Source organism: Canis lupus, chromosome X, assembly GCF_048164855.1.
Source record: "Canis lupus baileyi chromosome X, mCanLup2.hap1, whole genome shotgun sequence".
NCBI classification, from domain to species: domain Eukaryota; kingdom Metazoa; phylum Chordata; class Mammalia; order Carnivora; family Canidae; genus Canis; species Canis lupus.
In genome coordinates this window covers 92566738-92845085 of record NC_132876.1, presented here as the reverse complement: position 1 = coordinate 92845085, position 278348 = coordinate 92566738, and the positions used below count along the sequence as shown (strand labels likewise).

General features: G+C 39.7%; 3 protein-coding genes, 1 long non-coding RNA gene and 1 other non-coding gene across 5 annotated transcripts; 4 read left to right on the top strand and 1 right to left on the bottom strand.

Annotated features, from left to right (window-relative positions):
* Positions 1–35554: 35554 nt before the first annotated feature.
* Positions 35555–35679, top strand: LOC140628950 (small nucleolar RNA SNORA77). The gene has a single exon (XR_012026863.1). It is a non-coding gene; the product is annotated as a small nucleolar RNA SNORA77 (small nucleolar RNA).
* A 37588-nt stretch (positions 35680–73267) lies between these two features.
* On the top strand, positions 73268–74277 carry LOC140628618 (ferritin heavy chain-like). Its single transcript, XM_072817959.1, has one exon. It carries the CDS (start codon positions 73486–73488, stop codon positions 74062–74064), a length of 579 nt encoding a protein of 192 aa, XP_072674060.1. The 5' UTR covers positions 73268–73485; the 3' UTR covers positions 74065–74277.
* A 52773-nt stretch (positions 74278–127050) lies between these two features.
* Positions 127051–127920, bottom strand: LOC140627203 (uncharacterized). Its single transcript, XR_012026067.1, has 3 exons — positions 127688–127920; positions 127401–127540; positions 127051–127180 (listed from the first exon to the last, which is right to left on the bottom strand). It is a non-coding gene; the product is annotated as an uncharacterized lncRNA (long non-coding RNA).
* A 202-nt stretch (positions 127921–128122) lies between these two features.
* LANCL3 (LanC like family member 3) lies at positions 128123–230782 on the top strand. The gene is made up of 5 exons (XM_072818268.1): positions 128123–128900; positions 204033–204156; positions 207427–207624; positions 214420–214627; positions 221666–230782. Exons 1-5 carry the CDS (start codon positions 128328–128330, stop codon positions 221823–221825), a joined length of 1263 nt encoding a protein of 420 aa, XP_072674369.1. The 5' UTR covers positions 128123–128327; the 3' UTR covers positions 221826–230782.
* A 1235-nt stretch (positions 230783–232017) lies between these two features.
* On the top strand, positions 232018–277920 carry XK (X-linked Kx blood group antigen, Kell and VPS13A binding protein). The gene is made up of 3 exons (XM_072816860.1): positions 232018–232387; positions 240831–241093; positions 274059–277920. Exons 1-3 carry the CDS (start codon positions 232143–232145, stop codon positions 274883–274885), a joined length of 1335 nt encoding a protein of 444 aa, XP_072672961.1. The 5' UTR covers positions 232018–232142; the 3' UTR covers positions 274886–277920.
* The last annotated feature ends 428 nt before the right edge of the window (positions 277921–278348 follow it).

Sequence of the window (278348 nt, the reverse complement as noted above, 5' to 3'; positions counted from 1 at the left end):
CCTGAAATGGAGGAAACAGTTGTGATTGAACTGGTTGCATATACTGGCTCAGAAAAAAAAATGACAGTTGTTTCATATGAAGGTCCAGACAGAGGAGCAGAGAGGAAAATGAACTGAGGCCTGTCTTGTTCCCAGGCATACCTCTGGCTTCTTCCTCTGTGTGCCACTCTTCTGTGTCTCCACAGGGTTCAGCAGGCTATGGTTTCTTTCTTTTTTTTTTTTTTTTTTTAAGATTTTATTTATTTATTCATAGAGACACAGCTAGGGAGAGAGAGAGGCAGAGACACAGGCAGAGGGAGAAGCAGGCACCATGCAGGGAGCCCGACGTGGGACTCGATCCCAGGTCTCCAGGATCACACCCCGAGCTGCAGGCGGCGCTAAACCGCTGCGCCACCGGGGCTGCCCCCAGGCTATGGTTTCATAGCCAGTGGCCCAGGCACCTAGCCATCATGGGAGAACCAGGCCCAGGAGCACTTGGGGAAGCACACCTAAGCATCTGATCTACTGAAAGGGAGAGCCACGCAGCTAATCATTAAGGGCATACTCTGTGTGCTGGGCATAGTGTTATGTAGCAGTTTACAGGTAAATGTTGGCTTAATCTTTGGGAAAACTCAAAGAACTCTTATTATCCCCATTTCACACATGAGGAAAGTGCTGCTCAGAGGGAACAGATGAATGTCAAAGATCACATAGCCATAATGTCGTGAACTGGGATAGCCAACCCAGCTCCTCTGATCCTGCTGCCTCCATCACCACAGACCCCTGCCCTAATCCTGCCTTGGAACCCAAAGAAGAAGGAATGCTGGGGGAAACCCTGAACTAGGAGTCAGATGACCTGAATTCTAATCCTGCTCTATAACATACTTGCCATGGGTCTTTAGGAAAGACCCATATCTGAATCTCTAATTCCCCAGCTCTGAGATGGGAATAATACCATTTGCCTTGCTCTTCTCCAGGGACTTTAAAAGGATCTTATGAGATGGTGTGTATAAAAGTAATTTGTAAGATATGAAGAGCTGTCTATGTGTGAGGTTGTAGCATTGTTCTTATCATGCTTAAGGGAGAATTTTCTTCCTCTGTTTCCATAAAATTTATCAGTTTTCACATAGTGAGAAATAGAGTACACTGCTCCATAAATGGCTAACATGCTCCTGATATGAGTACCTGGGCTATTAGTTAAACTCCTATCATTCTCCAGTCTATACCAATGTTGTGCCAACTTAGAGATGACAGCCAGCTCAGCAGGGGGCATGTGGAAATTCTCTTTACCTTGCCTTCAATTTTGCTGTGTACCTATAACTGCTCTAAAAGTAAAGCCTTTTTTTTTTAATGTTTATTTATTTATGATAGTCACAGAGAGAGAGAGAGAGAGAGAGGCAGAGACACAGGCAGAGGGAGAAGCAGGCTCCATGCACCGGAAGCCCGATGTGGGATTCGATCCCGGGTCTCCAGGATCGCGCCCTGGGCCAAAGGCAGGCGCCAAACCGCTGCGCCACCCAGGGATCCCTAAAAGTAAAGTCTTAATAAAAAACAAATGTGTCTCATTAAGACTGCAAGTAGAGTCTCATTTATGCATAATTATAATATTTATGCATAGTCAAGTCTATTTCACAGAAAAATAAGGGGTCAGTAATTTATACTGTGTGTAATTTCAGAGGACTATTACAGTTCAAAATACGAACAACCCAGCTTTCTATATTGGCACACATCCTGTATCCAATTTCTCAACACAGCAGAAATTTACATTTACTAAAAGACCCAAAGTTATATATATCCTCTCTAGCATATACAAGTAAGAATCAGAAGTACATACAGTTACCATAAAATTCCTAGAAGAAAACATAAGCAGTAAGTTCTTTGACATCAGCCATAGAAACATTTTTCTAGATATGTCTTCTCTAGCAAAGGAAACAAAAGCAAAATTAAGCTATTGAAACTACACCAAAATAAAAGGCTTTTGCACAGTGAAGGAAGCCATCAACAAAACAAAAAGGCAACCTATTGAATGGGAGAAGGTATTTGCAAATAACATATACAATAAGAAGTTAATACCTCAAATATATAAAGAACTTAACACTAAAACAATAAATAATCCAATTAAAAAATGGACAGAGGACCTGAATGAACATTTTTCCAAAGAAGATATACAGATATCCAACAGACAAATGAAAAGATGCTCAGCATCACTAATCATCAAGGAAATGCAAATCAAAACCACAATGAGATATCACATTATACCCATCCAAATGAAAAAGACAAGGATGTGGAGAAAAGGGAACCCTCATGCTCTATTTGTTAGTGGGAACGTAAATTGGTGCAGCCACTGTGGAAAACAGTATGGAGGTTCCTCAAAAAATTAAAAATGGAAATACCATATGATCTGGTAGTATTAGTACTATTAGTACTAATTAGTAGTAGTAGTAGTACTATTGGGTATTTACCCAAAGAAAATGAAAACATAAATTAGAAAAAAGATCTGCACCCCTATGTTTATTGCAGCATTATTACAATAGCCAAGACATGGAAGCAGCCCAAGTATCCATTGATAGGTGAATGGATAAAGAAAATGTGATATAGGGATCCCTGGGTGGCGCAGCGGTTTGGCGCCTGCCTTTGGCCCAGGGCGCGATCCTGGAGACCCGGGATCGAATCCCACGTCGGGCTCCCTGCATGGAGCCTGCTTCTCCCTCTGCCTGTGTCGCTGCCTCTCTCTCTCTCTCTCTGTGATTATCATGAATAAATAAATAAATAAAATCTTTAAAAAAAAAAGAAAATGTGATAGATAGATAGATAGATAGATAGATAGATAGATAGATATAGAGAGAATGGACTATTACTCAGCTGTAGAAAAGAATAAAATCTTGCCATTTGCAACTACATTGATGCTACAGTCTACCTAAGGAAAGGGAGAAAACTGTGAGGGAGGATGATATGGTGGGTCAAATCTTGATTTTTCTGTCTGAAAATGCTTTGTTTCATGGATTTGACTTGGGAACACAAAATATTTTATATGATTTTAAAATGAAACTAATTTTTTGTAAGAGCAATCTCTAAATCAGAATCATAATCAAATAAATAAATGTAACGGTGTGACAGTTGGTGGCTTAACTACACAGAGAGTAATTTTTTGCATGTCTTTAAAACACAATAAATTGACAGTAACCCTTTTAAGATATATCTGAAGTTCGAAAAGAGCTGCAAAAGATCAAATAGATTTTAAAACATTAAACTGTTTACTTCTAAGACTGCTGTATGTGTGTATTTTTAAAAATATTTTATTCATTCATTCATTCATTCATTCATTCATGAGAGACACAGAGAGAGAGGGGGGGAGAGACATAGGTAGAGGGAGAAGCAGGCTCCATGCAGGGAGCCCAATGTGAGACTCGATCCTGGAGCTGAAGGCAGGCACTCAATCACTGAGCCACCCAGACATCCCTGTATGTGTGTGTCACAATCCCTGTATTGTGAGTTATTTTATTGATATCATTAAAACCTAGATTTTCAACTTTTTCTTAACTTCATTGAAAACATAGTTCTGACTTAAAGAATTTAATTGAAGAATCAGCATGATCTCATTAGGTATGTTATCATTACATATAGATATATCCACTGAAAAATTCCTTGAAATAATAACCAATGCAGTAGGAATGAACATCCACAGGGCCCCAGTTGGGGTCTCTAAATACCATTTCCTCCCAGAAGGAACTAGGGCTCCTTGGAAAAATGGCTGATTTCAGATTTGGGGCTAGAATTTCTTGTTATACAGAATGCAAAGAAAGTATCATTGACAACTAAATCATATCAAGAAACGTGGGAGCCAATTTGAAAAGGATTCCAGAATCATTACTGCAATGAACTGTCAATACCAATACCAAATATGTCTAAATCCAAGATTTCATACTGATATTTGAAAAATCTTTGGAAGATGATAGAGAATCATCAATATATTATTTGGAAAACAGATACTTAAAGTGAAAGGCAGAAGCACTTATCCTGATTTCCCATACAAATTTAAATCTGAGGTTAACTAAAGCTTCTAAAACTATCAATTTATATGAAACACAGAGTAGGGCAGCATATTAAATGACATCATAGGAATTCAATTAACAAAGCCTTGACTCTAAAAGGTCTGCAAGACAATTGACCAAGTTCTTTTAACAAATAATTTACAAAGGAAAAAACTAGAGAGGGAGAGGAAACTTAGAGATTAAAGGAGACTTAAGAGACATATTAACAAACTATAAAACAAATATGTATAAGATGCTGTGGGCACATCATTTTTGTACTTCAAGCAGGCTCCTTTTCTTATTCCAGCCATTGCAGAGAGGTGATCATTTTATATGCTTGTATAATCCGACAGAGCCTTGCCTTGGGCCTAGACAGTATATATCTCATTTCCTGCCAGGAGCTCCTCTGGTGCTAAATCATGGAACAACTCATAGACCAATAGGCGCTCAGGCATGTACAAACCGCAAGTGTAGGACAATTAAAGTACATGGGATTATCTTGACTAATGAGAGATGGGACTTATTGGATAATTCTTTCCTTAATATCTCTTAAGCAGACAGTTCTAAGATGCATTTCATGAGGCAATTTAGAAGGTTCCCAAGATCACATACCTGTTACCCTTAGCAATGGCCAACTTAATTATACATTCTTGTATTGGCCTTCTCTTCCTCCATTAATACTCCTCTTATGCTTCATTCCTGCTCCCTGGGATCACCTCTTAAATAAACTACCTCACAGAGATTTTTGCCTTTTGGGGGCAGAACCTAAGTAAGCTAAGACATGAACAATGAGAAACATGTACATGTAAATTGAGTATTTGCTGATATTAAGGAATTCTTGTTTATATTTTTAAGTTTGATAATGATATTGTGGTTGTGGCAGATAGTGTCCAAAGGTGGTGCCAATGATATTGGGGGCCTTTGTGTAGTTCCTCCCACATTGAATCCACACAGAACTGTGATTTACTTTAGCCATTCGAATGTGGCAGAGGTGATACTATGCCAGCTCAGTGTCTAAGCTTCAAGAAGCACTGGAAGCTTCCACTTCCATACTTTGGGGAATCCTGAGTTGCCATGAAAGAAGTCGAGCTGCCCCACCAGAGTGATAATATGCAGCAACCACATAGAAAGGCCACATAAAGGGATCCCTGGGTGGCGCAGCGGTTTGGCGCCTGCCTTTGGCCCAGGGCGCGATCCTGGAGACGCTGGATCGAGTCCCACATCGGGCTCCCGGTGCATGGAGCCTGCTTCTCCCTCTGCCTGTGTCTCTGCCTCTCTCTCTCTCTCTGTGACTATCATAAATAAATAAAAATTAAAACAAACAAACAAACAAAAAAAAGGCCACATAAAGAGGAAGAGGCTCTGAGATTACAATGAAATAGAGAAGCCCAGCCATCCCAGCATCCTGTATGAACTCTTCCTTTCAGCCAAATCTGCCAGTGTGCCAGACATATGAGTGAGATATTTTGGATATTCTAACCCACTCAAATCCTCACATGAATTCTGCTCCAGCTGACTCAAAGGTAGCCATCATGCTCTGCCCTGTCTGAACTTTTGGCCAATAGAATTATTAAAAATAACAAAATGGCTGTTGTTTTAAGGTTCTAAATTTTGTAGAAGAGGAAAAAGAACTCCCAAATTCATTCTATGAGACCAATATCACCCAAATACCAAAACCAGATAAAGACATCACACAAAAAAGAGAACTACAGGCCAATAACTCTCATGAATATAGATGTAAAAATCCTCAACAAAATATTAGTAAAATGTATCCAACAATATATTTTAAAAAATCATACACCGTGATCAAGTGAGATTTATTCCCAGGATGCAAGAGGGATTCAATATTCACAAAACAATCAAAGTGATACATCACATCAATAAGAGAAAGGATAAAATCCATATGGTCATTTCAATAGACACAGAAAAAGCATTCAGTAAAGTATAACATCCATTTTTATCCACAATAAAAACCCTCTGCAAGGGCAGCCCCAGTGGCGCAGCGGTTTAGCGCCGCCTGCAGCCCGGGGTGTGATCCTGGAGACCTGGGATCCAGTCCCACGTTGGGCTCCCTGCATGGAGCCTGCTTCTCCCTCTGCCTGTGTCTCTGCCTCTCTCTCTCTCTCTCTCTCTCTCTCTGAATAAATAAATAAATATTTAAAAAAAACCTCTGCAAACTACATCTAGAGAGAATATACCTCAACATAATAAAGGCCTTATATGAAAAACACAGCCAACATCATGCTCAATGGAAAAAGCTCTCAGCTTTTTTTCCTAAGGTCAGGAATAAGACAGGCATGTCTATTCTCACCACTTTTATTCAACATAGTACTGCAAGTCCTAGCCACAGCAATTAGACAACATAAAGAAACAAAAGGCATCCAAATTGGTAAGGAAGAAGTAAAACTCTTTGGTATTTGCAGATTACATGATACTATATAGAGAAAACTCTAAAGACTCCACCAAAAAACTACTGACTGATGAATTAATTCAGTGAAGTTGCAGGATACAAAATCAATGTACAGAAATCTGTTGCATTCCTATACACTACTAATGAAGTAGCAGAAAGTATAATTAAGAAAACAATCCCATTTAAAATTACACCAAAACAGAGGGCATTTAGCTGGCTTAGTTGGTAGAGCATGTGACTTTTGATCTTGGGGTTCTAAGTTTGAGACCCACATTGGGTATAGAGATTACTTAAAAACAAAATCTTTATAAAAAATAAAATAAGGGATGCCTGAGTGGCTCAATCAGTTAAGCATCTGATTCTTGACTTTGGCTCAGGTCATGATCTTAGAGTCATAAGATCAAGCCCTGAGTCAGCCTCCATGCTAGGCATGGAGCCTGCTTAAGAATCTCCATCTCCTTCTGCCCCTTCCCACATTCTCTCTCATTAAATTAAATTAAATTGCACCAAATCAATAAAATATCTAGGAATAAACATAAGCAAAGAGGTGAAAGACCTGTACTCTGAAAACTATAAAATATTGATGAAAGAAATTCAAGATGATACAAAGAAATGGAAAGACATTCCAAGCTCATGGGTTGAAAGAACAAATATTGTTAAAATGTCTACACAACCTAAAGCGATCAATAGATTTAATGTAATCCCTATCAAAATACCAACAGCATTTTTCACAGAACTGGAACAAATACTCCTAAACTTTGTATGGAACCACAAAAGACCTTGAATAGCCAAAACAATCTTGAAAAAGAAAAACAAAACTAGAGATATCACAATTCTAGACCTCAAGTTGTATTACAAAGTAGTAGTTAAAACAGTGTGGTACTGGCACAAAAATAGACACATAAAGCAATAAAACAAAATAGAGGGACACCTGGGTGGCTCAGCGGTTAAGTGTCTGCCTTCTAGCTCAGGGCGTGATGCTGGAGTCCTGGGGATCGAGTCCCACATCGGGCTCCCCGCGTGGAGCCTGCTTCTCCCTCTGCCTGTGTCTCTGTTTCTCTCTGTGTGTGTGTCTCTCATGAATAAATAAAATCTTAAAAAAAAAATAAAACAAAATAGAAAGCCCACAAATAAACCCATGATTATATGGTGATTATATGGTTAATAGTCTGAGGCAAGAGTATGCAATGACAAAAATACAGTCTCTTCAAATGGTACTGGAAAAACTGGATAGCTATATGCAAAAGAATGAAACTGGACCACTTTCTTACACCATACACAAAAATAAACTCAGAATGGATTAAGGACCTAAACGTGAGATCTGAAACCATAAAAATCATAGTAGAAAGCAAAGGCATTAATTTCTCTGACATTGGTTATAGCAACATTTTTCTAGATATGTCTCCTGAGGAAACAAAAGCAAAAATAAACTATAGGGACTATATCAAAATTAAACATTTCTGCCTAGCAAAGGAAACAACAAAACTAAAAGGCAACCTACTAAATGGAAGGAGATATTTGCAAGTGACATATCAGATAAAGCTTTAGTATCTGAAATATATAAAGAACTGATACAACTCAGGACCCCAAAAACAAAAAGCCAATTAAAACGGACAGAAGACACGAACAGACATTTCTCCAAAAAGGACTACAGATGGAAAACAGACACATGGAAGGGTGCTCAACATCACTTATCATTGGTGAAATGCAAATCAAAACCACAATGAGGGGGATCCCTGGGTGGCTCAGTGGTTGAGAGCCTGCCTTTGGCCCAGGGCGTGATCCTGGAGACCCGGGATTGAGTCCCACGTCGGGCTCCCTGCATGGAGCCTGCTTCTCCCGCTGCCTGTGTCTCTGCCTCTCTCTCTCTCTCTCTCTGTGTGTCTCTCATGAATAAATAAATAAAATCTTAAAAAAAAAAAAACCACAATGAGCTATTACCTCACACCTGTCAGAATGCCTAGAATCAAAAACACAAGAAACAAGTATTGGCGAGGATGTGGAAGAAAAAGGAACCCTCTTGTACTGTTGGTAGGAATGCAAACTGGTGCAGCCATTGTGGGAAACAGTATGGAAGTTCCTCAAAATATTAAAAATAGAATTACCATATGATCTAGTAATTCCACTAGTGGATATTTACCCTCAAAATACAAAAACACTAATTCAAAGGTATACATACGCCCCTCTGTTTATTGTAGCATTATTTACAATAGCCAAGACATGGAAGCAGCCCCAAGTGTATATTGATAGATGAATGGTTAAAGAAAATGTGGTATATAAATAAATAAATAAATAAATAAATATATATATATATATATATATATAATGGAATATTACTCAGCTGGAGAAAAGAATAAAATCTTGCCACTTGAAACCACATGGGTGGATCTTGAGGGTATAATGCTAAGTGAAATAAATTAGTCAGATAAAGACAAATACCATATGGTCTCACTCATATGTGGAATTTGAGGAACAAAATAAACAAGCAAAGGGGAAAAAAGAGATAGACAAAACCAAGAAATAGACTCTTAATTATAGAGAACAAATTGATGGTTACCAGAGAGGAGGTGGGTGGGGTGGGTGGATGGGTGAAATAGGGGATGAGGATTAAAAAGTACACTTATCATGTTGGAAAATATAAATAAGATTAAAATAAAGGTTTTTAGTTTAAAAAGAAGGATCTAATTTGGGGGATAATTAATTATACATAAATAGATAACAAAAAGAGCTGCTAGAGTTTTTTTTAAAGTTATCTTTTAGAAATATATATGAAAATATTTACAGATAGGAAAATCATAAATTATATGGTTCAGAAACATCTGATCATCTATTCCACTGCTGAATTAACCTGGACTCCAAACAATGCTAAGATGTCCAAGGCTAGGGTTTAAATTTCAGCAAGAAACTTTCTCTTTGCTTCTTCCAAACTGCCTCCTTTGGTCAACTCATAGTGACAGATATGGAATTCAAACCCAAGACTGTTGACTCTAAGTCTTCTGCTTTTAATAACCCTCAGGCTATTCTGCTATTTTGTAAACTTTCTATATATCTGGATTAAAAGTGCTACAGAGAAATCCAATGATAGTAAGGTGAATTCCTTATCTTTTTATCTAGTTTGGTAATACAGAAGATACTTTTGGCAGTGTAGAGAGGCAGGGGGTAACCTTTCTTCCAGCTAGATGGGTTGCTTATTAAGAGAAGATGTTTTTATTCTTCAGTGATTCAAACAAGGAAGTCATCTCTCTTTATCCTGGATTGCATTTAACTTCTGGATTTTCTGTCAACTAACAACGTTGGCATTTTACAAGGATTTTAGGAGATTATAATCTTTCTAACCTCTTCCCTCAGTTTTTTCCCTAAACCCTTGGAGATAAATTGGCACACTTTTAAACATTTAATCCTTTTCCTTTCAGCAATTTCTCTTGGGGGCATATTTCACCTGTGAAGGTTTTTCTTTTATTTTCCCATAAATGCCATATGACCTGTCAGATGTCTATTCCTGAGCCATGGAATTGTTACTTTTAAGACTTTCTGGACTTCTCTATCTAAACTCAAAAAAGGTTATGTGACATTGTTTCAGGCCATGCAGCTGATGCTTAACAAGGTTCAAGGGTGACCTTCTACAACCTGATGTGCTAGATATCTTCAGGGAAGGAAAGAAGGAGTGAAAGGGAAGAATGCAAGTGATCCCTAGCTTCCTGAGTTTGGCCAATTATATGAACAGGATGACTTTGGGGGTAGGTGGTAAGCAAAGTCACAGCTTTAACGGTATGATTTTTAGCTTCGAGAGGCTTCTTACCCCTACTTCACAACCCAAAGGATCACATAATATATTCCCATCAACTAAAAAATAATGTGTTTGACATGGAAGGTAAAGTGCTTGGGCATCTTTTCTTTATTAAAAGCATGATTTGATTTTTTAAAAAAATGGAGAGAGTACTTTTTCCCTAACGGTGGTGAGTACTTGAGGGACCAGTGAAAGTTCATAATGAAGAGACAGAGGATTTCTAACAAACTTTTTTATTGGCATAAGGCAGCATTTCTCAGATTGTATATTTGGGAAACATTTGGTCTGAGATACATTCATCTTTAAAAAAGTTTTAGGATCAATTAAACTTGGAAAATGCTTATATTATAACACACTTCTTAGAGATTCACAGTGTATAATATCATATTAAAACTCTAAAAACTACTTCAATTTAAAAAACAAGCTAAGTGATGTTAGCAATTATTTTTGCTCCAGAAAATAGAAAGGGCCTCTTGCTTTGGGTAATTTCTGGATATTATGTTCAAGTGATAAAAGGTACATACTCTTTAAAACACAGGAAATCATAACAAATCATATTGATATAAGAAAAATGCAAAATTTTTATTTAAAATTTCCAAATTTGTGGTAGAAATTGCAGGGAAATGAAAATGGGATTTAAAGTACTTTGGAAAAGATATCCATAAGAAAGGTGCTTTTTAAAAAGATTTTATTTATTTATTTATTTACATACTTACTAATTTACAGAGCATGTGAGTGGGTAAGGGCAGAGGGAGAGAAAAATCTGAAGCAGACTCCCTGCTGAGCATGGAGCCTAACTTGGGGCTTGGTCTCATGACCCTGAGATCATGACCTGACCCAAAATCAAGAGTCTCACACTTAACTAATTGAACCACAGTTTTATATGCAAATTGACATGAGTAAGTCTGGTCCAAATAGGGAAAATGACAAAGTATAGGTTAGAAAAAGTCATGTATAATCCTCAAATGAGATTTATTTCATTGCCATATGTTTTAATGAAATAAACAATTTGTAAGCCTCTATCATGACTACTTAAATGCTAATCTGATGGTCCCCAACAAGATAAGTTTTCACCAGAATGTAAACCAATTCACTATCTCCTTGACTGATAGACTTGCTTCCAAAAATATGTTACTTAGGGGCACCTGGCTGGCTCAGTTGGAAGAGTGTGTGACCCCTGATCTTGGGGTTGTGAGTTTGAGCCCCATGTTGGGTATAGAGATTACTTAAATAAAATAAAACTTAAAAAAAACTCCAAAATATGTTAGTTATATTGGTAACATATCTGATTCACTTCATGGACCAAGCTCTAATCTTGTTGAAAATAATTATTAGAGTTTGCAGACCAGCATTTTAAGTAGCACTGTCCTGGATAATATACGATGTATGAGCACAAAGATATAGCCTCAAAGGCCTGAAATTTAGGCAAGTATATTCTTTTTTTTTTTTTTTTTAATTTATTTATGATAGTCATACAGAGAGAGAGAGAGAGAGGCAGAGACACAGGCAGAGGGAGAAGCAGGCTCCATGCACCGGGAGCCTGACGTGGGATTCGATCCCGGGTCTCCGGGATCACGCCCTGGGCCAAAGGCAGGCGCCAAACCGCTGCGCCACCCAGGGATCCCAGGCAAGTATATTCTTAAGAAAATAATTCAGGTTATGGAAAAGCATGATGCCATGATGTCATTTATGAAAAATTTGTGCACATGGTGTGTGTGCCTATGTGTGTGTATATGGACTGCTGACTAGAAGAATGAGCTTCAAAATAATAACTATGGTTATTTTGGGGTAGTAGGATTTTAGGAGATTTTAACTTTTTTATAATTTATTATACTGTTTGTATAATGTTGTTGTTGTTGTTTTACAATAACCATGCATCATTGCCCTCAGTATACTGGAAACTACAAGGTATCTCTGAAATCTGGAAATTAGATGGAATGAAGCAAAAGATAAAAATCACAGCCCCAAATGCCCAGCATGGGATTGCTATAAAAGTTGCTTTACTTTCAGAGGTGGCAAAGGAATAGGGAGCCTAGAGTCAACCAAGAGAATGATTAGTTGGGTACCACAGGAGGAACACATACTGCTGCCCACGGCCTCTTCTTACTCTCAATGCTTAGCAGTAGCAATAGAAGCAAGTGATTTTATATCAAGGCAGTATGTGTGAAAGGTCAAGTCAGAAGGTTGGGACAGTTCCCACAGGTAGTAGGCAATACCCAGGAAGAACAAGAAGCACCCAAACTCAGGAAACCAACACTTCACCAAAAATATGTCAGACTCTCTTCAAATTCACTACTGGCTGGAGTATAAGATGTCCCAACTCTGGCTTCACCAAGCATTCTAAATTTGCACAGTAGGATGTCTAACAAGGAATCTCAAAATCAAACATGTGCACACAACAAAGAAACACCATCAAATATTTGAAGAAAACTTATTAAAAGTGAATTATAGAAAGTAATATTGGAGGCAGTCCAAGATGGCAGTGTAGAAGGCCCTGAATTCAGGTCTTCCCATGGACACATTGAATCCACACCTAAATATAAAGCAAGTCCTACAGAAGAAGAACTGAGGGCTAATTGAATACCTTCTGTACAAAAAAGAATAGAGGAACCACATATAGAAGTATAGGAGAAAAAGAGACATAGTAAGAATGGGAACCTCATCCCTAACATGATGACCTGAGGTAAGGAGGGATGTTACTGAGGGACCTGTGTACAAGGGAAATCCCATAAGGCTGTCAGCTGATTTTTTTCAGCAGAAATATACAGGACAGAAGGGAGTGACAATGACAAGATACATTCAAAGTACTGAAAGGAAAAAAAAAAACTTACAACAAGAATAGTCTACTTAGCAAGGTTATCATTCAGGATTGAAAGAGAGATAGTTTCCTAGACAAGCAAAAGCTAAAGGAGTTCATTACCACTAAATCAGCCTTACAAGAAATGTTAAAGGGCTTTCTTTAAATGGAAAAGAAGAAGTCGTAACTAGAAATAGAAAATATATGAAAGAAAAAACTCTCACTGGTAAAAGCAAATTTACAGTAAAGGCAGTAAATCAGCCACTTAAAAAGTCAGTATGAAGGTTAAAGACAAAAATAGTAAAATCAAATATAACTACAATAAGTAGTTAAGGGATACACAAAATGAAAATGTGGAAAATAAGACATCAAAAACATAAAATATGTTGGGAGAGTAAAAATGTAGTGTTTTTAGAATGTGTTTGAACTTAAGCCACTATCAGCTTAAAATAGACTGTATATATATGTGTATATATATATATATATATACACATATATATACACATATATAATAAAACTTACACTTATATATTATATAAATGTATATTTATAAGTAAATATATAAATATATATTTATAAATATATTTCTTTATTTCAGAGTAACCACAAACCAAAAACCTACAATAGATACAAAAAAAAAAAAAAGAAACCTAAATATAACACTAAAGAAAACAATCAAACCACAAGGAAGAGATCAAGAGAAAAAAGGAACAGAAAAGAATATAAAAATAACCAGAAAACAATGAACAAAAATGGCAATAAATAATAATTACTTTAAGTGTAAATGGACTAAATGCTCCAATCAAAAGGCATGGGTGACTGAATGGATAAAGAAAACAAGACCCATCTGCATGCTGTCTACAGAGAGTCACTTCAGATCTGAAGATAGACAGATTGCAAGCAAAGAGGTGGAAAAGCATACTCAGTGCAAATGCAAAGACAGCTGGCTTAGCAATACTCACGATAGACAAAATCAACTTTGTCAACTGTTTACATCAATGGATACATCATCCACACAGAAAATCAATAAGGAAATATTGACCTTAAATGACACATTAGGGGTGCCTGGGTGGCTCAGCCAGTTAAGTGTCTGCCTTTGGCTCAGGTCATGATCCTGGGGTCCTGACATTGAGCCCCATATCAGGGGTCCCTGCTCAGTGAGGAGCTTGCTTCTCCCTCTCCTCCCTGCTCATGTTCTCTCGTGCTATCTCTGTCTCTCTCTCAAATAAACAAATAAAATCTTTTTTAAAAAAATGACACATTAGGGATGCCTGGGTGGCTCAGTGGTTGAGCATCTGCCTTCAGCCCAGGGCATGGCCCTGGGGTCTTAGGATTGAGTCCTACAGCAGGCTCCACATGGGAAGCCTGCTTCTCCCTCTGCCTATGTCTCTGCCCCTCTGTCTTTCATGAATAAATAAATAAAATCATTTTAGAAAATGACACATTAGACCAGATGGACTTATTAGATATAAACAGAACATTTCATCCCATAACTACAGAATACACATTCTTTTTAAGTAGACATGTAACATTACCCAGAGTAGATTGCATGTTAGGACACAAAACAAGTCTCAATAAATTTAAAAAGATTGAAAATATTTTAACATCTTTACTGACCAGAACAATACAAAATTAAAAATCAGGTACAAGAAGATAATTGGAAAAACACAAAAACATGAGGACTAAATAATACGTTACTAAATAATAAATCAGTCAATGAAGAAATAAAAAAATATTTTGAGGCAATGAAAATGGAAACACAACTTTCCAAAATCTATGGGATACAGCAAAAGCAGTTCTAAGAGGGAAGTTTGTAGTGATATAGGTGTACATCAAGAAAGAATAATTCCAAATAAATAATATAGCTCTATACCTAAAGGAACTAGAAAAAGAAGAATAAAGAAATAAACAAAACCCAAAGTTAAGGAAAGAAATAATGAAGATTACAGTGAAAATAAAGAGATGGAGATTAATAATAGAAAAGATCAATGAAACTAAAAGCTAGTTCTTTGAAAAGATAAGCAAAATTGAAAAACCTCTATTCAGACTCATCAAGAAAAAAGAGGGCATACCTAGATAAAATCAGAAGAGAGAACTGACTCTATAGAAATATAAAAATCATAAGAGAGTACTATGAACAATTAAATATGAACAAATGGGAAAATCTAGAAGAAATGAACAAATTCCTAGAAACACACTAGCTTTTAAAAATGAATCATGGGGCAACCCCAGTGGCCCAGCAGTTTAGTGCCGCCTGCAGCCCAGGCTGTGATCCTGGAGACCCAGGATCAAGTCCCACGTCGGGCTCCCTGCATGGAGCCTGCTTCTCCCTCTGCCTGTGTCTCTGCCTCTCTCTCTCTCTCTCTCTCTCTCTCTCTGTATGTGTGTGTGTGTCTCTATGAATAAACAAATAAAATCTTTAAAAAAAATAAAAAAATAAAAATGAATCATGAAGTAATAGAAAGTCTGAATAGATTAATTATGAATAATGAAAAGTGAATCAGCAATCTAAAAACTTGCTTTAAAAAAGGCTCAAGACCAGATGGCTTTACAGGTGAATTCTATCAAACATTTAAAGAAGAGTTGGGGCAGCCCAGGTGGCTCAGTGGTTTAGCGCCGCCTTCAGCCTGGGGTGTGATCCTGAAGACCCAGGATAAAGCCCACGTCAGGCTCCCTGCATGGAGCCTGCTTCTCCCTCTGCCTGTGTCTCTGCCTCTCTCTCTCTCTCTCTGTGTGTATCTCTCATGAAAGAAATAAAATCTTTAAAAAATAAAATAAAACAAAGAAGAGTTGGTACTTGTCAAATTACTCCAAAAAATTGAAGAGGAAGGAATGGTTCCATACCCATTTTACAAGGCCAGCATTACCCTTATACCAAAATCAGACAAAGAAAAACAAAAAAGAAAATTACAGGCCAATATCCCTGACGAACATAGATGAAAAAATCCTCAACAAAATATTAGCAAACTAAGTTTAAAAATACTTTAAAAAGATAATATGCCATAATCAAGTGGGAATTATTCCAGGGATGCAAGGATGATTTAACATCCACAAGTCAGTAAATATGATACACCATGTTATAAAATGAATGATTAAAATCATATAATCAATTCAAGAGATTCAGAAAAAGCATTTGACAAAATTCAACATTAATTTATAATAAAAAATTATCTACATGGTGGGCAGAAAAGGAACATACCTCTACATAATAAAGACCATATATGACAAGCCCACAGATAACATCATGCTTAATGGTGAAAAGCTGGAAGTTCTTCCTGTAAGATCAGTATCAGGACAAGGATGCCCACTCTCACCACTTTTATTCAATATAGTATTAGAAGGCCTAGTCAGAGCACTTAGGTAAGAAAAACAAAATTAAAGGTATCCAAATTAAAAAAGAAGAAGTAAACTATCACTATGTGCAGACTACATGATATCATATAGAAAAAACCTGAAAGATCCAGTAAATAACTTGGAACTAATAAAGGGATTCAGTAAAGTTGCAGCATACCCAATCAGTATACAAAAATCTGTTGCATTTCTACACACTAACAAAAAACTGTCAGAAAGAGAAATAAAGTGGATCCTTGGGTGGCTCGGCAGTTTGGCGCCTGCCTTTGGCCCAGGGCGGACCTGGGAGTCCCGAGATCGAGTCCTGCGTCGGGCTCCCTGCATGAAGCCTGCTTCTCCCTCTGCCTATGTCTCTGCCTCTCTCTCTCTGTGTTTCTCATGAAATAAATAGATAAAATCTTTGTTTTAAGATTTATTTATTTATTTATGATAGACATAGAGAGAGAGAGAGAGAGGCAGAGATCCCCAGATAAAATCTTTAAAAAGAAAGAAAGAAAGAAAAAAAATCTAATTTACAATTGCATCAAAAAGAATAAAACCTAGGAATAAATTTAACCATGGAGGTGAATGACCTGTACACTGAAAACTATAAGACATTGATATAAGAAATTCAAGACAAAAACAAATGGAAAGATATTCCATACTTATGGATTGGAAGAATTAATATTGCTAACGTGTCCATAGTATTCAATACAATCTATACAGTCAGTGCAATCCCTATCAAAATTCCAATGACATTTTTCACAGAAATAAACAATCCTAAAATTTGTATGGAACCACGAAAGACTTAGAATAGCCAAGGCAATCTTGAGAGAGAAGAACAAAGCTGGAGGCATCACTCTCCTCTATTTGAAACTATATATATATATATATATTTTAAAAAGATTTATTTGCTTATTTATTCATGAGACACACACACACAGAGGACGAGAGAGAGGCAGGGACACAGGCAGAGGGAGAAGCAGGCTTCATGCAGGGAGCCCGACGTGGGACTCGATCCGGGTCTCCAGGATCATGCCCTGGGCCGAAGGTGGCACTAAACCGCTGAGCCACCCAGGGTGCCCATATTTGAAACTGCATTACGAGACTGTAGTAATTAAAACTGTATGATACTGGCATAAAAACAGACACATAGATCAATGAGCACAGATATATGCCCACACAGAGATGGTCAATTAATTTACAAGAAAGTCAAGAATATACAATGGGGAAAAGACAGTTTCTTCAATAAATGGTTCTGGGGGAAAAAATAAATGGTTCTGGGAAAACTGGATAGCTACATGCAAAATAATGAAGCTACAACATTATCTTATATCATACACAAAAATCAACTCAAAATGGATTAAAGACTTGAATGTAAGACCTAAAACCATAATACTCATAGAAAAAAACATAGGTGATAAGCTCCTTGACATCATCTTGGTAATGGTTTTTTTGGATTTGACACCAAAAGCAAAGACAAAAAATGTAAAAATAAACAAGTGGGACTACATCAAACTAGAAAGCACAGCAATGGAAACAAACAAATGAAAAGGCAACCTACCAAATAGGAGAAAATATTTACAAATCACATATACGGGGTTAATATCCAAAATATATAAAGAACTTATACAACTAAAAAGCAAAAACACCCAAACAATCTGATTTTAAAATGCGCAGAGTATCTGAATAGACATTTTTCCCAAAACACCATACAGGTGGTCAACAGGTACATAAAAATATGCTCAAAATCACTAATCATCAGGGAAATACAAATCAAAACCATAATGAGATATTACCTCATGTTTGTTAGAATGGCTGCTATCATAAAGAAAAAATAACAAGCACTGGTAAAGATATAGAGAAAAGGAAATCCTTGTGCCACTAATCCTGTTGTTAGGAATGTAAATGGGTGCAACCACTAAGAAAAACAGTATGGAGATTCCTCAAAAAATTGTGATGTATTTCCCTCTTAGGATGCTTTTGCTGTAACCCAAAGATTTTGAACAGCTCTACTTTCATTTTCATTAGTTCCCATGAATCTTTTTAATTCTTCTCTAATTTCCTGGTTGACCCATTCGGTTCCTCGAAAATTAAAAACAGAATTACAAATGGTCCATCAATTCCACTTCTGGGTATTTCTCCAAAGAAAATGAAAATTGTAACTTGAAAGAAAAAAAAATATCCGCACCCCATGTTCACTGTAGCACCATTTACAATAGCCAAGATTCAGAAACAACCTAAGTGTCCATCAATGGATAAAGAAAATATGGTACACACACACACACACACACACACACACACTGGATTATTATTCAGCCAAAAGAAAGAAAAAAATCCTGCCATTTGTGACAACATGGGTGGACCTTGAGGACATTATGCTAAGTGAAATAAGTTAGAGAAAGAAGACAAATACCATATGATATCACTTATATGTGGAATCTTAAAAAAAAAAAAAAAAAAGCTGATAGGTACAGAGAACAGATTGGTGGTTGCCAGAGGTAGAAGTTAAGGGATGGGTAAAATGGGTGAAAGGCGCCAAAAGTCATAAACTTCCAGTTATAAAATAAATAAGTCCTGAGGATGCAATGTACAGCATGGAGACTATAGTTTATAATACTGTATTGCATATTTGAAAGTTGCTAATAGATTAGATCTTAAAAGTTCCTATCACAAGAAAAAAATTGTAATTATGTATGGTGATGGATGTTAACTAGATTTTTTGTGGTGATCATTTCACAATATATACAAACATAGAATCTTTATGTTGTATACCTTACACTAATATGTTATATATGTTAATTATACTTCAATAAAAAAATATAAAGTACAAGTAGTATCACATCTTTGGTTTGTTATAGAAATGACATAATGAAACACCCAGATTATTGCCTGGTATATAAGAGACACTCAAATAAATATTTGTTCTTGTTATTCATGTATTCTACTTTCTAAGAATTTATACTCCATTTATGGAGACAAGACTTTAAATAGCAAATCAAAGGTTGAAAAGGAATTTAAATAAAAGAAGAGATAGTATAGAATATTATAAATACATATGGATTTAAATTTTCTAGGAGTCAGAGAAAGACTCAGCATCCATGTAAGGTTTCCCAAATGTGTGATTATTGTAGCTATTGTTTTTTTGTGCATACTCTGGACTTCTCTTCCTCCAGGTTCTACATGGGGATCCCCAGCAACACTGATCACACACATTAATTACCACTCTGCAAAACTCTTTCTTGCTTTGATCTACTACTAAATGATGTCAGTTCCAAAGTGTTCATTAATAGGACACACATATGATCATGTCTTCCTTATGGCTCCACCTATTTTGGCACAAGTTGACATGAACATGGTAGGGGAGTAATAGTGAATCTGCAAAACTAAGTTTATAACCCATCTGAAGTTAGAAAACTGCAGTGGGGCACCTTTTCATAGTTTACCAATATAGTCAGTGGGTTTACCAGCTCATAAACTTGGAGTGAATGTACAGAGGCTATCAAATTGTGCCAGTTTTATACACCACAATTATGAAATTAGAATGACTAGAAAAATAAGAGTATAATGAGATACTGGAGGGGAGAACATGACTTCTCTTGCTCCTTTGTAAATGGAATTAATATTGGCTGTATAATGTTTATGTGGCTCATATAACTGAAGTCTCACAGGGGGGAAGAAGGGAAGCTGCTCCAATAAACTGATGCCCACAACAAATAGTATGAAAGAAGAATCCTCAGGGTAGAGTCTAGGCGTAAATTCCCCCAGGTTGGTAAATAGCTGCTATGGCATGAACAGCAATCATGGCCTCTTTTTTTTTTAAGATTTTATTTATTTATTCATGAGAGACACAGAGAGAGAGAGAAAGAGAGAGAGAGATTGGCAGAGACACAGGCAGAGGGAGAAGCAGGCTCCATGCAGGGAGCCTGACGTGGGACTCAATCCCGGGTCTCTAGGATCAGGCCCTGGGCCGAAGGTGGCACTAAACCACTAAACCACCCGGGCTGCCCCCAATTTGTTCTTCATAGTTAAGCATTTGTTTCTTGGTTTGTCACTCTCTTTCTATTTTCCCTTTGCTCATTTGTTTTGTTTCATAAATTCCACGTATGGGTAAAATCATAGTATTTGTCTTTCTCTGATTATTTCACTTAGCATAATATTCTCTAGCTCCATCCATGTCATTGCAAATGACAAAACTTCATTCTTTTTTATGGCTGAGTGATATTCCATTATATTGGAAGATTGACCACATCTTCTTTATCCATTCATCAGTTGGTGGGCACTTGGGCTCTTTACATAATTTAGCTATGGAAGGGAATGCTGCTATAAACTTAGGGGTATATGGATCCATTTGAATTAGTATTTTTGTATTCTTTGGGTAAATACCTAGTAGTGCAATTGCTAGATTGGAAGGTAGTTCCATTTTTAACTTTTTGAGGAACCTCCATACTGTTTTCCAGAGTTACTGCATCAGTTTGCATTCCCACTAACAGTGCATGAGGGTTCCTTTTTCTCCAAATCCTCACCAATACTTGTTTCTTGTGTTTTTTATTTTAGCCATTCTGACAGGTACAAGGTGATAGCTCATGGTAGTTTTTTTTTTTTAATTTTTATTTATTTATGATAGTCACAGAGAGAGAGAGAGGCAGAGACACAGGCAGAGGGAGAAGCAGGCTCCATGCACAGGGAGCCCGACGTGGGATTCGATCCCGGGTCTCCAGGATCGCGCCCTGGGCCAAAGGCAGGCGCCAAACCGCTGCGCCACCCAGGGATCCCTCATGGTAGTTTTGATTTGCATCTCACTGATGATAAGTGATGCTGAGCATCTTTACATGTGTCCATTGGCCATCTGTATGTTTTCTTTGGAAAAATATCTGTTTGTGTCTTCTGCCCATTTTCATTGGCTTATTTGTTTTTTGGGTGTTGAGTTGTATCAGTTCTTTATATATTTTGGATACCAACCCTTTATTGGATATGCCATTTGCAAATATCTTCTCCCATTCAGTACGTTGCATTTTAGTTTTGTTGTTTCCTTTGCTGGGCAGAAATGTTTAATTTTGATATAGTCCCAATAGTTTATTTTTGTTTTTATTTCCATTGCCTTAAGAGACATATCTAGAAAAGTGTTATAGCTGATGTCAGAGAGATTCCTGCCTATGTTGTCTTCAAGGGTTTTTATGGTTTCAGGTTTCACATTTAGATCTTTAATCCATTTTGAATGTATTTTTGTATATGGTGAAAGAAAGTAGTCCAGTTTTCCTAGGACCATTTGTTGAGCAACCATTGTTTTGTTCTCTATATTTATAAGTCTGATTCTTCTTTTTGTCGTTTATTCATTTTTAAAAGTTTCACATATAAGTCAAGTCATATGGTATTTGTCATTCTCAGTCTGACTTATTTCACTTAGCATTATACCCTCTAGGTCATCAATGTAGTCACAAATGGCACAATTTCATCCTTTTTTATGTCTGCATTATATCACACATATTTTCATTAAAAGATATGTATATAGCAAAAATTAATTAGGAGGAGAAAACTGGCAATTTTTGTGTCTGCCATGGTTGTAATGCACCAATATTCTCTTAGAATGAGCATTCTATCTTAAACTGTGTCCAAAGTATACCAGCTATCTTAGTATTTTAAGCAAATATTTATTTCTCTAATTTAAATGTGGATGCTTTCACCAAAACTGGCAGCATAAGACCATACATAAAGATATCTGTAAGTGCTACATCTAACATTAAAATTTTCTTAGTTTAAAATTGTAAACAGGGCAGCCGGGGTAGTTTAGCGCCACCTTCAGCCCAGGGCCTGATCCTGGAGACGCAGGATGGAGTCCCACATCAGGCTCCCTTCATAGAGCCTGCTTCTCCCTCTGCCTGTGTCTCTGCCTCTCTCTCTCTCTCTCTCTCTCTGTGTGTGTGTGTGTCTGTCATGAATAAATGAATGAAATCCATAAAAAATAAAATAAAATAAAATTGTAAACAAATAAGTAAATACATATATAAGAACAGCAGTATTATAGGAAATATCCCCAGACTGGAAACTGCCCAAATGCCCATCAATAGAATGGATAAATAAATTGTACATTTACACAATGCAACATGATAATGGCAAAGAGAATAAATAACCTACAACTAGACATAAGAATGTGAAACATTTGAAAAACATAATGTTTAATAAATGAAGCCATCACAAAAGAGCACATATTATATTGTTTTATTTACATAAAGTAGAAAAACAGGATATGAAAACAATTGTAGGGAGGAATAGTGATTAGTAAGAGGCATGAGGGTGCAAGGACTCTGGGATACTGGTGAGCAGGACCAGCTATATAATTTGCAGGGCCCAGTGCAAAAGAAAAATGTAGGACCCCTTGTTAAAAATTACTAAGAATTTCAAGACAGCTACAGTAGAGCATTAAATCAAGTGCAGAGACCTTGTGGGTATGGGCCCATTGCAATTGCACAGGTCAGCATTCATGAAGCCTGCCTGAGAGTAATGTTTTTAACCCTGATATGGGCACTGGTCTCATGGATATTTCAGTTCATAAAATTCAGTGAGCTATATGAGTATGTGCCTTTTTCTTTTTTTTTAATTTATTTTATTTTTTAAATTTAAATTTATTTTTTATTTTTTTGCCTTTTTCTGTATGTATGCTTTACTTCAATAAAAAGTGGAAACACAAAAATTTTTCACTTTTCTTTGTTTTGCTTGGTTTTATCCAAGGTAGTAAATTGGCATTAATATATTTACATTTTGCTGCTCTCTCTCTCTCTGTGTCTCTCATGAATAAATAAATAAAATCTTAAAAAAAAAAAAGGCCATGATTGGAGGATCCCTGGGTGGCTCCGTGGTTTAGTGCCTGCCTTCGGCCCAGGGTGTGATCCTGGGGTCCCAGGATCGAGTCCCACGTCGGGCAAAATAAAGAACAAACTGATGGTTATCAGAGGGAGATGGGTGGGAGGATGGGGAAAATAGGGTATGGGAATTAAAGAGTACACTTATCATGATGAAAAGAAAGAAAAAATAAAGGTGAAATAGTAAAAAAAAAAAAAAAACAACCCAAAACAGAAAACAAAAACAAAATCATGGTTGCCAGAGGGGAGGTAGGTAGGGGATAGGAAAATGGGTGAAGGGGAATGGGAGATACAGGCTTCCAGTTATGGAACAAGTAAGTCATGGGAATAAAAGGCACAGCATAAGTATTATAGTCAATGATACTGTAATAGTGTTGTATGGTGACAGATGGTAGCTACACTTGTGGTGAGCATAACATAATATATGAACTTGTTGAATCACCATATTGTACACCTGACACTAATGTAACATTGTGTCAACTACATTCAAATAAAAAAAATTAAGTTAAAATTTAAAGAAAAGAAATATGTGAGCATTTCTCTTATACATATACCTAAAAATGGAATTGCTGGGTCACTGGGCACGCACGTGTTCAGCTTTAGTAGATACTGCCAAGCTGCTTTCCAAACTATATAAAAGTACACTCCCAGCAGCAGCCTTTGAAGTTCACCTCCTAGGTAGGCCTTGTTTTAAGTCCTATACTATGATGACATCTGCTGGTGGTTAGTGTGACCCTCTTACAATGAAGCTGTTAAATGTAGGAAACAACAGTTCTTTTTAAGATGTTAAGATTTTACATTTTCCACCTTAGATTCAGTTGAATGTGTTCATTTTTATGTTTTCTGTTATGCATCTTCAGAGGAAATTCAAGTGCATAAAGAATACCTGTTAAATATGTACAGAACTTTCTACACCAGAGCAGCTATAGTATCAAGACCCATGGCAAGGGTCAAAAGAGGTTAGCAGGGCAGCCCAGGTGGCTCAGCCGTTTAGCGGTTTAGCACCTCCTTCAGCCCAGGGTGTGATCCTGGAGACCCGGGATTGAGTCCCAGTTGGGCTCCCTGCATAGAGCCTGCTTCTCCCTCTGCCTGTGTCTCTGCCTCTCTCTTTCTCTCTCTGTTCTCTCATGAATAAATAAATAAAATCTTTAAAAAATACTTTAAAAAAAGAGGTTAGCATAGAATATTCTGTATTTCAAATTTTAGTCTTACCAAATTTTCCCTACCAAAATGCTCAAGTGCTATTGGCAATTCATCTGGTGTTTAACATATTTGGAGAAAGCCTACTATGTACTAGGAATAGAGTAGTTGTTGAGGACTCTATGTTGAATAATATAAGTATGGGCCCTTCTCTCTGGGAGCTTACTATCTAAGCTGGCAGAGAATGATATAAGTTCTACTTAAAAGTGTGACCACTAGTAAGATAGGTCCATATATTATTGGTTAAAGATGTACTCTCAAGCTGGACTGCTGGGGTTTGGAGTCTGACCCCATACTTAATAGCTTACTGATATAGAGCACATTTTTAAAAAACTATTTTGTACCTTGTTTCTTCAGACCTAAATAACAGACCGGACCTCATAATGGTTTTGTGAAGATTAAATGAGTGTAAATGTACTTAGCATTAGTGACTGGTACATAAGTGCCATTTGAGGCTGTTACCATTATCACTGTTTTTAGGGAAGTTTAGAGTTAGAAAAGTTAGAAGGGGATAAAAAGGAATAAAGATTGCATTTGAATGTCTGGGTCAGGTAGACTTTGCTTAAAAAGAGAGAAGATGATTTCCTTGATCAAGTAATGAATATGGAACTAATTGCAAGCATTAGTGAAGGAGTGGAATTCTGCACACACCTTCTTAGTTCTATCTCTGTTCCAATTATCCATTGCTGCATAACAAATTATCCTAAAACTTACTAGCTGAAGACAACAGTTTATTATAGTTCCTCATGGTTCTATGTGTTGATTCTGCTTAGCTGGATGTGTCTCATGTAGAGCCCCTCGTTTGATTGGAATCAGATGCTAGCTAAGGCTAGAGTTTTCAGAAGGGTCTACTGGGAGTGATGTCCAAGATGATGCATTCACAAAGCTGGCAGTTAATGTTTGGCTGTTGATAGGGAACAAAAGTAAGTCCATTGACTAGAGCATCTACATATGGCTTGAGCTTCTCACAGAATGGCAATGGGGTCCCAGGAAAAAGATTCCCCCAAAGTGAGCATTCCAAGGGCCCAGGTGGAAGCTGTAAGGCTTCTAAGATCTAGCTACATGTTTTACATCCCAGAATGCCACTTCCGTCACACTCCATTGGTCACACAGAGCCAGCCCAGATTCTGTGTGGGATATGACTGCATAAAAGGAAGAATACCAGGAGGTAGGGAACGATGGGGGCCACCTTGTAGACTGGCTACTATTACCAGGAATTCACACACTGGGGGTGAAGTCAGAGTCACAGGCTGTAACTCAGACTCTATCATCAACTAGCTAGTCATGCTCTAGGACTCGACTTTCTCATTTGTAAGTTGAGAGAACTAGAATAGATGATCACTAGTATCCCTTGTGGCTCTATGATTCTCCATCTATTTCTCAGTCACTAAATGTCTTTTTATTTTAATCTTTTGTTTTTAGTCCATTTAATAATACTATTTCATGAAGATATTGTTTATATTTATTAGATGTTATTTGTAAAAGCCTACAAAATTTTGTCAAAGTAATCAACAATTAGAATCAAATATGTTCTTTATGGAGAACTTCAAGCCACCTAATTCTGGTATGCAGCCCTATTATCTTATCTTACTAAAATTAAAAATTGTATCAGATAAATGGTAGATAATTTGCAAAGGACTCCTAAATTTTTATAATTATAATTAGTTTTAAACTCCAGTGTGCATGCATATATCATTGATTCTCAGAATTTTGAGTGAATTCCAACATTAAGAGTTTTGCTGTTTAAACTAACATTTTAAGTTTAAACTAACAAAATCAACATTTATCAGAAACATAAAGAGGACTAGGAGTATCTTAAAGTACTGTACACAGTATAGAGCATAGCTTTAAGTAACTGTCTGCCAAAAATATCTTTTCACGGAGAGTGATATTTTCACAATTTAACAATGTATTCATTATGTGGAAGTGGGATACCTCTGGAGCTTGTTCCTCTTTGTCCTGCCATCTCAGGTTCCCACCTTTTGCCCCAAGGTTTGATTCACTTGTTTGGATGCATGAGGCAGCCTGTGGATCTTCTGGAACCAGAGAAATCACATTATGCTCAACATCTTGCAGTTTTATGGGCAGAAAACTACAGGTGTTCCTTTGAGGTCTGGCTATAATGCTTGTCAAAAAAATTTTTCCCTTTATTGATGTCACAGCCTCAGAGCTGGAAACAATGGAAAGTTGGGTTATTTTCCAGAATGCTTCTCTTACGCCAGACAGACACCATTATCATCACCTTCTTGTTTCCATTCTCCTGCTGGGTACACCACACCCTACACTCTCTACACAGAGACTTTCTTTACTTCTCAGAATTGCAGTGTCTCACATCACATGTACTGGCACTGTTTTAGATTCTGCCGTGAGACTTTTCTAAATTGTCCCTATCTCCTTAGAATCTTATTTTGTAAGGAAGTTATTTACAAATTTTATTGTTATTGCTTTCAAAGAAAGCCTGTGTTATAGTAGTTTTTTGTTCAAACCAAATAAACTTTAGTTCAATTTAGTAAATGGGTGAGATTTTTGCAGGACTGCCAGTTAGCGAACCAATTTCCCTAATATGGTACAATTTGGAATGGCTGCAACACTTGTCTACTTTAATTCCTAAGCTGGCATGTGAAATTCAGAGCTAAAGTATAAATCTTTCAGGGTTTTAAACATTTTATTAAGAGATAAATTGCCTGCCTTTGCCTTCTGAATCATTAACATAAAGGTACTTCATATAAAGAACAACACACCCTTATGAACCTCCCCACCAATGTTCACACTCACATATATGCAGATGTTAATCCTGCTAACGTACACTTTCAACTACCTCCACCACTTTCAAACTCATTTCAAAAATTGAACTCTATTTTAGATACTCAGCAGTCCTTAATGATGACTAAGATTTTTTTAAAAGATTTTATCCATTTATTTGAGAGAGAGAGAGAGCTCAAAACAGGCAGAGAGAAAGAATCTTCTTCAAGCAGACTCCCCACTGGGCCTGGAGCCTGACGTGGGGCCCAATCCCATGACACATGAGATCATGCTAAGCCAGAAACCAAGAGTTGGATGCTCAACCACTGAGTCACTCAGGCACCCCTGACTAAGATTTATTTTTTTTTTTATTTTTTTATTGGTGTTCAATTGACTAACATACAGAATAACCAGATTTATTATTTAGAGACTAATACATAGGGATGCCTGGGTGGCTGTGGTTGAGCGTCTGCCTTTGTCTCAGGGCGTGATCCTGGGATCTGGGATCGAGTCCCACACTGGGCTTCTTGCAGGGAGCCTGCTTCTCCTTCTGCCTATGTCTTGCCTCTCTCTCTGTTGTCTCTCATAAATAAATAAATAAATAAATAAATAAATAAATAAATAAATAAAAAAATTTAAAAAGAAACTAATACATATATATTAATTTATCTAAAAAGAATCACAGCACACTTGACTACCAAAATTCACTAACTCCAGAGACAATGTCAACTTTAGAAAAAAGGTTAGATGACCTATCCAATTCATACCCAAAACTGACAGAAATAACTTTATCTTGATCAATGGCCTCAGGCTATTTAGAGTAAGCTGAACCATTTGTAATGTTTAAAAATCCTACGAGCTTGTTCTACCATCCATTAGTTCTATTTTTATGATCAAAGAAGTTTAAATGCAATGCTATAAACTTGAGAAGGGCAATTATAAAATGAAATTTACATGTGGCAGTGAAACTCAAGAATTTAATGTCTAATATTTCATTGTGTTTGAGTGAAATCATCTTCTAATTTAGATCAAAACTCCATTCTTTTTTTTAATTTTTTTATTTATTTATGATAGTCACACAGAGAGAGAGAGAGAGAGAGAGAGGCAGAGACATAGGCAGAGGGAGAAGCAGGCTCCATGCACCGGGAGCCCGACGTGGGATTCGATCCCGGGTCTCCAGGATCACGCCCTGGGCCAAAGGCAGGCGCCAAACTGCTGTTCCACTCAGAATCCCGATCAAAACTCCATTCTTAGTGAAAGAACATTATCAACAATAAATAAAAGCAGTAGTTTAAATTTCAAAGTGACTTTTTTACATGTAATTCTTGTGTTTAAGTCGTCTCATTTTCACAGAGACAATAGAAGTTGAGAAACAAGCATTGAACTCGAAGGCCTGAATTAGACTCTAATCACTGCCATACTGACTGAGTGATTCTGGGCAAGTTCATCTCTCTGAGTCTTTGTTTTGTCACTTATAAACTGAAAGCACTGGAGTAATATATTAGGACATAAGTTAATCTCTTTCTCTCATGTAGATGTCTGAGCATAAGCCTCCCAGGGTAGTGTGGGAACTTCAGGTAACAGGGCCCCAGACTCCTCTCATCTTGCTAGACCCTTTGTAGGATGTTGTCATCACCTACATGGTCCAATATGGCCCACTACCACCACTCTGCATTCCACCCAGCAGATAAAGGGAATGGAAAGTGGAGGAAACTTATTACTTCAGCTTATATCCCATTGGTCAGAACTTAGTTACCTGGCCCAACTAGCTGCAAGGGATACATGGCATAGAAGTGTTTGTACTGGTAGCCATGTGCCCAGCTAAATACTGGAACTTCTATGAAGTAGAGAGAAGAGATAGCAAAAAATATTGGGGACAATTGGCAATGTTTACCACAATGAGATAGCCTTTGAAGTCTCATCTAAGGCTGTACTTCTTAGGTGCTAAGTTGTGATTTTTGCTTTCAATATAGAGTCTTTGGATTTGTAAATCCTGCTCTTAGCACTTCACTTCTTAGGTGCTAAGTTGTGATTTTTGCTTTCAATATAGAGTCTTTGGACTTGTAAATCCTGCTCTGAGTTTACGAATTAAGAAATAGAGATATGCTACTAACAGATGGAAAGTGGTGTTTTATATGAAATAAACAGACTTCCCAATGGTACAGGTTGAGAAGATATGCCAGGCTTTCTCTAAAATGGTCACTGATGTGTACATTGAGCTACATGGATGTGCCAATATTTAAATATTTTGATGAATAAAAGAGGAATTCCGTATGATTGAAACTTAATATATTCACATATTTCATATAGAAGGAGTATGCCTAAGGATAATTATAAAATAGCACTACCAATCATAATTAAATAAGTTATGACTATTTCAAGAAAAATAAAAAACTGGGTTCTTCACAGTATAGTTGACTCTTGAACAACATGGGTTTGAACTGCATGGATCCATGTATACATGGATTTTTAAAAATAAATATATTGGAAAAATTTTTGAAGATTTTTTACAATTTGAAAAATCTCAGACAAACCACATAGTTGGGACATATCAAAAAATTGATAAGAAGCTAAGTATATCATGAATGTATAATATATATAGAAACAGCTTATTTTATCATTTACTGTCATAACATATATACAAAGCTATTATAAAAAGTTAAAATTTATTGAAACTTATGGACACCTAGAGACCATACACGGCACCATTTTCTGTTGAGAGAAATAGAAACAAACATAAAGATGCAGTCTTAAATCATAATTTCATAAAATTAACTGTAAAGTATACTGCTGTAATAGTTTCATAGCCACCTACCTCCTGTTGCTATTGCCATGAGCTCAAGTGTAGTGAATATCCACTTAAAGCACCATGCAGTGCTAACCAGGTCCACGTGAGCAGTTTATCCCTCCAGTAAATTGTGTAGCACAGCAAAAAGTGATCTCTTGTGGTTCTCATACATTTTTCATCATGTTTTGTATAATATTTCAAACCCTGAATAACACTGTGGGACCCATACAAAGTGCTACCAGTGATGCTGGAAGTGTTCCCAAGAAGTAGAGAAAAGCCATGACATTACAAGAAAAAGTTGAATTGGTTGATACCTACTGTTGATTGAGGTCTGCAGCTGCAGGTGCCCACCATTTCAAGATAAATGAATCCAGCATAATGATCATTGTAAAACTAGAAAAGGAAATTCGTGAAGCCACGACTGCAGCAATGCCAAAAACCTTGTACTTTTTGCAAAATATCTTTTTATCTGGTGGTGAAAATGTAGCTTTTATGTAGATACAGGGCTGCTCTACAAAAGGCATGCCTATAGATTCTAATATTATTTGCGAAAAAGCAAAGTCATTATATGACAACTTCATGCAAAAGGAAGGTGAAGGATTTAAAGCTGGAGAATTTAATTCCAGCAAAGGATGGTTTGATAGTTTTAGAAAGAAGTCTGCCTTAAAAGAAATGTCAAGATAACAGAAGATGCACCTTCTGCTGACAAAGAGGCAGCAGATGAGTTCCCAGACACCTTTAAGAAAATCATTGAGGAGGGATCCCTGGGTGGCGCAGCGGTTTGGCGCCTGCCTTTGGCCCAGGGCGTGATCCTGGAGACCCGGGATCGAATCCCACATCGGGCTCCTGGTGCATGGAGCCTGCTTCTCCCTCTGCCTGTGTCTCTGCCTCTCTCTCTCTCTCTCTCTCTCTCTCTCTGTATCTGTCATAAATAAATAAAATAAAAAAAAAGAAAATCATTGAGGAGAAAGGATATCTGTCTGAACAGGTTTTTAAAGCAGATGAAACTGCTCTATTCTAAGAAAAAAAATATGCCACAAAGGATGTTTATTAGTAAGGAAGAGAGCACCAAGATTTAAGGAAGGAAGGGATAGGCTAACTACTGTTTTGTGCAAATGCAGTTAGGTTTATGATCAGGACTGTCCTTATGTATAAAGTTACTAAGACCAAAGCCAAAAGGGAAAGATAAGCACTGGCTACTCGTCTTCTAGTTGTACCACAAGAAGGCCTGGACAATGAGAACCCTTTTTCTGGATTTGTTCCATTGATCTTTGTCCTTGAAGTCAGGAAGTACCTGGCCAGTAAGAGACTGACATTTAAAGTTCTTTTGATATTGGACAGTGCCCCATTACCATCCAGAATCCCATGAGTTCAACATCAATGGTGTCAAAGTGATCTACCTGCCCCCAAACACAGTGTCTCTAATTCAACCTCTAGATCAGGGGGTCACAAGGACACTTAAGGCTCATTACACACATACTCTGTGGGAAGGATTGTCAGTGCTATGAAAAAGAACCATGATAGGACATCATGGAAGTATGGAAGGATTACACCATTGAAGATGCCATCATTTTTATAGGAAAAGCCACGAAAGCCATCAAGCCCAAAATAATAAATTCCTGCTGAAGAAAATTGTGTCCAGATGTTGTGCATGACTTCAGAGGATTTACAGAGAGCCAGTCAAGGAAATTATGAAGGAGATTGTGGCTATGACAAAAAAAAAAAAAAAAGGTAGTGTGTAAGGGGTTTCTTCTTTTTTTAAATTTTATTTATTTATTCATGAGAGACACACAGAGAGAGGCAGAGATGTAGGTAGAGGGAGAAGGAGGCTCCCTGCAGGGGACCCAATTGTGGGACTCGATCCCAGCACTCCAGGATCACGCCCTGACCCAAAGGCAGACACTCAACCGCTGAGCCACCCAAGCATCCTGAGTAAAGGGTTTCAAAGTACAGATCTTGGAAAAATTAAAGGCCTAATAGATACCACATGAGAGGAATTAACAGAAGATGACTGCATGGAGTTGAGTGCATCCCAACCAGTACTAGTGAGGAAGAAGATGTAGAGGTAGTGGTGCCAGAAAACAAATGGATATTAGACAATCTGGCAGAAGAGTCTCAATTATTAAGACTGAGTCTGACTTCTTTTACATCATGTACTCTTCTATGTGTCAACACAAAATGAAAAAACCTTTTAAATCTCTAAAAGATAGAAAGTGAGTTTTATTCAAGCCCAAGTTAGGATAGCTGCGCAAGATACATAAAGAACGTGCTTTGGGGAAGGCATACTTGGTGTAGGGTTATATACATTTTTTACATAAAAAGTTACAAATTATCATGATAGAAGACATTTCAGAAAATTATAGACTTTAAGCTTTTAGTATGAGCAGGTCTGTATGACTTCACTATCATGAGAACCAGGGATGTCTTACTTTTATCTTTATGTTTGGAATGTTCTTTTTAGGTCATTTGTCAAAAAAGTAGATGTACAATGTGTGCTTGGGGCAGAAAGGAGCCCATGCTTTGAAGTTTTGCCAAGTCATTCTGACCTTGGTAAATGTTTAAGTATAGCTTTCCTAAGAGCCCATGAGCAGGGCCCACAAATAATAAAAGTTGAAGTTTTCCTTTATTTTATCATATGATACAGGCACTGATTTTTTTTTTTCACAAACCCATAATGTTAAGAATCAGTTTTATATAGCTCTTGTGTAATTGGACTAGAAGTATGAAACTCTTAAGAACCAGTCTTCCTGGAATATATTTATGACTGGACCAGTATTGTAAGATGTCTTCTTAATATTTATAAAGGGAGGGGTGCCTGGATGGCTCAGTTGGTTAAGCATCCAACTCTTGATTTTAGATCAGGTCATGATCTCAGGATCCTGGGTTTGAGCCACATGTCAGGCTCTATGCTCAGCACACAGTCAACTTGGGATTCTTTCTATCCCTTTCCTTCTGCCCCTCCTCCCACTCACACACTCTCTCTTTAAAATAAATAAAATCTTTAAAAATATATAAAGGGGGCCTACAAATTTTTGTCTTTTTCTTTTAACATAGCAAATATAAAAGAAACTTGAGCAAGCATTTCATCACCTCCATATTTACTGGTATGAACTCGGAAATTTTATTTCTCCAGTCAGAAGGGGAAAACATAGCCAGTGACCTTTAGTTGACTGCCTAAGAGCAGTCTAAAGAACATTGTTCTTTAGAGCTGTTTCTCATATAACTGCCAATGTACCTGAAATAGTCTCTTGGCAATAATCACTCATCCAGACACTCTTTCTGATACTCTTTTTAAGACAGCCAAGTTTTCATATTTGAAAGGGATCAGTTTGCCTTTCCAGTTAAAAATACAGTTTTAAAAGCACATTTAGGGGTACCATGGTATTATTTAACAAAGAGTTCTCAGTTTTAAACATATATAGTTAAATATTTATGGATAAAAAAATAACAATGTCTTATAGTTTCTTCAAAATAATAAGAGAGGAAGGGGAGAAATATTGCCATAAATTAATAATTGTTGAAGGTAAAAGATAGGAACAAAGGAGTGTATGGTAATATTCTATTTTTATACACAATTGAAATTGACCATAATCAAGAGATACCCCCCACAGTATAGGATCATCACAAAGTATTGCAAAAACAACTTTGTTTATATTTATTATTAATTTTACTATATGGTACTGTTTAAAGGTAATAAATCTTATTTATAATAAGCAGAATAACTTGGGATGCCTGAGTGATTCTGTGGTTGAGCATCTGCCTTTAGCTCAGTTCATGATCCCACGGTCCTGGGATCAACTTCTGCATCAGGCACCACTCCCGTCAGGGAGCCTACTTCTCCCTCTGCCTGTGTCTCTGCCTCTCTCTCTCTCTCTCTGTCTCTCTCTGTCTCTCATGAATAAATAAATATTAAAAAAATAACTTGAGAATAAAACCTAGTTAGTTCTCCCTCACAGTTATACATCTTGTAAGAAATGAGTTTCTGATACTTATACCATTTTTTTATAGTATATTTTAGAACTTTCCCCGGTAACTTTTTTCAATATTTATATACCATCATAGTTGGATAACAACCTTGAGAAAATATTTTTCCACTCCTGACAAAAACAACAATGCATAAATCTTTCATTGCACATAAAAACTATCTTAGAGACTTGAAGAAAATGGGAGAGTGCGTAGTTTTGTTTTATGTATAAGAAACATATGGCTATGCTTTTTTTGGGAATTGTTGATGGACAATATGAAAAGTGATTTAAATTTAACTTTCAAAATTAACTTTACTCAAAAAAATTCCCTTTGGCAACTAAGATTTCAAAAGCAGATGAGAGTAATGACTACTTAAAAATGCAACGTTACAAGTTATTACCTGAAATACAAATGTAATGTGTAGATCATGGCCAGTTAAACCATTTCCCAGTTTTACAAAGCAACAATTTTATTCAGCACCATTAACTAAAAAGGTTACCACTGAATATGGAAACATGATTTGAAACTTGTTTCCTCAGGCAGAGTCTTGAAAGTATATTTTGTTTCTAAACTATAAACACAATTAAGGGATTCAACTGATAAAATAAGAACCATGACTTCAGACCCTAAGCAGCTTTTCTCCCATGTAAAGATGTATTCTCTCCTCAGAGACAATATAGCTCAGGACCCTTAATCACCATCACCACCATTTTCTCCCTCCCTTCATCTCCCCCAACAGACATGGTCATGTGACATTTTCCTGCACAATCCCACACCAGAAGTTAGAATTCTATGATGCAATTTGATGGTGATAATTAAAGAGAGTTGGGGCAGTTATTACCAAGTGTTTGGTGTATGATCCAATAATGTGACTCATTTCCAGCATGCCCACAGACTTATATCTACTTTTCACACATGCCCTTAACTATCTCATTCTCTACATACTGTTCATAGCCTTTTATCACATTTGCAAAAAAGTACATATTACTGGTTACTTTCATCAGGACACAGCAATATAACATAATGAAATAATGATTTCATAATGAAATACTATTTTTTTAACATATGAAATACTACACACTAGCAAACCAGTATTCCAAATGATATTAATGGTACCAAATTGGTGTTTTAAAGTCTCTCTTTATTGACTTTAAAAGCCCAAACATGCCTGAAACCTCCCTTACTTGTCTTAGTAATCTTCCACCTATGAATTCATCTAATACTTTATTAAAGTCATGAATATCCTGAAGCCATACACCCTCCTGGGAAATACGTCCTTCACATTTACTGTCTACTATATAGAGTATACATTGCTGCCTTTAATTTGAACTAAACTATCTTTTGCAAGCTCCGCAAGGTGACTCTTCATTCCAGAATTTAAAAAACAAACAAGCCTAAATTAATTTTCTCTCTATACATCCAGATTTTATAAACTTTAATCTTGTACTCATGTTAGGATCTGTCTTTGAAGACTGAAGAGTGTTCTTACTTAGAAAGCTTACCCAATCAAAAAAAAAAAAAAAAAGCTTACCCAGTACAGTTCTCCAGCCCCTCAATTATACAAATTGCTGTTACTGAAGATGTTTCCAGTACTGCTAATGTCCTACTTGAAGTCTGTGATCAAAACTGAACAAGGAAATGTATGTGGAAAAAAATCAGTGTGTACAGATTCACTCTGTATCCAGCTGTAGCCCCAGGTGGGTGCTTTTTCTGTCTGCCACAGAGACATCCCCAAGTGTTGTAACCACCTTGACCTGTCAGGGCAGTGCAACCCTCTGGGGACTCAGGGAAAAGAAGAAATATAAATCACTGTAGATTTCTATTGGGTACTATGACATGTGGAAGCTTACATTTTGAGAGAGATACTGCCTTGCCCAGACCAAGTCCAGAGCATATGATTTCATTCATTAGACAATTGGTTTGTTCACTTGTTAAATCATTCATCTTTTAAGATCTAATATTTATTGAGCTGCTACTGTGTGTTGTTCCCTGATCTGGGTGTTGTTGAAACAATGGTGACCTTGCCTTCATGGCATTTATGGTATAGGTAGTTATATGTCTTTCTCTTTCTGAAAGAAAATTTAATTGGCTAGCACTCGTGTATTTAGAGCACTGTGTGTTAGAGGGCTGTTAAAAATGCATATCCTAATAATGATAAGGAAGAGAGGGAGCAAAGTTACTTAGCATTAGTAGCAGAGATATCCAGGTATTGTTAAACTTCATGTCCAAAAAAGTTTTACGTGTAAGAACACTCATGAGGACCCATAGTCGCTTTTCTTTGAGTCCATACTCCTAATTTTATTGTGTTTAAGGACTCTTTTTAAAAGCAAAATAAGATTCATATCCATCCCCCCCCCACACACACAGAATAATGTTTGTCATACCTATATAAGAAGGCCCAAAATAAGGAAAATTCCTGGTAATGAATAAGGTTTTGTCTTATGTACCTCAGAATTATCCCCTCCATGAAAAAAGAACCTGGAATATTTATGTACCAACTACTGTTTCTCCTTGTATGAGGGCAGTTCCTATGGGCATTAACTCTCCAGCCCTTCTGACCTGTCATCCATGAACTGAGCTCACTCCTGCAGACAGAGAAAACTCTAAGGCAGAAAGCACAGGAACTATCTTCAGATAACCCCAGGGTAGGTCTGGGTATATTGGTATTTGCCAGCAACATATTTTAAAGTAAATTTTTATTTTCTTAATCACAAGAGTATTTATAAACTTATGAGAACAGCAGTCCATTGTGAGCCATTCTTCAGTCTTCAGACAACACTCTACCAAGGTCTACGACCCAAAATTAGGACTATTGTTCTATATAATTCGAGAAACAAATGTTATAAGAAAATGGAAATATTTCTCTTCTTAAAACATAATAGAGAAAAAAATCACATTGCACACTTAATTCTTTAGAGGATAATCCTATTCCTTCAAGCATTTTTGCAACTAAACTCTGCCTTAGAGGATGTAAAATAAGATGTGGTACCTTTATGTAGGGCAGCTCCTACCACCAAGGTTTTTGCTATTCAATTTTCTCCTATACTGGTTCTTCCACATTCCCCTTTGGGTCAAACTGACCATTTGATAAGTAGTAAGAGGTCACTGGAGTCATTGCTAGTCTAGAACTTTCCACAAAAAAGTCACAGCCTCTGGCCACATGTGACAGAGGAATCATTATGGTCCTTCTAGAATAAAAAATACAACTGGGTTATTGGATATTTGAACCACATGTGCTCAATCATAAAATAACTGTATTAAGGACCATGGCACTTTGAGCTCATTTCTGTAAGAATTGAGCTTGAGTCTATTGGAGGCTAGAAAATACTGAAAGCAGGCCATATTTTTTTTCTTTTTGCCATATCACCCCTACTTCTCACTCCTAGACTAAAAAATGGCAGTGGGTACTTCTGAGTCACATTTAAAGTGTTGGTTTAGTTAATCCACGTGGTGGGTATATCCATTAGGCAATTATTTGAGACCTATTATGTGCACCAAACAGTTTAAAGGGGGAAGAGGGAAGAAAGTATTGTCAAGACCTCACAAAATTACATTCTTATTGAAAATAAGCATAGCTGAATTGACCAAGGAACAACAGATTGGGAATGGGGGGCTAAATAACTTTCTAGAAAACTACTTTTAGTTCTACAAGGAAAGGCAATCCAAATCTCTTCTCTATCTTGACAATGAAATATTGATCTTTCCAAATGAAGGATAGATGACCATGTCTACATATGGAAATGCCACCTATAAAACAGAAGCACAATATCAAAATCAAGAGTAATAAAAAAAGTGTGATGTTCTAACCAGCACATGAGAGGAGAGCCTGCCCAATGTAATCTCCCTTGTCCTATCCATGGCTAGAGGCTTGGCAGCCCACTGAGGAAAAGTACTGTTTATTCTCAAACAATAGTCTTTCACAATTTTTAAAACTTTAAACTCGTCTTCTAATAGAAACTGAGCAAGCAGAGACTATTCCGTGTAGCTGAATAGGAGAAAACTGGCCTTGCCAAAGGTTAGGACAGTCCCAAGAAAGCTGAGCTGGAGGCAGGTGGTGTTAGTGTGCTACTATGGAATCACAACAGCTTTTTCCTGCTTCTGGCTGTACTTCTCTGTTCTCACATTACTTAAACTGGGAGAGGCCTCAAGAAAGTACATAGCCCAGGGTCCTGTTTATACTCCATTTACTAAAGATGACTGAGGTTACTATGGGATACAGTTGAGAGTCAGATCTGACTTTAATCTAGTTTTCAGATCATCTTGGGCAAATAATTTATAATCTGTATTTCAGTTTTCTCATGCTGGAAAATTATAAAGAAGCAATTCCTACTTCACAGAATTGTGAGGCTTAGTGAGAATGCAGGAAAAAAGTTAGTCTGGACTCATCACATCTTTCATTTATTATCTGGTCACAGCACTGGGACTGGCTCCCTGGTCACCTCTATCACTGGGACTAGTCCCTGTGGAAACTCTGAGCTTAAAGCACTATAATTCATTCCTGAGGAAGTTTATCTAACACATATATTCTCTGTAAGGCACATCACAGCCTTCTTGAACTTAGGAACATTGGCAGTTCTTCAGCACTACACTTGGGGACAACTTTAAATGGCTAAATCACCAAAAAAGAACAAAAGGGGGCAAAAAACTTGGTTTAGAACAGACCATGAAAAGACTTCTTTACAGTATGAAAGCTGAATCAAGAAGGCAGAAGGGGGGATGCCTGGGTGGCTCATTAGTTGAGCATCTGCCTTTGGCCCAGGGCGTGATCCTGGAGTACCAGGATCAAGTCCCACATCGGGCTCCCTGCATGGGGCCTGCTTCTCTCTCTGCCTATGTCTCTGCCTCTCTCTCTCTCTGTGTCTCTCATGAATAAATAAATAAAATATAAAAAAAAAAGAAGGCAGAGGGGGGTTCTGGTTCAAGATGGAGACATAGGAAGACTGAATTCACCTTTCCACAGACACATCAAATTACACCTATTAATAGAACAATTCCTCCTGAAGAAGAATAGAGGGCTGACTACAAAACTACTGAACAGCCAAAGACAGAGATAATGGTAAGAGAATAGCAAGAGAAATGAAAAAATGGTAACAAAGGTCACCTCCATCCCCAAAACTGTGAATGGCAGTGGGGATAGAACTGAGGGACCAGGAACAGATCCCTCTGTCCTTGGGCACAGGAAAAAACCTTCAGCTTAAAGGGGCAACTAGCACATAAAAGAGACAACACTAAAACTCTGCCTAGTAGTAGAGGAGCTATGGGAAAGCTCTTCAGGTTAGAGGGAATAGAGAACCACACAGTTTACATTCCATCTCACCATAAATGCCTAGACCAGAGCAGAATTCAGACAGCACCAAGGATCAGGCCAGTCATTTCAGAGAACTTGCTAACTTCAGGGTCCACAAGCCTACACCCACTCTAGCTAGATCTGCTGGGACACAGAGAAAAAGCCTCAGTTTAAAAGGGCCGAAGAAGTGCAGGAAAGTTCTCTCCTTCTCCCCCTTAAAAGCTCAAACCAGAGGAGGGTCTGGCTCACAGTGAGCCTGTGACCTCAGCGAGCCCAGGCTTCACAAGCCCATACAAATTCCCCTGCAGTGCTAGGACACAGAAAATAAGCTGTGACTGTGTGTGTGTGTGTGTTAATTTTTACTTTTTAATTTCATTTTCTTTTAAAATTTTGACTTTCTTTGTTTTTATTTTTTTCATTTTGTTGGGAGAAGAAGGAAGAGGAGGAGGAGGTGGAAGAGGAGGAGAATGATGTAGAAAATTTGAAGAAAAGAGTTAAAAATAGATCTGCCCTACGACCCAGCAATTGCACTGCTGGGGATTTACCCCAAAGATACAGATGCAATGAAACGCCGGGACACCTGCACCCCAATGTTTATAGCAGCAATGTCCACAATAGCCAAACTGTGGAAGGAGCCTCGGTGCCCATCGAAAGATGAATGGATAAAGATGTGGTCTATGTATACAATGGAATATCCCTCAGCCATTAGAAACGACAAATACCCACCATTTGCTTTGATGTGGATGGAACTGGAGGGTATTATGCTGAGTGAAATAAATCAATAAGAGAAGGACAAACGTTATATGGTCTCATTCATTTGGGGAATATAAAAAATAGTGAAAGGGAATGAAGGGGAAAGGAGAAAAAATGAGTGGGAAATATCACAAAGGGAGACAGAACATGAGAGACTCCTAACTCTGGGAAATGAACAAGGGGTGGTGGAAAGGGAGGTGGGTGGGGGGTGGGGGTGACTGGGTGATGGGCACTGAGGGGGGCACTTGATGGGATGAGCACTGGGTGTTATGCTATATGTTGGCAAATTGAACTCCAATAAAAAAAAAAGAAAATTTGAAGAAATAACAACTGAAAACTTCCCTAATTTAGGGAAGGAAATAGCTATCTAAGTAAAAGAAGCAGAGAGAGCTCCCAACAAGATCAACATGAGGAGAGGCAGCCTGGGTGGCTCAGCGGTTTAGCGCTGCCTCCAGCCCAAGGCATGATCCTGGAGACCTGGGATCGAGTCCCATGTCCGGCTCCCTGCATGGAGCCTGCTCCTCCCTCTGCCTCTCTGTCTCTCTCTCTGTCTCTCATGAATAAATAAAATCTTAAAAAAAAGATTAACATGAGGAGGTACATGTCATGGCACATAAAATGTCAAATATTAAACAGGAAAAGATAATCTCAAAAGCACCAACAGAGAAACAAAAAGTTGCCAACAAGGGAAAACCTATAACACTATCAGCAGAAATTTGTAGGCCAGAAGATAGTGGTGTGATATACGCAAAGTGCTGAAAGGGAAAATATCCAGCCAGTAATACTCTATCCAGCAAGGCTACCATGCAGAATAGAAGAAGAGATAAAGAGTTTCCAAGATAAATAAAAACTAAAGGAGTTCATGACCATTAAATCAGCCCTAAAGAAATGTTAAAGGGGACTCTTTGAGTGGAAAGGAAGACCAGGGATCCCTGGGTGGCGCAGCGGTTTGGCGCCTGCCTTTGGCCCAGGGCGCGATCCTGGAGACCCAGGATCGAATCCCACATCAGGCTCCCGGTGCATGGAGCCTGCTTCTCCCTCTGCCTATGTCTCTGCCTCTCTCTCTCTCTCTCTCTGTGACTATCATAAATAAATAAAAAAAAAAAAAAAAAAAAGGAAAGGAAGACCATAAATGAGTATGAAAAGTAAAAAACACAAAAGCAGTAAAAATAAATATTTCTGTAAAAATCAGTCAAGGGATTCATAAAATGCAAGAATGTAAAATACGACACCATATACCTAAGATGTGGTGGGGTGAGGAGTAAAGAATGGGTTTAAACTTAAGAAACCATCAACTTAATATAGACTGCTATATGTGGAAGATGTCATATACAAATCTAATGGCAACCACAAATCAAAAACCAGTAGTAGATATTCAAATAAAGAGAAAGGAATCCAAGTATATCACTAAGTAAAGGCAACAAACTATGAAAGAGAGCAAAAGAAAGGATCAGAGAAAATCTAAAGAAAGAACCATAAAACTAGTTTAAAGATGGCAACAAATACATAAATATAAATAATTATTTTGAATATAAATGGACTAAATGTTTCAGTCAAAGACATAGGGTGACAGAGAAGATAAAAAAAATAAGACCCACTTATATGCTGCCTTCAAGAGACTCATTTAAGACCAAACGACCCTGGAGATTGAAAGTGAGGGGATGGGGGGCACCTGGGTGGCTCAGTTGGTTGAGCAACTGACTTGTGGTTTCAGCTCAGGTCATGATCTCAGGGTTGTAGGATCAGGTCCTGTATTAGGCTCCATGTTCAGCAGGGAGTCTGCTTGATATTCTCTTCCTTTCCCTCTACCCCTCACCCCACTGGAGCACACACTCTCTCTTTCTGAAATCAATAAATAAACCTTCCAAAAAAAAAAAAAAAGAGGAAAGTGAGGGGATAGAGAAATATTTATCATGCAAATGGATGTCAAAAAAAAAAAAAAAAAAGCCAGGGTAGCAATACTTATATCAGGAAAAATAAACTTTAAAAACAAAGACTGTAATAAAGACAAGGAAGAACATTACATAATATAAAGGGGACATTCCAACAAGAGTATATGATTGTGAATATCTATGTACCCAACATGGGAGCACCCAAATACATAAAAATAGTTAATAACAAAAATAAAAGAAATAATTGGTAGTAACTCAATAATAGTAGGGGACTCTAATATTCCACTTACAACAATGAACAGTTCATCCAAACGGAAAATCAATTAGGAAATAGGAGCTTTAAATGACATACTAGGGGTGCCTGGGTGGCTCAGCAGTTGAGCCTTTGATCTCAGAGTCCCGGGATCAAGTCCCACATGGGGCTCCCTGTATGGAGCCTGCTTCTCCCTCTGCCTGTGTCTCTGCCTCTCTCTCTCTCTCTCTGTGTCTCTCATGAATAAATAAAATCTTAAAAAAAAATAACATACTGGACCAGATGGATTTAACAGACATATTCAAAATATTCCATCCTAAAACAGAACATACATTCTTTTCAAGTGTGTATAGAACATTCTCCAGAACAGACCATGTATTAAGTCACAAGTCTCAACAAACTCAAAAAGGTCAAAGTCATACCATGCGTCTTTTCTGACCACAAGGCTATGAAACTAGAAATCAACCACAAGAAAAAATCTGGAAGGAGCACAAATACATGGAAATTAAATAACATACTACTAAATACTGAATGGAGCAATAAAGAAATCAAAGAAGAAATAAAAAAGTACATAGAAACAAATGAAAATGGAAATGCAATGGTCCAAAGTCTTTGGGATGCAGCAAAAGTGGTTCATAGCAATATGGGTCTACCTCAAGAAGCAAGAAAAATCTCAAATAAATTATATTTGGGATATAAATCTACTTTTGCCAAAAGGAGATAGAAAAAGAACAAAGCCCAAAACCAGCAGAAGGAAGGACATAATAAGTATTAGTGCAAAAATAAATGATATAGAAACTAAAAAAATAATGGAAGAGATCAATGAAACCAGTAGCTGGTTCTGGAAAAAAAAAATCAATAAAATTGATAATCTTCTAGCTACATGTGAGATATATATATATATATATACACACACACACACACACACAATGGAATATGTGAGAGAGATATATATACACAATGGAATATAATTCAGCTATAAAAAAGAATGAAATCTTGCCATTTGCAATTACTTGGATGGAGCTAGAGGGTATAATGCTAAGTGAAATAAGTCAGTCAGAGAGAGGCAAATACCATATGATCTCACTCATATGTGGAATTTCAGAAACAAAACAAACAAGCAAAGGGAGGGGGGAAGAGAGACAAACTAAGAAACAGAGCCTTAATTATAGAGTACAAACTGATGGTTACCAGAGAGGAGGCAGATGGGGGGAAGGGTTAAATAGGTGATGGGGATTAAGGAGTGCACTTGTGGTGATGAGCACTGGGTGTTGTATGGAATTGTTGGGTCACTATATTGTACACCTGAAACTAATATAATACTGTGTGTTGGCTAATTGGAATGAAAGTAAAGACTTTAAAAATAAAGATGAGGGGCACCTGGGTGGCTCAATTGGTTAAGTGTCCAACTCTTGATTTCAGCTCAGATGTTATCTCAGGGTAGTGAGATCAAACCCCATTTGGGCTCCATGCTGGGTGTGGAGACTGCTTAATTTTCTCTCTCTCCCTCTCTCTTTACCCCTCCCTCACACACACACTCTGTCTCTCTAAAAAATGAGTTAATACCTATCCTCTTCAAGCTATTAAAAAAAATATGAGGAAAGCTTCCAAGTATATCCTACAAGGCCAGCATTATCCTGATACCAAAACCAGACAAAACCACCGTGAGAAAAAGAAAACTACAAGCCAATAACCCTGATGAACATAGATACAAAATTTCTCAAAAAAATATTAGCAAACTGCATACATTACATTTAGAAGATCATTCACCATGATCAGGCAGGATTTATTCTTGGGATGCAAGGCTGGTTCAATATTTGCAAATCAATGTCATACACCATATGAACAAAACAAAGGACAAACATCATATGATCATTTCAATAGATGTAGAAAAAGCACCTGACAAGATCCATCAAATATTCATGATAAAAACTCTCCAAAAATGGTGTTAGAAGGAACATACTTCTACTTAATAAAGGCCATCTAAGAAAAACGCATAGTTAACATCATCCCCAATGATGAAAAATTGAGAACTTTCCCTCTAAAGTCAAGGACAAGACAAGGATGTCCACTGTTTGCATTTTTATTCAACCTAGTACTAGAAGTACTAGCTACAGCAATCATAAAATAAATGTAAATAAGAGGCATCCAGTAAACAAGTTAAACTATCACTATTCACAGATGACATGATACTATACATCTATACATAGATACTATAGATATCTATGTATAGATACTATACATCTATACATAGAAAATCCTAAAGATTCTGCCAAAAAACTAGAATAAATGAATTCAGTAAGATGGCATGATAGAAAATTAATACCCAAAAATTGGTAGTGATTCTATATACTAAAAATGAAGTCTCAGAAAGAGAAATTAAAAAAAAAAAACACATCATTTACAATTGCACCAAAAAGAAAAAAAATACCGAGGAAAAACCTCAACCAAAGAGGTGAAAGACCTATACTCTGAAAACTATGACATATTGATGAAAGAAACTGAGGATGACCCAAACAAATGGAAAGATATTCCATGCTCAACGACTAGAAGAATTAATATTGTCAAAATGTCTACATTACCCAAACCAAACTAAAAATTCAATACAATCTCTATCAAAATACACCAACATATTTTTGCAAAACTGGAACAAATAAAACTACAATTTGTATGGAACCACACAAGACCTTGAATGGCCAAAGCAATCCTGAGAAAGAGCAAAGCTAGAGGCATTGCAATCCCAGATTTCAAGATATACTACAAAGCAGCAGTAATCAAACACTATGGTACTGGCATAAAAGAGACACACAGATCAATGGAATAGGGTAGAGACCCCAGAAACAAACCCACCTATATATGGTCAATTAACCTAAGAGACAAGAATATACAATGGGGAAAAGACAGTCTTTTCAATAAATGGTCCTGGGGAAACTGGACAGCTACATGTAAAAGAATGAAACTGGGCAGCCCGGGTGGTTCGGCAGTTTAGCGCCGCCTTCAGCCCAGGGCATGATCCTGGAGACCCAGGATTGAGTCCCACGTCGGGCTCCCTGCATGGAGCTTGCTTCTCCCTCTGCCTGTGTCTCTTGTGAATAAATAAATAAAATCTTTTTTTTTTAAAAAAAAGAATGAAACTGGACTGCTTTTGAAGACCATATACAAAAATAAATTCAAAATGGATTAATGACCTAAATGTGAGACCTAAAACCATAAAAATCATAGAAAAGAAGACAGGTAGTCACTTCTCTGACATCAGCCATAGGACTACTTTCTAGATGTGTCTCCTAAAGCAAGGGAAACAAAAGCAAAAATAAACTATTGGGATTATATCAAAATAAAACGTTTCTGCACAATGAAGGAAACAATCAACAAGACTAAAAGACAACCTACTGAATGGGAGAAGGTATTTGCAAGTGATATTTCCAATAAGGGGTTAATAAACTAGGGATCCCTGGGTGGCGCAGCGGTTTGGCGCCTGCCTTTGGCCCAGGGCGCGATCCTGGAGACGCGGGATCGAATCCCACATCGGGCTCCCGGTGCATGGAGCCTGCTTCTCCCTCTGCCTATGTCTCTGCCTCTCTCTCTCTCTCTCTCTGTGACTATCATAAATAAATAAAAATTAAAAAAAAAAAGGGGTTAATAAACTATAAAGATCTTGCACAACTGAACAACAAAATAGCAAACAGTCTGATTAAAAAATGACAAGACCTAAAAATTTTTCCAAAGAAGATATACAAATGGCTAACAGACACATGAAAAGAGCTCAACATCACTCATCAGGGAAATACAAATCAAACTCATAATGAGGGGGGAGGGGCAAGATGGCGGAAGAGTAGGGTCCCCAAATCACCTGTCTCCACCAAATTACCTAGAAACCCTTCAAATTATCCTGAAAATCTATGAATTCGGCCTGAGAATTAAAGAGAGACCCGCTGGAATGCTACAGTGAGAAGAGTTCGCGCTTCTATCAAGGTAGGAAGACGGGGAAAAAGAAATAAAGGAACAAAGGCCTCCAAGGGGGAGGGGCCCCGCGAGGAGCCGGGCTGAGGCCGGGGCGAGTGTCCCCAGGACAGGAGAGCCCCGTCCCGGAGAAGCAGAAGCTGCACCGACCTTCCCGGGCGGAAAGGGGCTCGCGGGGAGTTGGAGCAGGACCCAGGAGGGCGGAGGTGCCCTCGGACTCCCTGGGACACTAACAGCACCTGCGCCCCGGGAGATGCGCCGAGCTCCCTAAGGGCTGCAGCGCGCACGGCGGGACCCGGAGCAGCTCGGAGGGGCTCGGGCAGAGGAAGAGGCTCCGTGCGGAGGGGGCTGCGCGGTTCCAGGAGCAGCTCGGGGGGCTCGGGCGGCGGCTCCGCGGAGGGGGCTGCAGGGCGGGAGCACGAATCCAACAGCGCAGGCTTCGGAGCACAGGGCGCCGGGACACAGCCCAGGATCCGGCCTCCCCTCGGGACAGGCAGAGGCCGGGAGGGCCCAGGACCGCAAGGACGCTCCTGCCCCAGCTGAGCAGATCAGCGGCCCCGCCCCGGAGCCTCCAGGCCCTGCAAACCGAGAGCTCCGGAGTTCCTGCGGGGACTGAATCCAGGTTTCCAGAGCTGGCCCCGCCACTCGGGGGGGGGGGGGGGGCTCACGGGGTAAACAACCCCCACTGAGCCCTGCACCAGGCAGGGGCACAGCAGCTCCCCCAACTGCTAACACCTGAAAATCAGCACAGCAGGCCCCTCCCCCAGAAGACCAGCTAGACGGACAACTTCCAGGAGAAGCCAAGGGACTTAAAGTACACAGAATCAGAAGATACTCCTCCGTGGTTCTTTTTTTTTTTTTTTTTTGCTTTCCCCCACCCCCCTTTTTTCTCCTTTCTTTCTTTTTCTTTCTCTTTTTCTTCTTTTTTTTTCGTTTTTTTTTTTCTTCCTTTTTTTTCTCTTTCTCTTTTCTTTCCTTCTTTCTCTCCTCTCTTTTTCTCCTTTTCCCAATACAACTTGCTTTTGGCCACTCTGCACTGAGAAAAATGACTAGAAGGAAAACCTCACCTCAAAAGAAAGAATCAGAAACAGTCCTCTCTCCCACAGAGTTACAAAATCTGGATTACAATTCAATGTCAGAAAGCCAATTCAGAAGCACTATTATACAGCTACTGGTGGCTCTAGAAAAAAGCATAAAGGACTCAAGAGACTTCATGACTGCAGAATTTAGAGCTAATCAGGCAGAAATTAAAAATCAATTGAATGAGATGCAATCCAAACTAGAAGTCCTAACGACGAGGGTTAACGAGGTGGAAGAACGAGTGAGTGACATAGAAGACAAGTTGATAGCAAAGAGGGAAACTGAGGAAAAAAGAGACAAACAATTAAAAGACCATGAAGATAGATTAAGGGAAATAAACGACAGCCTGAGGAAGAAAAACCTACGTTTAATTGGTGTTCCCGAGGGTGCCGAAAGGGACAGAGGGCCAGAATATGTATTTGAACAAATTCTAGCTGAAAACTTTCCTAATCTGGGAAGGGAAACAGGCATTCACATCCAGGAAATAGAGAGATCCCCCCCTAAAATCAATAAAAACCGTTCAACACCTCGACATTTAATAGTGAAGCTTGCAAATTCCAAAGATAAAGAGAAGATCCTTAAAGCAGCAAGAGACAAGAAATCCCTGACTTTTATGGGGAGGAGTATTAGGGTAACAGCAGACCTCTCCACAGAGACCTGGCAGGCCAGAAAGGGCTGGCAGGATATATTCAGGGTCCTAAATGAGAAGAACATGCAACCAAGAATCCTTTATCCAGCAAGGCTCTCATTCAAAATGGAAGGAGAGATAAAGAGCTTCCAAGACAGGCAGCAACTAAAAGAATATGTGACCTCCAAACCAGCTCTGCAAGAAATTTTAAGGGGGACTCTTAAAATTCCCCTTTAAGAAGAAGTTCAGTGGAACATTCCACAAAAACAAGGACTGAATAGTTATCATGATGACACTAAATTCATATCTCTCAATAGTAACTCTGAATGTGAACGGGCTTAATGACCCCATCAAAAGGCACAGGGTTTCAGACTGGATAAAAAAGCAGGACCCATCTATTTGCTGTCTACAAGAGACTCATTTTAGACAGAAGGACACCTACAGCCTGAAAATAAAAGGTTGGAGAAACATTTACCATTCGAATGGTCCTCAAAAGAAAGCAGGGGTAGCCATCCTTATATCAGATAAACTAAAATTTACCCCAAAGACTGTAGTGAGAGATGAAGAGGGACACTATATCATACTTAAAGGATCTATTCAACAAGAGGACTTAACAATACTCAATATATATGCCCCGAATGTGGGAACTGCCAAATATATAAATCAATTATTAACCAAAGTGAAGAAATACTTAGATAATAATACACTTATACTTGGTGACTTCAATCTAGCTCTTTCTATACTCAATAGGTCTTCTATGCACAACATCTCCAAAGAAACGAGAGCTTTAAATGATACACTGGACCAGATGGATTTCACAGATATCTACAGAACTTTACATCCAAACTCAACTGAATACACATTCTTCTCAAGTGCACATGGAACTTTCTCCAGAATAGACCACATGTTGGGTCACAAATCGGGTCTGAACTGATACCAAAAGATTGGGATCATCCCCTGCATATTCTCAGACTATAATGCCTTGAAATTAGAACTAAATCACAACAAGAAGTTTGGAAGGACCTCAAACACGTGGAGGTTAAGGACCATCCTGCTAAAAGATGAAAGGGTCAACCAGGAAATTAAGGAAGAATTAAAAAGATTCATGGAAACTAATGAGAATGAAGATACAACCATCCAAAATCTTTGGGATGCAGCAAAAGCAGTCCTAAGGGGGAAATACATCGCAATACAAGCATCCATTCAAAAACTGGAAAGAACTCAAATACAAAAGCTAACCTTACACATAAAGGAGCTAGAGAAAAAAACAGCAAATAGATCCTACACCCAAGAGAAGAAGGGAGTTAATAAAGATTCGAGCAGAACTCAACGAAATCGAGACCAGAAGAACTGTGGAACAGATCAACAGAACCAGGAGTTGGTTCTTTGAAAGAATTAATAAGATAGATAAACCATTAGCCAGCCTTATTAAAAAGAAGAGAGAGAAGACTCAAATTAATAAAATCATGAATGAGAAAGGAGAGATCACTACCAACACCAAAGAAATACAAACGATTTTAAAAACATATTATGAACAGCTATACGCCAATAAATTAGGCAATCTAGGAGAAATGGACACATTCCTGGAAAGCCACAAACTACCAAAACTGGAACAGGAAGAAATAGAAAACCTTAACAGGCCAATAACCAGGGAGGAAATTGAAGCAGTCATCAAAAACCTCCCAAGACACAAGAGTCCAGGGCCAGATGGCTTCCCAGGGGAATTTTATCAAACATTTAAAGAAGAAACCATACCTATTCTCCTAAAGCTGTTTGGAAAGATAGAAAGAGATGGAGTACTTCCAAATTCGTTCTATAAGGCCAGCATCACCTTAATTCCAAAACCAGACAAAGACCCCACCAAAAAGGAGAATTACAGGCCAATATCCCTGATGAACATGGATGCAAAAATTCTCAACAAGATACTGGCCAATAGGATCCAACAGTACATTAAGAAAATTATTCACCATGACCAAGTAGGATTTATCCCTGGGACACAAGGCTGGTTCAACACCCGTAAAACAATCAATGTGATTCATCATATCAGCAAGAGAAAAACCAAGAACCATATGATCCTCTCATTAGATGCAGAGAAAGCATTTGACAAAATACAGCATCCTTTCCTGATCAAAACTCTTCAGAATGTAGGGATAGAGGGAACATTCCTCGACATCTTAAAAGCCATCTATGAAAAGCCCACAGCAAATATCATTCTCAATGGGGAAGCACTGGGAGCCTTTCCCCTAAGATCAGGAACAAGACAGGGATGTCCACTCTCACCACTGCTGTTCAACATAGTACTGGAAGTCCTAGCCTCAGCAATCAGACAACAAAAAGACATTAAAGGCATTCAAATTGGCAAAGAAGAAGTCAAACTCTCCCTCTTCGCCGATGACATGATACTCTACATAGAAAACCCAAAAGTCTCCACCCCAAGATTGCTAGAACTCATACAGCAATTCGGTAGCGTGGCAGGATACAAAATCAATGCCCAGAAATCAGTGGCATTTCTATACACTAACAATGAGACTGAAGAAAGAGAAATGAAGGAGTCAATCCCATTTACAATTGCACCCAAAAGCATAAGATACCTAGGAATAAACCTAACCAAAGATGTAAAGGATCTATACCCTCAAAACTATAGAACACTTCTGAAAGAAATTGAGGAAGACACAAAGAGATGGAAAAATATTCCATGCTCATGGATTGGCAGAATTCATATTGTGAAAATGTCAATGTTACCCAGGGGAATTTACACGTTTAATGCAATCCCTATCAAAATACCATGGACTTTCTTCAGAGAGTTAGAACAAATTATTTTAAGATTTGTGTGGAATCAGAAAAGACCCCGAATAGCCAGGGGAATTTTAAAAAAGAAAACCATATCTGGGGGCATCACAATGCCAGATTTCAGGTTGTACTACAAAGCTGGGATCATCAAGACAGTGTGGTACTGGCACAAAAACAGACGCATAGATCAGTGGAACAGAATAGAGAATCCAGAAGTGGACCCTGAACTTTATGGTCAACTAATATTCGATAAAGGAGGAAAGACTATCCATTGGAAGAAAGACAGTCTCTTCAATAAATGGTGCTGGGAAAATTGGACATCCACATGCAGAAGAATGAAACTAGACCACTCTCTTTCACCATACACAAAGATAAACTCAAAATGGATGAAAGATCTAAATGTGAGACAAGATTCCATCAAAATCCTAGAGAAGAACACAGGCAACACCCTTTTTGAACTCGGCCACAGTAACTTCTTGCAAGATACATCCACAAAGGCAAAAGAAACAAAAGCAAAAATGAACTATTGGGACTTCATCAAGATAAGAAGCTTTTGCACAGCAAAGGATACAGTCAACAAAACTCAAAGACAACCTACAGAATGGGAGAAGATATTTGCAAATGACCTATCAGATAAAGGGCTAGTTTCCAAGATCTATAAAGAACTTATTAAACTCAACACCAAAGAAACAAACAATCCAATCATGAAATGGGCAAAAGACATGAACAGAAATCTCACAGAGGAAGACATAGACATGGCCAACATGCATATGAGAAAATGCTCTGCATCACTTGCCATCAGGGAAATACAAATCAAAACCACAATGAGATACCACCTCACGCCAGTGAGAATGGGGGAAATTAACAAGGCAGGAAACAACAAATGTTGGAGAGGATGGGGAGAAAAGGGAACCCTCTTACACTGTTGGTGGGAATGTGAACTGGTGCAGCCACTCTGGAAAACTGTGTGGAGGTTCCTCAAACAGTTAAAAATATACCTGCCCTACGACTCAGCAATTGCACACTTGGGGATTTACCCCAAAGATACAAATGCAATGAAACGCCGGGACACCTGCACCCCGATGTTTCTAGCAGCAATGGCCACGATAGCCAAACTGTGGAAGGAGCCTCGGTGTCCATCGAAAGATGAATGGATAAAGAAGATGTGGTTTATGTATACAATGGAATAGTACTCAGCTATTAGAAATGACAAATACCCACCATTTGCTTCAACGTGGATGGAACTGGAGGGTATTATGCTGAGTGAAGTAAGTCAGTCGGAGAAGGACAAACATTATATGTTCTCATTCATTTGGGGAATATAAATAATAGTGAAAGGGAATATAAGGGAAGGGAGAAGAAATGTGTGGGAAATATCAGAAAGGGAGACAGAACGTAAAGACTGCTAACTCTGGGAAACGAACTAGGGGTGGTAGAAGGGGAGGAGGGCGGGGGGTGGGAATGAATGGGTGACGGGCACTGGGGGTTATTCTGTATGTTAGTAAATTGAACACCAATAAAAAATAAATTAAAAAAAAACTCATAATGAGATACCACCTCACACCTGTCAGAATGGCTAAAATTAACAACATAGGAAACAACAGATGTTGGTAAGGATGTGGAGAAAGGAGAACCCTCTTACACATTGCTGGTGGGAATGCAAACAGATGCAGCCACTCTGGAAAACAGTATGGAGGTTCCTGAAAAGAATCAAAATAGAACTGCCCTATGACCCAGCAACTGCACTTTTAGGTATTTACCCAAAGGATACAAAATTACTGATTTGAAGGGACATATGCACCCTGATGTTTATAGCAGCATTATCAACAATACCCAGATTATGGAAAGAGCCCAAATATCCATCGACTGAAGAACAGATGGTGGTATAATCTATACATGGAATATTGCTCAGCCGTCAAAAAGAATGAAATCTTGGAGGGGGCAAGATGGCAGAAGAGTAGGGTCCCCAAGTCACCTGTCCCCACCAAATTACCTAGATAACTTTCAAATCATCCTGAAAACCTACAAATTCGGCCTGAGATTTAAAGAGAGAACAGCTGGAATGTTATAGTGAGAAGAGTTCCCACTTCCATCAAGGTAGGAAGATGGAAAAAAAAAAAAAAAAGAAATAAAAAGCATCCAAGGAGGAGAGGCCCCACGAGGAACGGGCTAAGGCTGTGGGGCAAGTGCCCCCAGGACAGGAAAGCCCCGCCTGGAGAAGCAGGAGCTTCACCAATCTTCCCAGATGGAAAGGCACTCACAGGGAATTGGAGCAGGATCCCAGGAGGGGCGGGGATGGCCTCAGGCTCTCAGGGGCACTAACAGAGCACCTGCGCCCCCGGGGAGAGCCCACCACACCCCTGCGGCAGAGCTCCTTAAAGGGCTGCAGCATGCCCGTTGGGGCCCAGGAGCAGGTCGGAGGCGGCTTCGTGTGGAGGGGGCTGCGCAGCCGGGAGCGGATTCCAGCAGCGCAGGCCCCCGAGCCCAGGGTGCTGGGGGACACAGCCTAGGACCCGGCGCTCCCCCCGGGACAGGCGGAGGCCGGGAGGACACAGGACAGCAGGGACGCCCCTGCCGCAGGGCATCCCTGAGCTGTGCAGATCAGCGCCCCGCCCCCGGAGCATCCAGGCCCCTGTAGACTGGGAGCTGCAGGAGTTACTGCGGGAGCTGACTCTAGGGCTGGAGAGCTGGCCGCTGCCACTGTTGTTGTTCTCTGGGGCCTCACAGGATAAACAACCCCCACTGAGCTTCACAGTGGCCTCACCGGATAAACAGGATAAACAACGCCCACTGAGCCATGCACCAGGCAGGGGGCTGAGCAGCTCCCCCAAGTGCTGACACCTGAGAATTAGCACAGCAGGCCCCTCCTCCAGAAGACCAGCTAGACGGACAGGGGAAAAGCAAGTGATTGACCAAGCAGCACTGGAAAGTTCCAGGGGAAGTTGAGGGATTTACAGTATACAGAATCAGGGGATACTCCCCCTTGTTTTTTGTTTTCTGTTTGCTTCCCCCCCTTTTCTCTTTTTTTTTCTCCCCCCCCCTTTTTTTTCTCTTCTCTATTTTTTCTCCTTTTCCCAGTACAACTTGTTTTTGGTCATTCTGCACTGAGCAACATGACTAGAAGGAAAAACTCACCTTAAGGGATCAGAAACAGTCCTCTCTCCCACAGAGTTACAAAATTTGATTATAATTCAACGTCAGGAAGCCAATTCAGAAGCACAATTATAAAGCTACTGGTGGCTCTAGAAAAAAGCCTAAAGGATTCAAGAGACTTCATGACTGCAGAATTTAGATCTAACCAGGCAGAAATTAAAAATCAATTAAATGAGATGCAATCCAAACTAGAGGTCCTAATGACGAGGGTTAATGAGGTAGAAGAACGAGTGAGTGACATAGAAGACAAGTTGATGGCAAGGAGGGAAACTGAGGAAAAAAAGAGAAAAACAAAAGATCATGAGGATAGGTTAAGGGAAATAAACAGCCTCAGAAGGAAAAATCTACTTTTATTTTTATTTTTTTAAAAAAGATTTTATTTATTTATTCATGAGAGACAGAGAGAGAGAGAATGGCAGAGACATAGGCAGAGGGAGAAGCAGGCTCCATGCAAGGAGCCCGATGTGGGACTCGATCCTGGGTCTCCAGGATCACACTCCGGGCTGCAGGCGGCACTAAACCGCTGCGCCACTGGGGCTGCCTGGAAAAATCTACTTTTAATTGGGGTTCCCGAGGGCGCCGAAAGGGACAGAGCTCCAGAATATGTATTTGAACAAATCATAGCTGAGAACTTTCCTAACCTGGGAAGGGAAACAGGCATTCAGATCCAGAAAATAGAGAGATTCCCCCCCCTAAAATCAATAAAAACCGCTCAACACCTCGACATTTAATAGTGAAACTTGCAAACTCCAAAGATAAAGAGATGATTCTTTTTTTTTTTTTAAAGATTTTATTTATTTATTCATGATAGACAGAGAGAGAGAGAGGCAGAGACACAGGCAGAGAGAGAAGCAGGCTCCATGCACCGGGAGCCCGACATGGGATTTGATCCCAGGTCTCCAGGATCGCACCCTGGGTCAAAGGCAGGCGCTAAACCGCTGCGCCACCCAGGGATCCCTAAAGAGAAGATTCTTAAAGCAGCAAGAGGCAAGAATGAAATCTTTCCATTTGCAACAATGGATGGAGATAGAGTGTATTATGCTAAAATAAGTCAGAGAAAGAAAAATACCATATGATTTCATTCATATGTGGAACTTAAGAAACAAAACAGTTGAACATAGGGGAAAGGAAAAAAGAGGGAGAGGAAAGCAAACCATGAGAGACTCTTAACAATAAAGAACAAACTGAGGGTTGATGGAGGGAGGTGGGTGGGGGATGGGCTAAATGGGTGATGTGTATTAAGGAGAGCATTTGTTGTCCTGAGTACTGGGTGTTGTAAGTGATGAATCACTAAATTCTACACCTGAAACCAATTTTACCATGTGTTAACTAACTAGAATTTAAATAAAAACTTGAAGTAAAAAATAAACTATAAAGAGATAGCACCTTACACCTGTTAGAATGGCTAAAATCAAGGGATACCTGGGTGGCTCAGTGGCTGAGCATCTGTCTTCAGCTCAGGGCATGATCCTGGGGTCTGGGATACCGTCCTACATCAGGCTCCCCACAGGGAGCCTTCTTCTTCCTCAACCTATGTCCCTGCCTCTCTTTCTGAGTCTCTCATGAATAAATAAATAAAATATTTTAACAAAAAGAATGGCTAAAATCAAGAAGACAAGAAACAAGTGGTGAGGATGTGGAGAAAAAGGAACCTTCATGCACTGTTGATAGGAATGTAAATTGGTACAGCCACTTGGAAAATAGTATGGAGGATCCTCAGAAAATTAAAAATAGAAAAACTATATGATTAATTCCACTAATCAGTATTTACCCAGGAAAAACAAAAATACTAACTCAAATACCATATAATTCCATTCATAAATGGAATCTTAAAATTGTCAATAAAACAAGACAAAATTAGAGGAGACAAGCCAAAGAGACTCTTTTTAAAAATTATTTATTTATTTATTCATAGAGACAGAGAGAGAGAGAGAGAGAGAGAGAGAGAGAGAGGCAGAGACACAGGCAGAGAGAGAAGCAGGCTCCATGCAGGGAGCCCGATGTGGGACTCGATCCCAGGTCTCCAGAGTCATGCCCTGGGCTGAAGGTGGCGCTAAACTGCTGAGACACCCGGGCTGCCCCAAAGAGACTCTTAATCACAGGAAACAAACTGAGGGTTGCTAGAGGGGAGGGGTTGGGGGATGGGATAATTGAGGGATGGGCATTAAGGAGGGCACATGATGTAATGAGCAGTGGGTGTTATATATAACAGATGAATCACTGAACTCTACCTCTGAAACTAATAATACACTATGTTAATTAAGTGAATGTAGATAAAATTAAAAATAAAAATCGTCAGTGGTATGTAAAAAAAAAGCAGAATCAGAACTATAAATACAGAGAAAAAACTGATGATTGCCAGAGAGAAGGGGGGTGTGGTTTGAACAAAATGGGTGAAGGGAAGTGGGAGATACAGGCCTCCAGGTATGGAATGAGTAAGTCAGGGGAACAAAAAGCAGAGCATGAGAATATAGTCAACGATATTGTAAGAGCAATGTAATAGGACAGCGGGTAGCAATACTTGTGAACATAGCATAATGCATAAACTTGTCAAATCACTAAATAGTACACAGAAAACTAATGTAACATTGTGTGAGCTATACAATCAATCAGGTAAGGGGCGGGGCAAGATGGTGGAAGAGTAGGGTCCCCAAGTCACTTGTCCCCACCATCTTACCTAGATAATTTTCAAATCATCCTGAAAACATTAATCTGGCCTGAGATTTAAAGAGACAACAGCTGGAACACTACAGAGAGAAGAGTTTGTGCTTCTAACAAGGTAGGAAGGTAAATAAACACATATATATACATACATACATACATACATAAGAATCAAGTGGGAGAGGGGCCCACGAGGAGCTGCCGGGCTAAGGCAGTGGCGAAAGCTTCGAGGACAGGAAAGCCCAGTCCTGGAGAAGGAGGAACTTTAACAATCGGCCCTGGATTCTTCCTGGAGGGAAAGGCACTTGCAGGGAACTTGAGCAGGATCCCAGGAGGGGCAGTGGAGCCTCCCAGGTTCCTGGAGGTACACCCTGGAGAGAGCACCCCACACACCACGGGCTGAGCGCAGTAAAGGACTGGAGCACGTGCCCGGTGGGGCCTTGGGAGAAGCTCAGGTGGTGACTCCAGTTGGAGAGGGCTGTGCCCTGCTGCCTTTGGGAGCCGCAGCCCCGGGAGCGCGATTTCAGTGGTGCAGGCCCCGGATCCCATGGCACCAGGGGATACAGCCCAGGATCCTGCACTCCCCCAGGACAGACAGAGGTGGGGAGGGCACAGGACAGCAAGGCTCTCCTGCTGCCAGGTGCCCCCAAGCTGTGCAGGCCAGCACCTCCTGCCCGGGAGCATCCAGGCCAGTGCAGACTGGGAGCTGCGGTAATTACTGTGGGAGCTGACTCAAGGGCTGAAGAGTTGGCTGCCCTCAGTGGGATTGTTCCTCCTGGTGTCACCCTGTGCCTGGGACGGAGCAGGGCCCCAGGGGACAGAGGCCTCACAGGGTAAACAGCTCCCACTGAGCCACCACCGGCAGGGGGCAGGGCAGCTCCCCCAGGTGCACACACCTGAGAGTCAGCACAGCAGGCCCCTCCCCCAGAAGACCAGCTGGAAGGACGGGAAAAGCAAGTTATTGACCAAGCAGTGCTGGAAAGCTCCAGGGGAAGTTGAGGGATTTACAGTATATAGAACCAGGGGATTTCTTGCCTTGTTTTTTTTTTTTTTTGTCTCTTTGTTCTTTTTTTTTCTTTTTTTTCTTCCTTTTTCCAGTACAACTTGTTTTTAGCCACTCTACACTGAGCAAAATGACTAGAAGGAAGAACTCACCACAAAAGAAAGAATCAGAAACAGTACTCTCTCCCACAGAGTTACAGAATTTGGATTACAATTTGACGTCAAAAAGCCAATTCAGAAGCACAATTATAAAGCTACTGGTGCCTCTGGAAAAAAAGCATAAAGGATTCAAGAGACTTCATGACTGCAGAATTTAGATCTAACCAGGCAGAAATTAAAAATCAATTAAATGAGATGCAATCCAAACTGGAGTTTCTAATGGCAAGGGTTAATGAGGTAGAAGAAAGAGTGAGTGGCAAAGAAGACAAGTTGATGGCAAGGAAGGAAGTTGAGGAAAAAAGTGAAAAACAATTAAAAGATCTTGAGGATAGGTTAAGGGAAATAATTGACAGCCTCAGAAGGAAAAATCTATGTTTAATTGGGGTTCCAGAGGGCACCGAAAGGGACAGAGGACCAGAAAGCGTATTTGAACAAATCATAACTGAGAACTTCCCTAACTTGGGGAGGGAAACAGGCATACAGATCCAGGAGATAGAGAGATCCCCCCCTAAAATCAATAAAAAACATTCAACACCTCAACATTTAATAGTGAAACTTGCAAATTCCAAAGATAAAGAGAAAATCCTTAAAGCAGCAAGAGACAAGAGATCCCTAACTTCTATGGGGAGAAGTATTAGATTAACAGCAGACCTCTCCACAGAGACCTGGCAGGCCAGAAAGGGCTGGCAGGATACATTCAGGGTCCTAAATGAGAAGAACACGCAGCCAAGAATACTCTATCCAGCAAGGCTCTCATTCAGAATAGAAGGAGAGATAAAGAGTTTCCAAGATAGGCAGAAACTGAAAGAATATGTGACCACCAAACCAGCTCTGCAAGAAATATTAAGGGAGACTCTGTAAAAGAAAGAGGACGTCCAAAGAAATAATCCACAAAAACAGAGACTGAATAGGTATTATGATGACACTAAATTCATATCTTTCAATAGTAACTCTGAACGTGAATGGGCTTATTGTTCCCATCAAAAGACACAGGGTTTCAGACTGGATAAAAAAGCAAGACCCATCAATTTGCTGTTTACAAGAGACTCATTTCAGACCTAAGGACACCTACAGCCTGAAAGTAAAAGGTTGGAGAACCATTTACCATTCAAATGGTCCTCAAAAGAAAGCATGGGTAGCCATCCTCATATCAGATAAATTAAAGTTTATCCCAAAGTCTGTAGTAAGAGATGAAGAGGGACACTATATCATACTTAAAGGATCTATCCAACAAGAGGACCTAACATCATGAATACTTATGCCCCTAATGTGGGAGCTGCCAAGTATATCAATTAATAACTAAATTAAGACATACTTAGATAATACCTTTTTTTAAATATTTTATTTATGTATTCATGAGAGACAGAGAGAGAGAGAGAAGCACAGACACAGGAAGAGGGAGAAGCAGGCTCCATGCAGGAAGCCTGACATAGGACTCAATCCTGGGTCTCCAGGATCACACCCTGGGCTAAAAGCAGCACTAAACCGCTGAGCCACCTGGGCTGCCCAGATAATACACTTATACTGGGAGACTTCAACACGGCACTTTCTGCAAATGACAGATATTCTAAATACAGCATCTCCAAAGAAACAAAAGCTTTAAATGATACACTGGACCAGATGGATTTCACAGATATTTACAGAACTTTACATCCAAACAAACTGAATACACATTCTTCTCAAGTGCACATGGAACTTTCTCCAGACTAGACCACATACTGGGTTACAAATCAGGTCTTAACCAATACCAAAAGATTGGAATCATCCCCTGCATATTTTCAGACCATAATGCTTTGAAACTAGAACTCAATCACAAGAAGAAATTTGGAAGAAATTCAAACACGTGGAGGTTAAAGACCATCCTGCTAAAAGATGAAAGGGTCAAACCAGGAAATTAGAGAAGAATTAAAAAGATTCTAATGAGAATGAAGATACAACCATTCAAAATCTCTGGGATACAGCAAAAGCAGTCCTGAGAGGGAAATACATCGCAATATAAGATCCCTCAAAAAACTGGAAAAAACTCAAATACACAAGCTAACCTTGCACCTAAAGGAACTGGAGAAAGAACAGCAAATAAAACCTACACCCAGCAGAAGAAGAGAGTTAATAAAGATTCGAGCAAACTCAATGAACTAGAGACCAGAAGAACTGTAGAACAGATCAACAAAACCAGGTGTTGGATCTTGGAAAGAATGAATAAGATAAATAAACCATTAGCCAGCCTTATTAAAAACAAAAGAGAAAAGACTCAAATTAATAAAATCATGAATGAGAAAGGAGAGATCACCACCAACGCCAAGGAAATACAAACGATTTTAAAAACATATTATGAGCAGCTATACACCAATAAATTAGGCAATCTAGAAGAAATGGACGCATTTCTGGAAAACCACAAACTACCAAAACTGGAACAGGAAGAAATAGAAAACCTGAACAGGCCAATAACCAGGGAGGAAATTGAAGCAGTCATCAAAAACATTCCAAGACACAAAAATCCAGGGCCTGATGGCTTCCCAGGGGAATTCTATCAAACGTTTAAAGAAGAAACAATACCTATTCTACTAAAGCTGTTCTGAAAGATAGAAAGGGATGGAATACTTCCAAACTCATTCTATGAGGCCAGCATCACCTTAATTCCAAAACCAAAGACCCCACCAAAAAGAATTATAGACCAATATTCCTGATGAACACAGATGCCAAAATTCTCAACAAGATACTAGCCAATAGGATCCAACAATACATTAAGAAGATTATTCACCATGACCAAGTGGGATTTATCCCCAGGATGCAAGGCTGGTTCAACACTCATAAAGTAATCTATGTGATAGATCATATCAACAAGAGAAAAAACAAGAACCATATGATCCTCTCAATAGATGCAGAGAAAGCATTTGACAAAAGACAGCATACATTCCTGATCAAAACTCTTCAGAGTGTAGGGATAGAGGGAACATTCCTCAACATCTTAAAAGCCCACAACAAATATCATTCTCAATGGGGAAACACTAGGAGCCTTTCCCCTAAGATCAGGAACAAGACAGGGATGTCCACTCTCACCACTGCTATTCAACATAGTACTAGAAGTCCTAGCCTCAGCAATCAGGCAACAAAAAGAAATAAAAGGCATTCAAATTGGCAAAGAAGAAGTCAAACTCTTCCTCTTTGCAGATGACATGATACTGTACATAGAAATCCCAAAAGACTCTACCCCAAGATTGCTAGAACTCATAAGCGGTTTGGCGATGTGGCAGGATACAAAACCAATGCCCAGAAATCAGTGGCATTTCTGTACACTAACAACGAGACTGAAGAAAGAGAAATTAAGGAGTCAATCCCATTGACAATTACACCCAAAAGCATAAGAGACCTAGGAATAAGCCTAACCAAAGAGGTAAAGGATCTATACCCTAAAAACTACAGAACACTTCTGAAAGAAATTGAGGAAGACACAAAGAGATGGAAAAATATTCCATGCTTATGGATTGGAAGAATTAATATTGTGAAAATGTCAATGCTACCCAGGGCAATTTACACATTTAATGCAATCCCTATCAAAATACCATGGACTTTCTTCAAAGAGTTGGAACAAATCATCTTAAGATTTGTGTGGAATCAGAAAAGACCCTGAATAGCCAGGGGAATATTAAAAAAGAAAACCAGAGCTGGGGGCATCACAATGCCATATTTCAGATTGTACTACAAAGCTGGGATCATCAAGACAGTGTGGTACTGGCACAAAAACAGACGCATAGATCAGTGGAACAGAATAGAGAACACAGAAGTGGACTCTCAACTCTATGGCCAACTGATATTCGACAAAGCAGGAAAGACTATCCACTGGAAAAAGGACAGTCTCTTTAATAAATGGTGCTGGGAAAATTGGACAGCCACGTGCAGAAGAATGAAACTAGACCATTCTCTTACAGCAGACACAAAGATAAACTCAAAATGGATGAAAGATCTAAATGTGAGACAAGAATCCATCAAAATCCTAGAGGAGAACACAGGCAACACCCTTTTTGAACTCGGCCACAGCAACTTCTTGCAAGATATATCCATGAAGGCAAGGGAAACAAAAGCAAAAATGAACTATTGGGACTTCATCAAGATAAAAAGCTTCTGCACAGCAAAAGAAATAGTCAACAAAACTAAAAGACAACCTACAGAATGGGAGAAGATATTTGCAAATGACATATCAGATAAAGGGCTAGTATCCAAAATCTATAAAGAACTTATTAAACTCGACAGCAAAGAAACAAACAATCCAATCATGAAATGGGCAGAAGACATGAACAGAAATTTCACCAAAGAAGACATAGACATGGCCAACAAGCACATGAGAAAATGCTCTGCATCACTGGCCATCAGGGAAATACAAATCCAAACCACAATGAGATACCACCTCACACCAGTGAGAATGGTGAATATTAACAAGACAGGAAACAAGAAATGGTGGAGAGGATGTGGAGAAAGGGGGACCCTCTTGCACTGTTGGTAGGAATGTGAACTGGTGCAGCCACTCTGGAAAACTGTGTGGAGGATCCTCAAAGAGTTAAAAATAGAGCTACCCTACGAGCCAGCAATTGTACTGTTGGGGATTCACCCCAAAGATACAGATGCATTGAAAAGCCGAGACACCTGTACCCCAATGTGTATAGCCCCAATGTCCACAATAGCCAAACTGTGGAAGGAGCCTTGGTGTCCATCGACAGATGAATGGATAAAGAAGCTGTGGTCTATGTATACAATGGAATATTCCTCAGTCATTAGACACGACAAATACCCACCATTTGCTTTGATGTGGATGGACTTGGAGGGTATTATGCTGAGTGAAGTAAGTCAATTGGAGAAGGAAAAACATTATATGGTCTCATTCATTTGGGGAATATAAAAAACAGTGAAAGGGATTATAGGGGAAAGGAGAGAAAATGAGTGGGAAATATCAGTGAGAGTGACAGAACACGAGAGACACCTAACTCTGGGAAACCAACAAGGGGTAGTGGAAAGGGAGGTGGGCGGAGGGTTAGGGTGATTGGGTGACAGGCAATGAGGGGGGCACTTGATGGGATGAGCACTGGGTGTTATGCTAAATGTCGGCAAATTGAACTCCAATAAAAAAAAAGAAATAACTTGTAAAAAAAATCAATCAATCAATAGAATTCTGTAGTGGATATTTAGGAATGCAACTGACATATGTAACCCCTCTTTTATTGCTCTGTATTAGTCAGAAGAGACTTATTCCCATTGACTGATTTTATAACAAATTCATTTTATAGACACCCAGAAAAGACAGTGTCGGCATGTAAATTTGAGTACCTCAAATTTTTTGCCACTCTGCATCTGTGAATTCCTATAATTCACAGATTAGAGGTATTGATTTTAAGGTTACAAATAGATTTTAGTGAACAGGCAAATTTACGAATGACAGAATCTTTAACAAATAAGGATCCATTGCTAATTGCAGAAATCCAGAGACAGATATCATAAAAGACAACCATAAATGTTTCTAATGTGCTTTTTACCTCTAGAAAATATTTAAGAGAAAAAAGTCCACATAAACGTCCTCAATACAGGAAAGATTTATTTCATCTACCCATTTTCTATAATATAGAGATTTGAAGATGAATGTTTTTTTTTCCCAAATTTATTTATTTATTTCAGACAGAGAGAGAGAGAGCACAAGCAGGGGGAGAGGCAGAGTGAGAGGGAGAAGCAGATATCCCTCCGACCAGGGAGCCCCTATATGGGGCTTAATCCCAGGACCCTGGGATCATGACCTGAGCCAAAGGCAGATGCTCAACTGACTGAGCCACCCAGGAGCCCCAGATGAATGCCTTTTAAGAAAAACTTTTAATACCTTAAAAACTATCCCTTTGAGAGAGAGATTGTTGTAATATATGTATTAGTTATTTAGTGCTGCTGTAACAAGTTAACACAAACTTAGTGGCTTAAAACAACACAAACTTCTTACCATATGATCCAGTAATTCCACAAAGAAAACAAAAACACTAATTCAAAAAGATATGTGCACTTCTATGTTTATTGCAGCATTATTTACAATAGCCAAGATAATGGAAGCAACCACAGTATCCACTGATAGATGAATTGATAAAGAAGATGTGGGGTGTAAAAAAAAAAGATGTATATACACAATAGACTATTACTCAGCTATAATAAAGAATATCTTGCCATTCATGACAACATGGATGGACAAGAGGTATTATGCTAAGTAAAATAAGAGAAAGACAAATACTATGTGATTTCACTTATATGTGGAATCTAAAAACAAAACAGACTGAAATACAGAGAACTAGGGGATGCCAGAGTGGAGTTGGGGGTGGATGGGTGAAATAGATAAAAGGGATTAATAGGAATAAACTTCCAGTTATAAAATAAATAAGTCATGGACATGTAAAGTACAATATAAGAAAACAGTCATTAATATTGTAATATTAATACTTTTTACATTATAATACAATACCTTGTAATAACATTGTATTACAATATTGGTGATTACACTTACCATGGTGAGCAGAGTATAGAATTTGAATCAATGTGTTACACCTGTGAAACTAATATAACATTATATGTTATACTTGAATGAAAAGAAACACAAATTTTGCGTTGGTCAGTTCTGTAGGTCAGAAGTCTGACACAGGTCTCACTGGGTTAAGATCAAAGTGTAGGCAGGGCTTAATTCCTTCAGGAGGCTCCAGGGTAAAATCTATTTCTTTGCCTTTTTTAGCTTCAAGAGACTGCCCACATTCCTTGGCTTGCAGGCTTCTTTCTCAATCTTCAAAGTCAGCAATGCTCCATCTCTATGATTATTCTTCTTCCACAGCATATCTTCCTCTGACCATAACTGGGAAAATTTCTCCTTGTTTAGGACTCATGTGATTATATTTGTCCTACCCACATAATTCACATAATCTCCCTATTTTAAAGCTCTTAAATTTTTTTTAAATTTTTATTTATTTATGATAGTCACACACAGAGAGAGAGAGGCAGAGACACAGGCAGAGGGAGAAGCAGGCTCCATGCACTGGGAGCCCGACGTGGGATTCGATCCAGGGTCTCCCGGATCGTGCCCTGGGCCAAAGGCAGGCGCCAAACTGCTGCGCCACCCAGGGATCCCTAAAGCTCTTAATTTAATCAAATGTACAAAATCCTTTTTGTCATGTAAAGTAACATATTCACAAATTCTAGGGATTGGGATGTAGATATCACTGGGAGATCATTATTCTGTCTACCATATGCTACTTTATAAAGAAAACTTAACACGCCTTGTAAGGAACTAAAGCCAAATAACATGCACTTAAAGAGGTATTTTTTCTTTGCATGTATAGAAAAGGATTATGGTGTTCTTTGAAGCTTAGTATTTTTCATGATAATTAGGTCTTGGAAACTACATAAAGTTAAACTTTTGTTATTTGATAACATTTTATTAAATCATTTACTGAAGTGAATTAGAATCTGAAAATTGACTTTACTAGGCACTAATTTGTAGTGACTAATAGCCATCATCTATTTATAGCTGAGAGTAATCAAAATCTGGCTGTTATCATTCCATGTAGGGGGATCATATCAGTAAAAGAACTAGGTTTGAAACTCTTATATTTTGGGGAGTTGTCTTAGGCAATTTTGCTGCAGGAAAGCTATCTAACAAGGAACTTAAAAATCTTATTCACAGGTCTACAGAATGACTTTTTCAGGTCTCAGCTGGTACTTTCTAGGCTTGGCTGTGGATTGAGTTTAGTTGTGTCAGGTTCATGTCTACTCTATATGTCTCCTCATTTTGCAACAGGCCCTGGATATGTTATTCAAATGGTGGATCCAAGAAACATAAGGGGCCAAGCCCAAACATGCAAACACATTTATATCTTTTGGCCAAATCTGGCAAACCTTATGTCTTCTTGAATAGCATTACCCAAAACAAATGACAAAGGACACCCAAAATCATTGGTCAGGAAAGTATTCATGGACGGAGAGGGAAGAAATAATTGTAAGTAAATAATACAATATACCATAAGGGAAAAGAGAATACAACAGAGTTCCTAGAGTGACATGGAAAAGGCGAATGGTAAGATTCTAGTCTCACTCCATCTTGGATCTCCAAATCTGTACACTGCCTAGACTGACTTACGGCTTTGACGATCACAACGACTTACAGCAACAGCAATAAATTACTCACACTGGGAAATTATGCAATAAATACAGAGGAGAATTCAGATTTTAAAAGCCAGTGACAGCATTTGTTCATGCCACAAATATAGCTTGAACGAATGAAATAATTTTCCAAAAGGCACTTGAAAATGTGAGTGTTGTTATGCTTCCATCTAGTGGCCACCAAGAGCCATTGTTCAAGATGGATAATAAGTAAAGCATGTTAAAGGCAAATAAATGAATAAATAAATAAGTAAATATCTAGAACAGGGGAGATTTTGAGGATGGCAGCAGAGTAGGCTCATGTTGTCCCATGAGCACAACTAGAAAACTATTAAATCATCCTAAATACCCCAGAAATTGACCTGAAGACTGACAGAACAAACTCTACAACTAAAGAGAGAGAAGAAGCCACATTGGAAAAGGTAGAAGTGCAGAGACATGGTTTAGGGGGCAAACAGATCACAGGTGTTGTAGAGGAGAGGGAGTTGTGGTTGTAGAGAAGGGGGAGGGAGGGAGGGAGGGAGGGAGGGAGGGAGGGAGGGAGGGAGAGAGAAAGAAAGAAAGAAAGAGAGAGAGAGAGAGAGAGAGAGAGAAGAGAAAAGTACACAGGGGGATGTACAAGGAGAACACTTCCCCAAAGCAATTGGCTTGGAAAATGAGAGGGGCTGAATTTTGTGAGTTTTTATAACCAGCAGGGCTTAAAGCCTGGAGTTTTAAAGGTCAGCTAGCTTGGCTAGGATAGAACCTACAGAACACTGTGCTGCTCTTGGAGAGAAGGCAGGCAAACAACTAGGATGGGCAGACAGCATAGAAACAGTGATCTGAAAATCACCTGGGGCACACAGTGGGGAGATCATTCACACTTCTCAGAGTACATCCCTGAGAGGCAGCATTCACAGAGATGTCTCACTGGGATCAAAGGAGTTGGCTGATGCCATTTCCCTTCCCGCCCCTCAGCATAAACACAGAGCAACCTGAGGGGAGCAGCATAGTATCCAAGGGCTGCCTAACTTGCTTACACCAAGCTGTACCCCACTGTGCTCATGGGGGACTGCCCTCTCAGTCAAGCTTGCATCAGTCACAGCACAGTGAGCCCCTCACCCAGAAGACCAGCACAAGCCCCTGCCCACACCACGTCTCTAAAGCCTAGAGTTTTAAAGTTCAGCAGGCTTGGATGGGATAGAGCCAGGAGGGCATTGCATTGCTCCTGGAGAGAGGCACATTTCATGCAACCCCTATCAAAACAGCATGTTTCACAGAACTGGAACAAACAATCCTAAAATTTGTATGGAACCAGAAAAGACACTGAATAATCAAAGCAAGCTTGAAAAAGAACAGCAAGCTGGAGGCATCACAATTTCAGATTTCAAGTTATGTTACAAAGTGGTAGTGATCAAGACAGTTTTGTACTGGCACAAAAATAAACACATAGATCAATGGAACAGAATATAAACCCAGAAGGGAACCCACAACTATATGGTCAATTAATCTTTGACAAAGCAGGAAAGAATATCCAATGGGAAAAAGACTGTTTCTTCAACAAATGGTGTCAGGGAAAACTGGACAGTTACATGCAAAAGAATGAAACTAGACTGCTTTCTTACACCAAACAAAAATAAATTCAAAATGGATTAAAGGCCTAAATTGGAGCCAGGAAACCAACAAAATCCTAGAGGGGAACACAGACAGTAACTTCTTTGACATTGGCTATAGCCACTTCTTTCTAGATATGTCTCCTGAGGCAAGGGAAACAAAAGCAAAAATAAACTATGTGACTTCATTAAAATAAAAAGCTCCTGCACAGCAAGGGTGACAATCAACAAAACTAAAAGGCAGTCTATGGAATGCAAGAAGATATTTGCAAATGACATCTGATAACAGGTTAGTACCCAAAATCTACAAAGAACTTATCAAACTCAACACCCAAAAATGAATAATCTAATTTGAAAAATGGGCAGAATACATGAACAGATATTTTCCCCAAAAAGACATACAGATGTCCAATAGACACATGAAAAGATGCTCAACATCACTGGTCACCAGGGAAATGCAAGTCAAAACTACAACGAAATATCACCACACACCTGTCAGAATGGTTAAAATAAAAAACCATATTGGTGAGGATATGGAGAAAGGGGAACTCTTGTGCACTGTTGGTGAGAATGCAAACTGGTGCAGCCACCCTGGAAAAAAGTATAGAGATTCCTCAAGAAGTTCAAAATAGAAGTACCTTCTAATCTAGCAGTCACACTCTGAGGTATTTACCCAAAGAATACAAAAGTACTAATTTAAAGGGATACATGTACACCAATGTTTATGCCAGCATTACCTATAATTGTCAAATTATGAAAACAGCTCAATGTCCATCAAGTGATGAATAGATAAAGAAGAGGTGGGTATATACATACAATGGGACATTACTCAGCCATAAAAAAGCATGAAATCTTGCCATTTGCAACAACATGGATGGAGCTAGAGAGTATTGTCTCAGCTAAGTGAGGTAAGTAGAGAAAAACAAATACCATATGATTTCACTCACTGTGGAATTTAAGAAACAAAACACAGGAACAAAATAAAAAGAGACATACCAAAAAACAGACTCTTAACTATGGAGAACAAACTGATGGTTATCAGAGTAGAGGTGGGTGGGGGATGGGTTAAATAAGTGATGGAGATTAAGGAGTGTACTTGTGATGAGCACTGGGTGATGTATGAAACTGTTGAATCACTATGTTGTACACCTGAAACTAATACTACACTGTATGTTAACTATACTGGAATTTAAATAAAAACTTAATAAATAAATAAATACATAAATACATAAATACATAAATAAATATCTAGAATAGCTGAGGCCTGAAAGTCCAATTAAACCTATTTTAAGGCTAGAGCACTTATAGGTCAGTAATTTTAGGTTCAGCTTATCAATTTTTGCAAAAAAATAAATAACAATAACAAACCAAACAGAGTTTTTAGAGACGTGTTGAATCTGTAGATCACTTTGAGAATTGCCATCTGATTCTGGGTGGTGAATACTGAATGAAGGAATGAAGAAAGTAAATAAATATTTCTTAATGAGTGAGCCCCAGGTACTACAGAAGTACAAATAATGTGCACACTTATACAGATATGACTTTGGATATGTTGGTGTTTGATATATGTGAATTATTTGGGGTATAAACTCATGCTGAGGCTGTATTTTTAAGAATTTATACAAGGGGTGTCTGGGTGGCTCAGTTGGTTAAGCATCCAACTCTGGATTTTGACTCAGGTCATGATCTCAGGGTCCTGGGATCAAGCCCTAAGTTGGGCTACTTGCTTAGCAGGGAGTCTGCTTAAGATTCTCTACCTCTGGGGTGCCTGGGTGGCTCAGCAGTTGAGCATCTGCCTTGGGATCAGGGCATGATCCCGGAGTCCCAGGATCGAGTCCCACATGGAGCTCCCTGCATGGAGCCTGCTTTTCTCTCTGCTTGTGTCTCTGCCTTGCTCTGTGTCTCTCATGAATAAATAAATAAAATCTTAAAAAAAAAAGATTATCTACCTCTTCCTCTGTCCCTTCTCCCTCCTTCTCAAATAATCTTTAAAAAATAATTTATATGAGATAGGGCTGAGAATAAATCGATTAAATTAAAAAATGTGGCAGGGTTAATTTTGACTATGGAATAAATAACATTGATGATAGGAAGTAAATTGCCACGTTAGTAGTGTTAAGTTTTCTGATCCATGAACATGGAGTGTCTTTACATTTATTTAGGTCTTGTTCATTTTCTCTCAACAATGTTTTGTAGTTTACTGTGTGCTACCTTGCACTTCTTTTGTCAATGTATTCCTTAGTATTTTATTCTTTTTGATGTTATTGTGAATGGAATTGTTTTCATTTAATTTTCAGATTGTTCATTACTGGTGTTTAAAAACACAACTGATTTTTGTGTATTGACTGTATCCTAAAACCTTGCTGAACTTGTTTATTAATTTCAATAATTTTGGGGGGAAATCCTTAGGGATTTCTACATAGCATCTGCAAATAAAAATAGTTTTACTTCTTCCTTTCCTATTTGAATGCCTTGTATTTCTTTTGCTTGTCTAATTTACCTGGCTAAAACCTCCAGCACAATGTTGAATAGATATGGTGAGATCAGATATCTTTGTCTTGTTCCTAATCTTAGAGGAAAGATTTCATTTTTCACCTTTAAGTATGATGTTAGTTATAGGTTTTTGTATATATCTTTTTCAAGATTAGGAAGTTTCCATTTATTCTTAGTTTGTTGGCTGTTTTTATCATAAAAAGATAGCAGATCTTGTCAAATTCCTTTCTCATTTTTATTGAGATGTTTTTGCGCTTTATTCTATTAACATGGTGTATTGCATTGATTGATTTTCATATACTGGAACAGTTGTGCACTCCTTAAATAAATCCCACTTGCTTATGGTGTATAATCATTTTTATATGCTGAATTCAGTTTGCTAGTATTTTGTTCATAATTTTTATAGCTCTGTTCATTAGCACTATTTGTTGCTTTCTTTTCTTGTGATGGCTTTGTCTGGTTTTGATACTGCACCATTTTATTTTTTATCATTTTTTGATACTGTGCCATTTTAAATCTTCCCCTTTCCTAAGTTGTTCTGTTGCTAAATAAATGTGATTTTTCATTTTTCCTCAAATCATTCCACTTTCTGGATCTCTAGTTACTCACTGAAGGAAAGAGAAAGAGTGAAACTAAGGGGATCCCTGGGTGGTTCAGTGGTTTGGCGCCTGCCTTCAGCCCAGGGCATGATCCTGGAGTCCTGGGATCGAGTCCCACATTGGGCTTCCTACATGGAGCCTGCTTCTCCTCTACCTGTGTCTCTGCCTCTCTCTCTCTGTATGTCTCTCATGAATAAATAAATAAAATCTTAAAAAAAAAAGAGTGAAACTAAGAATGAAGTAGAGAAAGCGAAACTAAAGCAAGGAAAGGCAAAAATACTTTCAGTTATGATGGGCATGTATGATTGATCTCTAAGTAATTTTGACTTGTTAACCAAATTTTGTGGCCTTGTCTGGGACTTAAGACAGTTGACTTGAACTCTCTAGAGCTCTTTGGAATCCACTTTGTCAAAACAGAATAAGGTGACTCTGGCCTAGACACACACGTGTGCACAAACACACACACATGAAGGCACTAAGCCACCACTATGACCACCACCATCACCACCATATCTCCTTTAAACTCATGCTCTGCCAAATTTGGCCTGAGTTCTTCTCAGGCCAAAAAGAAACCAACATTCCACTTCTATAGAGCAGTGACACTTATCTATTCTTTTTTATTTCTAAAAATGAATATGTAGCTCATCTCTAGTGAGAGGGCCAGGGTAGAGCCTGGTGAAATCATGCTGACAGTTCTCCTCTCACTCCAAACATGTTGCCACATATAAAATCAAAAGAAACATCAAGGAAAATCTAGAAAGGAGTATTGTTATTCAAGGACAATCGTAGCCTGAAGGTTGGATTTCCATCTTTTTCCTTGGGGTCAGGAAGTTAGGAAGGTAATTGGCAAGAAGAACAGTTGATTTTGAATTGGCTCTTCTTATTCAGACACTTGGTTCTAGGCATACAGATACAAGTCACTCAAAGGACAAAGCCTTGGGTAGTCATTCTCAACTTTTCCTGGTCCAGAGCCTACCAAGAATCCTCACTCTGTCCCAGGTCTTTGATCCAGTATCTTTAGGCATCATACAGTGGAAAGAGAGTTTTCACCTAGACCTCTATTCTGAATGACCAGCCCAACCATAGACTTTATAGCAGACCCATTGATCTCTCCCTAGGGTCAATTCCCAATAAGAGTAGACATGCTTTACTCTTGGTTTATTCAAGGTTTTCAACATTTTAGTTTTGTCCCAGGCTGTAAAATACTTCCTGACTTGTGACAAACTCTTCCTTACCTCTGCCTAATTAGATTTATTTTATTCTTCATTCTTTTACTTTTTAAGGTGGGAAGTTAGATAAGTCAGATAATTTATTTGAGATTTTTACTCTTTTCTAATATACACATTTAGTGTTATCTATTTCTATCTAAACATTGGTTTTAGCTACATCTCAAAAATGCTGATATGCTGTGCTTTACTTACATTGAGTTCCAAATAATTTTTAATACCCCTTGTCTCTTCTTTGAGTCGTGGATTGTTTAGAAGTATGTTATTAGTTTCCAAATATATGGGAGTTTTTCAGATAGTTTTTGGTTGATAATTTCTAGTTTAATTCCACTGTAGTGAGAGAAAATATCTTGCATGATTTAAATTCATTAAGTTTATTGAGACTTGATGTATGGCCCAGAGAATGGTCTGGCTTGGTAAATGCTCCATGTGCACTCAAAAATAATATACTTCTAAAGAATATGTTTCTAAAGATTCTCTTCTTATGTCTCTATGACTTTTCTAAACATGAGCGATATTTTTTCCTTTTCTTCCTCTTTTTTCTGATTATAACAAGTAATACCCCATTGGTTGCCTACAGAGAGTAGAATGATGTGGTTTTTGAGCCATGAAGATGCATTAATTATTTTAAAAATAAGTATTTATATTTTTAAAAAGTAAAAAGTGGTAATTGAATCATGGTGGTGGACCATACCCAAAAACAGTTATCTACACAAATCAGAATAAACAGAGTTAGCAAACCAGAGGTCGTGAAGAATGCTTAGAAGATAGAAACAGGAGTTGCTTTCAAACTGACAACACAAGAGGACTTAAAATACCTGCAGTAGAAAGTCAAGCATACTCAAAGAAGTTTCAAGAACAGTCAATGAAATCAAAGGACAGCAGAAGGTCCTGGGTGGAATGTGAGATTAAAGACTCACTCTCTGAAGACAAATCTGTTTTCCTCTATTCTGCTCTGACCCTCCCCCAGCCTTACTTACATTCAACAAAGCCACAGTGGCAACTGAACTGCTTTAATCTCTTTAACCTATACTCCAAAGACAGTGAATTACTTGACCAGAAAGGGAACCCAAATCAGAGCAGAAGAGAAACAAAACATATCTACCTAGAAGAGCAATCCATTGAGGTCTTTCAGTGTCAGAAAATGCCATGCTTTTTGGCTTTGGGGATGATACCTATCCTACTTGCAAGCTCCATGGCATGTACTCCTAAAGGAGGAGATCACTCCTTAATTGATACATTCCATTCTAACCATTCAGAGGAGAAACCTATTAGTGAAATGAACATCACAACTGTAATTCAGACCCATGCTAATTACCTAGGCTAATCAAACAAGTCCTTCATTACTAAATATGAATGGCAAAGTTTTAAGTATTTCAGGAAAGTAAAACAGAAGATGATAAACAGATAAATTTATATTTATATTTTACAGGAAACAGAAGAGAAATTTACCGAAAATTCAAATTCATATTCTTAGAATTTTGGGTGAGAATGAGTTTATAAAATAAAATTAGGCTGCCAGAATGAGAGTACTTGGAAAATAGACACATTATCCCCAAATTAGAAACTGTATTAGTAAACGCCAGGTGCTCAGCACAGGGTCACTCTGCCTCACTCAGGCTCCAACAGAACCTAGAACACAGCCTTTGCGGCCCTCGCTGAGCCGGAAGTGCGCCCCCTTCCCTGGACGACATTTCCGGTCCCCTCCCAGAGCTGTCTCCCATCTCAACCGCCACTTCCCTCAGATCAACCGCCACTGATTCGGGCTCCGGCCTCCCTCACCACTCACGCTGGGCAATCTCCGAGGCCACCACCGAAGTCGGCCCCGCCGTTGCCCACTCCGTGGCTCTCGTTTCCGCGACGTGTTCGCCCTCGTCCCGGTGCCCGGGCCGCCAGCCATGGCCGCCGCGCCCATCTCCCAGGTTCGCCAGAACTACCACCCCGACTGCGAGGCCGCCGTCGACAGCCGGATCAGCCTGGAGCTGTCCGCCTCCTACGTCTACCAGTCCATGGCCTTCTCCTTCGACCGCGACGACGGGGCCCTGAGGAACTTGGCCCGCTTCTTCCAGCGCCAGGCCCGCGAGGAGACCCAGCACGCCGAGATGCTCGTGGAGCTGCAGAACCGGCGCGGGGGCCGCATCCGTCTGCGCGACGTCAAGAAGCCCGACCGCGACGCCTGGGAGAGCGGCCCGAGGGCCACGGAGTGCGCCCTGCACCTGGAGAAGCGCGTGAACCAGAGCCTGCCTGCTCGACCTGACCTGCACCGGCTGGCCACCGACCAGAACGACGCCCAGCTCTGCGACTTCCTGGAGGCCCGCTACCTCCGTGAGCGAGCGAGCGAGCGAGCGAGGCAAGGCCATCCAAGAGCTCTGGGAGGCTACGGCACCAGCCTGCGCAGCGTGGGGGCCCCGGAAGCCGGCCTGGCCGAGTACCCGTTCGACAGGCTCACCCTGCGCCACAGCCACAAAGAGAACTGACCTGGCACGGACACCTCCCCCGGGCAGGGCCCAGGGCGACTTCCCCTGGGCGCCCCGCCGAGCGTGCATGTTGCAGTATTGCCTTGGCAGAACCTTCAGGTTTTTTTCTTCCAGTTCTGCCATAAATAAATAAATAAATAAATGAATGAATGAATGAATGAATAATAAAGTTGTTTGGTTTCAATAAAGTTATTTGGTTCAAAACTTTAAAAAGGTCTCTGGTTGATTCCCGTGCAAACCCTTCACCTTTTAAGTTTTACAACAGGTATTCAGGAGTCTCTCCACCCACCCAACCGCATCTGTATGCAGCTCAGGATCTCTGAAGATGGAGAGGAAAGGTACTCCATGGAACCTGGAAAACAAACCCGTCTTCCCTTTATAAACGATGTGGGGTGGGCAGCCCCGGTGGCGCAGCGGTTTAGCGCCGCCTGCAGTCCAGGGTGTTATCCTGGAGACCTGGGATCGAGTCCCGCATTGGGCTCCCTGCATGGTGCCTCCTCCTCCCTCTGCCTGTGTCTCTGCCTCTCTCTCTCTCTCTAGCTGTGTCTCTATGAACAAATAAATAAAATCTTTTTTTTTTTTAACTATATGGGGAAGCAGGGGTGGGGTGGAGTGAGGAGGGTGGCCTGGGGCTCCGGTGTGAATGGGAGCATGTGTATGGTAAAAGTATGAAACAACATGGTCTAGAATTCACCACGGTGGTGGCCCCTATGGAAAAAGTGAAGAATGGGATTAGTCTAGTATTAAAGGGAGTCTTCAACTTTATTTGAAAACATTTAGCTTACTAAAAAATGCAAATGTTCATCATTGTTACATCTGGGTAGCAACATGGGAATCTTAAGAACCAGAAAGGCAGGATATTTCTTTAACAAGTTTGCCCTGGGCAACAGGAACAATGTAACTGAACCTTAGCCCGGCTTCCCATAGACAGGTACCTGACTTCTAGGTCACCATGCGTATTGCCCTTACCCAATATCCAAACACGGTTTTCTCCTTCAACTGTACCCTTTCTTCCATTAATGTAGTAGGAGTATCCAAAACCCCAAATTACCTGCTAGAATGGCTGACAAACACAAGGTCAAGTTTGAGGCTCAAATTTGTAATATGAATATGAAGGGGAATAAATTTCCCTGAATGTTAAGCCAGTGATCTGGCTGCTTTGAAGAATTTAGGGGGTGGGCAAAAGTTGAAGCTGGGAGACCAGTCAGGAGATGCTGTAGCAGATCCAGTGAAAGACACTGGTGGCTGAACTGGAGTAGAAGCTGAGTAAGAGGTGGTAGAGACAAAGTCTAGTTGGATTTGGATGAATCAAGATTTGCTCATGAACCACGGGAAGAATGAGAAATGGGGAAAATCATCTAGGTTCTGCTGTTTGTACTTGAACACCTGACTGGATGGTAATGATAGTTATTAATTTGAGGATGTTTGCAGGGGGACACCAGGGGTGGGGAAGGCATGTCACATAAAATCTGAGATGCCTATTACATATGCAAATGGAACTCTCATGCAGGCAGTCAGAAAAATGAATCTGAAGCTCAGGTGGGGTGTCGGGTTTGGAAACACATATATGAGAGATATCAGTCACAGATGGTGGTAAGATCATGGGACTGGATAAGGTCAGCAGAAGTGTAGAGAGAGTGAGGCACGGCCAGCCCCGTGCCCAGGCAGCTACCGTTAGAGGATGGGTTGAGGTGTTACAACACCCAGAGGGCTGCTGGCCCCACCTTGACCATTAGCTCATTCCAGACTGTGACCATCTGTGCCCATACCCAGTGTCCCCAAGGCAGCCTGTTCCTGAAGTAAGTGTGGTTTTTGGTTGCTTCTCTCAAGATGTGGAGAGGAGTTAGCCTATTATTTTTTCCTCATGGTTATGGGTAGAAAGAAATTATTTCTCAGTAAAAAGATTTCCCAAGGAAATGATAGATGCATCTCTGGATTTTTTCTGCTTCCGTTTAAGAACTCCTCCTCTCTCAGTCAACTCTCTGTTTGACCAGATGAAATCTGTACCCATGTAAACCTTAAGGCTGTCCATGTCTAGAAAAAATACTCAAAACATTAGTTTCTCTGCACTACATGTAGTTTACAAAGATCAAAATTAAAAATGTATAGACATTGTAGTCTATATTCAGACACATGGGTAGCTTGAGTCAATTTAAAGCTAACAGATTGCTTTGAAGTTTTAGTAAAATATGAACAAGTTTAGCTAAGCAATAATATCCTTTCACATTTCCCTGTAAATACTTTGTTTAAAATGAGGATTATGGGGGTGCCTGGGTAAGCTCATTTGGTTAAGCATCTGCCTTTGGCTCAGGTTGTGATCCCAGGGTCCTGGGATGGAGCCCCAGTGGGCTCCCTGCTCAACACGAAGTCTGCTTCTCCTTCTCTCTCTGCCCCTCCCCTGCTTGTGCTCTCATTTTGTCTCTCTCTCAAATAAATAAAAAAACCTTAAAAAATAAATAAAATGAGGATCATAGTCCTTTGAATTTTGTTTCCAGAAAATGTTATTACCCTTTTAATTTTTCTAGTCAAACTTGATCTTTTTTTTTTTTAAAGATTTTATTTATTCATAGAGACAGAGAGAGAGAGAGAGAGAGAGAGAGGCAGAGACACAGGCAGAGGGAGGAGCAGGCATCATACAGAGAGCCTGACGTGGGACTCCATCCAGGGTCTCCAGGATCACGCCCTGGGCTGCAGGCGGCGCTAACCCTCTGCGCCACCAGGGATGCCCATCAAACTTGATCTTTTCACTCTTTCTCTGCCTGGTTTGAAGTTGTGTGCTCTCCCTGACATTGTCTCAAGTGTGTGTGTGTGTACATATACATATATACACACATACATTCATATGTATATACATATATGTGCGTATATAACTTCTCTAGATATGAGGAAGCATAGGGTGAGCATCAATATTTGAGTGTTTAAAAACTATAAATTGGCTGAGGACCCTTCTTACTTCCCTGCTTTAGAGAAACAGTGTAGTGGTTTCTTAACCTCACATTGCCTGGGTTCATATCCCAGCTTAGCCACTTACTAAATTGGGCGAATTTGGGCACGTTACTTCACTTTTTTGTGCCTCCATTTCCACCCATGTAAAAGAGGGACAATAAAGGCATCAGCAGAGGGAGCAAGCTCCATGCAGGGAGCCCGACATGGGACTCAATCCCGGGTCTCCAGGATCACGCCCTGGGCCAAAGGTGGCGCTAAACCACTGAGCCACCTGAGCTGCCCAGGAGTTGATATTTTTAAATGCTTACGACAGTACCTGGCACACATAGTACATGTACCATGTATAAGCCATCATTCAATCATCACTAGCTTCATCCACTCATTTCTGAGTTCTTCCTGCTGTTCTTTTGGGGGAGAAGATTTCACGTCTGTACTTTACCACTGGGGGTCTCTCTTGTGTTTCAACCAACTGTGTCATTCTGCATCCTGAGAAGGAAAAATCCTTGATGGCTGCTTGGTTGTCAGGTGCTGCCAGGATTCAGGAGGGCAGATTGCTGTTTTCACTGTCCCAAACTCAAGCCCAAGCCTGAAGGTGCGTTTGGCGGTTTCAAACAGCCTCCCCCTCAAATGACCCCCAGAACATCTTTTGTTTATTCTACCCCAAACCAGGTTGCCTCCTGAGCCTCCTCTTTCCAACTTAACTACATTCCACTCCTCAGAGGTGGGAAAGAAAGGATGAAGTGCTAATCCTGATTCCACCATCATCTGAATGTTTGGGCCTGAACTGGAAAGGAATGGGTAGATTGGGAGGGGAGAATGGACAAAAGGGCTACTGATAACACAATAACTAAAATTGATAAATCACTTTAGCACAGAGGTTCTCAAACTTTGCTGCACATTAGAACCACTTGTGGAGTATTTAGAAATCTCCATATCCAGGCCACATCCCAGACCAAATAGATCAGTGTCTGGGGCAGGACCTAGACATCTCAGGCATGAACAACGGTTCAAGCACCTTACTACTCAAAGTGTGGTCCTCTCAGAGTGTCATCTGAGAGGTTGTTAGAAATGCAAAATCTCCAGCCCTACCCCAGACCTACTGAATCAGAATCTACATTTTGGCAGGATGGATTAAATAGGTGATGGGAATTAAGGAATGTACTTGTGATGAGCACTGAGTGTTTTATGGAAGCGTTGAATCACTATATTGTACACCTGAAACTAATATAACAATGTATGTTAACCAACTGGAATTTAAATAAAACCTTAAAAAATAATTTTAAAAAGAATCTACATTTTAAAGACCCCAGAAGATGAATATTTTGAACAGCATTCTTGGCATACTCCTTGGAATCACTTGGGAGCTGGAAAATAATTCTGATGAATGGATTTAAACAACTCACTGGGCAGCCTGGGTGGCTCAATGGTTTAGCGCCACCTTCAGCCCAGGGCCTGATCCTGGAGGCCCAGGATCGAGTCCCATGTTGGGCTCCCTGCTTCTCCCTCTGCCTCTCTCTCTCTCTCTCTCTCTCTCTCTGTGTCTCTCATGAAATAAATAAAATCTTAAGAAAAAAACAATTCACTGGGCCACACCCTCGTGTAAGTACTGGTCCAAGCACAATAAGAACATACTTATAAGTTCAACAACAATTATTGAATCAAGAGTTATTGATCACACATATACATGCATGTGTGCATACACACACAATTTTACCCAATTTGTTCTTTTATCACTATCTGGTTTGTTTCACAGTATGGGTTGGCAAACTATAGCCTACAAGCCAAATCTGGCCCTCTTGTGTTTTTACAAACAGAGTTTTATTGGAACAGAGCTATGCCCATTCAATTACCTATTTTCTGTGGTTGCATTTGTACTATAAGGGCACAGTCAGTAGTTGTAACAAAGACCATCTGGCATGCAAAGCCTAAAACATTTACAGAAAATCTTTACCAGCCTGTATTTTATAGTAACTTGCCACAGGCCCTGAAATTCATCCAAATCTGCCAAATATTTTAAACTTTTCACATGCCTTTATGCATTTGTCTTTTTCTGTTTTATTTTCTCTCACTTACATTAAATATTCTAGAATGCTCTGGATATATACAATATTTTGTAATATTATAAATATTGCAATTGTCACCTTCCAGACTGACATCTTTGTGTCTTTTAGCAAGTCAACCTGTGGATTTTCTTTGTGTCTTCAGTTTTGCCAGTCCCTCAATGTGCCTTTGTTAATTGAGGGCCATCAGTCATCCTGCTTCTGGGAGTACCGGAGTGGAACAATGCCTGACTAGCCTTTTTGACTGATTCTCCATAATCACATATTCATCACAGAGGCTGTTTAAAGTATACTTATTTTTAAGTTATTGCAATCTATTCCAATCATTTTTCTTACTGTGAAGCATTTAAATTTCATTAATATGCAAAACTACTGCCTTGCCTGAGGAGGAATAGACTCCTTCCCTTTTATCTGTATTTCAGTGTTTATTTTTTGTAATGTTGCCTTTGCTTTATAATTTAGTATGCATGATATTAACTATGCCAATGCAACAAGGATATTTATTCTTTCTTCCTGTGGGATAATTCTCTACATATTATTTTTTTCTCTCAAAGTTTAATTCTTCTATAAAGTTTATGGAGAAGTAAAAGTTCCAATTTAAAATATATTTTATATCTATAAATTATAAGATGAACCTAAATTAAAACATTCTAGGAAAGGAACATTCATGCCGTTTGTGAATTTTTTGGCCAAACAGCCATTCTTTTAAGAAATCATATTGAATCTGTGATATGTTATGCACTATGCTTGGCACTAGGAATATAAGGTGACGAGGGCACAATTCCTACACACAGTATGGTGGAAAAGACAGATACATAAGTAGATACCTCTAATCTATTTGGGTAAGATCTAAAAGAGGAGGAAACAAAGTATTATGTGAGTCCAGGAAAGGAAAGTAGTCTAAATTCTACCTAAGACTTAGGAAACATCCACTGTGGAGGTGACATTGAGTCTTGAAAGATGAATTGGAGTTCTTTAAGGAGAGAAGAGAGGAAAGGGTATTTTAGCTCTGCTTATTTGCTGCAAAGGAGCCAATATAGAGGAAAAGGCTACAAATTCAGGGGTGTAAGGGGATACAGTTAATGAAAGAAGATCTGGAGGAGGGATGGTAGATTTACCTTATACAGGAGGAGGGATAGTTTTTTCTTTTAAGAAACTATAAAAACTCTTCTCTCAAAGATAAGACTTAGTAATTAATAGTAATAGTAATTAATATCACCAATGGTCTTTTATTAGCACTTGTTCTGCTTAATAACTCTGTAGCAATTAGCAGTGTTGACTAGTCCTTCCTTCTTTGCCTTCTCTGTCTTTTCATAATTTACCTAAGATACATCTGTAAAGAAATATACAGACCTGACCACTGTAGGGGAGGAAAATTTTCTTTCTACCCTTCTAAGTCCTGTGGCTGGTCAGACAATTAAAATGACATAAGGCAGATTAACAGGAGAAAAACAAATTTAATTTCACACATATAGGACCCCCAAAGATACAAGACTCAAAATGTAGCCAGATAATTGAAGTTTGTATAAAATATAAGAAAGAAAGGGGGTTAAAAAAAGAAAGGGGGTTACGAGTCTAGAAATACAAAGGAGCTGTTTGGAAAACAAAGGTTGCCCTGTTATACAGATAAATTTCTTAGGTAAAAAGGTATCTCTAATTATTTTTTTAAAGGTATCTCTAATTAATAGCTCTTTTCCTAGTACAGGCAAGCAGTTGAGCAGGGAGGTGAAGAGATTTTCCTGAAACTGCTGGGTTTTGACTGTCTTTAGCTCAAAATAATGCTTATACCAAGGAGGCATATTTTGGGATGGCAGATCCTGCTCCTCTTCCCTACCCTTTAAGATTCCGCTGTTGACCTTTTCAACTCTTATTTTTTGTATATACTCCCCCTTGAGTTTGGCCACATCCATGGCCAATGTTGGTATCTTTATCTCTGTCTCTTTCTCAGTCTCTCACCTCCCAGATGCTTTTCTTGACTATGAGACTTGTACAGTTACCTGTAAAACATCTCCTTACAGATGTTCTCAGAAAACTAAGACTCACAAGTCCCCAGATGAAGTCAGTCTTCCTTCCCCAAACTCTCCCTAGATTTGCCACACCTTCCCATAGTCTTACAAAATAAATTCCAGAGTTATCCTACATCTGGCTCTTACTCATTCTGAACATACTTGATATCTCTCCTTTCCATGTTCCTTTCCTACCTAACAGCCCCCATCTTTTTTCTACCTAACAATTTTTCCCCACCTAACAATTTCCATAATCTCTGAATCTGTCAGGGTTCTTGGTGGCAAATCACAAAATCTTACTCTGGCTAATAAAAACAGAAAATGAATTTTTTTAGAAGGATGCCTGAAACATATCGGGAAGGCCATAGAGCTTTGCTCAGAAAATTGGAAGGATCATAGTGTTAAAAAAAAACAAAATGCAACCAAATCAATTTGAATGTCTAATTGGCTTTATTAAATAATTCATGAATTGGACAGCATCCTACCTTCAAGTAGAGGGAGGCTCCATAAGTTTAAAGAAGGGGAAAAGGGGATCCCTGGGTGGCGCAGCGGTTTGGCGCCTGCCTTTGGCCCAGGGCGCGATCCTGGAGACCCAGGATCTAATCCCACGTCAGGCTCCCGGTGCATGGAGCCTGCTTCTACCTCTGCCTGTGTCTCTGCCTCTCTCTCTCTCTCACTGTGTGCCTATCATAAAAAAAAAAAAAAAAAAAAAAAAAAAGAATGGGAAAAGTTTTTTTACAGACAAGAGAAGAAAGTCATAAACAGAAAAAAGCAATATTTTGGGTGAGGTTACCTTCCTTTAGGGACAAAAGAAAAGGGTCTTAATAAGTCAATTACCTCATCTTCCTTCCAGAGTTGGAGAGGGCCCATGTAACAGATTACTTTACTGGTAAAGACCAGGAAATTTCTGACTGATTGGTTAAGACTATATTTCTGAGGGAGGTTGAAAGTGCAATTAGGTTAGGTATTAAGGCCTAATGTGGTGACCTGGCCTAACCAATGCCATTTGGGGCCTATAGTTTTCTTTTTAATAAAATGTGGAGTTTTGTCTCCCATCTGCCTTGACATTTTTCCTCAAACAGGAAGGATGCTCAGATGTTGGACTGCCCAAAATGATAAACATATAATTTAGTTCTTCTAACCCTCTTTTAGTAGATGCTGTTGATGATCTGCCCAGATCAACTTGACCAGCCAGGACACCAAAACCTTCAGCTGTTTGTGAATACACTGCAGCTGACAGCTTATACCTGTGACCTTCTCAGAAAGTTTGACCTTGACTAACTGGGGCAGCCAAGGACAGAGGTATAAATGGTTGGACCCTTTCTTCTGTCTCTGCAGTGACATTTATGCTTTAGAATCTGTTTCATATCAAGCCAAAGTTAGATTTTGCGTGAGATTATATCCTTGCTTGGTTCTTCCTCTGTCCTATTCTGCTCTCCTTACTCCTACACAGATTTCTCTTGTGTGTACTCCTTTGAAAAATCCCTATCTTAGGCTCTCTTTCCAGGGAACCCAGCCTATGATCCACCCTTAAACAGAATTGACCACCCTCTCTTTTTGTGTTACCAAAACTCCTACTTGATTTCTTTTTAATGGCACTTACTACTGTGTCTGAAAACTTTTTTCACATGTGTATATCCCTTAATAGTGTAGGGGCCAAGGGCAAGTGCCCCAAGGCGGGCCATTTTGGCATGAAGATTATTTTGAGTTATAAGCAATTGAAACCCAGAAGATTCAGGAAAAGCTCTTTATCTCCCCCTCAACTGCCTAAATGTACATTGGAAAGGAGAGCCTGTACTAGATATTCCTGTTCACCTAAGAAACTTATCCACATTATAGGGCAACTTTTGTTTCCTAAATATCTCCTCTCACCTTCCTGCTAATTGTCTTCCTCCCCCTTGCATCTTTAGAACCTTTCCCTCTCCCTAGCTTAGGATGTCATTTAAGCCTCATGTTGCCTGATTATTTTTGGAATTTCATGTCTATGTGGATTCACTGTATTACAAAACTAAATTGGATTGTCTCCTGTTGATCTGCCCTATGTTAATTTGATCCTTAGCACAGCTAGAAGGACAGAGGAAATTTCTTCCTCCCCAAGAGTAGGTTAGGAAATCCTTGAGTGCAGAAAATGGATATATTTTTGTTCTCTCCTTAAGCCCTAGCCTATATGTAATGGGGACTTTTAAAAATGGTAAGGTGAACTTAACTGAAAATAAAGGCCAGATCAGGGGCAGCCCTGGTGGTGCAGCGGTTTAGCGCTGCCTGCAGCCCAGGGTGTGATCCTGGAGACCTGGGATTGAGTCCCACGTCAGGCTCCTGCATGGAGCCTGCTTCTCCCTCCTCCTGTGTCTCTGCCTCTCTCTCTCTCTCTATCATAAATAAATAAATAAATAAATAAATAAATAAATAAATAAAGCTTTAAAAAAAATAAAGGCCAGATCACAGTGGATTAAAGAATGAATAGAAGTGAGATAGTGAAGACAATAAACACAGTGGTAGGCTATTCTTTGCAATGTCTAAATGTGCCTTGGAATATTGTTATTGGCTTACCTATTTTATCCCCCTACTAGATTGTGGATGAAAGAGTAAAAAACAAGTTTTTAGTAATTAGTCTCAGGCCAAAAGGACTTCTTACAAGACATAAAGTTTATGCAATCTAGTTAATTTCCCAAATGGGTTAAATATATTCTTAGTTTCTTTGCTAGTTTCATTATTAGCTACTCAGAGAGGGTTCAGTGTTAAAAGTTTTTGACTTAACAATTTGTTCCTTTCAAATGTCTGAAAATAAGACTGCATGACCAGAACTAAGGATTTCACACACTGTTTCAGCATTTTTGAAGCCTATATTCCTTATCACTCACCTATTTTGCATAATTATTTCATATTTGGCAAATGATTCCAGTTTTTTTTTTTTTACCATGTTGCCTCATCTAGAGGAGTCTGTGTGCAGTGGATATAGGATAGTCATAAAGTTTACTGAGCATTTGTTATGTATAGAATACTTTGCTATCAAATGTTGGGGGCCAGAAGGTTGTTAAGAAAGAATAGAAAGTGTCTCTAGGGCAGCTTGGGTGGCCCAGTGGTTTAGCGCTGCCTTCAGCCCAGGGTGGGATCCTGGAGACCCGGGATCGAGTCCCACATGGGGCTCCCTGCATGGAGCCCGCTTCTCCCTCTGCCTGTGTCTCTGCCCCTCTCTCTCTTGGTCTCTCATGAATAAATAAATGAAATCTTTAAAAAAAAAAGTGTTTCTATGTTGAAGGAGTTTAAGCTTGCTAGAATCATGGCATACATAACTTAGGATCTTACAGAGGACCTCAACAACCAGTTTCAAGTTAATTCATAATTAATATTGAGCCTGTAGGGTTTAAGAAAGTATAGTATGATGAGATGATAAGCAAGCACCACGTCAATCAAGAAAATAAGTTTTTTGGAGAGAAATTATTCTCAAATGTGCTGATGAACCTCATTTAAAGATTTTATTTATTCATGAGAGACACAGAAAAAGAGGCAGGGACATAGGTAGAGGGAGAAGCAGGCTCTCTGCAGGGAGCCTGACACAGGATTCCATCCAGGACCCTGGTACCCCTCTGATGAACCTCATTTAAAAAGACACTTTCTCAATATTCTTGTGTAGCCCATGCCCTGCTTCTCATTTCTACTGTAAAATACTCAAGACATGATTCTGAACATGCTATATACAAACACTGAAACAAATTGAGTGTGTGGTGAACAGTCTCCATCGCAGGCTAGGAGTTTCACTGAACTGCTGCCACTTGGTAAGATACTACTGGTCCACATTCTAGTTCTCATATTTATAAATTTAGATTTATTTTTCTCAATGAACCCAAAGGTGACCAGGTTCTACATGAGGAATCAGCAACCTTTTTCTGTAAGGTATAAATATTTTATAACTTACAGTCTTTGTCACAACGATTCAATTCTGTATGACAGTAGTCACAGACAATATGTAAATGATGGATGTAACTATGTTCCTATAAAACTTTATTTTTTTTTATTTTTATTTTTATTTATTTATGATAGTCACAGAGAGAGAGAGAGAGGCAGAGACACAGGCAGAGGGAGAAGCAGGCTCCATGCACCGGGAGCCGGACGTGGGATTCGATCCCGGGTCTCCAGGATCGCGCCCTGGGCCAAAGGCAGGCGCCAAACCGCTGCGCCACCCAGGGATCCCCTAAAACTTTATTTATTAAAACAGATGGTTGACCAGAATTAGCACACAGGTTGTTGTCTGCCAACCCCTGCTATAGAAGACTGACTCACACCAATAATATTTCTAAAAGTCATTAATCATATGCAGATAGGACTCACATATAACTAGGACAGATTACCTGAATAAAATATCTTACTAGAAATTAGCCACTAATGTAATGAAACTACAAATTATTAAGCAATGGATCAGGCAAATGGCATTGTTTTCTTGGATTATACTCTCCCAGAAGTGACCTGAGAAAATGGTTTAAACGCAAGTATCTTTTTGGTAGATAATCCCTGGAAATACCAGAAGGAAGTACAGAAGTAAAACAGGGAAGAGAAGGAAGCCAGCAAAATTTGCATTTACAAGTAAGACTACTAAGGGCAACTAGAGTATGCCTCGGCTTTATCCCACTCATGAGGGAAGGGAGCTGGGGAATTTATCCAATAACTCTGTCTGTCATTAGTTGAGGGTTGCTCCTGGGAAGAGAGAGGGCATAGAGGGCTCCACTGTCAAGAGAGAGACTTCAGGCAAAGCTGGAAGTTTGACAGCATAGGTGGACATAGTAAATGTCAGGTGTATACGAGTAGGGCACCAACAGTATCTGCTTCACCTGTTTTCTCCCAAAGGATATTCACAACAAGGTAATATGAATTAATGAGTTAATTTTCTATTATAGGAATTTTTCTGAATAAATGGAATTGGCACTATAGAAACAAACCAACCTTCTCCTCCATGGATTGGGTAGGTACTAACATATTTTAAATAGCTAACCTCTTTTTTGAAATATTTCTCATCAGGCAATCATAGTTTATTTAATCTTAACAAGAAACAGAATTGTCATGATTATAGCTTATTTTTATTGGCTTATATTTTGCTTAATAGTTTCTTTTTTGAGAATTAGAAAACCATGAGGCTTGCTGATCAGAAGTGGATTACCACTTGCCCCACTTTCATTTGGCCTTGGTCTATGGTAGTTTAGTGCCCTATATCTACTGTGCTGCTATCCTTATCATGACAGGACACCAAAGGCTGGCCTATGGAAAAGCAGAAAGTGGATTATCAATGGAAGAGGAAAAGTGAGCAATAATGCAAGGAAATGAGTACCTAGGAGTATCAGAAGCCAAAGGGTTAGAGAGAAGTAGGGTGAACAATAATCACTCCAGCCTGTGGCAAAAGGAAGAGATAAAAACAGGCCTTTTCTGACTCCTAAAATATATATATTTTTCTATTTACTATTAGTAATAACAATAGTGATGGTGATGGGAAGATTTGGGGGTATTCATTTTATGGGAGTTTGGGTGTTTGGTTTTTCTCTATTGCTCTTTACAGGGATTTTTTTTAAAGATTTTATTTATTTATTCATGAGAGACACAGAGAGAGAGGCAGAGACATAGGCAGAGGGAGAAGCAGGTCCCCCTGTGGGGAGCCCAATGCGGGACTTGATCCCAGGACCCCAGGACCATGCCCTGAGCCAAAGGCAGCCGTTCAACCACTGAGCCACCCAGGGCCCCCAGAGATTGTTTTTTTTTTCTTTCTTTTGGTTTGGCCACTTGGGCTTATAGTTCTACCTAGAAGGACTGGCTGCTTCTGTTCACCTATAAGTTATTACAGGAGGACCTGGATAAATTCCATGGTCACAGCTGAATGCAAAGATAAGGAGGATCACAATTATCTTCTTTGTCAGGTCATGTGGACCCTTAGGGATTAAGCAGGTAAAATTACTCTGGGAGCAACTATGGAAAACTAGAGTGGATACGTACTCTCTGGGTCCACCCCAGTTTTCAAATACAACCATATAAGAGAAGGAACTCCATAATGCTGGCATACTCAGAGCAAAAGAACTCTGCCTTGAAGTCAACCAACAGCAGTATAAGCCAAGCTGTTGAGAGCAGAGGTTTTAGCATCATGCAGAGTTGAGGTAGACCACTCAGTTACTTAGCTCCACTGCATGGTATATTCATCCAGACATAAATATCAATGCCTCATTGAGTATACTGTGAAGAATCCACTCTCACAAAAGCATTTGAGGGCAAGGTGGACTTTCTTAAGATTCCATGATGGAGATCAAAAAGGAATTTACATCATGCTACCCAAAACAATTAAATTTAAAATCTCTATTTAACATGTATATTCTTTCAAGCCCCTGCTTAGCCTTCCCACTACAATGATTTTCTTTCTGTCCTCCCTCCATACAACACCCATTGTCATAAGCTCCATGCTTCTTATTCTCACCCCTACTTACTTTTTCTTCCATCTTGCTATGCAGTTGAGCCCCCTTCTAGATCTCCCGCTCAACAATCCAAAAGATTCTCCAGTTAACAGGATTCATCCTGCTTAGAAGGCAAGCAAGATTATGTGTTACTGGTTGCAAGGTGTGGGGGGTATTATTTCTTATGCCTCTTTTTTCCATAAAGGACTTTTCCCTAATTGATATTTTTTCTGTGTTTCTATTTCATTAACTGAGAAAGAAACATGGGAGCAACACTTCCAGCTTCTCTCTGCTCCCTTGTCCACTCCTCTCCAAGGGTGAAGGAATAATTTTCTGATTAGGGATATTAGGAAAAGGAACACTGTCGGTGTGTGTGGCAGCCATGGAGGTGTGTCACTCAGATCTCCCTTAAAGAACGAACTTGCCATTCACTTGCAACAAATGAAGTTAGTTGACAGCCTCCAGATTTTGAAGGCTATGTTCTTGGGCAGCCCCAAGCAATGACCAGACATAACAGGAATGCTAAGGCCTGAACATTTCTGCCCAATGTAATGTACAACTCCTTTAACAGGTAAAGTTTATTCTAGAGCTCCCTAAAGGGTTGATGTTTTGTAAAATCTGCATTGAGATCCCAGGCTTTTCCTGACCAATTCTGCTTCCTGCCTGTTTTATCATCCACAGGATTTACCATCCAGTCCTAAAAGCTTCTGCATTTCTGTGTCTCAGAGTTGGCCTCCCAGAAGACCCAACTAACATGATATGGCTCTATAGCTCCTCTCTTTCTCTCTCTCCCTCTCTCATGGACTCAGTTTGTCCAAAGGACTCACACACTCATAAACTCCATGTGATGAGTTCCCCAGGGAATGATTTCCCCCTGCAAGTGGAAAGTTGCATTCTTCAATGTGCTGTTAGGGAGGAAGTTTTGGTGGACCCATTATGGCCATACATTCAGTTTCATTCTACAGTTCAATCTTAAAGTAACAAAGTTGATATTTTTAACTTTATCTGTTTGATTCTTATGTCTTAATTAGCTTTTGACACAAGAGGGAAACAAGAAAAAAAGCTGATTTATTTATCTCCTTAACTCTAGTATGAATAGAAAAAAATTCTTACATGCAATTTGAAATATTTGATTTTCTGGAGGCCACGTAGGGTATTCCTTCTGCTCTTTTGTAATGAATTTATTTCTTTAAAAATTCATCAAAGGCATGATCTTAAAAAGTGATGAATATTTAGCAGAATGACAGAGTAAATTGACTAAGAAACTATTGCAGTAATCACTTCTGTAGATAGACCTATTACTTCCTTGAAGATTTGAGGATATAAAAATAGAATGTCTGGACCATGAGCATGAGACTTTCTTAGGATGTTTGTATGTGTGCATGCATTATAGGAGAATTGGTTAGTCCTATATAGGTTGTTCAGAAAGGAGCTTTAGCAGACAGATTTTAGGGTACCCGTCTTCTCATAATCCCTATCTTTGGGAACTACCCTGCATATAGCCTTTGCTAATGTGTTGGTATAGGCAACCAACTTTGTGCCATGGCACTTCTATCTTCACTCTACAATGCCTAGCCCATTTTGCCTCAGTGCCTACCTGAAGAATCACTCACTGTTGATGTCCCACTTACCACCCCTTAGTTCACCCAGAAGACTACAGCTTCAGTGAACTTGTTCCCATACTTAGCAGATGCTTCCTAACTTGATTGTCTCTATTTTTCTGACTAAGGGCATTCTCTGGCTACAGGAATATGCTAGGTCCACTTGTGAGGCAGGCCAGAAATACCAGGAAATTTATTGCCCCAGGAGTGACTTCTGATTAATAAAGGACAGAAGTTGGTAGGTACATCCCCAATTTCCTCACTCTCTTGGAGGGACAGTTCTGTAGTATGATCTGCAGAGGCTCTCAGAGGGTCCCCAGTAGAATTGCGCTCCATAGCAATAACCCACTTCTTAACAAATCTTTTTAAAAAATATTTTTATTTATTCATGATAAAGACAGAGAGAGACAGAGAGACACAGAGAGAGAGACAGAGACACAGGCAGAGGGAGAAGCAGGCTCCATGTAGGAGCCCGACGTGGGACTCCATCCCAGGTCTCCAGGATCAGACCCTGGACTGAAGATGGCGCTAAACTGGGCTGCTCTCTTAACAAATCTACTGATTTTCCCCCATCTCTTTTCCCTCTCTATGCTTCCTGTATCATTTTGAAAATTACTTTTACATAAACCCTTTTCTCAGGATCTACTTTTGGGAGAACTCTAAGACAGCACCTGGTCCTATCAGACTTCCTTCAAGAAATTAAAAAAAAAATAAGTTGGTGAGAAACAGACAGAACTAGACATATAGAGTGCAGCTGCATCAAAAAAACTATGGAGCTTTATGGTGAAGAAGCAAGGACTCTTATGTCTGTCTTCAGAAAAGCCTTGAATACAGAACCCCTCTCTAGTTACAACTCCTACGAGACCCAGTCCCATATCCATGAGCTTGCCTGCTGCTAGTTTAAGTATGTTTCTATTCCTTGCAAACTAAATAGCTTTCACTTGACTAGAAGGCCAAATGAATTCAAGCTTGCTCCAAATATGTCCCTTCATATCAGATTATTTTCATTTGTAATGGAGAAACTGGGACAGCTTGTAGCTTCATCAGTAATGACAATCCTTCTTAACCATAACATTCTAAAATATGGGAGAAGCTCTGGTCCCTGCAGCAACTCATTATTAAATCATTTTGAAGTTTGGAAGGTAGGCCTGGAAACATTTCTATAGAGAACTACTTGGTTTATTTTATTTGATTCTTGTTAATTTCCAAACAGGCCCTAAAGAGGGTAGAAATATCCTATTTGAAGTCCCATGGTCCCATATGACTTTACTGTTTTTAGACAGTCTGGTGATCACTAATAAAGAATATTTCTGTCAGGTAACTTTTTAAAAATTATTCCATTATTCCAGCTTAGTAAGAGAAAGTGCAGGGCATAGGAGCGAGTAGCAGGTAGGGCCTCCACCAGAATGAGATTGCTCCTCTGAGAAAGACAATTACAACCATGTTTTTAAAAATCCCTTCTATTCTAATTATCTCAGCAGAGGAGAGAGTAGGAGAACCCAATGGTAAAAACAGGTCCCTGAAAGCACAGTCAGATCCTTGGGAAATACATTCTTTGGGTCATTATCAACGCCTATTCTATAAGTAAGCGGAAATAGATGAAGTTAAGCTTGTTGGCAAATATCTCCACAACCAATCAATAAAGAGCTCAGGTTATACAGATCATGTTTTCATCCAGCTTGAGTGTTTTTAGATTTTGAGATAATGATTTGTTAGTTCCTATCCTCTAAAGGGATATCTACACAGTTTTGGCTTCCTAGGAAAAAAAAAAAACTTAGCAGGCCCCAACGAGGATTGCCATGAAAACATTGCAGACCATATTGTTTGGCAGGAGAAGGAGGCCTGCAAAAACTATACGATCTGAGATATTTGGTGTGGACCCCTAGCTGCAGGGCTGAGTCATACTGGCTGTAAACTGCAAGGAACCATACTTAACCTTACCTCATGCCAAGTTTTTATCTAGTGCAGGTCACAGAGGGATTTTAGGTAGCTCCCTTTATGCAGACTTTCTTGCTCCTCATGATGTGCTGAAATATCCTGCTAAGAAACCAGGAAGACCTCACTTAGCCAAATGTCAAAGATGTTATTACCAATAATGGATAAACCAATACCATGTGTCTCATGATGTGATACTCTAAGGACACAGTCATTTATGTAGTATTTCTACCAGAAGAGTACAGAAATCAATCTAATCATGAGGCAACATCAGACAAACCCAAACTGAGAGACTCCTGCAAAACAGCTAGCCTGTATTCTTTAAGAATATCCATGTTATGAAAGACAAAGAGAGGTTAAGAACTAGTCCATATTTTTTTAAATTTTTAATTTAATTTAATTTAATTTAATTTAATTTATGATAAGCACACAGCGAGAGAGAGAGAGAGGCAGAGACATAGGTAGAGGGAGAAGCAGGCTCCATGCACTGGGACCCTGATGTGGGATTCGATCCCGGGTCTCCAGGATCGCGCCCTGGGCCAAAGGCAGGCGCCAAACTGCTGTGCCACCCAGGGATCCCCAGAACTAGTCCATATTAAAGAAGGCTGAATACTCTGGTTTCTCTTCAGATCCTATAAATCTTCCTTTTTTTTTTTAAGATTTTATTTATTTGAGAGAGGGAGAGAGAGTACACACATGTGAGCATGAGTGGGAGGGGAGGGGCAGAGGGAGAGACAGAAGTAGACTCCCCACTGAGCAGGGATCCTGATGTGGGGCTTGTTCCCAGGACCCCAAGATCATGACCTCAGTTGAAGGCAGATGCTTAACTGACTGAGCCACCTAGGTGCCTCAAATCTTTCATCTTTTAGAGGAGGCTAGAGAGACATGACAGTTTCATGCAATGCATAAACCTGGATTGGATCTAGGAGAAAAAAAGAATTGCCCTACAGTCATTATTGTGACAATTGGTGAAAATTGATATGGAGTGTATATTATATGATAAATAACATTGTGTTTTTTTTAATATTTTATTTATTTATTTATGAGAGATCCAGAGAGAAAGAGGCAGAGGCACAGGCAGAGGGAAAAGCAGGCTCCATGTGGAGAGCCCGACATGGGACTTGATCCCGGGACTCCAGGATCATGCCCTGGGCCGAAGGCAAGTGCTAAACTGCTGAGCCACCCAGGCAACCCCGTTGTTATAAAACAAAATTCAACCAAATAAATTTGAAGATCTAATTAGCTTTATTAAATGATTAATAAATCAGGCAGCATCCCCATCTAGCAAGAAGAGAACTCCAAGGAGTTGTACAAAAAGGAAGGTTTTTACTGGAGGGAGGATTAGAAAAGAAGATTTGTTCAGGCAAGGTAGCTTTCTCTTAGGAGGAAGAACAAGGGATCCTATCATGCAGATTACCTCATCTTTTCAGGGAGGGGGTATAGAGAGGGCCCATGTTTAGAATCAAGATCTAATTCATTTCACCCACAAAATCAAGAGAACACAACTGAGGTATATAGAACATCAGCACATCTGACAGATTATCTCATTGGTACAGAAAATTCCTGACCAGTTAAAACTAAATTTCTAAAGGAAGTTGAAATCACAACTAGAGAAGGTATTAGACCCCAGTTTGGTGACTTGAACTAAGTGACACCATTTTGGGTATGTGGTTTTCTTTTGTTGTGCCCAAGATTGCGAATCTGAGAAACCACCAAGGAGCCGACACCAATGCAAGTACATGAGGGTTTATTTACAAGCCCGAGCTTGGGTCCAAGTATACTCCATATAGCAGAGCAGGGACTTGGCCCCTGAAGTGGGTTACAGCTGGGTTTTTTATGGGCTGGTCTAGGAGATCTTCAGAAGGGGTGGAGGAATTTTTTTCCATTCCAATATGGGGGAAAGGGTGGGGAAGTTTCTTAAGATCTGATAGGGGATTCTCTGCCTAGGGCATTCTGAGCTTTATTGTCCTTCCGATATGGGATTCCCTGCCTAGGACAATCTGCAGTTTTTCCTGTAAAGTTCAGCTCTTATTCCCAGACACCTAAGATGGCTGTACTCGTGCTAATGCTAAACTTGAGGTGGAATGGCCTTAATTTTTCTAGGCCTCCACACTTTTTAGCAGTATTAATGTCAGTATCCCTGAATTTGATATTTAAACTATAGTTTTGTAAAGAGAATTTTCCTTGTTCTTAGAATATATATGGTGAAGTAAGCTGCATCCATCTGCCTCTTCAATCTGAAATAATTCAGTGTGTGTGTGTGTGTGTACATGTGTCAATACACAGTAGGGGTGAAAAAATTTTCCTTCTACCCTTCTAGTTTCTTTGGCTGGTCTAATAGTTAAATTGACTTAAGATAGATTAACAGAAGAAAAATAAAGTTTAATAACATGTACACTTCCTGTATACATGGGAGAAAGTCAAGAAAACTGAGTTGCTCTCCAAAATGGCTGAGGCCATCACCTTAAATATTATCTCCTGCTAAAGACAAAAGATGTTGGGGAAAGGGGAAGCTAATTATGGAAGGTTACCAAGCAAAGCAGTATAATCAAGGGTAAGGTTGTTATGCAAATTTAGGTCATTGCCTTTTCCATTGAAAAGAGTTTCTAGGGATTGGGTCATCTGCCTCTTACTGGTACAAACAGAAAACACACTTACAAAAATGGAGATTTTCATTATACATATAAATGTCTCTTACAAAAGAGTAACAACTTCCACTAGGTTTTCCAAGATTCTTCTGTGTTTGCAGTTTCATAAAAATAATTAGCCTAAAACAATCCATAAGCCTAAATTACATAGTCTTTCTTAGGGGGTGGCAAATTCTGCTCCTCTATAGTACAAACACATATAATGCACATGTGGAAAAATGTTGACAATTGATAATTAGATAAAAGGTAAAGGCAGGAAGTTATTTGTACTTTATATGCATTTTTTCTGTAAGTTTTATATTATTTCTCAAAAAAATTTTAAAATACCAATTTATTTATTTTATTAAAAAACATAGGTTTTTAAAATTTAATTTTTATTTTATTTTAAATCCAGTATAGTTAATATACAGTGTTATATTAGTTTCTGCTGTACAATATAGTAACTCAACAATTCTATACATTACTCAGTGCTCATCACTGTAAGTGTACTCTTAATCTCCTTCACCTATTTCACTCATCCCTCTACTTACTTCTCCTCTGGCAACTACCAGCTTGTTCTCTATAGTTAAGAGTCTGTTTTTTGGTTTGTCTCCTTTTTATCTCTTTGTTTTGTTTCCTAAATTCCACATATGAGTGAAATCATATGGTATTTGTCTTTTCTTATTGACTTACTTCTTTTAGCATAATGCCCTCTCTAGTTCTATCCATTTTTTTGTGAATGATTAAGAGTTCATTCTTTTTTGTGGCTGAGCAATATTCCATTTAAATACCCTGATGTACTGTAAAGTGAAAAGAGAATGGGTCTGAGGAATCTTGAGAACTCATTACTCCTAGCTCCACCAAAAAATAACTGAGCATTGTGAAATAAAGTCATTAAATCATTCGGACTCAGTTTTCTGTAAAATAATTGAGCTGGTCTAGGTAATTTCCAGGAGGATTCTTGTTGCACTTTGCAGGACTTTTCTTTCTACATCTGTACTCTAAAAACACAAAGTCATAAAGTATTTTTCTTTTTTTTTTTTTTTCATAAAGTATTTTTCAAGTGTATCTATTCTTTATTGATTCATTTAAATATAGCAGCCTTCTTCCTGAGAGCAGAACCACGAACCCGCAACAATGACCAGTTTCAATATAAATGTCTGGAAATACAATTTAATGCATTTTAGAATAGAATTGCTCTAATAGGAAGTATAATTAATTCAGAGGCATTCTTATAGAGTAACACTAGGTTTTTTGGTATAGTCTTATTTCACCTTAGAGTCAAGAGAACACAATTGAGGTGTATAGAACATCAGCACATTTGATGCATTTTAATAGGGGAGATGCAGTTTATATCTCACATAAATTAAAAAAACGACAGGAAAAATAATGAATAGTTTCATCAACAGATTATGACATTATCTGCTGGCAATATTATCTGACTTCTAGTGATGCAATATAAGCCCGACAGTTAGCTGTAAGAATAATAAATCCGAGCAAAAATTGATTGTGAAATGTTCTTGGCTTAAACCTGGAATAACCATCCTGCTGACCTAAGAGAAATCTATGCAGTAAATCGTTTCAAGAGACCTAAGGATCCAGAAAACTCTGCTTCTAAAGGGTAAAGCATCATTTTCATTTGGAGACCTACTTTCAGGTACTAAATTAAATTTTAGATGGCCTCAGCTTTTTTTCCTGTCTTTGAAAGACCCAACTCTCAAATTTGTCATGCCTCCAGTTTTTGAAAGCTGGCAATGGTTAAGTCTTTTCTCAGATGAATTTCAAGTCTCGTTCAGCTTGGTGAGTTAATTACAGTCATTATCATGAAAAATACTAGGTCACATTAGTTCCGTTTTTTTTTTTTTTTTTTTTTTTTTTTGCTGAAGAGAGTAATGTGTGAATGTTTAGCCTGGTCATTTTGTATTCAGCAACTAATGCTGGCTTTTATTGCTTGGCGGTGACATTGGTCGAGGTCAACTGAAACAATGAGCAGGCAGGATAGAGTAACTTATGTCAGGAATGTGGCAACTGCATAATGTTACAGCATGTTTTTTTCTTCAACACAAATGCACTAAGCCACTGCCCCTTCCCCAACTCTATCATTTTGGAAAAATGACTTGGCTTTTCTGTCCCTAAAATATTCTATCTGTGAAATGGGGATATGATTTTATTTCCTGAAGAACAATGACTGAACTACTTTCTTATGATAATTAAGAGTTCCCATTTCAGAAGAAATTGTGAATCTGGAAATGTAGGACCTTCCATTTCTTCTTTCCCAAAGCTTCACTGAAACAACAGGAAAGGGAATTTTTTTAAAAGAAAGAAACCAAAAGAGAAGGTAAGGGTAAGTACAAAAGGAGATAAGACAACAGCGACAAAATTTGGAAACTGGAAGGCAGTAAATGACCTAGAGAATCTGAGAAATCTGAATCCTAAACTAGAAGCAGGGAGAGCTGAGAACCAAAATGATTTACGTAGCAGCACTTGAAAAGCTTAGTAACTGGTGAAAACAGCTAATCCTGAAAGTTGGGGTATAGGTGGAACTGACTGAAGGAGGACTGGGTGAAATTCTTTTTATGAAGCATTTCACTATGTACAACACTTGATTGCCTTGTCTGCATTATGGCAACACCTAGGGGTTGGTCATTGGAGAGGATAGGACAGGCCATTTATGGACAGGGAAAACCAAATACAATTGAGGTCAGGAGTACTGTATGAAAAATAAGGAAGTAAGTAAAAATTTATGTACTGAATTTGATATGCCACTTCTCCTAGCCCTCTTATTCCACTCAGACCCTGTAGCAAGCAATGGCATCCAGCCTTGTGCCTTCTAGGCAGGTTATTGGATAAGTCTTCTTTGTGGATATAGATATCAGATGTCACCCAAGGGAATATGCCAGTCATGTTACTACATTACCATGTCACCCATTCTCAACAAAGAGTGCCTACTCCCATAGAATTTCTAGTCAGCTTTTTAGTACATCATTCATAGTATGAACAGACAAACTGAAAAGAGTGATCTTCTGAGGAAAGCCTCGAACCTGAAAGACAGGCCAAACAAAACAAAACAAACATACAGACAGAAAAAGGAGTGTGGGAGGAGAAACTGAATTTGCAAGAAGAAAACTTTAAAGAAGAGAATTTCATTAGTATGTTCAGAAAGAAAATATTGCATCCATGAAATAATGAGGGTGCTAGTAAAAAGAATATTCACAGAACAAAAAAGTATTTCAGAAATGAATATTATGATAGAGAAATTAAAAGTTTGTAATATGACGTTGAAGAAATCTTCCAGAAAGTAGAGCAAGAAGACAAAGAGATAGTATGGAAAAGATAAGAAAATTAAAGGACAAATCCAGATGGTCCAACATTCAATTAATGAAAATCACAGAAAAATGGCACAATGAAAATGGAGAGGAAGAGATTATTAAAGAACTGGTAACAAAAATGTCCTATAACTGAAGAACATGGGATTTCAGATTAAAGGGTTTATCTGGATGCCTGGGTGGCTCAGCGGTTTAGAGCCTGCCTTCGGCCCAGGGCATGATCCTGGAGTCCCGGGATCAAGTCCCACATTGGGCTCCCTGCATGGAGCCTGCTTCTCCCTCTGCCTGTGTCTCTGCCTCTCTCTCTCTGTGTGTGTCTCTCATGAATAAATAAATAAAAAATCTTTAAAAAATAAAATAAAGGGCTTATCAAGTGCCCAGCATTCTTTATAAAAGATAGACCTACATCAAGGCATATCAAACTAATTTTCAGAACCCTAAGGACAGAGATGATCCTACTTGCTTCCAAAGAGAATAAACCGTTCGTATTCAAAAGGTCAGAGATTAGAATGACTTCAGACCTTTCACAACAGCCCAGTAACTAGAAGGCAATGGGGAAATACCTTCAAGATTCTAAAGGAAAATTACTCCCAAGCTAGAATTCTATTTAATTATCAATGCAGTGTCAGTGTAGAATGAAAATATTTTTGTACAAGCAAAGTCCCCCCAAATTTACCTCTTTTATGTCCTTTCCCAGGAACCTACTAGAGGATGAGCTTCAACAAAATAAGGGAATAAATCAAGAAGAATTGAAATAAGGAAACTAAGAAACAAAGGATGCAACTAAAGAAGCCACCGAAATTCACAGGCTAACAGGTGAGGGGAGATCATAGAATAACAATCATGAACCAAGAGTAGAGACCTAGCAGTACAAATTGCAAGTGGTTGGAAGATGTTAGAGAGATTATTCAAGATGTTGAAATGGAGAGAACACTGGATTATCAAAAGTGTTAAGAAGAGATTTTGACAACTAATGGAGAGTTCAGGTTTGAGTTGGTAATAAGAATGTAGAAAATTAAGCAAGAAGACAGTGGTAAAAGAGAAAAAGTTGTGCAGAAGTGGAAAAATAACCATAGCTTTCTATGGGGCTCAGTTGTGAACAGTATTTATATAGTCAAGGAGAACACTTAATATTGAACTCACCATAATTATGCTGTAACTATATGAAGATGATAAATGATGGGTGCATGTGTGTGGTAGGTACTGGAAGAATGAAAACAAGCTAAATACTCATCTTGAGTAATGGTAAGTCAATAGAAAATGCTAAAAACTGAAAACAAAGAAAGCAAAAAGTAAGTTAAATATATCAAACTAATTAGTTAACATAATTAAAAACTGTTGCCATTAGAAGGGGAAATGGGGAAATGATTTGACTTTTTATACTTTGTGCAAATATAGCTTTGATATAAATAAAAACTCAATTACAAGAAAGAAGGGCACATCAATAAGAATAATAACGATAATTAAAGCACATCAAATATGTTTAAATTTATGCCAAAAAACCAACTTATTATTTTATTTTTTATTTTTAAAAAATATTTTCATCCATTTATTTGACAGAGAGAGCACAAGCAGGGGGAGTGGAAGAGGGAGAAGCAGGCTCCCTGCTGAGCACGGAGCTGATGTGGGGCTGAATCCCAGGATTCTGGGATCATGACCTGAACCAAAAGCAGACATTTAACTGACTGAGCCACCCAGGTACCCCCAACTCACTATTTTAAAAGCTGGAAAATAAAAGAACCAAGCATTTATCGTATTTATTTTTCCTGTATGCACTATATGTCAAAGTAAACAAATAGTTGATGAAGGAAAATTTTTGTTTTTAGAAGTATTCCAGCAATAAATGAAAAAGGAACAATAGAGTTAGAATATGACCATTTTGTGACTCTAATGATATAATGAATCTAAAAAGTGACCATCAGTGTCTGCTAACTGCATAAAAAGAAAATTAGACATTATAAATCTCATGATGGAAGTACACAACCCACCTATAAATTACTCTTATCAAAATTTCAACTCAAGCAAACTAAACTTCTACAGAAACTTGAACACTGGTGATGTAAAGGAATTGTTATTTAAGCATGTCAATGATATTGATGTGTTTTAAGTGCTCTTATGTTTTAGGAGAGAGCTTCTTAAACTTAAATGGACATCAGCACACGTGGGAGGCTAATTTAAAATCAGATTGCTTAGCCCCTACATCTAGAGCTTCTGATATGATATATCTTTGGTAGAGCCTGAGTATATGAATTTTTGACTAGTTCCCAGGTGATGCTAAAGCTGCTAATATGGGACCACAAATTGAGAATCACTGTTTTAGACCTACATTCTGAAGTATTTATAGATATAACTATATGATGTTTGAAATTTGTTTTGAAACTATCTGGGAAGGAGAAAAAGGAATAAGTAGAGGGTAATATATTAAAAAGATTAGCCATGAGTTGGTAATTTTGAAAACTGGAAGATTAAAACATAGAAGTTTATTATAATTTTCTGTCTACTTTTGTATATGTTGGAAATTTCCTATTTTAAAAGTTTTTAAAGGAAAGAAGGAAGGTAAAAATGACAACAAAATGAAATAAATAAAGCAAAATGTTTACAAGTATTTTCTCTGATAATTTCAGTATTTTTAGTGACTATTACTTCTGTATTCAGAAAAACTATTAAAATTTGTTCATGCTTTAAAAATGTTACTAGTCTGATATAATATTACAATAAATAAAGGAGAGTTTAGCAAGGTTTCTGGACATATGGGCAACACACAAAAATCAACTGCATTCTTACATACCAGCAATAATGAGTCAGAAAGCATAATTTTCAAAAAGGACTATCAATATTACCAATGAAAATATAAAGCTCCTTGAAGGCATAAATGTAACAGAAGTTGTGCAAAACTTCTAGTCTAAAAATTTTTAAATTATTGATGGACAATAAAGATCGAAGTAAATGGAGAGAAAAATGAATTCAACAGATAGGAACACTCAGTATTTTAAAGATATCGACTTCCCATATTAATCAATAGATTCTATGCAATTTCAATCAAGATTTCAACTGCATTTTCATGGGACTTTAGAAGCTGATTTTAAAATTAATATGGAAGAACAAAGGACCAAGAATAGCCAGGATTATTTTGAAGGAAAGAACGAGAAGGAAGTTGCTTTACCAGATATCAAGATATTAGAAAGCTACAGTATCTAGTAAACAGTGGTACTGGTTCGGAGACAGGTAAACAGACAAATGGAACTGAGTAGAAAATTCAGAAATAGACCTGTGTGTTTATAGAAACATATATGACGGAGGTAGTATTGCAGTTTAGTGGGAGAAAGATAAATGGTTTAATAAATGACATAGGGCAGTTGGTTAACAATAGAAAAAAAATTGAATACATACCTCATATCATGCATCAAAAATGATTTCAGTAGATTGTGATGTTTAAAAATGAAAAAGCAAAAGTCTAAAACTTTTAGAAGAAAATTAAGATAATCTTTAAAAATTTTTTCTTTATGATTGGAGATAGGAAAGGGTTTATTTTATTTTTTTAAAAGATTTTATTTATTTATTCATGAGAGACACACAGAAAGAGAGGCAGAGAAGCAAGCTCCCCACAAGGAGCCTGACGTGGGACTCAATCCCAGGTCTCCATGATCACGCATTGCTGAAGGCAGTGCTAAACCACTGAGCCACCCAGGCTGCCCAGGAAAGGGTTTTTAAACAAAAACATTAAAAGTATCAGCCATAATGGAAAAGATTGATAAATTTAAAGTTTAACTACATTAAAATTAAAAATATCTATGCATCAAAATACATCATAAAATATTGACAAGACAGACTGTGAGAAGATTTTTGTAACACGTGTCACTAACAGAATTAGTTATCAGTATAAATTAAAAGTTGCTACTAATAGAAGAAAGACAACTCAATTAAAAATAGGCAAAAGATATGAACAAGCAATTCATAGGTGGAAAACTCATTGACCAATGAACAGAGTAACAATGCAATAATCTAGGAGACAAATATTAAAACAACCACAGATACCATTATATATTCATCAGATTGACAAAAAATAAAACGTTTAATAATACCATGGGTTGATAAGGATGTAAACCAATGCAACCTCTCAGTTAGTGCTGGTAGTGATTATAAATTATAAATTATCTCAATTATTTTGGTTTAAAATTTGGCAAAATCTAGTAAAATGCATGATCTTATGTCCTAGCAATTCTGATCCTAGGTATACTCCTTAAAGAAACTCTCATACATAGAAATAAGTAGATGGTTTATAGCATGATTTTAGTAGGAAAAGGAGCAAAACAGCTCTAATATTCATCAGTGCAAACTGGATAAGTATACTATGGTATAGCATGGTTATACAATATAATACTGGACAGCATTGAAAATGAATGAATTCAAGCTACATGTATCAATATAGACAGATCTCAAAGACCTATGTTGATACAAAAAGTAAGTTACAGAGGTTATGTACAATATGATACCATTTGTATATAGTTTATCAACATGCAAATATACAAATATAAATTATATATATGACATACATAAAGTAAATGGCTATAAATGGAAATAATACCAAATTTAGGGTTGTTGGACCTTTAGGGTAGGAGAAAACAATGCCCGATAAGGATATAGTCTTAAAATTAACCAACTAAAAATAATAGTAAGGGAATGATTAAAACACCGTTTTCAAGTTTCATCACTGATTACTTTATATACATGAAGTATTTAAGAGTTTTAATGAAATGATAAAGCCACCAACTGCTAGCCTGAGCAAATTGTAAAAAGCCATCACTAGCACCCTAACAAACCAAATAATGAGAGCTAGCAATAAGGAAGATGATGATGATGATTCTTCCATCAGACAACTAGAGCAAAGTTGATTGCACTTTTTCTACCAATGGCTACTTTCATTGCTTGGCTTGTGCTATTTTAAGCATCTGTCAGGTGTTGAGCAATTTCTACGTATCTCTTTGCAGTAGTCCCAACATCCAAATTAGCAGCTAGATGTATGAATAACCAAGCAAGATAAGAAATTGTCATGTGTGTTTAAGTTAAGCCTCACTTGTCCAAAGGGAAAATAAAACCCAACCCACTAACAATGACAAAAATATTTTTGTATCATAGCTTAATTGTGTGCTGTCATTTATAGAGTTATATAATTTTTGTATTGAGATTTCACAATAGTTCTTTGCTTTTAGCAACAAGAGAATATGGAAGTGTAGTAAAAATTATTTAATTGAACTATTTAAATTCTTCTGTGATATATATTATGATGAACCACTCTGCCAAAGAAGGGGAAAGAATATTATGTCTGATCTTGGCTTATAAAAAAAATGAAATACTAGATAAACAATAGTAGAGGAACGCAGCCATTAGAATTATTCTTTTAAAGTGCTTTTAACAGGGCAGCCCGGGTGGCTCAGTGGTTTAGCGCTGCCTTCAGCCCAGGGTGTGATCCTGGAGACCCGGAATCGAGTCCCACATTGGGCTCCCTGCATGGAGCCTGCTTCTCCCTCTGCCTGTGTCTCTGCCTCTCTCTCTCTCTTTCTCTGTGTCTCTCATGAATAAATAAACAAAATCTTTTAAAAAAATTAAGTGCTTTTAACAAAAAATACAGCAATTTCACAGCTTTGTAAAAATCAAGACACCTTGTGTAAAGGCATAAAAATTATGAAAGGAAATATATAAAAGTATTATAGTTCTCTAGCTGTTGGGTTATATTTTTCAAATTTTCTACCATCAGCACATATTAATTTTCTAAATGGAAAAATATTAAGAATTCAGTATTATAATGTATGTAAATGTTTAAAGGATATACTTTCCATTCTAATTGCTAAATCATTAATATGAATGATTGACTGTTGCAATATTAAACTTCATTTGCATGCCTTGGTAATCTTTGTTTAAATATGTTAAGTATTCTATTCCAATCAGAAGTGACTTCTTCCATTTTCCAAAATCATCTCTTTGGCAAATTTTTTCTTCTCTGAACTGTGCTTTTTGTCCACATGTCAGAAATACTCTTTAGTCATTTACCTGTGCTTTTATAACTAATTATAGTAGTTCTCAATCTTTGCTTATTGAAATCTCCTTGGGAATTTTAAAAAATTCCAATGCTCATGCCACACCCCTGACACATTAAATCAGAATTTATGTGGGTGGAACCCAGGTGTCAGCAGTTTGTAAAGCTGTATGGTGATTCCAATGTGCAGCCAGTGAACGATAGTCTTATTACTCAAAATATGATCTATAAACCAGAAGCATCAGCATTACCTAAGAACTTATGAGTACAATCTTAGATTCCATCCCAAACCTACTAATCAGAGCATTTTAACAAGATCCTTAGATTATTCATACCCGTTAAAGGTTGAGAAGTGCTTTTCTAGAGTCCTCAAATGAATAACTGAAGATTTAGTAAGACCAAAGTAATGAGTGTGACCCATAGTTGCAATCAGTAGTTTGGCTATGTTAGAGGTAGGTAGTCAGTCACTAGCATTTGTGTTTAATATTTTCTGATTTTAAGATCATGTGTACGGATAATCTTTTGTGTCCACAAGAAGATGAGTGCTTGTAATGACCACCCAAAGTTAAGGATGTTTCTGTTCCTTGTTAGGAGTTTCTTATTACCCCAGGAAAGCAGTCAGTTAATGATACTAATTACTCTCACACTACTTATGAACCTCATCACACAAAACTTCACAATCAGATTCTACCTACTTCAGTCACATTCTTGTTGGACCCCAAAGTCTTTTACACATGATGATTCACATTGCACAGAAGAAGTCTTCAATAAATGTTAGCTAGACATTATTATCATTATTCCTGCCTTTAAATGAGCAATCTCCCTAACTAGAATGTCCATCTCTCTCCTTCCTCACCTGGCAAAAGCCAACTTAGTGTTCAAATACCAACTTGATGTGGAGCCTCCCCCTAAGCACCCTCGGGTGATGCACCCTCCTGCATGTAGCCTTCTGTGACAATTCAGCTGTTGTGAGGCTGTAGTTCCTCCTACTCCGCATACTCTTTCAGGAGAGAGACCACATGTCCTTGAACTCACAGGCCCTCCATAAATACATATATAATGAATCAATAATTGAAAGAATCATCTCCCCTCATGGAGATTTGCCAAGTGCATGGCAGAGGTTTTATTCAGGCAGAATAGAAAACCGCTAGAAAGCATCTGGGTTTTAAAATGATAGAGTTATGAGATGTATTTTTTATGAAGCATTTACTATTTAAAGGAAAAATTTTAAATAATGCATTCTTTAAAGCCCTAAACTATAGACTCTTATTTCACATGGCTCCCGAGGAAAATTTCATATTATGAGAATTGGATTTTTATCTGTTCCTTGTGCATTAATTAATCTACTCATTCATTCAACAATAAATCATTTTAAATATCTACTCTAAGGCATTATATGTTTTAAGCGCCTACGTGAGGGCATAACAACATGAATGTATCACTCCTTAGTAGGATTAAGTAGAAATAGTATCATCATATTATAATGCCTTACAATAGGAGATTATGTATATTTTACAATTAGGCAAAATAGCCTACACTTGCTGTAGAGGGCACAATGATCCCTTTTTATGGGTTTTTCTATGTTCCTGCCTCAACTTTTGTGTGCTTTCAATAGCCAGGCTAACACCTACAGCTTTTCTTCAGGAGGAAGACTTCCCTCAGGCTACTGGAAATGCTTTGCAAAGATTGTGGATGTGGAAGTATAATAACACAACTTCTATGCTTCAGGTTGGGACAACTCTAAAAAGTGTAACTTACACCCCAGAGCTCCCTCATGAAAACAGGTTGAAGCTATTCTTTATGTAATTTGACCTAAAATGGCACACTTACTTGGCATTTTCTTTTTTCCCTTCCTACTTCTTCCACTCTCATTGTTGGTGTCTTTCCCCAGCTCCTCTCCATACCACACGCTGCCATAGGAGCATGTCCTTAATAAATTACTTGCATGCAAATCCTCTTCTTAGGGTTTGCTTCTGAGGATTATGACCTAAGGCAGTTTTTTATGCTGTATTTCTATATATAAATATACACACATACACACAGGGTTTTACACATTCAGCACTCTTTAGTCTATATTTTATTTTGCCCTTATTGACTAGTCGTTTATATTATTTATACATCTATATTTCCCACTGGGTTAAAGGGTCCTTAAAAAGAGGAAATGTTCTCTTCCCTCCCCGCCACCACAACATCTCATAGACTACCCATACAGAATATAAGCTCATGAATGTTGTTTGTATTTTTTTAAACCACATAGGATACATATACATTTTATAGACATGTACATTAATTAAGAATAGTCGAAGAACTTAAAGCCTATGTTATTAAAGGATTATTTTTCCAGGCAGGGAGAATACATATTGAAATGTCTTATAACTTAAAAATAACCAAGTGAATTTTTCTTTAAAGTGAATTCATCATCAAAAGGGTTTTAAAGTAAGAAATGGTGAAAACAATTATACCACTACAGAATCTGTCTCTTGGACCATTTTGTGATTAATGCCTACTAAAATTACTCAAATATAATCTGACACAGTTTTTTCAAAAAGCCATAATTAGAAATAAAAGAGGAGATAAAAGGTTTCATCAAGTTTCTTTCTTTTGCCATCCAATCCAGTTCTATCCAATTTCTTTTCTGTTTCCCTAACATCCTTAAGCTAGCCCCTTTTGGGACACTTACATACAAAATTCTCACAGCAGGCAAATGAGCTTGGCAATCTGGTTGGCCTGCAAGATGCCCCTTCTTATCATTTTCCAGCAATAACAGTCCCCAGAATAAGGAAGAAGCCCTTCCTTAGTCTGTTTGCTTTAACTCAGTTACCTGCAATGCTTTAGAATGTTCTTCTCATCAGGCACCTGTACACTGAATTTCAGAAGTCGTCTTATTAGAGATAAAATTGATCTTCACCTTCAACCAATTTCCATGCAAATTAGGCTTGGCTAAACATGTAGCTTGAAAAAAAAAAAAAACCCAACAAGCAGTTGCAGAAATTCCAAAGACCTAAAGTATTTTTCGTCACTTGTCACACGAGGTAAAGAAAAGTCATTTTTCCGTAAGTTTCCTCATGCCTGAGTTGCTGCCTCATGCTGACTCTTTACAAAAGTCCACAATTGTATAAAAGTGATGACTGCTATTTTACCTCTTTAGTAAATCTACTTTGTTTATTGTCATGGTTAGTCCTTGTTGCCAAAGATCCAGACAGTGTTGTTGGAGGAGAACATATCTCCTCCTAGCATTAGAGCATCTGAATAGAGGTGTGACATTCTAAGCAAATGCCAAAAATGATGGTGCCTCTATGCCAGAGAAAAGTGTTTCTTGGCTTCTTTCAAGAATCACCTAAATCAGAACTGGTTGGGAGGGCTTGTTAAAAATGTAAATTCCAAGGATCCACTGAATGAACCCACATTTCTGGAAATAGAACCCTTCTCTTTATCAAGCTCTACATGACCATCACCAACTGACCCTGGAGTGAACCCATGACTCAGATAGAGTCCATCAAAGCTCTTCCTTAGAACTTTAAATTCGGTGCCCTTGGCTGGAAGGCCCATAAGAGGCAGGAACTTTATTTTGTTCTCTGACGTAGCTTTAGCACCTCAAATAGTGTTGATCGCATAGTAAGTAGGAGCTTATTAAATTGAAGGCATAGAATAAATTTCAGTTTTCCTTTGATGGTGAACATTGTGAACAGTGATGCTACCATATTCCCCTATGTTTGAAAGATGGGGATAGAGACAGAATGAAACTATCCTAGAAATACTCAAATCCATAATTCTAGTTGCCCCAGAGGCCTAGCTATCTACCTGTCCTTCCCTTGGTTTTGTGAGCCAATAAGTTGCCTGAATTTTTTCCCCAAATTTATTTGATTTTGATTTTTATCACTTACAACCAAAAGTATTCTAATAAACACAGCCAGAATTTTAGAGTCTCTTATTTGTAAATTATCTTATTATATTGTACCACACTTTGACCTAAATCAACTTCTGAAATAGATTTTTAAAAACCTGAGCTACGAAGAGGTTACAAAGACTTGCCTAAGTTACATGCTATTGTGTGGCAAAACAAGGACTAAAATTTATATTGATGCTTCCTTTTTGGTGAAAAAGAATACATAGATAAAACTTGGAAGAGATTGAGAGTTTAGAATTGTTTTTACCTCTCCTGTTTTCCAATTAGCTTAATTAACATCATAGCAAAATTTACTCAGTAATGAAGGAGAGTTTTAGTCACCAGGTACTTTCAGAAATCTCATTCTACTAAAGACAGAATATCTGATAATTTTGGACGCCTGTGTGGCTCAGCAGTTGAGCACCTGCCTTCAGCTCAGGGCATGATCCCGCGGTCTGAGGATCAAGTCCCACATCCGGCTCCCTGCATGAAGCCTGCTTCTCCCTCTGCCTCTGTCCCTCTCTCTCTTTCTGTATCTCTCATGAATAAATAAAATCTTTAAAAAATATCTGATCATTCTTGTCTACTTCTGGTGAAGATTTCAACTGTCAATGGAGAGTGAGAGTAACAAAGGAAGGCTCCTTTTGATTTAATTCTAACCACAAAGACTTGGTGGTGATGATGGTAATGTAAAAGTACTAGGGATCTGAGGAATATTACCTTGTTGTCTTAGAAATTGCCTGACTTAGACCCTGGATATGTCTGGATACATATTTGGGAAGCAAAGATTTCAAAATTTTCACAGAAAAAAAAAACAGAAACTCTTCCACAGTTGTGCAGTAAGTGTGGAGGTGAAAGACTAAAGAGTTTGGGATGTTTTGTTTGGCCAGCATCCTTAACTCTTTGCTTTGGCATCAACACCCTAATTTCTATGGGGAAATCACTTCTATTCCATTCCCAAAACATGTAGTTTGGTCCCACACATGAGCATATGACCAAAGTATGGCCATTCAGATTTGTTCTGGAATGGGTGTGTGACCCAAATCAAGCCAAAGAGAGTCAAAATCTAAAGAGAAGAACTCTTTCCTATAGTTAACAAATTCTGGGTTGCTGGAGGGGAGGGGGGTTAGAGGGATGAGGTAACTGGGTGATGAGCATTAAGGAGGACATTTGTTGTGATAAGCACTGGGTGTCATATGTAAGTGATGAATCCCTAAATTCTACCCCTGAAACTAATAATACACTATATATTAATTGATTTTAACTAAAAATAATAATAAATTTTATTTTTAAACAAGTTTAAAAAATAAAGAGAAGCACTCTATTAGGGTTGTTAACCTGTAGAACTGTAAACTGTCTCCACTGTATACTGGCAGTGACTTTATCAGCACAAAGAAAGAGCCTGCCTAAGAATGAATCCAACCTAGGAGGTAGGGTTGAGGGAGGGACATGAGGATACAGAGAGAGACAGAGAAATTAATTACTTTTTTAGCACCTGATTCTAGCCATGTCAGGATAATTTAGTTATGAGCCTGTAAGTTCCCTTTTGTTGAAACTCAGGTAGAGAGGTTGAATTGGGTCCTGCCTAATATAGAAGCATCTAAAGAAACCAATGTAGTTACACAGAGAATTTGCTGGACAACAAAGATTTTTTTTTTTTTTGACAACAAAGATTTTTAAAAGACAAAGACTGGATGGAGGGAATTAACCAAATATGAATAAGGAGTATCACGAAGCCCTAAGAATGGCATTAAGAAGAAACAGACTATTTAGGCTCATTATGTAAATGTAAAAAAGAAGACATGAGCCTTTCTTAAAAATTATTTTCTCAGCAAAAAGATACAGGAAATTATGGGAGTAATCGATGAATCATAACAAATGATAGAAGAAAAGCCGAAATTATTCCACTTCTATGATGTTTCTATTATTTTTCCATTGAGGAAAATTATTTTCAAATTGAAAAGGTTAGAACAACAAAGATCAGGAGAAAATAGAAACTCTGGACACTTACAGAGATTGGAGGTTATGCCAGGCTGAAAACAACAGCTTGATTTGAACAGTAATTTGGTTGAATTGAACAGAAAAGTGATTTATTAACAGAAAATTGGGCAGCTCATAGAAACTATGGGAGGGGTGGAAAGCTGAACACAGAGACTAAGGGCCAGGGACATTGACCTAAATGACCCCACAGAACAGCCTATTGAAGATTCAGCTGCCACCATCACTGTGCAGTGGATACTAAAGTTCATGCTACAACTACCATGGTATTGGATATTATATGCTGCTACTAGAACTCTCAGTTGTCCTGGGAACTCTGTCTTGATACAACTATACTTCCCACCTGAGATGAATCATATAGGCGCAGATTTTTGCATGTGGTTCTCTTTAATTCAAAGACTGGATGCACCGACAAATATACCAGATTAGCAAAATATGGTTAAATATTCACATTCTCAGTGCAAGGAATGCTGGGGAAAATCTGAATACAGCATTTTTAATTCTACAGGAGAAAGTAGGTCCCTGTCTCTCACTAAAACTCACGAAGTGTGAATTCCTCAGAGGATGGAATTCAACTAGTGTGCAGGCAAAACAACTGGCAATACCCTCCACAGATCACATTTAGTTTGTTTGCTTCGAAGGGCTTTTAAGAGGATCACTGACAAGTGGAATTCCTAGGAGAACCAGAAGCATCTGGAAAACAATTTTTAAGAATAATAATTGAGCAAATCGGCAAACTTTAGTCTGAAGAATCATCCATTTCCTTCAGTACTGTGAATCCTAAGATGACAGCATCACTTTTTCTAGGAATGCTATCTAGTCCAAATTCCACATGCACCACCCACCCAGCTCTTCCTCATTAATCTGTTGCCAGATTTTTTTTCTAGGAGATAAAACTGGGATAATTGGAGCCTGTTCATTACAGACAAGGATATCTTACAGATGTAAATGTCCTCTCATGGCCTAACTCTTGATCCACAGTAAGCTGCATTTGCAGGGAAATCTTGTAAAAAGGCCAGAGGATCACAGCTCCTGGCAGAGACAAATATATTGTAATGTATGGGTATATGGACCGTATAACTATATAGACTATATGGAGCCTACAATAGCATCCTTTCTCCCTTTACTCCTCAGTAATAAAACCCTAGTTTTATGTAGAGTGGCAATACATCCAACTGAAAGACTTCCAGTCATCCTTAAATTAGATAGGGCAATATGACTGGGTTCTGGACAATTAGAAAGAGGAAATATTCTGTGAGATTTCAAAGAGGGCACCTTCAGAGGGCTAACTCACTGTAGAAGAACCACCTTTTGCCCTCCCTCAATTCGTGTCCTTGCTTCAAGCCTGAAATTTAGACTTTGTGGCTGGAACTGCTGTAGCCATCTTCAGCTGTGAAGTGTCTCAGAAAATGGAAGCCATGTACTAAATATAGTAGAGTAGAAAGACAAAAGCAGCCCAGGTCCTTGGTGTCACTGTGATGTTATCTTACCAGTTCTGCCTCCATGCCCTGGGCTTTTTCTATTATGGTAAGACATAGGTAACACGAAATCTACTCTCTTAACAAACTTTTATGTGTATCGTACAATAATGTTAACTATAAACGCAATGTTGTATACCAAATCCCTAGAATACTTCCATCTTGCATGACTGAAACTATACCAATTGAACATCTCCCCATCTCCCCCCTTCCCCAATTGAGCTCCTGGCAGTCACAATCGACTTTCTGCTTCAATGAGTTTGACTACTTCAGATACCCCACATAAGGGGAATCACATAGTATTTGTACTTCTGTGATTGGCTTATTTCACTTAGCATAATTTCCTCAAGGTTCATCGATACTGTAGCATATGACAGGACTTACTTATTTTTATGGCTGAATAATATTCCATTGTATATACGTATGCTATTTGCTTTATCTATTCATCCATGGAAGCACATTTAAGTTGCTTTTACCTCCTGGCTATTGTGAACAATGCTGCAATGAATGTAGAAGTACAAATATCTCATTGAGATCCTAATTTAATTCTTTTGGATAAATACCCAGAAATGGGATTCCTGGATCATATGGCAGTTCTATTTTTAATTTTTTGAGAAATGCAATATTGGTTGTCATAGCAGTAGCACCATTTTGCATTCCCACCAGGAGTGTACAAGGGCTCCAATTTCTCCATGTTTGTTATTTTTTGTGTGAATTATAGCCATCCTTAGAGGTGTAAGGTGACATCTCATTGTGGTTTTAATTTACATCTTCTTGATTATTAGTGATGTTGAGCATCTTTTTATATACCCTTTGGCTATTTGTATGCCTTCTTTTAAGAGATGTCTATTTGAGTCCTTAGCTCATTTTATTTATTTTTTAAAAGATTTTATTTATTTATTCATGAGAGACACAGAGAATGAGAGAGAGAGACAGACAGAGGGAGAAGTAGGTTCCACGCAGGGAGCCCAATGCGGGACTCAATCTCGGGACTGCAGGATCATGCCCTGGGCCAAAGGCAGGCACCAAACTGCTGAGCCACCCAGGGATCCCCCTTAGTTCATTTTAAAATCAATTTTTAAAACAATTGTTTTGTTTTTGCTATTGAGTTGTAGGTGTTCTTTATATATTTTGAATATGAACCCACTATCTGATATATGGTTTGTAAATATTTTCTCCCAATCCATAGGTCACCTTTTCATTCTGTGTTTTTTTGTTTGTTTCCTTTGCTGTGCAGAAACTTTTTAGTTTGATGTAGTTCCCAAAGCTTTTGTCCCTCGTGCTTTTGGTGTCATATTCAAGAAATCATTTCCAAGTTCAGGGACGTCTGGTGGCTCAGTGTTTGAGCATCTGCTTTTGGCTCAGGGCATGATCCCAGGGTCCTGGGATCGAGTCTCACATTGGGCTCCCTGTGAAGAGACTGCTTCTCCTTCTGCCTATGTCTCTGCCTCTGTGTGTCTTTCATGAATAAATATTAAAAAAAAAACACAACAAGAAATCAATGCCAGGTACAATGTCAGAAAGTTTTTCTCTTAGGTTTGCCTATACTTTCAGAGCTTATATTAAGTCCTTAATCCATTTCGAGTTGATTTTTGTGTGTTTTGCAAGACAAGGGTCAAATTTCATTCTTTTACATGTGGATATTCAGTTTTCCCAAGACCATTTAGTAGATTATCATTTCCCCATTGTGTATTCTTGGCAGCCTTGACAAAGATCATTTGACTATATATGCATGTGTTTATTTCTGAACTTTCTATTCTGATGTATTGGCCTTTATGTCTGCCTTTATGCCATATCATATTATTTTTATTACTCTAGTGTTGTGATATTTTTTTTGTTTTTGTTTTTTTGTGTGATACATTTTGAAATCAGCATGTGTGAGGTTTCTAGCTTTGTTCTTCTTTCTCCAGACTGTTTTGGCTATTCAAGGCCCTTTGTGGTTCCATACGAATTTCATGATCATTATCTTCTATTTCTGTAAAAAATGCCATTGGCATTTGATGGGGATTTCATTAAATCTGTAGGTCACTTTGGGTACAATGGGCATTTTAATAATAATTGTCTTCTGACCCATGAAATGGGATGTGTTTCCATCTATTTGTGTCTTCTTTAATTTTCTTTCAGCAGTGTTTTATAGCTTTCAGTGCACAAATCTTTTGCCTCCTTTGATAAGTTTCTTCCTAAGTAGTTTATTCTTTTGATGTTATTGTAAATAGGGATGTTTTCTTAATTTCCCTTTTGGATTGTTCATTGTTAGTGTATAGAAATGCAACTAATTTTTGTCTGTTTTCATTCCACAACTTTATGGAACTCATTTATTAGTTCTAAATCATGTTATTTATGAACTGAGATAATCTTACCTTTTTTCTGATTTGGATGCCTTTTATTTCTTTTTCTTGCCTAACTGTTTTGGTTAGGACTTTCAGTACAATGCTGAATAGAAATGGCAAGAATGGGCATTCTTGCCTTATTCTTGATCTTAAAAGATTTCAATTTTTCATTATTTAGTATATAGAATTTGCTTCAGGCTTTTTATATATAGCCTTTAATATGCTGATGATGTAAATTTCTTCTACATCTAGTTTGTTAAGAGTACTTTCTAACATGAAAGGGTGCTGCATTCTGTAAAGTGCTTTTTCTTCATATATTAAGATAATCATGCAATTTTTACACTTTATTCTGTTAACAAGGTGTATCATATTTATTGATTTGGGTGTGTTAAACCATCCTTGCATCCCAGTGAAATCCCACTTTGCCATGGTTTATAACCCGTTTAATGTGATGTTGAATTCAGTTTGCTAGTATGTTGTTGAGAATTTTGGTATCTATGTTTATTGGCCTGTATTTTTCTTCTCTGGTAGTGTATTTTTCTGGATTTGTTTTCAGGGTAATGCTGGCCTCATAAACTGAATTTGGAAATATTTTTCTCCTCTTTATGGTTTCTGAAGTTTGAGAAAGATTGACATCATTTGTTCTTTAAATGTCTGGCAAAATTCACCCATAAAGCCATCTGGTCCCGGAATTTTGTTTGTTTGTTTGTAGGTTTTTGATTACTGATTCAATCTCCTTACTTGTAGATCTACTCAGATTTTGTATTTCTTCATAATTCCATTTTGGTAGGCTGTGTGTTTCTACAAATTTATTTCTTCCAGGTTATCCAATTTCTTGGCATATACTTGTTCTTAGTAGTCTCATAATCCATTCTATTTCCATGGCATCAGTTATAATGTCTTCTCTCTTATTTCTGATTTTGAGTCCTTATTTGTTCTTAGTCTAGCTAAAAGTTTGCTAATTTAGTTGTTCTTTAAAAAAAATCCAACTCTTTTGTTGCTTTTTCTATTCTGTATTTCATTTATATCTGCTTTAATTGTTATCATTTCCTTCCTTCTGACATCTTTGGGCTTAGTTTGTTCTTTTTCTAGTTCCTTGAAGTGTAAAGTTGTAAAGTAAGAGTTTTTATTTGAGGTTGACCTTTTTTAATGTGGGCGATTTTTGCTTTAAGCTTCCCTATTTGTCTTTTTAAAAGATTTTATTTATTTATTCATTCATTCATTCATTCATTCATGAGAGACACACAGAGGCAGAGACACAGGAAGAGGGAGAAGCAGGCCCCATGCAGGGAGCCTGATGTGGGACTCGATCCCAGGACTATGATCACACCCTGAGCCGAAGGCAGACACTCAACTGCTGAGCCACCCAGGAGCCCCTAAGTTTCCCTATTTGTACTGCTTTTGTTGTATCCCATAGTTTTGGTATTTTATACTTTTATTTTCATTTGTTTCATAATACCCTCTAATTTACATTTTGTTTTCTTCTTTGACCTATTGTTTGTTCAAGAATGTGTTAATTTCCACATATTTGTGAATTTTCCAGTTTTCCTTGAGCTACTGATTTCTAGTTTCATTCCGTTGTGCTTGGAAAAGATACTTGGAATCATTTCAATTTTCTTGAATTTGTTAAGACTTGTTTTGTAACCTAACATGTGATCTATCCTGGAGATTGTTCCATCTGCGTTTGAGAAGAATGTTTATTCTGTTGCTGTTGGGTGGAATGTTCTACATATGTCTGTTAAGTTCATTATGTCTATAACATTGCCAAGTCCTGTGTTTCTTATTGATACTCTGCCTGGATGTTTTATCCATTATTGAAAATGAAATATTGAAATCTCCTATAATTATTGTGTTGCTGTCAATTTCTCCCTTCATTTATGTCAATGTTTGCTTCATATATTTATGTCCTTTCTTCTTAGATGCATATATAATTGTTATATCTTCCTGATGAATTGGCCACTTTATCATTGTATATTGTTCTTTATCTTTCATGACAGTATTTTACTTGAAGTCTATGTTATCTGGTATAAGTATGGCCACCCCTGATCTCTTTTGGTTACCATTTCCATGAAATATCCTTTCCCATCTTTTCATTTTCAGCCTACATGTGTGCTTAAATTTAAAATGTTTTGTAAAAGGCATATAATTGAATCTTAAAAAAAAATCCACTGTTTTTTGATTGAAAACTTTGATCCAATTATATTTAAAGTATCTATTGATAGGCAATAACTTATTGCCACTTAAAAAAATTATATTCTGAGACACCTGGGAGGCTCAGTGGTTGAGCATCTGTCTGCCTTTGGCTTGGAGCGTGATCCCAGGATCCAGGATCGAGTTCCGCATTGGGCTCCTTGCATGGAGCCTGCTTCTCCCTCTGCCTATGTCTCTGCTCTCTCGCGCTTTCTCATGAATAAATAAACAAAAATCTTTTAAAAATTATATTCTGCCTTGTTATTTTGTCTCTCTTCCCCTCTTGCTCTCTTCATTTATGTTTTATTGACTTCTTTTTGTAGTAGCATGCTTTGACTCATTTCTCATGTTCTTTTATCTCCTAAAGGTATTTTCTTTGTGGTTACCATGGGGCTTACAAAGAACATCTTGTAACAATCTACTATAAGATGATAGCAACTCAACTTCAAACAAAATACAACTTCATACTTCTCTCCTGCAACACTTTGTTATTGATGTAAAAAATTACATTTTATATTGCATATCCATTAATATATTTTTATAGTTATTTTTATACTTCACTTTTAACTTTTTTTTAATTTTTATTTATTTATGATAGTCACAGAGAGAGAGAGAGAGAGGCAGAGACACAGGCAGAGGGAGAAGCAGGCTCCATGCACTGGGAGCCCGACGTGGGATTCGATCCTGGGTCTCCAGGATTGCGCCCTGGGCCAAAGGCAGGCGCCAAACCGCTGCGCCACCCAGGGATCCCACTTTTAACTTCTATACAAGAATTAAAAGTGACTCACATATCACCATTTTAGTATTATAGTATTCTATACTTGTTTATATATTCACCTTTAACAGTGAGCTTATATTTTCCTATGCTTTTGTGTTGCTGTTTAGCATCTTTTCATTTTTCATTCAATATTTCTTGTAAGGCCGTTCTAGTGATGAGCTTTATCAGCTTTTGCTTATCTGGGAAATTTAATTTTAAATGATGGTGTTGCAAAAAGGAATATTTTGCTGGGTACGGTATTCTTGTTTGGCAATTTTTTCTTCTAGCACTTTGAATATATCATTGCACTCCCTTTTGGTCTGCAAGGTTTCTGCTGAGTAATCCACTGATCTGCTTATAGGGTTCCCTTGTGTGTGATGAGCCACTTTTCTCTTGCTTTCAAAACTCTGCCTTTTGATAATTTCATTATAATGTGTCTCAGTTTGGAAATCTTTAGTTTCATCTTATTTGGGGGTATCTGTTGGGCTTCTTGAATCTAGAAGTTCATTTTCTTTCTCAGATTTGTGAAGTTTTCAGTCATTATATCTTGAAATCAACGCTTTCTGCCCTTTTCTTTCTCTCTCTTCTTGTGGGACCCTAATAAAGCACAGATTGGTCTTTTGATGTCCCATAATTCCTCTAGGTTTTGTTTTTCTCGGTCCTTTTTCTTTTCACTTATTTAACTGGATAATCTCAAATGAACTTTTCTTCAAGTTTGCAAGTTCTCCCATTTGCTAATTCATGTCTGGTGTTGAATCTAAGGAACTTCTCAATTCAGTTATTGCATTCTTCAGATCTAAAATTTCTGTTCACTTTTTTATATTTTCCATCTCTTTGCTGAAATTCTCACCTCGTTCATTCATAATTTTCCTGAGATCCTTGAGCATTTATAATAGTTGTTTTGAATTCTTTGCCATGTAATTCATATACCTTTGTTTTTTTAGGGTCAGTTCCTGGAGATTTATTTGGTTTCTTTGATTGGGTCATTTTTCCTTGTTTCTTTTTGTTCCTTATAACTTTGTGTTGGTATTTGCACATTTGAAAAAAAAAAAAGTCAACTCTCCCAGTTCCTACAAACTGACTTCATACAGGAAAATACATTCACCAATCACTTCAGCTAGAGATCCTGTAGGCCTCTCAAACCTTTTTTGTGAATGTATGTTCTTTGGACTTGTCATGTAGATTCCTAGAGAGATTTGTTGGTTTTTTTGTTTTTTATTTTCAGGAGTTTGTAATCTCTTGCTCCTTCTGCTGTGTGCCTGCTATACTGTAGGTCCTCTGAAGCAGCAACATGCTGCCCAGCTCTTTGTTCTCTGTAGCCCCTAGGGATCTAGATTATGCCAGTTCCTGTCCATTTTCTGAGACAAGTGAGACAGAAACTAGTCCCTCAAGTTGCTTTCCCAAAAGTCAGAATGTCAGATGCATATTCCACTCCTCTCTTATGAGGGAGAAGCCACCAAATTATGTCAGCCTTTGTCTGCTGTGCCATGGGCCTTCTAGAACAGCAGCATGTCACACAGCTTTTTTTTTGTTCATAGTGGCATTGAAGCATCTGGCGTATGCTGGGCCCATCCACATTCTGAGACAGGCAAGGTAGAAGCCAGTCCCTCAGGAAGCCCCCTGAAAATCCAGAATGTTGGAGACATGTTCCAGTCTTCTCTTCCCCCACTAAAAGAGAGACTGCTGAGTTATATCACCTCTATTGAATTGTGGTTGTATACAATGGAATATTACCCCAGAGCTTTAGTATGCTGCCCAGCTCTTTTTTATTCTCAGCAACCTCCAGGCACCTAGACTATGCCGGTTCCCATCAGTGCTCCAAGACAGGTGAAACAGATGCCAATTCCTTGGGCAGCTTCCTGAAAGTTAAAACTTTGGATGTACAGTTTAGTCTTCTTTCTCTTCCTAGGTTAAAGTTAAAAGCTAGGAGTTTGTTTCAGATTGCATGGTACTGTGCCAAGGTGACAGGCTATGACAAGAGAGTATTACAAATGTTCCTATGGACTTCATTCAATGTGACTGGTTTCATGCTTGGCCTAGGGCACAAAAACCTCTAACTGGCTTTCAGATTTTTCACAGAGGCAATTGGTTCATATATTGTTGTGGAATCTGTTTCTCTGGGGGGAAGGAAGGCCTGGGGCTTCTATTATGGCATCTTATTGACATCACTTTCTTTACCTTTGACTTTTTTTAATAGGTGAAATTATTATGCTTAATGTTTAATATATTTTTCGTTCTAAACAGCTAGATCAAATCCTAATGGATGCAGATAGATGCCTGCTTTAGGTGGCAGGCATATTATATGAAGTCTTAAAACTTTATAAATATAGGATGATATAAGTTTAAGATTCAAATTATTTTCTTCTCCCAAATATTTTATGAAAAGGAAGAAGTTTGTTTTTTAAAGATTTTATTTATTTATTCATGAGAGACACAGAGAGAGAGAGAGTCAGAGACACAGGCAGAGGGAGAAGCAGGTTCTACGCAGGGAGCCCGATGTGGGACTTGATCCTGGGACTCCAGGATCATGCCCTGGGCCAAAGGCAGGCGCCAAACCATTGAGCCACCCAGGGATCCCCGAAAAGGAAGAAGTTTAAAAGAATAATGAAAATACATAAAAGTGCAGTTCTCAGGAAAGCACATCCTCCTCTTTCTGTTTTTACCCATAGGAAAACAATGGCTCTCATGCTGTTTTGGTTAATTAGGAATAGGATAGATATCCAGATGTTAATCCCTTAGCCAGCCTCATACTCCACATGGTTTTTTGGTCTAGATACTTAGTCTGCATCACAAACCAGAGTGAGCTTGTACTAATTAAATGACTTCATTTTATTTATATTTAATCATTTGGTAAATGAAATAAAGCTATTATAAGAGATAATAGACTTCAGATTTAAAAATAAATATTGAGACTAGATAAATATCTCTGCTTTTTCATGACATTTATCTGGCAGCAGGAACTTATTAGACTGTCATGATGTTCTATTCCATTGACTTATCTTCAGGCTGCCTTTATAGAAGGCCAATCTTTTGGATGTTTTCAGTCATCATTTATATGTACTTACCTACTTATCTCTTCTGAATCCACTAGCACTCTATATCTGAATTCCAGTTTTGTGTATCTCATGCAAAACTCAAAATCCAAATGTATAGTGCTCTTGACAAAAAGAGGCTAAATGTCACCATCTGAATAAAAATCAATTTTACTGAGTAGTAGTGGCCTGTAGATTCAGTCATGTGAAGATTCTAAGTGTGAATTTCAGGTAACTATGTATCAAAACCACTTTACCTCCATGTTAAATACAGAGATAATATTGATAACTTTCTGGAAAATCTTAATTGAAAGAGAAAATATAATTAGAGATTGAATATACTGATTTTTTTCTTTTTAAACTAAGTTTGTGCTGTACAACTTCTAGCCAAAAATAAACCAAATTTCTCTGTCAAGTCTTTCAGAAGCAGTTCAAATAACCAAAGTAACCAATGACATATTGCACGGTTGTTTTTTTTGTTTGTTTGTTTGTTTAGGAGAAAACTGTGGAAAGCTTCCATTGTATTTAAAAGATTGAAAACCACTGAGTCAAACATCTCACTCATTTAGTGCCTGCTTATTCTCCTTTCCAGATCTGCTCACCTACATGGCTTTATGTCACATGTTTTTCCTTTCCTGCCTACTCTTAGCACTGCAGAACCAGACAGCCTTGAAAAAGATTAATTTTATTCTGTCTTATGCATCAGCAACAAAATTTGTCAACCTGAATCTTTATTACCAGCAATCATACCAAAGCTGAAAAACATAGCATGATTTCTTTTTCCACCTTAGAAGTTGAATTTGTCACACTAAAAAAAAAAAAAAAAAAAAAAAAGGAATCTTTAGGCTTGTAAATGTAACGTGTTTGGTTTAGGAATCATTGAGAAAGAATAAGCAAAACAAATAAACAACCCCCTTCCGACTCTTTTCTAAGGAGAATCAACTTAGAAAAAGAGGAAGATACAAGAGGTTAGGTGGTAATCAGGCAGAAAGAATACACTTCTTGAAGCAACTACATGCAGAATAATAATGATTTTGGACAAATGCTAACATTTATTCAGAACTAGACATCAAGATAAATCCTTTATAGGCATTATCCTAACCATCGTAGGAGACAGATTCTCTTATTATTACCAATTTATAGATGAAAAACCGAGGGTAAGGAAAGTTAAATAACTTTCTCAAAGTCACACAGTTAGATTTGATGGAGCAGGAATTTGATATCAGGTCTTATTTCAACACTTCCCCTTATTCATTGCTCAAGAGCTGTTCTCAATAAGCTCTTGTTCGCACTCATCCCCTCAAACATGACGTCTACAACTTTTCCAAACATTTTTCTTGCTTCTCTTCCTGCCTACCCAGCTTCTATAAACAAATCACAGCAAATGATTTTTTAAAAGATTTATTTATTTATTTGAGAGGGAGAGGGAAAGAAAGAGCCCACGCAAACAGTGGGGAGGGGCAGAGAGAGTCTCAAGCAGACTCTATGCTCAGAGTGGAGCCCATGGGGCTCGACCCCACAACCCTAAGATCACAACCTGAGCAAAAACCAAGAGTCAGACCCTTAAGCTGACTGTGCCACCCAGGCTTTCCCACAGCAAACTACTTTACCAAAAACCCAAATTAGTCCAGATCTTTTTTTTTTTTTTTTTTTGTAAGTGACAGATATCTACTTGAGCAAAAGAAGGAATGTACTGGGTCCCATAACTGAACAGTTCTTTAGGTAAACCCAGGTATGGGTGTACCAAAAATGTCATCAGGTCACACTTTTTATTCTATGACTCAGTTCTGCTTTCCTCTGTGTGGCTTTATACCTGTTTTCTCCTTGCATCCATCCACAGGATGGCCACCAGGAGCTGGAAATTTAATCCTATGTTAGCAACCTCAGCTTCCCCAATGGTTCTAGCCTCCCAGAATTGCTTTTTCATGGGCAGGCCTAGGATATATGCTCACCCTTGGGGACATGGGAATGGTTTAGCTCCCTTCAAATGGCATGTTATGGGAATGAGAGGTGGCTGTTTCTTAAAGGAAATTCAAGGGGCACCTGGGTGGCTCAGTGGTTGAGTGTCTGCCTTCAGCTCAGGGCATGATCCTGGGGCCTGGGATCAAATCCCATATTAGGCTCCCTGAGGAAGCCTGCTTCTCCCTCTGCCTCTCTCTTTGTCTCCCATGAATAAATAAATAAAATCTTTAAGAAAAAAAAGGAAACTCAAGATATTATTGATAGGAGAAGGGAATGAAGCTGGATTGACCAGCACAACAGACTTTGCTCTGAAGTCTGGGTGCCTTTTCCCATATTCTCACTATATTAATTAACCCATTTCCAAAGCTTACCTCCATCAGCCTCCTTTAATCAGACTTAGTGAATTTTGACTACATCTTTGGGACTACATCTTATATAAAAATTGAAATTATATATACATATACATATACATACACACACCATATATATATATACACATATATATAACCCCATAATAAGACTGAAAGTTTCACTCCAAGTTTTAAAATTAAATTATCCATTGTCCTTCTTCTCATACCTATTCTACTACCTGTATCGTTTGACTTGGTGCATAGCACCTCCATTGGCCCAGTTGTCCAGAGCAGAAACCAGACATAATCTTTGATTTTTCTTCCTTACTCCCACATACAATCATCAAACCCTATAAATCCTACCTGCTTAATATCTCCTGATTCCTTCTAAGTCTCTCGATGCTTCCTGCTACTGACCTAGCTCAGATTTCCTCATTTCTTTTTTTTTTAAAGATTTTTATTGATTTATTCACAAAAGACATATATAGAGAGAGGCAGAGACATAGGCTGAGAGAGAAGCAGGCTCCCTGCAAGGAGCCTGAGGTGGAACTCAATCCCGGATCCCGGGATCATGCCCTGGGCCAAAGGCAGGTGCTCAACCGCTGAACCACCCAGGCATCCCTCCTTATTTCCTGATTATTCTGCTTACCATCCTGATAAGTCTTCCACTCCTCAAATATATCCTCCAATTTTCTAGAAAAATGATCATTCTAAAGCTCAGATATGATCCCATCATTCTTCTTTCCACCATTCAGTGGGCCCCAGTTTCCTCATGTTTTTTTGTTTGTTTTTTTAGTTTCCTCATTGTTAAAGGAAAGGATTAAATTGATGATTTCTTGGATCTTTCCAGCTTCATGATTCTGTTAATCCTTGCCAACCTAAAGCAGTTAGCTTTCTTTGGTTACCTGGTAATGGATTTTTCTACCTTTTGGACTATGGGCTGGAACCTCAGTTCTTTCTGGATATCACTCCTTGTTATAGCTAATGGGAATGTTGGGCCAAGGTGTATTGAGAAATCATTTCATATTGAGGACAGTTGGAAAAGTGTTAAGTATGAGCATTTCAAAGTCATAATCAATAACAATTCTTTGAGACATATCTGATCTTTTAACTACTACCTCTTTTGTGTTCATGTAAGTGTCCAGAAATTCTATCAGAGAAAAACTCTACCTTATGTTTCTCACTTTGGAACTTCTTTCAACAATGAGAACTATCAATGGAGCAATAGATATAGTGCTTTATCATAAGGCAAAAAGCAAGAGTATTAATTAATGCATTATTCATTACTAGGTCATTATTTGACATCCATTGAACTATTCCACCACAGGGATTCTCAGTCACTCCTCTTCTTCTAATCCTGAATATTGCAGAAAACCTTAAAAATTACTACATGTAGGAAACTTAAAATTTCCAAGTTGAAGAATTTATTCTAATCAAAGGAACACCCCCATCTTCAGTTGCCAATTTTTTTTTTTTTTTTTTTTTAGTTGCCAATTTTTTAAAAAGATTTTATTTATTTATTCATGAGAGACACAGAGAGAGAGACAGAGAGAGAGGCACAGAGACAGGCGGAGGGAGAAGTGGGCTCCATTCCATGCAGGGTGTCTGACGTGGGACTCGATCCAGGTTCCCAGGACCACACCTGCGGGCTGAAGGTGGGGCTAAACCACTAAGCCACCCGGGGGGCCCTTCAGTTGCCAATTTAAGGTGACTTTACATAGATTCATCAGTTTAAAATAGGAGCATATTTGTATTAGTATTTTGCCCCACACATCAATAATTTATCATAGTGTATTTAAGTCATACACCCATACACACATAGTACCCAAAGGGATAACTGACACATATTTTTCTAATATCCAGTAAGGTAGGGTGTATGTTACTACTTATTCTTGGCCAGTGTGACTGATCACACTGGGCTGTCCCTCCTTCAGACATAGTGATGGTTGACAGTTTACTTCTTTTGCCTAGTTTCTAATCTGCAATTACATTGTGCACTGGCGATCATGTTTGACATATAATGGCTAAATAAAAATGCTTAAAATGGATAATGTTGGATGTAGAGAGAAAGAGGCAAGAAAGAAAATCAAATCTTATGTCAAAAATGTACATTTAAAAATGTACATTTTTAGGGCTGCTTATACAAAGGAGCACTATCAAGAAATTGATGAAAGTGGACAGCAAACTACAGCCATGAGTCAGGGATTGGTGGAAGTTTTTGACATTAAGAAAGGTATCACAGACATCGATAAATATATATTGAGCAAATATTGTGTGCCAGGCATTAATCTAGGTGCTTGGCATAAAGCAGGGAGCAACGGAGATAGAATCTCCTGTCTTTGTGGGAATTACATTCTAGTTAAAGGAGACAGACAAGAAACAACATGAATCAATAAAAATATATAGTGAGGAGATACCAATGGTTGGCAGGGATGGGTTGTAATTTAAATAATAAGTTATGGGAGACTACATTGAGAGAGGTGAGGGGGCAAGTATATCTTTTGAAGAGTATTCCAGGAAGAGAATACTGAAAGAAAATTTTCCAAGTTAAGACTCTAACTAGCAACGTTTGAAGAGTATCAAGGCAGTCGGTGCAGCCGGAAGTGAAGGAGCAAAGGTAAGAAGAAGAGGGGAGGTCAGGGAAGGAAGAACAGCGAGATGGCAGTGGGCCTTCTGGGCTATCTTATGCGCTCTGAATTTTACTCTGAGGGACAGGTGCAACACTGACATCAATCAGGACATAGGATCTGACTTCTATTATTCAGGCTGCTATTTTGAGGAGGGGCTATAGGGGACAAAGGAGCAGAAGCAGGAGAGGTCTCCAAGGTTTAGGTAACTAAGCTAAAAAAAATCAGAGGCATTTCCAAAGAGAATGTGCTATAAGGACTAGACAAAGCTCTGACTCAGTTAATGGAACCATTTCTAGGTTGCACCCTTAGGGCACAACTTCGGAAAAATTTCTGAAAGTATTTTTAAGATGGTTTATCCCATAAAATGTACTATCTCTTAAGTGTTGAGGTTTGACAGTTATAAATTTACTGTTTTGTTTTGTTTTTTTCAGATTCACCCTGAGAGAGCAAAGATTTGCAGCAGAGAAACCCTTTGATTTTAATATTTTCTTCCTGGATAGTTTTGCATGATTTTTATGTGATTTCCTTGATGAACCCACTAAAACTATTTTCCATCCATAGTTTTGCATAATCTGCATAATAAGGAAATCCTGAGGAAGAACTAGGAACTGGGCAATTCAGCAAGATCACAGAAACCATGTGTTGGGAGCTGCTTGTCAGCAAATGCTGCTAGAGATTCTGTAAAGATCAGGACAAATCTTGCAGATAAAGGCAAAATAACTTGTCTTTGGCAAGATTTTGTATAAGCTGCATATTTCTTTGTGGGGTCGTTGCTACTTCTAAAGAATCCAACTAGAATTATTATTTTGGAACACATTGTTCTGTGTACCTGCATACTTCCTGTCTCCCTGTCCACAGTTCCCCCAAAATATTTCTCTCCTCAACTATTTGCTGCCCAGTTGAAGGGGCCATATAGATTATAAGGGACTTTATGGCATTGGATGATGGGAAGCTAGCAAGATATTCTAGATAGCTTTGCTGCACAATAAATTACCCTAAAACTTAGTAGCTTAAAACTATTTCATTTTGCTCATAATATTGTGGGTCAGGAATTCTGGAAGGACTTGGGATGGTGGTTCTCATGGAGCTTCCGTCATCTGAGGGCTCAGTTGGACTGTGTATCCAAGGTGGCTCACTCACATGGCTATCAGCTGATCCTGTCAGGTGGGCTGTCAATCCGAGCACCTGTAAGTGACCTCTTTGTGTTGTCTGCACTTTCTCACAACATGGAAGCCTCAGGATAGTCAGATTCTTACAAGGTGCTTCAAGTCTCCAAATAGGAGTGGTCCAGCATATAACAGGGAAGCTGCACCATTTTTTCCGAGCTTTGGCTGCCATGCAGTATAATTTCGATCACATTCTACTGGTTATAAGTCAGCTATAAGTCCACTCAGAGTCAAGAAGAGGGGACACACACTCTACTGTCTGATGGGAGGAAAGTCAGGGTCACATTGTAGAGGAGCGCATGGACAGGAGATGTTGTTAGGGCCATATTTGGGAAATGTAATCTCCTACACAGGGTTAGTTGATAACAACAGATTGGGTGAAGTCACTGTAAAGCATTCAGGTCACCAGCCTGTCGAGAGACAAAGAAAGGAGGCAGAAACTGCAGAACATTTATATTCTTGCATTCATAAGAGCAAAAGGATCCAAGAAAACAGTGGGGATTTAATCAAGTCAGGGCAAACTTTCAATAAAGGTTTCATTCTGCATTCTATACTCCAGGTTACTCTGTGATGATGGTTTCTCATAGTCATTCATTCATCATTTCACAAACTTAATATTGAGTGCCCACTACATAGGACTATTCCAGGCTTTTGGTGCATATCAGCAAATAAATGTAACAAAAAGCCCTATCCTCATGGAGAGTGTATTCTCGTGGAGTCGTGATATTAAAATAAGAAATAGTGCTTGTGAATTCAGTAAAAGGCAATTATAGACAAGGCCTCACATGGTCTAAAGAACTAGCTCCAACCGGAAGGATGTTCTGGGCTGAAGTTTTGCCAGGTGATTGTGCAACAGACCAAGTGGTGGGGTCTTTGGGAAAGACATTTATAGGTAAAAGGGCTAATTTGTCCTATGAGTTTAAGAGCGCTTCCGGAAAACTGCTAACCTCTTGCTTTTCCCAAACCATGCTGTTTTACGTCCATCTGGTACCCTTTGTTCTACTTGTTGGCATCACAGCCCCAAACCCGTAGGGCCTCCAATAATGCTCCCCACCCTGTACACACACCCTCTGCCATATACTTTGGAGTTCCATGAAGACACCCTGCATTTTTCATGTGATTCACCAATAGATTAAGGCAGGTAAAAATGGGTCAGTACTAAGGCTAGACCTAAAGAAGTCTTGAGTGTTTTCACTGGAGCTCTTGCCCCTCTGCCTTTGCCACACAGGCATGCTGCGATTAGCTGGAGGATGGGAGACAAGTGAACTAGAGCCCAGTTGCGCCAATCTCCCCAAGCAACAGCTAGCCCAGCCCTAGACACATGAATGAGCCCAGCCAAGGTCCCAGATACATGAGCAATAAACTTACAGTCTATGAGGTTTTGTGGTTGCTTGCTATACACCATTTTGGGGCAACAGAGGGGGTGGCACAACTAGGAAACGGCAGAGCTCCTTCTCTGGGAGACTTGCTTACAGGTCTTTTTGTTGTTGTTGTTGAAGTCAGTGAACACAAGGCCCTGTCATTGCTGCTGGTGCTACCGTGGCACTGGGATTTGCAAAAGGATAATCCCAGTCAAAATGAACAGAGTTGCCTCTAGATTCATGACAAGGGGGAGGTGTGGAGGAATGAAGTGGAATAAGGCTTCATTTCTGCCTGTGAAAGTTTGCATTTTAGGCCTTCTTATCTGAAGGGACAAAAGTCACTCCTAATGTTTATTCCGATCAAGGGAAGAGGAAGAAGCCCCAAGAGGAAGCTAAACATTCCAGTTGCTCCTCTGATACCCTTAACCCATCAAGCTCCCTGCCTAAAAGTGGACTTAGCTTTTTTATCATTATAATTAAAAATAAGCCTGTTTTGGCAGCGTTAGAGGAGGATGGAGACCATAGCACCCACTATGTGGATGCGTCAGTCCTGCCAGTAATCCTGGCAAACAGAGCTCCTTTTCCAGAATGCACGGAGCAAGGACTGAGGGGCAGTCAATGTAATCTCTGCCTCCAAATCGTTGACAATTACCACTTTTGAGGAAAAAAAACCCACCTCCAAACAAAACTGTCCTTTCAAGTAAGCGAAGTAGTTGCTCTCCCCACCAAGTGTCAGGAACTTTTCCACCACTTATTCTTTTGTGTCTGGCACAATCCCTATCAAAATGCAAATACCCCTGGGAGAGGTGACCTCTTTGGCCTTCACTGGTCAACACTTTGGGAATGGAAGCATTACTTTAAAACAGCTGAACAAAAGAAAGGCAACTTGTTTGTGTAATTGTTCATTTTCTGTCTTGCCCAGTGGACTGCAAGCTCCAAGAGGTCTAGGACCGTGTCAGCTTGGTTTACCCATTTATTTCCAGAGTCCAGGACACAGAGGAGACCCTCAGTAATGCCTGCGAAAGGAAAGCAGAAGAAACAGAGGGAGGAAGGGAGGAAAGAGGCAGCTAAGAACACGCAGAAAAGGGTAAAAATGCCTAATTAAAATTCTCACGCAGCATTTACCCTTCTATTAACTAGTTAATGACATCAACCTCTTTACTAGGCTCTTACTACGCATGCATGGGAGGGAGAGGTCTCTAGAGTAGGAGAAACACAGAGCCCCCACCCTCTTACCTTAACCTGGTGTGGTTCTTTGCATTTTTACTTCTGTATACTCCAAGAAAAGCAACACGACAACGAAGGCCAAGCAAGTTTCTCTATGAGGCCTTCCACCGATTCGACGCTTGAGACGTGATGTACTCAAAGCCCTCAGCCTTTGGGATTGAAACATTCAGAATGAGAACGCCAAAGTGACCAAGGTGAGAAAACAAGTTTCAGGAGGGCACTCCGTTTTCTCCTAGTTCCCCCCCTCCGCCCCCCAGTTCAGTGGCTTCTCGACCTTTAGCGTGCCCGTGAATCACCTGGGGGTCTTGCTAAATATGCTGATTTTGATTCGATAGGTTTGGGGCGAAGTCTGAGCTGCTGCGTTTTTAACACGCTCCCAGGTGATGCCGATCTGCTGACTCGAGGGCCACACTTGGAGTATACTAGGGACTCGAGGTCTTCACCTCCACCGCCAGGTGTGTGCGTGTGCGTGTGCGTGCCGGGTCTCAGCTTTCCGGATCGGTCCCGCACGTCCCTGGCCTTCCGCCGAAAAGGGAGGAGCCGGGGGCGGAGCGGGAGGAGTGGCGCGGGCCCCGCGTGGGTCCTGCCGGCGATCACCTCGGCCCCTTGGAGAGGCGGCCGAGCTGCGGCGGCGCAGGAGGGGGCGGGTTCGGCGAGGGCGCGGCCTCTCGGAGGGGGGCGGGCGACGCGCATCCCCCGCGCCCGCCTGGGCCACTCGGGAGCTTCGCGGCAGCCCGGTGCCCCACTTGGCAGTCCGCTCCGTGCTTCTTCCTCGCGCCCGCCTCCTCTTGTCACCTCCCGTCTCAGCCTCCCTGCTCCATCCCCGCCGCATCGACCGCCCGCCGAGCGCCTCCGAGAGCGAGAGGTGGTGCGCGGGGCTTCAGGGCGCGCTCTCAAGCGGACCCCGGCCCGGCCGCGGGGGGCTCGGGCAGCAGCATGGACACCAAGCGCTGCTTCGCCAACCGCTTCGATGACTACCAGGGCAGTCTGCTGGCGGGCCAGTGCGAGGAGGCGGTGGCGCCCTTGGTCACCGCCACCATCGAGCGCATCCTTCAGGAGCTGCCCCCGCTCGGGGGCGGCGCTGAGGCCCGGGGGGCAGCGGCCGCGGCCAGCAGCTGCCAGGGCGGGCTGTACGGCGGCGTGGCCGGGGTGGCCTACATGCTCTACCACGTCTCTCAGAGCCCGCTCTTTGCCGGGGCCCGGGAGCGCTACCTGCGCTCGGCCAAGCGCCTCATAGACGCGTGCGCCCGCGCCGAGGAGTGGGGCGAGCCGGACGCCGACACCCGCGCTGCCTTCCTGCTCGGGGGCGCGGGCGTGTACGCCGTGGCCACGCTCGTGTACCACGCCCTGGGCCGGTCCGACTACGTGCAGCCGCTCGGCAAGTTCCGGGCGCTGTGCGCCGTCTGCGCGCCGGTCTCCTTCCTGGAGTGCGGCTCCGACGAGCTGTTCGTGGGCCGCGCGGGCTACCTGTGCGCCGCGCTCGTGCTCAAGCAGAAACTCGCCCAGGAGGTAAGAGGCAGCCCCGGCCGCGGGGGGGCGCTCGCCGCCTGCCCGGCCCTTCCCCGGACTCCCGGCCGCGGGAGCAGCGCCCCCCGGCTCTTCTCTTTGTTACTCGGTCTGGCGCTGTCATCTCCTCAGCCTCCAGAGGTTTCTCTCCCGGTTTCATCCGTCTTCCCTCCTCTCTTTTAGAGCCTCTCGTTTGTTGGGATTGCGCGTCTTTGCGCTTTGTTCCCGTTTAACGCCCAACGTGGCGTCTCCCCGGATGCCTCTGCCCAACAGCTTCCCGGAGGTCCTTTCAAGTGAGGGGGGGAAAAACCCCGAACTCCTTGAAAATGAGATTTCCCTTCCTTTGGTCCTCCTGTCAAAAAGCCGAAGCACTCTCGTATGTTAAGAGCGCTAGCAAAGTATTGGAAGTTTCGGGGGCTGGTAAGGCTGTCATTGTTTCCATCGCTAACGGGGAGGTAAATGGCTTCTGCGACCCCCCCCCCCCCCCCCCGCCTCGGTCTGTAACCCAGAATTACTGCCCAGCTGCGGGTCTGATGTACTGACTCTGGTTGCTTGCTATTTGGTTCATCTCAGGGCTTTTTTTTAAATGCATATCTGATGAGAGTGTCCTTCTGGATGCATAAATGTAGACAGAAGTTTACCCCATTGTAATCGAATGTGCATTTTTCATTTTAGAACGTGTAGTTAGAAATGTCGAGACGACAGTGTACTTGACAGAGCAGGTTTTCTTAATGAATAGCTTTCCAGTAGCTCTTTGAAGTGAATTGGATTTCACAACTACATATGGATTGTTTTTCTTTTCTGGATTCACTTTGAATACAACATGTGACTGTTAGAATGTGCCAGTTCCTGTGGGGGGAGGGGGGAATCCTCCAAAGATCTTAGTAACTAGAACTGAAAGAGGCATTTTCATTCATAACCCAGTGGAGCCAAATATTGTTCTAGGGAGGAAGTGACACATTCAACATGACTTTATTTGGGTGAAAGAGACATTTGAAGAAAAATTAAGGGTATACGGTGTTTTAAAAGTGCAATTAACTTAGATAACTTCTAAGATAACAGGCAGACTTGATTTTGTTTTTATAGCAGGTGAGGTTGATCCAAGTGAGGAAAAAAATCACTGAAGACTGTGTACTGTGCTAGCGCGGTAGCAAAGATCTGTGTGACAAAGTTGTCTTGAAATAGTTCATTCTGCTTCTGAGTCACTGTTATCTGCTAGCAGTTCCCTAAGGGCCCTTCCAGTTGTAGAAAACCTTTTAGAAGGCCACAGGGCTATTTACATATCATTTGCATTACATTTGCATCTGCTCCTCAGACCTTGCAGTCTGGTGGTAGGCAATTTTCAAATAGGTGGGGGTTTTTTTTGTTTTGTTTTTGGTTTTTGCTTTCCCTTTTTGTGCTTTGGAGCCTTTTCTCCAGAATGGAGTGGCAAAGAGTGTGAGACTCATCAGGTCATACAGGTAGAAACAGACCACAAGGACTCATTGCCCTAAATGGTGGCCCAGGGCCAGTCTGCAACGCTGATCCAAAAAGACATTTATTAAGACCTCTCTTTTGCGCTCATGCCAAACCAAATCTGTCTTTTTCTGCTAATCAATTTGAGGTGCTTTGACCCCTGCTTCTAGAAGACAGAACAAACTCTGAGGGTTAAACACTGCTCCCTGTCCGCCCCCCCCCCCCCCAAAACTCCAGCTCAACCTGAGCAAATAAACTAGTCTCAGTGCCAGCCTCAGCTGCAGTAATCTGAGAAATTCAGGCTTGAAAGGTGCAGGGCAGGGGCTAAGCACGCCTGGCTGGAAGCCCTTATGAGGGGGGAAAATACATCTTCTGCACTATTCCCACTCCCACATCCTAGTCAGCATATGGCTTTGCCCTCAGTAGATGATCCATAAACGTTGATTAAATTGAGTTGCCAAATTCTGTCATTTCTCTATAAATAATCTGTTATTATGTCCTGGGTTTCTTGCCTTCCAATGTCATTTATATTCGCTTTCCTCTGGCAGTTCCCTCAGTTATCCTAGTCTAGATCCTCCCCACACTACTTGGCACAGCTTTGGCACCTAATAGTCGACTGAATGAATCCCCATTTACTGGGATTAGTACAATATACTCAGCTGGATTCTCTCAAGCCATTACATGTACCACTTAGGAACCAATCTTAAAAGCACTTCATTATGCCATTTCCCCACTCAGCATCCTACAGTGGCTCCCTATTACCTTTTCTCCCGTGGCTTCTCATCTTTCTCAAAGCTAAGGTCCTTAAAATGGCCGACAAGGCCCCACATGATTTGGCCCCCCTGCATACCTATTCCACTTTTGCTCACTCTGCTTCAACCACACTGGCCTTCTTGCTGTTTCAGGCATTTATTGTCTCGGGGTATTTGTACTCGCTGTTCCCTTTGCTTGGAATACTCTTCCCCTAGCTATTTTTATAGCTAGCTCTCTGACCTTGTATAGGTCACTACCTCATCAGTGAAGCCTTCCCTGTTCACCCTCTTTAAAACTGCAACCTTGTCCCCTAACTTTGTGCCCTTTTCTTGTTTCATTTTACTTGTTTATTGTCGTTCCAATTAGAAGATAAGCTCCATACATGTGGAGAATTGTTTTTTTATTGCTATATTCCCCTCATTAAGATGGTACCTGGGACATATTTAGGGTTCTCAACTTTTCTTTTGGTATTATTACAAATATTTTTTATGCCACTCATTTTTAATTGTGACTCATTTATCAAGATTTTCCTTTACGGTGGTGCTTTTGGTGTCCTACTGGTAGGAATACGTCCTATTGGTAGGAATTCTTTCCTACCACTAAGGAAATATGTGTTGCCTGAATAAGTGAATACTAGTTTCTTAAAAATTTTGCCTCAGATTGAGGGTAACCTTAGCCCAGTGCATGTTAAACTTGAACCTTCGTAGGAATCATCTACAGATCTTGTCAAGAGAATACAGGCTGATTCAGCAGGCCCGGTATTGGGCCTGGGATTCTGCATTTCTAACAAGTTCCCGGGTGATGCTGCTGGTTCAGGGACCCTACTTTGAATAGCAAAGGCAGTATAGTGCTGCATAGGTTTTGGCATACCAGTCATGTCTATTAAGATATGCTATAAGACACCATTCTCTGGTGTCTTGGCTTGATATATTTTTTTATAAGGTTGTAGTTGAGAATACTGATTGCTGTATCCTATCATTCTTTCATTATAAGGAGCCACAAGGGAAATTTCTCTCAGTACTTAGAAACAGGAATAGTTGTGCTCCTCCTGGAAATTGATTGAATTTTTTAATCTTCAGAATATGTCACATAACTGACATGTTTCTTATTTGATGCTGGCTACTAGGGAGCATATGGCCAGAATTGTCCACATAAGCTTGTGTAAAGTGCCTTCTCACATGTACCTTCATATACAGGTGTTTCATTTGGGGTTTGTAATTTTTTCTTCCTTAGTTTACCCTTTTTTGACTTGTCTTCCTTCCATCTGATTTGATTGTACTGATAAAATTCAGAGAGGAGAAAAAAAATGTGTGCATGTGTGTCTATGTATGGTAAAGAGACAGTGACAGGAATAGTCACTCTAACCAGGTAATATATTTGTGTTCAATTTGGCTCTCCTGGAAATACTCAAGGGAAGTAGCTTTAACGGTTTGTTAAGCAGATACCCTTGAGCAATGGGGCACTAAAGTCCTATGAAATCACACCATAAAAACTTGTATTGGGTCCATTCTGCTTTCCAGATTGGTGAAAATGTAGCAGGGAAAAGGAAGTTAGAAATAGTGGAGGGATAAAGGGGACACCTGGGGACCAGAGTTAAAATAGTAACTTTGCCATTGGGGTGACCTTGGACAAATAATTTTAACATCTCTAAGCCTCAATTTCCTCACTTGTAAAATAGATGAATGATTGCTTCCTTATCCACTTAATTCTGTCGTTTATTCCTTTGTTCAATTACTGTCAGGTTTTTTACCTGTGCCAGGCCCCTTGCTAGATACCAGGAGTTCGTAGTGAACAAAAATCAATATAATGATGTTACCACAAGTGCTCTGAAAGAAGTAAACAGGAAATAACTGGGGGCAGGGAAGGAGAGGGGAGGGGTGCTGCTTGGCAGACATCAGCAAGGAAGACTTCTCTGTGGAGGTGATGTCCTGGCTCATCATTGAAGCATGAACGTGAAGTGGCTGCTTTAAGAGCAAGCAGGCATTTCAGGCAGAGGAGACAGCAAGGATGAAGCCCCCCCCCAGGTGGGAATCTGCTTGGAAATTTCAAAGAAATGGAAGGCTGCCAGCATAATGGGAGCAAAGTGAGCTAGGGCTAGATGGATGGGAGAGCTCCAGACCAGGTAGATGCTGTGAGCAGGATCAAACCAGATTCTACAGGGCCAGGTCAGTCTGGAGTTTGCACGTGTTTCAGGCTTAAGTGGCAATGTCTTCATCTTATTTAATTTTTAGAAAGATCACCTGGATTTTCTGTATGAACAGTGGATTGAACAGTATTAAGAATGGTCACAAGGGGGGCTGGTGTCTGGGGTCTAAGCCCCTTTTGTCCCAAGGACTCCTTTGTAAATCTGTTGAATCCTTTGATACCCTTTAGAATAGCATTTTTAGGTGTATATAATCAAACACTTAGAATTACAAAGGAAGCCAATTATATCGACATTCAGTTACCAAGACATTTAAAAAAAATTGTGCTGCAGTTGCACTTATGTTTCTTTATTAACACGTTAAGTAACAAGATTTTGCAGCAAGCCTAAGGATTATGGTACCTTTGAAAGAGTGATGAGGGTCAATGATATTTCGAGCTGTCTTCAACAACTGCAGTGTGATATGAATATAGCTGTGATTTCTATAGGTGGCAAAGTCACAAGTACTTTGGTGGTTTGTGGTCTGCATTTGTAATGAGAAGAAATGCTAAATTGTTTAAATGAGATTTGAGGAAATACAGATGTGATTTTATTTCCTCAGCCAAAGGGGGCTGGTCTGGTAGCTGCCGTGGTGACTTACTTTAAATAAAGTGCCTAGTATAGTGCTTGACACCCAGTAGCTGCTTAATGAAATTGATGTTCTTTCCATTTGCATCTACCAACAGAAGATCAAAAGTGATTCTGAACATCATACAGCAAATTATACCCAATATAAGGAGTCTATCTTCCTGCCATAATTAGTGTGTATATGTGTGTATATATATATATAGCTAGATCGTTCATTGGGTCCTTGGCTCATTCCGAAAGCAGGTGGTTGGCAGCTGTGTGGGGATGCTTTTAGCTGCAAATAATAGAATGTCCAATAAAAAGTGATCTGAATAGTGGGAACATTTACTACCTTACTTTCTAAGGGGTGTAGAGCTTGGCCGTTCCAGATTGGTCCAGCAACTCGAGAAAGTCATCAGAAACCAAGCTCTCCAACTTTTTTCCCTGCTGTTCTCAAAGTAGGAGTTGTCCCACTCTTGAGGATTGCAAGATGGCTACTGTCATTCCAAGCATCATGTTCTCATACAACTGAAGTAGAAAAGAAGGGCCTGAGGCTTTTTTCTTGCATCTTTAAAAAAATCATATAAAACATTTTATTTTGAATAATTTCCCTTCTGCCTCATTGTTCAGCGCTTAGTCACTGGCCACTTCTGGTTTCAGGGGAGGTTAGGAAGGCTAGTGTCCTTCATTTTTAACCTGGATCATTGAATGCAGGTTCTGACAAGAAAGAGAAAAGAAGAAGGAAAAGGCTGTTAAGTGGATACTAAAATGTCTACTTCCTGACACCCCTTGGCAAGGTCTGTCTTAGGACCTCCCACTTCCTTGGCCATTGTGAATAATGTCATGAACGTGGGGATGCATACATCTGTTTGAGATCCTGTTTTCATTTCCTTTGGATAAATACCTAGCAGTGGAATTGCTGGGTTGTAGGGTAGTTCTATTTTTAAGCTTTTTGAGGAACCTCTTGACTATCAATTTACATTCCCACCAACAATGCACAAAGATTTCCTTTTCTCCACATCCTCACCAACACTTGTTATTTCTTGTCTCTCTGATGATAGCCATTCTAACAAGGGTAAGATCCCATAGTGGCTTTGGTTTTCATTTCCCTTGTGGTTAATGATGATAAATACCTTTTCATGTCCCCATTGGCCATGGGTCTGCCCTTGGAAAAATGTCTGTGCAATTCCTCTGCCCAGCTTTAAATCAAGTTGTTTTGCTGTTGTATGGAGTCATTTATAGATTTTGGATGTTAAACCTCTTATTCAAAATATGGTTTGCAGACATTTTCTTCTATTCCATAGGTTACTTTTTCATTTTGTTCATGATTTCCTTTGCTGTGCAGAAGCTTTTTAGTTTGATGTAATCCCACTTACTGGCTTTTGCTTTTGTTGCTTGTGCTTTTGGTGTTCTATCCAGAAAATCATTGCTAAGACCAATGTCAGAGCATTTTCTTTGTTTTCTTCATCTTTTACAGTTTTGGGTCTTATACTTAAGTCTTTAATCCATTTTGAGTTAATTTTTGTGAGTGGTAGAAGTTGGGAATCCAGTTTCATTTTTCTGCATGTGGGTTCTTCAGTTTTCCCAGCACCATTTATTAAAGAGACCATCTTTACTCCATTGAGTAGTCCTGGCTGCTATGTCAGGTAGTAATTGACATGTATGTGTGGATTTATTTCTGGGCTCTTGATTCTGTTTCATTGGTTTATAGGTCTGTTTTTATGCCAGTACCCTACTGTTTTGATTATTGTAGCTTTGTAATATGGTTCAAAATCAGAAATTGTGATGCCTCCAACTGTGTTGTTCTTCCTTAGGATTGCTTTGGCTATTCAGGGTCTTTTGTGGTTTCATGTCTTTTATTATTTTTTCTAGTAATATGTTGACAAAACGTGGTGAGTGTAAGCACCCTTGTGTTTTGTTCCTGATCTTGGAGGAAAAGCATTCAACCTGTTATCATTGAGTATGATGTTAGCTGTGGGCTTCTCTTATATGGCCTTCATTATGTTAAGGTATATTCTTTCTATAACCAATTTGTTGAGAGTTTTAATCATAATTAGGTGTTGAATTTTGTCAAATGCTTTTTTTGCACATCTTGAGATAATCATAGGATTTTTTTGTCTTATATTAATGTGCTGTGTCACATTTATTGATTAGCACATATTGAACCATTCTTACATCCCAGGGATGAATCCCATTTGGTTAAGTTGTATGATCCTTTAATGTGTTGTTGAATTTGGTTTGCAAATGTTTGCATCTTTGTTTATTAGGGATATTGGCCTGTAGTGTCTTTATCTGGCTTTTGTGTCAGGGTAATGCTTGCCTCATAAAATGAGTCGAGTGCACCCTCCTTTTCAGTTTTTTGGAAGAATTTGAGAAGGATTGACATTCTTTTTAATTGGTTGATAGAATTCTTCAAAACCAGTCGGTCCTGGCCTTTCTTTGATGGGAGGTTTTTGATTACTGATTCCATCTCATTACTCCTTATTGATCTGTTCAGATTTTCTATTTCTTCATAATTCAATCCTGGTAGATTGTGTGTTTCTATGAATTCATCCATTTCTTCTAGATTGTCCAATTTGTTGGCATATAATTGTTCACAGTAGTCTCTTTGTATTTGGGTGGTGTCATTTGCAATGTCCCTTCATTTCTGATTTTATTTGAATCTGTTTTCTTAGTCTAGCTAAAGGTTTGTCTTGTTTATCTTTTCAAAGAACCAACTCATAGTTGATCTTCTCTGTTGTGTTCCTGGTCTGTATTTTGTTTCTGCTCTAATGTTTATTCTTTCTTTCTGTTAACTTTGGGCTTAGTGTTTTTTTCTTTTTGTATTTCTTGGAGGTGTAATGTTACATTTTTTTTTGAGATCCTTTTTCCCCCCCTAGTTTTTCTTAAAAATCATTACTGTCCTCATACAAGGTAATACCAAACAAGAAGAAGATACAGAAAGATACATAACAAAAGGTCTTTTTTGAACACATCATTGTTAATGATTTATCCTTTTTAGAACTATTCTGTATAAACTACCTATATCTTTATCCATCTACGGAAATTATCATATTATGTATATTCTATAGTTTTCTTAATGTACCTTGGACATCTCTGCACATGACTGCATAGTGGTCTCATTCTTCATACTGGTTTGATTTAATGGCTGTACCACAATTTAGCCATTATTGATATTAAATTGATTCAAGTTTTTTTCTTTTTTTTTTTGCTGTCAAAACCAATGCTGTAAAGAATACATACATATATACAACATATATATATACAATTTTTTCATGTAATATGAATATACATACAGGTCTTTTTATATGTGTATCTTTGCCTTCTGTTGCAAGTGTATGTATATATTAGGATAAATTTTTTACTTTTTATTTTTTAAAGATTTTATTTATTCATGAGAGACACAGTGGCAGAGACACGGGCAAAGGGAGAAGCAGGCTCCATGCAGGGAGCCCGACGTGGAACTCTTATCCCGGGTCTCCAGGATCACGCCCTGGGCTGAAGGTGGCGCTAAACTGCTGAGCCACCTGGGCTGCCTGGATAAATTTTTTAAAACTCGGTTGTTCATTCAAAGTTCACGGATAGTTTTCATTTGATAGAGATTATCGAAACTGCTTTCCAAAAAGATTTCATCAATTTCCTTTCCCTCCATGGATGCTGGGGAGTGCTGGTGTTTCCATACAATTTTCAGTGCTGGGTTTCATCAGACTTTCTGGTATATGACAAACTGATGGGTAGAAAATGAATCCTCTTATTGTTCCCTTCAACACTCACCAAACAATACGTATGCAAGATTTCACTTAGTTTTGATTTGAGTGGTTTCTGTTTGTAAGCAGCCACGTGCTGTGTACTACATATGTAAACCCCTCAGGTTAGGCTTGAAATGACAGCAGGTTAGAACTCTGGAGTTTTATAAGTTGAATCCAGTTCTTAATGGCCTGATTATGGACCCACCAGCAAGTGGGGACCATCAATGGGCTACAGCTTAGATCCTTTGTTACTCTTGAGCCAGAACCCTGTGATTGCCCAAAGGATGTAAGGATGAACAACAGTTGATCACTTACTGTGCACACTGTTGGCAAGCACTTCACAGATTCTATGTCCTTTAATAGAACCAGCAACCATATGACTTAGGCACCATTACTCTCTCCATTGTACCCAGTGAGGGAATGGAGGCACAGAGAAATTAAGCCACTTATTCCAGGTCACACAGCTCGGCAGTGGCAGAAATGGCATTTCGCCTCCTAGAGGCTGGTTGTCAAATCTGTGCTTTCAGTTGGCACTCCTCACACTTGAATGTGCACACGGATCTCCTGGGGATCTTGATAAAAAGCAAGTTTTGATTTAGCAGGTCTGGGGTAAGGCCCCAGATCCTGCAGCCCTAGCAAGTTCCCAGTTGATGTTGCTGCTGCTGCTGCTGGCTCATGGAGCGAGCAAACTGGAGTGTAAAAAGCTCTAAATCAGGGAATCCCTGGGTGGCTCAGCGGTTTGGCACCTGCCTTTGGCCCAGGGCATGATCCTGGAGTCCCCGGATCGAGTCCCACGTTGGGCTCCCTGCGTGGAGCCTGCTTCTCTCTCTCTCTCTGTCTTTCATGAATATATAAAATAAAAAGAAGGACTTCCTTCACTTAAAGCTCTAAATCACTATTTGTCTTCCAATTTTATGGGATTGCCTATCAAAAGATTTGACAGATTCCCCCAAAACTTCATGATTTTCATCGTTTGTCCTTTGTGCTGAAAATGACTTCTTCCATAAATGCCAAAGAATATTAATTCTTCAGTTCGTGGTTAATGCTGAAGGAAAGATTCACTGCCCGGCACATCTTGCAGGTGTAAGAACTCTGTTAATATCTGTGAATGAATGCATGAGTTTCTTTTTTTTTCCTGATAAATATAATTTTGCACTATATATACAAGGGTTTTGTAGGATTTCCTTAAAGGCCCAAATAGACCGAATTCCAGCAGTTTTAAATTAGTTCATAATAGAGGAGACACTTGATTATATTTCCAGATCAGATAGAACACATGATCTTGATGCTCATGGAGCCACTCCCATTTTAGAATCATTTTAATTAAATTCACCTGTGTGACATAAAGTAGTGCTGCCCCTACTGTAAATTAATTTAAATGGAAAATGCTTAGACCGTTTCCTTTTTATTTTTATGATATAATGATTCAACAAACCTCAGTAATGCAGATTTCCTGAGATAGAATTTATTTATACCTTTTCATCTATTAATATACATTCCACTAAATCCTAAGCTTGTTTGCGTTGTAATTATTTAGCAAGAGCATGGTTTGTAATTTTCTTATTACTGAATCAATGGGGGGGGGGAATATGTGCTTAGTAAAAATTCTTTTAAATGTATTGAAATATTTATTTTGCCAATAACTTAACCTCCCAGTGGTTTGTAAGAGATTGTTTTAATGGAATTTCACTGTATTTATTGACCTCTGAATGTGAAAATTGTAGATTGTATTAATTTTGTATTAACTTGACTGTTTTCATTTTTGCTGGTTAATTTAATGTTTGTCATGTGATGGCCCCTACAAAACGCACAGATTTCCTCCATGTGGCAGGGAGGTCCTTTAACATCCCCACATGGTGATGGTCTCTTGGTAAGGGGGCCAATAATCTATGGTGTGGTCAAGTGTTTTTCTTCTTGATTGACTTTTACTGATCTCTGACCTGTATTCGTTAATTAAGTATGATGCCTTGGATATTTGGTTTGTCCCAAAGAAAAACATGTTGTTTTCATGCATTATTTATATATAAGTACCACTTATCTTTGTCTAATTATTTTCTTAATGGATTGAGTTACTAGGGAAACCTACCAAGTTAACAGACTCATTATTCTTGGGGTGCTAGCCACTTGGACAAATTAAATTTTTAAGAAGTCGTTTGATCCATCTTTTAGCAAGCTGAACAAAGAAGTGTTTTGTATAAGATCAGATTTCCATTTCTGAATAGCTTTACCCATTTAACAACCCAGACAAATAAATGACTTTGACACGTTCAAGTGTGAGTGTTGCTACCTGGCCCATAAAGAAGCTGTTTCTCAGATGAGAGGCAGTCTTACAGACTTCATAGGTGAGAACATCATTTAAATTAGAGGTGGCAAAACAAATATTGGTCATAGCACTGTGTGCAGTTAGCTGTCACTGTGCCCATCTGTTGGCTCCATTGCTTTTCATGGAATGGATTTCCCGTGCTCAGTGGTGTGTTGAAATCTGGTGTCCATGGCAACCAAAACATCACCAATCTCAAAGCACACACTGTGGGAACCAGCTGAATCTCCAGTTATTACAATGACTTTAGGAGGGAGCCACATTCCTAACAGACTTTAGAGCTATCTAAGCTGAAGAGATCCAGTGCTCAACCAGAAAGGTATTATCCTGGTGTACTTTCTGTAACATAATCTTACTATCTGAAATGTTCTTTCCTCGTGAGGCAAAGAGAATTGCAACTGGTAAAATAGATTGGACTCTAAATGAAGGCATTAAAATATAGTATTTAAGAGCAGAACTTTTCAGAGTCGAATAGCTTCGGAATTGAATCCTGGCTCCACCACCATAGTTGGTTGACCTTAGCCAAGTTTCTTAGCATCTTGGAGGCCGATTTTTCATCTTCTATTGCAGAATGCAATACAAGCAGCACTCACCTTGTACGTGTATTAAGGAAAATCCATGGAAAAATGGGCATGTAATGTGCTTAGCAGAGGGTCTGTTAGGTACAGAGTAAAGACTGAGTCAGCCATTATTAGTATTTTAAGTATTGTGAAGTGAGACTCTGTATTGGCTAAATAATATTGGTATACTTTTTGGACGCTCAGCCAGTCTAATATTTCCCGTGGTGGCATTCAGAGCTGCTGTGCCCCTGATCAGAGCTTTGAGATCTTCACACACAGGCCATAAAGGGCTGGAGGGAAACATCCTTTGCTATGCTACTCAGGAAATTAAGCTGAACAGTTCAGAGAGATTGTGTGTCAAAGCAAATTGAGTGGCTGGTCATCACCTCTGAAACACAAACCTATGTGTGCTACCCTCTCCACTTTCCTCCTTTGAAAATTTCAGGCTCTTTGGGGACTTATTCTAGGAATTGCCTTTCCTGTGTGTGTCTCTGATTTGTACTCCTCAGAGTAAATCACCTAATGGGCCTTCAGCAACTGGAAATTGCTATGCAAGTGATGTTGAAATCTTTCTTGGCCTCTTCTCCCGGAATCCGAGTGGCAGATTCAGGGAACTCTCTGTTACTCTTAAGTTCTTTTCTTTCCTTCTAAAGATCATTTGCTTGCATGGCACTAATTCAGAATTTGAGATGAATTTCAATAGTTGTATCTCTGGTGAAGTGACAACATCAAATGAGTTTTCCTCACCAAATATTCTGGATCAAGTATATTTGGTAGCTTGTTTCAGAAAAGAATTAATACAATTACGGATTCTTTCAAGTGTTTCTTAAGCTTCTGGGCCCAGAAATTGTTTTTCTTGCATTAATGCACTTTTCTATTTGTGTTTCAAGACTATATGGTATAGGCTCACTGTCAATTCTACAAACTTAAATCCTCATTTTACTCTTTAGCACCTAACTCCTGTTTATATTCATTTATAACTTGATCTTAATATTTACATTGCTCTAATAATAAAAGTATAATTATGACTTCTTCCTATCCCTAATCATTGAATGGCTATGTATATTCATTAGCTCTGCTTACAGTCTTCAGTAGCACACTGACTGGCTCTAGGTCTTAGCCTTTATGGGGGTCTGTTATATTTTTCTCTAATATAGAAACTGGCTTTAGGTCTATATTTCTCACAGGCGAACATACATTAGAATTCCTCAGAGGGCTTGTTAGAATGCAGATGGCTGGGATTCATCCCTGGAGTTTGATTCTGTAGGTCTGCAGGAGGACCTGAGACTTTGCACTGTTACCAGCTTCCAGATGTTCCTGCTCATTTGGAGATGACATTTTTGTAGAACCACTGCCTTAGACTATTCCCTCAACCTTGAGCAGACATCTCAGAAGTGTGAAAACTAGGTAAAGACATAGGGTGATAGTACCTCAAACTTGTTATTACCACCAGAAAATAACCCAAAGGACAGGGCTTTACTGTATGACAGGCACTGCGATAAACATATGATATGACTCAGAGGCTCAGTGACTTGCCCATCATCACACAGTTGGTAAAGCTGTTGAGCCCATGTTCGTCTGACTAGAGAGCTGCTTTCACTTCTAGGGCTTTCAGTGAGGGAAGACTTCTGTATGTTTTCCTACTAAGGTTTACACTACTACAAGGAGAGTGAGTTATATCCAAGATGTTTGGAAGAATAGATGCTTTGAAGCTGATGGTGTACCTAAAGTGTCACTTAGAATTGAATAAAAATGGCAGTACAGGCAAGTGTTCTACAATTGTCACCAACTTCCAGAAGCCTCAGCTTCCTAGAACACTAGAAAGGTTCAGGAATGGGAGGTTCTCAAAACCCATGGTGGTGGTGTAGGGGTGTGAGTCAGGTCTGAAAATAGAAGAACTATTTGCAAGTTTGATGAAATGGTTGGACATCTGGATCCTTTCCCAAATCCAAGCAACCAGATGATGGTCTAAGGCTACTTCTCCAAAAACCAACTCTGGGCTATAGATTGATGTGGAAGTGCTTCCTTCAGAAAGTGCTTCTTGGAGAAACCAGTACAAGGGTGTGGGGGGTGGGGTATGGGACAAGAGCAAAGGGCAGGAAGCCGAGCAAAGGTGTGATTTAGGCTAAGTCCCAGCTCTGTCTCACTCTGTAGAGGAGCTCTGGAACAGAAGTAACATCAGAGGCTGTCCTGACTAGAGGCATACTCTTGGACCAGTAAGTCAAGACAGCCAGTGGTGTGGGCTGTAATCTTCCCAGCTAGGTCTGCTCTGTTGGTGTGTGTCCAGTGTGTCTCTCGTAGCATAAAACCTGGGCCCTGGAAGAAGGCTGCAGGCATGGGTTGTTAGAAGCAAAACACATGGACACTGGGGGGGGTAAATTCACAGACTCAGTGAAAGTATCTGAGGAGATTGGGTAGGAACACCCAGATTCTGTACATGGGCCCTCCAGATCTTGGCAGAAGCCTTGATAATCACTTGACCGACTGAATTAGAGAAGTTCTGGGCTTTGAGGCCCAGGTCACATTCAAGGGCAAAGATGAGGTACTTCACTGAAAATAACATTACATGCTGAATGGTGAGACATCCCCTTCACACCACCTTACCCCCCCACACCACTGCTTCCCCCTCCCCCACACCCCTTCCCCCCTTACACGACCCTCCCCCACCTCACCACCCCCCTGCAACATATACTGGCCTAGCCTCTCAACCCTCAGAGTGCTGGCAGACACACCCATCAGGAGCGGGCAGATTAAAGGGGGGGGGGGCGGGCTATGGTTGTCAAATAGATTCCGCAAAAAAGAATTGCAAATATTGACATTTGTACGTGTATTCCCTCCCAATGATGAAGCAGTTACGCTGCCTTGTCACCCTGTAGTAAATACCACCAACTGGCTAGCACTCTTCCCCATCCCAGGCTTCCCAGTGAGCTTTTTAGGCTGAGGCTCTCAAATAGGACCTGTCAGAAGACATTTGAAGAAAGCATCTGATGTGAAAAACAGCAATCACAACACATAGGAAAGCCAGACTTGGATTGAACAGTTCATATTGGGAGCAGAAGAAAACTTCCCAAGTGCCCAAATCTATAATTTATATTGCCAGGGAAGAAAGCGATCACATGGATGAAATAAAGGCAGGATGTTATTGAAAGCAAGATCAGAGGACAGAAAAAGAACTCTTCAGAATTAAAAATATGATGGCAGAAGTAAAAATAATTCAGCAGAAGGATTCGAATATTAAATTGAGGAAGTGTCCCTGAAAGTTCAGCCAAACGAAAATGAGACTGATAAAAAGAGAAAAGACTAATTAGAGGAAGCCCAACCTCTGTCTAGTAGTCAGTCCCAATGAACTAGAGCAAAGTAAATGAAAGGGAAAGATGAAAAAAAAAAATGACTCCAGTATTTTTCGTGGATGCAAGCCTTGAGTTGTCAGATTTTAGGGGCCCACCAACATGTTGGATGAAAAAAGAGATTTTAAAGACTTCCAAGGAGAAAAGCAAAACGGGTTCCATAAAAAGATTAGCTTTGGGCTTCGAATAGCAATTTAGGAAGGTCCAAGACAATGGAGCAAGGCCCAAAAAATTCACAGAGAAAATTACTTATCAACCAGAATTCTATGGCAGCCAAAATAATCAAGTGTGAGAGAGGGGAAAAAATAACTTGCAAGGTCTCAAAAAAATTTTTTTTTCTTTCAAAAGCTTAAGACAGAAGTAATCTAGCCTCACAGGATATGTGTTAAGAGAATTTTAGAGGCCAGAGGTTCCAAATAAACCAGCCACCATCTGGAACACTTTATAAATCATAAAATATATATATATTTTAGGCCTATTGTAAAGGGGGACTGAACCAAGAAATAGGAAAATAGGGGAATCTCAAAATCTGGAGCAGGTGAAGTGATTGGAGACTTCCAGAGTGATTATAAAGATAGCCCCAAATGACAGCTGTGTATCCAGCCTTGAAGGCAGCCAGCAAGTACTGAGGCAGAGCTACAGCTGGGATGTTGCCAAGAGGAAAAAAAATCAGAAGGCTTACCTGATGTGTTTGGATATACCTAGGGGAGTTTTGCAGGTCAGTTGGAAAGTTTGGGTGTGCGTTTGTTACAGATAGAAAACCAAGCAACTATATAAAAAGAAAAGGAAATTATTAACTCCGAGGTGGGATAAAGTAAGAGAAGGGTGTACCTGGTTTTGCTGAGTATTTAACCACATATTGTTTTTTTTTCCCCACATATTTTTTTGACAAAAGATATAACTCAGGTGTTTGAGAAAGGGAATGTATGTATGGAGAGATAAGAGAACTAAATCTTTATCTTCCATGTTAGATTAATAGCACCTAAAATGGAAAAACCAGGAAATTGCTGTATAAGAAGAACTGTGAAGGTAAATAGCAAAAATACAAATGTTTTTAAGTTTTTGCTTCAGAGGAACAAAACATGGATGGTGGAGGGTAGGGGGTAGGAGCCCAATATTACTTTAAGGAACTCTTCTTTTTTTTAAGCTATGTACATGTATTTTTTTGTACATGTATTTTTTTGAGAAATATGAATACCAAGAGCACAAGAACTCTTTTTAAAAAATTAACCTTGTGCTTTTTAGCTATGACTTCTCCATATTCTGTTCTACACATTTATGCTGTTACTGCGTAGTGATTCAAAAATGCTCTGAGAGAACATTTATGGGATATTACCTAGTAATGAAATAATGTGGTCATTTATAGGTAAAGTTTGTCAACAAATACCTCCTCATCAAAAATATGGCTCGACATATCCTTTATATCCTTAGAGCTCATACTAAATTAGAATATAATGATATTTTATTAGTTTGAATAGTCAAATAGCCTTGTGACCATTAAAATCTTCCTATGGTTCAATTTAAATAATTGTGCCTTCTTTAATAAAGTATTGAGGAAAATGAGGATCAGAGCCACATTTAAGCTTCTCCCCCAGAAGGAGAGGAGGGAACCTGGTTAAAATAATTAAAAGTGAAAAGATGATTACAATACAGTAAAGACTGGTTGAACCATTTATGTAAAGAAGAACAGGAGAGACCCTTTTTTTCATAGCAGTGGCTCTAAGATGCTCCAAGATCCTAAAATGCTTCCAAGTCATTGCAACCAATAATAACTAATAATTATATAGAACATTAAGTCTGCTCAGTACTTTTCACATACATTGTCCCATTTAATCCTCATAATATCTCTCCAAGTTAGATAATATTACTACTTCCATTTTCAGAATAGAAAATGTTGCAGAGAGGTTAAGTAACATTCCCAAGGATACAGGGTTGTTAAGTAAGATAAAGATAACATTTCCGAGCACGATACTTTTGATAGGAACCAACCTGTTGGAAAGAGGCGATAGAATCAGAATTTACCTATGGGGCTTACAGCTCCCAATTGATAAGGGACTGAATCTAGTCTAGAGCTCATGTTCTTCTTCAGGGTTGTGATCTTTCTGCTGCCCTGGGCTGGTGGTACCATTAGTGTTAAACAAAATTATATACCGATAAATGTTCACCAAATGACAGATAATTGTTGCAGTTCATGGAGAGAACATTTGAGGAAGTTGGCAGAGCCTCTAAATCCACCCTGGGGATTCAGGACTGAATTAGTTGCTCACCAGCTCCCCCCCCCCCGCAGATTCCTCATAGCAGCTTGAAAACTCAAAGAGAGGAGGTGTCTGGATGGCATTCAGGTAGAGGTGAGAAGGGCCCAGATAGAGCATGGTCAAGCATGGTCAAAGAACTGGTAGTGTGATGTTCAAGATGAGCACAGATGATGACCTGTGAGGATCCAACACAGATGGCAAATTGTGAGATAAATAATCCTTAGCAGAAAGTTTCTAATACCATATTTGTTATTTTTCTGAGTTTCTTTTGTTATTTTTCTCACAAGCCTTTTTTCTTTTTTTTTTTTTTTTTTTTTTTTTTTTTACAAGCCTTTTTTCTTAATCCCTTTCCTTAGCATCTCTGGCTGCCCTTTTGGGTGTACTGTTCACTGCACATTTCATGTTTGTTTTCATCCTACACGTTTCCGAGGGAACCTTTCCTGCAGCATACCTGGGGCAACTCCGAGCCCCTAATCTCCACTCCCTTCTTAATACTACTGAGCTGAATAATAAGCACACTCCTGGCAAACAGAAGATTCCTAATACTTACTGAAGGAAGGAAGGAATGCATATGAAATGTTTTTAATTTCATGAAAGTAAATAGCCCCCTTTATTCAAGGCTCAAGAAGGAGCAACCCACATTTTAAAAGCAGCTCTTATCTAAATGCATTGTAGCTTTTATGGCTCTGAGAGCAGAGCCACTTAGGATTAAGTATTTGATGGACAGGATACTTGGTTAGTCATGAATATTGTCATATTTTCACTCACAATCAGCTTTGTGACAGCCAAAGGATGGTGAAATTCTACCACTTTTACACAAAATGAGAAATTTACCCAGCTTGTGACAGGTCAAAATGATCCACTTAGGCATTTCTGTGCTGACACATAGGACTCTCTGATTGTTAACATTAAAGATAGCTTTTAGAGAACTATAATTTTGGACTTGTGTAATACCTGACATCTAAAAAGCTTTTTGTTTTTCTTTTAAAAAATAATTTATTACTTTTATATTCATGTGGGTGATAAAACCTTCTGTATGTTTTCCAACCTTTACCTCCCTCTGTTTAAAGTTTACATTTGTGCTTGATAAACATTGACAGCTGTAGACACTTAATCAGCCATTAGAATGCCTTTTTTGGTTTGTTTTGAAGGACTTAAGCTTTTCCTGTAAAGAAAATAACTTAGTGTAGAAAACTGTCAGTTTAACTGCATATTAAAATACTGTCCTTCAAACAGTTATTAAATATTTATGAACCAGATATGTACAGGAGGAGAAAAGTCAAAGGCAGTTTTCAGTAAGTATACTTTTACTACAGCTAAGAAATGAATACCTCATCAAATCCTTCTCATAGTGAGTAAAGATATCTGAAGAGATGATTAAATCTAAGAAATGAGAAGGAAATATGAACCTGAATTTTTATGCGGCATACTGTGACTTAATATTTCTCTTCATTTTAGCATGAGCTTTTTGTTTTTTTAATTTTTTAAAAAATATTTTTTTATTTATGAGAAACACAGAGAGAGGCAGAGACACAGGCAGAGGAAGAAGCAGGCTGCCTAAGGGGAGCCCAATGTGGGACTCGATGCCAGGATCCCGGCCAGGATCATGCCCTGAACTGAAGGCAGATGCTCAACCACTGAACCACCCAGGCATCCCGCATGAGCTTTTAATGAGCAAGGTGGTACCTGGTATGACACAACTGCTTCTGATTTCTGTCCTTGCGTATTGACCAACATGTAACCAACACCCTGTCAGCCTTTGCAGCTGGGTAAAGTCCCCAATTTTGCCTCCTGATGCTAGTGACTTCCTAGGGATTCTAAGTAAAACGACTTTGTCAAATGACTTTTAACATTTAGCTTTCAAGCTTAAAGCATCCTGTGTTTTCCATCAGGCAAGCTGTGTTCCCGTCCAAATGTGAATCAAAAGTAGAACAATACTGCTTTGATTTGTTTACTTACTGCCCGGTGTTTTATTCTCTCTAGATTTTGGGCCAAATGTGAGGGTACCTTCTGGGTAGTTCCTTGTTCTGAAGTTCTGTGCTCTGGCTTTCTTGTTAATGCTCTGATGCTTTCAATGTGTTCACAGTCCCCTCTAGATTTTGATTGCCAGTGATTTCTGTGTTTTTGGCTTTCTGCAGTTTCACCATTGTGTGTCTAGGAGTAAATTTCACTGGAATCCCCCTACTTATGTCTGTGGTGCTTCTTGTATTTGTGGATTCTTGTCTTTAATCAGTTCTGGAAAATTCTCAGCTGTTGTCCCTTCAAATATCACCTGTTCTGCATTTTTTTTTTTTTTTTTTTTTGTGATAGTCACAGAGAGAGAGAGGCAGAGACACAGGCAGAGGGAGAAGCAGGCTCCATGCACCGGGAGCCCGACGAGGGATTCGATCCCGGGTCTCCAGGATCGCACCCTGGGCCAAAGGCAGGTGCTAAACTGCTGTGCCACCCAGGGATCCCCCTGTTCTGCATTTTTAAATTAACTTTATTGAGATAGAATTCACATATACTACTATTCACATATACGAAGTACACAATTCAGTGATTTTAATATGTGCATAGGGTTGTGCAACCATCACCATGATCGATTTTAGGATTTTTATCACCCCAAAAGGAAACCTTGAAGCCAATTAGCAGTCACTCCTCCATTATATCCAACTCCTCTTTCTACCCCCACTGCCCTTGGCAACCTCTAGTCAACTTTTTTGTCTTTATGGATTTGTCTATTTGGAACATTTCATACAAATGGAGTAATATGTGGCCTTTTGTGAACGCTTCTTTCACTTAGAAAAATGTTTTCAAGGTCCATCCACGTCTGGCATGTATCCGTTCTTCATTCCTTTTTACTGCCAAATAATTTTCCATTGTATGGATGCATCACATTTTATTTATCCTGTCAGTTGATGGACATTTGAGTTATTTCCAGTTACTGACTATTGTGAATAAAGCTTCTGTGAACATTCTTGTACAGGTCTTTTTTTGTGGACATATATTTTCATTTCTCTTGGGTATATACCTAGGAATAAAATTGCTCAAATAGTAACTTTAACATTTTAAGAAACTGGCAGCCTGGTTTTCCAAAGCAGCTGCAGGATTTTCCATGACACCAGCAATGGATGCAAGCTCTAGGTTCTCTGCAGTCTCATTAACACTTGTTACTATTTAACTTTTTTATTATAGCCATGTTAAGTGGGTATGAAGTGGTATAGAATTGTGGCTTTGATATGTATTTTCCCAACGATTATGATTTTCATGTGCTTATCGGCCATTTGCACACCTTTGGAGAAATGGCTTTTCTGTCCTTTCCCCCCCCCCTTTTAATTGAGATGTTTATTACTGAATTGTAAAAGTTGTTTATATATTTTGAATACAAGTCCCTTATCAGAAATAGGATCAGCAAATATATTCTCCATGGTATGGGTTGTCTTTTAACTGTATTGATGAAGCACAAAAGTGTTAATTTTTATAAAGCCCAATTTTATCTACTTTTTCCTTTGTCACTTGTGCTTTTGGTCTTATATCTAAGAAGACCAACTAAAGTTCACAACGTTCCCCATTTTTTATAGTAAGGCTTCTCTACCTTGGCTGCACATTAGAATCATCTGGGGAGCTTTAAAAATTCCTGAAGCTCAGGCCATGCTCTAGAACAATTAAATCAGAATCTCCTGGAGTGGGAAGTAGGCATCAATAGTTTTATAGTTCCACAGGTGATTGCAGTGTGCAGCCAAGGTAGAGAACCAGGGCTCTATATCCCTCTGGGATCCAAATGGACACACATTACCTTTTGTATCACTTCCTGTTGCTTATCCTCTCTTTTACACTTGTCATTTCCTTGTTTCTCTGTGCTACATTCTAGGTCACCTCTGCAAATCTATCTTCTGATTTACCAGTTACCTGTGGAGCACTGTTTCACCTGTTTAACCTATCCATTGAGTTTTATGTCTGTCAATTTTATTTTCCTTTCCTGTTAGTTCCAGGTGAGCCTTTCTCAAGGTTTCATATTGCTTGTTAAGTTTTGTGATTTTTACTTTTTTTGTTTGGAGCATTTAATGCATTTGTTGGGGGTACAGTGTCTGTTAATTTAAATGTTGGAAATCCTTGGTAGTCTAACTTTATGGTTTGTTGTTTCTGCGTATTGTCACTCATGTTGGCTTGTTGCCTTGGGTCTTTGGCCTTTCACCCTGTACACATATTTGCTTGATTTTAATGTGTGGTGCCTAAATAGAGAATGATACTCATTTACAGAGACTTGTGTTTGCTTTCTCTGGGATTTGGGAATATCATCGGCCTGGAACCACTTTGGACTTTTTCCTGGGTCCCCAGCTTAATATATAGGAGATTACCAACATTTGCCCTCAGGACAGCCTTCCCTTGCTTATCACATATACTTCAGCTCAAGGTTTTTGTTTTGTTTTACTTTTTTTTTTTTAGGGGAACCTGGGGCTTCCATTAGTGTATTTGAGTCTATGTATTGGCAAGTAAGCCTTGTGAAGGATATGTGGAATTTAATCAATTATAAGATTATGTCCTTTGTAAGATGCATCTTCCTTATGTACCAATGAGAAAAACCAGTCCATTAAACTGACATAATACTTTTTATCACTTAAGATTTTATACTTCTTGAAAAAGCTCTTTTTAGAGTTAAACAGTGACTTTTATCACAGATCACTCTTGTGTATACCTAAAAGGAGAATATAAGCAAAATAAATTTGTTATGATATTCATAAAATTTTCTCACATTCACACTTCAACAGGTCTGAAGTGTGTCTTTCCCCTTGAGTTACTGATGGTCTGTGATTTTCCACATAATATAGTCTCCTGTGCCATCAAAAGCACTGTGATGCAGCATTTCTCAAAAGAGTGTTCCTTGTGTCTGGCAGTTTTTCCAAGTAGTTGATATCCATTTTGGACATTTTTTTAAGATTTTTTATTTATTTAGAGAAGAGAGAGAGACTGAGAGGCAGAGACACAGGCAGAGGGAGAAGCGGGCTCCATGCAGGGAGCCCGACGTGGGACTCGATCCTGGGTCTCCAGGATCACACCCTGGGCTGCAGGTGGCACTAAACTGCTGCGCCACCAGGGCTGCCCCATTTGGGACATTTTGACGCACATGCACAGACCATGAGAACGAAGTCCTGCTGCCTCCAGACAGATAGTGATTTTGAGAGACATTCTGATCTCAGAGATGTTAAAATGTAGAAAATAGGTGCATCTTAGAATCGATAAAATTACAGTTCCTTTATTAAAGGGAAAGGCCTTTCTGAGTGTCTAGACCAGTGCTACTCAAAGTACAGCTTGCAGGCTAGTACCATTCTGCACGTTTGTTACTGGTCTAAAGGAATAGAAATATGGTAACAGAGAGTAAGCAAGCACTTAGGAATTTTTTTAGTAATTACATCAAATAATTTTTGTCAGTTGGATCTAATAATAAAAAAATGGGACTTGTATTATGCATTGGAATTTAAATTTTCTGGCAATGTATCAGTCCGTTATGTTAGAAATAAACAAAATTGGTCCTTTACCAATGATAGTTTGAGTAGCGTTGATCTTAATGGTCCTCAAAGTTTAGCTTCCAGCAGAATTGCCCACACAGCTTGTTAAAAGACAGGTCGCCAGTGGGTAGATGTGGGGTGGGATGTGAGAATTTGCATTTCTAACAAGTTTCCGGGTGATGCTCATATTGCTGTTCTAGGAGCCTCAGTTCTGGCACCACTGTCTTAGCCTACTACATTGCTAGAAGCAAAAATCTTACTTCCAAGAATTTCCAGCTTGGCATGTAGCACAAGGAATCCTGGTGCTCTCTTGGAAAGTTCCTGCTTCCAGTGATCACTCTTCATGAATATAAAATAAGTTCTCTAAACTTCAGTTTCATCTCCTTTCCTTGGCACACTGTTGAGAACATCACTGACTTTCAGGGCTATGGCACAATCAATGTAGGCTGTAGGGGATATGTGGTTTTATTAGATTAGATGTTCACACTCTTAGAAGAGCAAATGTGCTTTTTCCTGTTTAAGCCAAGTGGTACCATGATTTGGGTGTAAATAAGCTCCCAGTTCTCTTTAATAATGCCATGGACAATCTGTTGAAACATTCTAGGGTCTGACCAAGTAGCACAGATGCCCAAGCTATTCCTTTGCAGTGGCATGGTGGCATAAACCAGATAGCATCCCAGACTGCTGAGACATTTGTGTTGCTTTGTTTGAAGTGACAGGAGGAATCATCTTTATGAAAAGTGTGCCTTGCATCTCCACAGCATAGTTCCCCACAAGTGTTGTTATCACTGTCATCTTGAAGAATATATATTAACCTTAGAGACCTTAATAAATGACCTTTTAGGGAGAAGTTAATGTTTTTAGACCAGTTGAATATATTAATCATTGGTGCCAGGGGCAGAGTAAATTTTCTTCTTTCTGCCATGGCAAATGCTGTAAATCCTTGCAGTGTCCATAGGCAACATTTGTGGCCCTCAGAATATTAGACTATGCCTGCTATTTGCTGGGGTGAGAATAATCTACATCTCTCAATTTCTGGTGTAGTAACATGCTAGCAATGTTCTTAAAGTTTTAAACCAGTGCATCTCTATCTTCAATGTGGCCAAATCACCTGGATAACCTGTTAAAGATCTAGGATGGGGCCTGAGATTCTGCATTTTCTGAGAAGCTCCTGGGTCATGCCACCGTTCTTGGTATAAGAACCACACTTGGAGTGGCAAGATGCTAAACACTTTTGAACCACCTGCTTTCAGAAGGGTATCCCTTCTTTCAAACTAGCGAGTAGGGTGCTGGCATAACTCTTCACCCGGAATCTTGGCCTGCTCACCTAAGGTAGTCATTGCTCGCATCATTTTGTTCACTTAGTAAGAATATTTTGCTTACTCTGTGGACAGTATTTTCATCAGAAACTACTCCTTTTATGTCTGTGTTCTTTAAGATCTTTTTACATTGGTCATTAAAATGGTCATTAAAAATGTCAACTTTGGCTCAGCGGTTTAGCGCCTGCCTTTGGCCCAGGGCGCAATCCTGGAGTCCCAGGATCGAGTCCTGCATTGGGCTCCCGGCATGGCGCCTGCTTCTCCCTCCTCCTGTGTCTCTGCCTCTCTCTCTCTGTCTGTCATGAATAAATAAATTTTTAAAAATCTTAAAAAAAATAAAAATGTCAACTTTATTCTTGTCGGAAAATGCTGTCGAGGGAAGAGTTGTGATGAATGTCATGTTGAAGGTGATCACATGTCATCATGTCAGAAAAAAACCACCCGAATTCCAAGGAAAGACATGTGATGCAGGCTCTGTGCTGTGCTACTTAATAATGTCCTCAGAAAGCCATAGCTTTCACTTGCAAACCCAACTTGTGACCAGTGGTGCATGAGGGTGAGTACTGCTTTAAAAAAAATCATTTCATTGCTGCTTTGGTCCTGGGCAAAATAGGAGTGATGGGAGATAATATTAGAGCCTGTGTGCAGCAGTTGCTCATTGTGAGGCCCTCATATGCTTCTCTTCCCAAGGAGCAAAGCACAGTATTCTAACAGGGATTTTTTTTCAAACAATGAAACCTACTCAGATCAGAGTATGAAAGCTGGATTCCTGTCCTAGCTGAATGTATCAGTTTAGCGATGCTTTTAGCTGTGATTGAAAACCTGACTTACAGGGGTGTAAGCCGACAGGGTTATTATTTTAACATGCCAAGAAGTCTGCAGTTAAGTGGCTGTTGGCATTTGTTCGATGAGTGGTGGTGTACTGCTTTACCTTTCCCACCCGAAAGTTGCAGAATCTGTGTGGAAGTTCCAGATACGGTGTCTGTATTTAAGGCAGGAAGAAGAGGGAAGACCATACTATCTGTCTGGACTTCTCAGAGAAGCAAGATCTATCCACAAAATCACCAGCAAAGTTTTCCCTTCTGTGTGTTGACCAGAACTGTTGTGTGGCCACAGAGAGGAGCCAGGGAAACTTGCATTTGTCTGGGTCACCTTGAAAACCGTTGGGGTTCTGTTAGGAAGACAGAGATATTGGGTAGACACTAACTGTATGCCATACCTAAAATAACTAAAGTAAAATTTTTCTGCCTTCTGTGACTAAATTTCGTTCTTAGCAGAATCCAATATTCTTACTAGGAAATAGAATATATGCTAGAGGGAGGCTGGGTAGAGTGAAGAAGCAGAGGTCAAACAGCCTTTCAGCATCCAAATTTGATTCCTTCCGAGTGAAATACATACACACCTTGGGTTTTGAGGGCACAAATTACAGCTAAAATGGAAAGGAATGGACATTGTGCACACAAAGTAGCTTGGAGATTCAACAACAGAATTTCCAAAGTCATAAATATGGCGATATCCCTTATCCTGTAGTTTTATTAGAAAGTTCAAGTATTAAACAGCTTGTGTTGTCAGCTTAATGAATCCCTAATGATTCCGAAAGAAAACCTCGTACTTTTAATTATAATTAGAATGCCTCTTGGGAGGCTTTAAGATTCACTTCTTGATAAGCAGTAATCAATAAAGGCTTTTGATAGAGAATGAAGCAACATGGAATGTGAAAATCAGGGGGTATTATGTTCCATTTAAAAACGTTCTTTTGGACATTTATTCTTAAATAATACCTTTCCAATGATGTTACCATATGTTTGCTGTTGGTTTTTAGACACTTCACATCAAGTAGAGTTAATTAGAATTGTGTGAGATTATGATTTTCCACACTGTTGAGCTGGGTAACTGCTTTCTGCCCCCCCCTTCTTTTTCATTTAACCTTATTAAAATAATTTAGTTGCTAGGAGTTAACTCTTCTTCTGAAGATGAAGAAAAATGCAATTTTGAGGACAGAGTGACGTATTTCTCTTGATTAAAAACCTAGTGTGGATGGTCAAGATCAGGCTTTTCAGCTTGGCTTTGTAACATTTTGAAGGTGATTGCCTAGTTTAATCCCCTCTCTCTGTGCTTTCTGGCTTTGAATTCACTCACACATTTTTATCTGTACCCTGGTCACTGGATGAAAGGGAATGATGATTTCTGTGTTGTGCAGATTTTAGCATTTGGAGGAGAACAATGAGATAAAAGACAACTTTTAATTTTGTTTCATTCATCTAGAGGAATAGAAGTGTTTCGCACGATCCCATAGAGAGTCTGGCAGGAGATGGTAATTGGGAAAAGATATACGTGGGCTTCCTTGGATCTCTCTTGAATCAGGAGATTAGTTCTTACAGAGAATTCCTTTTCCTGTTTCCAGAGGAGTGTAAAATAGCTCGTGTCCAGGTCTAAAGGATGGGCAGGGTCCTGGTAGGATTGTGTGGCAGAGATATGACAAAGTAGAATTTCAGAGTTTTTCCATGTATTCCTCAGAGTGAATGACTGGGATTCATGGTCCCTGGGAGACGTGAACATTGGGGTTCTGGGCTCTAACTTCACATTGGTTCCTCGGCCCTGTGGACATACTTAAGTGTTACTGCCTCTTTTGTGTTTGCACAGAACTTGGAAACTGCTTCCAACACTGCACTTGGCATTTTGGGTCCTGAGCTGTGCCAGAGTTGAAAGCTCCTTGTGGGTGGACCCAAGAACTCAACCTCCAGAGGGCTGGGAGTACGTCCTGTCTTGTTTTCCATCATCTTTGGTACCGAATAAATGGATGCAGGAATACAGGACCCCACTGTGATTCTTAGTTTATATGTCATTTTATCCACATTTTCACTGGAACATTGTGCCTCCTTTCACTGTACTTATTCAGCTCGTTTTGAGAGAATTTTTGGTATGACTTTGAGGGGTACTTGAAATATCTTGACCTTTTCAGAGTACATTGATTAGAGGGGGTACCTTGTGCATCAGTAAAGCAAAAAAAGGGGGGAGAGTTGAAAAGAATGTAGAGAACATTGAGGTTGACGGGCACAGACATAATCAGATTTTTGAATTAACCTTACATGTTGCTGCCTAAGACACAAACAGTAACATGGGCAGCTCTGTTGTTCTTAGGGGATGAAAATATTCTCTCGGCTCCATGCAATGAGGCTATGATGTTGAAACGCTGCCAGCCTCCCCGCTGGGCAGCCTGCCCACACTTCATCCAGGCACTGAGTTCTTTCTCAGCTGCTCTGGCGTCTGTGCCCTTCCTGCTGTTCCCCACTTTGCCAAAGGCCAGCCTCCCCGAGCCATGTGAGAATCTGCCCTTTGTTGTACTTGAGCAGAGATTGTTTCCAACATTTCAATTGCTCTTCTCCTTGTGAGCCAGAAAGAGAGAGAGAAAAGCAGTGTGACAGCTGTTGGACTCTCAAGCCAAAATGTAAGGGCTGTTTCGAAGTTAAGCATCCCATCCTGGAAGTGCGTGGCCTCCCTCCAAGTCCTTCTGGCTTTAAAGTGGTAGTCAGGTCTGCCTTCATCCTAAGAGCCACTGTGAGAGATTCTGCAGTGCTCTGAGCCCTGGAGCTTCTGCTAGGAGTCCTCTGGAGAATTTTTTTCAGAGAATACTCCATCCCGGGCACACATGTCAGTTATCACTGCAGAACAAAACTACCTCACAACTTAGTGGTTGATGTTTTGTTCGTTATTGCTCACGAGTCCATCTGATGGTGCTGCGGATCTGGGCCAGGCTTGGCTGATCCTGGCTGGGCTTGCTCATATATCTGCAGTGAGCTGAAAGGTCAGCCACGGCTGGCTGGTGGAGGACAGTCTCACTTCTGTGCCTTTCAGCTGGCCAGCTGTTGGCTGGAGCGACAGGGGTCCCTGAATCCCTAGAGTGGTAATGTAAACATGCAAGGCCTCTGGAGGCTTAGGTTCAGGGGCAGTGCTCCATCACGTCCACTGCATGTTGACTGAAGCAAGTCACGTGGCCAGTCCAGTTTCAAAGGAGAGTCCGCTGGACTCCACCCTTTGCTGAGAGGAAGTACAAGGTAAAATTGCATAGGGCATGGATGCAGAGAGGGAAAAGCTTGGCATCAGGCTTTGCAGTCTGTCACAGTGTGTGATGTCAGAGGCAGCATAATGTACTGTGTTGGTGCATGAGTGGCTATATCCTCTCAGGGTTCTAGACTTCTGGGAAACGTGGGGAGATGTGTGTGCTGGAGAAGGCACAGGGCAGGTATTGAGTTTTCCGGAGCCCCACATCTCCTTTTCTCTCAACACATCTCATCAAGGCTGCCGCAGATAACCCCAAATACTTCTCTTCACCTCACGGGTATCATGCCATCTATTCCTCTGCCCCTCCATATGGCCAATGCTAGGTATTTAATGTATATAACTACAAGATGAGGCTAGAATGATTCGGTGGTGTTCAGGGATGTGCCTTTGTGGTTTGCTGTTCACATGAAAAGGAAAAAATCTATGGTGATTATTAATCCCAATTATTAAGCTATTATATGGTTGTTTTGGACCTAATTGTTGCCTTAATATTGAAATAGAGTGACTCAACACCTGAGATTTTCCTTCTCAGAGCAATTCAAATTGACCTCTCACTTCCCAACTATGAAGGTCCATGGTGAGTCTGTTTTGGTGTATTTACCTCACCTTTGACTTCATCTTAATTATCCTACTCTAATTTTTATTTCTTGTTACCCTCATGGTGGCTTACAAGGCCCTGTATAGTGGGCAACCTCCCTTCCTGGCCTCACTTCTCTGACCTCCTCTCTCACCGATCTCCCCCTGGCTTTCGCTGCTCTGGGCACACCAGCCTCCTTTGGGTTCCTCAAGCACACAGGCACACTGTCATGTCAGGGTCTTTGCATGAGCTGTGCCCTTGTCTAGAAAGAAAGTTCTTCTTAACAAATCACTTTGGCTAATATCCTTTCCTTCTTCAGGTCTTTGATCAAATGGCACCTTTTCAGTGGGACTTATACTGACCTTCCTGTTGAATACAGTATGCTGCATCCCTTCACCACAACATCCCAGTCTTCCTTCCCTACTCTATATTTTCTTCTTCGCATCAATCAACTTCTAGTATCCCAGATAATTTAGTCATGTATAATATTAATTGCATATAGTCTAAACTTCTTCCTCCTTCCTGTTGGGGGTCCCCAAGACCACCCCAGGATCAATGATTCAGTAGGAAAACTCAAAGGACTCAGTATCTAGCCATAACCATGGTTATGATTTATTGTTGCCAAAGGACACAAAGCAAAATCATCCAAGAGGAAAGGGTCCTGGAGTAAAGTGGGGAGGAACTGAATGCAAGCTTTGGAAGCCTGTGGAGTCCAAAAGGACATGCTTAATTCCCCTAGCAGGGAGTTGTGACAACACATGAAACGTTGCTCATCAGGGAAACCTGTGAGAGACAGAATGCCTTGGGTTTTAGTCATGGAGGGGGCTCATCACGTAGGCATCCTCTGCCTGGCATGTACCAAAATTCTAGCCTCCCAGAAGGGAAGCAGGTGTTCACAAATAAACTATATTATTCACACAAACAGTTTAGGTATAGCTAGTCTTCTAGTTCTTACTAGTCCTGGGAATGGTTGTTCAGAAATCCAAGTTCGCAAATGCCAGCTAAGGGCCATCCTTGGAAGCAGACCTTTCTAAGGATGGCAGTCTCAGGCCTGCTGTGATAACTCTTTTCTCCATACCATGCAAGAATATGAGCTCCTCGAGGACAGAGATCTTTGTTTTGTTCCATGATATATCCCCTGGAACAGTGTTTGACACATAGTAAGTGCTCTGTGAATATTGATTGAATGAAGAGCTAGAACCCAGACACTTGAGTAGACTTTCTCTATGACAGAAGTTCCGAGTAAAGGAGACCACGATCTCCTGATTTATACCTGTGAGACTTTACCTGAGCCAGCAGACTCCTATACTCCCACCCGGACAACTCCCTGTCCAGGGGTCTTGAAACAAGCTGAGCTTCCATGCCCTAATTTGATTCTCTGTTTGACATGTGAGTTCATCTCACCAAAGCCATTCTTTTTTTTTTCTTATAGTAAGGAACTTTTTTTTTTTTTTAAGATTTTGTTTATTTATTCATGAGTGACAGAGAGAGAGAGAGAGAGAGAGAGAGAAGCAGGCTCCATGCAGGGAGCCTGACGTGGGACTCGATCCGGGGTCTCCAGGATCAGGCCCTGGGCTGAAGGCGGCGCTAAACCGCTGAGCCACCTGGGCTGCCCTCACCAAAGCCATTCTTATGATGGACTCATGCAGCATAGGGCTGGAAAGGGCCTTTTCCCTTGTGAGTTGATTCGCTGGAGCAACATGGAGCAACCAGAGTAACCTGGTTAGTTGCTTAGTGAGGACCCTGGTCTCTTGATCCTGTTTTTTCTCTTTGCCACATCCCACGGTGCCTAGCACAGCGCTGGGAAATGTTATATTGTCTTTAAGCATAATTAGCTACTTTGGACTAAAAAGTGGCCTGGGTGGACCATTTGACGTGTGTCCAGTTATGACATTTATGCAAGCAATGTCTCAGTTTCTTCTTTTAATGCTTATCTTCAAAAGCAAATGTGCCATATTAAAGGACTTTTCCTCCCTCACACCATATACATGTCCTTGTTTTTCTCTGTTTCTGGATCCTGAAACCATTTTTCGCTGTGACTACATAAGCTCTTTAGTTGACCTGTTATCACTGACTCTTCAGGTAAAAACCTCATTTTTCATTTCCTGCTCTCTTAGTAATAGAAGGATTAAGCTAATTTCAAAACTACTTGTGTCAGGATTTCATCCCACCTGGAAAGTCTATCCATTTCATCAGAGCCTTGCTTATCACATTCTGAAGTTTGACAAATGGATGGGATGAATCATTTGTTGAAATTCAACAGGAAGTACCCAGCCCACATTCTGTGTCTCTACCTACTTAGGATCAGCTCCAAAATACTGAATTGAATTTATCAGCAGGAGGGGATCCCTGGGTGGCTCAGAGGTTTAGCGCTGCCTTCAGCCCAGGGCCTGATCCTGGAGTCCTGGGACCAAGTCCTGCATCAGGCTCCCAGCATGGAGCCTGCTTCTCCCTCTGCCTGTGTCTCTGTCTCTCTCTCTCTATGTCTATCATAAATAAATAAATTAATCTTTAAAAAAAAAAGAATTTATCAGCAGGAAAAACGAAAGGTTTGCAAAAGGAATATCATAGTACCATCTTAGGATATAAATGTTCTGTAACATTTGCTATCAAAATTAAGTTTTAATATTTTTGCAAGAATGTGTTGAAATATCATTCCTGCCTACCAAGAGAATATCCTCAGTTGGCATCTTAATAACAGTCATAATGAATGCTGAGTCACTTTTGTACAGGGAAAATATTTTTCTGAACGGAAGGGGAATTATGAGTCTATTTTTGGCACAAATAAAAAATAATTGTACATCAAGTTTCCTGGACTGATCAGATGAATTAATATTTCTGGCTAAGAAATGATAAATTCTAAGGGAGATAAACTGTCAAGGAGCATTCACTAGCAACTTGAACAAATGACTTGGTCTTGACAGAAATGTTTTAAATACAGCTTCTGGCTGTTTAAAGTATTTAGTCATTTTTGACAAGATTGGGTTAGCCTTTCCTGAAACTTTAGAAAATCTGACATGAAAAAAAAAAAACGGAATCATATGCCATGATATTATACTACTTGGCTAGTGCTCTTGAAGGCAGTGACTTTGTTGCTTTCAAGAAGTGGTAAGGACCTAAGAGAAGTTCCGTCTCAAGTTATTCATTGTATAGATAGGAAAACTGAGGTCAAGAGACGTGTGGTGATTTGATGAAGGCCACACAGTAAATTAATAGAGCATAGAACAAAACTTAGGTCCTTTCAGTTTCAGCTCACAGTACCATTCTTTTTTTTTTTTAATTTTTATTTATTTATGATAGTCAGAGATGGAGAGAGGCAGAGACATAGGCAGAGGGAGAAGCAGGCTCCGTGCACCGGGAACCCGACGTGGGATTCGATCCCGGGTCTCCAGGATGGCACCCTGGGCCAAAGGCAGGCGCTAAACCACTGCGCCACCCAGGGATCCCTCACAGTACCATTCTGATCCAGTTTTTTTTTTTTTTTTTAAGATTTTATTTATCCATTTGAGATAGAGCAAGAGTGAGAGAGCATGACATGGGGGGGAGGGGAGGAAGAGGGAGAGGCAGGCTCCCTGCTCAGCAGGAAGCTCAATTTGAGGCTCAACCCCAGGATCCTGGAATCACAACCTGAGCTGAAGGCAGACGCTTAACCAAGGAGTCACTCGGGCGCCCCATTCTGATCCAGTTTTATGTTCTAAGGCAGGGGTTCTCATAATCCAGCAGGCATCAGAAACACCTGGAGGGTTTGTCCATACATACATTGCTGGCCCCTACTGCAGAGTTTCTGTTTCCATAGATCTGGGATAGGGACAGGGAATTTGCATTTTTGTTAAGTTCCCAAGTGATGCTTGATGATCCTGATCCAGTGACCATACTTGCAGAACCACTGGGTTAAGAGGGGTAGAGGAAATGTTAGGAAACCGAGAATAAATGTGGAATTTGCTTGTGGGGAAGAGGAATGACTGATTTTAGCTAGTCCTGAGTATCTTAGTACTCAGAATAGAAGATCTACTTTTCCTTTTGCACTTGAAATTACTGTTAAACGAGGTTTCTACTGTTTGCACAAATACCTGGTAAATTTCTTATCTGACTCAGAATTACGACCCATTGGGTGCCTAGATAATGGATGAAAGGGACCTTAGGAAACCAAGGCCAAGGAAAAGAAAATCCTTGAGAGCCACCCTAAAATATAGAATGATGGCTAATTGTAAACACCTCATCAGAATCTAAACCCTCACCAGGAAATCATCAAATTGTCTTTATTCATCTTGAATGAATAAACACATTAACATAGGAAAAAGGAGAGCCAGAGTGATGACTAAGAACAAACACAAACATCAGGTAATTGAGCTGACAAAGGGGATTGAATTTAAAGCAAAAATTGAATTAAATTACCAGAAATATGCTTTAGGTTTTCCTTGGTGCTACAGAATGGGGAGACTTCCTAATATTAAGGTTAAATGTAAAACCTAAACTCTCTCAATAGATTCTAAGCACATTTTTTCATTAACATAAAGTTTCTTTCTTTTTTTTTAAAATCTTTTTGTCTGTATTCATTAGCTAGATTAAAATGGATGCTTTATAATATATTGAGAAAAAATCAAAGTTGGTGGTAGCATCCTTCCACCTCCTTCCAGAAACCACCTGCCTGCTAAAAAGAAACCCACATTTGTCTGCTCAGAATCCCTCTTTTTGTCCCTTTCACCTTCCTTAGAGTGGGTAAAATTATTCCTTGCAGACCTAGAGGCCAAATCAAGGTTTGGGGAGATGAGTAGAGAAAAGAGGGGAAAAAAGAACCCAAGTGGATTCTGGCGCCAGAGAAATAATTTGTGTATAAAAGGTTCTGAAGGAGCTGTGAGGGACAAAGGGATTGGAGAATGGGGAAGTGTTACTGCAGGTTATGAATAGATTTCTTTTATTGTACTTTAAAAGACAAGAAAAGAAAGCTGCTTTCTGATGATCTGTAGTTGCCAAAAGAGACATTGCTTCAGGATCAGACCACATGGGTCCTTGGATTTATTAAGTTTACCCAAAGTACCTGAGACTCAATCTCTGCTCTAATAAAATTTGTTTGCAAGACAGAATCGAGGGAATCTGTGGAAAATTAGGTTTCCAAGGAAACCAGCCTGGATGGGATAAGAGGAACACTGTATCTATTTATCAATTAACAAATACTTATAGTCCCAAGAAAGCTCTTGCTGTTGGCAATATGGGAAACTTTCCCTATTGCTCTAGCAGGACTAGTGGAAGAGATAGGGCACTTGAGACTACAAGCTTTAGAAAGGGGACAATACACTGACTTTCAAAAGAAGGTTTTGGTAAAAGCTCTTAGCTTTCCATTCTTGGGAAATTGGGTGTATCACCTACCTACTACTGCCTGGCATACTGCCTCAAGAAGCTCAGTAGTTCAGAATAACAGTCATTTATTTTGCTCAAAAATCTGAAATTTGGGTAGGTTTCATCTCAGCAGAGATGGAGAGATGGCTTGTTTCTTGTCTTCCTGTTCTCAGTTGAGAGGGCTCACCTTGGGGTTAGGGGAACTATTTTCAAGACGACTCACAGGGGTGGCATGTTGGTCTTGGTTGTCTCCAGGGAGCTCATCTGGGGTTGGGAGCCTTGGTTCCTTTCTGCGTTGGCATTCGCAGGGACTGCTTGGGCTTTCTTACGGTGTGGTGGCTGGATTAAGTGAGCATCCTGAGAATATGCCAGAAGTGCATGGCTCTTCGTGACCTAGCCTTGGATGTCAGTCATATATGGTGTCACTTCTATCCAGAGCAGTCACAATGGCCACTGAGGCTCAAGGGGCAGGGGAATGCAAAGGTTTTAGGAAAGCATGTGGATGGGCTATTGTGGACATTTTTGGATAATGTAACCCGCCATACGGGGGAACCTAAGGGATGTTCTAGGCTTTAAATTAGTGTCCCCAGATTGCTCACCTTGTTCCTTTTCCTTCTTTTGTCTCCATAGAGAGAATGTTTGGCCCTTACTAAAAGTATAATCTCATAAACAGTCCCATTTTTTTTCTTGACTCTTTATGAAGCCAGTTTTGGCCATTTTTAAACATTTCGGGCTACAGACCTGGGAAGGAGAGAATAAAAAAGAATTCAACAAGAAAAGCAGAAATTCCAACTGTTAGTGACTTTTCCAGCCAGCAGCAGCCCTCCTCACACACTAAGAGATTTGTCAATTTGAGAACTTCATCTGCAGTAGCCACTACATTTATTGTAAGTACTCCTTGCCTGAATTCAGGTTCCCCTGAAGTACACTCTGAGACTTGGGTTTGGGAGCAAGCAGTTTACGTGAGAGGTGATGCCAGGAAGCACGGTGAGGGAGTAGAAAGTGAGGTAAAGAAGGGAAGAAAGCCAACAAAGCGTGATGATAATGAGCAGGTTTCTTGTGGGCAGCTGGGGCACGATCCCATGGGAACCTTTCATAGCTGGTGTTGAAACACAACCCAGAGTTGTCCCCTAGGAGGAGTGAGGAATGTGGTGTATTTGTCTATAAGTTCCTGTCCCCTATCGGTTGGGGGCATTGACTGTAATGCTTCCAGCCTACCCCATGTCCAGACCAAACCCACACATAAAGCCAGAGAGAGGCTTCAAGCAGAGAGCCCCAATCATTACATGATCTCCCAGATGATCCTGCTGCTTCAGTCTAAGACTGAGAAGCAGAGTGCTGAATGCCAATTAGCTTTCTTACCTCTTATCACACAGCGCACCTCTCCCCTGTCCATCTGCTCCATGGCTGTGGCCATTTCTTTTTTGTCTCCCATCCCAAGCCATGGGATGAGAGGTGCCTTTGCTTACTTATCTTACCATGATTTGTGTTCTCTTCCATCCTTCTTGTGGATATAGACCTAGTCATCATCTTACCCACAAGGGTAGGGCCCGTGGTCCCCTTCTGATGTGGGAAATATAAGAGTTCCCTAAATGCACAGGGTCAAAGTAACAGTAGTTCTAGATGGAGAATGCAGGAATTGAAGAAAAAGACTGCCATAGGCCAGTGTTTCTACAGTTGTGCCCGCAGACCACCAGCATCATTGGCCTGCTTGATGTAAATCCATACCAGATGGCAATATGCTGAGGAGCCTCTGTGCATAGGCTTTGGATCCAGAGTGCCTGAGTTTGAATCTCAGATCTACTCACTTGCGTATTCCCAGTCAAGTTATCTGAGCCTTCTATGTCTCATTTTCCTCATCTGTAAAGTGTGTCATGTAATTTTTCTGTGGATTAGCTGAGATAGGACATGGAATGCATTTAGAACCAATGCCTTTATAATTACTAAGCATTCAGTAAATTTTAGTATTCTTTTTTTATTTTATTTTATTTATTTTATTTTATTTTATTTTATTTTAATATTTTATTTATTTTTTTATGATAGTCACAGAGAGAGAGAGAGAGAGAGGCAGAGACATAGGCAGAGGGAAAAGCAGGCTCCATGCACCGGGAGCCTGACGTGGGATTCGATCTCAGGTCTCCAGGATTGTGCCCTGGGCCAGAGGCAGGCGCCAAGCCACTGCACCACCCAGGGATCCCATATTTTAGTATTCTTGTGTCTTAGACCTAGTAAATCATAATCTCTGAGGATGGAACCTAGAAACCTGCATTTCTAACTAGCTCCCAAAGTTTGAGCACCACTGCTCCAGGCTGAGAGGCAGAGAGAGAGAACGTGAGAGAGAGCGCTGGATGGATGGTTGGATCAGGTGATGTCAATACAAGATTGATTAGCACAGTAACACCTCATTTCTCTAGCAGTTTTGGGGAATGAGGAGTTTCCCATGAGTTCTCCAGATCCAGGTGGCTGACACTTTTGTCTTGTTTTAAACATTCTATTTTTAGAGAGAGGGATAGGGGTGCGGGGAGAGGGAGGGAATCTTAAGCAGGCTCCATACCCAGAGTGGAGCATGAGGGCAGGGCTCATTCTCACAACTCTGAGATCATGGCCTGAATCAGAATCAAGAGTTGGACCCTTAACCAACTGAGCCACCCAGGCGCCCCTAAACACTCAATCTTTAAAGTTAAAACTTGATGTATTATTCATTCTGAAGTCTAAATTTTATTACATGTCCACACAGAGAATTCTGGAAATAGTAGTATTAGAGTAATATTTTTGGGGTGACTCAACATCATCAACCAAGCAAACAGTAAATATTTATCGACTACCTTGCCATGTCCCCTCATGGTAGTAGGTGCTGAGGATACAGTGACAAACAGGACCAAATCTCTGCCTTCAAGATACTCACTGTCTAGTGGAGAAGAGAGCAGGAAATGGGGATGACACAGTAAGAGAAGTGATAGAAGGCTGTTTTGAGCTTTATCACCGGGATGTCCAAAAGGCTAATAAGGTGAGAAGGTATGTGGCCCTCACACCAGGTCATCTGTGAGCTCGGGCCTGCCAGTTTATAGCTACAGCATCCTTCCCCTTGTTGTCAATTGATACTCTTTGCCCTGTCATTTTGTCTGCCTTCAAGCAACATTCCCATCCTCATGTCATGTACTGCCTGCCTCTAATGTACTATGGGGTGGAAACCAGATACCTTAAACTTGCTGGAATGTTGCCCTCTCAGGAAGGCCTCTCACCTTGCCATCCAAAATAGCATGCCCTATCTCTCCCCCCACCCCCACCCCATGTACATTGCAGCCCCTTACCCTGCTTGATCTTTCTTCTTGGCATTTATCACAATCACAACCTGATGATGACATATTACATTTATTTCTTCATGTCCCATGATGTGTATTTTCATTAGACTATAAATGCCAAAAGGGCAGGGGCTCTATCAGTTTAGTATACCTCTGTCTCTAGCACCCAGCACATGGCCAGGCTCAGAGTAGGCCTTTAATAAGTTCTTGTAATAATAGCAGATACATTTATTTTTATTTTTTATTTTTTAAATTTTATTTATTTATTCATGAGAGACACAGAGAGAGGCAGAGACACAGGCAGAGGGAGAAGCAGGCTCCATGCAGGAAGCCCAATGCGGGACAAGATCCCGGGACTCAGGGACCACGCCCTGAGCCAAAGGCAGATGCTCAACCGCTGAGCCACCCAAGTGTCCCATCTTTTTATTTTTTACCAAGGTATAAAAAATACCTTGCATACGGTAAAGCACACCCATCTCACGTATTCAGCTCAGTGACTGGTTGTATATATGTGCACACATTAGAATGCCGCCCAGACTGGGATATAGACCAGCACCCATCCAGCAGCCCCCCTCAAGCCCCTCCCAGTCAGTACCTTCTCCAAAAGAGAATTGCTCTACTGACTTCTCTCACCACTGATTGGTTTTGCTTATTCTTGAATTTCAGACAAATATAATCATGTACTTTGTGCTCTTATGTGTCAGCCTTCTCAACATTATGTCTGAGATTCATCCGTACTTTTGAGTATACCTGCAGTTCATGCTTTATTTCATCACTTGGAATAGTCACAGTAAATTTATTGCAATATGCTTAACTCATTCTACTCACATGTGGGTTGTTGCCTGTTTGGCCGATAGAGAAAATGAGTCTGGGGAATGGTCCTTGCAGAGCTTTGAGTAAAGACCATAGGCTTTATGGCAGTTATTTTTGGATGGTTTCCTCCTTACCCCATTTTCTCAGTCCTACATTTCTGGATCTGTCCCCTTTTTTTTCCTGCTAATTCAGGGTTCTGATTTATGCTTGGACCTGTGATGAATGCCTGGAACTAAATCACATTTACAAAAACCCTAGTTGGCCTAGTAGAGAAAAAAGCCACATATCTAGTGGTTTATCCCAAGACATAGAAGCAGAATGCTGATTAGCTCTCCCTTATGGTATCCTTCCCTTCTCTTCCTCTTTGTCCTTGATTCTTATTCACTTTCTGCTAATTCCCTCCACTAACTGGGGGCACCTTTGGGCCTAATGTGTTTTATAGCAGTGTTTCTCAACCATGGCTGCACATTATAACCGCTTGGGGAACTTTAAAAATAATACCCATGCCTGAGCTTTACTCCAAAGCAATTAAATCTGCGTCTCTGAGAGTGGGTCCTAGGTATTAGTATTTTGGTAAAGCTCTCTAGATGGTTCTAATAGGCAGCCAAGTTTAAGAACCATTGCAGGACACACCTTACCCTTGGAAATAGTATAGATGTGTAGAATTAACTGAGCCCCTTTCCCCCCAGTTGAGCAGAATCAACTTGTTTCATATAGTTTACTAGATAGGGCTCTTTTGAATGCTGTCCACTTTCTAAACCTCAGGGAGCCATGTATGAGAACTGCTTGAAAATCAGGAAGCCAAGGAATGTGGCTTTTCCCCCACACCATATTAGTCACTTCATGGTGTTTACAGCAGTATTAACTCAGGTTTGGCTCATGAATTATAATTTAGATCCATCATTTAAAATCCAGACTGTGGCATGGATGCCTTGACTACCATTGAATGAGTGCTTCAGAAAGATTGTTATTGTGATGGCTTTTTTTTTAATGGGCACTATGTGTAAGCAAGATTAGCACCAATAGGTCCTAAGTGTCATGAAGTCAGAGTCTATTTTTTGAAAATTTATTTTCCTGTTCATTTTTTAAGTAAACTCCACACCCAGCATGAAACCCAATGTGGGGCTTGAACTCACAACCCTGAGATCAAGAGTCAGATGCCTAACCGACTGAGTCACCCACGTGGGCACCCTGGTCAGGGTCTATTTTTAAATTCTGTTTCCTGACAACACCCAACAGTATTTTGTCCACTGCGGCTAATATTTACCAAGTGTTTTCTATTTGTTTACTGCACTCAGCATTTACAACTCAATTAATCCTCACTATAACGGTAGTCTTACTGAATACTTATGTGCTATGCCCTTTTATAAGCTCTTCTTATGTATTCATTTACTCTTCTCAACAGTTGAGTTTTTATTGTCATCCCTATTTTATGGGTTAGGAAATGGAGGCACAAATTGGTTAAGTACTGTTTTAAGGAGTTGGAAATGGTAACTAGTAGAGCTAGGATTCAGGCAGTTTGGGCTCAAGACACTGCTTTCTCTTTTATTTTTAGTTTTTAAATATATATCAGATTTGTCTGAAAACATGGATTAAAGAAGAAAATTACAATAAGAAGGACTCTTGGAAAGTCAGCTTGGGATTTAGAGAGGTTTAAACTTACCATAATTCCAGTATAGTTAACATACAGTGTAATATTAGTTTCAGGTGTACAATATAGTGATTCATCACTTCCATACAGCACCCAGTATTCATCACACCAAGTGCCCTCCTAATCCCCATCATCTATTTCACCCATCCCTTCCCTACATCCCCCCTGGGTACCATCAGTTCTCTATAGTCAAGAGTCTGTTTCTTGGTTTGTCCCTCTTTCCTTTGCTCATTTGTTTCTTCAGTTCTACATATGAGTGAAATCAGCTGGTATTTGTCTTTCCCTGGCTTCACTTGGCATTATAATCTGTAACTTCATGTCATTGCAAATGGCAAGATTTCATTTTTATGGATGAATAATATTCTATTGTGTGTATATATATATACACACACACACACATATCATGTCTTTATCCATTCATCAGTTCATGAACACTTGGGCTGCTTACATAATTTGGCTATTGCAAATAATGCTCCTATAAACATGGGGGTACATGCATCCCTTTGAATCAGTATTTTTGTATCCTTTGACTAAATACCCAGTAGTGCAATTGCTATGTCATAGGGTCATTCTATTTTTAACTTTTTGAGGAACATCCATGCTATTTTCCACAGTGGCTGTACCGGTTTGCATTCCTACCAACAGTGTATAAGGTTTCCTTTTTCTCCACATCCTCACAAATACTTATTTCTTGTGGTTTTGATTCTAGCTATTCTGACAGGTGTGAGGTGATAGCTCAGTGTGGTTTTGATTTGCATTTCCCTAATGAGTGATGTTGAACAATCCTAAAATTTAAATGGAACTGCAAAAGACCCTAAATAGCTAAAGCAGTTTTGAAAAAGAAAAGCAAAGCTGAAGGTATCACAATTCCAGGCTTCAAGTTAGATTACAAAATTGTAGTAATCAAAACAGTATGGTATTGGCACAAAAATAGACACAAAGATCAGTAGAAAGGATAGAAAACCCAGAAAATACACACAATTGTATGGCTAATCTTTAGAACAGGAAAGAATATCCAATGGGAAAAAGACAGTCTTCAACAAATGGTTCTGGGAAAACTTGTTAGCTACCTGCAAAAGAATGAAACTGGACCACCTTCTTATACCATACACAAAAATGAACTCAAAATGGATGAAAGACCTAAATGTAAGACCCAAAACCATGAAAATCCTAGAAGAGCGCACAGGCAGAAATGTCTCCGACATCTGCTGTAGCAACATTTTTCTACATAGGTCTCCTGAGGTGAGGGAAACCCAAGCGGAAATAAACTATTGGGACTACATCAAAATAGCTTCTGGACAGTGAAGGAAACAGTCAACAAAACTAAAAGCCTATAGAATGGGAGATGATATTTGCAAAAGACATAACCAGTAGAGTATCCAAAATCTATCATTTGACTGATATAACTCAACACCCAAAAAACAAACAATCCGATTAAAAATTGGGCAGAGGACATGAACAGATGTTTCTTCAGAGACTTTGTTCTTATGTATCCAGTGCTTCTCAAATTTTCACATGTGTAGAAGTCACTTGGGGATCTTGTTAAAATGCAGATCCTGGTTCACTCTATCTGATGCAGTGCCTAGGATTCTGTAGGTCTTAAAGCTCCCAGGTGGTGTTGATGCTGCAGGTTTATGGTCCACACTGAGGAACGAGGGCATACCCTATGAGATAACTTCTTTTACTGTCTCCATTTCCAGGTGATTACTCTGGGGCTCTGAGAGGATAGTGGTTTCACCAGCTTCTCAAAGCAAATACACAGGAATTCACACAAAGGGGTCTCAAAGGTGATGGTTTAACCAGTATGCTTGGGTATTTGGTAAGTGGCTATTGAATGAATAAGTAAACTGACTTTGGGTGCTGGGTCCAACACATCACCATTGTAGAGTCAAAAGTCGGAATGTATTAAATAGAGCCCAGGTAATTTATCTTTCATTGGTACTTTTTAAACCTTGGAAATGAATCTTCTATCAGCTTTTATCTTCACATTTTCTTCTTACAGCCTATACAGGTCATTTCACCCTTGCTGTTGACAGGGAACAAAGAGGAAACAGCTCATCAAATTTTCATTGGGGATGGTTTTCTGTGGGTCTTTTTACCATTGTCTTTGCTTTTGAAAAAGTACACAGACCTAGTGTCCTGCTGATAGCATTTCTTGTTAAACTGTCTAAACAGCAACATCCATTCAGAAATAATGCTGCTATTTAAGGTTTGGTCATCAGCAAAGAGATTATTTTCCACTTTTTGAGTGACGGGAAAATATTTCCTTTAGTAGCCTTGGCTCCCACATTTAGTGCAGTCATGTGGTGGACAAGATTCAGGCTCCCATCCTCTGCTCTGTTCCAATAGCATAGATTTTCTTCTTCATGAGGGACCTCCCTGAGAACAGGGCCCATCACAAAACAAAATAATCAAATTTAATGTTCCTTGCAACAATTCAACCATTACAGGTTCCAGGAAGAACTCTCTATGCACTCCCACCACTCTGGATAATGTTTTCTAACCAGATGATGCATATATGTGACAAAGAGGTTTTGCCTGGAGGAAAATTTATTTACTTATTAGATTATTTTAAGTAGCATTTCTTGGCTCAGAGAACCAGAGGGAACAAAGTGGATAATAAAAAATTTGTAACTCAGAAAAATCTGTGACTTCATGCAACAGAAATCGGAGTGAAATCCTATTGTCTCGACATTGTTATGGGGTCCAATGTTAAGGAAAGGGCTCTTGGCTACATTTTATTGACTGAAACTCTGCAGAAATATCCAGTTGAGGTCATGGCTTGTGTCCTATTTATCACTGTTTGGAAGAAGAAACCAGACCTGAAGATTAGGTCCTGTATTCACTTGCCTCATTCATGCCATTCAGTTACTCAGTAAAGGTTGTTGAGTACCACTAGGCTAGGTACTCTGGAGGTACCAAGGGGTGTGAAACATGCCACCTACCCTCAAGGAGTTCACCGAAAGGAAAGAGGTTTAACAGAGGTGGTGTGTGACAAGGATTATAGAAATGGTACACTGTGTCTTACATCTTCTTTATGTGTTTGTCGAAGGACACTTCAGTTGCTTCCATATCTTGGCTATTGTAAATAATACTGAAATAAACATAGGGATGCATTTAGCTTTTCATATTAGTGTTTTGGTTTTCTTTAGGTAAATACCCAGTACTGGAATTACTGAATCACACGGTAGTTCTTTTTTTAATTATTTGAGGAACCTCCATACTGTTTTCTTTTTTTTATTTTTTTCATTCTTCCAGCTTTATTGAGATATCGTTGAAATTGACATATAATGTTGTATAAGTTCAAGTTCTATAATTTGAATATGAATTATCAAATGTGATCAGGAGCATTAACAGGTGTGACTGTAGGCACAAAGAAGATGGAAGTAGAAAAATTGTGTCTGGTTGGCAGGTGCAGAGATCTCTGAATGTTTCCTGGAAGGGGCCTGGGAAGATGGGAAGTGTATCAGTTAGGAGTGCAGTTGGCTGTAACAGAGAACCAGATTGGCAGTGAATTAAAGAAGGCAGGTTCTTTCTTATACAAGAAGTAGTTGGGGGGGGGGGTCTCCAGTGCTGATTCCAGTATTCCATCCCCAAGGATGTCGGGGTTCTGGATCAGTGTCTCTGCAGCCCTCTTGTGTCATTTTTTGTTTTTTGTTTTTAATGTATCGCTATACAACATTGTTTTAGTTTTAGATGTAGAACATGAAGACCTGAATTTATATATATTGCAAAATGATCACAATAAGTCAGTTTCTCTCCATCATCATACCTAGCCACAAATTTTTTTTTCTTGTGATGGCTAAGATTTACTCTATTAGCAAGACTTTCAAGTATGCAATAATACACTATTATTAACTGTGGTCACCGTGCTGTATATTACATCTGTGACTTACTTATTTTATAGCTGGGAGTTTGTACATTTGACGTTCTTCACCCATTTTGCCCACTTCCCACCCCCCACCTCTGATGACCACTATTCTGTCTCTGTACCTATAAGCTTGATTTTTTTTTGTTTTGCTTTCTGTTGTTCTTTGGGGAAAGGGATTAAATATTCTTTTTTTTTTTTTTTTTTTTAAATATTCTATGTATACGGGAGATCAGGGCAGCCCGGGTGGCTCAGCGGTTTAGCGCCAGCGCCACCTTCAGTCCAGGGCGTGATCCTGGAGACCTGGGATCGAGTCCCACGTCAGGCTCCCTGCATGGAGACTGCTTCTCTCTCTGCCTGTGTCTCTGCCTGCCTCTCTCTCTCTCTCTCTCTCTCTCTCTCATGAGTAAATAAATAAAATCTTTTTAAAAATGAGATCATACAGTCTTTTTCTCCATCTTATTTTACTTAGCATATTATACTCAAGGTCCATGTTGTTGGAAATGTGTAGTATGCCTCTTTTTTTTCCCCCTTATGGTCACAAGATGGCTGATGGTAGCTCTGAGAATTACATCCTCATTCAACTGTATTCATATACAAGAAATAAAGGGTTGGAGGGGGGGGAGATAGGACAAAGAATTCTTCTGCTTTCTTATCAAGTAGGCAACTCCCTCCTAGGAGCCTCCCACCATACCTCCCCTTTGTCTCACTCACTAGAATTTGGGCTTATGACCATCCACACCAGGGGCTGGTCTACCTTCTATGGATTCTAGGAATTCTAGTCTAATATTCAAGTAGCATTGCACTTCTTTTTGGAGGGAACAAGTATATTTAAGTGGCAAAGACTACTTTGGGTAGTTCAGCAACACCCTATGGCACAGTAGGGCTTCAGCTGGTGGAATCAGGAGTAAGGGCATTCCCAGGAGAGGGAAAGACTTTAAGGCAGGGAGGGTGAAGTGTGTATGGAGAATAGTGACTAGATGAGTTTGACTGAAGCCCAGGGGTCTTACAAAGGAATTTCAAAGCATTTATCTTTAATCTGGGGAACCCTTTGTTTAATCGGAATCATGTGTGGAAGCCCTATTTGGAAAGGAGAGAGAAGCATAGCTACATTGATCAGAGGTAGGATGGGAGGCATGGGACCTGTCTGCTCAGTCTCTGGCCTACTTCAGCTGAGAGGGCCTCCTTTTTTTTTTTTTTTTTTAACTGAGATGTAATTGACAATACAGTACTATATAAGTTTAAGGCACACAGATAATGACTGGACTTACAGGTATTGTGGAATGATTACCAGAGTAACTTTAGTTAACATCCATCATCTCCTGTAGACACCAAAAAAGAAAAATGTTTTTGTTTTGCCCTTGCAATGAGAACTTTTAGGATCCCGTATTCCAGACCTCCACTTCTCTTTCTCTGGGGCTTTCTCTCCCATTCTTGATCTCAGTACCACAGTCCGGTCCGTTAATTCTTATACCAGTGGAATTTACTAGGTAAGGTGGGTTTTTGCTAGGAGTACTTCATCCTCACTCTTCTGTTTGAAGAGATGATCGTGTAGACTAGTGTGTGAAAAGAAATGCTGGGCTAAATTATATACCTATATTCAGTCTTGTACATGGGATCCTACGTTTGCGTAAAAAGAAGTGGAACCAAAAGACTGAATAATTATTACCGCGATTATCATTTATATAGCAGTTTCACACACATTCTTACTTGGAAGTGCAAAGGGATCAAAATCCCTTTTCCCCATCCACTTTTACTCCATAATAAATTCTCCTTGAGGATGTATTCTGACAGGATTGTCTGCAGAAAACCCTTTACTTAGAGATGTAACTGGATCTTCCTAAATTTAGCAGAGTTCATGCAACACTGAGCTGAAGCCCAAGGAAGGGAGGATGGAGAGAGATAGTAAACAAGACACTGAAGAAATTATAAAGTGGAATTGAAAAAGTTTTTTTATGTAAGGGCACTGACAAAGGGGATTAAAATTTGGTTGAGCTATCTTTAGATTATATGGTTCTATTTGGCAACACATGTTAATATTAAATTTTGAAACTTGCTAATTAAATACAAGTTACCAGTGACAAAATCTGCCCTTGATCAAGAAAGCAAAAAAAGAGAAGCTACTCTGCAAACTGTGGTCTCTTCACTTTCTTGCATTCAACTGTGTTGTCAGATGCTCCGACCATTTCCTCTTATTCAGTGGAAATTTCCTGTCATTCCGTTTCCCTGGAAATGGAAGACAGCTGAACAGAACCTCCATTCACCCCTCCCTGCACTCAGACTCTGTGTCATCAAGTCTTCTCTTTTATCCCAGTCTATCAACAAGCTCCCCTCATTTCTCTTCTTCAGAGTACTTTAAGCATGACACCTGGCCATTGCTCACCCTGTCACTCCTATCTAGAATGCTTTTCCCTCTTCATTTTCTGCTAAAATATATCCCTTCTTCCTTCCAGACTCAGCCAAAGAGAGAGCTCTGGAGCATGTATAAAAAGGTGTAAAATGGGGATGCCCCCGGAAAGGCAGCTTCTCAGGTGACACAGCTTGGTTTCTTCTCTGTTTCTCTGCAGCTCTTTTACTCTGCCATATCTGTAGTGCTCATCATTATTGACCAGTTGAAGTTTTCTGGAACTCTGCTTTCCTAGGGTCCCGTAATTGCTCAGGTGAAATCCAGACTGCGAGAGTCTCCAGAGACAGCCCAAGGCAAAAGAGCAGATGACTCTTGGGGTCTCAGACATGGAATGACTACTATGACCAACAGGGCACACGTGGAGATTTGGGTACCACTTGGGTCGCTAGAGGACAGAATCCTTCCTTAAAAAAACGAAAACAAAAAGAAAAGGGGGCAGATATTTAGGCCTGTGATAGAATCCGTGAATTTCACCTCCCCACTTTCCATCAGGTCTAGGGAAATGGAGACTAGCTCCGGAGACTGTATGGTCTCGCAGAAGCTAGGACACATTGATCTGGCCTGGCCCATGCAGATCCTAACTGTTAGTGGCCCCACTTCCAGAACCGGAAATCCCGGCATTCCTGTAGCTGTCTTACTTTCCAGTGCTACAGAGAATTTGCAAATGAGGACAAGACTGTAGGACTAGCCATGAGACCACAGCCAACATGGACAAATTTAGCTATATTCCCAATACCTTTAGACCAGTGATAACAGCTGTTGAAACTGATAAATGAGATTTTGTGCCCAGAGCCATCATTTGGATCCTTAGTTATTCTTTAACATTGAACTCCACATGCCTGACGTAAAGGAGTATCCTTGCCAAAGCTGAGAAGCCCTTGCCATCCTATGCACTCTTCTAGTACGTTCCTGGAATGACCCAAAGGGCTGGGGAAGTGGCAGCAGACTCTTAGCTCACAACTTCTTAGCGCTGATCCCCACAGATCACAGCCTTGTTCCTGTCACATCAATAGCTCCCCCATCTCCTTTAAATACAGATTAAGGAAAGCTTTTAATACAGGATTTCAACCTTTCTAAATTAGACCAAGCTGGCTTTGGATATCTCACTAACAAGCACCTTTGTATTTTTCCCTCCATGATTTTGCTCCTCAGAGTCTCTGCAGCTCTGGTGGGTATTTGTGGAGCTCTCAGCCTCTCGTCCAGTTATACATACTTTGAGGTCATGCACTATTATCTTAGAGATTCTCGACAGAGCTTGACACGTCATTTGTAGAACATACACATACTATTGCTTGACAAGTAAATTTAAGATACTTGGTTGACTCTGAAGATCAATTATGTAGTCTTTATCTAAAGGCATTAGGTTCCACAAAACTCCTTTGCTAAATTAGGAAATTCTGGTTGAAGGGCATCTTTATGGTAGAATAAGCGTGGCTAGATCAATAGCAGCCCATGACAAATATTTTCACATTCACTGAAATATAGCCTTAACATCAGCTTTCTAAATAAAGAGAATACCAATAATGTGTTACCACCTTAAATTAGTATTTGGGGATTGTTTTTTTCCAGTTTCCTCAGCTCACTTGAGAATTATGTCTTTCTTCCCTCCAGTTTCAATAAAATGATTTGTTTCGATTTGTTGCAGAAAATATACACTTGTTAAGACAACTTGGGACTGTGTCTAGTCCTATGTCCAGAATTCAGTCTTCCTGGAAGTCTCTTAGTGACTTAGTGATTCCATGGTGGAATGGGGAGGCACTTGGAAACTCAGGGAAAAGTGATGTTAGTGTGGATCAAGCTCAACCCTTGTCCTCAGCCCCCTCCTACACTGGTATCTCCTTGGCCCAGCACCCACAACTCAAGCCAAAGTGGTATGATCCGCTCCTCTCCTACAAGTCTCTCCAGTCTCTCAAAAAACTGCCCCCTGAGGATGGTTTATAGTTCAGAGGCCTAGGCTGACTTCTGTTCCTTTGTCTTTCCCAAGACCTCACTGCCAGAACTTCTCCTCTTTACCATCTGTCTTACCTCTTGCTTCTCAGATCCCCTCTTCATTTGAGGAGCCCCCCACAGTACTGCCCTACCCTTGGTATTTCCCAGGATCACACTTTTCAGAGTGGTGGAGAGGTGTCAGAATTTTACACATGGGAGAGGAATTACAGTCAGACAGAAACTTGTGTAGTCATAAAGGGGAGTTCCCAGGTGTTCATGGCAACAGTTTAGCTCATTTTGTACCTCACAGCTTGTAGACCTTGTGCAGGTCCTTGGCCTACTTCCTTAGTCCCCATTGCCTCTCTGGCATTTCTCAAACAGAGTTGTGATCTTGGAAATTATGCAAAAAGAGGGACTTTGGGTCAAATGTTTTCTTTGCAAACTCTCACCCACTCTTGGAGAGTCATACTGCACTGAGAAATCATACATTGGGGGGGGGGAAGCATTTTTTAACCTAATATTTAGGTTAAATCAAATATTTAACCATCAGGACCAGGACCCTTCCCTTCCCCCCTTTCCTGATCATGTGTTATCAATGTGGTAAGACAGTTTTGTAAGTACCCGGGTAATGCATGAATTGCACACTTCTGCGTGGCTTCCAAGCCTGCTACAAAGTGGACTGAGCTTTTCTGTTCGACCCAAACGTTCTCTCTCTTTCACAATATGATGTGTGGTTCCACTGGTGTCCATTTTTTCAGTTGGCTGGTAGTCCATCCCTGGGCGTTTGCTCGTGCTATTTTACCTACCTGGATACTCTTCCTTTCAGGCACAGCTTATATTTCCAAGTCCTGGTTGAAGCCTCCTCCAGCTTGTCCTTTCTCCAAATGCCAGTAGCTTTGCCTTCAGTACTGCATCAGTTAAAACCAAATTCTGTCTGTCGCCACGACAAAACTGTACATTCCCGTAAGGCATGACTATATCACATCCAACCGCACTATTTCCCCTTAGCTGCTTTTTGGGGACATAAATGCACTAAACACCTCTTCATTGATTGACAGGTAACAATATTCATTCAACCACAGGAGTGGCACTTTTTGAAAGGTGGCTTTTTGTGGGTTTTGTTTTGTGTTTTTGGCACTGAGTGCACTGTCCTGACCTAGGTACAGTGCAGCTACTCTACATTTAACCCCCTTAAAAGCCTAACATGCTTATTTCTGTTGTATTTTAAAGAGAAAATAATTGTTGTGGAGTTTTTTTTTTTTTTTCCAATTTGACAGAAGTAATTGCTTTTAACTTTCATAATGGCACAGTGCCTCAGAAACACTTGAATCCTCCTGGACCAGTCCTGCCATAGTCATCTAACTTGAGGGTCTTGTCCCTTCGGCCTCTCTGCAGTAAAAGATGAGCATGAAGATAATGCAGGCGTTATCTTTTGTGTGTCCTCAGAGTTATGTAAATAACCGTACCTTCCTTCCTGACTGAAAACCTGCCATTAGTTTGCTTTTCAGGTCATTCTTTGTCTACTGAATGAAATTCAGTAGTCCTTGAAAAGTCAGCCTTCCACAGTCTAATCACTAGATCATTGTTAAAAAAAAAAAGTTATCCTTTTAAATGCATTGATTTTTCTAGAATTATAGGGAGGCTATTAGGCTTTCTTTTTGTTTTCCTGTACGCCTTTAGGGACTGCTCAATTCTATTTATTCGTATTAACTAGACTTTTATTTTAAAAAATAGTGCATGCATTTGGTATACACCCACTCAAACCCAAGTGTACAAGGTGGCATATATAATGAGACATCAGCCTTCCTCTCACTGCCAGCTTCCAGTTCTCATCCTCAAATGTAAACAGTTTTCCCCTGTTTCGTGTGAATCTTCCCAGGAATATTCTAGACATATCCACACATGTGCATATGCAAGTGGAGCATGCCCCGAACACTGTCCTGCACCCTGCTTCTTGAATCTGACCATGTCTGTTGAAGAACTTCTCATGTTAACACACACAGATCTACTTTGTACCTTTTGTAGATGGATAGTATTTCATTGTCCGGGTGGTACCACACTGCACTGAACTATGCCTTTTTTTTTTTTTTTTTTAGGAATGTATTCATTCATGAGAGACACAGAGAGAGAGGCAGACACATAGGCAGAGGGAGAAGCAGGCTCCCTGCAAGGAGCCCAATGTGGGACATCTAAGACAATTTTTCCCCAAGATCTTACTTTTTTTCCAATTTTATTGAGGTATAATTGACACATATCACCATATAAGTTGAGGATATACAGCATAATGGTTCAACTTCCGTATATTGTGAGATGATCACAGTGTTTAGTTAGCATCCATCTCCTATTGAGACAATAAAAAGAAAAAGCAAAATAAGGAAAAAAAGTTTCTTTGTCATAAAAACTATTAGGGTTTATTCTCTTAACAACTGTCCTATATATCCTATAGCAGTGTTGGCTATAATCATTATGCTGCACATTACATCCCTAGTACCTACCCATCTTATGACTGGAAGTTCATACCTTTGAACTCCCTTCCTCCTGTTCACCCTCCCCCACCTACCACCTCTGGTAGCCACAAATCTGACCTCTTTTTCTATGGAGTTTTGTGTTTAGATTCCACAGGTAAGTGAGATCACACAGAATTTGTCTTTGACTTATTCCGTGTTGTCACAAATGGCAAGATTGAAATCCTTTTTTTTTTTTTTTAAGATTTTCTTTATTCATGAGAGGCACACACAGAGAAAGGCAGAGACATAGGCAGAGGGAGAAGCAGGGAGAAGCTCCCAGTGGGGAGCCTGATGCAGGATTTGATCCCAGGATCATTCCCTGAGCCAAAGGCAGATGCTCAACCACTGAGCCACCCAGGCGTCCCAGGATTTCAGGGGTATTTTATGGCTGAATAGTACTCTGTGGTCTATACCCAATACCACAACTTCTTTATCCATTTATCTGTCAGTGGACTCTTAGGTGGTTTCCACAGATGCAGTTTTCGATCATTGTTGCCAAAATGCCTTCCAAAGAGGCAGCACCTGTTTACCTCCCCACTCAATACTGTGTGAGAGTGCTTGTTGCCCCACCACTTACCTGTGTTGTAAATTGACTTACCTATTTCTTACCACTCTACTAGATTAAAACCTAGTATCTCATTTTAATTTGCATTTGTCTCACTTTACGATAATTTTTGCCAAAGTTCTAAGTCTTTGGCATACCATTACGTGCAGATTCCCTTCTTATGTCCTTTTCTATTTTTCCTTTGGATTGTTGCTCTTTCTTGGTTTGTAAAATTTAAAACACTAATACTGTCTGTCGTATATTTGGCAACATATATAAAATCCCTGTGTGTTTTCTACTTTTTATGATTGCTTTCATGATTGCTTTTTAAATGTTTGAATAGTTTATCCATCAGGAAATTATTTTATGATAGGAAATGACTGTGAAAACAATACTGTTTTCATCATTACAAGTTCCAGGTTTATTAGCTGTTGTATACCTAGTATTTGACACATTTAGCACCATCTGTGGCCACAATATAATGGGTAGCACATTTCTAGCAATTTTGTTGTTGTTGTTGTTCTTATCAACTGGCTCTCAAAAGATTCTATGACCTGAAGTTTGGGAGAGTAAGTGGTCATACCACACTTTATTGAGATATTAGCAGTTGAGCAACAGTAGTGGAGGTAATGGTGGTGGTTAAGGAGTCATTCTCAACCTTGTCTCCATTGCTTCCTCCTCACAGTGCTCAGGGCTTTTGGTAGCCCTAACAAATGTATCAGCCTACATATAGTGCTTTCCTGGCCCTCCCATGTGAGAATGCATCCCCTTTGACCTGCCTCTGAATGGAGGAGCACCCACACTATTGTATACCAGTCAAAATGAGGGCACTGGGGAGGTGGGGGAATGTCCTAAAAGATTCCTGGAATCCTCTTAGCAGCTACCAGGCAGTACTGTGTGGAGATACCCCAGGTAGTTACAAATTGAAGCTCACCTCTATATCAGATAAAGGGCTGATATCCAAGATCTATAAAGAACTTATTAAACTCAACAGCAAAGAAGCAAACAATCCAATCATGAAATGGGCAGAAGACATGAACAGAAATTTCACCAAAGAAGACATAGACATGGCCAACAAGCACATGAGAAAATGCTCCGCATCACTTGCCATCAGGGAAATACAAATCAAAACCACAATGAGATCCCACATCACACCAGTGAGAATGGTGAAAATTAACAAGACAGGAAACAACAAATGTTGGAGAGAATGTGGAGAAAGGGGAACGTTCCTCTTGCACTGTTGGTGGGAATGTGAACTGGTACAGCCACTCTGGAAAACTGTGTGGAGGTTCCTCAAAGAGTTAAAAACAGAGCTACCCTATGACCCAGCAATTGTACTCCTGGGGATTTACCCCAAAGATACAGGTGCAGTGAAAGACTGAGACACCTGCACCCCAATGTTTATAGCAGCAATGTCCACAATAGCCACATTGTGGAAGGAGCCTCGGTGTCCATCGAAAGATGAATGGATAAAGAAGATATGGTCTATGTATACAATGGAAAATATTACTCAGCCATTAGAAATGATGAATACCCACCATTTGCTTCCATGTGGATGGAACTGGAGGGTTTTATGCTGAGTGAAGTAAGTCAATCAGAGAAGGACAAACATTATATGGTCTCGTTCATTTGGGGAATATAAAAAATAGTGAAAGGGACTAAAGGGGAAAGGAGATAAAATGGGAAATACCAGAGAGGGGGACAGAACATGAGAGACACCTAACTCTGGGAAACGAACAAGGGGTAGTGGAAGGGGAGGTGGGAGGGGGGTTGCAGTGACTGGGTGACAGGCACTAAGGGGGACATTTGACGGGATGAGCACTGGGTATCATACTATATGTTAGCAAATTGAATTCCAATAAAAAAATATACAAAAAAAAAGCTCACCTCTATCATTAGAGTTTGCAGTTGATAGCCAAGTAGGGCTGGGTACAATTCAAAACACTGTTGCTATTATTTAAAAATACATAGCAAACACCTTTAAATCTCAGTGGCTTGCAACAACATTTTTCCTCACTCATGGGGTAGCTCTGTGTGGGTTCAGGTTGGTTCCGTGTGTGTCCTCATTCCCCTAGGATTATCACTTATCTGGAGGGTGATCTCAAGGCAAGTGCAGAAGTGCAAAGGAACAAGCTAAATCATGCTGCCATATTGAGCTCATCCAGGTCAAGTTGAAGGGACTTCTAAGTAGCTTCTACCTACTTATGATAGAAACAATATGGGGTAATAAAGATAGTGGATTTGGAGCCTGACAACAATGGGATGGCAGATACTGTTGAATGGCTATTCAAATACCCTTTATCTCTTTCTCCCAGGATGGTGGATGCTAGCCTCCACAGTAGAGGCTACTAATCCCAGATACTTTTCCAGTCTCATTTGTAGTGTAGGTAGCCATGTTACATATTTCTGGCCAATGAGACATCAAGAGGACACTACAAGAGGTGCCCCTGGGAAATTACTTTCCTCTTTGAATAAGCCATTTAAATGCCCCAGTGTTCTCATCTGCAGGTTGGGGCTAGTTATAATTCACAGAGTTGTATTAGTCCAATTTCCTTTGTAACAATCCCAAATCTCAGTGGTTTATGGTAGCAAATATTGATTATTCTTGCTGATGGTCTGCGGGTCATCTGGAGGTGGAGTGGCTCTACTTCAGGCCACAGGTAGGGTTCAGCCTAACTCCATGTATCCCAGCACAAGACAAACTATGCAAGCATGTTTAAAGCTTATATTATGGGGGCACCTGGTGGGCTCAGTCAGATGAGTACACAACTCTTGATCTCGGGGTCATGAGTTCAAGCCCCAGGTTGGGTATACAGATTACTTAAACTCTTTTTTTAAAAAAAATATTTTAATTATTCACTCATGAGAGACACACAGAGAGAGAGAGGCAGAGACACAGGCAGAGGGAGAAGCAGGCCCCATGCAGGGAGCTCCACGTGGAACTTGATCCCAGGTCTCCAGGATCATGCCCCAGGCCGAAGGCAAGCACTCAACCATTGGGCCACCCAGGGATCCCCTAAAGATAAACTTAAAAAAATAAAGCTTCTACTGTGTCACTAACATTCCTTTGACCAAAGCAGTTCACATGGCAGAGCCTATCAGTAGGGCAAGGAAGTATGTTCCACTCACAATGAGAAATCCTGCAGTTACATAACAAAGATATGGATGTATAATCCTACTCCGGTGGAATGAAGATTTAGAACAAGAATCCAACCTTTCCCACTTTATAGGTGTGTGAGCATAAACAAATCACTAGTTTCCTCCTCTCAAGATGGCATGGGGCTTTTTTATCTGGGATGATGTAAAGATTAAAAATAAACCGTTGTGCCATAGGAGGCCCTTAATCAAAGTTAGCCCTGCACTCCCACCATCAAACTCAGTTTACTAAGTGGGTTCCTCCCAGAAGACAGGTGTGTGATGTAAAGCTGGTGTTCCATAAAGTTGATACGTGCAAGAGAAGTCACCAAAACAAAGTGTTTATTCATTAAGCAAGCATTTCATTGAACACCTGAAATCTGGCTCATTATTTCAAGGCCATTGTCACGCTTTCATGCTTCAATAAACTGGTTTTGGTTTTTTGTTTGTTTGTTTGTTTGTTTGTTTTTGCGGGACAGAGGGGCAAATGACCACTGGTAGCTCAGGGTTGATTTTTGGCTATTTCACAGGCTCCCTCTGCTGGAAGAAAACAGCATCTTTTTTTTTTTTTTTTTTTTTTTTCTGAAGATGAAGTCCCTTTCCCTTTAATTGAAAGCAAGTATAATAAACAATTTGCTGCATTGCTAGACTGGCTTTTCATATAGTGTTTCTGCTGCCATGTCCTAAATTTACCTGCCACAGAGCCGTAACACCAACTGGCACTTCTTGCATTTTCAAAGCAGAGCCTTAACAAAAAACACTGATTTTAAAGAGTTTGCCAGAAATGTGAATTGTTAATAAGAAGCAGGTTCGTGTTTCCTGTGAGTAATGCCCTTGTTACTTCAATTCTAACCTTCTCAGTTTTAGAACATCTGGGAGTATTATGGGAAGGCTGTGCCGGGCCTATTTAGAGGTGCTTGCTAAAAGGAAATTAGCCTGAGTCACCAGGTTTGTTATGTAGGTAGACTGTAATTTTCTGGAGAAAAAGCGAGGATTGATGCAAAGCCAACACTTCCCCTGCCAGGGGTAGCCACCCTTCCTCAGGACATGCACGTTTTCAGGGCTATCAAAATGAGATTTTTGTGTGAACTTATTTTTTAGAAAGCCATTATTCATAGCTTAATGTGTACAGATTTTCACTTTGTTTCTGGCTAGGCAGTGTGATAAATATGTCTCCTTTGCCTTTGTCACCTCTTTATCTTTTTGTTGTCGCTTTTTGGATTTAAATGACTTACTAGGGTATTCAGTGAGTTCTGAATTGGCTGATTAGAAGAAGCTTCTAGATGATGGTATAGAGGGGAATTTTACAGTGAATGCCAACTCCAAAGTATGTGAGGGAGTGTGGGCACATCCATTGCCGCGATAGCTCCAAACAGTGTTCTCCTACGGCTTTGAAACCCAAAGTGTGGTCTGGCATCACATGTGGACCGATTGGTGAAAAATGCAAAATATCAGGCTTTACCTGAGACTACTGAATCTGGCTCTGCACTTGCACAAGACTTCCAGGGAATTCTTATACACATTAAGATCGGAGAAGCACTGGTCTAGAGTGAGGGGAAATCGCCAACCCTGTGGTATGTGAGATAGTGCTGGCACCGCAGAATCTGCCATAGCCAGAAACACCTTACTCCTGCACTCCGCTGAGGTCTGTGACTAACACCCATGGGCCCAGGGCCAGCTCCACCCATTAGCTCTATAATGCTGGGCAGGGAGCCCACAACCCCTGCCCTGCAGTCAGCGCTTACTACCTTTGTTGATTGGTGCTTGCAGACTTTGACCTCATGGATGCTGACTTCTTGGACCTACCCATCCACCCTCCCCCTGACTGAGCTGACTTTCATAGTGTATTTATCACTGGTCGTCTTTGGCCCAAACTCCTATTTCCCAGCTGGGATGTAGCCAGGCCTAAGTGATGACACACTTTACTGTTGCAACTGTTATTAAAAGAGCCTGTGGGTCTTCAGCAACTAAGGCCTTAAATTAGTCATAACTTTAAAAATCTCAGATGATAGGGGCACCTGGGCGGCTCAGTGCATCTGAGCATCTGCCTTGGCTCCGGTTGAGATCCCGGGGTCCTGGGATCGAGTCCTGCATCAGGCTCCCTGCAGGGAGCCTGCTTCTCCCTCTGCCTATGTCTCTGCCTCTCTCTCTGTGTCTCTCATGAATAAATAATTAAAATCTTAAAAAAATTGAAAAATCTCAGATGATAGAAATTGAACTGGAAGTAGGTTAATTTTCTTTTTCTTTTTAAATTTTATTTAAATTCAATTTGACAACATATAACACCCAGTGCTCATCCCATCAAGTGCCCTCCTTAGTGCCTGTCATCCAGTCACCCCATTCCCCCACCTACCTCCCCTGCTGCAACCCTTTGTTTGTTTCCCAGAGTTAGAAGTCTTTCATGGTTTGTCTTCCTCTCTAACTTTTCACCACTCGGTTTCCCCCCTTCCCTTATGGTCCCTTTCACTATTTCTTCTATTCCACATATGAGTGAAACCATATGATAATTGTCTCTTTCTCTGGTTGAGTTATTTCACTCAGTATAATACTCACCAGTTCCATCAATGTCGATGCATATTCTTTCTGATGACTGAGTAGTATTCCATTGTGCATATGTGTGTATGTGTGTATATATATATATCTCACATCTTCTTTATCCATTCATCTGTTGAAGGACATCGTGCCTCATTCCACAGCTTGGCTCTTGTGGACATTGCTGCTATGAACATTGGGGTGCAGTGCCCTGTTGTTTCACTACATCTGTATCTTTGGGGTAAAGGAAGTAGCTAAATTTTAAAAGTAGGGGCACCAATAGGGATGAAATATCACAACACGATTTCTGGGATATTCCTGCACCAAATGCATAACTCAAATTGGATCATTAGGAACACTGTACACATCCAAATTGAGGGATAGCCAATAAAATAAATTGCTCGTACTCTTTAAAAATCTCAAAGTCAAGAAAGACAAAGACTGAGAGATTTGTTCCAGATTAATGAAGTCTAAAGGACATGACAGCTCAATGCAGTGTGTGATTCTGGATTGGATCCTAATAGGAAAAAAAAATCTTTAGGGAGCATTATTGGGATTATTGGAAAAATTTAAATATGAACTATAGATTAAATAATAGCATTGTATCAGTGTTCAATTTCCTGATTTTGATAATTATACTATAGTTGGATAAGAGAATTCCCTCATTTGTAGGAAATAAACTCTGAAGTACTTTGGGGTAAAGGCAACTTAACTCTAAAATGCCCCCTCCAAAACCAGAGAAACATAAAGCAAATGGGAAAAAAATGCCAACAAAATGTGACTAAGGTACAGAGTTTGTGGGAAAGTTTGTAATATTCTCATATATAGTCTTTTGGACTTCTATACTAAAAAATTTACAAAAATAAAGATAAATTAAAGGGGGAACTTTACCAACAGAGTACCGGGGAACTTCACAGAATTACTGGAAGAGATGTAAGACTCAGGACAACACAGGTGAGGGCTTGATGTCACCAGAGCAACCTCTGATCTGGATAAACTTCTTTAGCAGTAAGAGAAACCTGGAAATTCTGAGAAAGGAAATGGCTTTTAAGGGCTTTTAATGTCTCCCATTTCATAGATTGAGAAAACTGAGATCCAGACTACAAAAGTGACCTGCCCAAGGACTGACAGATAATTAATAGTTTTCACCTGCAGACATTTAGAACTCCTTTTCTTATTGGTTTATAAATGGATCTCTAAAATTTGTGACTTTAAAGTTACACTTTTAAGTTAGACATTGTGGACATTGCTGCTATGAACATTGGGTGTTCATACACTTTTAGGTGTTGAAACAAAAACAAGATTCACATAAATAATGTGCTGTAATGTGAACATATGTTCTATGAACAAATATCTAAACAAGATCCCCCCTCACAGGATTAATACATCCCCCTCAGTTTTGCCATGAAATATCTTTATGATAAATATTTAAACATAAAAAGCAGCGATAATAGTCTTTTAACACAAATTTATATGTGAAAATCAGCTAGAAGATTTGAGTTTCTCTACTTAGCATGTGGATGAGTACATTCTGTCCTTTTCCATGGCATTTTTCTCTCCTCATAGAACACATCCTCCAGTTGAAAAGTAGCACTAACTGCTCAATTCTTGGAAATGTCCCTGTGATTCGGAGAGACCGTGATTGCAGTCCATTTAGAAAGGATAATCTCAGGCATGGAGTGATACCTAAAAGCCACCTAGTCCCACCCATTCTTTCTAAAGGTGAAAACTGCCTGCAGTTGGTAACTCACTCTCTCCCTTCACCTCCTGCGCGTGTTTCACACTAAGGAATGGATTTAAAATGGAATAGTATCCATTTACATATATTGAAATAATTATCTTTGACATCACTTCTGAAATAGCAGTATTATTTAGAGAAAACAGAGCTCCTTTAATCATCCTTCCTGTAATCCTGTATTATCTGTATAGAAGAGGCATTTGTGTAGTGGTTGGATAATGAGTCTGGGAGCCGATAAACCTGCCTTGACCAATTACCTCCATGACAGCTTTTGAAATAGAATGCAAATCCTAGCTGAAGGATCCTGCGTGGTGGAGTGCAAAATTGAACACACACACACAGGGTTTAGTGTGTGATGAAAGCAATGAATTAAAAAAAATTAAGTATGCTTTCCATCACCTGTGTCCAGACATGATCACAAATGGCTAACATAAATTTTTCAGAGAATATGGATTCCTGTAGTTCACTATGGTGACAGACACTGTCTGTTGCCTACCAGATATCCTTTTTCCACATCGTCCTTACTAACAGAACCTTAATCTTGTTTGACATAGCAGTGTTTTCAGATAATTACTTGATTTTCCACCTCTCCAAGGTGGCTATGCCAAAGAGCACTAGCTAATGACATGTCAGTGTAAGTGCACTTGGGAGTTCTGGGAAACCTTTTGCTTTCCTGATTTTTAAAGAAAGAGAGAGAATAGATATGACTGGCGATGTCCTTTTCTACTCTTTGTGCCTTGGATATAAACATGGTGTCTGGAGTTACCACAGCCATTTTGTGCCTGTGAGCCAACAGGGGGAGGGAAGAGAGAATCGTGACATTCTGGCTGATATCACAAACCACTAAATAGTATCAGCAGTGCTGATACTTCCAGACTTTGTTGTATGAGAAAAATAACCTTTTATTTGAATAAGCCACTGGAAATCAGATTTTCTAATGATTTTTTTTTTAGATTTTCTAATAATTTAACTTAAATACGTCCCTGATACAAGCATAGTAGACCCTTCTGGGCAAGTCCAGTTAGCTCCAAATATCCCCAGTTCTCTGCAAAACACTCTCTGGCTGGACTTTTATACCCATATTGATGCAGTTGAGGTAAATGCACCTGACTTGAGGCCAAGCCAATCAGATTCTCTCTCAAGAATTTGAAATTGGGTCTCAGTGGTTCTAATGATACTGCAATGTGGCTAAATTTGAAGAACATCATAAAACTTGGAAGCCGGTATGTGTTATGGTATGATAGGAGATCACCTTCAACCATAGAGAAAAAAATGAGTCTGTGGAAAGTGAAAGAAAGAGGCAGAGACCAATGTCACACTACCTGGGGCCTAGTAAATTTCCGGGCCCAAGTATTAGTCCCTTCATAGGTTTGGCTGCATTTAGATTGCAGGAGCTCTCAAGCTTCCTTCCAGAGAACCAGGCAGCCCTGTGTGATTAGCAGGGTGGTGCCCTGCATAAGAGCACCTGACTATAAAATGGAGGAGGAAATGAAATCCAGCCTCTGTATATTGGTCATAAGTCTTGATCTGGGGCTGCATCATCCCAGAGGTAATGTGCTTTATTATGGAATTCATTTGCCCACAAGGGGCAGACTTCACACAAGATTTAGGAAGGCCCTTCTTCAAGACAGCTAGTAAGGTTAGTGTCTTATAACCAAAGGATCTTGACATTCAGACAAAATGTATTAATGAGCAGTGAAACCATTTTTTCTAGCATTTGACAGATGTTGTTCAATACCCTGATTTATTTTGCTTTGAGAAAGTAAAGCATGTTTTACATATAGCAAAGTGTACAAATCATATAGTTCAGTGATTTCACCATGAGTCATATACTCACTACCCAGATTAAGAAAAGGAACATTTCTGGGGCAGCCCAGGTGGCTCAGCGGTTTAGCACCTGCCTTCAGTTCAGGGTGTGATCCTGGAGTCCCAGGATCAAGTCCCACGTTGGGCTTCCTGCATGGAACCTGCTCCTCCCTCTGCCTCTGCCTATGTCTCTGCCTTTCTCTCTCTCTCTCTCTCTCTCTCTGTCTCTCCAGAATAAATAAATATTTAAAAGAAAAAAAGGAAAGGAACATTTCCATCATCTCAGAAAGTTCCTTTATCTCAGTCAGTACCACTTGCCTTCCCCACCACACACACACACACACACCACAAAGGACACAGGGAAGTAACCACTCCTCTGTATCACTGTAATTTGTTTTGCCTTTTCAAGTACTCTTCTGTTCAACATATTCATGAGATCCATCCATGTTGTTGCATGTATAGGCGATTCATTCTCTTTTTATTGTTGAGGACTGTTCCATAGTGGAATGTACCACAGTGATTCATTCATTCTCCCCTTGATAGATATGTACAATGTTTCCAGGTCTTAGGAATAAAGCTTATGAATAAACTCTTAAGAAATAAAGCTGCTGTGGACATTCTTATACAAGTGGACCTAGGTACTTATTTCCCTTGGACACTGATGTATTGTAGCAGCAGTCCAAATTCTACATCTTTCACTCTAAATCTATCTATATATTTATATAGATATATAGATCTCATATGCATGCACCTGGATACACTTTGTCGTGAGTTGTTCCTTGATAGTGTAATTGGGAGACCTTATTTTGTAAGTACCTCTTCAAAATTGATTCTATATTTAACGTAACTACCCACTTTACATATTAGACTTGGGGCTGCTCTCTCAGTATTGTGGGGATGCATGCTTCTGTTTATTCAAAACTTGCTAAATGGTCAGTAGTATTTTGTGTTGCAACTAATGAAGCAAATTTATAGGGAGGGTACCTGGCATTAAGCTTATAATTGAAAGTCTAGTTTGTGACCAGGTATAAATACAGCAAAGCTACATGAACCACATAAGATTAAGCTGAGTTCTTTGTTGTAGCCACCTGTGCAATTTGCAATATTAAATAGTGCTGGATTTGCAATGCAAAGCCCATAAAGCAGCGCCTGTATCCCAGCATCCTGAGTGGGGCTTTTCACAAAATATGAGGAGTCTGGTCTTACCCCACCTCCTGTAAATCTTGGTCCAGAGGGAAGCCTCGATTTTTCAACTCTTTCATGTAATTATACACTATAGCAGCTGGCCAGCTGAAAATGTCTTTCCTATGTCCATCCTCATGATTCTGGTGATTACCCTCAGTTGAACATTGGTGCCTGTGAACAGATTTCATCTCCTGTTAAGCTTTCCCCAGGCAACATGAGATGAGGCACACGATTTACTTTTTATGAAGACAGCTGCATTAAAATAATAACAAATAATGGAGAGTGGCCGACAAAGACATATTTGGGGTAATAAAATATGGAGCACAATATGAATTTATTCAGACTAGGATATAATCTCCACTGGTGGCAGGGATTTGTCTCTCTTGTTCACTGATGTTCTTCTGGCGAGCCATAGGAGGGCTCAATAAATATTTACAGAATAAACCCTGTATAAGACAAGGACCTTAGTTACTTACAAGGTTATAAATCCTGCTTTGCTTAGTACTAGCTATATATCCCAGTTGCTTACCCCAGCCTCGCTAAGGACCAGGAAGGAGCCTCCCTAGCTCCATTCATTTGGCAGCAATCCACTTGGCATTTGCGGAGGCTCAAATCTAATGAAGAGGATTTGGGGACCTTCTTGTCTCTAGTAGACTAAAGGTGTTGATTTACTTCATTCTTCTCTCTTCAGCCACAGAGTCAGCTCCTAAGATTCTCTATTCCTTCTCCTTCCTTTAGGCATAAAATGAAAATTGAAACTAGCCACAGTGACACTTTTGTTCATCATGGCCACCTAATCCCTAACCAGGGGTGGTGGTGGCTGCCCCCTTCACACCTTCATGCCCAGCTTACACCAAATCTTTTTCAATGTATCATTTAATGCAGAAAGTGATTCTATCTGAATTTTATAATCTAGCTGTAAGATCCCTGCCTAAAACTTTCTGAATAGAAACCAGAAAACAGTAAACCAGAATCATTTTCCCTTTCAGGTACCTGAAGACATAATGTCAACATAACAAAACTACTTTGGACATGATTACACAGAGGGTTCTCTACAATACCTAACTGAATATGAAGGGAGGAAGGAAAGTATGCACATACTTATAAATCCTAGAAATCATGAACCAGAAAGGTCATGGGAAGTTTCTTGGTCAGCAGTGTCATTATATAGATGAAAACCATGAAGCCAGAGAGGTTTGATCACTTGCTCAGGGCTATATAATGACAAGGCCAGAAATTCTGAATTTCTCAGCCATGGTCACTCACTCCATCCTACCCCCACCCCACCAGCTTTGGGTTTCATTTTGCACATCGAGAAGGTACCACTCATGGTCAAACCCACACTCTATCTCACTGGTTCCTTTAGCCCCAAGGAACAGATTTACTAAAATGTATTTTAAGATATTGGGGAAAAAAAGAAGAAAAAAGATCTAAGCAATTTTAAAGAAACTCTGCCTTCCCTCCCCTGTTTCTGACTTTCAGGGCAGCCATCAATCCTATAGGTCCACGTCAAAAAGCTTGGCAAAAGAAACCCTTTCAGCTTGTTCTGTCAAAAGTATCTAGGTGAAAGAGTTACTGAGCCTTAAAATGTCACAAATTGTTCAGATATTATTCTCCTACGGCCATTTTCATGAATAGCTCTTCAAAGTGACAAAGTAGGCAGTACATAATATAATTACTTAAGTTGAGGTGACACTGGTTCCTGGAAAATAAGGTAATTGCTTCACAGCACTTGTTGCTGAGGCTCCCATGGGCTTCCTCTCTGTCTTCCCAAATCAACTTTGAGGATTTGAGGATCTACTTTCGTGGTGGCAGACTGGAGAGTGTCCATTGTCCTTGACCTAGAGCAGGATAAGTGGAAGGAGAAGGGAGACCACCCAGGGCAATGGCAGCAAAGGTGCCACTTTGTTTCCCAGGCTTTGTCTTTGGGCTCTAGGATAGCACTTAAGAAAAATCAATCACAGCTTTGTGAGTGCTGCCAGAACTGGAAACCGCATTTGAATTTGTCCACTTAAGAAGTCAGCCTCACTTTAAAGAGCTGCAGAGCTAGAGGTTTCTGTGGAAGCAGAGGTACATGTGGGCAAAAACTGCCTTACAGGGAAATGAATGCTAGCCATGCTGTTAGATTGGCACTTTATGGCTACCAAGTTGATGTGAGTTTAGCCATAAGTAAAACAATGAACAGCAACTTTTTAAAAAAAGATTTATTTATTTTTTTTGTAGACATACACACACAGAGAGAGAGAGAGAGAGAGAGAGAGAGAGAGTGAGAGGCAGAGACACAGGCAGAGGGAGAAGCAGGCTCCATGCCGGGAGCCTGATGCGGGACTCGATCCCAGGACTCCAGGATCGCGCCCCGGGCCAAAGGCAGGCGCCAAACTGCCGAGCCACCCAGGGATCCCCTGAACAGCAACTTTTAAAAAGGGGATAATTTTTCTCTTCAGGGATCCCCTGAACAGCAACTTTTAAAAAGGGGATAATTTTTCTCTTGCAACTAGAGTCTGGAGATAGGTAGTCCTGGTTGGGGTACAGATGCTCAATGATCTCCACAAAGCCCAGGATCTTTTTTTCTCCTCCATCATTCTTTGAATGTTGGTCTTTGATCCATGCATGCTTTGCCTCAGGATGCAAAATGTTTGCTATAGCTGCGGGCCTTATGTAAACATCCAAGGTACCAAAAAGAGGAAAGGCAGGTAACATCCAAGTCTACCCATTTTATTTCCATTTATCATGAAATAATAAACTTTCTAAGAAGCCCATGCCCCAGAAAACTTCCCCATAGATCAAAAGGGGGAAGGCTATGTAGCCAAGCCTACCTTCAAGGAAAGCTGAGAACTGAGTATCTGGCAAGAGACAAAAGGATCGACATTATGGGCTGAGGCTATTCACTATTTATAACTTAGAGTTAAACACAATTGTCAGCCTAATAAAATTGAAATCTAGTTACCAAGGAATAGGGGGAAAGTGGATGCTGAGTAGCTAAGTGATGATGGAAATCACAAATATGTAATCAGAATTGGCCTTTCCAAATAGGAAAGGCATTTACTATATACCTGATTGTACTCAACTACTCATCTCTGTATTTCTGTACTCTCTAGCACAGTATTGTACACCCAGAAAGCACTTGAAAAATGTCTGTTGAATCATGGTTTGAGAACACTGCAATGACTCATTCATTTAGCTATGCCTTAGAGGAGGGTCTGATGTGAAATGTCAATTAAGCATCTGGCTTTAGTAACCCAGTCATTCACTTTAGAGGCATCAGGAGGCCAATGACTACAGATATTCAAGTAGCCAGTGCCAAAAGGCCAAAACAATTTCTAGTTCTTGAAGCTTTCTACTTAAGAAGAAAGTACATAAAAGTATGTGTCTTGATAACACCTAGGATAGAGGACAAGTTACACATGCATTATGATCTCAGTGCCAAGGACCTTTGGCCTAGCCTGTAAGAAATGAAACCACTGAAACATAGCATCACATCCATGTCCCAGAATTAGAGCCCAAATTAAGTATAGAGGGATTTGTAAATAGTTGTCATAAAGTTTTGACTCCCAAAATAACAAAATACTATTGCTGAGAGGTACATTAAAGACCAGCTTAACTCCTTGTTTTTTCAGAAGAGGAAACTGAGGTCCAGAGGGGTTACACATGATTGGTCTAAAGTTACATAGTTAGTGACAGAGACTGGTCTAGAAACCATATAAACTTGAGAAGTGTTGTACAGAAGCAAAGAAACATGGTTTGAGGGAAACAGGACAATGAAAGGCTGACACAAGCTGGTCCTTGGGTGGACCATGGGGGTGAGAGGTGAGCAATAGCAGGGTTATTATGAGAAAGATCCTGAGCGCAGACCCCCAAGGTCAATGGTGCTGAATGGTGGAAGTTGAGTCACTAATTGAACTCTTTTTTTTTTTTTAATTTTTATTTATCTATGATAGTCACACAGAGAGGGATAGAGAGAGAGGCAGAGACACAGGCAGAGGGAGAAGCAGGCTCCATGCACCGGGAGCCCGACGTGGTATTCGATCCCGGGTCTCCAGGATCGCGCCCTGGGCCAAAGGCAGGCGCCAAACCGCTGCGCCACCCAGGGATCCCACTAATTGAACTCTTATAGCTTACATGTATTGTGCGTGTGCATTATGCTAGGAATTGTGCTAAGTATCTTACGTGGAATCCTCATAGCAATGCAGTGAGATGGGTAGGTCTTATTGTTGCTGCTTTTTACAAATAAGTAAACTGAGGCTTAGAAAGTACAGCAGCCCCCCTTATCCACAGGGCATATGTTTTAAGCCCCCCAGTGGATGCCTGAAACTGTGGATAGTACTGAACCCTATATATATATTATGCTTCTTCCTATACATACATACCTGTAATGAGGTTTAATTCATAAATTAGGCACAGTAAGAGATGGATAACAAAACTGAAAATAAAATAGAACAATTATAGCACAATAAAAGTTATGTGAATACAGTCTCTCTCAAAATATCACATTGTCCTGTACTTACCCTTCTTGTGCTGATGGGAGATGATAAGTTGCCTATGGATGAGCAAAGTGAGGTGAATGATGCAGGCATGGTGATTTAGTGATAGGCTACTGTTGACTTCAGATGATTCATCAGAAGGAGGATCACTTCTTTGGGACTGCAGTTGGCCAAGGGTAACTGAAACCACAGGAAGCAAAACCTCATACATGGGGATGCTGCTATATAAGTAACTTGCCTAGGGACGCCTGGGTGGCTCAGCGGTTGAGCATCTGCCTTTGGCCTAGAGCGTGATCCCAGGATCTGGGATTAAGTCCTACATCAGGCTCCTTGCATGGAGCCTGCTTCTCCCTCAGCCTATGTCTCTGCCTCTCTCTTTTTCTCTGTCTCTCATGAATAAATAAATATTTTGAAAAGTAACTTGCCTAAACCCACTATGGTAGAAGTGGTGAGGCCAAGTCTGGAACTTAGATCTGTCTGACCTCAAAGTCCCTATTTTTTTTTTTAAAGCATCATGCTATGCTCCTTCTTTTGTTCAAGAGCCAGACTCCTCCAACACTTTAGAGAACCAGAGTGTGGAGCCCTGAGGAGTCTTAGAGGTCACTTAGTACATTGCTATTCAATGGGTTGTTCTCAGACCAGAAGCATGCCCACCAGCTAAGAGCTTGTTACAAACAGAAGATCTCCGGCCCCATTCCATAGCTACTGAGTCAGAATCTCTGAGGGTAAGGCCCAGGATGCTGTGTTTTAGCCAACTCACTAGGTGATTTTTAAGGCAGACTAAAATTTAGGAAGTACTGACTTGGTGGGTAGATTTTAGTCCAGCTTCTTCATGTTAAAGATGAGGAGGGGTGCTTGGGTGCCTCAGTTGGTGAAACGTCCAACTCTCGATTTTGGCTCAGGTCATGATCTCAGTGCCATAAGATCCAGCCCCGCTTTGGGCTCCATGCTGGGCATGGTGCCAGCTTTAGATTCTTTCTCCCTAAGTGGAGGACCGTCTTACGCTGTTGGTGGGTATGCAAACTGGTGTAGCTTCTCTGAAAAACAGTATGGAGTTTCCTCAAAAAGTTAAGAACAGAGCTACCTTATGACCCAGCAATTGCACTACTAGGTATTTACCCAAAGGATACAAACATAGTGATTCAAATGCACCCGAATGTTTGTAACAGCAATGTCCACAATAGCCAAATTATGAAAAGAACTCAGATGTCCATCAACAGATGAATGGATAAAGATGTGACATATATATACAATGGAATATCACTCAGCCATCAGGAAAGAATGAAATCTTGCCATTTACAACAATGTGGATGGAACTAGAGGATATTATGCTAAGCGAAATAAGTCAGAGAAAAACAAATACCATATGATTTCACTCATATGTGGAATTTAAGAAACAGAACAGATGATCATAGGGGAAGAGGGAAAAATAAGACACAGATAGAGGGAGGCTAACTATAAGAGACTTAACACTAGGGAACAAACTGAAGGTTACTGGAGGGGAGGTGGGGGAATGGCATAACTGAGTGATGGCCGTTAAGGAGGGCACATGTTGTAATGAGCACTGGGTGTAATATGCAACTGATGAATCAGTAAATTCTGCCTCTGAAACTAGGAATACAGTATATGTTAATTAAAGATTCTCTCTCCCTTTCCCTCTGCCCCTCCCCCTCCTAAAAAAAAGCTAAGGAAAAGTTCAGTTCTAATGACTGAACCCTGGTCACTGTGGCAGAGTTGGAACTCAAGCCCAGACCTCCAATATACTGTCTGCTGTGCTCTATGGTCTCACCATGACTGTCCTACAATATGTGCATTAGTACCTGTGTTGGAAACACTGGATGAGGTTCAGTGACCTCTGATCTGACCCAGCATATCATGTGTATCCACTCATGGGGCAGTGGAGGGAGAAACTGGATATGCCTGGGTCCCACACCCAGAAAGTCTCATGTAATTGGTTTGGGTGTGGCCAGGGCATCAGGATTTTTAAAAGCTCTCCAGGTGATTGCGGTGTTTAGCCAAACACTGGCAATGGCTTTTTTTTTTTTTTTTAAATAGTCTCACCAAGACCTGAGGAGGCAGGTGGGGCAAGTCCTTGTGATCCCCTTTCCATAGATAAGTTCAGGCTCTGATACATTCAGTGTCTTGCAGAAAACAATGACACCATCTAGTGACACTTGGTACAGACTAGGTTACCAGCTACTTTCAGTAAATCTTTAAAGCTAGCAGTCAGTCTGCAAGAATGGGGTAAAACCTGTTTTTCTTTTCTGGTTTCCAGTGTTTTCTGGGCTTGTGTTTCCTGATATGAGAAGGGAAAAGAAACAACTTTGAAATGGTATCTGGGACCAAATGTTTATAACTGAAATTCCTTGCTGAATGCTTTTAGGAACTGAAAGATAATCATTAACTAGAGCACCCCCCCCCCATTCCTCATCACCCAGCATAATAATGGTCAGGGAACATCAGGAAAACCAGATGGAGGGGACTTGCTCATTCTGCACCAGCACACGTGCCCCATTTGGAGACTAATTAAGAAAATAACAAACCTGGCCATGTTGGCTAAGAGAACTCTCTGCTGGGGTTTGCAAATTTGGACACATTTTTCCTACACACAGCATATTGGAAGAGAATTTCCTATTGTTACTTGCTTCTCTTCTCCCAGTATTCTGATCATTTAAATTATGGTGTGCAGTGTTCTTGCCAGGTGCTCCCTCTTACTTCCTTGAATGTCTTTGGGAAGTTCCTACAGTTCGTTCAGTCTAATTTCTCACCCTTCCCAGGAGAAATCCTCTGCTGCAACCAGCCTCTCTGTTCCCATAATCCCTTGCTACTTCAGGTGTGTTCCCTGGACCAGCAGCAGCAGTGGCAGTGGCATCACCTGGGAGCTTGTTAGAAATGTAGAACTCTGGTCCCATCCAGACTGGCTGGCTCAGAATCTGCATTTTAACAAGAGCGCCAGGTAATTTACACATTGTAGTTTGAGAGGCATTGCCCTAATACGCAGAGTTTTCCTTGTTATCTCCTAGTTTAAAATGCCTGCCCTCCCAGCTACTTTTATTTATCTACTTCCTACTTGTCCTTCAAAGCTTAGCTTTGACCCCTCTCCCATCTGCTAGGTCCCTAATGTTTATTCCCTCCACCTTACCCCTATAGGTCATGACTTTTCAAATTTAAATGTTGAATGTTTCATTGTTCAAATGGTTCAAGTATTACTAGTCTAACTATTAAGATTACATCTTCCCCCAAAGCGCCTTGCACAGGCTTTGCACAAAGTAGGAATTGTTTGATTCATCAAAATCTGTTTCCTGCTTGAAAGCTGTCCTTTTAGCCCTGTCATGTCTCTTTAAGCTGCTTCTGCCTCAAAAAGAGCTTCCCTGAGTTTTTGTCTTCTCAACACCTGAGGTAAATCTCCACCCACTCCAGAGATTTTCTGAAGGCCTGACTATTCTCTGTAACCTAGTGGGTTCCAACCAAACCACAACCCCCAAAAGGCATAAAAAGTAAAAAAGAAAACCAAACAAAAAACCCCCAGCCTAACCAATTGTGAATATTGACTTCGTACAAAAAAGTTTCCCTAATTTTTTAATTTGAAGTTATTTGGGGGCACCTGGTGGCTCAGTCAGTTAAGCATCCAACTCGTGGTTTCAGCTCAGGTCATGATCTCAGGATCGTGGGGTTGAGCCCTCCATCGGGCTCTGTGCTCAGCTTGGAGTCTGCTTGTCTCTCTCCTTCTGCTCCTCCCCCTCACACCCCACCATAAATAAAAATAAAATCTTTTTTAAAAATAAATTATTTGGGGACACCTAGGCAGCTCAGTGGTTAAGCGCCTGCCTTCAGCCCAGGGCGTGATCCTGGAGTCCCGGAATCGAGTTCCACATCAGGCTCCCTGCATGGAGCCTGCTTCTCTCCCTGCCTATGTCTCTGCCTCTCTCTTTCTCTGTGTCTCTCGAGAATAAATAAATCTTAAAAAAAAGAAATTATTTGTGCTGGGAATTTTTAAAAATAAATTTACTTTCGGGGATGGTATTTTTTTCCTGCTTCACCATGGTGCTCACGGGAAACTCAGGATTGTCAGTGGCTCTCTACTGGGATGTGCCATGCAGTGTTCTCTCTTTTACGGCCCCAGACCCTGAGACAAAAGACACATCTTTGAGGCTACCATCTCCCCAAATTCCAGGAGGAGCTGGGGGCACACATCTTAACTACCTATAAATACCCAAACCCATCCAGGGACTATCAGGTCTCTCCTAAGGCTTGGCACAAGGGAGTGTAGGAAGAAGAGCAGGGATTCCATGCTGATTTTCAACCTCGTGGTTTCCTTTCTGTGTCAACTCTTCCTACCTTGAACATCTTGTAATTCTATCCAGACTCTGTATGTCCTTCAAGGCTATTCTTTTTTTTTTTTAATTTTATTTATTTATGATAGTCACAGAGAGAGAGAGAGAGAGAGAGAGAGAGAGAGGCAGAAACATAGGCAGAGGGAGAGGCAGGCTCCATGCACCGGGAGCCCGATGTGGGATTCGATCCCGGGTCTCCAGGATCGCGCCCTGGGCCAAAGGCAGGCGCCAAACCGCTGCGCCACCCAGGGATCCCAAGGCTATTCTTTATGGTATCAGCTTTCAATTCAAAAGTACCCAGGTTCTGCCAGCTCAAAAGCCCTTTCCTCAAAGCTATTGTCGATGGGCATCAAGTCATTTTGATGTTCACTGGGAGTCAAATGGCTTGTTTCTTTTCTTTGAGCAGAAGCCTATGCTACCACATATGGTGGTAGACAAAGAATTGGGGTCAAATAAATTGCTGGAGGAAAACAAATTAATATCAGATTCCTACTCTGCTACATATGTGTTTGGTGTGATATAGGAGTAGCTTTCTGCATTCCATGTAGATGGGCAACCACATAGGACATTTTGGACTTTTGCATGATCACATTGGCAGTGGTTGACCTATAGCTAGCAAAGACTGCCACTTCAGAGGGCCTGTGGGCAAGACACTTGCCTGGGAAAGAAGACTGTGGTGAAGGAAGCCTTCTGTGGCTTGGTTCATTTCATGCATTTCCTTAATGAAACTCTCTCCTGGGCATGGAGCTGATTCAGTTACCACACAACCCTCGGGTAGGGCCAAGAAACATAGCATGGGCTTTACTGTTCTCCCATATCTTCAAACTCAGAGCCCAGCCCAATAGGAACTATTTCACCTCAGACACCTCTGTTTGAGGCTTGGTGAAGGGAATCAGTTAAACTAATGAAACTGTTTAAATCAAACCACCACGGACTTGCTTTGTATTTTTGAGATACCATAATTTATTTTAATTCAATGTAGGAAACAGTTTATTTAAAGAACCAAATCCGTCCAAGGTACCCACACACACATAGGCCTTTGATGCTACAAATATAGTAGGGGGAATTTGGGTTTGTTTTGGTAAAGGCCTGATGGACAGGGAGCTCCTGTCTGCCATCCCCAGTCACTTTTCTCCACCCCCACTGGAAATGCCAACTACCTCATTCCCAGGCCTCAGTGTCTCAGAAGCGTGGAAGCCATCTACTCAGAGGTAGTGAGTGTGCTCACAAGCTCATTCCTGTGTGCTGGCATAGAAATGGAGGGATGCCCGAGAAAGCAAAAAGATGAGAAAAGGACTAGCACCTCCTGCCACATGTCTTCTTTCTGTGCTCTTTGCTGGGTCGGGGGTGGGGGGAGAGGGGAAGAGCACACTCTTCCTCAGTATTCCTCCTTTGCACACTTTGGATAAGCAGTGTTTTCACTTTTATTTGCCGATCAATAAACCCAAGGGTAGGTCTTGTCTGTTCCCAGAGATAAAGAACTGCATGCATAACTGGTCTTTATCCAGCCAACCTAGCACAGTTTTTCTTTGTTTTTTGCAGTGTTTCTGAGAGATAAGAGGAAACCACCCAGACATGATGCATGACCGGGGAGGTTTTAAAATACTTTATAAACTCGTGCTCTATTCTGAGCAAATTGTTTTGTTATAGAATAATTTACCCATGGATTAGGGGTGGAAAGAAAGGAAGAGGGCACCACATGTAATCTAAGTTGATTTTTTTCCCCTGCATTTAAAATAAGCAGATGAACACATACGCAGAGAGAGAGAGAGAGAGAGAGAGAACATGAATAAATGTTCAACTGAGGAAAGAATAAACTGATTTTCAAAGTAGTAGCATAGAAGTAAGAGAGAGAGAGAGAACATGAATAAATGTTCAACTGAGGAAAGAATAAGCTGATTTTCAAATTAGTAGCATAGAAGTAAGATAAGGAGAATTTTAGTACTTCAAATGAATACATACCCCGAAAATTCAATGACCTTATCTACAAAAACTGTTTCTGTCATATGGATTCAAGACCAGTATTGGCAAGCAGGACCTAAGTTCAGTTGAAGAGCCAGATATATTGCCAGGAAAATGTGGGCTGGGACCAGGTTAGAGTCCTATTAAATCCATGCCGTTCGAGGTTCTTAGTGGGTTTCTGAGAGCAAGCCAGTCAGGAGGGGTTGATATGAGACTGGGGACGGAAGCTATAAAGTAGAGTAAGACTCAGTGCAAGATGTTTTTATTTTTTTAAGATGTTTTTAATAGCAAATGAAAATTTGGGGTAGCAATTTGAGTGGATATAGGACAGGAGATCATTTAGGAGAAATTTGCTGGTCAGCTCTGGAAAGACCCAAGTCTGAGCCTTGAAATGATGGCGAAAATGCCTGGGAAGATAGAGCCTTCAGGAATTTTGGGCAGAAAGGAGTACAGCCAACAGACAAAGATAGATTGCTAATAGAAAGAAAATTGAAGTTGCAAGCCACGACATCATTATTTCTGAGCAACCAGATAGAAAATAGAATAGTAAAGTCTTAGTGAAGCTAAACAGTGCTTCCTTGTCTGTGTTATATACTCTGCATTACTGTTTCTTTCCACCCTTAGGCTCAGGAACTTAAATTGCTCTATGGTAGACTATTGGCTATATCTCATCTCCAGTGCTGGATAGTAAGTTCCATGTAGGGAAAAAATAAGTCCTGGGTTTTGTAGAATTTCCGCCATAATACTGAGTATAGGGCCTTACTAGAATAGTAGCCCAGTAAGTGTTAATTGGCAGAAATAATTAATGAACAGACTCCTCTCTATGTAATTAATTTCCCAAATTAAATGCTAGATTTGAGGAAAGCAAAACCTGTATTATATTTTGCCCGTTTCATGTTGGGTAAATCAGAGGAGCAAAACCCTGCAAGGAAAGAAAAAAAGAAAAGGGGGGGGTGGGGGGAGGGCGGGAAAGAAAAAAATCATTCGTACTTTATTTCAGAAGTAATTGGTGAGTATAATGGTAGGTATCAGGCAGAAAGATTTGATGTGTGAGCCTTAGGAGAGAGACCAAAATCCAATGGACTTTTCCTTTCTTTTCTTTTTTTTTTTTTGCTCTATTTTTATTGAAGTTCGATTTGCCAACATATAGTATAACACCCAGTGCTCATCCCATCAAGTGCCTTCCTCAGTGCCTATCACTCAGTTACCCCAACCCCCTACCCACCTCCCCTTCCACAACCCTTTGTTCATTTCCCAGAGTTAGGGGTCTTTCATGGCTTGTCACCCTCTCTAATTTTTCCCACTCAGTTCCCCTCCTTTCCCTTATAATCCCTTTCAGTATTTCTTATATTCCTCGTATGAATGAAACCATATGATGATTGTCCTTCTCCGATTGACTTACTTCACTCAGCATAATACCCTCCAGTTCCATCCGCGTTGAAGCAAATGGTGGGTATTCGTCCTTTCTGATGGCTGAGTAATATTCCATTGTATATATGTACCACATCTTCTTTATCCATTCATCTGCCAATTGGCTTTTCCTTGATCTTAGATTCATTTAATCAGGCTGAGGCTGAATTGCAGGTGATTTTTGGAGGAGCAAATGGGGGGTTGGGCAGTGGCCAGTCACTCTAACTAGTACTTTTCTGGTGCAGGTCTGTATTTTTGGAAGGTTGGCTTTATAAGAACAGAGGTCTTGTTCCTTGTCATACCTCCAGGATCTAGAACAGCTTTTCTGCCATACAGTAGAGGCTTAAGAAATAACTAAGGAAGGAAGGGAAAGAGGGAAAGCTCCGCTTCTCATGCCTGTAAAAACCTGGCACTTAATTACTCCCAAAGACCCTGTCAGGTTCTGTGTTAGGAACTAAGGATACCAAGAAGGTGAGATGCCACAGTCTTTGCCCTCCAATAACTGATCGTCTAGTAGAGAGAGACGGAGACAGAGACATAACACACCAGGAGGTAAATGCTCCCCCAAAGAGTCATGGTGACCTAGGAGGAGTGAGCCCAATGGAGCTGGGAGCATCTCATCTGCTCAGAGGCAGAGTGGGGGGAAGGGCTGAAAACCTCTTGAACCTGAGCAGAATCCTAATAAACTCAACAATGCTTTGTAGGCTTGAGAACATCTCCATCTCTATAGTCCTAAAACAGACTGTGGGTAGAGTGAGTAAAATGTGGAAGGCTGCACGTCATTGCATTTTAGCCATTCTCTCTATTCAGAGTCATTGTGATTTTGAAAGTGATATTGCTTTAGTACTTACAGGACTTTGGTCTTGGTCTGGGAATGCAAAGGCTACAGTGAGTTCCTGCCATGCAGCAGCTTGTCCAAAACTGGCTTTAGGGATCCCTGGGTGGCGCAGCGGTTTAACGCCTGCCTTTGGCCCAGGGCGCGATCCTGGAGACCCGGGATCGAATCCCACGTCAGGCTCCCGGTGCATGGAGCCTGCTTCTCCCTCTGCCTATGTCTCTGCCTCTCTCTCTCTCTCTCTCTCTCTGTGTGACTATCATAAAAAAACAAAACAAAACAAAACTGGCTTTACAAGCATAGCCTGAATGACACAAACCGAAGGCCCACTGTCTGGGCCAGGCCTGCGTGGCACACTGAGAGTGACAGCTTTGTTAAGGATAATCCGTTAGGCCTGGTCTTTGTTCTTCTCTGTGCAATTTCTTGTTCCTTTGACAAGGATTACTGATATAACCGCTCTAAAGTGAGCTTTGCGTTTTAGAAAAGCCTACAGTGATAAAAGTGTGTATTTCCCATCAACACAGCAGATTTTCTGAAGAGGGTGGATAAACTTGACAACAAAGAGAGAATCGGTTGTTAAAAAGTTACTGCTGGCTAAGCTTATTTACATAGAGGAAAAGGATCTGGGGAATATGCTGATGGTCTTTAATGAGAAAACCCAGTGTCCGTGAAAAAAAGATCCTGATTTGACTTCTGATTGATTCTTCTTGATTTCCTTCCTCAGGTGCTGACCCCAGCACAGATCAAATCAATTTGCCAGGCAATTCTGGACTCTGGGAAGCAGTATGCCATGAAAAAGAGAAAACCATTCCCCCTGATGTATTCTTACTATGGAACTGAATACTTGGGTGAGTGTAAGTGTTGGCAAAGGCCTGCAGGAAGAAGAAAGTCTCTAAGATCCTCATGGACTAAAAACTAGAAGGTTTTGTTTTATGATATAGGTCATCACCATTTGACAATGAACACTTTAAAATGCCATTTAAGGACAAATATTGGGGGTGCCTGGGTGGCTCAGTTGGTTAAGCATCTGCTTTGTCTCAGGTCATGATTCCGGGGTCCTAGGATCAAGCCCCACATGTGGCTCTCTGCTCAGTGGGGAGTCTGCCTCTCCTTCTCCCTCCCCTGCCCCACTCATGCTCTGTTTCTCTCTCTTCCTCCCTCTGTCTCTCTCTCTCTCTCTCTCACTTACCCTTGCTCTCAAATAAAATCTTTTAAAAAATAAAATAAAAACAAATATTGATAGATGCTACAAATCACAATTTAATGTTTGTTCTCATAGTCTAACAGAAAGGTAGCTATTTTAATGATTGCTTGCACTAGAGACTAAAATCCTTATTCTGAATGGTGAGTTCATTGGCTGAATTCCACCAAAAGTTGGCCAACTGTTTACACACTGGTTGCCAATAGTGTCTCTGCAGAGGGAAACAGGATGAAGCCACTAACATTTTCAAGTGTTTAATATTTGTGGATTAATAGCAGACTACTGAGTCATAATGGCTACTTTTGTGATATGAGGCATGTAAAGTGATAATTAGTTACTTTCTTTTTTAATCTTTCAGTAGCTCCCCAAACTCCCAAGCATGAGTCATGCAAGGCCCTTTGGAGATCACCTGCTCCCTTCTCCAAACTCAAGCTTTCTCTCTCTCCCTTTTCTGACTCTGTCCTGTATAATGTCCTACAAGCAAAGTGCTCTCATGTCTTCAAAATCTTTGTGCCCGTTCCTCTTGCCTAGAATGCCTGGCCTCCCTTAGTCCCTTCAACTATCTGTAATATGTACACCTAGACTTCAAGACTGATCAAACAGCATCAGAGCTACTGAGAAACTTTGTGTTTTTGGAAAAAGAGTTTATTGAATCCTCTCTGGAGAAACATTCACATCTTTCAGGTTTTACCCTAAAGCAAAATTGGTTAGTGTCAGGTCACCTTGCCATACTTTTATTGGAGCCCTTATCATGTCACATTGTAATTAGTGGCTTGCCTGTCCAGCCACGTCAGCAGGCTTTGTGCACCATCAGGATGAGGGCTTTTGCTCACTTACCTTTGTGATCCCTAGAAATTTACCAAGAGCCTGTACATAATGAAGGTACCCAACTTCAGCAGTGAGCTTATAGACTAGTAGTTCTCTGAGAGATTTCTCAAGGAATCTTTAAGTTCCTATCTGAATTTCTCTAGAATCAGACCTTGAGACAAAGACTTGAGTATAAATGGTGTATTTGGGAGATGGTCCTAGAAAGTGTTGATAGAGGAATGAGGAAGTGAGACAGAGTAGATAAAAAGGTTAATAGAGGATGTAATAGTGAGCAACTGTGGATAGCTGAGGCTTGGTTCCACTGGGGACCCTGAAGACCATCTAGAACATGCCTCAATTGTCCCACCCAAATGGTGAGGTAGCTGGGATATTCATCCATCAGCTCCTTGCTTCATGGGTCAAGGGCTGCTCCCAGACCTGTTAATTCCCAAGGACTTTAGTCCTGCACCTGTGGGCTGGGCATATCCCTGTGGCTAGAGAAAGCCTCAAGCAGAATGAGAGATGCTTGAGGTAGAAGGTAGAAGGAGAGGTGCACCAGAATGGTGAGTGTGGGCGAGGTGATGGGCAGGGCATGGGCAGTGTCTGCTAGAGTTCCTTAAGAGAAGTATTCCTTTCATTTTTTTCCATCTTCTTAGAGAAATTAACATTCTAGACATTTGCATGTATAGCACAAACCAGATTGCTATCTACTGCATAAATATTTTCCTGGAAAGCTTTTTTACCTAACAAATTAAAATCCAGTGAAAGAAAGGTAACTTCAAGTGTTATGACTAAATTTTAGGAAGAATTGGTTTTTAAAAGATTTTATTTATTTGAGAGAGACAGTGAGGGCGAGTGGGGGGAGGGGCAGTGGGAGAGGGGAGAGAAAATCTCAGGCAGACTCCCTGCTGAATGCAGAGCCCATCTCAGGGCTTGATCTCAGGACCCTGAGATCACGACCTGAGCCGAAACCGAGAGTCGGACACTTAGTCAACTGAGCTACCCAGGCACCCCAGAAGAATCCTTTTTGACTGAATAAAACTGTAAGGCCATTTCTGGGTGGCCTGAGTGCAAAGATAAAGCTTAACCGTTATGGAGTTGAGTTTAAAGGAGACGTTTTCAGAATATCTTGACCCCAGCACCACCCACCAGTCAACTTTCTCTACTCATTAGGAATGAGTGAAAACTTCTAGAGGGCTAGGCTGACTTTTTTTTTACCTTTGTTAAGCTAGCTCCTTCTCCAAAAGCAGGCTTAGGCCTTTGTTAGTACAGTACCCTATGCTGGAACACAATACCTAGGAAGACTTTGCTCAGATGATACTACCTGTTTTGAACCTCCAGCACTTCTTGCACTCCTTCCTTGGTTCTCTTTTAGCTGCTGGTACACATCTCCAATAATAGCATTTATCGTTTCATATTCTGATTATTTATTTACAAGTCTGACTTTCTCACTATACTGGATGGGGAGGTCTTCAAGAGCATAAACGAAGTCACATGCATCTGTGTATCCTCAAGGTGTAGACAATGCCCAGTACACAGTGCTAACTGTGCAAGATTAAGGAATTAATACCAATTATTAGTGTTTAACTTTAGAGAAGAAAGGATTTAGTTTGTTCATTCGTCTATCTTCAGTACCTAGAACAGTAAAAGCTATTGATAAATTACAAAGTCAAAAAAATCTTTGCCTAAAACAGGGGTTGTCGCTAATTTTTTTTCCATAAAGGGATAGATAATAAATATTTTAGGCTTTGTGGGCTATAAGGTCTTTGTCACAAATACAGCTCAGCCATTGTAGCACAAAAGCTGCTGTCTATAGCTATAGCTGTAGCAGCTATGGACAACACTTAAATGAATGTGGCTCTATTTCACTAAAACTCTATTTGCAAAAAACAGGCAGTGAGTCAGATTTGACCCACAGGCCGTAGTTTACTGATCCCTGTTCTAACATATGTCCCCCAGAAGTCTAGATCTTGGGCAACTTTATTATCATATTTCTGTGTCTGCTTTCAAGTAATATTGCCATTCATTTTTTATACTATGATTGTTTTTTCACTAAATTAAATGAGCTGTCCTTCCAATCGTGTGAACTAATTATGCTTTGTTGATATAGGAGCAGCTCACGGCCTGTCGTCCATTCTCCAGATGCTTCTTTCTTACCATGAGCACCTCAAGCCCTCAGATCAGGAGCTGGTATGGCAGAGTGTGGACTTCCTCATGGAGCAGGAACAGAACTGCAACTGGCCACCTGAGCTCGGCGAGGCCATCGAGAGAGAGAACGAGCTGGTGCACTGGTGCCATGGCGCCCCAGGTCTCACCCACATTATTATCTGAAAACATTGCCTTTCACTGGGCTTAGCCAAAGAGAGGTGTCTTTTCTGAGGAGTGAGAGTATTTTTCACCTTATGTCATTACTTTATGAGATACAAAAGTCAAGATGAAACTTGTCAAAGCTAAAAAAAAGTCTTGATCTGCAAAGGATCTTCAGAAATGATCCTGTAGTTTTAAAAATATATGACCTATATCTATTTGTATATAAATTAAACTAGCACTGTCCAATAAAATATAAGCCACATATAAAATCAAGTTTTTAGTAGCCCCACTAAAAATGTAAACAGAAACAGGTAAAATGAATCTTAATAATATATTTTTTATAACCCAGCATGCCCCAAGTATTATTTCAACATGCAACCAATTTAAAACCTGAGCTGTTTCACATGTTTTTCATAGTAGAGTCTTTGAAAGCCAGTGTATATTTTATGTTAATACCCCATCTCAGTTCAGATTAGCCACAGGGCAAGTGCTCAGTGGCTGCATCGAACAATGTAGGTCTGGAGGCTGGTAATTCAAAATATGGTCCCTGGACAAGTGGCATGGGCTGTATGGGAGCTGGTTAGAAGTGCAGAATATCAGGCCCTACCCCAGAAGCACTGAATCAGAATCAGTTAACAAGATTCCCACGTGATTTATATGCACATTAAGGTTTGAGATGCACTATTACATAATTCTTCTTCAAATGAGGATTTCCATCATCACCTAATAAAAAGTCTAGAGAACTGAGAAGACATCTGCAGTGTACTCTCTGGAATTGAGCCTAGAAACTCTATCAGACTCCATCATTTTTTTCCTTCCTTCCTTTCTTTCTTTCTTTCTTTCTTTCTTTCTTTCTTTCTTTCTTTCTTTCTTTCTTTTTTTTTTTAAATCCCATCACACTGTTAATTAGGCCTTCTGAGAAGGAGCAATTTGAAAGAAGCTAAATTCAAATAAATCAATTAATTTCAGTTGATTGGCCAGGGGAGAGAGATAAAATACCAAAATAACAAAAATTTTGGATTAGGAGTGGATTTAATTTTCAAGGCTATGCTTCAGTGCCATGAGCAGAGCTTTAAAATATATTTGATTCTTCTTTAGTTTGCGACCTGATTTTCATTACTTCCTTTCCCCTCCTTATCTAATTAATGTTCTATAATCCAGCTGCAATTTCAGTTTTTCTTTGGTACAGTTTGAGTTGAAGAATAACATACATTTTAGCTCATTGGCCATATTTTCTCTGCCTGCCACATTTTACCCAAGGAAGGGACTTCAAAGGCTCCTGTGTGTGCTTGTACCAGTGCCAGGGCATTGTGTCCAACCTAATTCCTGCTGGTGATAATTTGAGCCCATTTCTTCTTGCTTTGAACTTTTTGGAGAAAAACAAGTTATTTACCACTCTGGAAATGATAGCTCTTCATGTTACGCTCAGCACTCCCAAATCCCATTTCCCTTTAATCATTTTCATTGATAGTCACTGTATATCCCCCAAGCACCCCAGAATCCTTGAATTTTGGAGGTATCCCAAGTTAAGTACAGAGTGTTTTAAAGGGACTCAATGTGCTACTAAAAGCCTTGCAAAGGATGGGAAGATAATCCATTAAACTGAGTGACTCCGTCAGTTAATTAATGGGGGTGTCTTGCAGGGCAATTTTTCCATCCTCTTTGTACATCACATTCCTTGTGTAAACCATGTACCATAACAGTATAACATAGGATTTATCACCTTGGGGACTTTATTTGTCCTCGTATCTCATTCATGTTCTCTACCTTGGTAAGATTAAACATAGGTTGCAGAGCAAAATCATTTAACCCATGTAGTCCCTGAACTACCAAAAATAAACCAATTCACAAATGAACAAAGAACCAAATAGGGCCTATTATTTATGCCAACCTGCACTCCCACCTCAAGGGTACTAGTCTTCCTTTTATATGAGATATGCTAAATACAGCATAAGAGTGATTATAAATCTGATAAGTACAGGTTAAAGACCATCAAGTCGGCAACAGTAAACTCTCCCAAAATTCTAAAAAAAGATGACTTAGAAAAATCATTTTCACTTGTTTGAGGAAAATATTTTTTGAGAATGGATTTGTGAACAGAGCAGATGGTTTGGGGCAGCAGACTGATTCTGTGAATAAAAACCCGCCAGAGATAATCCAAATGTGGACCTTCATCAAGGATACCTTATCTCTCCCTATAATTGCTTCCTATTGACTGTCCTTTAGCACACCTCTGTAGGTGACAGACAGCCGTAGTTATCTTTCAGGCAGTGTAGAAATAGTTCTGGCCTCGAAGTTAATAACTTTGGGTTCTAATTGTAGCTCCAACACTAACCACTAAATGACCTTGAGAAAACTGCTTTGTGCCTTTCATGGCTTTGTTTCTTCATCTGTGAAATGAGTATGTTGAGATGGAGCAATGAAAGTCAGTCTTTTTATCACCACAGATCCCCTTTATCCTGTGGATCCTTTCCCTTCCCTAGGGATATGTCCCAAGAGATCTGCAGGCACCCACATTTAGAAATAGGCAGTGTGGCATATAGTTTTTCTCACTAAATGCAATGAAGTATAGCAGGCAGATGCATATGACCTCTTCATAACCTTAATGTTTCTGAAATACAGGATGAGAGTCATTTACAAAATCATTAAAACAAATGCCGTGTCTAAAATAAACTCTAGATTGCATTATGTTACATCATTACTGTGGTAACACTGACAGTGCATTTCCTTTCCTCTGTGTGAAACACAGGTGTGGCTGTTTTTTAAAATCCTTTCTCAAGGGCTCCTGGGTATATGACTTTGAATAGAGAACGAGGGCTTGTCCGGTGCAGGTGTCGTTGGTCACTAAGCTTTGTTGTGTACCGTACAATGCATGCCTCAGTGAAATTACAGACTGCAGAAGAGAACTGCATGGTGATTGCTCCAGTATGTTAAAACTATGCGTGCCAAGTCTAGCTATTGTGAGGCTCTGCTAGATTGTGTGCTTTCGCAGGTTTAGCTTTTTAAACCATATTTCTTAAGTAACAATTTTCCCTCCAGTTGTGTTTGGTAAACACATATATTGTTGCTAACTTAAGTTTCTTATCGGTGCACGATAATTAGTGTTCCGGTGACAAAAATGACACGGTTCTTATCAAAAGCAAAGAAATCCAACATTCCTTTCTTTTAGATTAAGCAGCCTTATTGTGGATTTCAGTAGGTCAGGTTAGAAGACAACAGGTTTAGAAGTCTTTCAAGGTCCCTTCCATGTACTGTTCTGTGATCCAGGCTGCAGGAAGAGACCCTCTGCTCTGGCCAAACCATAGGATCAATAGGTATTAAGCTGCCTTTGGCTAATGACCTGGCACAGTAAGTGGACCATATCACCCCTTCCTGCTTCCACATCTCATCTCTGCTTCTGTGTCAGCCTGTGCTGGGGTGAGAAATGAGACATTATAAAGTCAGCAGATGTTTGTGGAGCCTTTGCCATGTCAAACACCATGCCATAGACTAGGGGAGCAAAAATGAGCAAGATAGAGTTCCCGTCCATGGGTAGTTTGCACGATCCTAGGGAAGGCAGACACAGAAACACAATTTTAATATGATATCCTGTAAGTGCTAAGGTTTGTAAAGGGAATGATGAGGACTCAGAAGAGGGCTTCCGGGTGCCCCTCCAGCCTTAGGAAAGGCTTCCTGGAAGGCAGTAATACCTGAGGTGAGTTGGCCCGGCCAAGAAAGTTGGGAAGATTGTGCCAAGAAAAGTCACTCAGAGGCTTGGAACCAGAGTGGAGGAAGGGGAACTGCAGGTGGTTTGGTTTTACTGAAGTGAAAAGCTTCAAGTAGGTAATGGAGGAGATGTCAGCAGAACAGAGTAGGAGCTGAGACACAAAGGGCTTTTTGTGTCTCCCTGGAGGCCAGCTTCACCTGGCTTCTGAGTAGAGCTGAGAGGCATAGATTACACCACAGAGTTGGTCCATCTTGAGGCACGGAGCTGACTTTTGGGATCCCTGTGTCAGCCAGTCACTGGCTGAAATCTCCTCTCATTTGGCTGAGTGCAAATGTCCCAAGAAGAGGGAGCCATGAGCTTTCTTAGCAGCCAACTCATAGCAACTGGGAGATGTAGCACCTGCCTGTAAGGTAAAAGCAATCCAGCAGAGCACCAAGGGCTCCCAGTTCACTTGGCTATTTCTTCCTCATCTTTGGTAGTCAGGCTAGATAGTGTCACTCCCCTAGTAGGCCTTTCCTGCCTCTAGGTGTGGGTCAGGAGCCTTCCTGTGTGCTTCCATGACAGCTCTATTTCCCTCATGTAACCTAATTAATGCCTCCAGTTAGGTTGTAAACACCATGAAGGGAGAGACTTTTTAAAACCTTAGCACCTATTGCTGTACCTGGTATATAGTAGATGCTCAGTTGATACTTAAACAACCACCAAATCCTTTGAACCCTTTTTTTAAGGTTTAATTTATGTATTCATGAGAGACATACAGAGGCAGAGACATAGGCAGAGGGAGAAGCAGGCTCCCACTGGGGAGCCTGGTGCAAGACTCGATCCCAGGACCCCTGGATCATGATTTGAGCCAAAGCCAGACACTCAACCACTGAACCACTCAGGTACCCCTCTTCTGAGACTTTTATTAACCTCTCTGCCATCTTCCTGCCAACATGATCAGCTCATAGCTACCCCATTGTACTCTCTTGACACCACTGTGGGACATTGTGTCTATAATACTAATCACACCATTAAAAATAAAAACCAACCAATCCACAACAAAATCCCTTCCACTGATTCCCTATGGCCCACAGAACACAGTCTATGCTGCCTAACTGGACTTGTAAAACCATCCATAACATGAACCCAATCTAACTTTCTATCTCCCTGTCCTGTTGGTTAGAACACTATACCTGTGGTCTTCATGTGGATTGTTTGTCCTGCCTCCAAATCTTTGCCCTTATTGATCTTGATGCCTAGAAATGCTGTCTCTAACTCATGTTGGGCCTAGAGTTTCCTATGCATCCTACAAAGTCCTGAAGAAAGCCCTACTTCTAGGCCTCGCCCAACTCTCTCCCTTAGGGAACTTCCACTTTTTTGATCCCTCTAGTGTTATTGACAGCATCATTCATTTTATGTTCCAACAGCATCATGAACTACATGTCCTATTATGTATTAGTCACATGGACAAATTTTTCTCTCTCTTTCTAGACAGTACTTCCTGAAGGTCAAAAATTTTGTTTAAAAAAAAAAATTTTGTTTAGCATCTGTTTTGTATAACCCAAGGCCAAGGCTGGCTACATCATTTGGGGGGCCCAGCACAAGGTGAAAATGCAGCCTTCTTTAAGAAATGGATCATTCATTTCAAGATGGTAACAGCAGAGTATCAAACCCAGCATGAGGTCCTTCTGGAGGCCCTTGAAGACTGTACAGGTCACGTGCCCATGAAGCAAGCCCTGCCTAGGGCTATGTATACAGTAATCAATGACCACTTACAAATGTATGGATACATGAATGAATCAATGTGTAATAAGTTCAATTCTTTTAAAATCATCTTTTAGCTTGTGGGAGATACTTTGTTCCTAGAACGGAAGGACAGTGTGCTGTAGGCAACCATTGTCAGTAGTTGACTGGAAAGCCTTGGTTGAGGAGAGTCTGTTGTTATGTATTAATCATAGGAAGTGTTAGAGGATGAATTCTAAAAGAATAAAATCATAACTCATACAAATATAAAATAAACATATGTCAACAATTTTACTTAGCTCATTAATTAACGAGGGAACCAGAAAGGTATTACAACTAGTTTCAGAGGAAAATCCTAGGAGCTGACATGTTTATGGGCCATTAGGAATGCTGACAAAGATTTGCTTAAAAAATGCAAAACTGGGCAGCCTGGGTGGCTCAGCGGTTTAGCGCTGCCTTCAGCCCAGTGCGTGATCCTGGAGACCCAGGATCAAGTCCCATGTCAGGCTCCCTGCATGGAGCCTGCTTCTCCCTCTACCTGTGTCTCTGCCTCTCTCTCTCTCTCTCTCTCTGTGTGTCTCTCATGAATAAATAAATAAAATCTTTAAAAAAAAAAAAAAAAGCAAAACTGGCTGCTTCCACAAAGGCTGAGGGAAATCAACCTCTACCAGACAGAATGTGGTTTTCTAGGAATAGGAATTATTTGCATTACTATCAGTTGTTCACAAGGTACTTTCTGTCCCCCCAGAGTTGTAAAATAGCCTGGTCAAAAGATAATGAAAGGCACAGATAACTCTGATGAATGAGGTAGTCGAGATACCTACTAAATTCCAGTCTTCCCCACTTTAGGAGAGAGGTGGAGACAATGCAGAAGAAGGATCTTGTGTTACTAATCTCCTCCCAGAATGGGAGCCCCTGGAACTTGGGGGAAATTGTTTTTATTAATAGCTGTCGCTTCTCTTGTTTCTGTTCTTGCCTGTGTAATGGAGATTGCCTCTGTGGAGGAGTTTTGAAGGCAAATGTCTTCCTTTGGAACAATCGAGTAGGGAAGGACTCACTTCACAGCTGGAGTAGAAATCTTGGCCAGGTCCTCTGGGATCCTTGTTGTTTCTGGAAGGACTCCCAGTTTTGCCTTAAGAAAAGGTGTATTGGTATAAGCACTTTAACATTACAAATTCGGAACCTCCGTTGGGGAATGGGCAGACTGTATAAACACGTAGTCATTTCAAATAGCCAGATATGCATAAGGCTTACCAGAGCATGCACCATTAAATATTAACCCATTTGTGAATTATGGATTATATCACTCTATACTTGTTGCTCTTTCTGCAGGGGTCAGTGATGTCTTTGATGTTTCCACAGGAATTGCCTATCTGTTTGCCAAAGCTTATCTGGTTTCCAAAAAACCACAGTACCTTGACACATGTATCCGGTGTGGGGAACTGACATGGCAAAAAGGTCTGCTAAAGAAAGGACCAGGGATTTGCCACGGTGTAGCTGGCAGTGCCTATGTTTTCCTGCTGCTCTACCGGCTCACGGGAAACTCTAAATACATCTACCGAGCCCAAAGGTCAGCTGATCTTTGCATGTATTTTTTTCTAAACGTTAATCAAATTCATGTTCTGAACAGGTAAGAGTCACATAGCTGGAAAAGTGAAAAAAGACATACATCAGCTGTGTACTCTAGCAATTGGGTTCTCTTCTCAGGTGACGATCAGGGTTCACAGTTTCTTAGTTAACTTGGAGATACTCTGTGTATATATACAAGCGAATGTACTATATATAAAGTTTCATCCCTCTTTTTTTATACAAGTGGTGTAGCACCTTGCTCTCTTAATGATTACCCTAAATCAGCACATAAGCAACTCATTTTTATTGTTGCATAGTTTTACATTCTATAAATGAACCAGAGTTTAGTTACTAGGTCCCATGTAAAAGGATATGTGCATTTTTGCCAGTATTTTGCATTATGAATAATGCTATCATGAATAACCTTGCACATGTACCATTTTGCACATGTATGGGTATATCTGAAAGATAAAGACCTAGAAGTAGAATTGCTGGGCCAAAGGTATGTATAATTGAGATTGTCTTTTATTTTTATTTTTAAATTTTTTAGTGTTGAGTGTGATTTATTGTTATTATATTAATCATACATTCTGATTTTCCTATTAATTTTTTTGTATATATTTTTTATTGGAGTTCGAGATTATCTTTTATTTTGGTAAGAATGTTTCACATGACATCTGTCCTCTTTACATGTTTTCTTTAAAGATTTACTCATTTATTTTAGAGAGAGAGAGCACAAGCAGGAGGGGCAGAGGGAGAGGGAGAATCTCAAGCAGACTCCACACTGAGCATGGAGCCCGATGTTGGGCTTGATCCCACAACCCCGAGATCATGACCTGAGCCAAAACCAAGAGTCAGATGCTTACAGACTGTGCCACCCAGGTGTCCCCCTCTTAACATATTTTTAAGTGTATGATACCATATTGTTAGCTGTAGGCACAGTGTTGTACAGCAGATTTCTAGAACTCATTCACCTTGCATAGCTGAAACTTTATACCTATTGATTGACAACTTTCCATTTTCCCTTCTGTCCCCAGTGCCTGGCTACCACTATTCTATTCCCAGCCTCTATGAGTTTGGCTATTGTAGATACCTCATATGAGTATTATCATGCAGTATGTGTTTTTTTTTTGTTGTTAACGGCTTATTTCACTTAGCACAATGTCTTCATCTATCATTTAGAACAGTGTCTGACACATAATTACTGCAATGTAAGTGTTCATTATTATTATTACTAAAAATTAGAGTTCTGTCATTCCAGACATTTCTCTATGCATAGATGCACGTTCATATATCTGTGTATATATAACTGTGTGTATATATACATATATATATACATGCACATAAATAAGATCCTACTATTATATATATATAACAGTATCATACATGCCATTAACAGCTTGTAATTTTAAATGAACAGTTTTTAAGGGACAACCTTCATTTCAGTTTGTATAGATCTATCTCATTGTTAAAATGGCTATATAGTTATTCATTATAGATGTACCATGATTAATTTCACTAGTCTTTAAGTAATGGATACTTGATACCTATGTGGTCTTTACGAATAACAAGAAAAATTGTCCCAGATATCCAGTACATACTTTCTATGCCCTCATGCAAGCATTCTTGTCACAGAAATTTTAGAATTGAAGTCATTAGACCCATGGGTATTTCTAGCCTGTCTTTATCTTTTGCCCATTTTTAATCCTAATGTGGTGCTTGTCTTGAGAATTGTAACTCTTTGTTACAATATATGCTGTAAATGTTTTCCTACTTTGCCATTTGTCTTTCAATTTAGCTAGTAGTCTTTTGCCAGACCAAAGTGTTTTTTTTAAGATTTTATTTATTTATTCATGAGAGACAGAGAGAGAGACAGAGAGAGAGAGAGAGGCAGAGACACAGGCAGAGGGAGAAACAGGCTCCATGCAGGGAGCCTGACATGGGACTTGATCCCGGGTCTCCAGGATCACACCCTGGGCTGAAGGCGGTGCTAAACCCCTGAGCCACCCAGGCTACCCGCCAGACCAAAGTTTTAAGTGTTTTTCTTGTCAAACTTTCAAGATTTCTGGATTTTGTGTTATGCTTAAAAATACCTTTCCCGCTCCAAGATTATAAAAATATTAATTTACATTGTCTTTTAGTACCTTTGTGATTTTATTTTAACCTAAAAAAATAAATTTATACCTCCTTCACCCATTTAAAAGCTATCTTAACTTTCAAATCTTTGACTAATCTAGAATTTACTTTTTTAGGGGCACCTGGGTGGCTCAGTGGTTGAGGGTCTGCCTTTGGCTCAGGTCATGATCCTGGGGTCCTGGGATGGAGTCCCACATGGGGCTCCCTGCAGGGAGCCTGCTTCTCCCTTTGCCTGTGTCTCTGCCTGTCTCTGTGAATAAATAAATACAATCTTTAAAAAAATAGAACTTTTGAAAACAGTGCTATCTGGATATCTATCTTTGTGTTTTTTAATGACGAAACAAAACTTTCCAGTAGTATCTATTGACCAGTTACCCCAATGATTTGAAATGCCAAATTTATCATAAACAATTAATATGCATGTTTGTTTCTGGACTTGCCATATTTTATTATTCATTTTTCTAGTTTTTCTTAGCTATTTTCTCTTATTTATCTTTCCAATTATATTTTAGAATCAATTTTCAGATTAAAAAAAATCCTGCAGCAATTTGATTGGAATTTCAAGAAATTTATAGTTTAGTGAGCATTAACATCCCTAGAATGTTGTTTTTCTATACAGGAACATGATATATTTTCCCTTTATTTAAGTTTTCAGAAATGTCATTTGGTAAGGTTTTGATCTTACAAAGAAGGTCTTGCATGTTTCTTGTTAATTTTATTCCTAGGCATTTTATGTTTCCAGGTTTGTGAGTAGAATCTGCACTATATTTTCAGGCCATTTATTACTGGTATTTATGAAAGCTTTTTAAGATGTGCATATTATTGCAATTTAGCAATCTAACATGCACTTCTTTCATATACATCTGCATTGTATCTTATAAACTATTTTGATAGCTATAATGATATATCTGGCTACCCTTCTGAACTCTGTTACTGTCTCTATTAGATTTTCATTAGAGTCCATTGGATTTTCTAAATAGACACATATGTTTGCAAATAATTATAATTTTGTTACTTCCTTCCTCTTTTATATCCTCTCCCTCCCCCTCTCCCTCCTTGCTTGGTTCAGAATCTCCATAAAAATGTCCATTATTATGAGCCATAGTAATGCTGATTTTATTGAAATACTTCTTTGCTTCACCCTGACCTTTGAAATGTGCTTCTTACACTGTGTATCATGTCGGATTATGACACTCCTCTGTTCAAGATAATCCAGTGGCTTCCCGTATGACTCAGAGTAAAAGCCAAGGTCTGTGCTCTGAACAAAAGGCGCTATAGGATCTTGCCTACCATTACCTCTGTGAGATCATCCTCTACTCTTTTCCACCTAGTTCTTTCTACCACAATGGCTTCCTTTTGATTCTTTTAAGGTGCCAGGTACAACCTGCCTCACAGTCTTTGAAATTTTGGTATCCCCCCTATCTGTAATGCTCACTTTCTATATATATCTCCCAGCCCTCTGACTTCATTCAGACCTTCACTCTAAAGCTATTTTCTCAGAAAAGTCTTCCCAAGCCAATTTAGCTAATATTCAGTGTTAAGAAACATAAAAGACCCTTTATGATATTTGCCCATAGGCACTGAAGGAAAAACACTAACATATGCCCATCCTCCGTTTGAAGCTTCACTGTTCAGGAATTCTGTTAATGTAGTTTGATTCATGGCTCCCTAATCTGTTTGGCTGCAGCCTGACCCTTTACTTCCCAAATCTACATTTCTCTACAAAGGAAAGTCATTTTGGATTCTATTTAGACTAATGCGATACCACCTTCGTAACAGGTTTCATCAGAGATTGTCATGCCCTAGAAAGCCTAGTAAAAAGTGCCAGAACAACCACTATATTTTTTTGGCAGACCAGTCCTAGTTTACAGAGTCTTATCTATGAGGTTCTGGAGTCCAGGGCCCTTCAGGCAGCTTCCATTTTTCACTTCCAGGTAGAGCCTGAAAACGTGCAGCTAATATCTGAATATTTTGGGGGCATTGCATTTCATTGCCTTAGTGTACTGAAATTTCCACTTCATTATAATTCAAAGTTAACTATGCTATGGCCCAAACTGGGGAATCTTCCCTAATTTTGATGGGTCCTCAAACGTAATGTCAAACAATATGTACCTTCCTGTAATAAACATTACTTGGTCATTGGTTGAAAATTATAGTTGCAGAAAAATAGTTGATAATGCTTTCAGTTTCTTCCATCATTAATTATTCCGGGTTTCTACCTCTTCTTGAATTAATTTTGGTAGTGAATATGTTCTATAAAAGCATTTAGTTCATATGGATTTTCAAATGTTTGATGTAAAGCTTTTAACAGTATAGTTCCATGATATTCTAAATTTCCCATGTCTGTGATTATATGCCCTTTTACTTTCCTAATGCTTTTTTTTTTTCCTTTTTGGCCAGACACCAGAATTTTGTCTATGTCATTCTTTCAAGGAACTAGCTTTTGGCTTTGTTTATTGATTCTTTTTGTGTTTCTTTTGCTTATTAATTCATAACTTTCTGCCTTTATTTTGATTTTCTAGTTTTCCTTTCTTTTGTTATTTCCTACAGTTAAAAAATGTTTCATTAGAATATCTTACATCATTCTTATAATAATAGTAAAAATAATAATAAAATTCTCAGATGAATGAATTTTCCGGAGTTCAATTTTTGTCATAATCAATAGGTTTTGATATGTAATGTCCTCAGTATCTGTACTCTTTTTAGCTCTAGAATTACCATCTGACTTCCATTTTGACAGAAGTTTTTAGAAGAATGAATTTGTTAGTTTGAATTTGACATCAGTGGATAGATTTTGGGAGCAATCATTTTTACTTTAATGTGCTAACACACTATATGGGTCAGAACACAATGAAACCACTACTCTCATACATTGCTGGTACTCTTATAAATTGCTATATATTTATTTAGAAATCATTTTGAAAAGCACAAAAATGTTTATTTTATTTTTAGGCAAAAAAATGGAGGATACTAAATATTATATAGACTATAATTTCAGTAATGTGCTAAATAAGTCAAAGATTAGGGGGAAAGAAAGGTCCAGAGGAGAAAGCAAAATTAACTGTGGGTTTCTTTTAAAGTATCGTGGAATGGTAGTCTCTGTTTTACAAACATTTTCACTATGTTTATGTGAAAAATGATATTTGCCCTATATCAAATGCTTGCCATATGCTCAGAGCCTAATATATGATATCTTTAATTTTTACAGGTAATCTGACCCAATTTTGCAACTTCACCATTTTAAAATCAGATTAAGAAATTTGCCAAAGGTCATCTAACATGAAATTATCAGAGTTGGGTATCTCAGCTCCAGATCCCTTCCTCTTTCTGCTCTACCAGGGCTTCTTAATCTAGGGTTTGTGAATTTACTTGAGAAAAGTATTATCTCAAACTGAGATGGAGCATTACCTCCAATTTGGAACATAAGTAATAAGCCACAGGAGAATTAGCAGTAGCTGTGACTCTTGCCAGTAGAAGTCATAGATACAACTCTTGTTATAGATGTTAATGAAATATATTTGACTCTCATCACTACTTAGAAATGTCTGCAGTTATTAGACCCATTATATATTGTTCTTTAATGTGTTAATAAAAAATCCATATATTATTACTTCATAAATTTGGTTTGAAAACTTTTGCTGTGCCTTGATATAATTAATTTCCTTGGGAATCCTGTGTATTTTATTTTCTATATTTGAAGACTTTTTTTCTGGAAGAAGTCCAGACTGCGAAGTGATCCATTGCACTGTAAAGGTTCTGTCTCCTTGAAGCTATACTTTGAAGTTTCATTGCATAATTAAAAGTTTTGAATTAACTCTTAAGGGGCATCATCATTCTACTGTTTAAAATTTTGAACTCCATTGAAAAATTGTTGCATATTCAGGGAAACAGTTGATAGAAAAATGGTGCTGAACAGAATTGCAATATGTTTCCTGCTGACTTATTTTAAGCTACTATTGATAATTCCAAGAGCCCTAAAAAGATCAAATAAGTAATTACTCTTCATAGGAACCCCCCCCCACACACACACACAGTACCAATAATCTAAATTTATGGCAGTATCAGCTCTCAGGCCTTACCAACCTGTGAGTTCCAGCTTCTGAATTGGTGATTATTTGTGTTTTTGACAGAAAGTAAAAGAGGAGGTTCGTAAAGAGATAACACAGGTCACAGCACTTTCAAAGCTGTAAACTACTACAAATGTTATTCATCATAAATAATTTGAATAGGATTTGTGGCAAATAAGGTAGAAGAAAAAGGATCTTTAGAGAATCCAGAGACTAGTGATTTATTTTTAAGGCAGATGTCCTAAAAATAATCTATCTTGTAGCTGAATTTTCTATTTGTTGTCATGATTATAAAATGCTGTTTGCCTTTTCCCATTCATCTTATTCCTTTGTTTGCCCAAAGCACAGATTGTATAAAATCTTGCCCATTTATTTTCACAGTCTCTGCTCTCTGTCACATATAAATGAAACCTAGCTCAGAAATGATATGGCTGCAGAAACATAGCATATTTACTCTTCGAAAGGAACAGTCATACATCAGCTTGCTTCTATTCAAAATACATAAAAATATGGTTATTTATCTGTCTCTTTTTAGTTTTAATTATCGGATGACAGAAGGAATGAAAGCCACAGAAAATACCAAACTGCTTTGCAAACTCTGACAATAGTTGAACTTGCTTGTCAACATAATTTGTTGTGAAACATACACAATTATGTAACAGATCCTCCTTTTAACAGAGAAAAAGGCTTTCTTAAAATATTGTACAGTTTTGCAAAGAAATTGGTGCTAGAACTTTAACTTAGCAGAGAGGAGAAATAAGCAATTCTAGGCCAATAATATGGAAACAGTCATGTTAAAACTGCTCATATTTTTTTTTTCTTTTTCTTCTTCTTAGGTTTGCTGAGTTTTTATTTACAGAGGAATTCAAGGCCGGTTCTCGAGTCCTTGAAAGTATATACAGCTTGTATGAAGGCTTCTCCGGGACGGTGTGCTTTCTGATCGATCTGCTGCAGCCCAATCAAGCCGAATTCCCTCTCTTCAGTGTCTTTGTCTAGAAGGTTCCCTCTCTCACTGTGGCCCTGCAGAAAGTCCCTGAGATTTCCCGAGCCTACCCGAGGCAGTTTCCACATAAGCCACATCCAATGGTATCACAACCATGAGCCTTAACATTGCCGCCCGAAGGAAGGAAGGGAGGGAGAAGGCAGGAAGGCAACATGATACCAGACTTCAGGGAGAACAGTTTGAGAACCTGCAGAATAAAAACACCACAACTCTTCCAAAAACCAGAGAGATTTAAAATTTCAGGGAATTATTGTGAAACTAGAGCTCAGAGGAAAAAGGGAAAGAGAAATAATACGTTTTTCAGTTATGGCATATAAAACAAAACTGAAATGTGGACTCTGTTGATAAAATGCCAGTACCCTTGCAACTGGAAAGAGAATCTGACCATCTGTGGGTGCCCTCCACCCCTAAATTCAGAAATAAACACAGTCAAAAACTAAAGTGATTGCCCAGCTGAAAATTGCTGGGAGGGATGAAATGTCAGGTTGCTGAAAGGACAAAAAAGGAAACTCTTGGTTGTCCTCTGTCTTTACTTATTGAAATTTATGGTTTTTACTGAATGGAGAAATTTGCATAATGGATCTCTATTTTATCATTACCCTGGGCACTTTAAAGGAAACATATCATAACCTTTTTTTTAAACAATTTTCATTTTTAAGTAATCTCTACGCCCAACATGCGGCTCAAACTCACAACCCCAAGATCAACAGCCATACACTCTACCTGCTGAGTAGCCACGCACTCCAAAACATATCATAACTTAGTTGAAATCCTGAAATTCTGAATTTCTTTAGGCCTTACATCTCTTTTCCTGGCTCCTTTTTCTTTCCTAAAGCTCAGTTAGAAAAGTAAAATTCATAGGCTAGCAAATACTGTAGCAAGTATTGCTGTCCAATGTTTTTCTCAATTTGAAGTGTGAGCTATGTATTCTCTATTGTTAATTTATATTGAAATGCTTATGTAATCCCTATGGAGCTATTAGATGAACTGTAAAATACACTCATGGTAAAAATCATTCATCTCAAAGATCAGGGTAGCTACTACAAAGATATGTTGTTTCTACCTTTGATGGAACACCGTGTCCCCTGGGACAGGCAGACCCTGGCTGAGAAAGGGACCTGGAGATAGTGAAAAGAACATTGGTAAAGTTTATGCTGTTAGATTAAGAGATGAGTGAACTCCTTGGCTGCTCACCTTACACTCCAAGACACAGGTTCCACTAGAAACTCTCTACAATACCCACTGAGCCAAGTTGCCATATTAAATTCTACCCTGTTGTAAACACATAAAGGGGTCACTGGCAATTTCATATATCAGAGTGAGGAGGGACTTGCGTACCATACAAGATATAAGAATTATTGAAATAGTCATTAAATATTTGTATATATGTGATAGATGTAGAATATATACATATATATACATATATATTCTACATCTACATCTATCTCCATGTAAACCCAAACACTTATTAAGTTCGTAGTTCCTAACTTCTTGATTTATAGATAAACTGGGAGGAGTTGGGAATACTCTGTTCCCTAAAATGTGTGTGTGTGTGTGTGTGACCTGGCATGTGTGTGCATGTATGCACACTCATTTCTCTGGGAAGAGGTTCTCTAGCATTCATAAGATTCTCAAAGAATCTGTGGCTGAAAAGGGTAAGAAGTACCTTTGTATATTTTTTTGACTTTATGTTTGCACTCATCAGAACAAGCTAGGACAAAATGATTTTGAAAAGCATGCACCTTTTTTGTTTATTGTTTCATTTTCACATCCTCAGATATAAATATATACACTTGGCCTCAGTTGTTCATCTTTGAAAATACTCAGGTTGGAGCAACACCACATAAAAGGTTTCGGATGACTCCCAAAGTTGGGTTCTAGAAGTTCTTCCATGAATAGTCTAGGCCTTCTCAGAAAGCCTTAAGGCGAAATGCCTTCTATGGAGTAGTCTTCTTTTGAAATGACAGTGGTCCCTGCTTTTCAGCATCTGGTTTTAGATTCATTTCCTTTGGCCTCTATAGGCTGAAGGTAATAAGCATCCAATATACAGGGCTTTATGGAATACATGCTTTTTTTCATCATCCAACAACCCTTCAAGGTGACTTACATAATTGTTCCAAAGTCTCACAGCTAGGAAGGGGCAGAATGAAGATTCAAATCCAGGGTTTCACTTCACAAGTACATTTACTTAGTATTCTAGACTAGAATCCAGGTACAGCAGTGAACAAAAGTACCCCTGGAAGGTACCTTTTGTTTGTTTGTTGATCCTTCCACCATTCATTCTGGAAACCTAAAACCTAGAGCACTAAGAAGTGATAATCTAGTTTAACATATCAGTTTTATTTCTAAGAACTTCAGAAAAACTGGACTCATTCATGCTCGCCCACCCTTTTAAGGTCTAGTAGGGTAACTATGACATTGTGCTGACCCTTATGAAAAGGCAACCTTTTCCTGTGTCGAATCCAAGCAAAGGCCATGCTTGAGTGTGTCTTTATGAACTGACACCTTGGTAAATTGGAAACAAGGGTAAGCTTGTTTAGCATGTCAACATGTTGTAAGTTTCCATTTTCCTGAAAGAGTAGAATTGTAGCTTTAGGAAGATCCTCTTCTATCTTGTTTTTTCCAAGAAGTGGGGAAAAGACCCCTACATATTACTGTATAAAGCATGGCATGTCACTTCCTATCTAATCAATTTGTTCCCTGCTAAGCAGTACCATCCTTTATGGAGTAGGTGCTTAGGCAGGTTGCCCCGTGACGGCCACAAGGGCATTTTCACTACCACTAGTATAACTCTAATGTTAGTTACTATGTGTGCATGAACACTTACAAACCCCAAGGGTAACAGTGGAATTGTGGTTAGATTGAAAGAATCTCTCCACAATGGAGAGTCTGCAATATACTTTAAGAATGGGAAGTTTTGGAGAATATTACAACTCGGCAAATTTGTTTCATTAACACAATTACATACCTTCTCTTCTACACATACTTTTCTCTCCATCTGTATCCTAATAACTGAGATTTGACAGAGTTTTCAGCATATACACCCCTGTGGTTCTTCAAGTAACCAACTACATGATTAAAATAATAGTATTTACTTTCTGATAATTTGAATCATTTTGTTGGTTCATTTTAAGTTAGCATTCTTCCATGGCAATACAGAACTTTAACTTTCTTTGACACACTAAGATTTTAATCAAGGTAGTACTCAAATTGTTTCCTTTTCCATAGAGAGTAAATCTCAATAATTTCAGTGCAACTAATGTAAGCTTGTGATTTATAACCATGATCAGGAAACACATGAATAAAAGGAAAAACATTAGTGATACAAAGAGCCCGCTCCACCTCACAGGATTGTCATGAGGGTTGTCAATGGGTAGAAGAGAGTTTTGTCATATGCAGGTCCTTTATATGTTTTAAAGGGAACATGTATTTTAAGTATCTACTATGTGCATAGAAAACTGTGCTCAGGTTTGACCTCAAATAAGCATTTCAGCCAGGTGGAATCTCCCTATGTGGATGCAGTGTTTGGGGTCTGGATCACTAGATGGGCGAAAATGAAGTGTGTGTTTTTTATATTCTAGAACCAATCCTGGCCATAGTATTTGGGCCTCAGAAGGTTCTGGGGCTTAATAAATAGGAATAGGCTGGTTTGGCTCGGAGCTCCTTTTCATGCAAATATTTATTTTGCTTGCTGCAAACAAAGGATTTATAGTGCCAGTAATGTGAGAAAAGGAGCTGGCAGGCTAGCTCTGCAGGGCAAAAATGAACTGGGAAATAAAGTATTTTTGGTAGAGTTTGGTCTGCAGTAGAATTCAGGCCTCAGAACTGTGTGACATGCAGCAATAGAAATACATTCTCGATTACATATAAGGCCTTCCTTGGGGGATCTGGGTTGTTTATTCAACACTGTCCCAAATTAATATCTCAATGACCAGCCTCAGATTTGCCAAGGCCATGTTCTCTTGGCATAAACTTGGCCAGGAAAGCAAATGAAAAGGCAGCCAAAGGGGCGGGTGGGAAAAGCTTTCTGGAGCTCAGCATCTAAGTGTGAGTTGCCCATGCACTCTTCATGCTGCTAAGAACCCCTCATCTTACTTGTGGGTTTTATTGCTTCCTGGGTCTTCTGATCTCCACCCCCACCCCTACCAACCTCCCCATGATTCAGCAACTTCTTGTCCTCCCTTTGGTCTTTAAATAGTACATTCTGATGTTTATTTTTTTTCCTGTGTGCTTAATCATGTGACCTCCTTTTGCCTGGGAGGGCAGGATTTCTCCTTATCTCTTCCATCCATGTTAGTTCATAGCTAATAGCTCTAGGCTTAATAAGGCCAGACTCCCCTCTGGACAGAAGCGCTGACCCCAAGGTCAGCCACAGCAGGAGTTGGGCCCATTGTGTTGTCAGGTGACAGGTCCAAGACAGCTCACCCCAAGGACAGCTATACAGGGAACAGAATGGCAGCTGCATTTATCCTGCTTCTCCTGCCTAAAGAAACCTGGTCATTTTATTTGTACTGTTGTGAAAAATACCAAAGTTGATGCTACATTACATATCGGAGCCTCCTACATTATCATAAATCTACCAGGTGTGCCCTCTCTCCTTGTTTCTTTAATTGAAAGTGCTAATGAATTGAGGCCTGATGGCTGATGCCTTTAGAGTTAAAAAATATTTTTTAAAATTCCCTTCAAATATGGAACCTTGTCATTTCCACCTAGACTCTTCCACAAGTGGCAAAGTCCCTTATCTGCAGAAATTCCTGCATCTTCTTTCACCTCTGAACTGAATTTGAAAAATCATTTAGCACAAAAACCAAATCATATTTTATTTTTTGGAGGGGTGTATTGGTGAGTAGTATGGCTAAAAGAGCAAGCTCTCCTTCCTTTTCTTGACTTTCTCCTCCCTGAACAATATCGAGGAAGAAGGGAGACAGGGAGAAAAGATACACGAGGTGAGGCTTGAGTGTGGAGGACTGAAAACAGTTTGTGAGCACTTCCTGTTGGTTTCCTCTTTGGTTTTTCTTAGTCTCCCCTGTAAGAAAGTGTGTGTAGGGTGGTGTGGGGTGGGGAGAGAGATGGAGAGAGAGAGTTAGAGATTGACTTAGGGAAAGTCAGTATCACATATGATGTAAAACCCAACAGCTCTGGTGCCAGAGTGGCTCAGTTGGTTAAGTGTCTGCCTTCGGCTCAGGTGACATCCCAGGGGTCCTGGAATCTAGCCAGTATTGGGGCTCCCTACTGAGCAGGGAGTCTGCTTCTCCCTCTCCCTCTGCCCCTCCCCCTGCTTGTATGCTCTCTCTCTCGCTCTCTCTCTCCCTCTCAAATATGTAAAATAAAATCTAAAAAAAAAACCCAACAGCTCTTAGATATATCCAAGTGGTAAATAGATATATGCAAGCATACACTGATTAATGAATGGGTCTGCATTGTGTGTTCACTGCCCTCTAATAAATTAGTACATAATTAATGAGGGCCCTCGTTAACACTTCCACTTGTCTATCCTAAGTATTCATTTTCGTGAAAACTTCTGCCAGGTTAGAGCCATTAGTAGTAGCCAGTTGTAGAAGCTAGCAGATGTGAGTTTTACAAACAAAGCCGCAAACGTGAGTCACGTGTAATTTTAGATTTTTCTAGTCACCACATTACAAGAGTTAAAAAAAAATGAAATTAATTGTAATTATTGGATTTAACTCAGTGTATCCCAAGGATGATCGCCTCAACATGTAATCAATATACAATTACTAATGAGATGTTTAACCTTTTTTTGTACTGAGTCTCAAATCTGGTGTATATTTTACACTTACTGCACATCGCAAGTCAGACTCGCCACATTTCAGGCGCTCAAGAGCCACATGTGGGTTGGCTACTGTATTGAACAGTGCAGGGCTGGCACTGTACTGCTATTTCACAGTATTGTTAAGGTCTTCCTACAGCTTATGTATGTTTTTGTTATTATTAGATAAAATGGAAACAAAACACTGCATATTCTTTTGTACAGTGGTGTTTCCCCAAATTCCGAACACTAGTACCAAGAGCTGCCCTGGGGAAAAATAGATTCTGTGATTACATAAGGTAGGCGAGTTCTGCTCTTTTGCCCCCTTTTGGAGATGTATGTAGTGTATTAACATATCTGAGAAAATCCTCTTGGATAAAGAACCTGTTTGCAGATGTTGAGTTGTGTCTGTAAGGTTCAACCTCCTAATTGTTGCTGTTGCCCAGCTGCCACTATAAAAACACGGTTAGTCTGGCGTGCTATGTTTATGTTATACTTATAACATTTGTTTTTTCTACAAGAAGAGTTTTAATACTCTTTCCCACACCCCGGCCCAATAAAGATATCAGAACAACAATTCTGTCCTAGAGTATTAATCCCTATTAATTATCTTGTCCTCACAGAGACCTGAGGTCATTCTTTACTACACTTTCCGGAACAAGAATTCCGAAAATTGCCGCAAGTGTCTCTACATAAGAAAAACTTTGTATCTTTCCCTCCTTCTCCACTCTTCTTGGAGCCTATCTCTACTTATTCTTTCTATTCAGAACCACCCTAGAGCCAAGATACATTTTTGTGTTCTAGAACCACCTACTAAATTGAAACCAGCAGATGGCTTTAATGTCTTGCACATGGGTGTGGATCTTCAGAAAGTACCCAAATACCCACCTTCCTCTCCCACTTTCAGAAATTATGAGCACTCTAAAAAGATGAAAGGAGAAACATCTGACTGTGTAAATGTGTAAACACAGAATACAGTCTCCTAAGTAGAGTAATACTATCCTGCTGTTGCTTTCTTTTTATATTTTGTGTGTGGTGTTAATTTACATGCATCAGTGTGTACTGTTTTTGTAAAGTGTGTAAAGTAGATGTTAGCAATCAGTTTAAAAAAGCTATAAATGATACGTAACTGCTGTCAATCTTCAGCAAATTACCTTTTTGCCTTTGTTTTAGTGGGGACCTCTGATGCCACCCCTCCCCCCAGTTTTGTTTTGCTCTCCATGCTTAAGTGGCAATTATCAATTATCAACTTCGGTCACTGAATTTTGTCCAAGTTGACTGCAGTAGTTCTCATAATGTGGATGTATTCAAATAAGAAGACTGATTTTAATGATCAATTTTATCTCTGTTTTTTTAGGACTTTAGTATTTCAATATTAGAAATGTCTTCTGAAGACTAGCAGCAGAATCCCTTTGCTCTTGAAAATGCAAAGCCAGTTTTATGTAGACTCTCCAGGAGTAGAAATGGAACATTTGAAACACAAGAGTTTGGTTTTAGAATCTGATAACGAAGGGAAGCTCCTTCTCTAAAAAAGGTTAACAGCTTTCCCAACTTTGAACATCTAGTGGAGCTGTCCTTGGAAAGGCAGTCTGAATTTTAATCTCATGGATTTAATGGCGCTAAATTAACAAACATTTTTAAAATGGATTTTGTAGAATTCAATTATTAAGGAAACACTTTGCAAAGCCATATAAGGGGAATTGTCAAGCACCACATGTTTTGGAATGTGCATTTACCAAGTGAATAGAATTTACTTCACCAAAAAAGATTTTTTGCACAATTCATGATACTTAACAGAAATATGATTGTATCATTGGAGAAAAAAAGCTCACCCTCTTAATGGTATACTTCACATTCTCTAGTAAACTGCAATTCCTTATTATTTTAGGGGATACAAAAGAATAATCTGTTGATAGAATATAACTGCTTATTCCTAATTGTATCTAGAAATGAATACTATGATTTAAAGTAATATTAAACTTTGAGGAACTGATCAATAAATTATTAATAAAATTGTACTCTTTGCAATACACTTGCCTCAGCACAAATGCAGAGTTAACATAAATTTTTTAAAAATACACCAAATAATAGACGTAAGTTGTTATTACTTTAAACTTCTAATTTCCACTAGCATTCAATCCAACACCAGTTATCTGTTGTATATAACTAAAATTTTGAAAGTCTTGCAAACAAAATGAGAGGCTTCTTCAAAAATGCCTTTTTTGCCAAAAACAAGTTCTATGACCTCTTGCATATTATTGTATTTCTTTAGGGGTATTTTGAGGCACGTTCAAAGACATATCGTTAGCAGTTAGGTCTAAATTTAGAGCAGAACATTCTGTCAGATATTTTACTATATCACAAAATGTTGTAGTACTGTATTTTATAATGAAACCAAATTCTCAAGTATTCTGGTATGTTAGATATTATTATACCAAAAAAACCACTTTCTATAAGTCTATTATTATGTACATAATATTTTAAAAAATGAGTATTTCAGTCCTAGGAAAAAAGTATAATGTAATATGTGACATTAAATTGATCTTCAGTCAAAATCCATTTAGGTATTACAGGGAAAGAGCAATCTTTGGCTTGAATGTATACATTATTCTCAAGGACAAAATGGTAAGCGAAAATACATAAAGACGCGGTCACTGGGGGCAAGTTAGCTGGTGTGCACACTGAGAAGGATCAACTTGCAAATGCTCATGAGATTTTAGCTTTGGTTGTAGTTGTTCCTGGAGGGGGAAGTGCTATAGTCAGTTGATGTTGCCTCCCCTTCATATGGGGCGGGCCGTGGTTCTCACAGCCGCTGCATGGTATAATGCAATCTTCTTAGAAGCAAGATTGAGTCAGAAGCTTAGAGATGCACCTTACTGTTTGAAAAACTGCTGTTACAATGTTCTAAACACTGTGATCTTTCCAAATGTGTTTTCTGTATTAGTTTTGTACTGTAGAAAATATAATTCATCATAAACTGGACTCTATAGTGTTTAAAGCAATGTTATTTATTGGCTTATCCTCCCCCATATTTATGTACAGTCAACAGTATGAAACCTGTGATAATCCTTTGCCTTAAAATAAAGTCCCATGCTAAATATTGAGTGCGCTGTAATAATTCTAAGCTACAAATTAATTTTTCCTTTAAAGCTTAAGACTGTCAAATAAAATATTACACAAATATTCTGTGGAGTGTTGCTGCTTAGTCTGTATTTGTGACAGTATGTGTATCTTGATCCAGGACATGGTGGCCTGCTGGGTTCTATAAATAGACATTAGTAATCCTTTCAGAGAATGGGCTACCTCTCAGCTGTCGGCTGAACCCTCCCCTTAGCCCTTGTAAATAGATTTTCCCATGCCACACTAGAATGAAGAAAAACAGCCCTTCGTGTTCTCTCCCTCTACAATTTCTGTCTTGATTTCTTCTGAACCTTCATATTCTATTTGTGTTGACATCATTTTCCCAAATAGAAAAATGACAGCTATGCCTTACGAATGATGGATTCACCTAATTTCTGCACGGAAAGGGACCTTGGATTATTAAGGTCTAATCCCTTATGGAACGGGTTAGGACCCGAGTTTTAGAGAGATTTAGCGACTTGCTCAAACTCTGAGGGACAAGGGTGGGCTGCGCCCATCCTGACGTTCACAAGGTTGTCACAGGTTCAGAAAAGGAATTACGTTAGCGCTGGGGGCTGGCACACTAGCAAGCAGAGGTATGCCTTGGGCTAGAAAGCCGTTTCCTTATTAGGTCCTGGTCTTCACCCTGTGCAAAGCTAGTCACGGTTACAGAGGAATAGATTATGTAGGCAGTTTTTCCAGGAGAGGCGGCTTTGGCTCCTAAGGATTGTCTCTGAGGCTCTTTCCGCACTGCCAGCAACGTTGTAGACCCCCGTATCTGCAAGACTGAAGGGCATGCTCCTTTGGCCCACTGAAACGGCAAAGCCCGGGTACAGGACTTCACACTCGTACTTTGAAAAGCATCTGTGTGGTCTGGTTATTTTTAAATGACCGGAAACGTCGGTCCTTTGAGGAATTAAGCGTTCTCTAGGCTCGCAGAATAGAGACGGGGATGGAAAGGCGTCCAGACCCGGATTCTGGGCCCTACTGGTGGCAGTTTTTCAAAGGAACGTGAACGCGAGCGCGGGCAAAGGGCTCTAGGACCCAGAAGCTGAGCGCGGGGCCAGCGGGGCCCGCCGCAGCCGTTGGGGCTGCGGCGCCAGCAGTCGCAGGGCGCAGGTTCGCGGCCCGCCAGAGGACCGTCGCCGCAGAGACGCCCGCGGCGGGGTTGCGCGCGGGCGGCGCACGGTGCGCGTGGGCGTGTCTCGGCGGGGCCGCGCTCCCCGCCCCACCCCAGTCAGGCCGGGTGCCCCCAGGCCCAGCTCCGGCGCCCCGGCCTGCGGGCCGCCCCCTGCCCTCGGCGGGCAGCGCAGAGCGCGGGAGCAGTCGGGGGCCGGGCATGCCGGGAGCCCCTCGGGCCGCCGCCGCCGCCGCCGCCGCCGCCACAGCGTCTGCCGCCGGTACGCGCCGCTGACGCGCGGAGATGAAATTCCCGGGCTCCGTGCTGGCGTCCGTGTTCCTGTTCGTGGCCGAGACGACGGCGGCGCTGTACCTGAGCAGCACCTACCGCTCGGGCGGGGATGGCATGTGGCAGGCGCTGACGCTGCTTTTCTCGCTGCTGCCCTGCGCGCTAGTGCAGCTCACGCTCCTCTTCGTGCACCGGGACTTCAGCCGCGACCGCCCGCTCGTGCTGCTGCTGCACCTGCTGCAACTCGGGCCGCTCTTCAGGTGCGTGCGGGGCCCCCGGAGCCCCCTCCCCCTGCCCCGGCCGAGGGGGCGGCCTTCCGGGAGGGGCGGGTGGCTGCACTGGGTGCCGGGCCCAGGCCGGCCCGCCCTGCTCCTCGGCCCCACCGTTCCTGTCACGCGAATGCGACAGAATCCGGGGAGAGTGGGAATAAAGCCGGGGCGGATCGCGTTCCCCTTAGGTCCTCGCGTATGAAACTGCCAATATGCGACTGAACTTGACCAGCAGAAATGGCAGTTGCATATAGTTCGACCCCACAAAACAAAAGGCCTTCCTGGGGTCAGGTGGGCTCTGGCAGGATTGGCTTGTGTCGTGACAAACCCTGAGGTGTGTGGGGGCTCAGTCGCCTTTAGAGCAAAAGCGTGTGCAGATTCTTAAATTTATCAAACACGCGGAGTTTCCTGGGTGCCGGGCACTGTTCTGAGCGCTTTACAAATATTAATTTATTTAAATTCTCATACCGAGCTCTAGAAATCCACGCATCATTCTCTTGGCGTGGAAACAGGGTTGTAGAAATGCCTTCCGGCCCTGCCTAACTAACAAACATAGTCACTGAAGCTGGAACACAGTGTGCCATGAAGATAGAAACTTGCAGTTCGTTAAGAAAAAAAACAAAACAAAACATTAGTGACATTTCTAGAAATTAATTTCGATTAACACAAAGCTAGTAGAATGCATGGTAGTGAAGTAGACTGGCTTATCTAAGGGCCATGGAGAGAGTTTAAAATGTGTTATTTTGACAGCTTTCAACTCTGTAGGGAAACCAAAACAAAGGATTTTTATCTATATTAGAAAGCAATTTATAATATTAAATTAGACACAGGTGATAGACAAATTGGGAGAGATAGAAAGGCTAGAGCTCAGCTGCCAGAAAATTCAGAAATTTCAGAAAATTCAGATCCCCCAGGAATCTTTCCCTACCAGGCAGTATTTTCCCCACCCCAACACACACATAGACAAAAAAGTCCAGTAGCAAGATAGATTTTAGAGAGCACTATTATGAAACTTGGCACTTCATATTAAACACAGCTATCCCAGCTGACTCTTAGAATATTGACCTGTAGTTCACAGTCAGGACAAACTTGGTGAACAAGTCTCCCAGGCTCCAGAAGCCACAGAATGCTAGAAAGGAAGAAAAACAGGTATACTTGCGGAACTTAAATGTTGCTACTGACATCTAAGAGCAAGAGAAGAGTTAGGGAAAACAAGGAGCGAGAGAGGGATTTTCAAAGGTGCAACTTGGAGCTATTTAGTGAGGAGTTAGTCCTCCCTGGCCAAGTAGGCCACAGCATCCTGAATGTAATCCCGCTCAGTAAAATCAGTGTGATCTGACTTTGGGCAAGGCACTCATCGTTTATTAACCTTGAGAAGAAAACTCCTTGCTTATGATGTTTAATTGGAGCACCCATGCTCTATTTTTTAAATATTTTATTTATTTATTCATGAGAGAAACAGAGAGAGAGGCAGAGACACAGGCAGAGGGAGAAGCAAGCTCCATGCAGGGAGCCTGACGTGGGACTGGATCCTGGGTCTCCATGATCAGCCCTGGGCTGAAGGCGGCGCTAAACTGCTGAGCCACCGGGCAGCCCACTTATGATGTTTAAATGAAGTAACAGGTAAAAGGGAACTGACAATTCTCAACGCAGCTTGCGCTAGATGGTTTGGTAGGTGCTTAGATCCCTCAGGACACTGAATCCTCACCATGAAGTAGATGTCACTGTTCCCACTTTATAGATGAGGAAAATGATACCCCAGACGATGTTCACAAAGCTTCTTAGAAATTGAGTTCAGTTTAAAAAAACAAAAACAAAAAACGAAAACAGAGTTCAGATAACGACTTCAATTGCTATCCAGGTGAGTGATCTCTATCATTACTGCCATTTGAAATATTTCTAAATACTGAGAGTTATCCAAGACAAAGCTAATGACATGATGGTATAAAAATAGGATGGCACATATAAACCTGAGCTCAAGGAAGTATACCAAGTTGTAGAGAGTGGTAATTTCTGTATGACAGAGTTATGGGCGGTTTTAATTTTGTCCTGGAAAATATAGAAAAGTACATCATTTTCCCCTTTATTATATACTTCTCTACATCTTTCAGTTTTTTTTCATCTTTCAGTTTTTTTTTCTTTTTTTTTCTTTTTTTTTTATCTTTCAGTTTTTATAGTAAAAACATTTTAACTTTCTTTAAAAAAATTTGGCACTTTGAAGAGATAACTTCTCAGCTATATAAAAGGTTTCAATACCATAGAAAGACCTACTTGCAGAAAATTCTGAATGGGTCATTGTCTTTTTTGGGGAAAAACAAAATAAAACATAAAAAATAAATCAACAAATCATCCCCTACTGTCAGCAGGACTCTTTTATTCTAATGCAGCTGATTTCTTTCTTTCTTTCTTTTTTTAATATTTTATTTATTCACGAGAGACACTAAGAGAGAGGCAGAGACATAGGCAGAGGAAGAAGCAGGCTCCCCACGGGAGCCCGATGCTGGGACTCAATCCCAGGACCCCAGGATCACATCCTGAGCCAAAGGCAGACTATCAATCACTGAACCACCCAGGTGCCCCTGCACCTGATTTATTTCAAGGAGATACTTCACCCATGATCTTAGAGCTGAGGTACACAAAACGTGAACCCAAACCTCTTAGCTTCCAGATTAAGAGAAAAGCAATTTGCTGTTACGTAGTCACATGACTTAATATCTTATTGGAAGTTTTCCCTCCTGACAGTTTGAGTCTCTTTTAACTCCAAGATAGCAGCTTTACTTAAAGATCAAAATTATTTCCCCCAAACAAAGGAGAGTCATGGTATGTTTCTTTCCCCTTCTTACTTATTTGACTCACTAATATTTCAAAATTGTTTTTGGAAAATGTAGCTCAATTTATTTTTGGTGGGTACTAACTAGCCAAACTCATGTTCTTTTTAGGTGAGATGCTGTTTTTGAGTTTACTCAAATCTTCACTGCATTACACTGTAATGATTATGGGCTAAATATTAAAAACTAGGCCCTGTTCCTTCTTTCCTTAAGGGAAGCACTGGGAGAGCATCGTATTTCATTTATCGGTCTTCTATTTGAAACTGGAGGATGCCTGGGTGGCTTAGTGATTGAGCACCTGCCTTTGGCTCAGGTCATGGTCCTGGGATCCTAGGATCGAGTCTCGCTCAGGTTCCCTGCATGGAGCCTGCTTCTCCCTCTGCCTGTCTCTGTCTCTTTCTCTGTGTCTCTTGTGAATAAATAAATAAAATCTTTAAAAAAATAAAAAATAAAACGAGTTGTGGTTTGTGTGGTTGTTTCCTTATTAAGGTTAGGTTTGAATGATTGATCATTGAATAATATCTTGAATTTATTTTTTGGTTTTTTTTTTTTTAAAGTTTTTTTGTTTTTTATTTATTTATGATAGTCACACAGAGAGAGAGAGAGAGAGGCAGAGACATAGGCAGAGGAAGAAGCAGGCTCCCCACGGGAGCCCGATGCTGGGACTCAATCCCAGGACCCCAGGATCACATCCTGAGCCAAAGGCAGACTATCAATCACTGAACCACCCAGGTGCCCCTGCACCTGATTTATTTCAAGGAGATACTTCACCCATGATCTTAGAGCTGAGGTACACAAAACGTGAACCCAAACCTCTTAGCTTCCAGATTAAGAGAAAAGCAATTTGCTGTTACGTAGTCACATGACTTAATATCTTATTGGAAGTTTTCCCTCCTGACAGTTTGAGTCTCTTTTAACTCCAAGATAGCAGCTTTACTTAAAGATCAAAATTATTTCCCCCAAACAAAGGAGAGTCATGGTATGTTTCTTTCCCCTTCTTACTTATTTGACTCACTAATATTTCAAAATTGTTTTTGGAAAATGTAGCTCAATTTATTTTTGGTGGGTACTAACTAGCCAAACTCATGTTCTTTTTAGGTGAGATGCTGTTTTTGAGTTTACTCAAATCTTCACTGCATTACACTGTAATGATTATGGGCTAAATATTAAAAACTAGGCCCTGTTCCTTCTTTCCTTAAGGGAAGCACTGGGAGAGCATCGTATTTCATTTATCGGTCTTCTATTTGAAACTGGAGGATGCCTGGGTGGCTTAGTGATTGAGCACCTGCCTTTGGCTCAGGTCATGGTCCTGGGATCCTAGGATCGAGTCTCGCTCAGGTTCCCTGCATGGAGCCTGCTTCTCCCTCTGCCTGTCTCTGTCTCTTTCTCTGGGTCTCTTGTGAATAAATAAATAAAATCTTTAAAAAAATAAAAAATAAAACGAGTTGTGGTTTGTGTGGTTGTTTCCTTATTAAGGTTAGGTTTGAATGATTGATCATTGAATAATATCTTGAATTTATTTTTTGGTTTTTTTTTTTTTAAAGTTTTTTTGTTTTTTATTTATTTATGATAGTCACACAGAGAGAGAGAGAGAGAGGCAGAGACATAGGCAGAGGGAGAAGCAGGCTCCATGCACCGGGAGCCCGACGTGGGATTCGATCCCGGGTCTCCAGGATCGCGCCCCGGGCCAAAGGCAGGCGCTAAACCGCTGCGCCACCCAGGGATCCCTATTTTTTGGTTTTAAGGATGATCTTATTGTGAATGATAATAGATATTCTGGCAAACCAGAGAGGGGAAAACAACTCTTAACAACAACAAAATCTATTTATCGTTGTTTTGCAATCATGTTAATTTTATTAATTAATTGGGAGAAGGGATAAATATAAATGAGTTTCAAGTTCAAGGGATTTCCCTCCATTTTTATTTTACTGGTATCATGAGGAAAATCTGGGTTTATTAAAATAAAAGCTAAGAAGTACTAGTAATTTTTTATAGAACATTGCAAAATGATTCATCATAGTATTTCTTTGTATAATAAGCTTTCAAAAGACTTTAATAGCCTAAATTTGAAGAGCTTTTTTTTTCTTTGTTTGCAAAGTGCTTTTATGTACAGTATCTAGTTCCATCTACTATAAAACCCGGTGACCTGTCATTTTCTTTTTTGTGACAGTGGAGAAATTGAGGTTCAGGGAGATTATGCAAGTAGCTTTTCAAAGGGCACTTGGCACTTTCTATTTAACCAGTTTAGTTCTTGTATAGCCTCATCGAGCATGTGTGTCACATGAAGATAACATGGTGTATAGGAGATTATAGTCAGTATTTCATTTGAAAATGCGTTTTTATTAACTGCTTTAGAGGGTCTCTGGTACCATGGGTTATTTGTGCAGAAACTAACAAGCATGGTTTCGGATAAGGAATAAAACTCCTTCCACTGTGACACTTGAAAATGGGGCAAAGTGAAAAAAAAAAAAAAAAAAGGATCAGCCTGCTGATTTTGTACATCATGGGTTGGCAGACCATGCCTCACAGGCCAAATTCCCCCACTACCTATTTTTGTAAATAAAGTTTTATTGGAACACAGCCATGCTCATTCATTTAATGTATTACATATGGCTGCTTTTGCACTGCAGTGGCAGAGCTGAGTCGTTTCAATACAGACTGTGACCTGCAAAGCCTAAAATATTTACTCTTTGTAAATACAGAAGATAGTTGCCAATGCTTGGCCTGCATGATACTGAAAAACAGCCTTGAATGACTTTGATGAAAATATTTAATTTAGGGCTATATTTAGACCATCTCTCAAGCAAAAAAAGAAAAGAAAGAGAGAAAGAGAAAGAAAGAAAAAAGAAACACCACATTTGGAGTAATTGGATGAGTCTTGCAGAATTCCAAGAAGAATGGTAGTTTGTTTCTTATCAGTTTTCTTAACCAGTAGTGGCAAGTAGTGGAAGTCTTAGGACCATACACAAACTTACTAAACACCTACTATGTGTAAAACTCTGTGCTGAGATAAATGTATTAATTGGGAAAAATAGTGGATTACGAAGGTGTCCCACTTGGGCTTCAAGGCCACCTCTGTGAAAAGCCATTCTGGAAGCATCTATGGTCCCTATTGGAGACACTGACATTTCAGTTTGTCCACAATTCTGTACATGCTTCCTATTTAATCCAGCACCTTCCTCAGAATCAAGAGAATGGCTTTCTCCTCTGAACCTTTATTTTCATTCATCTACCTCTTAGCACGTGCTGGTGTTTGGTTGATTGTTTAGCCTTTAAACATTCTAAGCCTGATTTGATTATTCATGTAAAACATATTTGTTGTTGAAAGAACAGAAAACAGGTACACATAATTAAAAAATAAAAAACCTCTATTTCGACTACCTAGAGAGAACAGTTTTCACCATTTTATTGTGTATCTTTACTCATATTTTTATTGCAGTAACTGTTAAACTATCTCTTGGGGGGGGGGGAATCCCTGAATTGTGGTGTTTGCTGGTTTCTGTAATGTAAATATTCCTATCATGGCCTATTTCAAGGTACCAGTTTTTTAACAACTGGCCCACATGATTAACTGTTTAACAGTCTCTTGAGTCAGTGTGAGCCAAATCAAGCATTCCAGTGTTTATGTGTGATTTATATGTTTTCATATACATAATTTTTTTTTACAAAAAATGGAATTTTCTATGTATATTATATTCTAATTTACTCCTTTCACTTACCAAATAAACATTTTTATGTATTAGTAGATGTAAGTCTATACTATCAATTTTAAGACTGGGTAATATTCCATTGAATATATGTTTTTTGATTTATTTAATCTGTCTTCTGGTCTATGTTGTATGAAGTTGCTGGGCCTTGGGATCCCTGGGTGGCGCAGCGGTTTGGCGCCTGCCTTTGGCCCAGGGCGCGATCCTGGAGACCCGGGATCGAATCCCACGTCGGGCTCCCGGTGCATGGAGCCTGCTTCTCCCTCTGCCTGTGTCTCTCTCTGTGACTATCATAAATAAATAAAAAAAAAGAAAAAAAAAAAAAAAAAAAAAAAAAAAGAAGTTGCTGGGCCTCAAATAGTTCTTATAGATTGGAGGTTTTTTTCCTCAGAGAAAATTCACTTGGATTAGTTGAACTTGAACTCATAACCTGTACTTCATTATTTTCAGTTGAACAAATTGGCCCAGGCCATTTTACCTGTTTTTATGTACTATATTAAAGTGTCTGTGACCCCATTGGACAAAATGTAGCAGACAAACCTGTCTCCCCCACCTTCTCTCTCTCTCTCTCTCTCTCTCACACACACACACACACACACACACTGCTATGTACCTTCTTCCAGGAATAAATGAACAAAGACAACAGTCACAAAATATGTTCACTTCATACTCTTGCATTTCCTTTCTTACATCAAGTTTTATTATTTAAAATTATAAATGTATTCTTGTTGCCATTGTTGCCTTGGGTGAGAGTACAAAGTTAACAACTTTCAATAAAATAAGTGAAGCCATAAAACCTTCTGGCGGCATTATAAAGTTGTTATAAAATTGCATGTTGGGAGAAAAAGTCCTTTAACAATTTTTAAATGTAAGGCCATGAGCATTTTTCTTATTTGAAGGAAAACCCATTTTCCCCCCAACATTTTATTATGAAGAATTTTCAAACATACAGAAGACAACATGAAAGAATTGTACAGTGAACACCCAAGTACTCACCACCTAGGTTCTACAGTTAGCATTTTGTTTCACACGTCTATTCCTCCCTCAATTGATCCCTCAATCCATGTGTATTGCATGTGCACTTCAAAGTAAATCACGCACATTGGTACTCTTCCTCTCTTTGCTATCCATATCATTACCTAGAGAAGAAAATCTAATTTTAAAAGCCAGGTACTCGGTCAGTCTAGAAATGTGACTAGTTAAGGCTCCATCCTTAGGGTAGGCTTATTCCATAAACAAGGCATAGCTGACAGACCTCCAGACAGGATTGACTTTAGTCACATCCCATAAGGGTTTATGAGAGCCGAGGGCTAAGTAGTATATTGTGGTCTTTTAGGAGAGTGCTAGATGGCATGCTGCTCTGTGCTAGGGGATCTCCCAACCATAGCTGCTGCTTTAATTGAGGTGATACAGGGCATCTAGTGGATGTGGGGGGAAAATATATATGTATATGCACCAATATGCTGTATTACTTTCATAACAGTGTGGCACAGTAGATATTATCTCTGCTTTATAATTGAGGGAAACGGTTCAAGGGTTAAAGAACTTGTCCAGGGTTGCACAGGTGCTAAGTGTCATGAAAGGAAATTGAACATTCTTCTGTGGCTCTGGAGCCTGAACCACTTCCCATTCCCTACTTGGTTTCCTTCTTCAGTGGTCTCTGATGTCATCTCTCAATTAGGTTCACACTCATTTACAGTCGACCTGCCGGAGGGCCGCAAGAGGGCTGACTGCATGCTCAGAACTCCTTGCAGTGGATGATTTGAGAGAAGGGGCTATAGTCCAGAGTAGCCAAGTCAAAGCTTTGAGAATCAGGCTAAGTAAGTGTAAACAAGGTAACTGAGAAAAGACAGAATCCTGTCTGCCTCTGATTATCATGACTTGCTGATTTGTTTCCAGGTGTTTTGAAGTCTTCTGCATCTATTGTCAATCAGGCCACATCGAAGAGCCTTATGTCAGCATCACCAAGAAGCGACAGATACCAAAAAATGGCTTTTCAGAAGAAATTGAGAAGGAAGTGGGCCAGGCAGAAGGCAAGCTGTTCACGCACAGGTCTGCGTTCAGTCGGGCATCGGTGATCCAGGCCTTCCTGGGCTCAGCTCCTCAGCTGACTCTGCAGCTGTATATAAGCACCTTGCAGCAGGATGTTACTGTCGGAAGATGTATGTATATTTTTCATTTCTGCCTGTAGTCAGGGGTCAAAGTGTGAAATTCATACGTGCATTCGGTTCTGAGTCTGTGTTCCAGTTAACTAAGCTCAAAGCTTAGTTAAAATAATAAGTGTTCATTTTGTTTATGAATCTGCAGTTTGTGCAGGGTGGCCCAGAAGGGCTCACCTGTGCTTCACTGTACATCAGCTGGGGTGGCTCAAAAATGAGGGGCTAGGATCCACTGAAGGCTCATTCTCTCACATTACTTATGGCTGATGCTGGCTGTTGCTGAGGGCCTCTGATCTTCCCCATTTCATCTCTCTATGTGGGCAGTTTGGGCTTCCTTCCAGCATGGTGGCTGCTTTCAAGGGAAGTCAGTGTTCTGGGAGGAATGAACTGGCAGGTGGAAGAGTATCACCTATGTGGTCCAACTCAGAAGTCATGTGACATTATTTCTGCTGGATTTTCTTTGTTGAAGCAGTCAGGAATCCCATAGAGGTTCAAAGGAAAGGGAGGGGAGGAAACTCTGACTCTCCATTGGGAATGGGAGAGTTCTGGAAATTCATTGCTGTAACCATTTTGAAAAAAAAAAAAAACAGCTTGCTGTTGGCTGAAAATACACTTGTCAGAAGCTGGACTTCTTTGGATTTTGCCTCTGTCATTCAGTGATAGTTCTAAACCAGCTGAGACCCTTGGTTGTCAGGTTCTGGAATCAAGAGCACTCTCCTGTCTTCTTAAAGTTCTTTTTTTTAAATTTTTATTTATTTATGATAGTCACAGAGAGAGAGAGAGAGAGAGAGAGAGAGAGGCAGAGACACAGGCAGAGGGAGGAGCAGGCTCCATGCACCGGGAGCCCGATGCAGGATTCGATCCCGGGTCTCCAGGGTCGCGCCCTGGGCCAAAGACAGGCGCCAAACCGCTGTGCCACCCAGGGATCCCTTCTTAAAGTTCTAATAGGGAGCTTGGCTCTTAAACGAACACAGTTCTCTAACCTTTGGATTGTTCTCACATCATCAAATTGAGGGCAGGTTTTGGTTAAGCCAGATTTTTAAAAAAACTTCTACATGCCTAAGACACAAGTGAAAACCTTTATATGAGAAAAGGAAATAACTCCTCCCAAATATTAATGTTATAGGCAAATGAAAACCAGATATCTTGGTAAGTTTTACTATATAGATAAGCAAAAATGAGTTAAAAGCCTTAAGTTGAAAAAAATGCACATTTAAGGTAACACGGGAATTGGAATTGTAAAAAATAATCACTCTTAATTAATCTTGCCTCCCTCAGTATTATCTTCCTTCTGCTAAGGTTAGATTTTACCATCTAGGCTAGCTGGTAAAATGGCTTATTTATGGCAGGATCGAGTATTTGCACATCACAACTTATTCAGGTTACCTCAGAGTGACTGACTCTTAAGATATATCAGGACCTTAAGTTGAGGTCTTGAACCTCGGTACATTAACATTTATGTGAAATGCCTCCTACGGCTGTCTGCTCCCAGGCAGACCGTAGGTACTCAATAAATGTAGCAGCATCCTTATTCTCTAAGGACTTGTAACTGGAATGGGTCTTGACCAGGTTGAGTCCTCTGCATGCCACTCTACCCTTTTCCTAGGTCATTGTTTTTCCATGTGACAGGGGCGTAGCAAGAGACCATATGTGGTGATAGCCTCTTTGATTTTGACAGGTAGATCCAGTTTTTATTCCCCTCAAGTTTTTGAAATTGAAGATTGTCTTTGTTGATCTAAATGAAGAGGCAAGGTTAAAATCATGAAAAGAGATGAGTTTAAGAATAGCAGAGGAATTGTAATTTGGGACTCATAGACTATAGCAAGCTACAGGCAAGTCTGCCAAAAGTCTGGGGTAGGCTGGATTTTTCGGCAGGGAAGGTAAAGCGGGGAGAACTCAGCTGGAGTCTGTTAAAATCAAAACAAGTAGAGACCAGCTTTAAAAATTCCCCAAGCAGCCAAAACCAATCCAGTCCTACAAACAAAGCTCAATTCAGCTCATTCTGTGAGACCAGCCAACCTTGGTCATTTCTTGTTTATGCCTCTGGGAAACCATAAGCAAAACTTTCCAAGGTTGATATGATGCAACCCCATTAAGAAGATTCCAATATTATCAGTTTCTTGGTAAATGCAGACATTTACAGGAAGGCAGTCTCTCAGTCCTTAAGTTTTGTTTTCCTTAGGGCACAGGAGTGAGATTTTCCATTTCATATCCTTGGGTTCTGTTTTAGATTAAAGTTCCTTCACATCCTTTTTGATCAAGATCTTTCACAGAAAACATTGCTGATCAGTTATGTCCTTCAGGCGTATGTATATTAATTTTTCTTAAAAGTATAGTTCTTTATAGGTGGATTGTACTGTATGTCCCGCAGAGCTGAGGAGGGTTGTCCTCAGGTGTCTTTTTCCATGGAGCTGAGGACCATTCTCAGTTGTCTTTCCTCACAGAGCTGAGGAGGACCCCATCCTCAGGTGTCTTGTCCCATGGAGGAGGGAAATGATAATGGCCTCATTTGAACAATAAGAAGATTGAAAAATGAATAATCTCAGGTCCAGCCCTTTAAGGTGGATGGTTTAGTTTCCATAGTTATTTTAGTTTCAGGAAAAGCTTTTGAAAGGAGAAGAATTTTATTTTATACATACATTTGGGAAGAAGACATTTGCTTATTAATACGAAACAGTAGAAATTTATTTAAAAAGATTAAATCAAAGACAAAAAGCCCAATGATAGTGAGTTATTGAAATGCACTTCTCAATCAGCTTCCCTAACTGCCTGTGTTTAATAGATCAAAAAATGTCCTGAAGTTCCAGGAGCTTGGCCAGCTTCGGCTAGCAGCTTGATACTGTCCTTCATTGTTTTTAGTTCTTGTGTTATTTTCTCTGATTTACTGACATAAAGACAACTTTCTTCTCCAAGTAGGATGCAGGTTCCCCCTGCTAAGCAGTGAGGAGGTTTTGTAGAACTACTTCTACAAGGTTGTTTGGGTCTGTTGATAGCAAAAGTTTGGACAGAAGTATTAAGAGTGGTGGACATGACTATAGAAAGATTGCAAATTGTTGTTGTTGTTGTTGTTTTAAGTTTCACTACTTCAGACCATGGAAGGAAGACTGGTAAAAGCATGCCCCCAACTTTTTCTGTCCACTGTAGGGTTATATGTAGGTATCCAGCCATAATTTTAACCTTCCCAGTTCCAACGTATCCTTTTATGTTGATAGGAGAAAGACCCTGCATTAGTAGAGGGAAGAATTTTTCTAGTTTTGGTATTTGGGGTAAGGCAACAATCCCTCTATATCCCTTTCAGTTGAAGGATAGTGTAGAATATATTTCTTCCACCTAAAAAGAAGTACCCACTGTCTTCTAAGGATAAGGCATAATTGGGTCCTTTTGCCCAGATTCTTTTCCCTGGAGTGAAAGAAAAGATCTCATAATCAGAAATGTAATCATAAAAAAAGAAATGCAATCATTTATACAGAGCACATGATCTATTTTACTAGCATTATGGGAATGGTTATGTGAAATTTCTATAGATCTGAAGTAACAAATGAGCTGATCTAGTATAAGTAAGATTTTGGTTGAGGTATGGAAGATCTCTAGGAAAAAAGTAAGTTGAATTAAGTTTCCATCTTTTACCAGATACTTGGTCAGTTTCCAGTGAAGTACCATTGAGTGGGAGCACATTAGCTTCCGACTTCCCCTTCTTACTGCATTTTTATTGCCCCACAATAGAGATACATTAATAGGGAAGATTATATAATTGTCTGGATTCCAGCAGGGAGTGAATTCATGTTCATCTAGGTCATATAAAATAATATAGTTAACAAATATTTACTGGGAGATACCCTAGAGTTTTGCCATTCCCATAGTTGCTTTTTTTTTTAAAGATTTTATTTATTTATTTATGAGAGAGAGAGAGAGAGAGAGAGAGAGAGAGAGACAGGCAGAGACATAGGCAGAGGGAGAAGCAGGTTCCATGCAGGGAGCCCGATGTGGGACTCGGTCCCCGGACTGCAGGATCATGTCCTGGGCCGAAGGTAGGCGCTAAACCGCTGAGCCACCCAGGCGTCCCTCCATCGTTGCTTTTGAAAGAAAGATTTTGGGTAAGAATCCAGACCTGAGTGAGAGTATCCCTTTATGAATGGAGGGTACTCAATGGGAAACCATAATATTTTCTGCCAGCTTACCAGAAGGATGGTTCCAAGGTACCAAAGGAAAATCCTACACCTTTGCCAGGTAGGTTTTGCTATCCTTCAAAAGACAGTGGCCAGGCCACCAATTCAGTTTCATCATCATGAGTATCATTTACTCTGGCACAAATCCGGAAATCATAAGTTTAGCAGAATGTGAGAGTTTTTGTAAAGTGGAGCTAAAAGGATATGTTAAAGCTAAAATAAAGGATAGTAGGGAAACTAGGGAAGAAACCATTGAAGTCCTGAATGACAAGATTAAACACAGAATAAGAAGAGGAAAAAAAAACTTAATACAGGCCTAATCCTTTTATCTTGGGTATGCTATTTCTGATGCTATCTGCCTCAGTTTCTAGAAATTTTCATTGTTTGATCATCAGGTGGTATGCCAGTCCATTCAGATTTGGGGCTTTTTTTCATGAGACACATGAATCCAAGAATCTATTCCTTGAGGTTTGGTTGCTCAGAGGTTAGTTAATAACGCCCCTGGTAGGAGCATTTCCAGTAAGGTTGAAGGGAGTCTGTTTGGAGATGTCTTTTCCAATAGATGAAGTATTCAGACTCTAAGGTGTGATGTTTGATGCTGTCATTTCCCAGGCGCTCACTATGGAAAGATTGTTCTACCAGAGCATAATTATTTTCTATGGACTTAATCAGGCCTTTGCAAAACTGAAGTACATCCCCCTACCAACCCCTTATTAGCTGTGGGTCAAAAGAAATGGAAGCTAAGCACATTGGTCATTCTATAATTATTTCAAAAGACAAAAGTTTATGTATCTTAAAGAGAATGGATCTAAGGTTTAGAAGAGCCAGTGATAATGCTTTTGCCCTGGGTATTTGGAAGATTTCAACTGATTTAGCTAATTGAGTTTAGCAATTCCATTTGTACATTTGACCAGGCCTGAATACTGAGGATGATAACACAGTGACACACAGCTGCCAAGCCGGCCAGGCAGCATAGATTTATCGAAGTATTTGACCAGTATAATGGGTTCCCCAATCACTATGAAGTTCAAAGGGGATTTCCCAAGCAGAAATAATCTTTTCTAGTAGGAATTTAAGTACAGAAGAAGCAGTTGCCTCTCTACATGGGAAAGCTTCAGTCCAATCTGAAAACATGCAAACCATTACCAGAATGTACTTCTGTCCAGTAGATGGAAGCAATTGTATGAAATCCATTTGCTAAATCTGAATGGTCCACTGGGCACATGAAACTGTCTGGGACAGTACAGATAGGTTTCCCTGGGTTAAATTTAGGGCATATGGAGCAAGGAAGATAAATGCTTTTTGAGGCCTTGTCAGCGTTTCCCCACCAATATTGATTCATGAATGTTATTTTTTCAGTTAATCAGTGATTTAATTCATATATGGTAATTGATATACAAGTTTTAAATTTTCTGGCAGGACAGTTTATTATTAGGTACAAATCGAGTTCCTTTTTGAGTTCCTTTTCTTTGTGACACCAACAGCTTTAGATTTCCAATTTTGTTTTTCCTTTCCATGGGCCAATTGTATTACCCTACTTGATTCTCTTGGGTTGTCACTAGGGGAAGCAGTATTCCAGACCATGACAGAGGTTTGGTCTTTGGATCCCCTAAGAGACCAGTGTTTTTGCAGAGACGTCAGCAAGGTGGATTCCTTTGGCTTCTAGAGAATCACAATGACCAGGGACTTTTTTTTTAAATAATAGCCAGACGTCCTGGCAGGAGGATAGCATCAAATACATTTTGGACGTAAGGAAAATTTTTAATTTTGTCTGTGCTGGAAGGAAACTCTGTTGTTTCCATAACATTCAAAATCATAGGCTACTCCAAAGCTGGTTGTGGGGGAAAGAATGTCTCACAGACACTGACGACTCAGAATGACAGAAACTGAGACAAGTCAGAGGCACAGCCCTGGGCTTCAACCCTTTAATGGCTGGTGCCCCTGGAGGAGCAGGCCCCCCTCATCTGCATGCTGCTCTGGCAACTAGACTAGATGAGGCTGTCAGCCCCCTGGGACTGACCACTTCGTGGCCTGGGGCATCCCATCACCACCCCCCCCCCAGTAGGTGTTCTCCTCAAAGAGTTGGCTCAGGTGTTGGTTGTTGCCCAGGGCTTTCTGCATGTGCTGGGGGGGTGATGCGCATCTTGTGGCTGTTATGGGCCTCCTGGCCCGCCAGCTCCAGGATGTTGGCCGTCAGGTACTCGAGGATGCTGGCCAGGAACACAGGCATGGACAAGCTTAAGCAGTGGGCATAATGACCCTCGCGCAGGAGGCGGTCCACACGGCTGATGGGGAACTGCAGCTTGTTGCCTAATACCAGGGAAAGCACCAGCAGGACTCTGACAGAAACATATAATAGACAGGGTGCTGACAAATCTCTAGGAACTCTGCATACAGCATAGAACTGAAATACTGATATTCATAGTATTTTCCCTATTCCAACTTGAATCTGTGGAAGGCTGAATACTTCTTTCGATTTGACTTTTTCTTATGTAACTAATCAATACTAACATAGCAAATAGAGCTGTTTTTTCCCCCAATTTTTTATAAGAAAAAAACAAACCTGCTTTGCTTTTTAGGGACCTCTGGGAAATCTCAAAGGCAGTTTGGAGTCCAAAAGGTGTCATTAAGTTTTATTTCAGTTTTCATTTTGGAATCAGTGTTGGAAGGTAAAATCCAAAAGTTTCCCAGGAGATTTGAGAGTTAAGATGGGATTGTGGGTGCCTTGAGTCCATGAATGATTGTAGCTTTGGATTGGTCTTTGGATCCCCTAAGATCCAAAGACCAATTTGTTAAATAAAGTAACAGTTCAATATTTAAACATACAAAAATCACTAACACATTTGCAAATGCAGGTGTCTTTTATTTTAAAGGGAATTATCAAAGGCATGATAAAATGCTAAGAAAGTGTCACCGTGGTGAGATAGGGAATCTCTGCTATTCAGACAAAATACATAGAAGGTGAGGTGGGAACCTGAATAATGACCCTGAAGATACTCAGGTCCTAATCCCTAAACCCTGTGAATGACATTGGTGTGCCTTTAAAATAATCACAAGTGTCCTTATAAGAGAGAGGCAGGAGGAGGTTTGATGACAGAGGAAGAAGATAATGTGAGGATTGCTGGCTTTCAAGCTGGAGGAAAGAGCCAGCAGCCAAGGAATGCAAGGAATCCAGCTCTAGAAGCTAGAAAAGGCCATGAAAGGGATTCTCTCTCCTCCAGGGCCTCTGGAGGGAGCCTGGCCCCACTGACTCCTTGATTTTAGCCCGCTGAAACTGATTTCACACTTCTGACCTCCAGAACTGTAAGAGAACAGATATGTATTGTTTTAAGCCACTAAGTGTGGTAATTTGTTACAGCAGCCATAGGAAGTTCTGGAACAAGTGATTTTACCTCAGACAGAAACATTCTCTTTTTGGCACTTAATTAAAAAAATAACCACGTCTCATTATCTTGGGACTCCAGGTAAAGTTTCAGTCACATATAGTCTCATTCCTATTTATTACTTAAAACATTTAAGCACTCATATTTCACAAAGGAAACTAGGGGGTGGATAATTGTGAATTTCTGTTAATTTAGATAGAGCTTGTATTTACACTCAACCTAGATTTTATTTAGCTACATGATTCCCTTACACATTTCACATCATGGCAGAAATGAACACATCCATCTACAAACCCAAAGATATAGCCTCTTTATAGCATACACAAATAAGAAGCAAAAGTATAAACTAAAATTATACTTAGTAATGAATGTTTTAGTATTTTACTTAGAAATGATCTAGGTGTCCATTCTGTGTCTACTAACTATTTCACAGTACCGGTCAAAGGTCTTCAGTTATCTAAAGATTTTGGAAATGCTTTTCAAGGTGGCATACTACAAAACCTCATTACTGTGGAAATACAAGTTCGTCAGAACAGTGATTCAGTTTGCTTAAAAATAAATTGGTATTTTTGTAATCTTAAACATCAGTAGGTCATTCTAGCCCATTTGATTATAAACCTGTGTAAGTTTAGCAAAAATATATCCAAGAAGCATAAAAAGGTATGCTTGTACTAGATTTCATACCAATATATTAGAGAAAACATATTTTCGTTAAGCTCCAAATACATACTAGTTGAAATTGTTAAAGATTTACATAAATTCCATGTAAATTTAAATTCTTAAAATATATTTTAAAAATTTAGCACATTTAATGTATTTAATTTCTGTATTTTAGGAAATTTTGTTATATTCAGTTTATATAAACAATCCCTTATCTACATATGCCAGTCAGAACAGAGCTTCTTAAATTAAGAAAGAGACTTTAAAATCTAACATATTCATACCATCCAGTGGTAGGAAAATGTTACAATCAGAGATGAAGGCATTTCTGCGTTACAGCTATGGAGACATATAGCTCTAGAGAAACAGCTTCAACTTTACAATTTTAGCCATGGATTGAGAGTAAACACAGAAACAAAATCTTGCCAGTCCAGATTTCAAAAAGCTGTTATCCTCCCAAAGGGCAGGGAATTTTGAATTGACTTAAGCTTAAAAAGAGACTAATAAACAAAAAGACTGACAAACCAGATTCTCTGTTGCCTCTCATCCAACAAGGACTAGATCTCTATAAATCAGGAGTCCATGTAGAGAGATCTCCAGATGGTCAGATCCTAAAACCAAATTCCCACCCATTTCTGCCAACCATGAGGAATAACTTAATGGCCATAAATGAGCAAAAACAAAACAATACATTAGTATACAGGCAATTTTTTAAAAGACAGAATAAGGCAGAGTGAACACAGTTCTCTTGGCACTTTGGCTTCGGCTAGGAAAGCTGAGAAAAGACACTTCTGGGCTTTAGTGCATATAAGGTCCATTCTCTGTCAACAGTTTATCTGGCTCTGACAGGTGAACCTATTGGGCATCTCATTTCGAGTTTCAAAGCAGTTAAAAGATATTTTTTCAAAAGGTAAAATCATGTTATATGAGTGATATATATATATATATATTAAAAGATTTTATTACTTATGAAGGGGTAGACAGATGTTAAAAACCATTTCAAAAGAGAACAAAGGAATTTGATTAGGAACATTGAAATAAAGATGTCCTTGGGAATAAAACTGGTTTTATTACATTGTGGTAGGGGAGACCATTGAACCTCTGCTAGATTATGCACTTTGCATGTGTATCAGTGACTTGATAGCCTGTGTCCTGGAGCTACCAAGTAACAAGGCCAATGACCATCACCTCACAATCTATAGATAGGGCAGTGCCAGACCTTGAGCTCTACCAGTTCTTTAAGGGTGGGACAATCTAATTGATGACGTGTCCCAATTCAGGAAGAATTGTGGATGCTTGTGTTCTAGGGCCTAACAAGTGCCCTCATAGCCTCATCCACTGGCAAAGCCCACTCACCATTGAGGGAGCCCTGTACTACTGCCATCAGCAAATGCTATTAAAGGGTTTAACTCCATGGGTGTGCATCCTCCTCTTCTTGGTTTGTCATTTTGAGTTGGAAGTGTCTATGGGGAATCATTATAGAGTTTAAAGGTTTAGTTTGCAAGCAAGAATGGATGTATAGCCTGGAAAGCTACATTTGGGGCCTATAGCAGGCTTTTGGATACTCTTAGCCACTTTTCCTTGGCCCTCTGGATTTTAGTGCAGCTGTGGTGAAGAATTCCACATGCGGTGCCAGCATCGCACATCAACTACAAGTCCCAGCACACATGGTAATATTTCTCTTTTTTCTGCTTAAGGTTTTCTCCTATGCCAGATAATGCAGCTCAAGTATAGATGAGAAGTATCGGGGAACACTTGTGGGGGCATCTGCAAACCAAAGGAGATGGTAGTCAATGGATATAACCTCAGCCTCAGCCTCTGTCCTTAAGATGGATAATTTGGGGTCCAAACTGTACAATCCTCTGTGGATCCTTAGAGACACTGAACTCTACTTGCCACAGTGGTAACCAGCTTAACATAGTGGTTCTTAGCCCTGCTGCCTTTATTCCTTCCCTTTCTTTCCTAGGCTTACATCCTAGATGAACCACCTGCATCCAAATGCTTGCCTCAGGCTCTGCTACCTGAAAGTAGTCATCTGAATAGAGGTAGTAATTTGAACCACAGTGGGCCAGGCACGTACAGCTGTGGAAAAGATAGCTAGATCCCTCCGGGGTACAAGTTCTGTCAGAGACTGTAAAAGAACAGAGGGGCAAGTGTGTTTGAGGTTTGTGCAAGACAGTGAATGAAGTTGATCATCAAGGATTCTTAGCTGGATGGGGGGAAATAAAAGGGTTCATTTGATTTGAAAGCTATATAAAGTACTTAAAAAAACAGTTGTAGTAGTTCTTAGACAAGTGTATTGAATGGGTAGAAGGTGGTGGTTAGCATAGGATGTTTCAGTTAGTGATTTCAGGGGTACTTATTGTGTCTTGGATTCCTTGGAAAGCATTCTTAATAACTCATCCCTACTGTTTTATTTCTGCCATATTTGGGGAAGGGCTGAAGAGGCTAGGATTCACTGGTCTAATTTTATAATACAGTTCTTTGAACTTGGTAACCGGACATAATTGCCTTCATTTTCACTAGGGCACTTCCCAGAGATGTACCTTGGCCAGACACATTGTCTAGCTTCACAAAAAAACTTAACGTATCACCTATTTCCAGGACCAGCTGTGTTTTATGAACTAGTCTAAAGATAATAGTTTTAATTTGTACCTTCTTAGAGGCACGGGAAGGGATGTTGAAGGATAGATAGCTGTGTGTGTGTGTGTGTGTGTGTGTGTGTAGTGCTTTATATAAGTTTAGAAGTTTCTGCCACAACATCTTCTCAGCTTTTTGCATGTACACACGTTCACTCACATGCACATAGGCACACACATACACAAAATAGAAAACTTCAAAAGGAGTCTCAAAGGAAATACACTGAAATGTCAATTAGTTGTCTTGGGATACTGAGGTTATGGGTTTTTTTTTTCTTCTTTCCATTTATCTGTCTTCTTCATGCTTCCTCAGTGAATGTTTATTAGTTTTTGTTGGGGGTGAGGAGAGTGGTTAGGCATGATCTACTGGTGTAGCCATGGGTTTTTGTCTTACTCATTTGTGCATGCCCAGTTTGGCACGTATGGATTCTCAGTATATATTCAGTGAATGATGAAACCTAAAGAGCAGGGCAGTTGTATTAATCTCATTTTTTACAAATGAAAAGGCGGAGAGTATCATTGAAGACATCGCAACTACAAATGATAGAAGTCCTAATTTAAAGTTGCTTAAAAATAAATAAACATAAAAACTAAAAATACATGTTTTATATGTATAGATATAGATATATTTACCACCTCCTATAATAAATTCAGAGGCAGAATGATCCCGTGGTTGACTAGTTTACTGATGCAATAGCATCATCAAGGACCTCGGCATTTTCTATCATTGTACATTTCCCCTTGTGATTGCAAGAGGACGGTGTATTTGTAATATATTGCTCATAGTAAACCGCCACAAAACGTAGTGACTTAAAATAACAGGCCTTTCTTTTGCTCACGAACTTGTAATTTAGGTGAATCTCAGCAGAGTCAGCTTATCTCTGCCCCACGTGGCATCACCTAGAACAGTTTGAAGACTTCCAAGATGGATCACTCACATGGCTGGCAGTTTGGTACTGTGTTTACTTTCGGTTGCTTAGCTAGGGCTGAGGGCTGAAGGCCTTGGGTCTTTTCCATATGGTCCTTTTGTTGCCTTCCTCACAGCATGGCAGCTAGGTCTTAGGAATGACTGTTTTAAGAGACATGCAGTAGAAGTTTTCCGTTTCTTAATATGTTTGCCCAGAAACTGGCAGAGTCATTTTTGCCATATCAGTCACTAGATCTCAGATTCAAGAAGAGGAGACATAGACTCTACTTCTCAATGGGAAGAATGTCAAAGAATTTGGGGGCCATGTTTTAAAACAGCTACAGGTGAGGTACCTGGGTGGCTCAGTGGTTGAGTGTCTGCCTTTGGCTCAGGGCATGGTCCCAGAGTCCTGGGGTCAAATCCTGCATCAGTCTCCATGTGGGGAGCCTGCTCCTCCCTCTGCCTATGTCTCTGCCTCTCTCTCTCTGTGTCTCTCATGAATAAATAAATAAAATCTTAAAAATAAACCAGCTACAGATTGTTATAGGTCTAGACACATGTAGGCATGACCAAGCCAGGGGGAAGAGAGGTTTCTTCCTGTGTGCTTTTTTTTTATTGGGAACCTTTCATTCAGCAGAATTCTCCTCAGGTTTCGTTGGCCAGACATAGGTCAGGCTAAACTAGTCCCTAGCCATGGTAATAGAGAGTTATAGATGCCTCTAAGGTATAGATGCCCCTGTCCCCACAGAGCACCTGGGTGGGGCCTGGAATAGATAGATCAACCTCATCCACTTAACCCAGTGATTAGACCATGCATATATCATTTTTTATGTTTGTGACAAAAAATCGTAGGACCAAAAATTGGTCTACACAAATCTTGATTTACTTCAGGGGCCAAACCTGTGAGTGTCTTCCTTAAACATATGGGAGAGCAAGCATGTAATCAGGATTAGAGTCCTGCCTTCAAGGAAGAATGAAGAAAGGATACCAGTTAAGTGGGAGGCCCATAGTATCTGCAACACCAAGGTTCAGGAGGTTTAAGGACCCAAAGCCAAGACTGAAACCAGGTTTTTGGAGGCTTGGCCCATGGCTAGGCTTTTAGCCAACACTGCTGCTCATGGAGATGGAGAATATTAAGAGGTAGAGAGGACTTAAGAGGTCATCATGTCTGACTTTGTACTCTGTGTAGAAATCCCTTCTTTGGTGTCCCTTACAGGTGGTCCACAAGTGTCTGCTTGATAATGTTCAGCAGTAGAGCTCTCAGTACTCAAAAGGCACCATTCCACTGATAAAACTTTCTTATTGGTATGTTCTTCCTTGTGTAAGTGGAACTTTTCCTTTTCCCCCAGAAGACATCAGGCCCAGGTGCTGTATGTGCCACATTCGGGGGAAAAAAAGCCACTAAGCATTGGTCAGATTCCGTTCTTCAAGATTTTCCAAGTGTGACAAACCAGCCATACCACAATCAACCCCCACATCCCCACCCTCAGATTTTCTATAAGGAAATAACCTGAGAGGAGAGGTGAGAGAATAGGGGCTTCTATTATCTATGTGGTAAGAGGCCACTCCCTCACTTTCCCTCCCAGAAGCCACCTAAAGGGGGGTTTCAAGCTGAAGAGTGCTCACAACATGGGTAGCCAAACACTTCATTTCCTGCCTTCTAAGCTGGGAACCCACAGGCCCACCCCACTGCTGTTCTCCTGAAATAGCTCTTTGGGTGTACCCTGGAGTTTAGGATTATTCACAAGTAGATAGACTGAGGCCTGATTATCATTTATAGATTTCTGAAGGTGAGAGACTTGAAGGAAGAGATCAAGGTACCATATGCCATTCCAGGTCTCCTCGATATCAGCTAGCTATTGTAAGTTACAGACCACCTAAAACATAATGGTTTAGACAGCAAGCCTTAATCGTTGCTCATCAGTCTGCAGGTCAACCGGGCAGAGCTAGACCAGTCTGGGCCGGGCCAGGGCAATCTTGACTGAGCTTGCTTCCGAGTACACACTCGACCTCTGGGTCATTTGGGAGTCACTGATCTAGGATGACTGCACTTGGGATGGCTCACTTACAGGTGCTCTTCACTCCCACAGCAGGCTAGCCTGCTGCTTGTGGGGCTCGGGGAAGAGTTAAAGCATGCAGAGCTGCAGAGCCTCTTGTGATCTAGGCTTAGAAATGGGTCACTGTCACCTTTTCCATATTCTGTTTCCACAGCACAGTTGAGAGAAGATTGGGGGGAATAGAAATCCCTTTCATGATAATACCCCCACCAAGTTGACACCACTAAGTAGATATGATATTTTATTTATATTTTATGGAAATCAGCCTCCTTTAACCTTCAGCCTCCTTTAACCTTCAGCCTCATGGTTAGACCTGATTTTTTTCCCACTAAAGCAGCACTAACACATCCACTCCCCATTACTACAGGGCAGATCTCCAAATATTCACAACTATCTTATCTCCTTTTTCTTTTCTGTTTTTCAGATCTTCCAGTCATTTCTCTAATGGAATGCTTTGTAGCCATCAATGTTACTATACTTGAAATACAATCTGGCTTGTCACTTTTTTTTCTTAAAACACATGGCATTCATAATTACATATGATATTGCAAACTTATTTTGACAGAAGCTGTTAGCAGTGGGATTATGTTATATTTTATTTTGTTTTGTTTTGTTTGGCTTTAATCTGGACTCTGTGATTTTTTTTATGTGCCCAAATGTTGTATCTTTGGGAGGAGCTAAAATATAGAATTGTTTTATATGGATAGATATAAGTTCTCTCAGTTCTTTTTGTCATGCTGAGAGGAGCTAAGCCAAGATTTACCTATCTGTACCTGTACAATGTATTTTTAAACATAAAAAGGTAGGGCTTGATATTTTTTCTTGTTCGTTTCCTTTTCTTGGATTCATGCCCAGTATATCAGCCTGTTGAGAACATGTTGAATCATAATTCTCTTATCTTCCCGGTTTGGTCACAGCTATACATATATGCCTTCAGTAGTTGACAAGAATGTGAGACTAGGACAGCCCCAAAGCCATAAGCCTCAAGCTCCTTGGCAAATGCCCTTTATTCCGAATGGAAGTAGTGAAGAATATGAGTACAGACTGCTTATCCAGTTGCAGATCCATCTAACTGCACTCATATTAGCATATGAATTTTCTGTAACTTGCCCACAAGGATGTCATGAGGGCTTTTCTGGTGTTTTTCTGGAGGCCTGCTAAAAACCATACACAGTGTCTACAGTATCCACCCACTTTTTAACTGCAGATATTTTTTCTTTGTACATTAATTCAAAATATTGGTATTGTAAAATATTAAAGCATATAGACAGGAGTAGAAAATAATATAACAAACACCCACATACCTCCTTGTGTACTTTACCAAATATGCATATGACATGTTTGCTTCAGAATTACCTTTTTTTCTCTTTAAGAAATAAAATATTAGTATAACTGGGGCACCCTGAGACCTTTCATGATTTCAGTATTTAATGTTCTCATGCACAATTTATAACTTAATTACATTTGTACAGTATCCACAAATACCATATATTGATCTTTTAGGTCTTTAATCTTTATTATACTGCAAGCATCATTCCGAAATTTGCATTTTTGCTCAACATAATATTTTGAGAACCATGCTTGCTGATGAAAATAGCGCTAGGTTATTTTTTGTGTGTGGCTTACAACAATTTTCTGTAAAGGGACAGATGGTAAATATTTTGGATTTTGCAGGCCATCGTGGTTCTGTGTCACTTATTCTTTGTTTTTGTTTGTTTTTACAACCCTTTTAAAAATATCAAACATTCTGTGCTCTTGGGCTATACAAATATTGGGCCTAGTTTGCCATCCCTTGTTCTACCATATGGCTCTAACACTATTTCTCCATTCTCCTTTGAATTTTGTATGGCCCCCTAGGTCTCAGTTTCTTTTTTCTTTTTTTTTTTTATAGGATAACCAGAGGTGGATTCTTTATTTCACAAGTTTCAAGATACAGTACAAAACAAGTCTGTACATCTCTCTATTAACAGAATTTGTTTACACAATTATATTACACTTCACCAGCCTTTATACCTTATTTAATTAAATACAAAATAAATTTACAAAAAAGCCTACCATGGTGTTCCTTCCAATGCCAGCTTATGGTCTTTTAAACTTCTCCTAAATACTGGTAGTGGTTATACCTTGATCATATCAACATTATGATTTCTTTTTTTAAATCAAAGAGTCTCAGTTTCTTTTATGAAGCAGAAGTGACAATGACTGTCTTGCCTACCTCCTTAAGAGGGTAAGAAGACAAGGCAGATAATAGATTTGAAAGTGCTTTGAAATGTTACAAAGTCTGTTTTATTCCTTTCCTCTCTTCTCCCTTCCCTATTCCTTCTTTTCCTTGCCTTCTCCTTCCTTTTTGTTGGCCCAGGTGGGCTCTGAATTAAATTTCCATGGAGAGAATCAGGAGTTAATTGAGAAACCTAGATGGGCAAGACACACATGAAGACCCTGTGGGACAGCTAGGGATTGGGGAGGTCTGAGCCCAAACAATGGAGTATTAAATTCTCGCTGGAGGTTTCCCCACGGCTCTGAAGCATCAGTGCTGGGAAATTCAGGGGGCATTCTCATTCTGGGCAGCCTTGAAGCTGAAACACAGCTGGTACTTTGTTTAAATCTTCTGGGACTAAGGTCAGGAGCTTGGGCTCATAGCCTGTTCTGCTATTGAATAGTGTAACCAAGCTGACCTCAGAGACCTTTTGTCTCTTAATTTATAAACTGCATCTATCAACACAGGCTTCACAGGATTGTTGTGAAAATTAAGTGAGACAAGCAGAAAACATTGGCATGTGGTACAGGCCCTTGGTTACGATGCTCACTAGAGGTTAATTTACTATGTTATTAAATGTTTATTTATAGAGGGTCTCCTTTCAGGGAAACCATACTAGATAGCAAGTCTGCAAGGGGTGTGTGCCTACTTTTGGGCAGGGTACAGCATTGATGACTTTAATGGATTTTAATGAAAATTTTAACCTTATTAAAGGTGATTCAAATGAGTTTGCATTTTATGTTTTGGCTCCTTCTCTGGTCTTGATGCAAAGCAGTGATGAATTAATTTTTCTTCATGAAGGTATTGCTAATTAATTTAATTTCTTTAATACATAGATGGCTATTCAGATTTTTAATCTCCTCTTGTGTCACTTTTGGTTAGTTGTATTTTTCCAGCAATGTTTCCATTTCACCTAAGTTACTGAATTTTTTGGCAAACATTGTTAATAGTATTTCCTTATACGTTTAATGTCTACAGTGATAGTCCCTCATTTCTTATATTGATGGTTCATATTCTTTTTTTTTCCTTGATCAGTCCAGTTTCACTTTGAAACAATATTCTTATAATTATGCATCAGTTAAAAAGCATTTGAGGGAGGTGAAAGTTTTTTTTTATAGCTTTATATCAATTTTGTTGATTTTTTCCAAAAAATCAGCTTTCGTATGTCTACTTATAAAACTATTCTAAAAATAAGAACTTTCGGGATCCCTGGGTGGCTCAGCGGTTTAGTGCCTGCCTTCGGCTCAGGCCATGATCCCTGGAGTCCCGGGATTGAGTCCCGCATCGGACTCCCTGCATGAAGCGTGCTTCTCCCTCTGCCTGTGTCTGCCTCTCTCTCTCTCTCTCTCTCTCCCATGAATAAATAAATAAAATATTTTTAAAAATAAATAAATAAAAATAAACAACTTCCATTTGAGAAAAATATGTACAAATAATAGCATTCCTCATACATTACTGCAAATACCTTCTTAAACACATGTTTAATAGCACTTGGCCTGGTGATGGGCATGTGAAAATACTAAAGATTTTTTTAGAAAGGTGAATTGAATTCACATTTTTATTCATCAAGTGTGACATACTCAATCCTTCCTCCTCCTCTCCAGTCAAAGATTACCCTGACTGCTGAGTGGGGGAATAAAAGGTTGGCCAAAGGCTAGAGATTTGTAGATGAGCAAGGGGAACATGTAGAAAGGGTCAAACTGGCTCACATAGCTCTATTATAATGTGAGTAATAGTCATTGGTATTGCTGGCCTTTTTTATTAAGGCTGATTCTGCAGTTTTTCAGCATGTAGGAGACTGAGAAAGATTTAGAGAGCCAAGCTTTACATTTCCGTAGATAAGTAGTTTTTACTGCTTGCTTCAGATTGGAAGCTATATCTGGTATTTCTAATTGTGCCTAAAGAGACCTAAAAGTAATTTGGAATCAGTGGATAGAATGAAATTGAATTTTCTCTAGGGAAAATAATGTTAAGCATAAATTTAAAGCATCTTATAACAAAGTTATGATATGAACTATATGATAGTGGCATATGTTCATTGTGTTTAGGAAAAAGTAAAATAAATTCATGACTTCAGAATTTCTGAGATTGCCTACTTTGAGTTGAACTTAAGGACATGCAGTTGTTACTGTCTGTTTCTGTGAACATTTTCTGAGTTCTGGTCTATGGACTAGGATCCAAATGACAGGGTGAATTAAAGGATGTACATATGCGCGTGTAAGTAGGGCAATGAATTAGCTAGAAAGAATCTAGAAAACTTGCTAATTCTTTGATTTCAAAGTTCTCTTCATTTTTAAACCTTGTAGAAGTGCATTTGAATTACTTTAGTTAATGCTTGATAAAAAAGGTGGTAATACATTGAGCAAAGAGTTGGTTAACTGGTTCCTTCTCTTTTAAAATAGCAGTGACTGGCAGAACAAATGTGCCATGAAACTCAATTAGTCCAAAGGGAATGGAGATTTCTGGGGCATTCAATTTTCTGATAATCATGGGCCATCCAGAAACCTGTTTTGCTCATGTATTTTTCAGCCTTATATTTGTTAGCTTTCTGTGTCTCTTTGGACGAGATCCCATGTATATTAGAAACATCCTTTTTTTCCCCCATTTTTAAGATCCATTTACTTGATTCAGAAAGGCTCTAGAAGTTCTTTTATACAAAGAGAATAAACAAAAATAAAGACAAAATTAGTACTGATATTTTCCTATTTCTACTTGATGAATAATAGTTGGACATATAATCTTAAATATATTGACATTATTGCCTATAATTTGCAATTACTTTATGGCTCACATCACTTTGAAACAATATTCTTATAATTATGCATCAGTTAAAAAGCATTTGAGGGAGGTGAAAGTTTTTTTTTTATAGCTTTATTCTATAAAATGACCCTCTTTTATCAATTGATTTTGATTGTTACAATCTGCTCACTTGGAAAAATTAGTTACATTAGTATTTATTTTGTCATTTTTTATCACTACTTTCTATCACCTCTTGAGATTATCTTACAATAATAGGCAAGGAATATAGAATTTTAAAGGTGAGGAAATTGTATTGTCCTGTATCAGTGAAGTAATCTAAGATCAGTCTATGTTTCTAAAATAAATAAAGAAAATGTACACACACATACACAAAACCTAGGGCCCAATTTATACATGAAAGAAAGTCCTTTAATTACAAATAATTTTGCTTTTGGGCACCTGGGTGGCTTAGTCTCCTAAGCGTCCAACTCTTGGTTTTAGCTAAGGTCATGATCTTAGGGTTGTTAGATTGAACCCTTCATAGGGCTCCATGCTCACTATGGCATTTACTCGAGGTTTTCTCTCTTTTTTTAATTTCTTATTTATTTATTTATTTATTTATTTATTTATTTAGCAGTTTCAAAGGCTAGGCTTTTTTTATTTTAATTTTTTTTGTATATTTTTATTTTATTTTATTTTATTTTATTTTATTTTAATTTATTTTTATTGGTGTTCAATTTACTAACATACAGAATAACCCCAGTGCCCGTCACCCATTCACTCCCACCCCCCGCCCTCCTCCCCTTCTACCACCCCTAGTTCGTTTCCCAGAGTTAGCAGTCTTTACATTCTGTCTCCCTTTCTGATATTTCCCACACATTTCTTCTCCCTTCCCTTATATTCCCTTTCACTATTATTTATATTCCCCAAATGAATGAGAACATATAATGTTTGTATTTTTATTTTAAATTTGACTCCTTGTTTCTTTTTTTTAATACATTTATTTTTTATTGGTGTTCAATTTGCCAACATATAGCATAACACCCAGTGCTCATCCCATCAGGTGCCCCCCTCAGTGCCCGTCACCCAGTCACCCCCACCCCCCACCCACCTCCCTTTCCACCACCTCTTGTTTGTTTCCCAGAGTTAGGAGTCTGTCATGTTCTGTCACCCTCACTGATATTTCCCACTCATTTTCTCTCCTTGAAAGATCAAGGATGGTGCACTGTTTGGGACATGCTTGTAGCATATGGCTTGGTAAATGAAGAAGCTATGTTACACTGGCTTGGATACATTATTTTTTATTTAACAGTAAATCCTTGTTACTGCCTAACTTATTCAACAAGTGTCTGTTGAATACCGACTGTGTGCCAGGCATCAGTTAACAAAACAGAATCTTTGTTTCGGTTGAGCTTGTATTCTATTAGGGACATGAACTTGACATATTTCTCTTTTACCTAAAAGAAGAGCACTGGGTAATTGGAAAATTGCTTAAATATGGGCTCATTGAAGTTAGCGGTTATTTTATTTATTTATTTATTTATTTATTTATTTATTTATTTAGTATGTATGTATGTATGTATGTATTTATTTATTTATTTATTTATGAACGAATGATAGACATAGAGAGATAGGCAGAGACACAGGAGGAGGGAGAAGCAGGCTCCATGCCGGGAGCCCGACGCAGGACTCGATCCCGGGACTCCAGGATCGCGCCCTGGGCAGAAGGCAGGCACTAAACCACTGAGCCACCCAGGGATCCCTGAAGTTAACGGTTATTTTAAATTTTGATTACTAACCATTTTACTTGCATACGTCCAAACTCATCAAATTGTACACATTAAGTATGTGTAGTTCTTTGTATACAAATCATACATCAACTAAAGCTGTATAAGATTACTACAGCTTGTTTTCTTCTTACCCTGAGATTGACTTAGGTGTATTGTATTGACTTTGCCCCAGTATGGAAGTTGCTTAAACCTCTTCTCTATGTTAGATGTCTGTGTTTGAATTGTATAATGCTTTCATCAGCCTGTAACCAGATGAATTTATTTAGCCGTTGCAAATCCAACAAGGAAGTGATGATATATATATTTTTCTTCACCAAAGAGCATTTCTCAGCTATACTCAGTATAGCATACAGAGCTGTTATAGCAGTCTAAACAGTGGTCTATAAGATTATGTAATGGTGTATGTCAGTGTATATGTCAATACGAAGTCTGTAAGACTTGAGGATGGGTTCATATCCATTCCTCCTAAATTGAAATCACCTCTGAATGCACTGGGGGGAAAATGCTCTTGTGTACCATCAAGACTTTTAATCCATGCTTGGCTTTTGTCTGGGTGTAGGCTTTGATTTTCTTTTCGGATTCTGTGGCCATAATCCAGTGGAAGTTACCTAATGCTACTCATTGGGAAGGAACCTTCCCCTCTGCCCAGCATATAAGAGTGTGTTGTCAAGGTTGTTTTTGGATTCACTGGAGGATGGCAGTGCTGCTTATATAGCTTATCAGGTTTCCTTCTAGAGCCTGTGGTTGAGGAATCCTGCACAGGACCTTTTGATTCCACATCCACATATCTGCAAAGTAGATTTTGATAGTACAGCTTAGAGTTGGGGGCACTGAGCTGGTACAATCACACACAGAAGGAGAACAGATGTCTTCTTTGCAAAGTCCAAGCCATTTATTTATCCACTGTTTATTATTTATATTCTGAATATTTCTAAAGGTTTTCGTGTTATTTACAACCCATAAGCACATACAAAATAAGGCCACTAAATAAGAAGAACAGAAAAGCATTTGAAAGGAGGGAAGAGAAGATAGATTTGGAAGAAAATTATACTGAGGATTATTGTGGGAGTTGAAAAGACTAGTGGAGGTAAGGATGTGTGTACAAGTATTTGTGTGAGTGTCTATGGCTCAACTGTTGGCAAAGGCAGAAAATGGAAGAGATTATTTCCGTTGTGGAGGGTCAAATGGCCATGCCTGATTATTTACAAAGCTCTCTGTACATGAGTGTGTTTTAAGAAGGTTTGGTGTGTCTTGCCAAGTTGAGAAGGTGCAGCAAAATGCAGAACTTCTGTCTTGGGGTTCTGAGTGGTCCTGCTACCATTTTGCTGTTAGATAACCTGATGTAGGGGCCCACACATGGATGGATCAGGTACTAAATTCCTTTGGCCATGGAGGGCAAAGGTTTTCTTTTCTGTAGCTCAACTCACTAATACCTCTTCTCTCTGCCTGAAGCAGAAAGATAAGGAAGTTGGTAGGACAGATAGAGGAACCTGCCTCACTTTTTTTCCAATCATTTTTTGGGCCTTGGGAGGTAATTCGCAGAAATTAGCTTAGGGCAGTGATGCCTACCCACTCCCAGCATGATTTCAGGAAGTCTTCATATAGAGAATTCTCACATAGTAGAAAATAGATATGAAATTTGGGCTTGGTGGAAGCAAGGAAGAATTGGACAACTCCCCAAATACTCAGAAGGGATTCTCCACACTCCTTGAGGCCCTGGGCAGTTTGAAAGGTGGTAGGGTCCTGCTTCTTGTCTCCCATCCATAAAGGAGATGAGAAGTGAAGCTAAGAGCACTGCTAGGGAAATGGACCTTATTATGTTTATTTAGGCAGAATTGCCTTCTGGTTAAGACACCAAGACTCTAGAGCAAGACTTCTTGGGTTTGAATTTTAGCTCTGCTAGTTGAGTGATTTCTGGGAAGTTATTTAGCATCTTCATGTATCTGTTTTCTCATCTGTATATTGAGGATAATAAGAGTATTTATTTTATTTTTTATTGAATTGTTAGGATGAAGTGATTAGTACCTGTAAAGTGCTTATTACTCTAGTCCCTGGCACAAAGTAAAAGTACAATAATTTTTCTGAACATAAAAGATGAGCTGGAGGAGATTTTTATCATCCAGTTTCCTTAGGCAAGAAATCAGAATATTTGGGGGAGAAAACTAGCAAAATCATGCAGGATCTCTGGGGATTATAGACAGTAATAATCACATCACGAGTGCTATGAATGATGGGCCATAATATTTGTTCTGACAATTCTGAATACTAGATGAGATATAAATATGTATTGAAAGTCCTCAATTTCTGATGAAACATCTGGTAAACTGGCAAGTGTTCAAGTGAGACTTTAGTAGTAGTAAGGTCTTAGTCACTAGAACTTTAAAATGTATTTTACAGTATTAGGGTGTATCCCTGTATCTTCATGCTTCCATGTGGGATCATTTTCATTGGGCCCAACATACCAACTTAATTATTTTCTTTAGAGCAGGTCTGCTGGTGACAAATTCCCTCATTTTTGTTTTGTCATAATATGTCCTTCTTTTACCTTCATATTTGGGTATGGAAGTCTGCTTGAGATCATTTTCTTCCTACTTTGAGATGCTCATTCCTTTGTTTTCTGGCTTCCATTATTTCTGTTGAGATGCCAATATCCTTGTTGCTTCTTTGAAATTCATCTGTTTGCTCGCTTGCTTGCTTTTTAAGGTTATCACTTTGACTTTAGTGTTCAGCAAATTTAATATTATATGCTTACTGTAGTTTTAATATTTATCCTACTTGGGTTTTAGTTTTATATTTCAGCAGTTTGGGAAAATTTTTTTTTGGATCTAATTGGTGCAGAGTTTATTCTTAATCCAGGCATAGTTTACAATTAGGTTTACTTTGCATTATCTTGAAGAAAGCATAGGGTTATCGTATAAGAGGTTGTAGCCAAGCGTTTGTTGTTTTTTTATTTGAAAAACAGTTATGTACTTTAAAATACTCATTTATCTGCCATGCTTTGAAAATTTATTCACCCAATCAAAGCCTTAAAGAGCTAATAAAATTCCTTTTAAGTGGAACGTCCTTGAAACTATCAGGGCAATATAGTTTTTCCAAATATTCTACCATAATTTAAATTCTAATAATTTAGACCATTACTCTTCAAATTATGATGGCTCATTCAGGTTTTTATGTATATACATTTTAGTATTCCACTCATAAGTTAGCATTTGTAAAAGGTATTTATTTTCTTGTTCTTTATCTTTTGCAATAGAGATTTTTATAGGAGAAGAGGCAGAAAATATGTTAGGGATTAAGTTGTGCTCATGTATGGTATGTATTTCCTCTGATTTTTGTGATAAAAGCTGTGTTTTGAGGGGACCATGTGAAATGAGAAACTAGGTAAAGATGGTTGAAGATGATCCATGTTTCCTTTTTAAAATCCTGGCAAATACCAGAGTGGCACCTTCCAATGGAGCTGTGGTCTTCTTCTGTAGCACTTGCAGCCTGAGGACAAGCTGTTTGAGGTCAGCCAATTAGGGTGACCGTTTTTTGAAAGATTCAGTAAGGATGTGCTTAAGGCTGTCACTGAACATTCCACAAGCTTGCTTATTTCTCTCTCGGGCTGTACATCTGTGTTGTTTTGTGTTCAGGTCAAGTTCTGTGTAACAAGGTCATGTTTTCTGACTTCTTTGTAACTTGCTGCCTTTATGTTTCTGAGATTGAAACACAAAAGAAGTGGCTTTGCTGAGTGAGTGGCCTGTTTCTGTGGGGAGTTTGGAAAAATTCTTAGCCTTCATTTCTTTAAATATTGCTTCTGATTCGTTCTTTTTCTTTTTTCTTTTTCCCTATCCCCTGACATTTCACTTTCCCATAAGTCTCTTATCCTTTTTGTTTCTCCATTTTCTTCTGACTTGCCTTCTGCCTGGCAACTAATTATCTTATGGCTATTTGTAATCTATTAAAACTGCTTGTTGATTTTTAAATTGTAGTTACTGTATTTTTCAGTTCTATCATTTTCAGTTCAGTTTTTTTAAGATTTTTATTTATTTATTTACGAGAGATACAGAGAGAGAGAGAGAGAGAGAGAGAGAGAGAGAGAGGCAGAGACACAGGCAGAGGGAGAAGCAGGCTCCATGCAGGGAGCCCAATGTGGGACTCGATCCCAGGTCTCCAGGATCAGGCCCTGGACTGAAGGCGGCACTAAACCGTTGAGCCACCCGGGCTGTCCCTTCAGTTTTTTTGGTTTCTTTTTGTCCCTTCAGTTTTTAAGATAGTTTCCAGTCTCTGATAAATTCTCCATTTTCTCATATAACTTTGTGAACATATTAATTACAGATATTTTTAAGTCCATGTCAGGTAATTCCACTATCTGTATCACCTATTGGTCTATTTTTAATCATCTGTTTTCATTCTTGGGTTTTGATCATTTCTTGGTTTTGTTGTTGGCATGCCAACTTATTTTTAATGAAATGTCAGTTATTTATATTAAAAATAGAGATAATTTGAGACTCTGGATGAATTATCTTTCTCCAGGAAGATTTAACTTTTATTTTTTTGAGAGAGAGAGTAGGGATGGCAGGAGGTGAGCAGAGAAGGGCAGAGGGAGGGAGAGAGAATCTTAAGCAGGCTGGATGCCCAGTGTAGAGCCTGTCACGCAGCTCGATCCCATGGCCCAAGACCATGACCTGAGCCAAAATCAAGAGTTGGACTGAGCCACCCAGGCACCCCTGGGAAGATTTTTTTCTTTTTTTCTTTTCTTTGTATATTTTTTATTGGAGTTCTGTTTGCCAACATATAGTGTAACACCCAGTGCCATCCTGTCAAGTGCCCCCCTCAGTGCCCATCACCCAGTCACCCCAACTTTTGTTTATAGCAGGTAATTAGATTAGATACAGTTCAGTGTGATTCGGTTACAACTTGAGTTGGTTGAATTCTGTACTTCAGTGTTTGTGAGGGCTGATCTATTTCTGGTCACTTTTACTTCTAGCATCTAGTCTTTTGGGTTCCCACCATAAAGCTTTCAGTATATACTAAGATCATTACAGGGCCCAAATGTCAAGATTTGCTCCCACACTCACCAGCTTTGAGATACTGCTGAAAGCTGTGTTCAGAGTCTTAGTCTCTTAGTACCCACTATCATATGGGCAAATACCTTAAGGGGAAAAGCAGCTTCAGAATTTTTTCTTGGGACTTTTCTTTGAGATCTTGGACCCAGAAGTACTCACTACTTTGGTAGATCTCTGATGCTTTCGAATGGATGTTTTTCCAGTTGTTCTGGGCAGAAATATTGGACCAAAACAAACTAATCTACTATTGCCAGCATGAAAATCCTCTTTTTGCTTTTTAATGCCGTTTTTTAGGGAATTAAAAAAACGAAAGATAGAATTGTACTTTTTAAAAAAGATTTATTTATTTCTTTATTTATGATAGATGAGAGAGAGAGAAAGAGAGAGAGAGAGAGAGAGAGAGAGAGAGAGAGAGAGAGGCAAAGACACAGGAGGAGGGAGAAGCAGGCTCCATGCAGGGAGCCTGATGTAGGAGTTGATCCTCGGTCTCCAGGATCACGACCTGAGCCTAAGGCAGGTGCTAAACTGCTGAGCCACCCAGGGATCCCGTACTTTTTTTTTTTTTAATGTTCATTGATGGCTCTGGGTAAGGCTAATATATTATTCTTAAATTAGTCTGTGCAGATCTGGCCTTCAAATTTTGTTAAACTTTTTAGGATACGTATGGGACAGTGTGAAATCTATTATGAGTGTGTTCTACATTTAGGAACTACAAGCAACTAAGGAGATAGACAAATGACCAATAAGCACGTGAAAAGATGCTTGACATCATTAGTCACCAGGAAAATGTAAATCAAAATCACAATGAGATACTACTCCACACCCACTAGGACGGCTAGAATCAAGAAGTTAATAATAAAAATTCAAGTCAATAACAAATATTGGCAAGGATGTGGAGAAATTGGAACCCTCATATACTGCAGATGGGGTTATAAAATGGTGCAGTTGCTCTGGAAAGCAGTATGGCAGTTCCTCAAACAAATATAAAATTACCATGTGACCCAGCATATGATAGACGGAAGAGAACATATTTGTACATGAATGTTCATAACAGCACTGTTCTCAATAACCAGAAATAATCTAAATTTATAACAACTGATGAATGAATTTTTAAAATGCAGTTTATCCATACAATGGAGTATCATTCAACCATAAAAATAAATGAAGGCCTGGGACACCTGGGTAGCTCAGCAATTGAGAATCTGCCTTTGGCTCACGGTGCGTTCCTAGGGTTCTGTGATGGAGTCCCACATCAGGCTCCTGCAGGGAGTCTGCTCTCCCTCTGCCTGTGTCTCTGCCTCTCTCTCTGTGTCTCTCATGAATAAATAAAAGAATCTTTCTTTAAAAAAACACAAGGATCCCAGGGTGGCTCAATGGTTTAGCGCAGCCTTTGGCCCAGGGCATGATCCTGGAGTTCCGGGATCGAGGCCCACATTGGGCTCTCTGCATGAAACCTGCTTCTCCCTCTGCCTGTGTCTCTGTCTCTCTCTCTCTCTCTGTGTCTCTCATGAATAAATAAGTAAAATCTTAATAACAAAACATGAATGGAGGCCTGATACGTGCTGCAGTATAGATGAACTTTGAAAACATTATGCCAAGTAAAAGAAACCAGTCACAAAAGACACCTATTACATGATTTCATTCCCATGAAAGTCCAGAATTGGGAAATCCATAGAGACACAAAATATGTTAGTGGTTGCTTAGGGCTGAGTAGGGGAGGGGGCTTAGAAAAATGAGAGCTAATGGGCACTGGGTTTCTTTCTGATGTGATAAAAATGTACTAAAATTGACTCTGGTGATGGTCATACATATCATGAATCAACTTTTAAAAAACCCCACTGAATTGTATACTTTAGATTGTGAGTTGTGTGGTATGTGAATTCTGTCTCAATAAAGCCATTAAAACAAAGTACCAAAGCAATATTTGTGGTAGCAGCTGGGGAGGGAGGGTGGCAGATGTGGATACAAGCTCATGGTGATGATGAGCTCTCTGCTTTTCAACTTCTTTATTAACAGTTTGTTAACCAGTTGTCAGAGCCTAGGGTGGAGTTAGAGCAGAACACTGGGAAAAAAATAAAGTAGAACACTGAGTTCTAGAGTAAGTGGTCAGGTCAGGTATCACTCCAGGGAGTAAGCTGTGGAATCCTACAAGAACAGTGAGCTGGATAACTGGCCAGGAAAATCCAGCAGTGCCAAGATCATCCAAAATGATCTTGCTTCTTCTTGGGCCCCATATGCTGAAGCAGTACTTAGCTTCCTTAGTTAAGCCTTTGGTCAGAGAATAATGTACTGTTCCTACAGCTCCTTGTTTTGCAGGCGTCTCATGTACCTCAAAGAGAATTTTTTTAGAACATAGACTTGAATCTCAAAGACATTTTCTAATTTGGATCTGACTTCTCAGGAAATGTTGGAAACAGGTGCAACTTCTTGATTGAGAAAGGCACATGGAAGCAGATGTAGTTGCATAGGACGCCCATAACCACAGAAATCACCCTCTGGTAAGGGGCTTTGGGAGCTCTCGTTGCTCAGTTCAATTATAATTCTGTGAGAGATGTGGAACTTTAATTCCAGATTCAGTGGTGAAAAAAGGCTGTTCACACAGGTTGTGCAATTTTTAATTCATTTATTCATTCATTCACTCAGTATACATGTATCTGTTACCCACTATGTGCCAGTCTTGGTTCCAGGTGCTAGTGATAAAAAAATCTGTATGAAACAGTAGCTACACCAAGGAAATGGCACCCAACCCAAGATATCTGGCAATGAAATAAAAGTCTGCATAGGTGGCTGGCTGTGAGATCTCACTAAAGGGGTGTTTCATTGAGCTTGGAAGAGTCTTGGAAGCCTTTAGCACTACTGAATGAATGTAGTTGCATAAAGGCCAAGGAAAAGCATCGTTGATGACTTCACACTTTAACTGAACCTTGAAGAACAAGTAGGGTTTATCCAGGCAAAGAGAAAAGGAAGGCTGGTGACAGAGAAAGAAAGGGGTTATGATCCTGTGGCAAGAACCATATGAGAGTCAACAAGTGACAGGACTAAAAAGGAAAGAAGAAAAGAACTTAGAGCAATACTTCTCCAACTGGATTGGTCATACAAATCACCCTGAAAATCTTGTTAAAATATGAATTTGGATTCGCTGGGTCTGAGTTGGGGCACTTCTAACAAATTCCTAGTCAGTGTCACTGCTGCTGGTCTGTGAGCCCCGCAGAACAGCAGGAGTAGAGATCAACTTGGCTGTGACGGGACAGGAAGATGAGAAGTTCTACTCTAACACAGAGCTTTCTGGATAGGGTGATCTTGGGTGATGGTCTAACAGGTTGTTAGAGGAAGCATTGGAGGAGCTTTCAGGAAAATAAGTTTTGTTCTGTTTGTGGTTTTGTTTTGCGGCACCTAGAAGATATCTAAGAAGAGAAACCTAGTAGGCCCTTGTATAGGAGAACATAAAACCATGGTTCCTAAGCATGAGAGAAAGATGTGCCTATGAATGAAACTGAAAAGAGGCTGCCAGGAAAGCAGGAGGATGATTAGGAGCAAACAGTGTGATCACTTCTACAGGAGAGGTTTCGAGGTGTGAGTAAGCAACATCCCGTGTTATAGAGAGATCAGGAAGCAGTAAGACCAGAATCCAAACTGCAAGAGGTTGAAGAATAAAGAGTGAGTGTTTTGATTAGATGTAGCTCAAGAGGGTTAACCCAAAGTGTCAAGGAAAGTCCAGTAGAAGATGGAAAGAAGTACAGGGTGAAGGAGACATCCTTCCTCTCTTTCTCCCACACCCCCCCTTTCCCTTCCCTTCCTTTCTTCTTCCTTCTCCCTCCCTTCCTTCCTCCTTTCCCTTTCCCTTTCCCTTTCCCTTTCCCTTTCCCTTTCCCTTTCCCTTTCCCTTTCCCTTTCCCTTTCCCTTTCCCTTTCCCTTTCCCTCCCTCCCTCCCTCCCTCCCTCCCTCCCTCCCTCCCTCCCTCCCTCCCTCCCTTCCTTCCTTCCTTCCTTCCTTCCTTCCTTCCTTCCTTCCAGCATTATTATTATTACAGCATTTTTGCAACAGGAGAAAAGACCAAGAAGATACTATAATGAATCTCCTCTTATCCATCACACAGCTTCTACAATTATGTTGGTTTTTGCAAATGAGGGATGGTTTTTTAGATGCAGCTGACTTAGGCATATTCATACACTCAAGGAAAAGAACCCAGATAGAGGGGCAGCTGCAACTTTAGAAGAGAAAGATGATAATTGATGGAGCAAGGTTTTTGAGAAGGAGGCAAGTGGCAGAGTGTAATACAGTTAAAGATCCTGGCTCCAGATAGTAAAGAAAGCACTATTCAGCTACTGGATTGAAAGAGAAAGAGATAAAAAGTACCGCCTTTCAGAAATCTGGTCAAAATTCCGATTTTCAGAAGCTTCCTATGCTAACTCCTTCAGTTGCCCTCTGCCACCGTAAAAATCACTCCATATTCCTTTAGGACGCCTTGGTTTACCTCCTTGAAGTCAGTCATTAATTTTGGGGGAAAATATCTATTCCACCTAAACATTTTGCAAGGTTAGTCATTTTATATGAAGATCCAGTATCCATAGAGAGTAGTCACATATAGAATTCCCCTCCGAAGAGGAATCCTGGGAAATAAAATATTCTTCATCACTTAACATGGAGATTCAGTTTTTGGTGTCATCAGGAAATGGGTAAATTCATGCCTATTAACAATTTTTTTTCTCTGTGAAATAGAAAAATCTTGTTTGGAAGGAGATTATTTGGCAGGAATTGAGTGGGAAGAAGCTCTGAGTGTGGCAAGATTTTGGAATAGTGCCAGAGCCTTCTATTCAGCTTTACCTAAAGTGATGTCTTGCCTTCTAATGAAGGATGAGAACAGAATGCCCCCCCCCACACACTCATAGAAAATGAGAATAGGATTATTAAGGGATGTTAGACTTCTATGAAGTACCACTTCAATGGGCAGGATGGCCAGTGGATCCCCTTTTATGTTACCTGTGGGAAGATAAGGTTGGGAAGTGGCTTCAGAGAGCTTCTCTCCACTTACCTCTGAATAAGTAGGTATTTGCATGAGCATCACCCTAAACCATTCATTAGATAACAGCTTAAATCAAGAGGTAGAAATGTGCATTCCAAGCATTTTGTACAAGCTTCTTGTCTTCCAAGTACATCTCTCTTCTGGGACCCCTCTCTATCTGTGACATTTTGCAGTGAGCACCCAACAGTGGGAGGGACAATTGAAGTCAGTGATTTTAAGACACTTTCTTTGCATTCTCAGAAAGTTTTACTAGGTGACTGCCACTGAGCACCAACTGGGTAATCACTAGCTCATTCTCTTCATAGAAAAAGAAATACAATTTGGAAATAATTGACCTAATGAGAAAAATGGATAAATGCTTAAAAAATTGTTTGGGTCATTGTATTACTAAGTACCAAAAATATAACAATATAAATATTATATGTGTATGAATACACAATTTACATTTTAATTATTTATGCTTAGCTCATCTTCTGCAGATGAAGTATGTTTCTTGTAGTGGGAAAAACATAAGGACTTAAAGAAAAGGATTCAACATTAGATCCTTAGGGCATAGAAATTTGTAAAAATAGAAAATATATAAAACATATAAAAATACATCGCTGATATGTACTGCTTTACAACACTCCACTGAATTAGCCTCTCAGGAAAAATAATTCAGTCCAATTGCTGCCCATCTCCTCCTGTGGTAGTGTTTCTATCTTTTAAATTTGATTAGTAGATGACAGTCTTTCCAGTGAGTGATTTTGATGATTTCAGTCAGTGCCAAAAGACTGAAAAAACTGATGCTTTGAGTAAAATTGAGCTTCTCCCAGGCAAAGAAGTACCAAGGCTTCAGAGCTTTCATGTCCACCAAATATAGATGGTTTCCCATTGATTTGGAACTTAAATAAGGAAAAAGCCCTTAATTCCCACACATTTCAAGTTACACATTCAAGTAGAGGCAGTTATGTTATATGGACACTGAACCTTATAAAGCAGACATTGGAAAGTATTATCATCTCAATTTTATGGATGAGAAAATGGAACCCAAAGAGATTACCATTTCCCTAGTGTCACCTGGTGGGCTAAGACTAAACCAGAGCCAGACACTTGGTCCCTTACCACCAAGCCCTGCCTCCAGGTGCTCCTTGATCCAGTATGTGAAGGTTCTGCCAGCCTGTCATAAGTGATCATATTTCAGTTTCAACCACACAATTTGTGTCCATGGATTGGCAGCACGTTTCTCAGACTGTAGCTCACAACCACCATTGTCATGCTCTCGAACACGGTATCATGGCCCGTTTAAATGAGCCATATCTTGTCCCCACCCCAAACTTCTGCTTTGTATAAACTGGATAAACCCATTAGCCACAGGTCATTTCAAGAAATAAGCAGCTAGCATTGAGACTTCTTCAAACACTAAGGCCTTTCAGCCTAAGACAAGATGCCCAGTAACAATGAGGTTCTCATTTCTTCAGCAATCTGTGGTTAAGGGTCTTAAATGTCACTGAAGAGTAACGAAAAGTGAGCATTCTATAGTCAGCATAGAAACTGAACTATCTGTTCCCCTGCAGATAGAGAGGAACTCACAGAGCAATTTATTACTGAGACCTTTCCGTCTGTGTACCTACTACTGGTACATGTTGAGAGATGCCAAGACGACGCGTCAGACGTGGTCATTCTTGACTCCTCTAGAGCGTATAAGGGAGGAAAGAGAGCACAGCCTGTAAAGGACCTTACATATTATTCAGACAGAGCAACATGGAGTTAGGAAGATGCTTCAATTCTAGTTGACCCTTAAGCAGACCCTGAGACAAGGATCTGAGTGCACATGTTTTTAGAGGAGGGCATTAAGGAGCACAGGAGAGGGGACTGAGAAGAAGGGAAAGACAACCAATACAGGGAGCATTATTAGACAGCCATCCCCATGGGTGACCAGAAAGAAGCCCTGTGAGGAGACACCAGCAAAGACTATAAGACATAGACACAGGCCTGAGTTAAGCTACCCAAGGCGTGGGGGTGGTTGGGGGGCGGCGCCCAGGTGGTTGGGTTCCAGCTCTTGTCAGGGCTGGACTTGAGTATTGAGGGCTTTCCCAGGGGCACAGAGTCCCTTCCACAGCCCTGGGGCAGAGCAGCCCTCTGAGGCCCTAGAAAAAGCCCTGAGGCACAGTGATCACATGCTGACACCTGGAAATCAGCCTGTGAACTGCAAAGAGAGGGGTCCAAGGAATACTGGGAAGGAAGTGACAGTGTCCATGGTAGCAGGATTCTTGGAGCAGGTGACACTCGACAGTGTTCTTTGTCTCCTCTCCCCAGGTCTCTTCATGGTCCTATCCCTGTTGTCCATTGTGTATGGAGCCTTGCGCTGCAACATCCTAGCCATCAAGATCAAGTACGATGAATATGATGTCAAAGTGAAGCCCCTGGCTTACGTCTGTATCTTCCTCTGGAGGAGCTTTGAGATTGCCACTCGAGTCATTGTCCTGGTCCTCTTTACCTCTGTCCTGAAGGCCTGGGTGGTGATGGTTGTACTTGTCAACTTCTTCAGCTTCTTCTTATATCCCTGGATCCTCTTCTGGTGCAGTGGCTCCCCATTCCCCGAGAACATTGAGAAGGCCCTCAGTCGGGTGGGCACAACCATCGTGCTGTGCTTCCTCACCTTACTGTATGCCGGGATCAATATGTTTTGCTGGTCTGCCGTGCAGCTGAAACTCAACAACCCTGACCTCATCAGCAAGTCCCAGAACTGGTACCGGCTGCTCGCGTACTACATGCTGAGATTCATTGAGAATGCCGTCCTCCTCCTCATGTGGTATCTTTACAAGACCGACATCTATATGTACGTGTGTGCACCTCTGCTGATTCTGCAGTTGCTCATTGGCTACTGCACAGCCATCCTCTTTATGCTTGTGTTCTATCAGTTCTTCCACCCTTGCAAAAAGCTTTTTTCTTCCAGTGTTTCTGAAGGCTTTCGACAGTGGCTAAAGTGTGTCTGCTGTAACTGTAGGCAGCAGAAAGCCCATGAGTCTGTAGGAAAAACAGATCTCAGGTCAACAGGAGACAGAGATGAGACACCTTCCAGCAGTAAAATAAGTTCTATGCCCAGCCAGATTCTGAATGCTGATGAGCTCTGCTCTGCTTAATAGGACCGGAGTCTCTCGGGGCTCACACATACTGGTTCTTGGGTTGATCCTTGTACTTCATACAAGAGATGGGCCCCACACAGTTAGCAAAGAGGGAAGTTAGCTCTCAACTCCCTGTGAGTTGCTCCACTTTAGAGAGCTCTTGGGCATGTGGGAACTATGGAGAGAAGCCAGGGAAACCCCTGAGCACTGGAGGGGCAGCTTGTTCTCCCAGGCATTACCAGCCTTTTCATTGACAAGGTCCCCATGCTATCTGAGTTGGGCTGGTTGGATCCATCAGATAGAATGAGGACAGGAGATTTCTTGTTTTCTGAGGTTTTTTCTTTTAACTGCTGGCATAGGTGGCCTTTCATTTTTTTTTTTTTTTCTCTGAGCATAGCTTTCATCGAAGAGCTGTTCTCATGACCAGAGAAGGTTACTAGGGTTTTGTCATCAGCAGTATCATTCCTGTCAGAGTGTCCAGAGAGGGCTGTTCATGTCACTTTTTGAATAGACAGATGTTCCATTTTTTCTCATTAGGGCTCTTTGTACATAACCACCTGTAGCCACCTTGGCCTGTAATCTCTGATTGATTCAGAAGTCTAGATTTTGGAGACTTTATTCCCAAGGATCCACAGATGCAAAATTGTATTCTGAATTTGGCTTTAAGCCCTAGAATTTTAGGAAAGTTGTATTCCTTCAATGTGTTCAAGAAATTCTGGATTAAGAGGGTTGTTAAAACATCAAAATGATGTAGACTTTTATAAGCAGAAATCTTACTTTCTCGGGATGATCAAAAATAAATGAATCTGCTGGAAGATAGGTTTAAACCTCTGCAAGGTTCTGTCCCATCCTACAGTTCTGGGAAATTTTTAGTTGAATTTTCTAGGATTTTCTTCCTTAACAAAGAAGAAAAATAAACTCACAGTCTTCTCTTCCCCTCTTCCTCCTTGCCTGTCAGAAAAATTTGAGATAAGGGTTATATTGATTAACTTAAGTTTTTCTAGAAAACTCCACAGAACACTCTTGCCAGGTGTAACTATATGGGGCATTTTAATTGTCATTATTTGAAGGAAAAGGGTCTCCTCTCCCAAGTTAGATACTGACTTCAGAAACTTTTATTTTTTTATTTTTTTCAGAAACTTTTAAATATAGAAATAGATGAAATGGTCAGAGGATTTTTAGTCTTTTTTTTTTTGGATTTTTAATCTTTAACTGAATGTATTTTGATTTGGCATAATTATAAGTTATTTGAATGAGATCTGAAGTTTTATGCTCCTATACTCTCCTGTCTCCAGTATAATTTCTCCTTTAATCTGGAACCATATTTGTTTCATATAAAGATTGTGTAGCATATCCTCAGTTGTCTTGGGAAAATGCCTCAATGTAGTGCCATTATGCCTACCCTAAAAACCTTGATAATGAAATATTTGGAAACTGATGACCTGTCATTGACTAGGCTAGGACATTGCAGTTCAGTCAGGGTTGATGATCTAAAGACCCGTAATGGCTTAACTTTCTGACCTATCCAGTTTCTAATAGGCAGTCTGTCACGAGACAGGTTAAAAATGGTGAGTTTGAGCAGGAATTGTGGTTAGAATTAGACAGGAAGGAGGGTCAGATGTTTCCAACCTTGACTTGGAAGCGTGTCTCAAGAATTATTACAAAATCTGAGCCTTCAAATGCATTTTAAGTCATTTTAACATAAAGGATAGCTAAACATCTTAAATGACCCCAAACCAAACTAACAGTGATGGTCTGTCAGGCTCCCATAACCCAATTATAAGCCACATTTATAAGGACAAAGAGGTTTGGTAACCCTTAATATACAGCTATCCCTGCTGTGAGGCCATGTGTATCCATTCACTTTGGGGGAGAAAAAACACTGTTTTTTTCTGTATTGTAAAAATCTAAGTCATGGTAAACTGAGAATTTTTGTTTTAAAATTTATATTATACCTCTGAAATGGTAAAATTATAGTTCAGACTGCAGAGCTAGGTTGCCCTAAAGACAAACAAGTAAATTCCCTCATGTGTTGAGAACTAAAATGTTTTTCATTTTAATTCCAATTTTTAAAACTCTCAGTGCTTCGTTTAATTAATTGCATGCCATAACTTGTCATGACAGCTGCTCCAACTGAATCACTATCATTTGGCTGAATGGAGGTGAAGTATTTCATCAAAATACATTGAAATAAGATCAATCACATTTAGGCTTTGTCTCTTCATTACTGGAGGCAGTGCAACGTAGAGATCGGCACCTCCCTGTGTAGCTCTGCAAGTTACTTAGTGGCTGTATGCCTCAGTTTCTTCACCCACCAAATCTGGATGATATACTTGCCTGGCCTACCTCACAAGGTTGTTGGAAAGATCAAATTAAATAATAGATGTGAAAATGCTGTGAAAATATGTTAAAGTGCCATACATATTTAAGGAGTTGATACAGTTATTCAAGTCCATAAACAGGTTATTATTATGCTTTTACTGTTAGAAAAGAAACTAGCAGTATCATCCACATGAGTGTCTTGAATGAATACGTTGGCCTTTGACCTCATGGAAGGGCAAGTGTAAATGGTCTTTATTCTTGGAGAGATTGCAGCAGTTGCCCTCTCTCTTGCTGTGGGTTGCTTACAAAAATTAGCACCCAAATACATGATACTTGGAGGAAGACAACCCACTGAAATCTGAGAAACTGCCTCCAATGATCATGAGCTGATCATTTGTGCATCTTTCATCTTTCATGAAGGACATAGTAGCTAGTGTCTTTTGACAGTTGTGCTTTACAAGCTGAATGCCTGGTCTTGTTAGACTTTAATTGAATGCGAGTCTAATCTTTTCAGCCTTGTAAATGGGAAAATAAACATTAAAAATGTCAAATACAGCATTTCCTTGGAAACCACCTTAGAACATTAGTGCTGTGGTTATGAGTGTTATGTGTTAGTACTTCTCAGTCAATAAACTGTGGATGTGAGCTTTTGCAGGCTGCTTCTGTGCAGCCAGTGACTATAACAAATATTGTTTATGTTTCTTCATATAATAAATTAATTTTTCAATTTCCCCTTGTGTTTCATTCCTTACACAGTCCTTTCATGGCTTTTTGATGTCAGGGACGATTTTAAAAACAAATTTGAAAGTGGTTTCATTGTGATTAATTATGGTTTTGTAACCTCACCTGAAAATTCTTTCTGCCAGGATGAGAAAGTGCTAGGATTTGAGAGTGCTAGCATTCTGACTTGCAAGACACCAATGGCTTATAGAATCTTCTCTGTTTTATAAGGCATTCATTCCATTTGTTGAACCTGCACTGCTGGATACTAAGACTCTGTCTGTTGATTTGCTGTGTGTGATACCAAAAAAAAGAGGCAGTACAAATCCAGATCTCCACTAGACAAACAAATATTATACCGATTCAGAAATATAAGCTTCATATTAACTTAAATAATCTTCATATTAACATAAATAATCAAAGTAAATGACAATCCACA

Excerpts from the sequence above, each read along its gene's own strand:
- LOC140628618 (XM_072817959.1), top strand. The coding sequence starts at position 73,486 with ATGGCCGCCGCGCCCATCTCCCAGGTTCGCCAGAACTACCACCCCGAC.
- LANCL3 (XM_072818268.1), top strand. The coding sequence starts at position 128,328 with ATGGACACCAAGCGCTGCTTCGCCAACCGCTTCGATGACTACCAGGGC. Across the intron at positions 207,625-214,419 it reads CTGGTGCCATGGCGCCCCAG|GAATTGCCTATCTGTTTGCC; the intron begins GTCTCACCCACA and ends ATGTTTCCACAG. Across the intron at positions 214,628-221,665 it reads TACATCTACCGAGCCCAAAG|GTTTGCTGAGTTTTTATTTA; the intron begins GTCAGCTGATCT and ends TCTTCTTCTTAG.
- XK (XM_072816860.1), top strand. The coding sequence starts at position 232,143 with ATGAAATTCCCGGGCTCCGTGCTGGCGTCCGTGTTCCTGTTCGTGGCC. Across the intron at positions 232,388-240,830 it reads CAACTCGGGCCGCTCTTCAG|GTGTTTTGAAGTCTTCTGCA; the intron begins GTGCGTGCGGGG and ends ATTTGTTTCCAG. Across the intron at positions 241,094-274,058 it reads GGATGTTACTGTCGGAAGAT|GTCTCTTCATGGTCCTATCC; the intron begins GTATGTATATTT and ends TCCTCTCCCCAG.